Source organism: Lagopus leucura, unplaced genomic scaffold, assembly GCF_019238085.1.
Source record: "Lagopus leucura isolate 7727_CA_CO unplaced genomic scaffold, USGS_WTPT01 Super-Scaffold_73, whole genome shotgun sequence".
Lineage (NCBI taxonomy): Eukaryota > Metazoa > Chordata > Aves > Galliformes > Phasianidae > Lagopus > Lagopus leucura.
The window spans coordinates 64,774,004-65,043,016 of record NW_024962252.1 but is presented as its reverse complement, the minus strand read 5'-3'; the positions used below and the strand labels follow the sequence as shown (position 1 = coordinate 65,043,016).

The following is a 269,013-nucleotide window of genomic DNA, read 5'->3' as shown; positions in this document are numbered from 1 at the left end:
GGAAAAGAAAAAGGAAAAGAAAAAGGAAAAGAAAAAGGAAAAGAAAAGAAAAGAACACACACACACAGAACTTCAGTACAATTTGCACTGAGAGCTAGAGGATCACTTTCTAAATAAAATCCAGAAACTACAGTCAAGATAATGCCGGTCACTGCTCGAACCACAGGAAAAAATATTCTTATCTGCCAGTAAGACTTCTGTGATATCATTAGAAATAAACAGTATATGGATTATACCTGAAAATACTAGCATTTGAATATACTTACTATTTCTAATTTTACATACAGTTTCCAGGAGCACGAATGCACCTTAACCATTAGTATTTCCAAAGAAAAATGCCTGTAGAAGAGAAAGATTTCCTTATAACATAAGGTGACTCTTGCTCAACATACGCACATCTCTATAAGGAAGGTCATATGGAAACAAACACAGGCCTTAAACACATCATTTCTTTGAACTTTGCTACTACAAGAGCCCCAAAATTTGAAAGACATTGTAGGTAGAGCACTCATAAGGTGTGCCAGACACTGCTTTCATCTGCCTCAAGCAGCATCTTCTAACTTTCACATGTTTTATGGGGAGCAGTTCTCCAAACCCAAAGCTGTAAGGGGGCACAGCCAACAGCCCTACAGCTGGCAGAGAAACAGCTCTGAACATTCACTTCAAAAAGCAGTCTCAAGCAAATATCTTGAACTCAACAATTGCTTAACAGAGCCTATTTATGATACAGTGTGTATGTGTTAGGTATCTACTTCTACAGTTATCTTGATTTCTTTCTCATCCTCAATTCTGAGTTATCCTCTGTTGAAAAACAGCTTCTGGATAAGCCCTATATTTAAAACTTCCCCCATTTCAGTATCAGCAAGCCCATTTAAAGAACAGATATATTTATACCATTTTTGAACAGCAAAATTGCTTAGAGCTAAGAAAATGACAGTGGTTCCACAGTACAGGCCTTCTTACAGGGTTGAAACAGATTTCCATCACTTGTCTAATTAGCCATCCCCTAGAGTTTGTGCAAAACACAGATACTTAAGCAGCAGTTTCTATGACTACCATCGTTCTGCTCATTATCTCTGAAGGATTACCCAGAGGATTCTCTTTAATCGATACTAAGAAGGGAAAGTCATGATAGCACACTGCGTGATCTGATGGGTGCTAGAAGTACATACTGCTTTCAAGATCCTTTGTGTGTTAGCCAGATGCATTTGTGCTGTTGGCTCATGACCTGTCCTTTACAAACTTTAGAGTGAACAAAAAGGGAGCAGAGTCAAGTACTGCACCTAAAAATGGTGCTGTACATTGCATTCCTTCAACTTTGAGTCCTGTGCTCCAGCCAGGACATGGAAGAAATGCTATCAGCCAACTGAAAACTCTACTTAAAAGAACCTGAATTTCAATAAGCTTTGGGAAATATCTGGAGAGGCAAGGTTTCCTTTAAGAATTAAAGAACTGTGAAACAGTGAATTCCTCTCTCCCAGTTTCGCTTTTATGCCCGCATCTGCAACAAGTGGGAGTTAGTTCCAAGTTGCCAAGAGGATCATCCTCTGGAGACATGACTGAAGAATTTGCTTCCCTAAGGAAACCCCTAGACTTCAAAGTCTGGTTTCAGCAGACTGAGAAAAATCAAGTAGAGGTTCCTAAGAAGAGCGGGGGGGAAAAAAAAAAAAAAAAAAAAAAAAATTGTTACAAAGGTATTAAGATGACTCAGTGGTTTTGAATCAAAACATCTCAAACAGCCAAGGAAATTCATGTTTACACACAAAACTTCTTTGCAATTGAGTTCTAGTGTTGTGACCAAAGCACCAGACAGGCCTTAAAAGTATGGATGAGCTCTAAGTTGAACCAGAATTCAACCCTAAAGACATTGTTCTCCACAAAGCTGAGCTGGCACATCACTGGAGAAGGTCCTGTATCACACAAGGCAAGAATCATGGCAAATGAATGAGATGTACCAAATGTAAGAGTTGGTTCAGGACATTACTGCAGACTTACCAATTATACCTTTCTAGGTGCTCCTCCCTGAATACTCAAACTAAGACTTAACATAACTTTTATTACCAGCATTGCACAACTGCTACAAGAAAGTCCACAGACTTTTGAACTGTTACTGAAGTCTGAAGAGGAAGCTAAAAGCATTGTGAAGTTCTGGCAAAAAAAGAAAAGTGAATTTTACTTCTACCTAATAGCAGAAAGTCACAGAAGTAACTGCTATTAAACTAGTTGCAGACACTCTATAACTGATTTAAAATAATTGAAAACCCTCACAAATCAAAATACTTGCTCATATTTTAAAAACAGTTGTATATTTTAGTTATCTTAAGATAACTGAGGACACAACTAAGTTAGTCTTGTAGAACCTTCACAGTGGCATTAAACATTCAGTTATACCTTACGTCAATGGCTGTTAAACACAAGTTCTTTTTTGCTCGTTTTTAAACCAGCTATGTTATTACAGTCAGGGTAGCGCACAGTGCTAGAACAGCATTTACATCTCTTCAGAATGCAACTCCATTATGCTTTCAGCTCTCCAGGGCAGTGTTTCCACATGCTCTGTGCATGTGAAGGGAGAAATTAAATTTTGGGAAAAGTTTTTTTTTTTTTTTCTAGGCTGTTCAAGGCAAAGAACAAGAGTTATTTTACTCAAAGGAGCACCCTTGAACCAAAACCCAACAAAAATACTGTCTGTAGCATGAAGGCACCAAGTTTCCTAAAGAAGAATATGCAAAATAAAACCTATCCTCAAATCTTCAGTAACCTAGATATTTGTTAAAAGCTCAGCCATCACTAAATTTCCCTATACCTAGATATGAGATTAATACTTACTATTATCACCTCCAGAGGTGAAGAGCTGCAAAACTCAGATTTAACACATGCATCTGGCAGCCACAAGCAGTAGAGCAGCAGCAAAATGGTTGTAGCCATGAGAACCTACAACCTATGCAGCCAAAACCACACACTCCTAGTTTAAATTTCAGTCCTAATTCTCTTTGTTTTTATGACAATAGTTGCCTTTCCCTATTTTACCTATTTCCCAAAACTAATTCCTGTTATTATCTTCTCTCTTTCCAAAATGTATCTTTGAGAAGCTTGGATCTTAGTTGGTCTCAGCACTAAGATGTATAGCAATCACCCAGATAAATTAAAGACAAGTGATGGATGGCAGATTAACCCAGAGGAAGGCAAAGCAGTACCCTGTGTTCTTTTTGTATCACCATTAAATAGAATTGTAGAGGCATTGTCTTCCTCTGGTGACAGGCTGCATCTCTAATGGGATAAACTTCAGTGTGCTAATTGGCATAGACTACAAATTGGCCACTGGTGTGTGCCTGGAGGCCCTGGGCAATAGGCTGAATGAAGCAAATTGCCCAAAGAGATTTGGAATGAAATCCTTAATCACAAGTTTTAACAACAGAAAAAGAATACTGATTTTATCAGAATTAGTTACCCACATATCAGAGGAGGCTCTTCCTCCAGTTTCTGCATTGCTATGCACAGGGCATGCTTTCATATAAATGGACCTTATCATTAGGGGAGAAAAGGTGTAGTAAGAAATCAGAAACTGAGGAAGGAGGGCACTGCAATGCTGTTCAGTGTCTCAGAAAATCCTTCTGTCTGGTAGAAGCAGCAGGATGAAAACCACAGAACAACCAGGGGAAAGGCTTCAGTGCTCTGCCTCTTTGCAAAGAAGAGACAAAGACTCCTCTAAATCCAGAGGCAGAAGTGTCCTTCCCAGTGGCCAAGTGGGTGGATGACTGCAGCTAAGACCAACAGAGACACCTCAGCGCCTCACCCCCACTTACTGTGCCTGTACACCCAGCAGATGGATGGATACTCCAGATATCAGCTTAAGTGTTTCTTCTAGATGCTGTGAATAACATTTTGGATTATCTTATGAGACCTGAATGTCTTTTTTTTTTTTTTTAAAAAACAGAGCCATGCTTTAGAAGAATATAACCTTACCAAGGTCACAAGACTTTCACAGCACCCCAGTTTTATGATTCTGCTTTATGTTCTAGCAAAACAACATGTTCTAGCTTGCAATAGACAAACAATACTCACGATCTATACGTACACTAAAAAAAATGACCTTCTAATTCCCCCACCTTTCTTCCCCCTTTGGGGAAAAGGTTTGAATCCAGTTCGGCATGTACTTGCTGTAATAACATTTAGGGTGTTGTTTAAATAAGGTGTTCTCCTGAGCTGCTAAGACAGTTCATTATATTCCCTCTAATCCACAACAGTTTGAAGAACAAAATTCTAGTGCTGGCTACAATACCCAAAGCTACATATCTCTCAACAGCTTACACATTTGCTTTCCAGTATTACTGTTAACCACTCTAGGGAATGTATCACATTACATCAGGCTGACCTTGAATAGGAAGACAACTTCAGAAGAGTTTGCTACTGGTTCTAAACATCAGGAAACACAACCTCTCCCCAAAACAAATTCAGCATGGCCAATTCCTCCATGAACAAATAATCTCTTTTCAAAACAGTCTCGAGGCATAATTAGCAATTAATGAATCCCTATCCACTATCAACATACTCTATGCAACGCTAATCCAAGACGTTGACAAAAAATCAGTCCTTCTAACCACCATTTTTACCTTGTTTACTATGTATTGTTTGTACATAGTATGTATTATTTTTGTTTTTTGTATGAAATAGACAAATTATGACAAATTGGAGTCTCTCTAGCTATCACATAACTGAAAGTTATGGAATAGTTTAAACATTTATTAGCTTAGTACAAATTAGTACAACTGTTATATTTTATATAGTTTTATGGATGTCTCCTGACATCTCTGGAACGACAAGAGATAGACTTCATCCTTTTTGATACAAAGTTATAGGTAAGAGCAGACGTCATGATGTTTTAAACAGCATTCACTGATAAGGGTAAATAATTAGACAGGAAGAAAAAAAAGACTGGGTTTTCTTATGTATTTCTTTTTAGGATTACAAAAGACAAGTCAAAGAATTCAGCAAACATCCCTCTTCACTTCAGACATCATCTGACTTTCCCTTTTAGCTACAGTAAATATTTGTATACATCAAAATAGAAGCAGCATGTAACAATCAGAAAGATCAATGCAGTGGAATGGCGATACAGGAGGTGCAACAACAAAAGGACCAGCATGAACAGAAAGAAGTTACAAAGGAAGAGTGCTTACCTGAAGATCTAGGCTCACAGGGAAAAACTCCACAAGGGAGGGATCTCCAACCAGAGACCCTTCCCTAGTGGCAGTCAGCCCTTAAATGAGGTCTAAGAGAAGTGCAGCCAGGCTCCACTCCTTCCAGTCACACAGCTGAATTGCCTTCACCTGTGCTCCCAAGGCTGACTGGGTCCTTTCCTCAGGAGCTCAATCTGTGGTTCAGGCCACAGCCCAACAGTTACCATGCAGCAAGTTTACTAACCTCAGGAAGAGCCAGGCCAGGTGAACCACATAAGTGTAATACAGCCAGAAACAGAAGAAGCGTGCACAAATCTTGTTTGAGATGAATAGAATAAGCATTTCCAAAATGCTGCCTTTCACAGTGAACCATCCATGTGTTCCCTGCCCCAAGTTTGGGCTTCTCTTTAGCTGCTTACAGCTGAGAACGCAGTAGTTCAACTTATTTGCTTCCAGATATATGTACTTTTCTGTACAACCTTCCTCCCAAAAGAATACCTGTCTTCCCACCGAAAAATTCTTAAAGAGAACACAGATTCAAAAAAACAAGTTTAAGTTTCCCCCTACCCCAGAGAAACCCATTGATTCATCTCTTGATTTCTCTGCTTTGTAGAAATTTGCATTTCAAAAAAGAAGAGAAAGAACAGAGTCCACAGCAGCACCAGCTTAACTAAAACAATCTTTAAATATTCATTTTCCCTCCTCTTTTTACAGAAAGATTGGTCCTGCTATCGCAGTTGCATGATGTGCATGCAGAGGACAGGCCCCACTGAGCTCCAATTTCCAGTGAAAGAGCATCAATTGCATTTTTATGCTTGTTAGTGTAATTACAATTCAGTATTTGCATTGCAGTAATGCCTATGCAGTCCTGCTGAGATTTGTTCTACTGTGCAGCATACAAACACATTGACACGACCCCAAAAAGGGTTGGGTGGTTGCCAGTCCCACCTTGTAGAAAGCATGAATGATTTAAAGGCTGAGTCTGCATCAAAGTTTTTGTCAAGACTTGTACAGCTGCCACTTGCATGAGGTCCTGAACTAGGAAAGGTGAAACAAACAGAAACAAGAGCTTTAACACGTGTTCTTCTGTTGTGCTTACGCACATACTCTTCAATTATATGCCTGCAGCAACCAGCTGAAGCCAGCACAGAACATGTGTGGATCCAGGCACTGGCGCAATTCTCACCCTAGCAGACCAAAATGCTGTCATTTTGGCTGAAGTGCTCCATCTACTTTTGTGCTCACAAGTGAGCCAATAACTTCTAATGTTTCTTTCACTTGTTTTCTTCCATTCTGTGTCCTGCTTACTCTCCAGAAAAGCAATCTCCATAATGTTTTAGTTTGTATCATTTCTAAAGAGGCAAAACACAAAACTCAGTAACTGTTTCTACCACAGGAAACAATCAACTCTTAGGAAGCAAAATAAATAAGTGAATAACCTTACCATTTGATGAGATGTCCAGCTCAGAATAACGGGATATTTTTTGATGCTTTGAAGACAAATATCACATTCCATACTCATTGTACTGCTGAAACAGAAGACCTATCAGAAGATTTTCAAGTGATTAAAAAACTATGGACATGTCGTGCACACTGACAGTAAGTTTCAGGTACAAAAACAAGGCTAAAAATACATAGCTGTCTGCATGCACACACAGACTTACGAGCTTTAACACTCCAAGGACAGAATCCAAGCTCTGAGATCCTAAAGAAAAGAAACATCAAGAGTCACATAACATCTCAACAAAGGAATGCTCCAGAACTAAATCCAGCCACTCCCTTATCTTCCACTGGGGTAAAATGGAGACTAACTCATGGTTTAGTAAATCCCCAATATTCCTTATAGCTTTGTTAAAACATTCTAAAAAAGCCCATAGACTTCTTGATTCCCATAGACCTAAGGACTTGTAGGGTGCTAAAAACAAGCAGCCCACACTTTGGTTACCTAGCTGACCACAAGGTACCCCCAAATGTGCCGACCAGCTTACCATTAGTGATAACAGCTCCACCTTCCACCAACCCCTCCATGAGCCATTAAATCCAACCTTGTTTCAATTAGACTAATTAATTACTACTTTGCAACACCTTCCCTCAGCAGGACTCTGCTGTTGCAAGGTTTTTTCACACTGACAAGAAAAAAAATTGTACTGCAGAGATAATCAACAACTTGCTTCAATGTTTGTATTTACATTAAATAGCAATTGTAAAACAGACAAAAAAAAAAAAATAATTACCTGTGCAGCAGCTGAAGGTTACTTGGGCAGCACAACACAAGTACTCTCAGGAGGTAGAAGCAGGCTATTTCAGGGACCACAAATTTACCCCACAGCTGATGCTCATATTGGTTGCTTCTGTACTAAGCAAGACCATTAAAACTTCAGCTGGTGAAGAAGGCTGGGCCTTGGAGAGTTCACCTTCATTAGCTCAGACAGGCCACAAAGCAGTGCTTTTGCAATCCTTAGACTGCCTTTATCACAAGGTGGATAAAATGGATGGATCAGTGCTGGGCTGATCCTACAGCAGGCACCAGGCCTGTTCAAGCACCCAAGTTACATCTTCCTTCTCTGCAAAGTGCCAGGCTCCTGCACATGTGGTATGCTATAAATGTGTGAGCCCAGATGATTGCTTTATCTGGGAGCTGAAAGAGAAGCTGTTGTTTCGCCCACTTGGCTGCAGCACTTCTAGTAATACCTCTCACCTCGACATCACTGAGCTTCTTAAAATTACCTTTCTTAAAATAAAGACGTGTCCTAAGGTGATTTAGAAAATAATTATATGTGCTCAAAGTTGCCTTTTTTTTTTTTTTTTTTTTTTTTTTTTTTCTGCAAAAAGGAAAACACTGACAGGTCTTTCTGTGTAGTGCTTGGTCATGTGTCATGCAAGTCAGTGATATTTTTGTTCCTTCTCAGTAACATGAGAAGACTAATTTTGTCTTCTGACCTCATTTTGATTAGCTTTGTGTGGTGGAAGGTTATATTAAATCATTAGGTCCCCTCATCAGCAAAGTAAAGCCACATTAAAGACAGTGTACACTGCAGGAGAGCAGCCTATTCCACCCAGTAATGCTGACCTCCTCAGAGCACAGCACCCAGCCTCTGGAAGAAGCTGTCTCCCTCAGTAAGTTGTTCAGCATACAGTCTTTTACCAAAGCATGCAGATAAAGCAGTGCTTTGTTGGCCTAATCTGGCTTGGGAAACCTTTGCTTTGCAGAAAAAAATAGCAATTCTGGTACCCAGGCAAAAAGCACAGTACTTTAAATCATGGTGTAGGAAGGGCATTTTAGAAGATAGCAACAAATAGATTGCTGAATCGCTGTAACAAAAGTCCAAATACAGTGATCTTTCCAGTGAGATGTTTTCTGTCATGCTGAGGCCAGAGAGGAGGGGAGAGGCAGCACAGGGTGTGACAGGCGCTGCGATGCTCCCACCACCCACAGGGTTTCACTTGAGCCTTTTAGAAAGAAAGAAAATCCAATGCTGTAATTTTCTCCCTTTGAGATGACTAAACTGTATTTCTTCCAGTGAGAAGACAATCAGCTGCCCATCACAATGACAGTTACCTGCCCTTACTGTCCTTAAGCAAACTAGTTCCGTCAAGACCTAATGATTCTCAGTTGTGAAAATGTACTTCTGATATTCTGCATGTCTGACAGAAAATACAAAGCAGCCACAAATACTATCACAAAGCAGTGAGAATCCATTTCATCTCAACAGAGGTTTTCGTTAGAAACAAACAATAAGAACACTGTGGCATTACTTCTGTTCATTTGACAAGCAACCAGCATTTCCCAGATTTCAGCTCTTCAGTGCGTCTTTGGGTAATGTCTGCTCCTTCTTCACCATCTTCTGTGAATCACATCTGTGGAGAGAGCCAATCCATCCACACCTTCTCACAGCGACTGCCAGCCCCCGAGGTCCCCATTAAGGTCACACAGCCTGGGGCTGCTCACAGGCAGAAATACCAGGTGACGTTACCAGACTCCAAGCTGGAAATGGAGGAAAAGGGATATATGCTCATCTAACTTATGACTCCATTTCAAAGTTCTCTGTCCCAGGATAGTTTGTTCTGGTGGACACAAATCTGGTTGTTGGTGGCTTCAGACATGGTGATTACAAGCACTGCTGAGGAAAACAGGGTTATTCCCCTACTAGCAGTTGTCTTGCCGTCTTACTGCTCTCTGGTAGCTGTGTAAGTCTGTATTTTCCACATACTAATGTTTCAGTCTACTGTCCTTGAGAAATGTTCTTCTTTTCTCTCTGTATTTTCTCTCTGTTTTATGGTTTAGTAGGAGCTATTGGGAATAGGTGAACGGTTGGACTGGTTGATCTTTTAGGTCTTTTCCAACCTTAGTGATTCTATGATTCTATGATTCTATGAAAGAAAACTCAGTAACTCTCCAGAAAGTGCTCCATTGAACTTTGAACTTTGTTGCAGCTAATTATCTCACCCTAAGACTGAATTCTTAGTGGAAGGTCTGCACTGAAAAGGGAAGGGGGAAAGGGGAAGGAGGAAGCGAAGGGATAAAAGGAGGCCAGTTGGAGAAGATACTTTACAATTCCTCTGCATTGTTAATGTCTATTGGTTCTGTGCATCTTTCTCTGTTTATGGAGGATCTCAATAGTGGTTGTAGAAGATATGGTAATTCTGTCACTTAGAAATGCCACCATCTCCTCTGCTGCTTGGTATCATGCCACCAGAATTTCACGGCACAGGGTTGGTGAGAGATAACAACTGCTGGCTTATCACAGGCCAAGGCAATGCATCCCACCAAGTGCACTGCATGAAGAGTCCAGCCCAGTGCAATTACTGAGGGCAAGTGGCAAGGAAGGATAGAGCTGATAGATCAGCTGGCTGCTGAGATTGACACAGACGACAAGAAAGCTGGAGCAAAGCTGCGCAGTTTCACAGCAATTGAAAATGCTGTAATATACTTGTGTTACTCCACACAGCACTTATAAAAATTTCTTCTAAGCTCCATTTTCTAGCTGTTAACACATCATTTCTTATTATATGCTTTTTCCTTTCAACCTATCCTCCTGCTTTATACCCACCAAACAGGCACAATCAAAGATGGTTAACAGGAAAAATCCAATTTCAGGAAGTTAAACTCACTTAAACTAATCTTCTCAGACTTCCAACCTTCTGCCTGAACTGTGACATGGGAAAGTAGTCAACAATTTTTATTTCAGCACACTAAGTTGCAAAGAAAACAGGTTCTTCTCACGTGTACTTGCAGCCACTTGTCCCCTCTGTGCCTGCAACGTGCATTAAAACCTTCACCTGCAGTTATTTTAAGAAAACATGTAATATCTTCTCTCCTATACGAGCAGGGAAATCTTGGCAGGAGCAGTAACGCATAAAAGCAATTGGGCAGAGGTGACAAGCAGGGGCAGGGCTGTAAACCTAAGAGGCAGGTGCAAAACAAACCCAAAGCCTGATCTCCTGGCCTGAAATCTGCCACTACCAGGAATGAGGCAGAAGAGTGGCTCCCAGGGGACTGGGGTCTCCCCATGTGGCCCCCAGGGCAGGTTTCAGCAGCCTAAGACCATGCCGTGAAGCTCAGTGCCCCATGCCCAGACAGGTCTGAATTTGGCTGCAAATTCAGTAGAGCTAAAGAACTGTAGGTTTCCCAATTAGCACACATCAGCACCACAACCATGCACAGACTCATGCTCTGCAGCCACTTCTGCCCTGTGGTGATCTGGCCCCATCTGCTCTTTGAAATAAATTCTGTTGAATCTCTCACACAGGTGAATTTACAGTCAGTCCCCAGGAACGTGGTAGTATTGGATTAGAGATGAACCAGTTCTTGCATTCTGTATCAATTCTTCCATTAGGGCATTTGTTCAAGTAATCATTAGTTTGCTGCACACACGTAAAACCATATGCTAAACACATTTTAAGTGAAGAGTGATAAAGTATAACAGGACAGCAACAGGAAGAAGATGTTTGTGGAAAAAAACTGTGGCAGATCTGAAATCTTACTAGAAAATGAAATATTAAGAAAAAATACAAAGTATCATGTCAACCTAATTGTGCAAGAATACGCAACAAATATTTTCCAAGTAATAATGATTGAAAGGAACATCTCCAGTATCCCAAATTACAACTGAGCTGTGGTGCCATGCAAAGCGGTTACCAGATGCCCAAGAAAACCAGGCTGCAGGGCTTTAACATTTGCAGAAAAGGAGTTTGTGAGGAATTCCCAGCACAAAGCTCTTCTTTAAAATCACCAGTTCCCTCTTCCACCTTCGTTATTCATAGAATCATAGAATTCTTAAAGTTGGAAGAAACGTTTAAGGGCCGTCTAGTCCAACTCCTCTGCAATGAACAGGAACAGGCACAGCCAGACCAGGTTGCCCAGGGCCTGATCCAGTCTTGCCTTGACAGTCTCCTGGGACGGGGCATCCATCATATTTCTGGGCAACTGTTCCAGTACCTCACCATCCTCACTGTAAAAGACTTTTTCCTTATATCTAACCAAAATCTGCCCTCTTTAAGACTGAAACTATTTTCTCTTGTTCTGTCACAACAGACCATCATGCTGAAGAGTCTATCCTTTTCTTTCCTATACCTTCTCTTTAGATACTGAAGGACCACTCTCAGGTCTCTCTGGAGCCTTCTATTTTCCAGGCTGAACAGCCACAGCTCTCTCAGCCTGTCCTCGTAAGAGAGGTGTTCCATCCCTTGGATCATTTTTGTGGCCCTCCTATGTATGCTCTCCAATTGGTCAATGCCTTTCCGGTACTGAGGATTCTACATCTGGACACAGTACTCCAGGTGAGTTCTCACCAGAGATCAGTGGAATATATTAGCGCTGAAATACTTCCAAGCCCCTCAAAGAAAATATTATAGACTTTTTAAAATTAGCTTTCTAAAAAAAACCTTCTCTTTTACAACACGAACTGTTGGAACTGGCAAAAATGAGCTGTATTCCTTTCCACATCTTTACCTTACACAGTCATAAGCTACTGAATTCATTCTGGCTATTATACAGCTTATTTTTCTCCTGGTACACACACATCACACTCATAATTGTTTTGTACAGCATTGTGCTTAACTAAATAGTGCAAGTATTATTTTACACTCAACTTGGAACCACATCACAAACACAGCAAGCCTGAGATCAGGTTAACAGCATCTGCACACTGCAAGAGTAGAGATGCTGCAAGTGATTTCTCATCTTGCTTCCCACAGTGACCCCAAGGCACCCAGGCCCTAATGGGCCGTGTGGAGGGGATGTTGCAGGAAAAATGTGGTTCTCAGAGGAGCCATGCTGACTCATCCCTGCTACAAGCTCAGTCTCCAGCTGGATTACAGAGCCAGTGCCAGCAGTACAATGACACCTGCAGAAAGCAGCTTCAGAAACACTCTCTTTCAAATGAAAGCAAGCTGCTGGAAGTTCAGTTACAAAAAAGCACTTTTGATGTTTTACGGTTCTGTATTTGTGACTGAAGTAAGTCAGATGTAGCAGAGTCCATGATCACCCATCAGAGAGTCGTGGTGAGACCAGATGGCTAAAGAGGTCAGCTTTCTCACTGCAAGGGCTGTTGGCTCCTTCGGCACTAATGAAAACGCTAAATCACAAGAAACACCTGTAAAAAAGGACACTTAAAAACAGAATTACCAGAGAGGAAACAACTTCAGAAGACACTTCACAAAGCAAATTGCTACCAATTGCAAAAGAAACAGCAGGGAAGACATGGGAGCTCTAGTAGCTCCAGCATTTGGGAAAACGTTAGGAAGAAAATGGAGTCAGTCACTGAGGAGCTCATTCCCACACAGACACATTGTGCAGCAGGCTGAGGATGGCGGCCCCCAGGGAGTTCCTGGGCCAGAGTGAACCAGGGGAGTGTGGAGACCTGCCAAGAGCTGGCAGCTCTCAGGAGGGTTCTGGGGGCTGTGGCTGGCAGCAAGTTGAACATGAGCCAGCAGCATGCCCTGGCAACCCAAAGGACCAGCCATATTCCCAGTTGCACCAGGCCCAGCACTGCAAGCAGATGAGGGCATAGATTGTCCCCTGTGCTCTGTGTGGCCTTGCCTCCAGCACTGAGTACAGTTTGGCTGCCACTATATAAGAAGAACATAAAGCTTTACATGAAGGAGGTGGTAGTCATCCTGCTGAAGCTCAGCACAGGATATTTGGATGCTCTCTTTGTTAGAGGAAAAAGAAACAGAAAAATGGAGAAGAGATATGAAGCATCCAGTTCCTACTATAAGAATGATTTGATTTTGAATTGAATTAAAAAATACAGCTAAAAAAAGGAAAAAGTTTGTTATATCTGGGGTCAAACAGTCACTGGTGGATTTAAAACAAACAAACAAACAAACATGTGATTAGTTCTGAATTTGATTTGGAGAATGCAATAAACCCAAAAAATGTACACAAGATTAATTTCTAGGTCTCTGTAACGGGACAGAATGGACACGAGTATATTCATGCTACCAGGAATATCCTTTGTCATGAAATCTGCAAATTAAAACAAACAAGTAAAACAACAGTAGAAGAAAGTAATAGGTCACTGACATAAATATTTCAGACTCAAAACACTCAGTAAATAAAATCGCCTACATTTAACAAAACATTTTTACTGACACGACTGAAGCTCATTATTTTAAAACATTTTTTGATGTTTCTGGTACATTCTTCTACATAAGGGGAGTCCTATATGCATTTCCAATATGCCATATGGAAACAAACACTTCTACAGTCAGTCTACTTTGTAGCTTAAAATCTGTTCCTGGTATTTTTTTCCTCACAAGAAAGTATCACAAATTCCTGAAGGAATACAGGGCAAAACATCTATTGACAATGTCCTCAAAGTACAAGAACAGATCAGAATGAAAGGCTGCAGACCTCATTTAACAGGGCTCAAGTAGCAGAACAAAAATTCAAGAGAGAATGTGAAGGTCATGGAAACAATGTGAGTAGGAGAAAGGCTGCAAAAAAGAGAACTCATGCAGATGCATGCAGGCCTAGTGAACTCATACATTCATATTGTCTTGTCATCCTGAGTCCATCTCCTTGTCCACGTGCCAAGAAAAGGAGCTGAAACATCCTTCTGAGGAGGGATTCCTCTGCCTTAAAAAAAAAGCTTCCACCCTGGCATGTTTTTACACCAAAGACAGATCAAGTCTTCTACAAAAACCTCGAAAGGCAATATAACACTCTGTATATAATGAACGCTGGGGTGTTAGAGACAAATGCCTCCAGAACTGTAACTGAAACAGGGTGCTGCTGCTCACAGGTACAATGGCATGTTCACAGAGACCCGTTCTGTTAAAAATTGACACTGACAGTACTTTGTATGTGGAGAAGAATTTTGGCTTGAGAAAACTGGCCTTTTTTCATCCATTGTTGTGTGGCTCATCAGCACTGTGTACACAGCAACATTAGCTGCTGATGGCAGACACGCTCTTGAGCACGCAATCAATCTGCTCTTGAGACGATGCAAAGAGCAGCAGAGGTGCGTGACTTCCATCTGTAAGAATCAGCGAGTCACAGAAACAACACAGTGCATTCACAGGAGTGAGAGTAAAAGATGAGATAGTTGCAGAAAGTCATTAAACTTTGCTCACTTGGGTGGCAGTGGAATTATATACCGAGCCTGTATTACCAATGCAAATGACCACGGCTTTCTGTAATTGCTGGCTTGCTATTTATGGGTGAGAGAAAAGTGCTGCCAGTGGCACTACAGCCTGACCTGCTTGCTTCTGAGGACATGTGAAGGTCACAGCAGTACACAAAACACAAAAGAAAAATCATGTAATGTACTGTGCTTGCCAGTACTTAGTTTTCTCTGTCAAGACACAGGAAAAGAACATAAGATAGGCTAGGATTGTGATCTAACTGAAGTTTCTGCATTCTCTTCTTCCTAGAAATGAGAATGTGGAACAAGGGTCTATTTTCTTCAATATCCCCTCCTCGTGAAACAAATCTACAAGACTTGCAGGAATCCTTAAAACAGGGAGTTGCAACAATGATTAGGAGAAAGAAAAACACATCTCTGTGAGAGGAGCAAGGACATACAGAGTACTTGTGAGGCATAATAAGCACTGAAAAAGCAACCTGCATAGCTGAATGAGTTTTGCAACATGATAGAAACCTTCAGTAATTTGCTGTTCATACAGGTAGAACAGAAGAGTTTTAAGAAGGTCTGGTAAAGAAAGTTGTCTATACACACAGTTTGTTCAAACTGACCCTCACTAACTTCCCTCAGGTAAGCTGAGACTTCAAATAAGTCTCCTTCTTCAACCTTGCACACTAAGTCATATAGAAGTTGAAGTAAGCCCAGATATCCTTTGTGGAGCTTCAGCAAGATGACTGCTTTCTCTTTCACATAAAAACAGTAAAGGAATCTCTTCCCCTCAAAAAACATATGCGAAATTAGGCCAGTTCTGCTATTTTCCTCTTTATGGTCCTTCAAAGAAAAAAATACATAGGATTTAACATTCCTGGACATGTTTAAAAGCCCTTTACTACCCTTAAGACAAGTCCTGATTTTCTTTAAGCTAAAGGGAAACTAATTGGAAAATTAGAGATAATTAAAACTTACAGCATCTCTGCAAGGCATCCTTAATCCCTCGAGGAAGCAGCTAAAGCATAAAGGAACTTGTCCAAAGCTATAGCTTCACTGTTTATGTGACCCACTCTGTACTGCACACTTTCCTGCCCAAATTTCCTAACTTGCTCCCTCTCATTGCTACAGTTAGCTAACATCAGAGCTCAACACTATATACAGCAACAGTAAAAAATCAGCAAGTGAACTCTTTTTGAACTGTACATATGCTGCCTCAACCAGTTCTGGATGATCAGGAGTGTGCAAGAAGCCACAGTTCTGATTACCCTAGCTGTGAGATGTCTTAGAGAAGAATGAGGGAAGAAATGGATTTACAAGGTGTGTGGCAGAGTCTAATTGGGTGAGAGATCTCATTCCTCTACTCAAAACAATAAAATGTTATTTCTGTTCCTTGCAATATCTTACTCATTTTTTATCTATTACGTGTCTATGTATCAAAAAGTACCATAAATCTTAACAAATCTTCCTGTTAACTCAAATCTCATATAAAAGGATAGAAACTTGAGTGAGAACGGCATGCATTGGTGACATCTAGTGGACACAAGAAGCTTAACAAAAAGATCAAGCCAGGTTATAAATAATTCAGCATGTGAAAACAATTTTTGACCCAGGCTCTATCTACATATTTTTGCCTTCAATCTCTTCAGCATAATTTCCGCATTAGTGTGAGAGAAAATATCACACATATGAACTCTAACCTAACATCTTAAAGTAACAAACTTCTGAAGATGCCAACTTACATTGCAGAGAGCCATCTATTCTTTGCTTTCTCTGCTTCTTCAGAGCAAGACAAGCTGACAAGTCCTCCCAATGACCTTTCAAAATTACAAGCATTCTACTATATCACAAATGACTTCACAGTTACAGGCTCTTAAGGGAAGAAAAATAGGGTACGACGCTGTCAAAGAGCACTGATTTGTCTCATAAAATTACAGTAGTTTTAAGTATTACCACTTGCCAGCTTTAGAAACAGTTCAAGTGGGCTAAGCACTCCCAGATGAAAATTAGTAACTGTAAGCAATTAAGCTTACAGTTCCAACTGAATGGATGCTTGTCCCATAGACTGGATTTTGTTAAGTACATAGGTTGCTTTGAAGGTAATACATTCTATTCATTTCCATGGAAACAACAATAGATGCAAAGAACACAATAACACCTTGATAGAGTAAATTCTCAGGTACAAAACACAATTTTTCAAAATGGTCACCACTATTAGATGTGCATTTTTGCCAGCAATGAAAGAAACTCTGTATGCTATGCACAATGCACCAGTGGAGGTGGCCCGGTTTCACAGCTGCTATGATGGCACTGTAGCTAGGAAAATACCCACACAATCCATCTTTTAACAGCCTGAACAAATGAAAATCAAAAGGCATAAAATCCAGAATACATAGTGGGTGTGGTGGAAAATTACAGATGAGGTCGGCAATGTGTCTTCAAAATGGTGTAGGACCTGGTGTTAACATGTTGCAGGAGAAAGTTTGAGCCTTCAAATTTGTCAGCATTGTGATGTAGCAGTCAGTGCTCGTGATTTGTTCAGGTTCCATGAAATCCAGAAGGATCATCCCTGTCCTATCCCAAAAGACAGTACACATCATTTTACTGTCTGAGGACTATCTTCAGTCCTTCAGAGCAGCCCTGCAGAGAAGGACCTGGGGGTCTTGATGGATGAAAAACTCAACATGAGCCAGCAGCATGCTCTTGCAGATCAGAAAGCAAATGGTATCCTGGGCTCCATCAGAAGAGGGAAGGACTGGGAGATGATTGTCCCTCTACTCTGCTCTTGTGAGGCCCCATCTGCAGTACTGTGTCCAAATCTGGAGCTTCCAGTACAAGAAAGACAGAGAGCTGTTGGTGAGGGTCCAGAGGAAAGCCACAGAGATGATCAGGGGACTGGAGCACCTCCCTTATGAAGACAGGCTGAGGGAGCTGGGCTTGTTCAGCCTGGAGAAAAGAAGGCTGTGAGGTGACCTCAGTGCAGCTTTTCAGTACCTAAAGAGAGCCTACAAACAGGAGGGGAATCAACTCTTTGAAAGGGTAGATAACAGAAAGGCAAGGGGAAATGGTTTTAGAAGATTTAGGTTGGATGCCAGGGGAAATTCTTTACAGAGAGAGTGGTGAGGTGCTGCCCAGAGAGGTTGTGGATGCCCCGTCCCTGGAGGTGTTCAAGGCCAGACTGGATGGGGCCCTGGGCAGCCTGGTCTAGTATTAAATGGGGAGGTTGGTGGCCCTGCATGTGGCGGGGTCTGGAGATTCATGATCCTTGAGGTCCCTTCCAACCCCGGCCATTCTGTGATTCTGTGATCTTGTGAATTTCTTGATGAAGAAAAAGTTCATGACACGATGCCATGAAATGAATGCCATTTTTTTCTGCATGGCACACCTTTGTTTCATATGCACTTCCATAGCATTTTGTCAGACTGCCCCTCTTCTGCCATTTGTCACACAGCAACAAAAAGTATTAGAATGTTGCTGGGAAGGTTCAACCACTACTGCTGTACCACCAACATCTGCCTCCAAGGTAGGCAGACACAATCTAATAGGAGGCATTACTTTCAGAGCAGCTCTATATTTTGATTTAACAATAACTGAGAAATGAAGCTACAAAAACTTTGTTATGCTGATTTGATTTTCCATTGTTGTTTGGTTTGGTTTTTAAGTACCTATAGAAAACACATTCAGGTGGCAAGGACCCATGGCAATTTCCCTGTCAGCAATGCTGCCTCCCCATTTCTGACTGCTTCTAGAATTTTTCCCCATGCTTACTTCTAACAGAACAACAGATGCTGGGGAACTAAAAAAAAAAAAAAGCGACACACTTGCTTTTTGGACTTTTTGGAGCTGTGAGGCTAAAACTGCAACCATTTTATGGTTCTTCTACACATTTTTTTTTTTTTTTTAATTCTGGAAGAGATATCTGTAATTCCCTGAGATAAATCTTAGAACTATTTTGAAACAGGCATTTTTACACCTATTCATCTCCAGAAGCACACATTCAACATGCATTTAGGGACTGATATCTTAGACTTTAACTGATATCTTCTCAAGAGGATTAATTATTAGAATAGAGGCACTTGGAAAAAAATTTAAAAGGGAATTAAATCAGCATTAGCAGAAAAAATAGGTCCTCTTCTCCTGCTTATAGCCTCAGACTCATTATTCAAAACAAGGGTAGCAACACAATACCTCCATCATCCCACATACTGCAGCTCCTCTCATTGCAGCACAGGGAATGCAGCTGGATTCTGCACTCAGCCATGTGTGCTTCCTGTGTTCTCCTCACCTCAGAGTCAGGGTCCTGCATCCTCTGCAGGTCAGTCCCACCAAAAGATCATCTTTCAGCTTGTGGTCTGTATAGTTAGGGCTAACCACTGGATCATCATCTCCTCATATGGGAACTGCATCTAGCGAGCTTTCATTTCTTAACCACTCAATCTGGTTGCAGTATGCTTCTGATTTGTACAATCCAGAGAAGAGGCCCAGAATTAATGCTGCATAATTCCTCTTTTACATCTACCCTGCAAACTACTCTCATATGGCCACAAATGCCAGCCAGCAGTCATAGCAAAGGGAGCCTTAAGGAAGCTCAGAAATAAATACTCCCAGGAAATCCTATAGCACCATGTTGCGAAGGAAGGAAGACACCTCTTTAAGCTTTGAATAGCAAATTAAAAAGAAAACATTATGGCAATTAATTCTGCTATGCTTATATTGGACTGCTAGCTTGTTTAATTATGCCACTTGTAAAGGTGGAATAATTAATAATCCTGACCCATATGCATCATCATGTAGATTACTGATGCCAGATAAAGAAAGTCTGTTTCTTTAAACAGTTTTGATTTTGCTGTACCATTGTACTTATTTCTTAACAGATTACTTTGTCAGGCTCCTTACCTTACAGTTAAATGCTCAAATAGATAATTAGCTGGAACATAAAGTTCCAAGTTCTACTCTGAAGCTACACATCATCTGCAAGATGATCCTTGCATTTCCAAGTGCAAAGCAAACCTTTGCCCTCAGCTGATTTTTGCTGCTTCTATCTTCACCGTTGTGAGTAGCAGATGGATTTAGCAGTGTGCACACTACCACCATTGCTGGAGGAATGAGGAGCCTAATTGGGTTTGATAAGTGAATAGGTTGAAGTTCAATCTTCCACATAATCCACAAGGACAAGCAGATGTCAAATATTTATATCTGGGCAGAAATTGGCTCTGCTCTTCTGCTGTACCCAGAAGGAATAAAAGGAAGCTTTTAAAATGTGCTTGCAGCCTTGGGTATCAAAAGATGACAGAGTTTTACATGGCTATCATGACTGAAAAAAGCTGTTAAAGTTCTATTTTGGTATTTCAGTTCTTGGCAAAGGGAAGCAGATGAACCCTAATTTTGTGGGAGAAGAGCATAAGAAGTTCTTACACACATTTAAGTTGTTCAAAAGACCTATTGTTTTCAGTAAGTCTTACTCAAAAGGACACAGCTGACAGCAGAATAAGAACGTGATTAAGACTTATGAGGCATTGCTTTCACCACCCTAGGAAACTAAATCTTGCTTTCCTCTTTAGTCTTCTAGCAAATTAATCTAATGCATTAAAGTGCCATTGGGCAAACTCCCTCTGTGTTAACTGATTTTAAATAAGTTTATAAGATATCACTTTTCATTTACTGTTTCTCATCTATTCATCACATGATGGATGATTCAACTTGCATCTGAATGTTAATTATGGTAGATCTTACAAGAACTAGTTTGTTTTCCAGTCAAAAGGAGCATACCAGGGTGAGCACATGAAGAATCATTAAGTCTTGAGAATCTTAGGCTTTCATGACACTTACCAAAAGGTATTTATAATTATATTTAAAATTGTAAGACAAACATGCAAGATGAAGAGAGGAATGATAACAGTTATTGCTGAAATACAATGAGTTGAAATGCAAGAATTCTGACTAAGAAGAGTAGAGTCTGTTGCGATCGGTAGGAAAATCTATCATAGAATCAGTAAGGTTGGAAAAGACCTCTAAGATCATCTAATCCAACCTTCCATCTCCCATCAACATTGTCCAGTAAACCATGTTCCCTAGTACCACACCTACATGTTTCTTGAACACCTCCAGGGACAGTGGCTCAACCACCTCCCTGGGCAGCCTGTACCAGTGCCTCCCACTCTTTTGGATAAATTTTTCTTAATATCCAGCCTGAATAACCAACCTAATGACCAACACTGGTGCAACTTGAGGGGCCATTCTCTCTCATCCTATTACTGTTACTTGGGAGAAGAAGCTGGCCTCCACCTTGCTACAATCTCCTTTCAGGGAGCTGTAGAGGGCAATAAGGTCTCCCTTCAGCCCCCTCTTCTCCAAACCAAACAGTTTCAGTTTCCTCAGCTACTTCCCCTAAGACTTGTGTTCCAGATCCTTCACAGCTTTGTTGCTCTTTTCTGGACACGTTCCAGGGCCTCAGTGCCTTTCTTGCGGTTAGGGGCCCAAAACTGAATGTAGTACTCAAGGTGCAGCCTCACCAGAGCTGAGTACAGAGGGACTATCACCTCCCAGCTCCTGCTGCTAGCTCTATTTCTGATACAAGCCAGGATGCCATTGGCCTTGTTGGCCATCTGGGCACGTTGCTGGCTCATGTGCAGATGAGTGTCAACCAGCACCTCTGGGTTCTTTCCCTGTGCACAGTCTTCCAGCCACTCTGCCCCAGGACTGTAGCAATGCCTGGGGTTGTTGTGACCAAAGTGCAACACTCAGCAGTTGGTCCTGTTGAACTTCATCCCAGTGGCCTCAGACCAGTGATCTGGACTGCTCAGATCTCCCAAGGGTCTAGCCAGGATTTGAGTATCAATTTTCTTTGATGCCCTCAGAGACAAACCGGGGACAAATCAATGTTATCAAAAACACTTTCACAAAGAGTTTCGGCTTTGACAGTTTTGCTTTTCTTTTGTGAAAGAGTACTATTGAAATGTTTCAACCAGCTCTGCTTATAAAAACAACTGAAAGTAATATATCACTGAAAGAAAAGAGAATGGCTGTTGGTCACCACTGTGATTTTCTATAGGTCTCTGGTTGCTCCCAAACATCAGTTGTGTACGAGCACAGCTGCAGCTCACAGCCACAGTAGTATTGAAAGCTGTATGGTCAGAAGTAAAGATAACAAAAGACAACTTTTAATCAGCAGACTTTGTAGAAAACACCTCCTCAGTTATTCTAGGTGATTAAGGGCAGAGGACCATGCTTTTGGCTTGTTTAAAGAACTGACTCTTGAAATCATGCAGTGCTGTTGGGCAGTTTCTCTTCTATCAATTCCTTTAGAATTCAAAGCCGGAGGCTTTAAAACCTCACATCCTTTCAGTCTTACTGACTTCTCATATCTTATATTCATACTTCTAAAGCATGCAAATACCATGGTGGTGAATGTTGATAGCAATGAACTGTTTCTCCCAGTAGCTCTGCAACAAACTACTGCACTATCTGTACATTATGGAGATGAGATTTACAGCATCGCTTTAAGCATTCCATTTCTGTTGCTTGGTAATGAGTCAAGGGCTTTCTATACCATCAACAGAGCCTCCAGAGACTCATCCAGTTCTTCCTTCTTCCAATTCACAGTAGATACTAACTTGTGTAAAGTCAGATGACTAAATGACACTATGGCTTTTCTCCACCCTCAAGTTTCACGTTAATTTATCAAATCCTATTTCCAAGGTAAAGATAGTTCCAAGACTGAAACACTGCTGTGAAGAAGAGCATAGGAAACTCATCTTGACACTTAGGCCAAAAAGCTGTAACATCACTCTTCTCTAGGGAAGATTTTCTTATTCCTTGCCCTCTTGTTAAGTGGGTTGCAATTAGATAACAGTTTTTGCAAAAGTAATACTAAGCAGCAGTAGTTGAAACAGAGTCCTTTTATTCAGACACGCACTCAAAGTCAAACCTAGCAACTTAAAGAATTTTGGATAAGGGGAAGAACAAGAATAGCATGTATTGTATGAAAAAGGAAATCAGTGCTAAATTTTAATAGTTGTGACCAATCATTGTAACCTTGAAAAACTCACTGAGCTTTATGTGTTTATTTCCCTATTCTGACAATTACTGTTTTTTTTTTTTTTTTTTCCTGACAATTACTGGTTACTACAATCACTGTAGACAGTTTTTATTCAAAGTATTCCCTTACCAAAGTTAAACTTTAACTTCTAGGAATCTGCACTCTGAAAGAAAAAGTATGTACAGCTGGCAGTGTATTCAGTTCCCAGGCTAAGAATTAGTGCTAGTGTGTGCATAAAGTTAAAGCATTAACTGTGTTGTAGCTCTTGCTTACCACTGAAAAATGGTGACTGGAATTCCTCGAGTGTTTTGCAGAAAAGGATGAAATAATTACGTCCAATTACAGACCAGAGACAGTACAAAAGCTACAAAGTGAGTGAAGTGGGTTGCCCAAGATCAAATGTCAAGCCTGGCCTGGAACTGTGGGTCAGACCTCCAGGTTGCATTGCCTGTAATTACACCTTCTCTGCTGAAATCATTGCACTGAAAAACAGAGAAGTAAAGCAGCTTCTAAAATGGCTTTTGAGTGAAGTATTAGATGAAATATTAAATATTAAAAATAAAATTTAATGAAATATTAAACACCAAAATGAGAAGACAGTATCTAAAAGTAAGTAGAAATTTCTAGAAGTTTAAGTCCAATCTATCTTCACAAATTTTTTTCTAAGTCCTAAAGTGCTTTTATTTTTTATTTTTTAACACCAAATGTGAGCTGCGTTGGCTTCATTGTTTCCATGCAACCACATAAGGTCATTTTCTAATTCCCTCTTGAAAAAGCACTTAATAATTCTTGAAAGTGGCATGGGAGAGGTCACTGAATCGATGATATTTAAATTCTGTGTTTTTAACTCTTCAGTATCAGACACCCGTAAGCTATTAGACAAAGATTTCTCCTAGAATGTTGATCTAGTGAGAAGGATTTTAAGTAAAGATTACAAGGGGCAGGGCAGTTGACAAAGGCACACAGAAAAATAATAAGGCAAGTTGGACATCAAACTAAAAATGAGGAGAAATATTTTATGAAGATGGCAAGGGGAGAGAAGAGAGTGAATAGAACTAGTCTTAGATGGTTGTATGTGTATAACACCCCAGTAAGGATAAGAAAGAGTAAAAGACATTGTATTAATGAGTCAGCTAGCATAATTAAAAAAATGCAAAATCTGAATACAAATCATAAAATACAAAGATTATTCAAGAATGGGAAAAAGATGAAGACTTTATCTACCCAAGATTTGTATGCTTGCTCAGAAGCCCAAAATATAAACAAACCACACGTACTTAAAAAGCCTGTGAATTTATTTTTAAAACAAGGCACTCAGTTTTCCTCCCCCACACTAACAAAAGTACCTGGAAGACCCAAGTACAGGCTTGAAAAGTCTAAAGGGAAATGAAGTTTGTATCTTTGGATCAAGGACATGGCTTAAAAATCACATCAGTGTGAGAGAGAAATGAAACTATAGCTAACTTGGGTAAACCATGATTTCTTCATTGCTAAGAAAAGACGAGGCTGAAGAAAAGGAAGTTTAGGAAAAATAAAACACGTATTTACAACAAAATCATGTGAAACTGGAAGAAAAATCCCCCAAAAGCCATTTATAAATATAGCAGTAACAAAACCAAGCAACAACAAAAGAATACACGTAAGAAAAGTCATGATACAATTTCCAGCAAGCAAGCAAAGCCTCAATTCATTAACTAATTCCAAGAAGTCTTAAGTATTTATTATCCGATTTGCATCAATCTTTTGCAAAAGAATCAGACGTTAAGCAGCTGCTAGCACAATTAATACCAACTCATAAAGGTAAGACTTCAACCTAGACAGGTAAAGCTCATGCTAGGGAAAGCTTGGCAAGTGGGGAAATAAATTCCTAATTAGCAGGGCTAGATGAACATAATTCTGAATCTGATCTGATTAAAGTGGTCATTTCTGAGAATCACAGAAAATACTGTAGAACAAGCAGATGGTGAGGGGTTTTTTTTTTACCCTCCCCTCTCCCTCCACCCCCTCTATTTTTAATGGAGCTAGTCAGCTCACCTTCAATGTTCCCTCAAGTATTTGAAAAACAAACAGAAAAAAAAAATCCAACCAGGATCACATGCAAGCACTTCAAAGACATCACATATTGACAAGACTTGACAAATTAACCTAATTTCTTTTCATGACAGGGTAACAAGCCATCTGGCAATGGAAGAAGGTAGCAGATGTATTTTGATCATGAAAAAGCTTCTGATGCTCTCACAGATGATGAAAGTAAAGATCTCAGCTGGAGATTTTTGAGCAATGCTTTGCTTCCATCCCAAACTGTGAATGCAGTAGAGTGCCCAGGGGGGGGATTCAATTCCCAGAAAGATATTCAGGAGGAAAAACAGAAGGAATTGCAGGGTTTATCCTCCTAAAGAAAAAGGTGAGATGGAATGTGGTACACCTGTTTATAAACATGGGAGATCTGATGCTCTTTTAAAACTGGGAGAACACTTAAGATGAGCAAACATCTTAGCGCTGCTTCCTACCACAGCAATAGCTGTTGAATGAAGTCTGACCTATGGAAACAATCCATCCTAAGAAGTCCTGAACCAAATTCCCAGGCATACTTTTATAAAGAGAGGGTAACAGACTTTAGAGAAATAGGTAAATAATCTAGGATAAAAAGAAAACAACAAACAAACAAACAGATTTGAGCCAAGAGTGCTAAATTGCCTACATCTGCTAGAGCAGAGGGCAAGGAGAGAAACCATTTTGCTGTCCCATGCTGTGGAAACTACATCAGTAACGACATCCTGAACAGAATCAAAAGGTGTCCACTCACAATATGATGTCCACTCACAATATGATGTCCACTCACAATATGATGTCCACTCACAATATGAAATAAAGGTACAATTATGTTACAACTGCAAAAGGAAGAGGGTGATACACAACCAGTCTCTACACAATTAAAAAAATTGTTCTATATGCACTTGTCACCTGGTACACATGGAGAAAAAAATTCTTAAAAAAACCCCCTAACTTCTACTGAGTCTTAAATGGCTAAGGTACAATCAAAAGTTTTCTCTCTGTTCAGTTAGAAGCAGACAACTTCTAGCTATTATAAGAAAAGCAGCTCCAGATGTGGAAAATAAATTTCCCTGTAACAATACCATTTGCTTGCCCACAAACATCTGTCTACTTTACCCACAAGGAATACTTGCTGGAGTGTTTCTGTTCCAGTCTCAAGAGCCAGCCATCAAGTAGATGTATCACGTATAATAAGGAATGGTGATGAAAATTTCCACTATTGAGAGTGGAGCCAGCAAAACGAATGATTACAGGGATTCTACTACGAGAAAAGTAGGTACTTGGCTAAGAACTAGAGTGGCTGATAAAACATTCACATTTTGCCTCAAACATTCTAGACAGCATGTAGACATGCAGAAGATGCATACTCATTTCTCTAAGTGAATCAAGAAGGCACCTGAACAGTGGATTCCCTCTGGATGAATGCTCTGCCCTTGGAAATAGCTTGCAAGTGATAATCCAGCATTATCAAAAGCCTAGAATGCAAAATAACTTAAAATCTCTTGACAATGTATGTGACTTATCTAGACTACTTGCAGATACACCTCACTTTAGATCCAGCTGCTTCTTAGCACAACTGCCTCTCCATCAGGAATGGGAAAGAATCGTTCAAGCCTCACAACTGTGGACAGCATTTAGCCAGCAGAATAAGTGTCATTTTAACAGAAGCAACAAACTCTGCTTTCAATCTGGAAGGTAGCACAGAGTAAAAAAAGCTTCATAAACTACTACTGCCTACTCCTATCTGATAAAAATCTTGCAAAACAGTGAAAGAAATGAATAGTCATTTCTGTTACCTCAATGGTCCTAAGCATCCAGTTCTGACTCTGCTTTACAAGACAGACAAATATAGGCTTACCAGAGTAAATCCAGTATGGGGCCATGAAGATATTTGAGACTTGATCACTTCTTCCATGATGAAAGGCTTAGAGAGCTCCATCTGTTCAGCCTGGAGGAAGCTCCACCGTGACGACCATGAGAAAACATTTCTACAGTGAAGGCAGTCAAACACTGGCACAGAAGTCTCCATCTGTAGAAGTATTCAGAACTCAATTGTCCTGCACAAAATGCTGATCCTGCTTGAACAGCGGAAGGTGTCACATTATCTCTAGAGGCCTTTTCCAACCTAAACAATTCATTATGTGAAATAAAGTAAATCCATCCTACTTGCAAAGTTCTGTGCATTGTTCTCTAGCTTATTAGAACAAAGCACTTGGTTGAGGCACTGTTCAGGCCCTGGAACAGATGGTGGTCACGGCCCCAAGATGCCAGAGTTCAAGAAGCATTTGGACAACACTCTCAAACACATTATTTGGATTTTGGGTAGTGGTGTGTAGAGTGAGAAATTGAGCTCAATGATTCTTGAGTGTCCACCAAACTCAGGATATCATGAAATTGTATGAAAACAGCTATTCTATCAATTTACTGGACTTCTAACAATATTGAGATGGCTAACTCGAGTTTGGTTTGCTCATTTTTACTTACAACCAGAAAGACATCTGTTAGATTCATGCAAGGACTCAGTGGCCTTAACTTTGAGTATCTAATGCTGGAAAACCTGGGGTACCTTACATATGCATCAAAAAATGTGCCAGAGAAAGCCTCATGCTGCATGCAGTGTAGTAAACTGGTTGGTCATTCTAAAAAGGGAGGTGGCTAATGAGCAATGCAATCTTTTCCCTTGTCATACACTTCTCTGCAAATCATTACAACAATATATTGTCAACAATATAAACTGCCTGTGCAGCTTGGCTTATAAATACTCATACCTAGGCTCAATACTGACGCTCACTGGCTACATGAAATGTATATTACCTCATCAGCCTCACTGAAATCTTCACACAAGGATGTCTTTATAAGATTGGGCTCGCAGTTTTGAATTTCACTGCACCACTGGAGACTTCATTATATTGTTGCTGTGCAAACAGATACTTCCTCATCTCCCTATCCAAAGGTGGGCTAAAAAGCCCATAATGTAATGTGGAGAATGGAAAAGGAAAGCTCACAAAAAAAGCTCACAGAAAATATTACAAGAAAAATCATTGCTCCATTTGTCTTAACAACAACCACACAAATAAATCCTTACCTGTATTTTTGATGCTCAATCAGGTGCAAACTTCATTTACAGAATTTCAATGCTACTCTAACAACTCTGTAATACACAGCTATCATTATAATAGCCCCAAAATATATATGCTCACAGAAAAGAAAGAAAAAGCTCACACTGTATGTTTCTGCACACATCAAATACAAGAATAACAAGAATATTCACCTGCCGAGCTAGATAATTAATCTTAAATTAACAATTGCACCCTAACGTTCCAAGAATAGGCTGGCAGTAGTCTACAGTTCCTGGCTATTCCCTTGAGAACCCAATTGTAAAAGTTAAGATACTATAAATATATCTTTTGCAAGAAAATGCAGGTCACTTTGCAATCCAGTAGCTACAAAACATTTATTTTTTAAATAAAAACATTTAAATCATCAGGTTTTGTAAAACAGCATGTCAAGTGTTTATCTTAATCTTTGTAGCGTGAGCACCTTCAGTTTTATGCTAAAACAATCAACATAATTTATTATTTGGTCAGACTATTAACCTACATTGAAATAAATATAACTTCAAACAAGACAGATTACTTAAAGCATACCAGATAGCTCTAACTTCATAAAAAGCTTCTCTGGTGGCAAGTAAAACAGAGACTGCAAAACCACGATTGCAATATTTTTCTTTTTCTCTTTTTTAGATTCAGTGAAGACTGGCCTATGGAACTATGAAAAACAAGAATAAAGTTCTATAGACTAAAGCTTAGAAAGACTGCATCACAAAAGAAAAATTAATTAAGATGGCTTACCTAAACCCTCTCAGATTGAGAGGTGGAATACATACTTCTAAATTAATTATAATACACTGGGCTGGTCATAATATGACCCGTTCTCAAGCAAAATTATCAACTGAACAGAAATAGAAGTCTTTGTTTTACAATGAGATAAGCCACTGATAAGTGAAAACAATATAGCCCACAAAGAGCATTTTAAGCTGACTCTGATTACAAAATGAAGGGTGCAAAATTCCACAAGTGATATAAACCTTTAAATACAGAAGTTTGTAAGTCAAAATTAGTTCAGCACCTGAGATTTTCCTTTAGAAAGCAAAACAGAGACACTTTCTTTAGAAACATATAATACAATCAACTCCTTTGCTCTCAGTGTTGCATCAGAGTAATTGATCGGAGTTGAAATACACACAATGTTCTAGGTTTCTAATTATGCCCTGAAGATAAATGGACTAGCAAAATAGATTCAAGATTTGATCCATGTGCATTACACAACTGTTTTACAAAAACATTTTTTTATCAGAACTGGAATAGATTTCATCTACTGAAGTGTACTGATGAAACTGAATTTAAAGAAAAGTCAAAGAACAGCACGTAATTTGAATAACGTTGACAAGGAAATAAGATTACTGAAATAAGAGTGTTTGAACAAAATGTAATAACCTGCTATGCAGGCATGTAGTTTTACAGACAACTAATCTATTTGTCTTCACTTTCAGTTAAATTACTATTTGAAGGAAACCCTTTTCTACTTTCGCTTAGGTAGCTGGGAAATGATATTTATCTGTGTTCCTCTCTATGTGATTTCAATGTCATGATTTTGTATGTCTAGTTACCTACCATTCTCAAAGTAACCAACCTACTGCATACCAGTCTTAAAATAGAAACTTTCCTTTTTTAATCTCCTGGCTTTGAAGCTTTTAAGTAAATGTGTATTCTATTTAACACTTGAACACTTGGACCCCAGAACAAACAACAAAAGCCTCAGCAAAGTACTGCTCTGAGGAGTACATGGTAATGTTGCTCTAATGTGACCTAATTTTATTTATGAAGACTACTTGTCAAAAGATATGCAAATTAAGATTTCAAGTATTGGCATATGAGGGATGTTCCTTTAATTCTAGAAATGCTTTCATCAAATAAAAGAGACTGTACATTTGGTTTTACTTATTCACTTAGTGAAATTGTAAATAAACTGTTAAGGTTTTTTATTGTTATTTTTTAATCAAGGTTAAGCCTCCCACCACAATTAACTATTTGGAATTTTATGAAACTGTCGTATCTCTGAAAAGCAGCCAAGCACATCTCTTTGCCCTTTAATTTCTAAGGGGGCTATCAGTAGTAAATTTAGGAAGAAAAGCTTCAGAAATTATATAATGAAAATGTCAATGCTTCGTTTTTGCTGCTCTAAAATTTGTGCGCAGTAAAACGCACTGCTGAATCACCTAAACCCCAAAAAACAGTCATTCTTAATCCCATCAATTTTTTCTCAATAAAAAGTGCAGCAGAGTTTTTAAAAAATAAAGAGGGGCTAGAGGGCATAATCCTCTCCATCATACAAAAAAAAAAAAAAAAAAAAAAATTCCAAGCCAAGAATATTCTTTTCAGTGCAAACACTGCAGTCTTCAAAAAGTTAAGAGTACAAATATTTACATTCCAGTGTATCCTTACCTACAAGGATGCTGTTTCACATTAGAAAGCATGTCAAATACCTTTAATCCAATCAAAATATTAAAGTTTACTTTCTCAAATCAATATAGTGGCTGAAACCCAAGTGTTTACATAAGCAGTAAAACTTTCTGAAGAAACTAATGCACACAGTTGAAAGTTCTCTCAAACACCAAGGGCAAAGACTGCAAATGCAGCTGCTGGTCCTTAACCAACTTCAGTATAACATGCCAAAACGTAACCAGCCATTAATGGGGACTGAACAGTTTTCTATACTGGCATCTTAAGCCCTTGACCCCTTTCATAATTCTACAAGGCATATAGAAGCTAGCTGCAGATAACTCCTTATGCTAAACTCTTCTTGAGTGAACACAATGTTAACACATGTCCTTCAGTTTTTCAATGTGCAAAGTTAGATTTCCAGAAAAATAATTCAAATTTATAGAAAATGTATGTAACGCTGCAGAGGGAGATGAGTATGTTATTTTAATCATTCAAAATACGCTCAGGAACTTTAAGAAGTATTGTGCTTCTAGAAGTACTAGCTGGGATTCCATTTGAAAAAGGCACCTATCACACTTCCTTAATTAGCTGCCCACTTTAATAATTTTGGTACTATTTGTTACAGTACATCAAAAAAACAGCAGCATAAAGCATTAGGTGGACAAGAATTTTATATTTGTTCTCCTTTAAAAAGAAAATATTTAAAATGAAAGGCACTCAAGACAAAAACTCTCTCTCCAGTTCATATATAGACGGCCGGCATGTTTTGCTCTTCATTCGACATAAAGGCACAGTACAGTCTCTATTTTGACCTTCCACATCAATATCAAGTAATGAGGGCATGTGGCAGTTAGTTCTTTCCTCAGTGTCTGGCAAGAGGTGAACGTCTGGATCCGTACCGCCCTCTAAGCATTTGGAGTCTTTAGAGTTTGGTTTCATAATATGCGGAAGAATCTGCCATGGATCAATTTTACTTCTAACAGAAGAAGGTCGAGGCCTTGATATAATATTCATAGCTCTTTGTTTTTCATTTGAAATACCACAGTGGTTGCTGCTTCTTTGAAGGGATGGAGAATGTAGAGCTCCAGTAACTGAAAGAACGGGCAACTTGGAGACATCATCGGTTGAAGCAAATCCATTAGCTGACAGAACGAAAAGGTCAGACAAACAAGAGAAGAATTTAAACTCTGTGTCTCCTTGATTTCTTTGCCATTTGCAAAACTGTGTTACCACAAGCATTAATGATTTTTTTTCTTAAGAAAAAAATTAAGACATTCATATACATTCGTGGGCAATTTCCTAAAGAAGGATCAGCAGTGCTCAATGAAATCTTTCTTCTATACTTTGTTAGAGACTATAACAATTTCTATGTCATTGTTAGAAACAAGAAAAAGCATTAATTATCCAGTTCTTGGATGAATATTAACAGTAGAACACAGCCATCAATATTTGTCAGGTTGTTATGAATAATTATATACGCACAGAGTACCATAAAGGATATTACATTTAAGCCACTATAGAACACCAGTAGTGCAGTTTAGAACTCCTGTTCTTTTCAAGAATTCATTAACTATGAACAAATCCACTTGCACCTTAACCAAATTTAAAGTCATTTTTAAATTAATTTTTTTAATCAACAGCTTAGCTCAAAGATTTGCAGAGTATATGACAACTCCTCGGTCAAACAAGCAAATCAAATCATATCAGATTCTCTCTTCTTGAACTTAAAAATGTACAGTATTATAACGATGCTAATTCCCTCACATATGCAGACTGTGAAACAAGCAAACATTTCTCTCAGTGTTATGAATTTTTCACACAAAAAACACGTTATTGCTGACAAAAAAACTAGGGAAATCTGTTTTTGCAATACCTGAGGAAATAACTGTTCCACTTGAATCTTAGTAATACCTTCCCTGTAACAGGATATTATTCCAAGTGCAGACAGCTCAGGGTTTGGACACCTAAAGCTTAACTGCATACATTTATGAAGGCTGACCTAACACTTGAACATATGACAAACACCCAGTCAGTAGTGAATGGTTAGTTTCCCTACATTTTCTGTTTCTGAAGTTAACAATCCCCCCACATTTTAAATTCTCAATCACCTACCTGCGGTGTGAAAATTGTTCCCATCTGATAAGGTTCGTCTATGACTCAACACACTTGTCTTCATTGAGGAAGCATTTGGAACTTTTTGAGACTCTTGTTGCAGACATAGATTAAAAGGCTGATTTTTCAATTGTGCAGAAACTGTATTAGGAGCCATCTGTATTCTCTGTTCTCTTTTATTTTCATAAGTTTCATAAGATAAAAAGTCCTCATTAGAATTACGTGGATCACAATCACCAAGCACACTGCTTACAAATGTATCTTCACTGTCAGATTGAAGTAGGCATTTTGTGGAAATGGAGGGCATAGAGAGAAGATTCACAGTACTTGCTGCTGGATTTAAGGATGGAATACCCGTTTCCTCTTTTTTGGACTGCAGTCTTGTAGGGCTCGCACTCCTGCGAAATTTTGAAGCACGCTGAAATATTCCATCACGTTTCTTCTTCTCATCTTTAGGCAAGAGTTCATCTGGACCTTGTGATTTGTTCAGCTCTCTAATATCCAAGCCCAGAGCAACAGATGCGAGGAGGACTGCACATCCATAAAGAACTGAATCAGTCTTCTTCTTCTGCAGTGTTCTGCTCAGACTGTTTGTAGGTGTCATTTGAGGAGTGCTATTTGTAGAACTGGCAGAGGTCCCTTCTTCAAAGCTTTCATGTTCTATTGTATTCTCTCCTTGATCATCCTTCCAAAGAGGTAGGTTAATATAGGCCTGACTTGGCAACTTAATTGACTTTGGTCTTTTACTGTCCAAACTTTCAGGGAGAAGTTTCTTATCAGCGCACACATCTGAAAAAAATTACAACATACTTTAGAATTACAATTCAACTATTTCACATATATCTTCATATGTACACCAGGATTTCCTCTTACTTGCAGTTAATAATCTTGAGATTTGTATGCTCCCCTTAGATGTAGTCAGAAGATCAGAGAGACTCACATTTTGAGTTTTGAGTTCACATTCTAAGCCTAAACATTTTCAGGTTTTCTATTGAGTCTTTAGAACATATGAAGTACTATTTCATTACAAATGTCGTACTTCACGTAACTCAAAAAGCAAACTCTAGCAGGAGCAGCTTGCAAATGAATCTTAGCACATAAGCTTAATTTTTAGAAAGGAAAAATAGATCTTCCAAACTTCAGCAGAATATTGCTTCTGCACGCTTTTGGTAGTGCTTTTTAGACCACATGAAAAATATTTTCATGTATGCTTTACAGTTATTTGATTTAATAAACACAAAGTAACAGAGAAGATCTGGAACAGATTCTTTGCAACACTTTCAATGAAGCTGTGTTCCAAAATCAAATGAATTGCTAGAATATTTTCCAATTAATTACGTCTGAGGTAAGGAGCAAATGTGACATTTCACACCTAATGACAAAAAAAATGGAACGTGCACATAGGTCACATGATTTATTCTATCGTAAACTACTGAGCACTATAGAACAAACATGGAAATATTTGAAATACGTAAACTTGTTTAGTCTTCTCTGGATGTAAGGGTTTAGTACATGCTAGTCAACCCACGGAATTGCTCTCTGTTTAGTCTGTGAGTTTTTTTTTGTTTTTGTCGTTGTTTGTCTGTCTGCTTTTTAATAGTCCTACCAGTATACATGAGTCTTTTTTTTCCTCAACAAAAAAAACAAAACCAAAAAACCCCACCAACATCCAAGCAGCTTACTATTTTCTCTTCCAGTTGACATAAATCTATAGCTACTGGACTACAAGTTATACCACAGTTGTTTCTTTGTTTTTACTTTGTTTTTCCTGATAGCAGTATTTTTTCCAGTTATCTGTCATACAGAAAGCACACACAAATGTGAAAATTATAATGAATACTGAATAGCTAAAGCACATTCTAGGAATGGACATAAAATGCAATATCTTGTTTGCTGTATTTCAAGATAATATATTCCTTTTTTTTTTTTTCCTTGTGGTTTCTTGTAAATCCCAAAATGTCACGTAACCAACTTAAAGATTTGCAATCTACTTTTTTTTTTCCTTGAACATTTAAAGAATAAATATTGCTAAAAAAAAAATCAGGAAACTAAGACCTGGAAAAATATGAAGACTTACAGGTTTTAACTACAGTTTTAAACTGAGCACACAGAGGCCACTAACAATAGCACTCATTAATGATTATTTAAATGCCAATGTATTTATTTACAGAAGAATCTAAACAGCAGTGACCACAGACCTAATATACAGATCAGCCTGACAACTCAAAAACATGGAAAAAGTCTGCATGCTATGGCAGACCTCATGCAACCTGTCTGTTAGCTGCTAGTAATAGAAAGCTAAAGATTACTTCACACTTAGCGTAACAATTTTTTTTTATAATTTGAATTATATCTGTAGCATTAGAACTCTTAATAACGTGCACAATATTTGAGGAACAATGTGCTTTGTAACACTGGAACAGACTTAATGCCATCATGTAGTAACTTCCATTTTTTCAAACACAGCTCTTACCTTGGTCCACAAACAGCGAAGCTAGAGGAACACCCTTCTGATTTTTCATTACAAGTGTTGACCAAGGGTTGCTGCCATCTGAAAGGGGTCTTATTCTGAAACAATGATAGGTACTTTGATATTTCAGATGATACTGTGCTTACATACACTTAAAAAAGAAAGATGTTGCATTTCCTTTCAAACTATAAACAGTTATATAGAACTTGAAAACAGAAAAGCTTTTCAAAGTTAAAAAAATGCATGTAAGAAATAGCATAGTCTTAAGACTACAAATTGATAACATAGCTTAGGAGCAGGAATTTATACTAACAAGAAAGTTTCAGGATGACAGGCTAAAAAAAAAAAAGTCAAAGAAAAATGGACCTTAACTATCTACTGAAGAACAAAAGTCAGTGAAAACCTGGACAACAGATGCACTCTCAAAGAAGTGACACAAATATAATAAATTACAATCACAATCACAAACAGTGAGTTTTCAAAGAAACAAAAATAACAAAGCCAGTTTCAGTAGGACGGTCTGACTAGCTTACTAACCAGGTAAATGAATGGATATCTTCACACACACACACACACACACACACAAAAAGGACGCACTGAAGTTACTGTATGAAGAAAAGGAAGAGGGTCTTTTTCATCATAAAATAGCCAACCTCCAATTTTCAGCAATCAGAAAAAAAAATCTGAGAATAAATGTGCTCAGCTGAAGCTCAGAACCCTCTTAACCTGTGCTGGTTAATGTGAATGATGCTGCTGGTGAGTACTGTGCTTCACGTATGCAGTCAGTCTTATGTAATTGCACTGGAAGATATTACTGAGGGCTGTGCTTGCAGTTCTTCAGGACAGTCTGAGGAAAGGCAAGAAATCACCTACTACAGTGATTTAGTTACCAAGGATGCTTAGTATTATCAAACAAAATGCAGTAGACATACTTGTCCTTACAATCTGCACGATCCTTTGTTTGAATTGAACTTGGTCCCCATGTACAACCTCTCTTTTTAAAATTTTTCTTCACTTCTTCAAACTCTTCTTGGTGGTAAGTTGTGCTCCTTCCCCACGTTTTGTTGCTTTCATCTGAAGTTACTGAAGATTGGATTTAAAAACACAAAAAACCTTCATGTAAGTATATATACTACAAATATATATCTTCGTACACGTTGACAGAACAGCCTTTCTCTACCACAAAGCCATTCTGATACAGTAACACAAAGAGTAGTAAACAAAATTTGAGGCTTTCTCTTTCACAGAAAACGCCACACAAATCACACTGAACCAACAAGATGAGCAAGAAAGAAAAACAACGTATGAGCTGACAATAGACCCACATTAAAGGCAAAATAACAAAATTATCTGCTCCCTTTAACTGAGAACCTTATACTTAGGTAATTTAGACAAGTGAATTAGACTGAGCACTTAAATTCCAGTGAAGAAAATATACGCTGTGGAATAATTGGTATCAACTGAAACGATATTCCAATTGAGAGAATGATTAATATTTTCTCTCTCATTAAAAGTATGATTTGTTTGGGTGTAAAGCATCAGTTCTTCATTAAATGCTTAGTCCGTCACTTCAGGTCAGCTGTGAAATTAAACAGAACCAGCACCTTTGAAACATAATAAAATCTTGCCTTTTTTCATAACCCCACTGGGAAGTTCACATTCACTTGTGATATCTACATCTTGCTGGTACACATATACACTGTTTCTTCGGCCATTAGCTGTGTGTGTATCTGTACTGGGAATCACTGAAGAAAAATTAAGAGATCTTAGTCAAGCTGGTTTCAGAAAGGAATCTTTTTTCCTTCTTCTGGTCGTAAAGCCCAAATCTAAAAAGGCTCTAAGCATCTTTTAATAGAGGCTTTGTACTGTAGGGTTTACAGGTTCCTCTTTCTAGGATCAGTCTCAGACAAGCAGACTTCTGTATGTACTAACTGAAGAAATAACTTGACAGCAACTGCTCATGCTTACAGCTATGATGGAGATGAGAAAAAAAACCCCAACAACTTAGCTTGTTACAACAGCATGATTAATGAGGCAGTTTTTTTCTTGCCAGCTGTTCAGTCACTCCTGAACCACTGCACTCTTGTCCTCCCTCACCATACACAGCTGCTTGTGTAGTACAGCAAACTACCTGCCTTCTTTAAACTCCCTTATTTCAAACAGTATCAGGACTACTGAAAATGTATTTTTTTTCTCTCCCTAAAACAGCTTTTAAACATAGCTGAACTTGATTTTAACCACAAGATTTACAATTAACTAAATTTTTATTTTAAAATACAAAGCATTTACATTATGAAGCTAGAATTGTTGATGACAAAGCAAAGCAATCAAGCAACCAATTGTTAGAAATGCCTGCTCAAATCATCTCTGTTCAAAGAAGTCTTCTTGAAACAAAGATACTTAGAAGTGAAATCAAGTTAAAACATTATTGTGGGAAAGAATTTATTTTGCACAGGTGCAGATGGGTGTGGAAGCTAAATTGTTTCACCTAGATACTCCTGATAGATGTGATATGCTTAGGGATCTAAAATCAAAACCAGAAGAGTGCTTCTTTTAAAGGAGAGCCTTTATGTCATCCTTTATGCTCTAATCCTACGAAAACAAACGCCTGCTCAAACAGAACAAAAAGTCTCCAGCAGCACTGAGCACTTACGCAAAGATTTAGACTGGCACTGCTATCATTTACACAGACTAGGAATCACAAAAAAAAAAAAAAAAAAAAAAAAAAAGAAAAAAGAAAAAAAAAAAAGAAAAAAACCCAGCAAAACCCACTACCAACAAAAAAAATCCAAAAAATAAAAAACCTCAAGTTTTCAGAATTGTGCCAATACCAGCAATTTACTGCACTTCCAAGTACTTCTATACGGAACCAGGAAAATAAAAGAAAACAGGACAGTCTTGTCTATATGTAGTCATGATATTTCACGAGGGAAAACCTCTCTGTACTTCCTGCAGTAAGAAAGATTTAAGAACTCCACAAAAAAAAAAAAGCTCACCACAGCTTTCCTCATAGAATTTGCCTTCAATCTCAAATTTTCTTTAAGAAAAGCAAGATGGAGTTGGTCCATCTCTCCCCGTTACACACAATATATGGGTAGTAACAGTATTTACCCAGTATTTACCCAGTGAACTGTGTGAGTTCTGGCAACAACAATTCTGGTATTTATTCAACTGGAAAAGGCAGCACTTCACCTTCAGAGAATAATTCATAAAAAGGTCTTCATAAAGCAGAGATATTTCCAAAGAAGAGAGATCTGGTTTCTATCCAAGTTTTGGAGTTTCAGTTAGGTTCAAAAAATGAAACAGAAGCCTGTGAACTAGCTACAAAACAGCATGCAGGAAAAAAAACAAAACTAGCATGCATGTTGATTTCTCATCTTCCATATGCATGTCGGATACAGATTCTGAAGTACTTTCCTTCAGAGAAAACTCCTTTGGCAACAATAGTTAGTCCACATCCATAAGCAACCAGTTGGCAAGTGTTCTACTGATATTAAATAGAGAGAAACTTCAGGCTTTTCCATCTCATGTAACATTTCACTTTAAATAAGGGCAACCAGACAATCTACTCTGCACGACAGTTTAAGCAGTATAAAAGCAGGCAATGAATCACATAAGAATTTACCCCATTTACATACAGTCATCTCAAACATAAAGGTGGGCTTTACTATAAAAACATGACAGGTTTCCTTCCACATTCATAACTGCTACCTCCACTATTCCTTCTGTCACCACTATACAGAGAATAATTAGATTGTCAAGCACAAGAACCATTATTTTTATTTTTGTTTTTGTAAGATGTAAGATTTCATCTTTATTTTCTTCTGTTTTTATATTTGCTTACAGTTTACTTTTCTTTTTTCCTGAGCAAGCGGAGTTGCTGGTTGATTAATCAGCTTTTCCAGCTTATGAGACTGCTTTATTCTCTGAATATTATTATTTATTTTCAAACAACTACTGATTTCATTTAGCAACTGTAGTAAACTTAATAGAAATTTGTTTTCCATCCTGAATAACATTTGAAGCATGTTTTGCATTTTGCCATTGTAATTTTTGATTGTTTGGTGTTTTATCTATGTCTACATGCAAATGAATTCCATAAGTTATTAACAAAATATATGATTTAAAACATCCAATAGCTGTTCTGAGTTGCTGAAAATTAGTATTTTAGCAAGATTTTCTTTCCCATCGAACAACAGCTTGCAGAAATTAGAACAAGCAAAGGAACCTGGTGAACAAAAATCTGTCTGAAATTGATAACACTACCAACGTGTTCCAGTGAGAGTATGAAAAAAAAACATTCTGTATTGACTAGATGAACAATCAGAAATGTTGGAGACTTACACTGTATGGCTCGAAGACGAGGAATTATTGTGGGGCTACTTGACGGACTAGAACTGTTACTGTTTAAACTCCTCCTTTTATCCAGATTAGGAGATGCCTGCACTGTTATTTTGTGCTGGAAATCTATTAGAAATAATTAAAAAAAAAAAGGTCTAAATAAAGAATGTTCAATAGATTGTACTGTTGTACTAAATCAATTAAAATTACATAATGAGTTGCATTTGATAACACAAGAGATGTTCGTACAAATATACTGACAAATTCTGATCCTTAAATGCAACAAATCTTTTTTTCAAACAGGCATTGTTTCACACCCTCGCAGACTCTGTACAATAGGTTTGCAGTAACACCAACAATAGGAGCTACATCCAGTTGGATTCAAAACTGAGACATACACAGATCGCAAGCTGTTATTCAAAAGTTTTTGCTGTCACAAAAGGTAAACAAATACATTGCATTAAAGAGGTCATATTCATAAAATTTGTAGAAATTCAAAATATAGGATTACCAATATTTCCATCAAAGTAATTAAAAAAATATTGGAAAGGAAAAAAATGTAATGAAATTAAGTTTGATCATATGCCCTTCTTTAATCCCTAATTTAAAATTAATTTAAAATTTATCAACAGTGCAGTTATAGACTGAACGTTTTTCTTACAACAGAACTGTCTCAAGGACTCGTTAATCTTGATGATTCTCGACAACAAAGAGCTAAGCAGTACTCCAGATAAAACTTTCTCAAATAAGATATGGGCAGAATCAAGAAAAAAGGAACAAATATTAAGTTTAAGCTTGCGATTCAGCTTAAACCAATACTTAAAACTTTGAGCAGGATCACATGCCTTTCTGGGAAGTTTGCAGTAATTCTGTTACTATAATTTTTAAAGCAAGTGAAATGGGACAGCACTTTCAGCATTAGTGAAATATGCCTAAATATTTGTGCATTCTTTGTCTCTTTCCAGGTACCAGACAGTTACAGTTCGGTCCACACTGAGTTAATGTAGCATTAGGTACATGGGGCATTAGTAATAAATTAACAGACTCAGAAACTACTGGAAGGATCCAGCTGCCTCCAGAGTACTACTAACAATGGTGAAGGCTTGCAAATCATGGGCATAATCTTGAGTTTGCCTGCTGACATCTAGTGGCAATATTAATAAGGCAACACAATCAATCTGACAACAGCTTAAATCTTTATGTTCTCATGCTTTCCTTCCAGAAACAGTGGATTTGATTAAATCAGGTGAAAGACTGCTCAGAGATAGGGACTACCTCAAAAAATATGGTATGTAACAGTGGTTTTTACCACATCCTTTGCACTTATTTAGGGTAGAAGAAACTAGAAATGAATGAAAATATCAGCCGATACTGAAAGTTTTAACCACTGAAGCCTGCTTACTTAATCACAATGTATGTTGTGAACGTAAAAGAAAACTGCAAACCTGAAGGCAAACTAATTCTGTGTCCATCTTTAAGTTTTAACCGGCTTCTTTTAAATTTGCCCTTTCTCTTCTTTACATTGGGTTTCTCTTGATTTAACTGGAATATCATGATGTTCAGTTCACGCTCCAATACATCGATCTCACGTTCTGCTAACTGCTGCTCACGCCGTTTAAGCAGCTCTTCTTGAGATTTTTGCTGAAGAGCTGCTCTTGTCAGCTCTTCTTCTCGTGATCGAAGCTCCTAAAAATAAGATTTGCACAAGTGAAACTGAGTAACAGTGTAAAAGCTGTATTAAAGGATGTTGCAAGTATTCAGTAAGTTGTATTTCCTTATGTGTTTTCACGATATATATATTTAACACACACATACGACCTGACAGTTGACCACTCTGCATAAGTGAAGATTCTGTATCTGGATGCGAACAAGCATTATACAGATTTCCTTTGAAGCATTTAACTTGAGATACTTCAGCTAGGTAAGCACTGGAAACGGGGACAACATATCAATCCAAAGATTATCAGCTTACAGCCTAGCACAAAATGTGCTTTAAGTACTTCACATCAGAGACTCTCCCATCCCATGAGGGCTTCTCTTAGATAACTTCCATACACTAAATAAAAAAGAATGACCTGATGAAAACAAGTGAATGCATTCATCTTAATTTTCCTAACCTTTCCTGTTTTTCAACCATGTATTAGGCTTTTTCTATCTGAAAAAGCAATCAGTATTATAATGAATGGGAATTAGTGTAATAGGATAAACTAAGTCATAAAACAGAAGACAGCTGTTTCTTAATTAAAAAGCAGCACGTATCTGTGTAGCATCAAATAGCTAACCACTGAGTTGCACCACATGGACTCTCAAACTATCAAACCCATGCAATAGTTGTTCTTTTGCCTTTTAGATTTTATTTTTTATCTTTTCTCCTTTCTCGGAAAAGCATTAGCAAGAAAGCTCATTAATCTTTAGGGTAAGTAAATTCCCAAGGGTAAACTACTAAACAACTGTAATCCTACAACCAGAAAATGATCTTAAACTTAAAAAAAAAAATAAAAAAAAAAAATCTGTCAAAATATGCCTGAATTTTAAGAGTTGAGAAAAGGAGAAGCTATGATGTGACTGATACTATGTTTCTCACTGGATATCTTGTTCATTTTAATGGATGATTGTGCAACACCTGTCCAAATTGAAATTCAGCTGAAAACAGAAGTTCAGCAACGGAAATTAAGTTATGCTAATAGTTCTAGATATTTAGGAATCCTTTTTTCTCTAATTAAAACTCATTAATTCCATCACCATACATTCTTCCTATAAAAGGAGAGCAGACTGCATATTTCTGGCCATCAGTATCCACCAGCATCATATACTAGCACTATTCCTCATCCAACATTTATTGAAATACTACCAGCATAAAGCAAATATCTACTCTTTCAACACTCTTTCCAAATAAGGTGTCCTCTGAACTGTATCAATTTGATGTTCTCAAACAAGTGCAAAAACCATCCCTCTCTGTTCCTGCGAAAAAGGCCATGGAGTTCAGAAAGACAGTTTACCGCTGAATCAAATCAAACTGTGGTTCAGTGAGAAGCAGCTGCTCCTCAGAGAGATACTTGTTCTTTCATTACAATTAGCATACACATACTGCTTATCACTGGTTTCAAATTTAATTTAATTGACTGACACATTTTAGACAGCTTGCTAATTCTGAGTGAGCCTGTTTCAACACAACTTTTTCAAAAAAGTATTTCTTTTTTTCCTTTTAAATCCATTCTTCTTAACATACACACCTTGGCAAAAGGTAATTATGCCTCTTGGGAATTCAAAGGGGCCTGTCTTCGTGCCAGCAAGTAAAATTTTGGGTGTTTAATCACTTTTAACACTTCTTAATTTAGAGGTTACTGACAATTTTTACTTTTCTCCTCCTTCTGCCCAGTCAAAATTGAACAAATAAAAGAGTTGGAAGCAGAAGACAGATGAATTAAAATTTAGGATAAAGGTAGGATGCCCCATCCCTGGAAGTGTTCAAGGCCAGGTTGGATGGAGCCCTGGGCAGCCTGGTCTAGTATGAAATGGGGAGGTTGATGGCCCTGCATGTGGCAGGGGGGTTGGAGATTCGTGATCCTTGAGGTCCCTTCCAGCCTTGGTCATTCTGTGTGATTCTGTGATAAACATACATCAGAGTTTAAAATAGAAAAGATGTTTATTACTATGAAGGTTTGGGAGATACTCTTCACTATACATTTCTCATCCTCAATCCCAGGACATAGAGCTCAGTAACAAGGAAAAAACTGAAGGTCTGTACTGAAAAGGCAGACAATCTAGAAAATGAAAGCGTTTCCTCATTGAGAGTTTTAGTATTTACTCTTTTCCAAATAAACTAATTAAAGACAGACCTACTGCAATTAGTTATGCACCACTCTCCAATTACAACACTCATTATAAGGAAGCTAGGAAAGAGTTCTATATTTAAGTTGCTCAAGAATGCTCATCACAAAAGATTGCAATCTTTCCTTGAAGTGGGTGTCACCATCACTCATTTACAGCAAGCCCTTGAGGAAATTCCTCCAGCTACAGAAGTTTCTCCTTCACAGGGAAGGAGACTCCACACAGGGCTGTTGTTGTTGTTCTTTCTTCATTTCATTATAATCATTATATTAATGCTTCATAAACTTGACTCTCCCTAGTATCTGTCAGTGAAATTGATAATGTGCTAAATTAAGCAAGCACAAACATTTGAATAACTTGTTTAAGTTAGAGTTGCATGCTTTCATTCTTCAACAAGTTTACCTAATTAGGGCAGATGCCTTTGGAGGTGCAGTAATTTGGCATATGAGAAGTAAATTTCATTAATCTTTTCCTCTCCCTAATTAAGCTTAATTCACTTTTACATCAAAAATATAACTCTCCCCACAAAAATCTGTGCTAATACTCAACTTGATTTAGTCAGTAGGAGTTTCTTCAAGAGAAAATCTCATGCTGGACTAATGCCTCCAGAAAATAAACACACACCTGAATGGGAATGCCTTTTCTTGTTCTAAGCGCTCCCATAGCAAAAAGGAGAAAATGGCTGGTTGAGTAGTTACTGCAGAGGGAAAAAACAAAGGCAGGCCCTATGGAGGGTTCTGGCAGTGGCTGGCAGCCTCACAGCAAGTGAAAATGAGAGTCTCTTCTCTTTGTAGAGGGACCATAATTCAGCCGGAAAGGAAGAAATCTGACAGCTAGAGAGACACATAGCCCAGCTCCAACAATGTGTAGGCAGGGAGCATATGGATAACATGGCTAACACGTGCTCAATTCAATGACATGAAATGGAAGAGAGAAAACCAGAGGGCAGAAACAAAGGCAGACTGGAAATAAGGAAGACTATTATTGAGAATACTACAAACTTGGCAGCAATTGACAAATCTGAATAATCACATGCACCGATGCCACTACAGAAGATCCATAACATCACATCCACCATCACCTAATAGCCCACAAGTAGCCATCTGTGGCATTTGGTAAAAAGAGGTGTGGGGCACAGTCAACATTTAAATGTCTGATTTATAAGCATTTCTCTACAAATCCCTGCATCTCAATTCTCTTCTGTACTTATTATGTATTTGCTTAATGAAAAATAACAATGTATACCAGGCAATTGTATTATTGCAAGAGATCTGCAAGGAAGACATCCATGTCTGCCAGAAGCATTTCTAACTGTGATTCAAAAGGACAACTAAAAACAAAACATGAAGACAAATAGCTTCAGACACTGCATCCCGGAGTTTTAAGGAGAAACAGCCAAAAGATTCTGGACTGATGGCCTTAACATTTAACAATACTTAGGAGGAAGGGAAAAAACAACAACAACAACAACAAAAAAACAACAGGACAGAGAATAGATAACTAGGATGGTAACCAACCACATACATCTATCAAGTTGATAGAGTTTACATGCACTGTTCAATGAAAATTACAGAACAAGATAATTAAGGCCAGCCAGCTTGCCTACAAGATTTTTTTTTTTTTTTTAAAGTAGGAGACAGGTCTAGCTGGTTAAAGACAATGTTTGTTAATAAATTCTTACACATCCATCAGAGTAAATTTTCACATTTGGTACTGCTCTAATTTCTAAATGAAATGGAAAAAGAATTGAATGGCCAGCTACTATAGTTCAAAAGCGTAATTAAATGTGAACATTTATGTTAAAATGGAGATATTAAGAGTGATCTCAAAAAAATCTGTGATTTACTCATAGCTATTAACCATTTTGATTTTATGGAAATAAAAACCACAAAAACTTGCAGTGGCTATAAAAAAATGGGTAAAAAAAACTCTGGTTTGTTTGATAATGCATTTGATTTGATACATTCAAATACTCAGGAAAAAAAACAACACTCTAAGAAGTCTATAAGCCTGATCTGCAAACCATTTTCTTTGGGGAAGCAGGTGGCATATGTTGCTTTTTCAACTGTATTTCTGAATGAACTAATCACACCATAACCCTCACTCACCAATAATACTGCTTCCTAATAAACTTAACATTTTTATTCAACTGAGGTACCTCTAATTATGGTTTCAGCATTCAGAACTGTATTGATTTGTTTACAGAAAAATGGAGAAAAGCAAGTTGTCTGCAATTCAAGAAAACCAATCATAAAACCTTTTGTTCTTAAGTAAGCTCGCTGCAAGTCGGTTAAAGTGCTGTCAAAAAAATACTGATGAGAAACATTAATGGAATTTAAGAATAGTACATTCAGCAACAAAAATAGGTAATTAAAGTAACAACTTGTTTTAATGAGAATAAATCTTCTCCATGTAGTTTATCCTCTCGCTTGTGTCTCACTAGCTAAGTCAGGTTTCTAGCGTTATTTTGAGAAGCTACAATTCAAATATCTAAATCTGTTGTATCACAACACACGTGCCATTCCTTCACTGCCATGCAAATGGAAAATGAACTTACTTTTTCCTTGGTCCTCAATTCATTGAATATCTGCTGAATTTCCAATTTCCAGTCGTCTTGCATGGAATGGAAAGATTCTTGAGGCATTTCAGTCATTACTGCCCCCTCAATGGCAGTAAGCTGTTCAAGAATTATGGCAAATGATGGTCGGATATGAGGGTCCTGTTCCCAGCATTCTAGAATTTATTAGAATCCCATCAGTGCTTAATAGTACATACAACTTTTTGAAGAATAAAACTGAATTTCCAGTTACTTGCTATTGTACTTTAAGCTATGATACACTATAACCTTCTTCTGCAAGGCTTCCCTAGTTCTGTTTCCCTAAGTGATATCTACCTATCAGTACTCAAGACCGGTTTTAGTTAATAATCAGATTTTTTCACCTCAGTCTTTAGGATCTCAACTAGCAGTACTACATAGAAAAGGTATTTATCAAAAGGTAAAGAGACTACATATGAGGAAACACCCATTAGTGAGCAAGAGTTTTTTCTCTCTAGAGCATGTCAAAAACATGTTTTAATTTCACAAAAAAAACAATGAGAAAATGCTATTTTCAGTTCTTCCCTTTGGGAATTAATCATATTTATCTTACACTGACCCATATTTTAGGAAAAATTAATGCAATTTGAGTGTAAAAACAAATCATTAAAATTAGGGAAAAAGTATACTCTGTGACCACTGAAAAATGTAAGTGGTGTACTTCAATACTGCATGACTTGTGCATAAGCATATAATAGTCTGTTGCACCAGACTGCCTCTAAAAGAACAAAGTATTTTGTATGCACTGCATTATAGAATATGGTGTTTATTTTGAATCCTATGACTATTACAGCCACTGATACATACCCCAAGCCCCTAATTATTTAAATAAATAGGTAGAAAAAAAAACACATATACCTTTCATTAGTTTTGCAAATGGTTCAGGACAAGTGGATGGAATGGGCAAAGTAAGCTTATTGACAGCAACTCCGTAAGCCACAGCAAGGCCATCAATGCCACGGTAAGGAACTTCTCCTGTAAGCAGTTCCCACAGCAACACTCCATAACTACAAAAAGTAATTTTTAAATGGTTATTTTTCAGAACACTGACACCTTATTTTATCAAGAACAAACAAGTATGTATTCAACCATGTACTGAAATTCTTGATGATTTCCCATGTCAAAGTGAATGCTTTAAAGAGTTCGCACCACTTCAATCATCTCGCACCTTTTCTCCAATACAGCTAACCAAATTCAATGTCACTTAGTTGCAATCTTACCCTACTGTCACATGCTAGCTGAAAAAACATGGACGTCAAGGACTCAAAATATAACCTGAAGTCACTTCTCTATAAACACTAGTGTCACATAAATCTCAGTTAGGACAAGAAGTTTGAACCAGAGGAAAACAAGTGATCCTTGCACCACCGAAGTCAAACAAAAGAACAAAAAATACTCCACCACCTCAGCAGAGCATTCAGGCCAGACACTTTTCCAAAGATTTCAGTTTCCTAGATGTGCTGGTGAGGCCTCTCCTCGAGTACTGTGTTCAGTTTTGGGCACCTCAATACAGAAAGGACATTGAGGTGCTGGAGCAGGTCCAAAGAAGGGCAACAAGGCTTGTGAAGGCCTTGGAGAATGTGCTCTATTAGGAGAGAGTGAAGGAACTGGGGCTGTTCAATCTGGGGAAAAGGAGGCTGAGGGGTGACCTTATTGCTCTCTTCCAATACCTGAAAGGTGCTTACAGCGAGAGCGGGGTTGGTCTCTTCTCATTTGTGACAGGATGAGGGGAAATGGCCTCAAGTTGTGCCAGGGTAGGTTTAGGTTGGATATCAGGAAAGACTGCTCCCCAGGGAAAACCCGTTTGGATGTGGTGCTCAGGGATATGATTTAGTGGAGGGTTGTTAGAGTTAGGGTAGTATGGTTAGGTTGTGGTTGGACTTGATGATCTTTAAGGTCTTTTCCAACCTGAGCAATTCTATGATCCTATGGTTCTACATGCCTTTTCTCTTTTCCTAATTAAAACAAACTAAAACCCAGCATATCTAATCCCTTCTTTGTTATATAAAGGCCTGTTAATTTTTCTCTCCCTACAAATCTGAAAACATCGAGAAAGAGTTACACACACAACTAGTTTCCCTATACAGGGAAAGAAAAACAGTACTGTCTCCTGTGAAAGGTGCTGGTGAGATCTTTTCTTACCACCACGTATAGAAATCAACAATCATAGACATTCCTATTGCAGCAAGAGTAACCATAAGAATTTCTGCTATGCTTTCCAGTCTAGATGAAAAGCCAGGTGTTGCTTTTACTGTCTTTGGGATTGTACACCCAGTGTTTGCTTAAATGACCCAACCCCCAGCAAAACACTGGAACAGCATGCTAGTTGCTTTTATTTTAGATCTCCTATTCCAATACGACAGAGAAAGTTGTAAGTCTCAGTGATTTTTGTGGAAGGAGGAATTTCTTTAGTATGTGAGCCTACAGTGGACTTATCTAAGAAATGTACATGGCACTGGTGAGAGAGGTAAGGGCTAGGTACTCCTTAACATCCAACACTCCTTCCATGTACCCCACCTACTACCACCAAGTACTAGAAGTACAACCCCAACTACAGCAGATGTGAATACAAGAATAACAAGAATATAACCGGTGATTTTTACTGTCACTGCCTTCTTCTGAAAGTCATTCAGCATTGTGTAAAACCTTGTACCACTTGAGAATAAGTAAATAAAGAAACAAAGCCAGTAAACTACACTATTTCAGCACAAACAGAACATATTTCTTACATGTGTAGTAACTACACAGGAAGCAATTTGAACTAAATAGCAGCACTCTGTTTATCTAAGTTCCGTTCATCAATAAAATTTTAGCCACCATAAAAATCTCAGGAAATTAATGAATTCACAGGTTTAACAATGAATTAAAAGCTAAGAAGTACTGTTTATTCCTAAAAAAAAAAAAAAAAAAAGCAATAAAAGTAAAAAATCTTAGGATTCTTGATCATTGCCCTCTTTTTTTTTATCTAATCTATACATCCACTCATATGCTCAAACTCCAAAGACCAATTTCATTTTAAAACAGTTGTACTTCTGACAATAATAAACACAATATTTTCTGGTTTTATATATGATGGAAAAATTCTATTAAAGATTGTTTTATTTGTGCGTTTAGATAAAGCATTAAAAAATAATCTTACACTCTCCCAGCAAAAGAAGACTGGTTTTCATTCAAGGAATTCCCTGGTTCAGACTATTATGTATCTATTTTAGCATGAATTTTGAAGCTAATCAGAACCATAATAAAAAGAAATCATCTTTCACAAAAGACTTGTATCACACCATTAATTTTTGTTACATTTACAGTTTTAGCAATTTTCCATAGTGCCAAACAGGTGATCATAATACTTCAACCTCTTTTAGGGAAGGTAGTCTTAACTTCAAGTGCCAAGAGCCAGCATGGGCTGGGGTAGCAGATGATCCTAGTCCTCCTACAGATGATCCTAGTCCTCCTGCTTTTGGGAGGTGCTAGTCAGTACATCATTATTCAGGACAACCACTACTTATTACTCAAAAATGGAAGTTGCTACTTTGTGCATTAAATTTCACCAGCACACATACAGTCATTCTATGCGTACAGTCTGAGGTACTAAGAAATAGTATTTGTAAAAAAGTAAGGAGTAAAACCCATCTCCTTTTACATCTTAGGGAAAAAAGGAAAAAAAAAAAAAAAAAAGAACCCCCCCAAAAATACAGGCACTCAAATACACCCAAATTATACATTAAGGTCACAAACTAATGCTTTCAGTAAGTTGTTCCTTAGACAATTTGGCCACTAAAATTTATTCCCCTGCTGTCCAATGTGATCTAAGCCTTTCTTTCTATATCGCATTCCAGCAATAACTTGCTGTTTCAATGTTTTTTAAAAGCTGATCAAAATGGAAGTAAATCAAAGTTCTCAAAATTTCTTTTACTTTACACACACATCTACAACTCATCTTATGAAGCAGAGCTCATTATGCACTGCCACATGAATCCCTTTAAAGAGTAGATGAAAATGCCAGGCAAAGGCAGCTATTCAGCAAGAGCTTTTTGATTTTGTACTTGCACTTTCAGGCTTCTTACCTAAGATTGACATACCAAGACTGAAATATGCAATAAATGATGGAAAGATAGGAGTGAAAAAGTGGAATTCCTCTTTGTTGTTTTTGTATACAGTTCCAGACTCCCCAAAACAGTAGTTACAATTTGGGTTTGTGAAGCAGAAGGATACAAGTTCAGGGCCTAGAAAGAACACATTCTGCTACCTAGGATGACACGTGAGAAAATGCTGCCTGCAAGACAGTATGAAAACCCTGCCATAACAAACCCCAGCACTGTCTGATTCTGGAATGCTGCTTGCAAATGCAATCATATTTGAGTAGCCTCAACTGCTCAGGATTTTGTTTATTTTTAATAAATGGTCTAGAGACATCTTGTGGAAACTCAGTACTCAGTATGCGTAACTTCAGTTTAAACTGTTTCTTAAATATATTCTTGTCTTTCAGAGACCCATGCTTACATTTGTAACCCGATGTCTTTAAAATAAAAAGCACTCCAACAACTGGAGTATTACTAAACTTGCAGTATTATTTGTTTGCCTTTTAAAGGAGTAAAGATAAGCAACAGAACAGATTGAGGTGCAGTAAGCAGAAAATCTTTAGAAGCCAAGAAGGACTTAACTATACTGTAAAACAGAGCCTTTCTACTTAAAAACCTCTCCTGTTACAAGTCCATCATTGAACTAAATACTTACATTTTTACAAGAGAGGCGTGCAGGAGAGAAGGCGAAGAAGAGAAATACTGTAGATTCCAAAAATGTAAACTAATGTTGCAGCAGAATATAAAATAATTGCACCAAAGCATACCCCCTCAGATACCTAAAATCACAGCAACAAGACTGGACAGGACCTGTAATTAAGCATGGAATACAGCTGATTAGGGAAAACGCCTACACCCAAACTCCACCCCGCAAAAGAAAAAGAAAAAAAAAAAAAGAAAGAAAGAATGGAAAAGAGCGAAGCCAATGATGTTTCTGAACCGGTCATCAACTCAGACTGATGTAAACAACATGCTGAAAATCAGTTGCAGACAAATGGGTGTCAGAAAACAGTAGCGCAGATACAGAATCATCCTGAGAACACCAAAAATGTTACTTCATGCTGTAGAATATCAAGCATCTACACAAAATGAGACCGTATTTAACAACTATGCAACACAGAGCATGCATAAAAGGCATGAAAAAAACAGACTGAAGTCCTCCCCTCCTTCCCCAAATAGCTTCCTTAAGATCATTCTCAGAGAAAACACTTTAAAAAGAAACGAAACGGAGACTTTTCAGAGTGAGGGATTGCAACTTTTAAAGGCTATAGTGCAATCACGACTATTCCCCCAAAATAGCTTTCTTCAGTACATGTATCCCATACTACGTCACTCAAAAACAGCATCAGTATTGAGAACCATATTATTTATCTGATCCATCAAAATGCCTTTAAGGAGATACTCACAAGCTTAACATAGTGAGGTATGCACTTTCCAAATTAGAGAACACCTTAAAATAATTTTATGTCTCACTACAGTTACTTCTCACTACAGTTACTAGAAGCAAAATCTCTGTGGAGATTAAAAACCAGCTGTTTAATTTTACACATGATCACATTTTAGATTCCTAGAAAGCAGTACAAACTTCAGTTAACATCTGATAGAGTCCTGGTTTGCCAAGTTTTTTTTTTTTTTATTAAATGGGCATGCAAGGGGAGGATGGATGGTCCCATTTCTTTAAAAAGAATGAGACTTCTCAGCCATCTGATTTGGAGCAAACATACCATTACTGATCAATCATATGGTAGTACATAAAGAGCGTATCACTCTTCATACTAATATTCAAGATAAGTTACTTAACCAACAGATTTTTAAGGGTTTCTCTTAATGAGATCTTGCTTTCTTTCCAAAAATATGGTCTTCTGCTATTTTCCCTCTCTTTCTTTCAAATTTTTAAGTCACAAGTAACTAAAGGTAGATCAGAAGTAGAAGCTGAAAAATTAATGTTTTTCTTAGAACATCTATACCTGCCGTATACTGAAATAACTTAGGAATCCATCAGGAAAAAAAATCAAATAGAAATTCATTCAAAAACCTCAGCTTACTTCTACTGAATACGGTCTTTATAGTAGATCAACTTCTTACCTCCAAATATCACTTCCTTTAGAAAACAGGGAGGACTTGATAACTTCTGGAGCCATCCATGCGTACGTCCCAGCTGCACTCATTTTGGTTGTTCTGTGCCATTCTCTAGCCAGACCAAAATCTGTAATCTTCAAAGTTTTATTGCAAATGTCATCATGTTCCATCTTCTCTAGCAACAGAACTGCAAAAGATTGAGTTTGTAAATTAATTCAATGGGAATCAAAACAAAACTGCCATTCTTGTTACTAATTCCACACGATTTTGATTTCTGCAAATAACTGTATGATCTAAAAATTGTGAAAATACTATCAGCTTTCTTTAAAAATAAAAATGAACGAGTTTACTGATAAAATTCCAAGTACTTCTAAGTAAAGAAAGAGAGAAATACCTGCAGTGTCACGACTTTCTTGCAATTATGTGAGTAGATATTAAACAAGCACAAGAGATTCACCAAGAAGAGATAGAAAAGAAGGCATCCAAGTTCAAGAGAGCACAGAATAGTAACATCCCATGAATGACAGGTTGTGAAAATGGGATTCACTTTGAAATTAGATTCTCAAGTAGTAAAAGTAACAGCAGCAGTAGGAACTAAAACAAATGTTAAGAATTTTTATAAAAAAAAAACCTAAAAAACAAAACAGGAAACATCATTTCACTGAGTAAAATCCATCCCTCATACTGCACCCAATCTGGGTCCATCATCTCAAACTGCATATAATAAAACTGGAACACACAGAGAAGGACATAAGCAGGTTGCTCTCAACAGCCTGTTCTCAGTCCAAAGCGCAGTTAATAGACTCAGGCTCTTCAGCAGGAAAAGAAGGTTAGTGACAAACCTGATAGCATGCATCAAACAAAGAAAGCTGTAGGTAGCAATTGCTCAGCAGAAGCAATTGCTTCTGATCAGAAAAAAAAAAAGGACTACATCAGACAAAATTAGCTGGCAAGAATCAAAACCACATGGCAGTTGATCACAAACACACAGGGAGGTGGACTTGGAAATTTTTGCCAGAGTATGTAACTGCTACCATTTTACATAGATTTTAAAAGAAATTATATGAATCCTCAGAAGACATCTCTGTGCATTTATGTACAAAATACAGGTACAGGTTTAAGAAATCCCCAGGCCACAAATCACTAAAGGTGAGGAAAGCAGACCAGGGAAGTCAGTTTGCCTCAGGAATATGCAACTTGCAGCAGGACACTGGAGCTGGATGAAACCCGCATGGTGTTATACCCACTGTAACTTCACACCCCTTAAAAAGCAAATCATCTTTTGCTGTTCCATCCCACAGTGTGTATTCACTGTCTGACTTGCTCTTAATACTGCTGGCAAACTTGTAGTACAGCTTCATAAAAGAGTGTGAAACGGAATGAATGGGCTTACTGTGTTCAAGCAGAGCAAAGACAACAGGTGCAAAAGAATCATTTTTAAGGCACTACAATCTTAATTCCCTATTCAGTGCCTCTGTCACTGTCAGTGCTAGTAACTGTTACTGTTACTTTTCCATTGCAATGATCTCCTGGGACAAAGCTCAAAGGCTGAATTACTAATAAGAATTATTAATGCATGTGTTTTCCAAGCATGTGTACCATGCAGTTCAAGGCAAAGCACTGGGACAAAGCAGATGAAGAATGATCTTGCCTCACAGAAGAAAAACTGGTGAGCTTGCATTTGCAATCGCAAATCATTTTTAGTGGTACAGCTTAATTACAAGTATTTCAAAAATGATGTCAACTCCAGATTAGAAAAGGCAGATCCCACATTCCATTTTCAGTAAGCGCCTTAACACAGAGGAGAAGAAACAAAGGCTGAAGTGGTGTAGACAAACTACGAGCTCCAAGTCAGCACCACCAGAACAAGTTAAATTCATCCAGGAGTTTTTATAACTGTTATACTTGAATGAAAGACCTATTGTTTGCCCTTCCATTTGAAACACGTTCAGCAGAATTCCTGACATTCCTTGTCAGTCAATGTGACCGAAACCAAAAACAGTCAGTCTTGCAAAAGGTAATAACGGGCAGGAGGCCAGGTTTCATCCTACGGAGGGACCACGTTCCTCTGCACTCTGCACTTCCGCTTCCGGCCGCTGTCTGGAGAGCGGCTGCAGCACACACAGGAGAAGCAGCAATGCTGCTCAGCACAGGCAGACGGTGCCAGGCAGCGCCTCCCAGCCCCTGCTGTTCAGCTCCTTGCAGCTTCCTGCCTGAAAGCAGTCATTTCTGCAACATTCTGCTCGCCCTGCTCACTCGGCCCATGCACGTTCCTCTCCCAAACCCATCGAGTTGGCTTTTTCAGGCACCAATTCACCCCCAGTATTCAGTTTGGTGAGAGCCAGTTCAGCATTTCCTGGTTTATTTTTCAGACTTTACGCTCTCCACAAGGAGCAAAGTTCAGACTTATAAAAGCAAAGCTGACTCTTTCTGAATGATTGAAAAATCTATTAGCAGGAGACTAAGTCTCTCACGATAAGAATGCTTTGCATCAGTCCAGCCAACATAAAACCTTATCTTAGCCTGCTATTCAAACATCGCATGTCCTATGGTCAGGAATCAACTATCTGACTCCATACTTTCAGGCCGCAAATGTTTCCTACTGTTTACACAGTTTTCAACTCAATTCTGAAGTTCAACCAACTCATAGGTTGGCCGGGATTTCCCCGTTCTCATCTCCCAGGGAGAAGGACAAAGTCAATTTATTAACATCAGAGCATCGAAGGTTTGGGTACCACACACTGGGTGCTGCCTGAATATGAGACACAGCACGTGTCTGGAACCCTGTACGACAGGGGAACAAAGAGTTGTCAGTGCATGCTATTTTCAATAACTTAATGAAATATAAATGAAGAAAAAGTATACATGTTACGTGGTGAAGTGATATTGGAACTGATAGCTATGATACTGTGCATGTCCTAAAAATTTAATAATTTTATGATAGTGCAGCAAGAATACAGAAGTATTCCAACAGCATCCCTAACAAATTTCTATTTAACCATACAGATTAAAAAGAACTTTTACTCTTTAAGTATGTCATGCTACTAAAGAGAAACTGGAAATCCAAGTATTGCCTATATACATCGCTGAAACATGCAGCTGAGAGTTATGAAATAATTTAGTTTTTCTTCTGATAGAAGTTCCCCAGAAAGGGCTAAGGTAGCAGACCTCATCAGATGCAAGAACTTTTTAGGAAGTTTAATCATGCAGACAGAATAAGAATTAATCCAAGAAACCTATACAAGAATCAATATTTCCATATAAAGGAAGGTACTGAAAGACAAGTTATCAGGATAGAAACATCATTACTGTGTTTATTAGGAAGCAGGCTTGTTCCACATGCCAATTAGCAATCTGTGGAAACATACAAGGTACATTTCAGTAGCCAACAGCAAAGCCCACCCCAAAAAAGACCAGATCATGGTACCGGAAACACATGCAAAGTTGGAAGGGATCAACAGCAAAACCTAGAGTTACAAAGCAGAGGTGAAGGAAGAGGAAAGGTAGGGCTGTTCTGTCTAGCACAAGGAAAACCAAAACAGCAGCTGCATACAGTTGCAGAAGTAGCTCACGCAATTCTAAGCGATGCTAAAAAAAGGCTTTTTTTTTTCCTGTAGAAATGAAGAAGTACCATTAGAACTGTACAAGGCATAAGACTTCACATGAAATACTGGATGACTGGAACGGCGTATATATATGCTCAACAACAGGAACTTAGACCGAAGCAGGTGTAGAAAACAGAATAATGAAGAGCAGGTCACTTTTCCTATTTAGATAAGAGCTTGTCCTTTTTGCTAGAACAAACAATGGTTGAGAGCAGAGATCAACCACATTTATGAACAGGATGCATGTCAAAAGCACTGGTGCTCTTACCAATATAATACTCTCCCAGGTACCCTGCCCAATCCATTTTGCTCATGTGCTCATGACTAAACTCAGTTCTAGACCTGGAGCTGCAGGGGTGTGGAGAGCTTCATATCATATTCCAAGACAACACCTCCGTTCTCCCACCTCCCTTCTGCTGTGTCGTGTCCCCCCCCCACACACACACAGTGTATAGCACAGGTTACTCTTCACAAAGTCATAAAATATAACACATTCTCCTATCAAACCTACTGGTTCCTTAAATAGCAATGCCATTAATCTGTTTTGCCTGCTTTCTGCCTTATCAGTTACAGCTAGAGTCTTTTTCTACAGATCTTATAGCACCTGCAAACATTTTATGGTGCAGCAGTGTGCAGATAAAACATACTGCATGCTTTAAAACTCAGACTGCAATGGGACTGGACCTGTGGGGCTAGCCTGTTCTTTCCAACTCTGCATTCCTCTCGTTAAATTGGCATCATCCCTACAGAACCACTTCTGTTCCCATACACATGTTATCCATCAGGAAGCTACAGAGTTACACTTGAAAAGAGGCAAGTCACAGTAACATCCCATCCTTGTGCTCCCACTCTCCTCTTCCTGTGCCATCTCCCTTTTCTACCTCTCTCATGTTCTCTGCTCTATTTATGCTCAGAGCTACTGAGCATAAAAGGTAAGACAACAACTGCAGCAGTCAGGATTAGAGAAGCACAAAGCAGCAGGCCAGGCTTGGCCACATTTGGACAAGAGCTGCTTTTTCTGATCCATTCTCATTTTTGAAAGCTTAGGTTGAAAATATATTGGGGAAAAAAAAAAAAAAAAGTGAAGTAAGAGGCAGGACATAGATGACTGTATTCCAAGAAACAGAGAACTGAAGGTTACAGGGTTCTGCTACCCGTTTAAAAAGGGCAAAGAAAGAGAGAGGAACTGACTGACTACAGAAATGCAGAAGGGATCCAATTTTTTTTTTTTTTTTTTTTTTTTTTTTTTTTAAAGACACGGAATATTACTGCCATGAGATACAGCCAGGAAGTAAGTGGTCAAGAAATAATGGGGAAGAGCTTATTTAGACAAGCCAAATTCCTGGGGTGGATGCAAACTCAGACAGGTCCAGGACTACACCCTCAGTGCACGCTTCAGTACTAAGCTGAACCTCCAAAGAGGAATTGAAGCAACTTGTTTCAACTGCAAGTATTTTGTCTAACACGCAGTTTTGCACAAAGAGCTCACCTTCTTGCCTCAGCCCCTTTCATTTCTATGTTTTAAAATGCACGTAGCTTTAGAAACAGTATTTACAGCAAGCATGAGGGAATTATGGACAGACCTCTTAGTTGTCAGCACAACCAGGAAATTTGCACCTCGTACTCAGGTCTTCAACGCAATTCTTTTATTTCCTAAAGTCTCCTCTTTGTTACTAAAAGATATGCAGATCATTATACTTCTCTGATGTTATTAACTATCTAGAAGTCAGCATTTAACTCAATCTCTCATTTGACAAGAAATCCAAATCTTGAAATCCAGAGACTTTATGCAATTAAATCAATTTTATTTCATAATGCATTTCGACTCTTTCAGGAGACCATTATCAGTGGCACAACTGATTTAAGTGGCTACACAAAGTTTTCTTAGAAAAGCCAAGTCAGAAGATCAAGTAATAAGAAGTATAGGGAGTTTAGTTGTACTTCAAATGCCTGTATTTACAGAAATTAACCTAAAACGCTGAAGTCATTTGGATCCCTCCCCCTCCTCTTCTTTATACTCTACAGTTTCTACCGTACCCTATTCATAGCATCTGTTTTGTTGCCAGTAAAAATGAAGAGTTAAGCAGACTTTTATGAGTTAGCAGTTACTAGCTACCTCCACCAACAGTTCTCTAAGCAGTTGACTGCTATATTTTTCGCTAACAACAGGTATTTAATCTTACAGCTATTTAAGTTAATGGGATTACAGGTTGAGCGCCTACGTGCCACTCCATTTACCACCACTGATAACGTCTTTCTGAAGAACATACCAGAAAGAAAGTAGAGAGCTTCTACTATTCAGCCCTACTTGCCAAGAAAAGATTGCCCTCACAATGCTGCTACTGTGGTCCCCCTGCAGCTCCCCCCAGAAAGTTCCCCCTCCATTTGTTTGCAAGTGAATTTGGTTCCTGGTAATTCACTAAACATGCAACAATACCAGTAGGAAAACCTTGCATCTCTACCTGAGGAACTAACAGGAAGAAAAAAAAGAAAAAAAAACCGCACAAAAACCTTCTTGAACACACCACATATTCAGCTAATGAAACACAGTACCTTGACAATATTAAGAGAATTATTTCCATTACTTGGAGTTATTTGGTACCAACTGCAATTAGAAATTTAAATTTCAACACTTTTTATAGAAGTCACGTCCAGCTCCACTAAGCATTTCAATTGCAAACTAAATACCACAGTGAAAACATTAATTGATCAGGATGTCTTTAAGCTATAAAAGGGTGATCCATTTGCCTTTACAGCACTTCTTTTTAGCTACCTTGCTTTTCTCCTGCCAGTTCTCAAGGTAGCAGCTGTTAGTTACCTCCTCACCTTTGCAGCCCCACACTGTTAAGATTGTGATCACCTCACTGGATAAGTTTAGAGCTTGCCATCCACAGAGGAATTCCATCTCTTAGAGATTACAAACACAGGACACATTTATCTACTTTATCCACATTTATCTATTTTATTATAGGGACACTGTGCTCCTCTATCCTTGTCAGCAGACATATAACCATTTCTTCATTTTCATACAACATTGAAAGCAGCTCAACAATTTGGTCTTACTTTGGTCTTACATGCACTTGTTTAAGAACATCTAGCTTTAAAAAAAAATAATAATCCTACCTCACATGAGCCAACATACATTTAAGAAGTCCTGAACAAAGTGTTCCCAACTGGGAAGCCAAAACAAGACAAGACTTGACAGAAAATGTCCTTGACAGCAAGGATTTACAAATATACACCATCTGCATAAGAAAAATACATCCCACAGTGGGCCATGTAAAGAACAAGAAATCAGCAAAAACACTGGAACGACAAAGGCTCACCTGACTGTCTGCAAGAAAGGAGGAAAGCAAGGGAGAGTGAAGAGGAGAAAGGAGCGATTTCAACAGCTGCAGCATACCTTGCATCACCATTTTTTGCTTCCCCTTCACTTCTTTAATAACCATTATTAAAGCAACTTTGGGCAAATGGAAACTTGAGAGAAAAGCCGTTTTAACAAGTTATTGGCACAGGCTGCAGATGCTGCGAGTTATTTTCCTGCCTGCCATCTGTACTTCACTTGCTATTCTGACAGTTCTGTAACGCAAACCAGAAATTTCTGTTGTGCCTTAAGAGAAAGCACCAGAGGTAACAAGCATTTGAAATTAGACATTAATTATTGTTTCAACAGCAAATTCTGAAAAGGATTTGGATTCTGCATTACACAAAAAAGCAGACTGCACTCTAAACATTATTAAGTTCTTTGTTTAGTAAAATACCAAGATTAGTTCTCCTATTTAGTTTTACACTTAAGAAAAGTTACTTCACTGCAGCAATTCCTCTACAATTTTACAATTACATGGAAATCAGTCCACGCTGAAACTTGGATTTAAAACTCAAACCACTCAGTTATGCTGCACCTACCAGGAAATTTCACACTTATTAGAAACACAGCAATTACTTTGCTTTTAAGTGATCTTCTAAGCTTTTTCTTCTTTGTTTGTTATTAGTTATTAAAGGGCATCTATGCAATAAAAACAGTGACCAAAATGAAAGGAGATCAGAAAGACATGCTAAGAACTACTAAGAATAATAGTTTGGTGGTGAATCAGTCATTCTTGACTGCGAATGTTTACAGTTTCAAGCCATACAGAGCAAAGTGCTCACCATTCCTTAAAGACCATCAACTGTGTTAGGAAATAGTCATGCCTTTTTTTTTTTTTTTTTTTGCAAGCAGTTCCTTCCTATTCCTAAAAAAACAAGCAAACCACAAAGGTGAGGCAAACCCTAACTGTTACATACATAACTGCAAAAGGAGAGTCATAGGCAGTATATAATGCACCAGGTAAAGTCTCCTCCAAAAAATAAAAATAAAACAAAAAGCATACAGAAAATGTACTGTCGCTTTCCTTACCTCAAGTTCAAGCAAGACCTGACCATTCCCTTCAGAACAGAGCAAATGAATGCATGCCAAACAACAGAATTCACAAAGAGAATGCATCTGAGGGGCTCATATTCCCCAAAATGACACCCAGGGCCAAGAGGTTCCCTTCCTTCAGAAGGCAGTTAACGTGTTAACTTAACTATCATTAGTAAAATCATCTTCTCAATACTTTTTAACTCAAATTTGTTTTGAAATTATATTGACATCTCCTTGCAGTAAATAGAAAATCACTTAAAATGACACAACTTCTGAATACATGCACTTATTTACACAGTTGGCTTACTTTTCCTACTTATAACTTTTTATATTTGTCAATTATGTGCTTTGTTGTTACTTTATACAGATCACAAAAAAAAAAGTTGCATTTGATATGCTTACGTTAGAATATTTAATGCACAAAAATATCAAAGGTTAGATATTTTACAAAGTTTTATGTGAATATACACATTAAAATAGATATTCACATTAAAAATAAACAAACAAAAACACATTCTTCCTTTAAAAATGATTTACTAACTAACCTGAGCCATTAGGGCTGATGTCAAAGCGAAGACTCCTTAAGAGCCAGCAGTCACTTCAAATACATATCTTAGTCTCCTCTCTAGTTACAGCCTCTCATCCTCAAAGGCTTTTTAGGGCTGAGTCTTAGTGACTGAGTAGTCTTGAGGAAGTTAATTATCCAGATGGCTCAACAAAAAAATAAAGTCTCCAGAGAAAACTGTTTTCTGCTGGATCCATCATCTGACCAAACTCCTACCTACCACCTGTATGCAACCACAGATGTGCAAATCCACTGACATACAGGAAGCAGTAGGGTCTGTCAAGAGATGTGAGGGAGAGCCTTGTAGCACGGCTAGCTGCTAAACTGAACCAAAGACAATGTGCTATAGGAAGTGCAAAAACGAGCAGTATTTCAAAATTAATACAATTCTTCTACATCTAGTTATATTCAAAGATGTACTGATAGAATCCAGCTTTGTTGCTTTTTTCTGTTAAAAAAGATCACTGCTGAAGAGAACTACTTGGAGAAGTTGAAGACCAAGAAAAAAAACAACCTTATGTTCTTTTGAACGTGCTTTCTGCTATGAAAAGCTAGCCTAAAAATCCAAACTAACTCTGGTTGTAGATGCTTTATCAAGTATAGTCATTGAGTTCTCCTAGAAACACATCACTTCACATAAAACCCCTTTAATATCATTTCTGAGAGATTTTAGCAGGTCACAGCTCTGTAAAGGAGCTGAAATTTGGCCACTGGTTTCATCTGAGAATTAAAGCAATTCCATAAAGAACAATTGAAAGAGTCTTGTAGATTTTTTTTCTTTTTTGCCAAGCTAAATCTTTTCCAAAACAAGGAATCAGAAAATGACTGAATTTTGATCTCATATTTTTATATTTCTAAATACAAAACTTGACAGAAAAAAAGATTTTTGTTCCATCCTTGTAGCTTCTTTAACAGCTGCAGAACAGCCTCTCCAGACTGCGCACTGCCAGGACTCTAATATTCTTTAATAGCAAAGGCAAAACGTTTGATTTTAAATGAGAACTCAGTAAGCGTGGCAGCATTCTTTCTCTTGGGAAGACAAAACTGAAGGGTGCTTTTTTGATTCAATAATTAAGGGAGATTTAATAATGAGTAAAAAAAAAAGTTTTCCTTTTTAAATAATACTTGATAAAATAACTACAATTAGTTCCATGAGAAATATTAGTAACATCTAAGACTAGTGGTAAAGAAAGTGAGAAAATTTTCCAAACATACAGAACCAAAGTATATTCAGTTCCAAGGGTTAATTTGTCCCATAATGAGCCACAGAAATGAAGCAGTTACTCCTGCATTTTTCAGAGGGAGGGCTGGCTTATCAGCTCTAAGTTAATAGCACACCTGCCAAAACACAGATTTTAGTAGCTATGAAGAGAACAAAGCATGATTATGTAGCCAACACTGGCATGTCTAGGACTGATTTAACTGCAGCTATGACCTCCCACAAAAAAAGGTTAAACTTGGCTGGAAACTCTAAGAAGAAAAAATACTTCTGTGGTGATATTTTACATTATTTTATATCTCTCTCTACAAAAAACAAGCAAACAAAAAAAAAAACAACCACCAGCACTAAGATGCACTAAGTGGTTTAAAATTTACACATCCACTCACTAGCAGTTAGTGATGCAGGATAAGTGCTCTGTAACATAGGGAAACAAAGTAAAAATGGTGAAAACTCATTTTAAAATAAGTCAATGCAGGAATGTAAATTTATGACACCAGGTGTTAGTTTGTTCTGCTACCTTAGATAGACAAGTCATTTAGTATTTAAAATACTCCCCCTGTACTCAGCACTGGTGAGGTTGTGCCTCCAGAACTGTATTTGGTTTTGGACCCCTGACTACAAGAGAAACATTGAGGGCCTGGAGCATGCCCAGAGAAGGGCAGTGAAGCTTGTGAGGGGTTTGGAACACAAGTCTTACCGGGAGAAGCTGAGGGAACTGGGATTTTCCAGTCTGGAGACAAGGAGGCTCAGGGGAGACCTTATTGCTCTCTACAACTCCCTGAAAGGAGGTTGTGGTGAGGTGGGGGGTTGGACTCTTCTCCCAGATAACAGTGATAGGACAAGAGGGAATGGCCTCAAGTTGCACCAGAGGAGGTTCAGGTTGAATGTTAAGAAAAACTTTTTCTCTGAAGGAATGGCGAGGCATTGGAATGGGCAGCCCAGGGAGGTGGTGGAGTCACTGTCCCTGCGGGTGTTCAAGAAAACTTTACATGTTGTAATAAAGGGCTTGGTTTAGTGGGTAATATTGGTGGGAGGTGGGCAGTTGGACTGGACAATGTCAGAGGTCTTTTCCAACCCTGGTGATTCTATACCTATATGTAGGTATAGAATACATAGGTATTACACATATATATTTTATACCTATATATATTTTAAACTTCAACACCGTATTTATGCCTCTAACAAGAGAAAACCCGAAACCCAATGAACTGAATTTCAATGTTTCAAATTTTAACAGATCATCAGAAATGAAAAATCAAGGGCAGAAGTCACTCACGCTGTAAAGACTCCTTGCGAAGGTTCACACTACAAGGCCACTGTTTCAGCACTTGAAACACTGAAGCACATTCAAAAGAAAGTTCAAGCTCAGTGATAACAAAACCCCAACACAAACAAAAACAGAGGCTGCAAAGAAAAAGCTGTTATCTTCTAAGGTCAAAGAAACCACAAAACAGTATTCAGCATCCAAGTACAATACAATGTGTTGCTTCTCCATTCTTTTGAGTTGGCAGAACATAACTTTTTAATCAAACTTTCAGCATTTAGTCAGAGGGTCCAAACATACGCGCTGGGCTTGAAGTCCCAAAAGCAGAATGTGGGGGAACAACATTGGAACTCAAAACTGAGTTCTCTCCCAAGTTTTTCTGACGATAGAGTAACGATGCTATCAATGCTCACATCTCAGTTACACAATTACATTAATTGTATTATGTTGCATTATACATATGTTTATGTAAGTACAATACCTCAGTACACAAATGTTACAATCAGCATGTAAAGTTGTTTTTTCACTGTCTAGGAGAACAAACAAAACTGAATAAGTATTCTAGCTAATGGGAGCTGCTGAGCTGCTAATTTTTCCACTGACTTCTATGGAAGCTAACTGCTCTTTGTGCCACTTTCAGAGACAGGTAGGATGTGACCATACCCTAGAACACCAGCTTTCGAAAAAAAAATAAACCAGTCAAGTGTTGCTTAAAGCTTTGTTTAATATACTGATATTCATTACAAATACTGTAATTAAAAGTCCTGCACCAGAACTTGCAATGCCATCTCCAAACCATTCATTTCAGAAGAACAGTCAGAAAACCTGGGAGCAACAGATAAGAACACGACTCCCCTGTGGCAAGAAGGCAGCACCAAAAACCTTGGTGAAAATGGGTCTCTTGCAGAAACCTGCCAGGGAAGAGTCCAATGAGGAACAGGAAGAGAACAAAACTTCTAAAAACAGTCTAAAAACAACAGTAAAACAGCTTCTTTGGGGACAGAAGAAAGACAGGGAGAGGAGAAAGACATGAAGAACCAAGTAAGACCCAGAAAGAGGGCAAAGCAACGCTATTTTTTTGATTAAGCATGCTATCGGTTGAAGATGCAGAGTCTTAACATAGATAAGAGAAAGGAATAACTCTACAGGTGTCAGTTTGTTTGGGGAAACAAAATCTGTATTAAAAAGGAGTTAAAATAAGGACATTCAAATTTATTGTTTTTAAATTAGTTGGGTTAAATTCACCTAGTGGTTCAGGCTAGAATCTTGCTTTCAGCATTAAGGAGTGCATGTGAATATACTCGAACACACTGCCTCCAAAATAAAAACAAGGGCCTAAGTTGATTAGAATTTTTTCTCTACTTTTTAGTGTCCAGATTTGAGATCCATAAAAACATCAAACAGCAGCAAATTCAGAAGATACCAGGCTAAGGTCACATAAATGACTACTGCAGTTAAGCTTTAAATCTACAAGTAAAATAACTGCTAGATGTGACTTCTCTGGAAGCTTACATTCTATGCAATCAAATGCTATGTTACAGATTAGTAGTTCACAAAATTTCATTTGACAGAAAACATAACAGAGTAATGAATTCCCTGCGTGTTATATTTAAATACGGAAACAAATCCTTCAGTTGGAAGTTAATCTCTGATATTTTACCACTAGTTATTTCTACTATGATGGTGACCACTACAGCAACCAGCGGCTTGAAATTGCTCTTTCCTGAATTCCAGTATTTCTTTTTGAACACGAAACACATGCAGCAAGTTAATAAATGTAACAGGCGAAGACAAAATGGGCACAATGTAAAACATTTCCTCCCATGCACTGAAAGACACTACAGCTCAAGGCTGCTGAGCATTTGCTGCTCTCACAGTATCTAATATTCTCTCAGGGTCTCTAAAAAAATAAAATCCCCATCTATGTAGTCAGAGCACATCAAATCATGTGACAGATTACTGGGAGAAATGTTTCATGAAACAAAGCATAACACTTGAACTGAATGTCATGCTAACTTGTAACAGGTTCAAAAGAGATGCTGTTTCTCAAGTTGATGAAATTCTGCAGTACTTCTATGGCTTTTTTTTTTTTTTTTTTTTTTAAACATACTAAGCAGGTAAGATTACAAAATCCAGTGCTCCTTCCTGCTATACATTCCAGGAACATATGACCATTTTTTAATGTTGTAATGCAGCAGCATTATCTTCAGTGCAAAGCAGAGGGCAGGGCTACTTACACTCACAAAGATGGGCTAGGAAGCTGGTACACCTAGGACATTTTCTAATCTTTATGTAATTTAAGTAATTAAGAATAGCAACACTTAATTACCATGACTTCCCGTATGAATACAGCATGGAAAAATGAGGCATGAAAATTTTGAATTGCTAACACATGAACCGCTCAAACATTTGTGGAAGTATTTGTATTCTGAACACCTTCCTAACTAGAAAACCATCTCACACACAGCCTGGGATTGGCAGTTCCTTGCCTGTGGGACCAGGGCCTTTTTCAAGCCAATCTTCCTGAAGAAAAATCTGTCAGTCCTTCTCCTGTGCCCCAGTTACTTTCAGTCCCACAGTTTTATCTGACTGTCATATAAAATAGTCAAAGCAATGCCGCGTTCTCAAGAGCTGTCAAGTTCGTGTGGGTTTTACAGAAGTCTTACAGAAGAGGAACTTCAGTTCTTCCAGACAAATGTTTGTTCCTCTCCAGACCTCAGAGACAGCCAGTATTGCCAGCTCAGCAGTTAGCAAGGCTACAGGAGATGTTTCAAACCAATTATAGCAGACATAGAGCAGGTGACAGGAATCCCCTATTTTGGAGTTGGTACCCTAGGAGAGCTGGGGGTAGCCCAGGAAGGGACACTGGGAACAGAAAAGAAGAGCACAAGTCCCATGAATGAGAGCATTACAAAGAGGTGAGGGAGACGCAGAGCATCTGCCCACAGGAGAATATTTTTTTATTTGTATTTAAGTCTTGCTGCAATCTAAAAGATGAACAGTAATTGGCTTATGGCTATTGTACAGCTACAAGTTCCACTGCCATTAGAGGGCATCTTGAGTTTAAGCTCTCATCTGCAAAAAAGCCAGTTCTCTCTCAAAACTACCCGAGCCAATTGTAATAGAATTTCATTTTGATTTTTCTTTTTCTCTACAGTCACACATTAGAAGATACTGAATATGCAAGCATTTAACAACGTATAAGAAGTCCTTGCAACTTTACAGGTGAAGCAAGCAAGTCCTTCAAAACAGAGCCAAGAGACAGATTATGCACCCCATTGATTTCAGAATAAAATCAGTAAAGAGACAGGTCAGTTTCCATGTAACTTCTTTCTCATCTCCTAGCCCAAAAGCTACCATGAAGCTGCTAGATAGGGAAGTTCGAGGGAAAGTATTTTTGTGAGTTCTTGAAAACACTTCCATCTTATTTTCAGGCTGTTTTATATGTTGAACAGTTCTGCTGCAAACAATCTATAGAAGCAATAATCAGAGGTTATTTTGTCCTGGTTTTCCTCAAATTCCAGACCACCACCCTTAATCAAAATCAACGAATTCAATAGAAATCCTGTAAAGCCACGTCAAACTTGGGAGATTTTAAAACCAAATTCTCTTTTCTGAGTTATTACATGAGATTATTTTGAAGGATGTAATATTAATGCAGGTTGTCCAACTGCTGTTTCATTGTTCTTCTGTATGTTTGACCTCTTCAGTTTTCAAGTACTGCTCTCATTATAACTGTTACGTGCTTGGCTTTATTCAATAGTCTTTGAAAGTCAACCTGTTCTTGATTATTTCTATATGTAATACAAACTTCGTGCACTCCAGCAAACTGAGGGCCACAACGATCCTGGTAAGCTGGAAGAATTAGTGAGCCAAAACTTACTTCCATGTCCATCTACAACAAATCAACAGAGGACTCACCAGTATTATGCATATATACATAATCTTCACAGAATTAGCTTTGTGCTTCACCTTGTGTTCACAGATTGGATCATGCCATAAGCAAGATATTCTGAACTTTCTGTTATGTTTTCTGTAAGTACACAAAGCTGCTGCACTACAGATAAAACACATTTTAAGGCAGAAGTACTGCACAATCTGAAATCAGTCCCCAAACCACAAACCTCTGCTTACTCTACAGTAGACTTCAGAAACTGAAGCCTTGCACATTTTATCTGAACACATTGTTAGCCTTATTCAGACCCCTAAGAAAGGAACAGACAAGACTGTACTGAGACCCTAAATAACCATGGTTACTGAGGCATCCTAATTAATGAGGTGCCCTTGACCAAAAGAAAATAATTTGACTCAACCAGAGAAAAACTGCAGAAAATTGACTGTACTGTGTCCAGACCAGGGACCCCAGCACAAGGAGGACATGGAGCTCTTGAAGCAGGTCCAGAGGAGAGCAATGAAGGTGATCAGAGGGCTGGACCACCACTCCTATGCAGAAAGGTTGAGGGAGATGGGCTTGTTCAGTCTGGAGAAGAGAAGGCTCTGAAACTTCATTGCAACTTTCCAGTAGTCAAAAGGAGCCTACAGAAGAGGTGGGGTGAGATATTTTACATGGTCTGATAGTGAGAAGAGAAGGGGTAAAAGCTTTGAACTGAAAGAGGTAAGATTCAGATTAGACATCAGAAAGAAATTCTTTACTTAGAAGCTGGAGATGCCCTGGCACAGCTGCCCAGAGAAGCTGTGGGTGCCCCATCCCTGGAGGTTTGGGCACCAGGTTGGATGGGCCCCAAGCAGCCTGAGCTGGTGGGGGGCAGCTCTGCCCACAGCAGGGGGCTGGATAGGCTTTAAGGTCCTTTCCAATGCAAGCCACTCCACAATAAAAAGTCACCCTTTGAAAGAGTCAGCAAACATGCTGAGATTTGAAGAAGGAGAAAAAGATAGACTTGTTTCTTACTTCTCTTGTTTCACTGCTAGTTTCTGGTCTTGAAGATGAACTTGTTTTTTTGTTTCTTCTTTTTTTATTTTCAGTAACAACACACCAAGACTATATCTGTACCTGGGAGGTACTGTTTTTTCAGTTTACGATACTTGACTTCATTCAAATTACTACTGAATTCAGAATTCCTTAACTATATATACCAATTTGAAAAACCTCAAAATTACTTTCAAATTTTCCTTTGGAATTTAGTTAGGTAAAGTCCACCCTAATTTTAGATAACCTCCTTAGTCTATGCATCTAAGATCATAAAAGCTGCTTTTAGAAAGATACTCTCAAAAAAGACTCCTCTTTTCCAAAGAAACTTATGACCATGTCACCTGGAAAAGGCTTTATTAAACACCCACAGCCAATTTGCAAATCACTATTAATAGCCATGGTTATTATGTTTCATTTCACCAGACCTACTTAAAAGCTGAGTGTTCTTTACACCTTTGCTTTGTCTACTTTGAAATCATCATTAAATATTAATGTTTTTACATGGTCTCCAGAATTGAAGAAGCCCTGATACCAACCAAACCCAGCAGTGACCCTTTAATCCCCTTCTCAGCTCTCACAAAGATTGCTTGATTTTTTTTTTCCTCCAAATATTGAAACCATTTGCATGTCTATCCATTTGTTGCCTTACTAGAAACAAAACACCTTTTTCCTCCTCCCAATAGGAGTCTAAAGACTCCTGTGCATACAAAAGAAGTCAGGTACTGCTGTCAAAAAATAAAGTACATTCTACTGCTCTCATAACTACTATTCAGTCTGTGAGGATCTCTCACCAGTCACGTCAATTCGATATCAGTAGCGGATACACTGTACTACAGATCCCAACTTCATGGATGGGATTGGAGAGAAATAACACACTTGCCTTTAAGAAGCCTGCTTTGGCTACTGCCTACAGCCACAAGTCCTGACATATATCTTCTCCGGATCAAATATGGTGGTAGAAGGGACTGAAAACATAGTTCTTAGGTATTTGCAAATGAAATATTTTAGTCGGCATCCCATACCATGCCTTATTAAGGGAAGTCATCTTTCCAGTTTGCTGTCTAAAGAACTCCTCAGTAAAAATCATTAAGCTAGCACAAAATGGGTACAGTGGCAAATAATCAGGAATTACTCTGCAGAGAACACTGACCACCACCACTAAGGAGCTGTGGAAAGCAGTAAACAACAGCTGATCAACAGGAGCAGCCAGAGCCCAGTCTGTGACTACAGACATTGTCAAGATGATGCTACCCACACCAAGCACACCACACACCCTAGCAGCCTTCTACTCAGGCACAAAAGGTTGGGAAAGATGACAGTAACAGAATAAAGTGAAATCCTGGAAAAACAGACAAGTAACATAACAGGAGACACTACCATGATTTGCAGTCCCTTTAAATTCATATAAAATATGACTTAATGATTCTACAACTTAATGATAACAGTACATTCTGTCACTAGCATACTGTTGACTTCCAACATTATAATTCAGTTAGATGATCAAGACCATCGTCAGGCTTCACCACGATTAAGAAACGTGGGTGAGAAAACTATGCAGTTAAAGTCAATCACATGGGCAACCAGAGTAAACAATAAAAGCAGTGAATAAGCACAAATATTAAGGTTATAATTAAAAGCACACTTTTAAAAGGCTCTGCCATTATCTACATACACAGAGATTATAATGGTAATCAGTACACAGCAGTCACCAACTCTGCGTGTTGTGCTAAACCAGGGTTACAAGTTCATTTCAAATGTGGACTTTGCCATTGTCACATCAGGAGTGAGGAGTGTAGCAAAGGTACAGCAGCTCAGTCTGAGCAGCGCAGTAAACTGGGATACAAGCTGCCTACTAAGAGCTGCGTAGGATTTAACGCGTTGGCCATGAAGTCTGTAGACCTGAAGCAACGTTCCAGGAGTTCATCATCTTGTGCTACAATCAGAACCACAAATACAGCTGAGCTAGGTCCTTTCTTTATCAAACAAATAGTGAAAGTGTTCTCGGGAGCAGTCCCATGACTGAGCCTTGTCTTAACAATCCATGCATGATGACCTTCAAGACACACTACAAAAGCCTTTCAAACAAAATGCTTCAAACTTGAATGAAGCTTTTTCATTTTAACTTAACCACTTCAGGATGTCCAACTGAAAACAGGGTAACATTTCCGTTCTGAATGGGCCAAATTTCCAGCAGGACTGCAGAGACAGCTTCAAACATTTATGTAAGGGCACAGATTTCCACTTTCAGGCCACTAGTTTGAAACACAACCACAATGGTGGGACTTAAACATCTCCACCCCTGCGAAGCCAGCCTTCAACACAACTGTCTTAAGGCACCAGCTCCAACAGATGGGTGAGGAATTCATTACGGATGAACTGAACAAATCCCTCGCTCTTTCAGATGCTTTTGTCCACACCAAAAGCTGAAAGCACCAGAGTTTCTACTTTTCTAAACTACTGTTTCCCACCACTGCTCACTGTGCAGAATTTTATCAAACGAAAGACAAAACCACATGCAGACGTCCAGAAGTGAAACAGAAGCAATATTTTTATTATTAGAAGAAGCAAAACTTGCCTTATCCCTGGAAGCACTCAAGGCCAGACTGCACAGGGCCCTGGGCAGCCTGATTTAGCAAGCAGCAGCATACCTCCCCATGGCAGGGGGTTGGAACCGGATGATCTTTAAGCTCCCTTCCAATCTAAGCTGTTCTGGGATTCTATGATTAATCTTTCCTTTAAAAGCTATACCGAGCCAAGGTTCTGTAAAAGCTAGGATAGCAGACCGTGCCCAAGTAAAGGAAATCTCATAAAACTGCAGCTATGACCACGCACAAGATTTCATCCCATTCCGCTTCTGACTGCACTCCTTCCTACCTGAGATGTACAGGACTCGGTCCTGTCGTACTCCAAGCGCACCCACATCTCCCAGACTTTCCGAAAGAACCACCGATCTACTCCTAGACGCGCAGACCCACCTGCTGCCAGCCCAACCCTTGGGCGCGGCAGAGCCCCACTCCCCCGGTCGCCCAGGCCCGAAGGCCGCTTCCCGAGCCGGCCGCCGGTCGCCCCCCGCCCCGGGCCCCCGGCTCCCCGAGGGACTCACTGTTGCTGGACTTGAGGTCGCGGTGCAGGATGGGGACGATGGCCTGGTCGTGCAGGTAGAGCATGCCGCGGGCGATCTGCACTGCCCAGTTCACCAGGACGTGCGGGGGGATGCGGCGGCCCCCGGGTACGGCGGCGGAGGAGGAGGCGGCGGCGGCCAGGGCCCGGTTGAGGGAACCGCCGCGGGCGAACTCCATGACGAGGCAGAGGTTGGGCTCCCGCAGGCAGACCCCGTGCAGGGCGATGATGTTAGGGTGCCGTAGCATGGCGAACAGCTTGGCCTCCTGCCGCACGCTCTCGGCCGTGGCCGTGATGTCCTCGTCGGGGTCCTGCCGCGCCGCCTTCACGGCCACCTCGCGGCCGCGCCAGGTTGCGCGGTACACCTTGCCGAACCCCCCCACGCCGATGATCTCTTGCAGCTCCAGGTGCTGGAAGTCGATCTCGGTCAGGCTGCCCGCCGGCTCCTCGCCCGCCGTTCCGCGGGGCTGCCGGGTCACGTAGTTGGCGGGGAAGATACCGAGCCGCTGCCGGATCTTGCCCGCCCACCACCCATCGTCGCCGGACACGGCCGCATCCTGCGACAGCACCTCCACCACGTCTCCCCGCCGCAGGCTCAGCTCGTCCTCGCCGCTCGCCTCGTAGTCGTACAGCGCCGTCCACAGCGGGCACGGCCCCCCGGAGCCCGACGCCCCGGCGCCCGGCGCGGCCATGGCGGCGAGCTCAGCCCCGGCAGCCGCCACCGCGGGGGCGCCCGCCCAGCCGCATCCTCACCTGCCGCCGCCGAGCGGGAGCCGCGGGAGGGGCGGGGCCTAGCGCCGCCGGGCTGACACAGGTAGGGCGCAAGCGCGGGCGGAGAGGGCGGGGAGGGGAGTGGCGCTGCTCCCGCCTCCCCGCTCCGCGTCGCTGATTGGCTGTCGGTCATCACGTGGCGGCGAGAGCTAGGATGGGGTTGGAGGGAGGGGGTTGCGGTGGGTGTGGAGGCGTAGGTAGGTAGGTGTTTTCCGCGCGCGCGCAGCGCGACAGTGGGTGTGGGCCGCCTCGGGGGCTTTGTGCCTGTGGCGCTGGGAGCAGCGGCTGCTAGGAGCTGCCTGAGGTGGATAAAAGGGCGCGGGGAAGGTGTGAGGCTGTGCCGCAGGGCGGAATCATCAGCGTGTTCTGTGCCTCTCAGTTGCCCGCACGTCGAGTGCTGTACGTCCCTCAGCAACCGTCTCATTTGCAGCTGTGTATCGTGACCAAATTCTTGACGTAGTTATTTGAAACTTGGAATTGAACAAAGTTGATAAGCTCCTGTTCGTCCCGCAGCAGAAACTGTATCTGACACACTAAACAAAAATAAAACGCTATGATGGTTACTGAACCACGTTAACCTAAAAGAAGTAATGCAGAACCGGCGTGTCTATCACGTCTTTTCACATTTCCTTTAATATAAGAGAATGCCTTGCAGCTATTCAGAGAGATAATTGCAAACCTTTTCCTTATCTGCGTATTTGCCTTATTATAAAAGCCATAAAGTATGTTGTAATACAAGCGCTCTGCCACACAAATTCCACCTTGAACTTTATCTGAAGAATCTGCAGGAACTAATTAACTGTGGAATGTTTTGGGTCAGACAAGGTGTTGGTTGCAGAACAGTGTTTAAAAGTTTAAATATTTATTTAGAGCTAGTGTTCAAAAATTTGCTCCCTGAAGTACCACTATGCACCAGCAATTGCTACACCCGGGTTATCCTATGGAGTTTCTGCAGCACGGAGCACTGTAGGATCTCGGTGTGTGAGTGCTGTTCCTGGCTTATCTAATAATGGGAGCAGTTTTACGGAGAGCAACGTGAAGCTCCTGTAACTTTTCTCATGGCACCACCTAGTGGAGTTATCATTAAGAAGAACAGCGTGCAGGTTGCTGGTGAAGTTCACTGCCCAGTTTGTCACTGACCTTTCGGTGGGTCATGTTTTCCACCTCTGGTACTCCCCTGCAGCCATAGGCACAGTACTGTGCATCTACCTGCACTGTGTGGAATACATACCCTTAGCTGAAATTACCACCCCTCTTCTGACCTGCAAGTATGATTATACCAGAGAGAGTAGAAAGATTTGAGGGATGAGATGGCAGATCACCAAAGTGAAACAGTGTTGCATCAACTCCAATGAAGCCCTCCCTTCCTGGGGCTTCTGAATAATGATCTGCTTGAGCCAGACGTGTGAGATACAGAGGAGAGGCAATTTTGAAGCCCCCTTTGTTTTCCCATCTCTTTTTATTTATATAGTAAGTCTGCATGTAAATGTTTTTATCAGTATGTATATGGGAAACAACTTTGGTGGTTTCTGAAAAATTAGTATTTTGAATCACTGCCTATAAACGTATTATTGATGACTGGTGATTGCATTTGATGTTCGTGTCAACAAACTTTGTCACCTTTGAAAAGAATCTGCCTTAGTATGCAAAAGGTAAAATAAAAATTTCCACTTGCCAAGGGAGAGAGATGTTAGGCAAGACATGTTTAATGGAACGGCACGCAGGACAATGCTAGAACTGTGCCTCTTTCGTACAGGATCATAGAATCATAGAATGGCCTGGGTTGAAAAGGACCACAGTGATCATCGAGTTTCAACCCCCCTGCTATGTGCAGGGTGGCCAACCACTACACCAGGCTACCCAAAGCCACATCCAGTCTGGCCTTGAATGCATCCAGGAATGGGACATCCACAAGATTATGGATTAGAAGACTTCTTGGCAAGGACAAACCAAGCAAATACCTCTCCCCATGGCTGTAGTCTCACAGATATCTGCAGGCACTGTGCCACTGAAAGAAGCAGCGTCATCCCTCCTGTTTATATGGCTCTCAAACCTGTCAAGCATCCAGCACAAGCATCTAATGTGGTTGCGCTGGGAGCTGAGCTTATGTGGTGAATTACTTCTCAAACACGGCTGTTTAATGGCATCCATTGGCTCACACCCCTTACCTCAAGTGTGCACAGGGATGTGAGCCGTGTCCTCTGTGCTGCCTATCTGCTCTTGGCTCCCTCTCAGTGCCACACACGCCTATCTTCTGACACCCCTCACGTACTATAAATCTCTAATTCAAGCTCAGTTGTCATCAAACTCAAAGTAGAACTCGGGGTTCCACCAAGCAAGCCGACGTTTGGCTGACAAACAACCGACGAATCGGGTAAAACAACCCCGTAGCGGTGAGGGGGGGTTGCGCCGGGCCCAGCGCGGTGCCGCCCGGTGGGCCGGGCCTTCCCCGCACCTGCGAGCCGCCGCGTTCCGGGACGCGGCTCCGCGTCGCCGTCCGTCCGCGCGCCCGCAGCGGCCGCCCCTCGGCGCTGCCGGCAGCCGGGTGCGGCCCCGGGATCGACGCGGCGGCGGGGCCGAACAGAGGGAGGCCCGGCCCGGCCCGGCCCGGCCCGGCCGGGGTGGGGCGGGATGCTCAGCGTCGCGGGGCACCATGGGAGAATCCGCCGGCGCCCGGCATGGCGGCGGCGGCGGCGGCGGGCGGCTGAGGGGCGGCGGGCGGCGGCCATGGTGTCTCCGGCGGCGCGGCTGGTGGGGCAGGGTGTGTGGGCGGCGCTGACCGGCGGTTGGTACCACGACCCGGAGCAGGGCGCCTTCACCAACAGCTGCCATCTCTATCTGTGGCTCTTCCTACTGACGCTGCCCCTCGCCATGCACCTGGTGAGCACCACGGGGCGGGGGCGCGGGGAGCGGCCTGGGGGTTGGGGCCGCGCCGCACCTCGGCCCGGCGGCAAAGGCGGCGCGCGGCCTCGGACGAGGGCTCCGCGTCCCCGCCGTCACCTCCCGAGGCGGCCGCGCCCCGGTGCTGGGGCGGCCCGGAGAGGCGGGGGGGTGGGGAGGCTCCTCGGATCCCCGTTTGTTTGCCGGCCGCCTTGGTCTGACCAGCCGACATGGGTGAATACAGGCAGAAAGTCAAGTGCCTGAATGTCATTGGTGAGTCGCGTTGCTCCTCGTGCAATGCGGCTCACCTTGTGCTAAGCATCACAGATCAGTGGTTTTACTAACTGGGATTTGCTTGCGGAACTTTAATGTGTTTTTTTCCATGAAAACTTGGTAGTTTGACTCAGCTTTGGTGTGCTTCCCCCTGCCTGGGGAAAGCTGGGAAGTAGCTTGCTGGATCATTGCATCCATGCATTGGTGAACTTCTCAGTGGCGGTAGTTTAGCAGTATTTCTTGCAGTGACTCAACTTGATTCTTATGAAGTGAAGTTTGTAGCTTGACTGTTGCTTTTTTTTTTTTTTTTTTTTTTGAGTGGGATAAATATCCTAAGCAGGTCTTTTCACTCTACATGAGGAATTGGACTGGATGACCTTTAAAGGTCCCTTCCACCTCAAATGATTCTATGGTCAGAGATAGCCCTGATTTGCAAAGAGCGTTCATGAGTCTCCCTGGAATTCCAGTGAGAAGCCAGTCATGTATTTTTAAAAATCTATTAGTATGCTGTACCTTTGAGGTGGATTGTGCTCGATCCCTGTAAGCATGGGTTGTGGAGCTCTTCAATCAAGATTACTGTGTTTTCTGGTGGATGGAGACTCTGTCCTCTGTGAGCCAGCAAGAGCTTAATGTGCTAAGAACTGCTGCCAAAGTGACATGCATGATTTTTCAAAAAAAGATGAGGAAAAAAATGTGAAGGTGAAGGTTAACTTTCTTTTCCAGCTAAAGTAAGTAGGTGTATATCTGGAAGAGTATGTGTTGCCTTCTGTGAAATTTCAGAACTCACAGTGTTGCACAAAAGGGCGTTGTAGTTTAAAGCAAACGTAAAACATAAGAAATGATGTAAAGGGAGAAGAAGAAAACCAAATTTATCTGTTTAACTTCTTTTTTTTCTTCTGGGCTTCGTGTTTGTCTGCCTTGATGGATGCGCTCCTGCAGACTGGCTGGCTTTCTGATGAATCATCTGGTTAAATGGAGGACTTGCGTTCTTGAGCTAATGTGTCGCTAGGGGAATTCTTTATCCTTGATAAGAATAATGCATTTATGTGTTGCCTGTTCAAGTAATGATGTCCTCAAGTATTTGTTTTCCTGCTTTTAAGTGGTTAGGCTTTGTAAACTTTGTGCACGACAGATATTCTTGCCACTTAGAAACTTGAACCTCTATTTTTAATTGAAGGATTTCTTTGGGGAATTTTACTTACAATCTTTGGCAAAATTTGGGGTGGTATTCATGTTACACACTTTGGAATCAGCTTAAGCAGTCACAAATGTCTCTTGAAATGACAAAGTCAGAACAAATCAGAGTGCTGTTACTCAAAATGTTCCTTTGCTTTAGATTGTCTCAGTTACGCCTTTAACAAAGTCAGAAAGTCTACCTGAAACAGTTTGATTTGAGTGAAGTGGCAGAACTCATCCAGCTGCTTTTAAATTTTTCACACTGGCTCAGCTGAGATGTGCTGACAGTAGCATTGGGGAGCTTATAGTATCAAGTTGTTTCTGTTGTGTGGATCGAGGATTTTGTTCTCTAGCATTGTCAGCACAGCTTACTTTGGTACTAATTGTTCCCTTGTGAACTTCCCCTTCCTGAAAATGCAGTTCTGTGTGTTGTCTTTTCTTTTTCATTTAGCCCTTGTAGCAGCAGATATGCAAATAAAGATATACATTGAAAACTATTTGGAACACCGTTAAAAAGTTGACTAAAAATCAACTTTCAGTATTATTAGGTTATCTTCTAACCTTGCCATGTCAGATCTCATAATAGATTATGATTTGTGGAATAAAGTAGCAAATAGCACAGGGCTCCCAGGTGTTGTGTGTATGTGTGACATTAGTGACACTGTCAAGCAGAGCCACCTGGCTGAGGTCAGTCCCAGTGTAACACCAGTAAAGCATAGAGATGACTTTGGGGGTGCTTGTACTATAGCCTGTTCTAGAAGCCTCAAGGTAGTGTGCACCTGCCTTTTTGTAAGCCCTTGAGATAGCTTAGTGATTGTTCCTGTCTTTTGTTGGACAGGAAGCTCTTGAATTGAACATTAGGTCTTCGAGTCATACCATGATAACTATAACGTGGCAGTATAAGGGTGTGGGCACGTAAACAAATTACTCAGAGGTAAACTGTGATAAAGTTGGCAGCATGTTAGCTGCTTCCAGTCTCAGTTGACCACACTTTAACCTACTTTCACCCTCTGTAACAGTAAGGATATGTGTATCACTGGAGTAGATAGATAAACTACACAGCTCTTACCATATTTATTAGGAGATAGAATGCACTCTTAAAAATGAGTTTACACCCCTGGGATTTGCTACGTGTTTTTCCATGTTGTCTTAAGGACATCTCTTAGATATTAATTCAGCTAAAGGAACATCGAAGTATGTATCTTTGGCTTCAGTGCTATGGTATACCCCCTCTTTCTTCACCAAGTTTCATTGTAGTTACTGACTGCAGGTTTTCCATCATTTTTGTGCTGTAGCAAACCAAGGCTGAGATGAGGGCAATGTAGCATCTATCTTCAGATGCATCAGGTGGGTTACGTCTGGGTCTAAACAACTTAATTATTCAGTCTGATTTATCAGATGTGGTATTTGGGTCGAAGGTTATGTGTCTTTATATTAGGACCTTAGACACCTCCACCTTTGTGCTACCCAAATAATGTTAGTAGACATGGGGAGAAGTTGGCCATTTCCATGGCAGTGGCCTGTGGGCTGACAGCAGTCCCAGGCAGATGTCCTGTCTGCACAGGCACATCAACTGTGCTGCATCTGCAGCAGTAAGCCAGGTGGCATTTCAAACGTGTGAACCTGAGTGTCTGCCGGTGGCCCACAGTGTTCTGATATTGGAAGTTACTGGCCTGTTCCAAGGAGGGATGTGTTCTACTGAAGTTAGGTGACAGTTGCCAAAGAGTTAAAAAGTTCTGCAGCAGCAGGGCTGGAGAGAGATGAGCAAACAGACACATGATGTGATTATAAAACCTAATTTCTGTAGGAAACAAGGCTAATAATAACTCTAGTACAGCAAAAGTGAGTCTATCATATAATTCCTCAGTGGTCTGTAATTTAATTTCCCCTAGCTCATGCAGATTTTTGTAGATTTCACATATCCGTACCTGGGAACACCAGCTGCACTCAGATGACACTTCTACCCTTATGCAAGAGGCTTGTTTCTGAAAGTCCAAGGCTTTCCATCCTCACTTTCATCTTTCTTCCAATTCCTTGTGTGGAATTGGAACAAGCTGCCAGCTTCTGCTACTTAGCTTCTTCCAAGATCCAGAATATTAGGAATATGCTGGTTTTTATATATGTATATTTGTAGGCAGATTTTGAATTGTGAGTATGCTTAACGTGTACCCCGTGGGAAGCGCTGTATGTTGGGTGGATGTGCAAGCAGACCGTGGGGAAGCACTGAGTGTATCCAGGAGCTCTGATCAGAAGGCAGGGATGGGAACATGCAGCACTCGGTGTTAGCTAGAACCAATCCTCTCTGTTACTTAGGAATTCAGGAGCTTCTGGTGATTCTCTCCTGTATTGTACTCTATGCAAACACAGTCTGTGTTGTTAGAAGTTTATTTCTGTTGTGTCCTCGTGACATTATTCATTTAAAATATATTAAGCCATATAGGTGTCACCTATAAAGCCCTTCTATTCTGGTGACTAGTTCTGAGGTGTTATTTGTCCCTGAGTGGGCAGTCCATGCTTTTAGAGTGTAGTTGAAGAGATTTCCTGGGAAGTGAACATATCTTTTTGAAACAAATCCTTGCAGACATTTGGCAGTCATTCTTTGTGAAACCAAATGATTTTTAACTTGTGTTTTGCAAATGCTTTAGTCATAAAAACAAATTCTACCAACCCTTCTATCATGAGAGCACTGCTTTGCAAATACGTCTTCTTTCTGGCCCAGATACAGTAAATGACCAAAGAGCATGCTGAGTTCTGGTGTACACATACATGTAGCGTGTGTACATAAAATGAAGTACTCTTAACTAGCTTAGACTTGATCTGTAGAAAGTAACATCTTTCTCATTAGGCATTGTTAGTAATTTATACCTGCTGGATAGCTTCTCTACTTTTATATAATAAATTCAGCAGTGGTTCAGGTTGGATATCAGGAAAAGGTTTTTCACCAGAGGATGGTTGGGGCCTGGGACAGGCTCCCCAGGGCAGTGGTCACAGCCCCAAGCTGTGAGAAATCAGAGTTGTGATTTCTGAGTGGTCCTGTGTGGGGGCAGGAGTTGGATCCCTTCCATCTCTAGATATTCGATGATTCCATGTGAATCGGAATAGTCCTAAGAAAGAACTTACCTGAAAAGCCAAATGCAGCAGAGGAGTAGCAACTCATTTGCTCATGATAACACAGAAATGATTCAGCATACTCATTTCAGCATCAAGATAAATGTGGTGGCTTGTTTTAGAGATGAAGTAAATGTACCTCATTCCCTTCCCTTCTTTATCTATGTGGGCACGGTGTGGTTTATTTCTGAGTCTGAAATGATTTTTAAATTCAAATGATCCTTGATCTCCAAAGCTGGTATTTACAATTATAGATTTAGGGCACGAAATTGGATCTCTCTGTGAGACTGCAGCTAAATAAAAACCATACGTAAGGATGTTTTGTGACCATAGATATGAAGATTTTGCCCCTTCAAATGTAACTGGAAGTATTTATTATGAATTTTTCTTTACGGTAAGGAAGTATTTACATAGGAGAGTGCAGTTCCTTCACAGACATGACGTACTGATGTCTGTATTTGAACTATAATTCATGGTAATGATAAGAGATATGGTGCCCATCCCAAATCAGCAGACACAGACAGCTGCAAATTAATGATTATGAACTTCGGAAAAAAAGCATTCAAAGAAGCTGCCTTTCTCCAAATGCACAGCGTTTATTTGTTTTGACTGATCCTGATTTTTTTTTTTTAAATTCTTCAGCAGTAGAGGCAATAGGAGATGTTGTGAAGTGTTAAAAAAAAGAAAAAAGAAAAAAGCAATGAAACTACAACATTGTAGTGTTTTTAGCATTATTCTCATAGCTGAGAAATGGTAAGATGACAATTTTTTCAAAAGGAGTTTCCTGCTTGTGGATAATTCATCTTTTGTTTTGTGTTTGATAATGTAGGAAAAGCTGTACTGTTCTGGGAATGGGAAATTTTCATAGAATCATAGAATGGCTTGGGTTGGAAGAGACCTTGAATACCATACGGTTCCACCTCTCTGTTGTGGGCAGGGCTGCCACCCAGCAGCTCAGGTGTCCAGGGCCCCATCCAACCTGCCCTTGAGCCCCTCCAGGGATGGGGCACCCACAGCTTCTCTGGGCAGCTGTGCCAGGGTCTCAGCACCATCAGAGTGAAGAATTTCGTCTTCGTGTCTAATCTTAATCTTCCCTCTTTTACTTTAAAGGCATTCCCTCTTGTCTTCTCACTATCAGACCATGTAAAAAATTGGTCTTCCTCTGATTATAAGCTCCCTTCGAGTACTGGAAGGGGGTGTTTTGAGAGTGTTCTAACAGTGTTTGCTAATTGTGAGCTTTTACTGACTTTGTGATAAAATTAATAAAAGAAAATACCTATAGCTAATCAAAAGAAGAATAAATGGTTTGAAATTTGAGCAAATGTTTAGAACTTTCTGATGAGTAGAACTCAAGACTTCTGTATGGAGATACAGTACTTGTGTCTGCAAAACTCAGTAGAGGTACAAATAACAGACAATTAGAAATATATATATATATATATAAAAATTGGAAAATGTAGCAGCATTTTCTTATAATAAACTTGTATGATGATGTCTTTATTATTCCTTTCTATAGGCTTGTCCAGCAAATTCAGTTACAGCTTTTGCATACTGCAGCTTAGTGACAGTGTTCTTCACAGCAATTAAGGTGATCAGTTACCGTCTGCACCTTATGTTTGATAAAGGCGAAGCAATTCAACAACAGGTCCCAAGAAAAAATGGAAGGCAGTGTAAAGATGCAGAGATCCCAAAAGAAAACACAGTTCTTCAGCCCTCAAATCATAGGTAAGCTTTGCATTACGTGTTGCTGGTACACTGTATATAACTGATAAGTTTGTGCTGTCCTGTGCAGCAGAAATACCCATTGACAGCAAGAAAACTCCTACAGTTTTGTAGGGAGTGGCACTCCTAAAACCCTTATCAGTGCTTTTATTCTCAGTGGTTCTTGCATGCTTGTGATGAAGCAGGCAGAGCTACACCTGGTTTGGGGGTGGGGCAGCCAGTGGACCATGTGAAGGAAAGAGACCTGTCTGGGAGGAGCTAAAAGATCCTGGAGGAAAACTGGGAGTTTTTAAAGAAGTGTTAAAGGCTGAAGGAAGAGCAGAGGTTCTTCCTGGTTTTATCCCTGTCCTGAAGAATTTTGAGGGTGAGAGAGAAGAGCTGTTCCAGAAAGAAAAATGTTTTGTTTCCTATTTCAACTTCTGGGAAAGTGGTGAAAGTTCATACAAAACTTGCTGGAAAGGGACAAGGAAATTATGTGCACCTGTTGGCAAACAAAATGTTTTTCTATTATGGCTTTGAAAGCACGAGTGCAAATTTGTGTTGTGTGTTTATAACAGCTTTCATCCTCTGATCATGTCTGGATGCATGCGTTGTTTTCCTTTTTCTGACTGCCATAATTCTTCTGTGGTACTCTTCAAGAGTAAAGTTAGAGCCGCTCTCATTTCCCAGGTCATTGGGTAGGCATTTCCAGCATTTCCTCTGTACTGCAAATAAATAATCACAGTCAGTAAGTCTGCTTCTGGGTTGATATGGTATTAAAGCTAAAAAATAATGTTGGCTGTAGACTAGAACAAAGATTTTCCAGAATCATGTCTATGTAGAATATTCTGCTGGAAACTTTTTGGAATAAATCGAGACTTTTTTTTTTTTTTTTTTTGCTGTTTTTAAACCATTTTTTCAAGCTTGAGTCGTAGAAATGAAACTGGCAGCCAGCTTTCATTGTTTGCAAGCTCTACAACAGATGTGAAAGAACCTGAAGTATGGTACATCCAGCAGTGGCTGCAGCATAAAATGTCCACTCATAGCTTAAATGGAGTAGTTTGTTACAGCTGCCAAGCTTCAACTGAGAGCTCTGTATCTGTGAACTTGTTCTGGTTTTGGTGTGTTTACAGTCGCTATGGTAAGCTCTGCTACCACTGGCTCTGTGCAAGCTGTGCAGTATCAGGTTTGTTTGTATACCTCGGTAGTGCTGTTCTCTTGTGTTTTTGGCATGTCTCTGGCACATTCCTAGCAGCAACTTTGCTGGTATTGTCAAGGTCTGCCTGCACCAAGGCTCTTCTCAGAAATGCCTCTTGTAAGTCAATTACCTTGCAAAGGATTTATTTTTGTTTGAATGATGCCTTTCAGGCTCTGTTCTCACTAGCCCACAAAGCCGTTTCCTATTTATATCTGATAAGGTAATTTGAGAGGCTCATCTGTTCTAGGCTGGCCCAAATTTAAACAGAAGCTCAATTTTTGTTCTGTTCATTAACTTTCCTTATCCTGCCTTAGTTTTGACTAAGAATTAGAAGTAGCATCTCTTAAAACCTGTGTGTAAAGTCATTTCAGGTTTTTCGTATGGGAGGTCATAGACACAGCAGTCTTAGCTCTTGATCGGAAAATAAAGAATATGTTGGCTAGCTGGCTGATAGTTTTTAAACAGGCTTTGGTGTGTTGGTTGAACAAGTTTCTGAAGTCAGCTAACTACAGAAAAAGTTCCCCAGGAAAAATAATTTTGTAGCTTATACATAGCTGTAGGGTTTTAAAGCTGAAATTGGGATTTTTTTTTTTTTTAACATTTTGTCACAATGGGGATTTATTATTTACTTATTCCAAGTAAATTTTTATTGCAAAAATGCTTGCTCACATCCATGGAAAACCTAAAAGAAAATGTTTTAAAAGTGTAGTGAATAGCTGAATGCATCCACCAAGAAAATGATTAACTAGCTGCCTGTAATGTATTCTTCTTTTAATTAAGTCAAAGGGAACAACTTCACTTTTTATGGTCCGATGATTATATGAATAGACATTATGCATTGCATTTCAAACAATTGTTTGATGGCAGGTAAGTAAATAACTTGGTTCCTTTTTCCCTTTTTCAGCAATAACGTTGGGGATAATGGTGTAATTGGTGAGACCAACCAGAATGGCTCTACCCCTACAATACACGACAGTTTGAGGCTAGAAGCTCTTCACTCACAGAGCTCATCTGGGGCAACGGTTAGTATGCTTTTTGGTATTAACATTTTCACTTTATACATTGTGTTCTTATCACATGGAATTTTGTGCAGTCAGATGCTGCTGACTGAAAGCAGGTCTGCTCCAAGTTGGAAGGATACTTTGTATAACTACAGCTATTGGTTAACCTTGGCCTTGTCTCACAAGTTTAATTTTACAAAGCTGAACCTGCTGTAGATAATTCTGTAAGTCTCAAGAGATGTCTGTGTGCTCTGTAGATACTAAATGACTTGAAAATCTTGCCAAAGTCAACTAGTTTTCAAGGCTGCTTTGAGAGAAAGAAGAAGCTAATGCAGTCAGGGCAGTTTCTCATTCCCTGAGAAGGAGTCAGCTCCTGAAGCGTTGGTAACTTATTTTTGTATAACTGGACTTACGGTTATAAAATAACAGTTTGATATTTAAAGAAAGCATAAAACCTGATTAAAATCTAGGAGTTAAGCTACATGAGGTTAAAAATACATAGATTTCACATTATTAGCCATGCTTTCTTAATCAGTTATTGTACAAAGTTATGAAAGTGGTTTTTGTGGACATTATTTAAGAAAATTACAAGAAGTTTGAAGAATAAAGTGTGCAAAAATTAGGAAACGGAATGAATGCTATCTGTGTTATCTTAAGCTACTCCCCAGGTATACTGTGATAACATGTTTAATTATGTGATCCCATACTATTCTTTCTACAGGACTCCTGCCTCATTCAGTGCAGAGGATGGTTAGTGATCTTTAAATAAGTAGCTATTTGATACCTCATTGTCTTCATTTTTTTCCCCTTTTGTATCCTTATTTACTTCAAATTATTCTGAATCAAAAGTATTTCCTCATTTCCTGGACTGTTTCTACCTACCTTTTTGTAGCATCTGTATGATTCACAGACATTGACAATTTTTCTTTTATGGGAAAAAATATTTTCCACCTTGTTTCTGTCCTGGTCCCCAGTATTCTGGTATTTGTCCAGTCTGCAAACTCTTTTTTTTTTTTTTTTTCCAGGAAACTTGTCTGAGTCTCTCATTTCCAAACATGTAGATTGGGTCTAGTCAAACCTAATCTCCTCTTCTTGCTGCCAGGCTACCACTATGAAATAGAAGGATGTAATAATTATTTCCTCTTAATTTTGGTGCGTGTCAGCCTGAAGGGATCCATGTTATTTTTTCCTGGTAACTTTTTGCTAGTTCTCCATTCTTGCTCCTAGAATGTTTGTCTGCAGTATTGTGTAGTTCAGGACTCTCCACTGCATAACAAACATTGACCTGCTTGTGAGAATCCAACAAGGGCCACTGGCAGTGATCACTGGGGAATAAGGCATTAGATATATGAGGACAGGCAGATGTCCTAAAATCTATGTAAGACTAAAAGAATGTACTGTCTTCACTTTCCTAATGGAAGGGTATGGAGAAGACTGAGCACACTCAGAGCTACAAGGTGGAAGACTAAGAGACAGTGGACAAAAGTACAGTTAGATACATTAAAAAATAAAAAAAAAAAAAAAAAAAAAAAAAAGTTTTATTCATTTACTTTTTTTTTAACTGAAAGTGTGGTCAAATACTGGAAGAGATTGTCCAGAGTGGCTGTGAAATCTCCATTCATGGAGATATTCAAAGCTATACTGGATATGGTCCTGAGCAACCTGCTCTAACTGTGCCTGCCTTGAGTATGTGTGTGTAGGGGAGTTTGGGCTAAATGACCTCTGTAATTTCCTTGCAATCTGAATGATTGTAGGATAACTTAATGGTTTTCTCCTCTAATTTTTCATTGAGAAATTGCTACCAAGTACTGGAGACCAAACTTTTTCAGCTACATGTTTTTAAATCACTAAAATGAGAAGTGGAAAAGATGAACTATTTTAAGAAGGTCTAGATTAGGCGCTGTGGAATGTTTTTAAAAATAAAATCTTCAGTTTTCTTTCTCCCCAGATATAACACACACAATTACAATGATGCAATTTGGAGCATGGCTGTTCTATAACCATCTCCATCACCCACCCTTTGTATTTTGTGGAAGGTACACATCCAAATTTCAATGATTTTATTGAATACCAGCACTGTAATTAACCTTTGATTAGTTAACTGTTGCACTGATCTGTTGCATTACATCTATTTCTTTTCTTCCAACAGAAGTTAATATATAGCCTTACCAATTTTGTGTTGTTTTTGTTTTTAGGACCTGCCAACACGGGAAACTATTGAAGATCTCAAAGGTATCTGAAGGCATTATAATTCCTTTTCAGTTTTTATTTAATCCTTGCTTGCCACACACACAAAAAAAAAGACACAGATGACCCTGCAGCAGGATCTGTCATGCCTCATGTTAGGATCTGAATAGAAAAGATAACAAAATCTTAAGGGAGTTCTCACAGAAGGTTTCTCAGCTGTCAGCTGAGCTGTTTGGACTACAGCCTTTTGGTGAGAATGCAAGTAGCTTTCCCTATTTTTTTAATAGAGAGATATTAAAGAGTTTTCCTCCCATGCTCTTGGGAAACTCTGTGTCTCTGGAACATGTTAAAAGAGGAAGCCAGTGTTCAGGTAACATGTTAAAACCCTTAAACATCTTTTGACTGCAGATTTCTTTGCAGTTTTTGCTAGCTAAATATTTTACCTTGATAATGTATAGTGATCCTGTTTGCAAAACCTAACTCATGTTACATCTCTTATTAGGGATTACAGTATTAGAAGACCAGTCTGTACCACCAATTTCATCTACCTCACCTGGTATCAAAGGAGACATATTACCAGTTTCCTCAGCCTCTGCTTCAGGTTCTACAACATCAGCAATAGTGTCAAAACCAGCTGCTGTGGAAACACTTTCTGGAACTGGAATAAATCAAAGCGGAGAGAATGAGCAACATGGATCACAAGTTGTTCTCATGGACAAAGATGCAGCTAAAAATTTCTCTAATATTTCTTCATCGCAAGGTGATATTATAAGGACTGGAGTTTCTTTGGAACCATGGGACAGTGAAAATTCAGTTATTTCAGACCATTTAAGTAATCCAAGGAACCAGAAAAGAGAGAAATTACCAGATGGCTCACTGCAGGCAAGCTTTACCAGTAACTGCCCACAGTGCAGTGCTTTTGCAACCAAAGATCCTGAGCTTGTGGAAAGTTCTTGCAGTGCTGATAGTACCAATGAAGACCTTGACTGCTCAGATAGTGAGACTGCTGTTGCAATTGTTGACAACTCTCTTCCTGGAGACCAACTGTGTGAGCCCATTAAAATTGTCATCACAATGAGCAGCACACCAAACAGCACCCTCAGTGATCTAGCAGGCTCTGTCCATCTGAGGGCTCTGGGTGCTGAGAGAACAAGCTCAGCTCTTGAGTCCGGTATAGTCACAGCAGATTGGCAAAGTCAGCAGACTAATGAACAGCTCAGAATTCCTGTTATAACTTTTGATTTGTCTGATGACAGCAAAGGTAACGACTACCCAGAAATTAGTGAAAGTGAAAGAACTCCAGAAATGTTGAGGACTGATCTGTCATCCAACCATTGCTCTGGCTATGAATCTGGTGATGGAGTAAAAGAACACAGCAATCCAGTAAATGCTCCTTCAGAAATGAACACTTGTTCAGATCCAAATCAGAAGAAGGCTTCTGAAAATGTCCAAAACATGGGTTTGAGTCCAAAGGAAGAACTACAGAGCCTAGATCCTCAATCCTGTAGAACTGCTCATGAAAAGAGGCACATGCGGGTGCTGAGTGTAGACAGTGGTACAGATGTGCTTTTAAGTAAGAATTCAGTGGAGGCATCTGACAAAGAGAAGACTTTACCTACTTCTAAATCTGATCTAGAAGCTAAAGAAGGACAGGTACCCAATGAGTCAAATTTTCTAGAGTTTGTCTCCCTTCTGGAATCCATTAATACCTCAAAGATGAAGGCATCTAATCAATCTACTGTCAAAATGGAGGTTACAAAAGAAAATGTCCCTGCTGGAGGTATGATGCATGATTTACAACTTTTGGAATAAGAAAGTTGAGATTAGTTACATTGTTTATAGCAGCTTGGCCTGAGATCTGCAGTAGAGTGAATACAGAGAGGAGAACTGGTTTTGTTATTAATTGGTGGAAGGCTGGGCTTGGTTGGAATAGGGTGATTTCAGAAAAGTGTGATAGTGTCAGCTGCAATTTCTTGAATATTACATTTTCTTAAAGACACCTTTTGAAAAAGCTAATGCTAACCTCAATAGGTGTCTAGTCCATATCTAATGTTCTGTGCATGTGACAGACCTGGACGGTGTAAAAACCAAGAAAAATTCTTAAGAAAATGTGTAAAGTTTTGTACCTTCTCTTACGAGGTGCATGTTGAAAAGTCATCTGTGTGTGTCTGAGTATGTAGAAAGCTGGATTTGTCACTAGTGGTGGCTCAACTTCTAAATAACTCATGTGTGCATGTGTTCCTCAGCTTCCTCCGTAGATATGTGTAGCTTTGTAGTTAAAAATAAAAAATCACATTCTCAATGTGTTTCTCAAGAGTTGCTGAAGACTAAAATATTTGGGCTTATGGGAGAATGTTTGTCAGTGGGGTTTGTTGAAAACATCAGATATTTTTATGGAAAATAGTATCTTACCATGCCATTTTCCATTTAAGAAAAAGAGTTATGTTTAAAAAGAAAGGGAAAGAAAAAAGCTTCTACCAGTTCATTTTAAAACCTGTATGCAATCTAGTTTATAATTCTCGCATAGGAATATCTGGTTCTACCCAACATTTTCCTTGCTGTCACCGAACTCTGACTCTTTTCTGTTAGGAAGAAGCATTACTTGTAATGTCTTTAGCAGCTGTGTAGAAAAGACTAGAAAGCCTGTTTCATGAGGATGCTAGATGAGGTGCAGTGGAGCTGCGTGGAGTGTTGGAGTACTTGCCAAGTGATCTGCTATTTCCTGGTTAAGAAGATCTGGGCCAAAGTTAAATGAGACCGCCTATTTTCTCCTCCAAAATGTTCTGTAAACTTTAGATGCGGTAATAGATTGTTCTAAGGTAGCCTAAGAGGAAGCAAACTAAATGCCTGTTTTGCATTGAACTTGGGGAACTTACTGATACTCAGCAGCGCAGCTTCTCTATGTGTCAAAACTGTGTTCTTTTCCATAGACTGCTTCTCAGACACCTCTTTTCCTCTACCTCCCCTCTCCCCCCTAAAAAGCTTTCATTGTATGGGAAACACACTAGTGGTTTCAGAACATCGCATTTATAGAATTAAATGGCTTTCAGATGAATAGTAATTTTCAGAGTAACGTGAGAAGGGAAAACTGTCTCCGTAAAGGAAAGCAATCAGAATAAGTCAGGTTGTTCATGAATTCCATGACAACATACAAAACAAACTTGATTCATGTATGTATGGTTATTGGAGTTTAGATCTGGCAAGCTAAATTCTTTTTATTCAAACCCGAAGTCCTTGGGAAACATGAGGATTCAACACCAATCTGATATTTGAAGTGGCCAAATGTGAATTCCTTACTTTTCCGTTTTCTGAAGTCTATATGTTTGTCAGGCACTGGAGTTAATCTGCACACAGCTAAGCTGCCCTGTGCTTTTTTGGGGCATGCTGAGCTGTTACAAGACCCGCAAATGTCCTCCTGGGTAGGGGAATGATACTGCAGTGGCTTTGGTCACCATGTGGTGTCTGCAGAGCTCATGTTGATGCTGTGGGAAAAAGGCTACTCAGTCCGAACTTCTTAAGCTGGGGAGATGTAGTTCAAAGACAGTTGCTATTTACAACAAGTAGGCTTTATTTATTTTCTTGCTTAGTCAAAATGTGCTCTTTGCAAAAATAAATTACTGTCATTACTGGCAGCTTCCCCGCAGTAAGATTTGATTTTAGGAATGAGAAAGCCTCTAATTTGTTTATAGCCTTGCAATTACAAATGTGCTTTTAACAAAAGAGCATTTTAAAGCAGATTTGAATAAACATTCCCTCTTTAAAGTGGTTGTTTAAAAAAAAAAAAAATGTAATGGAGGGGAGGCAATATAGAGCAGGGCAAAGCTATGCACCCATCGTTTTGAGGGAGGAGGTTGTCTTTTTGTTTCTTTATTCTTTTGACCTTGCAAACCACTTAATTGGCAGAAGATAATAACAGATGGTCTAGTCCAAGGGAGCATGAAATGCACCTCACAAAGGTGTTTACTGGGAAATGTGAGAAACTTGGCAAGTTCCTGGAAGGCTGTGTGTTTGGAGCTGTGTGGAAGAAGGCTGATGTTTTGCATATTTTGGAGAAGGCAGGAAAACTTGTGAATCAGAACAGTCTTGAAAGTGAGTGAGTGTATATTGTAGATGGTTCTTTGTTTGATGTGTGCACCCTGCACACACTTGTGAATTGTGTGGAAACAGAAGTTGCATCATCTTCACCCAGCAAACCCTTTGCCAGTAGGCAGCTCTGTAAAATACAGAACAAGAAAACACTAGCAGGGATGCCAGATTTAATGTGTTAAATATAGGATGTAAAAAAGCCAGCTTTTAAGAGCTGCTGCTGTTCTGTTGACATCGTATCTCTTCTATGTTGTGAGAAAGTACCACTGCCACTGTTGCTAAAAATGACTTCTGGACCACTATCCTTCCAGTTCAGAATCAATTTTTCACCGCCCTCATAATGAAAGCCTATGGAAGGGCAACTGCAAATTTTCTGTATCCTGTGTATTATGTAGGGAAAACTGGGCTTATGGTCTGCTTTGTGTCCTTCTGCCATGCTGGGGAGCAGTAGAACAGATGCATGCCTGATCTGTACAGGATGAGGGCCCATGTCGCCTCTGCCACAAGTAACTTGAAATCTGGAGCAGATGGTGTTATCACCAGGGGACAAAGCCAGCTGTGGGAGTGGTGGGAACCCGCATGGCAGAACCTGAACAGGGACCATGTGGCCTGAATTGAGATGTTTTTCAGGCTCTTTTTAGAAAAGGCACTCATCATCCTGGTCAATGCAGAAACCACAACCTTGAGTTAGTTCCTTCGGATCCCTAGCAATTACACTGCTCCTATAAAAAAACTAAGATGTACTTAAGTGGATATTTTTAGATGACTTAGTTTTTCCCCCCACGTGTAAGAAAGAGAGCTACAGCCTGCCGTGTAATCCTGGGGCAGACTGATCTTCTGCATCGAGCCACCAGCCCCAACAGCAGTTGAAATGTGAGGCTGGGGCAGGAGGTGCCTGGAACACGAAGCCCCTTTGGATGGAGGCTGGGGGGTGGTGAAGAACTCACTTTGCTCACTGTGATGCTTAGGCTGTAAACAGGCTTCATAGGCTGTGACCTAAAAATTTCAGACTTTTTAAGTGATGTTAGTGTGTTCAAGGGCAAAGCTGACACCTGTAAAGAAATTATGAAGCTATTTCAGAGGTTGACATTCTGACATTGTTAGCTTTAATGATTAGGTTACTTACCTGAGACCTCAAAAACCATGGTTTTATTCCCAGCTCTGTTATTGGCCTTGGTGATTATTGTGAGCAAGTCACTTCTGTGCTTAAGTTTCCCTGCTTTGTGACAGGCACAGCAAGTACCAATAGTTTTTCCTACTGCTTCAGTATTAATGTGGTAATCCTGATTAATGGATGATCTTACGTGTTTCTTCACTGCCTGTGGCAAACCTTTATAGCAATTAGTGGATTGCATCAGATTTACTGACCACTGCTGACGTTTGGGGGTAACCAGCTTTGCTACTGTGTTTTTTTTGTTTTGTTTTGTTTTAAATGTATTTCTAGCATAGTAGGCAAATGTGAATAAAGTACTTAAGCTTCATGGGTATCCAATATTTTTACTTGCTTGGGCTGTTCTGAGGAATTGTCTTGGGCTGCATATAAAGTATATAATATAGTTGATATATAGAGGTTGCAAAACTACTTTTTAAAAAGTTTTTTAATTACAACGTAGTAAAGGGCAACAAAAATGTAAACCTAGCAGGCTGGATACGTGCAAGGTTCTTCTAAGGTAGAAAGGATGAAGGAAGGTTTGGGAATGTTGATTAAATTGTCTGGTTTTAGTCTATAATATGTTACCCACTGATATGAAGGAGAGATATCATTAGTCAGAGAGCTATTTCATTCTGAGTACTGACAAGAGCATAGAATGACTTGAAGTTAGTTATTTCTGCAACGAAGCAGGCAACAAATGCAGTTCAAAGTGAAGCTTTCTGTTTTGGAGCTTAGTGTTGTGGGAAGAAGTAGATTCTGCAACAGCAATTAAAGAACAGAAGAGGCTTGGGCTTAATTAGCTTAATTCTGCTTGACCAGATTTCAAAACAGATGGTGTTTGAAATTATGACAACAGTGGCATTTTAACTTGCAAGATCGAGTTGTGGAGATTGGAATGGGGATATGCATGTAAAAGACAAAGGAAAAACATCTGGGAGACAGGAGAGAGGGCACGAAATGATAAAGATATGCTGAATAAAATTTACTGACCAAGGGAACTTCATTCTAACTGCCTAATAAAATTTAAGGCAGTGGTAAAATGGAGACTAAAAATTTAAACTGTTGTTTTATTTTGATAACTATTTTTACAAAGGCTTTAAATTACCCTTTAAGCTGTAAAACTGTCAGACTCTTCCCGGTGATCTTGGTAAGGATTTCACCAGGACACATGTTATGCTCAACCAAAATATAAAACAGGCATACCGACCTCGACCTATGTATTTGTGCAGGACTCTTGTACACCATCCTTCCACAGGCATGATGTAGCTATAGAATCGTAGAATACCCTGAGCTGGAAGAAGCCCTCAAGGGTCACCGAGCCCAACTCCTGGTTCCACACAGCACCGCCCCAAATCCAAACCCTCCGTCTGAGAGCGATGTCCAAACGTTCCCTGAGCTCCAGCACTCGGAGCCGTGCCCACAGCCCCGTGCATCCCGTTCCGTGCCCACCGCCCTGTGGTGCAGCACCTGTCCCCAACCCCACAGCCCCCCCCCGGTGGAGCTCCATGCCGTTCCGTCGGGCCCTGCCGCTGTCACACAGAGCAGAGCTCAGCGCTGCCCCTCCGCTCCCAGTGAGGAGCTGCAGCCGCCATGACGCCTCCCCTCAGCTCCTCTGCTCTGCGAGGAGCACACCCAGGGGACCTCAGTGCTACCTGCCTTACAGATCTTTCACCATCTTTGCAGCCTTTCTTTGGACACTCTCTAAGTAGTTCTGTGTTCTTTTTGTACTGTGGTGACCAGATCTGCATGCAGTGTCACAGCGATGGATCTTGGTACTTGAGATGTAGCGTGTAGCTTCCAAATCCACAACCAAGTTGTTTACTGAGACCAAGCCTGTGGCTGGGGCTTCTGCTGGCCCAGCTACAAGTACACCAGAGCTGTGGAGCAGTGCTGCTGGCTCCATGTCTTGCCAAAGTCCTTAGTGATGTGCAGCTGTGCTGTGTGTTATGCTTTTACTCTTCTTTTGGTCATGGTATTTCTCCTGGTAGCTTAATGTTAAGCTTTGCCAGAAAGCATTTTGGTGATGTGGAGCTTGTTATGCACCCTATCAGGACACTCCTTGTCTAGACATCCCTATCTCTGTTTAAATTCTGAAGGTGTAATTCACTTGGAAGAAATGAGTGCTTATGAAAACTAGTCACAAAGCCATAGGGCCTATCTATCCAGGGCTGGAAGTACTTATTACTGAGGTGTTGACTGATTGGCATGTAAAGCCTGTAAGAAGCAGGACTGTTTATGTTCTTATTATCGTGACTCTTTACTACTGCAGGAGAAAAGTCTGAAAGGTTTGTGGTTTGGAATGGGGAAGAGAGACATTTTCTGAAACCACCAGGTAATCAAATTAAAAAAATCTTTTTTGTTTCAATCCTAGAGCCAGTTTTGGGCAATGTGAGACCAATTAGATTTTAAAACCACAATTTCTGATCTCTATCAGTTATTAATGTTTGAACAGCCCAAACCTTTGGCAAGATGATTTTGATGAGATGTCTATGGCTTCTGGTAGTTGCATGATTTAGAGGATGCTTCAGTAATTCATGGTTAAATAAGATACCGTTTTTGTTTAAGACAATGTTAAAATCTTTGAATAGAAAGAAAGAAAAGCCCACCAACCTGTTGTTTTGTTTGTTTGTTTTAGTAAGAGAAAGTAGGTTTGTAAGACCTATTAAAGTTTGTCTCCCTGTGTAATAGGCACAAAGCTTTTCCCTAAACCAGGCTTATACTCACTATACTGCACATGAAGCCAAAATCCCTTGTGCTCCGTAAAGAGATACAAGACCTGGAACATCTTCAGTTCTAATGACATTTAAAAAAATTTTTCATCAGGAGCCAAAGGAGCTGCTGTTTCAAGCAAGAGTTATGTGGTGTCTTTATTTCTACTGCTCATTCTGCCCTATCTGGTTAGGCTTGTGATTGTGGTCTGTGGCCCTGGTGAGGTTCTTCACGTTTGATACTGCCTGTTGTGCTTTGAGCTAAGGGCCAAGACCTGCTGGGGTCAAAGTGTGATGGTACACTTAACGTTGTTCTTATTCTTCTGGATTTTACTTTTCTTAATAAAAATAATTGGGCGTTGTCTCCAGAGAGAAGGGATTCTACCATTGTGCAGTGAGGCTGAGGAGTTTGTGCAGGTGTCTGAGCCTTTAAGATTCTCAAAGGTTATGTCTTGTTAATTGAAACTGTTGCATTGTGTTGGTGTGGAGATGTCCTAATTCCTGAAGGCAGGTAGGTTTATAGAAGGAAAATATTGCTAGAGCAGCTGATGTGACTGGAAAAAATCATGGATGGGGTCAGGAAGGTCTGTGCATCCAAAAGTCGGCCTGCTCTCTTCAGTGGTATCTGTTGGCCTAATGAAAGTTAGTACTTTTCTCTCTGGAAACCTTGAACCTGTTTTATCCTTAGATTATCTTAGCAGTGATAACACTGATTCTTGACTGGGGACTCTTGCAGGTAGGGATAGTAATTGTTTTGGAAAGAAATATGGTTTAGCAAATGGAATTTCTGTGTTTTGTTTGTTTTTTTTTTTTTTTTTTCCTTGATGATTACATTTCTTAGGTGCTTAAGCAGCAGATATTGCTAGAAGTCTGGGTAATACATATCCATATGCCCTGCTAAGTGTAAGAAGCAAAGAAGCTACAGGAGACACTGCAGCATCTCTAGCAGCACAACATTTTTTTTTTCTTAAATATTTAGTGGTGTGTCAACTTATGGTGGTGATGAAACCAACATTTGTTGCACTTTAAAATCCTGCAGTGGAATTGCAAAATGTTTTGTTGTTCAGTGTGAGCGTAAGTAACTAAAAGAGATCATCACTTGAAATTTTTTATATGTAGAAATAAATGACACACACACACACACACACACACACACATATATATATATATATATATATATATAAAAATGATGTCACTTGAAAGAGGTGATATAAATTGGTGTACCCAGTGTAGTAGAAACGGGACAAATCCATTGTGTGTATTTTAAAAATCTGTAGTTCAGTATTTTCCAAACATAGGGGAAGCTTCTGTGAAATTATTTAGCTTGTTTTTCTCTGTACTGCATCAGGAGTGTGACTAGTAAGGAAGAGAAGTTGAGTAGCTATGTAGTTTCCATTGCAAATTCCAGATTTAGTTCCTTTGAAGATGCTTCCCTTCTTTTTGTAATAGGGAGTGAGGCAGCGCTGCTGCTTTTCTGCTGTCAGTATGCATAGCTGGGAAGCAAGCTGTAGTTCTTGAGAAGGCAGACTCTTACTGCTATGGGTCAGGGAAGATTACTTCCTCTGGATGAAGAGAAGGAAAGCAGAAATTCTCACCCATTTGTCCTTTGTATCATGCAGCCTTTTCTTGAAACAGTGTGTTTGCTTATCAGGTCAGAATATCTCCTCATCCAAAATGCTCTGTAAGTTGTTTAAATGATATTATATAAGTCATATTAATGTTTTTCATAAAACTAGTGTTTGCTGTTGTTTTAGCTTTTCTTTAAGATATTTCCGTGCAGTTGTAATGAGCAACACTCTTGACAGTCATCTGTGGAGACTGTCTCTACTTCACTGCCCTGTTTTCCAGATAGCCAGACAACAGAGAGAAAAGAAGAAGTGATGGGAACAGAAAAGCACCGTGAGCAACTTCCTAAGCAGGAAAGATCAGATGTACAAAGCCAAGATCGTGCTAGTACTAGTCCAGTACTACCAGAGTCTGCCAAATTTACAGCACTGTAAGGCCAGTTTACTTTACAATTTTGTACTTCAAAGATATGATGTAATCTGTTTTGTTTCATTGAGTAGAAATGACACAAACTTTTAATTAACCTCTCCTTCTTTCTGTTTTATTGAGAGCAAGAAAAAAGTTCCTCATAGTAGTTTTGAAACATTTTTGTGTCAAGTTACCAGGGCAACAGGCAAAGGCAGATAATCTACCGAGTAACTTCTCAGCAAGACAGTTCTGTCTTGCAAGTAATAAGTGGACCTGAGGCGTCTGTACAAGATGAGCTATCCGTGGATGCAATGCATGTGTTCATAGATGAAAATGGTGAGTTTCTATAGGTGGAATAATTGTAATGTGTGAAGAAATTTCTGTAGAAAATTTTAGTCTTCCTGAGAGGATACCTCTCATCGTGCCTGTTATGGATCGCATGTTTTCTGTGTGTGTGAAAGAAGATGGCTTAGTCATATCAGTAAATGCACTATCAGATTAGCAATTACTTGGGTGTTCAAAATGCAACCACACAGACCTGAAGTCTGTACACTGCCATACATACCAGAAGTTTATCTTCCAAATGTCATCCTCAAGAAGTGCAAACACAGAGCCTTTGTGCTGGGAGGGGTGGGCAAAACCTTCCTCCTCTTTACTGTTGTCTTCTCCAGCTGAGTTTGAGTTGGTGCTGGCTCAGGCTGAAATCTCTCTGATGACATTGTGGTAACTTCTGTTCAGAATCCTGATCTGCCTCCTCTTTCAAGTAAATTAAGTAGAGAAGTGGTCTTAAGCCCATGCTTGGAGCAGAATTGCTCCACAGATATTACTAGAGATTGAAGCTGATTGATGCATGATGGTGGTTTGTTTGAACTCTGCATGGAGCCCTGTGAGGTCCTGGCCAACACCTTTGAATTGCAGCCACCACGCTTTCCCTTAAAGCTGCCTTCAAAACCAGTGTGAATGAGTATTCGTGTCAGCTGGGATCCTAATCCCAGCGTTCTTTTGTTTTTCTGCTGATTCCTTCTGGCCTTGCTCTCAGCCCCTACAGTTCCTTGTGTGCAGTGAGGCTGAGAGCAGCAGAATAGCATGGCCTCAGGCTTGAGTTTAACAGGGTCTCTTCATTTCTTCCTGTTGAGCAAAAGGAGAGTGCAATGTCTTTGGTTTTAGCAGAATTTTTCACTGTTTTTACCTTTTCACCTCACCTTCCTGAGCAGAAAGAAAAGATTTGTTCTACAGTGAGCTTATATTAATAGATGGTCTTTCCATTTACCTTACATGCATTTAAATGACAGCATTGTCCATAAGCCTCTTATGAATGCGTTTCTATGGATGCTGTTTTGATTTGGTTTCTTTGCTATCATGGATTCTTATGCTTAGTTATGAAGAGGTCAAAATTTCACTTGAATTTGTCTTGTTTTCTGTAAATTTTTCAGTTTTTTGATTGTTAATTTGCTTTCTGAACTTTAAGATAAACCTAGTTTGCGAACTGAAACCTGATATATATTTATACACGTGCCTAATATTTTTTGATAAATTTGTTTGCAAAACAAATGATCATATCATGTAACTGAATTCTTTAATATATATATATATATATATATATATTTTTTTTTTCCTGAAGGGGAAATTAGATCCTGTTATTTAAAGGCTGGCTGTCAGAAGGAAGGAAATTTTCGACATCAACTATCAAACTGTGATTGCATTTCAAATGCTCAGTAAGTAAACTCTTATTTTTAGAAACCGAATTTTCACTGCTGGAAGCTATGAAGCAGATTGTAGATTTGAAAGATGTGTGTGAAGGAAGAACACTGGAGAATAAATGTATTAACCTATTCTAAAGATGTCAAAGTATGCAATTTTATTCTGTATTAGAACAGCAATTGCTTTGTAAGAGTATTGATGTGAAAAAGTGAAAATGAAAACCAGAACTAGCCTGTGTGATTTCCATTACTTTCTGGGAATAGCCAAAGTCAAGTGTGGCAATAGAAATGAGATTTGTGAATAAAAGAAAGTAAGTGAGACTGTCACCAGATATTCACTCAGTCTTATTGTTTTACTCATTTCCCTTACTCAACAGGGTCCTATCAGTATCAGCTACTGACACCATTTCCTCTCAATTCAGGCAGCAGAGCTGTTAAACTTTCATGAAATGTCTAATGGTAATTTGCCACTCTGAAAAAGGGATCTGAACAGTTTTCTTTTTCAAGGTCTTTTCAGAGTGATTGCACAAATCCCAGGCTCGCTGCTGTGGTTTCTGCTGTCTGATGTGACATGTTGTTATGCATGTTTATAAAAAGAATTTTAACTAATTAGAAGTATTTTTATTGAATTATATGTTTTTCATATTGTTACAGAGCATTTGTAAGAGTGAGGGGATGAGAGGGTTCATTGTATTAATAAATATTGTTCTTAAGGTTTTTGGCTTTCAGTGGAGAATTTTGAAAACTTCAGGAATATGTTAAGAATATGCTAGCATTATAGATAAAATGCTGTTGTGAAATACGTGAGAATAATACTCTTTATTTTCAGTGGGTGAAGAAAAAAATATCTGAGTTCATCTGTAATAGAAATGTTTATGCTTCTTCAGCAGAAAGGGAAAACAACCCATGGTAGAGTCTAGTTTCAATCAAACATCTTGGTTAGGAGTTATGTAACTCCTACAACTTTTTTTCCCCCCCTCTACCTACTACAGAATAATGCCCTCCTATCCCCATCCCCTTTATGTAACTATGAACTGAATCTGTCTTAAATGCATAAATGGTTTCAGGTCTCCTGACAGCTTGCAGTTAACCTGTTTTTATCAAAAAAGGACAATCTTCCTTCTCTAATATGCAGTTCCTTCTGAATCTGTCCATCTGTGGACATCTGTGTCATTTGTGATCTTGTGTCTGTGTCTTGCTGTATTACATTAAATGCAGATCTTTAGTTTGTGGTTTGCAGACGTCTAGAAATGTGAACTATATATAAAGGAGTCTGTTAAGTGTTGTTATTAAAAGCAAGTTTAGATGTTCTCTGCAGCCATTGACATCCGTTTAACATAGATCAGTACCTTTGTTGGAAATCTTGGAATATAGTAGCAGTTCAGACTGTACAGAACAGAACAGCGAAGAACAAAACAGTGAAGATCAGTGTCTTCCCACTGCTTTACTGTTTTTTGTATAGGAATAGAAATGCAGAACACAAGAGCTTTTCCAAGAACAGAAAAGTAATAAAGGAAAGTACAAAGCAGAAATTCAGAAGAAAAACTAGGAAGGAGGACCAGGAAACATAAAACGTGCCCAAAGCTGAGTTTTGCAAGAACAGTTTGTAATATCTTTAGATCAGAGAGATTAATTACATTTGTTGTTCAACTGGCAGTTCCTAGCATCAATGCATAGATTGAAGGGTAGCTCGGGAAGGGGAGGATTTTCATTTTCTCTTCAGTTGCTCACCATCAAGTAAGCTTGCATTTAAATGATACTGAATGTTTATAGCCTATTAAAAATAGAGGAAAACTCTTATTATCTCCTTTAAAAACAGTTCTGGAATGAGGCATCTCTCCTTCCCCATTCCCTCCTACCTCCACCAGCAGGCATGCGCAGCACTTAATGTCAGGTTAGTTTCTTGTTCATAGCTAAAAGTGAGCCAAATAGTCACAGTTCTCAGGTAAAGTTGTTTTTATTATAGAAGAAAAAGGCAAGAACACAGAATTAAACAAAGCACAAGGCATAATCGGCATTTGCTTCAGTTACAGTCTCTTCTCTGTGTCTCTGTGGAGAGCTCTCCAGAGAAATTACTCACTCGAGGGTAGGCCCTCCTTTGACAGAGATGTTTGGTAAGTTAAAGTGATAATACACATTCCCCAGGTCAGTAGCAAGTCATGTCTTGAACTGTCATTGTGAAGGATAGGAGGACTTCCTGGTATAACTTACATACCCCACGTGCTTATCTACCACATTGTTCATTGTGTTGTGCAACAAGTCTGTACCAACAGGAGGTGCTACTGTTATGAAAGGGTAGTTGAAAATAGACATGAAATGCAACTCTGTCATGTCCTTAACTTATCTCCAGACCCATCAGAAAGTTAACTAAAGACAAGACAATGACTCTGACAGTGCTTTTACGTGAGTATAAAAAGATTTTTGTATGCATGTCATCCAAATTCAATCTTATGAGCTCAGAGGATTTGGGAGAAATTAATGCCTGGATATAAGAGGGTTGCATCTTCACTGAATAGCAGAAATAGAGTTCTGATCTCAGTGAGCCCAGATTTCAGAAGCTTATGGAGAAAATAGATAACATAGATCTGCAATAGACAAATATAAGCTTTTAAAACATTTTCACCCATCATGCTCTGTCTCTAACACTTAGATGAAATTTCTCCTAAAGCAAAAACATCAAACTGAGTTGAGGCAGTGCAGCTCAGATGTGTGTGAGCTGTGCCCTAATGCTCCTCTTTGAGAAGACTTGGAGATGTTGGCCCAAGGCAGGTGGTGGCAAGAGGTTTCTGGCTCTGGGGCTGTTGGTAGAAGCAGAAAAGCAGAGGTGCCAGCACACACTGGACTGTGGCACTTTTTGGGTAGGGGCGCAATTCGGAAGGGGGTTTTTATTAGGGAGTATGAACTGGTTGGTCCAGGATAATTTAAGTGGCATGTGAATTGGCCAAAGGTAAATACCTTTTGAATAAGTCAAGTAAATCTGGATAAAGTATTTAAGTCTATGAAATATTTAAATATTACTTGAAAGAAGCCATTAAATAAAGCCTTGAGGCAGACTAACTAATGATTAACAATCTTAAATTCAAATTATAACTCACTATTTCTGTCTACTGAATCCCACTATTATCTGCTCCAGCAGTAAAACCTTAACCAATATGGCATTTCACAATAGTAATTAGCAGGAATTGAAATCAGAGTAGTATTTCTGTGGCCTGTGAACACATTAATCTGATCCTCTTGGCGCGTGGCTTCTGAAATGCATTTATCACAACTAATGCAGAGTCTTAAGATTGCCTCTTTCTCACAGAACTGGTTTGGTGTTATGACTTTTTGCTTTTGTGTGCTTCTTGCCCTTTCTTGGCATGTAAGGGCTAGATGGACAACCTGAAAGAATAAAAATGGATTAAAGGATGCCACACAAAGCAGATGTCTGAGTTTGAAGGACTAAATCTTGCTTTCTGCAGAGGCTCCTTGACATTGGAAACAATATTGTTAGAAGGAATTGGCTGATTTCAAATACTGTCATCGCTTCTTTTTGACTCTACTCTGTAGTGATATGATCTTTAGAGTATTCTCTAACTTGTCAGGGTTAATGTGTATTCCACTAGATATTGTAGTAGTTGAACTAATAGAAGTCATTACCTTTACCAGCAGTCCTTGCCCTGGAAGCTTTCAGAGCTTCTTAAACATGGATGAAGTCGTCTTAATCATTTCTAAAATGATATTTTGGGAATTGGAATCATTTCAAATTAGTTTCCTATTTGTGTCTCACCAAAATCTCTCGCTAATCCAGCTTTTAAAGAATTTTGATAGTTACATTTTAAGGTAGTCTTTACACTGTAATGATTGTGTGCGCATACACACACATACAAAGAACAGATATGTTTTTCCCATCTTAAACCTCACTTTGGCAGGGGATTCTTGTTGCTGTATTTGGTAAATTATTTAAACATTGGCAGGTAGCTAATCAATTGCCCAATTACTGTCCATGTGGTTACCCTGACCCCACTTCTGACTGTTGTCTTGCCAGAAGCACCTGTTGCCAGCGGTCACTGGAATGGATTCCTTGCAGAGCTAATTGCCTCTAAATTTGATGCCCCCATTAACTTGCCAACTTCTCCTCTAGCAATAAATTGCTTTGTGACAGACTTCGACATGAGAGAAATTGCAAACTGTGTTCTAAGTTCATGAATTACATTAGAAACCACTTACAAAAAGGCCATTTGGATCTGTTTTGGATCTGTTGGACTTAGAAACTTGAAAAGCCATCTTCTGACCTGTTTCATTATGTTCTTTAGCAACCTTTGTTTCTCTACAGTGAATCCTTCATATTTCTGTACCATGTGGCTTAGGTGTGTGATTGGATTCTGGGATGGCAAAGGAGAACAAGGAAGTTCACATCTGTGTAAAACTGGTGCGTGGTATAAGCCTAAACTCCCTTTTTGCATGATTAGTCTGTCTTTTGAATTCATTTTTGCTAGGTTTGAAACCTTACCTGTATAAAACAGTTACAATCATCAGTTAGAGTTTTCTTCCCATTGAACTGGTGATACAATGTAAAACGCAGAATCATTAGCAATAATATCCTTTAACACATGAAGTGAAAATATGTCCATGTTAGACCATTTTTAGAGATTTATACCTGTTTTTGGGGCTATTAGAAACAAGTTGGAGTTGGTCTTTACCAATTAGGAGGTGTCATTTTGCATCCTTTCTGTCTGCTACTGTATGACAGAGAGCAGATGTTTCAAAGGAATTTTGTTAACTACCTTGAACGTCTCTTGTAATTAAATAACTGAAGCAGTTTTCATAAGCATTCGAAAGTTAAATATTGGCTATCATGTTATCTAGGAATTACGTGTGAAGTGGCTCACAAGTATCAGTGAAAATATAACCCCCTAAAATTACAGTAATCATAGTAATAGTGTTAATAATTTCTGCAGCAGTACTGTGATCTGTCCCCAGTACAGAAATCAGTAGTATCATGAGATATATATCAATGCCAAATGCATGAATTACACTGCAAGACTACGATTGCATACTCTATGCATACTTGCTTTACCAGGCTGATCTGTTTTTCAAATGTTTGACTGCTTTTCTGTCTGTCCTTGCGTACTGGAGGTCTTTTTCAGAAGGTCAGGCAACCTCTAGTGTGTTTGTGTACATATCTGTATTAAGAAAAACATGTCCATATTCATTATCTCTCAGTAATGTAGCTTTCCTCTATGTATGTTTGAAATACTGTGCTCTTAGAATTCTATCTTTCTCAATTACGTGGATGTCAGAGGTTGATCAATAGGCATGTTATCCTTTCTGGTTTCACAGCTATGAAAAACTGTTCAACTCATGTAATTTAGTGCTGTTTTTTTTTCTCCCAAGTACCACGTGCTAAAATAATATACTGCCTGAATCTGTAGCCTACAGAATTTGAATATTTGCATACTCTTTTTGATTCTTAATATGTAAGGTGTTCATTTTATAATTCAGTGGTGGAACTCAGGACCCGGTCATTATCTGCTTCCTTAACTTAAGTTGCAAAGACAGTAAAAAGTAAGCTTAATTTAAATGTGAGGACACTTATATGATACGTGTTACTATTTAATAGCATATAGTATATACTATACTATATATAGTACATATTATTATTCATATATATAATATAAACATAATAATATATAATAATAAAAATAATATGTATTATTAAAATATTACTAATAATTTCTATTTAGTTTTGCTCCTACCAAAAATATGATCCCAATTTTTACTGTGTGTAAAATTCTGTTCTTTGTGGTTGGAGGAAGCTGGGGCACGACATCCAGTATCGTGATATGATGTTAAGTATACTAGTTGTACTCACATATAAATCCCTCAAAATGGTCTAATGCTTATGCATTCAGATTATGTGTTCTTTCTGCTTTGTCATTTGAAATAAATTTCTGATTGGGAATATCTACAAAGGAACTATGCAGAGCTTTGTGGTACTGCCTGAAGCAGATTGTAGACTTGATAGCATGATGGCACTATAGAACTCATGTGGTAGAATCATAGAATCCTTTGAGTTGGAAGAGACCTTTAAAGGTCATCTAGTTCAACTCCCATGCGATGAACAAAGATGTGTACAGCAATATGAGAAGAGATTATTGCATATCACTGAAGAATGTACCGATGTAGTATAATGGTAGTTACTGACCTAGTATCTGTTGGTGTTGGAGCATTTTGCTGTGTCTTTACGTTTGTTTCTATTAAGCACCAAGATTTTTGTGGATGTGTGTGCAGAAACAGATGTGCTGTGGCTAACTAGACTTTGAAAAATACAGGAAATCCTGATGTCCATATGTCCATACCAACCTGGCAGTGCTTGCTATGTTGAAAAACAGAGTAGCTCCAAGGGAAAATGTTCTTGTGATATTTTTTTCTAAAGTAGAATAAAGAGCTACTTTCTGAGAAAAGGCAAGTTTTCTTTCTCAAGTGAAGTATTAGCTTTCAAAAAGTCAACTGGAGTTGTCTCCTCACAAGCTGTAGAAGCATTTGGCCATTTTTATTTCTTTCCAGAAACACTTTTAAAAAACACTTTTAAATTTTATTTCATAATAATGCAATTTCTGAGGATACCATTTGTGCCCTTTTTCTTCTTTCCTGTGTTAAACTCCGGAGAAGAAAACAATACTGAACCTCTCAGGCTTGTGCAAGATGATGTCATTGATTTTGAAGTTAATAGAACTGGTGTCTATGTAGAGCAATCCAGATGTTTGCTGACAGCAATTCTGCTTTGTGATGCTGAAGTATCTGATTCATTCACGTACTTCGATAGGTTCACATGGTGGACCTCTTGTTGCAGTTAATCACTTTGTGTCTGGCAACAGTCAGCTTTAGGAGGCTGATGTGCTGTAAATGTGTAACATAAAGTAGAGTTTAAAATAAATATGTAAGGCCACAGAAATGGATTTATGGTGTGCAACTGAGAGCAATAAAGAACTGGAACAAAATGATTAGACTTAGCCACTTCTGAGAGAAAAAAAAAAAAAAAAAAAAAAAAGCATTTTTATATTAGATGCAGTTTTTCCTTCCTGCCTTGACAGCTGAGCTGAATGAAAATTTGAAATCTCTTGCATATATCTAAAACTACCTTGCTGTATGCCTTTCTAAAAAATAATTAAAAGATCAAGTTTGTCTTCTTCCACTTTCTTCATAATATATCAGTTTTGTTATTGCAAATGCAATTGCTATAATATATAATAAAATCACACAATTTCATTCATATATATAATTGTATTTATATATTTTTTATTGTTATACGTGGTTCATCTACTCCAGTATATGTATTGCACTTTGTGTGTTCTGTGTGAGCGATCCGTCCTCTAAATGCTTCACTGTTTGAGTGAACCCGAGCTTCTCTGAAGCTTTGTTATCATTTGGTTTTTAAAACGTTTTTCCAGGATAGGTAGAGAACTCCATTAAGAAAAAAAAAAGCCTCTACAAAAGAGGCAGTTGCTTTTTTCTTCTTTGTTTTGAGAAAAAGGGCTTTTTCAACATCAGACAGGCTGATAGGTTAAAAAGAGCTAATTGCAGCAAAACAGTGTCCCACAGGTACTAAAAAAACCCCCATGATTGAAGTTACCTGCCAGTAAAGCTATTAAGTGCCATGGACTGCTGGCATTTCTGGCCCTGGGCAAAAGAGGAGAGCTTCAAATCAGTGAGTTAACTTTCTTGATTTACATTCACAACCATGAATAATCTGTTGAGGTGAGTTGTGCTATATGAAGGCGTCTAGCTGAATGCCTTAGCAGTACTATATGTCTCCTGTGTAGGTCCATTAATACTTCAGTGTTTTCACCACTGGAAAATTCTCTAAACTTGTGAGGAATAAATCTCATAGGAAGAAGTAAAATTAAGTATTTTTTTTTTTAATTTTTTTAGTTTTCATATTTCAAAGTGCCATTTTAGAATGAGAAAATACTGTGCTTCTGAAACATTTTCTGTATTTCTCAGCAAGGTGACCTTCTGCTCTAGCAATAGCTGCTGACTTCATTTCGAGGAAGAATTCTGAAGGCTGCTCAGCAGGTTGTGTTATTCTGCAACTGAGCACTTTTTAGATGGATTAAGCAAATATTTTTTAGCTTCTTCTCAGATTTGGTGATTTTTAGGTGAGCCAGGTAGCTTAGGTGAAATGCCTTTTGAACATGAACATGAGCATGTGTAGGTTGAAACTGGTCATGTTTGAATTCTGACATTACCACTTAATTTCCTTAGAAAAATAAAATACTCTTTACCAACTCAGTAGCATTCTGCTGGGTTGCTAGGTACAGGAGAAACACTTGTGTTATCATGGCCACTTAAAACTCCTTTCCTATGGTTGTTTTTTTTCCCACCCCTTTTGCTATTTTAAAGCAGAGTGAGGAGAGCCACACGATGGCAGCAGCACCCTGCTCAGTAATGGAGCAGCAGAAGCACAGAGGTTTTGAGGGTTACTTCGCCTCCCTCCCCCACGGTTCAGGTGGAAAGCTCAGGAAAACAATTTAGAAGACTGGAGATGATGGAGCAGTAGGTGCTTTCAAAGCATTAATTTCAGTAAAACTGCATTTTGTCGAAAGGCATCCCCCAGGTTGTTAACTGGTCTGTGCTGCTTGTTTTTTAGTGTTATTAATACATTTCTCTTTACTCTGGAATGCAATAGACTTACAAATTATTAGTGTTACTTGCTTGTTATTAAGATTCAATATATGTATATGTGAATACAGAGAGGCAAGGGTGAACCAGGTGGATCCCATTCCTACACCTACATAAAGAAGCGCACGTGACTTGTAGTATTCATACTGCCTGCAGTGCCTCTGATAACCTTGCACTGCAAGGCTTCTCTCTGTAGTATCTCTCTTAATAAACATAGTATGTTCTGCTGCTCATTCTGTAGACCATTCCAAAACGGGGGTCTTATCATTTTCTGTCATGTTGGTAAGTCACTGCATCCAGCTCTCCCATTCTATAAGCTTGAGTCCACTACCTTGTTGTTGTTAGGGGTGGTATTATTCTTTGTTTTTAAACAGATGCCAAAAAAAACTTCCTAAATCCTGTTGTATAAGTAGCAAATTGTGAACAGATTAGGAGAAGTATCATCTTTAGTTTGCACTCCCCTCAGCAGTAGCCATTAAGGGAAGTTAAATTATGCATTCAGAATGAACTTTATTCTCTTTGAGACTGTTGATTTCTTACCAAAATAAGGGCAGATTGCCTCTTCAGTTTTACCATATTTGCTCTGATTGGGTATGTCATGTAATCATTCAGCCTTAACGCTGCTCTCACTTTTGCATATTTCAATTTTCTTATGTAATTTGGGTTGCTTTCTGGTTTTCAAGTCATTCTATTTAATGGTACAGCTGGTAGCTGTAAGTCATCATCTGCTTAAAAAGGCTGTTTCCACAGCCAGTGGGTTTGCCTCAGTGCCTGGTTGCATGATGATCTGGTCAGGTTCATGCTGACAGTTCTGCAGTGAAGACAAGTGAGTGGTGACTGGATGTATAGCAAGAGGTCTGCGTGGTGGTTAGGTTTAATTATGACGATAGAATGAAACGGCAGGGGAGGCGTTTTAGGTGAGAAGTAAAACTGCTGAGGTGTAATGGTGGTAGGAAGACCTCAGAAATGTGATTGAGTAATGGAGGTGCTGTCAGGGAGCTGTGAACTGCTATTGATCCTGTACTTCAGTGTCACTTCAGGCAGCAGTGTTTCTACCAGAAATTGACCATTTTGAAAGGACGCAGCTAGGGCTTTTGGAGTTCCCATTATGTTGTTAGTGCTAGATGGATCTTGTACAACCAGATTGCTTGGGTATCAGTTCAATTTTGAATGCACCTCAGACTAATGCCTTGGAGGTAATTGTTAGATGGGCAACCTCTGAGCTTCACTTGAGTTCACAGCCAGAGCTGTTTGCCTTAAGAATGGGGTTTCAGTGAGTATTACAAATAGGTTTCAGCTATATCATGACGTATTATTACAGCTGTGGGTATTTGTGTTGCATATTGTTGCACTTCGTAACCCAGATAGCTGCCTAAGAATGGGATGGGCGCTTTCTTGTTTTGAGCTCAAGACAGAAGCTTTTCTGTACTGCTACTGTTGTGACCTTGTTTACAAGGTTGCCTACCACAATTTAACTTTCTCCTAAACACAGGCTAAAGTAAAATTTAGCCAAGCCCTGCAGAACAACTTTATTGGCCTGGGAATCTGTTATAATTTTGCGGCATGCCTTTATAATGAGCTTACTTTAAAAGGTATTCAGAATTCAGGCCAGCTAATCCTTAACAAAGGATTTGACTTAGGCTGGGTTATATTTCAATTGTTTGAACAAAGCTGTCAGCAGTATAAGGCATATATACATACGTCCCATCAAACAGTAACCAGAGAGGGAGAAGGGAGACTGCTTTTCCAGTTTTGTGTAGTTGTATTAAAATACTTCCAATGTTGTACTTTCAATGATGTTCTCAAAAAAAAAAAAAAAAAAAAAAACTATGGGCAGGGAAAAAAATCTTGGCTTTGTGACCGCTTATCAGTAGAGGGTGCTGTGAATCTTTTGCATTCGTTGTGCGTAGGTTGTATGTTTACCAAATATATTTTTAGTTATTAGTTTATTATTCAAAATGTAGTTCAATTATACCTTCGCTTACATTACAGTATGGTTTACTGTAGTAAATCTGGATAGCATTAATTTCATTCCACAAATGAACAGATTTTCTACTTAGTAAGATTCCATGTTACAGTGTGATCAGCTCTGTTGTGATGATTTTATTATTAGAGAGTGTTTGCTCCTACTTATGTATGGTAATAAATTTATGGAATTTTGTTTGTAAGCTTACAAAAACACAAACACAGCCAGCACATTTCTTCCTGATATTTACTTTCAGCATGATAATGTCATCATGACATTCAGCATCAGGGAGGTGTCAGGTGAACGTGAGAAGGAGGTTGTATGGAAAATAGGAGTATGGAGGAAAAATAGCAAATAAAGAGCTGAGGGGAACAGAAGATGAGGAAAGAATAATAAGGGATGCAGAGATATAAGGTTGTATAAATAAAAGGCATGGGAATCAGGTAAAGGCCAGGTGACAGTCCTGTTTTGGGAACTGTTGCTTTGCTAGCTCTGCCTTTCTATTTCCCGTGCCCTGATTGCCTTGCCAGGTCCATAAAGTTTCCAGCATTTTCCCCACAGTTAGTGTCCTAGCTGTTTACAACCTTTTCTGCCAGTTGCTGGTAGATGGAGCTGTAAATTCTGCTGCTGAAAGCAAACAGAAACAAGAATTTGGACTTTCTGGGCTTTTCAGTTATCTTCAAGTCTGATGGGAGAGAATTTGCTCTCTAAATTTATTCCTGGAAGAACTCTTATTCTTAAAACTATTTTGATTTCCTAGAACTAATAGAAGAGTGTGCCAGGGGAGTATCTTGGCCTATCTATCCATCATTCTGCCAGTTCCATTCTTGGGAAACAGATAAAAGACATGGTCCAATTTAGAAATACTCTCAACTCTATTTAGCTGTTGTAGAAAGACAGTTAAGGGCACAGAAATTTATTGAAGATTAACTCTTCTTTTAAGAAGAAATGAATAAACGCTGTTCTATTTCCTTACTATGTTTTGGGTCACATTTTGAGCAGGAATTCCCAATGCAGAGCTTCTGCATACCCTGAGCTACATTTTGCTTTTTCCTCCTATAAAAAGGCAATGCCAGGGTCATTCTCACAACAACAAGAAATGGGACATTCATCCTAGCAAAACAAAGAAGCCCATGGCCTTCTTTCGTGCTGAACAAAGTCACCCCTGGGTAGGTTGCTTCAGAATATGGGAAAAGTCCAGATGTCCTCTGTAGTCTGTATCTGTGGCTAGTTGTTTTGAGGAACTTCCTTCCTGGGAGGCATGCCTTTATGCTTCCCTTTCTGCCTACTTGAATCAGTTGTTTGAGACCCGGGAGTGTGGATTGTTTCCCATCACTTCTGTATGGTTTTGCTATTGACTGCTTGTGGGTGCTGTATGCGACCCACAAAGCAGATGTGTTCTTATGGAGAGCTGCCTCATGGTTGGGCCATCAGTTGATCATGTTGGGCCTAGTCCTCATTTCCTAGTACTGTCCAAAGAGCATGTGATGCTATATGGAGCAGATCTTTCTCTACTAATAGTAGGTGGATTGGGGAGTACAGGGGAAGCCATTGGGGTCAGGACAGTGGGGCATTTTCATTTGTGCTCATCTGATAACTCAGCTGGAGTGGTAGATGGTACCCAAACCTGACATGAGTCAAGGTGTTAAGAAAATTAAATTAATATGTCTGGAGGCCAAAGGCAGGATGGCTTCTGTAGTGATATCCTGGTGCTGCTGGTATTCCTGTTGGTCCGGGTAGAGATAGCAAGTCCTAGTGGTGAGAAAGATACAGTGTTTGTTTTAGGCTGTTGGTCTGATACTTCAGCCCTGCTTCTTAGTGATCCAGACATTGAAACTCGTCCTATTGTAGCAATAGCCATTGCAATTTAATTTAACAGCCTCTTCTGTATGGGACAGTCACAACTGTAAAGCTCCTGAGGTGGCATGGGAACAATCATATAGGGTGTGCAAGATGAGTTTATTTTTTGTTCTGGCACAGGCTTCTTGGGTGAACAGAAGCAAATGACTTAAGTTTTTTCCTGCTTGTCTTTCTTTTGTGGAAGACAGGAACAGTTGATACTGACTGCCTTGGATGAGGTGATAGTAGCTAACTTTTTTTGCAACACAGAAGGTATTGCTGCTGTAACTGCAGAGGATAAAGTATTTAAGCATAAAGCAGTAAACACGTGGCATGGTGGGAAATCATCTTGTTTGTTGTTCTCCTAGACTGAGTTTAGACCTCAATACTGGGTTATCTATATTAGCCTTTTATGAATGATTGATTAATGTATTGTCATCTTGTGAAGGCAGAAGGAAATTTCTTATAGCCTGAATACTCAGTGGGGTAAATTAATACTTATCGAATTCTGTGCAGCTGAGGCTAGATGAGTTTGGTAGGTAGCTAAATGAATTTGGTTTAAAGCTCATTTTAAAGTATCTCCAGAGGAGTTACCATGTAGTTTTGCACTGTGGATATGCAGCTTTTGACCTGAGTTATAGGAGAAGGTAAACAAGAGGGAAACTGTCATAGATAATTTATTATTGATACTTACAGCAGTGTGCTTGTGAGAAGTGGAGTTGCATAGAGACAACTAGAAAAAAGGAGATGATGTTTTTCTTCCTGAAATTTAATTCAATATTACTGGTGTGGAAATGTGCCACACTGATATTTCTGAAAACAACTCTTAGACTAGGAGTCACATCAGGTGACTCTAAATGCTTATTGTTCTGACACTCAAATCTCAGTGTACAATAAGACTTTCTGAATTGCCAGTGGACAGCAAAATGCACTTCAGAAGTGGAATTCATTCTAGGTATTCATCTTGGGATGAGAAAAACCATGATATGGAAGTGCCCATTTCTCTACAGAGGATGTAGTATACCGTGTATCTACATTTGCATGCTAACTGCTTTGTGGACCTGGACTAGGTTTCAGGTATGAAGTTGGGAGGCTCCTTGTCCTGTAAGCCAGCCTGTCTTCCTCCTGTGATGTTTCAGGATTACTACGAAGATGCTGCTTTCTAACACAGTCTCATTCCTTTCTCCCCTCTGTATGCAGTGAGATACAGTTCAGTTCTTCTAGTACCACCACTTCAGAGAGCCAAGAACCATCTTCTGGGGATCAGGCAGCAAGTGCTCTGCAGCAGCAGCTCCTTCTAATGGTGGCACGAAGGACCCTCTCAGAAACCCCACGGGTATATTGTAATATCTCAGTTTCTAGCATTTTGATAAACTGTTATGCAAACAAATGCTGCAGCCTTGTTGCTAAGACAATTTTGTTGATTTATTGTGCTTTTTTTTTGTCCAGTACTGCTCAGTTATTTAGGTTTATTTTATGCTGATAGATGCAATTCAGATGTTTTCTACTGATACTGAGGAGAGTCTAGGAGAAGATAAGTGTTACTGGCTTGAAGGGGCTCTTTGCAGAAAAGGAGCGCACAAGTGAGAAACTGCTCTGCAAAATACAATTTTGTGGTCTGTGCTAGACTCCATTACCTAAAGAAGCTGATCTTCTATCTAATTTCATTGGAAGAGCATGTAGCTGTTACGATTTTAGATGCACCACCACATTTTAATAATATTACATTTTCTTTGGATTCAGTAGTATCCTAAAACCTTACGCCTGGTTTCCCTTTTCTGAATCAGGCAACCAGGCTTCTGGATGTCTATTGTGGAATGTCAAAGCCACATCTCTCAATGCAGCTGATAAAAGAAAAAAGCCCTCAGAGTTCTTTTAAGATGGTAACATGTGGTGGTCATGTTTGAACTTTACTATATGTGGGGTCTTGGACCAATGGCTTGAGGGTGTAATATTGCTTTGACAGTTCCCTTTATAATAACGTTAACCTTATCTTTTTCTCCATGGCAAGTTCTACTTTGATATTTATGTTTAACCTTAAAATGTCAGTTAATTATCTTACTTCTTGGATTTTGAACAGAAACTTTAAGCTGAAAGCAAATCGTATAGAGAAATTGTTTTAAGTTAAAAGTCTGTTAATTGTCCTTGTTAGTTACAAATATGTTTCGGATTTGGACATAGACTTCTATCTAAAAGCTCAAATGTTTTCCAAATATTTTTAATCTTTTAAATTGCTCATAAATTAGAGAACAATTATCACTCTTACTTCTAGGAAAACTGCATCATTAAGAAAGAAATAAGGCATGTTGCTCAGGCTTATGTGGCAAGTTCATAACGAGGGCAGGCAGTAACTTCGGAACTTCCTGTTCTCTGATTTATTATTGAACATGAAATCCTAAGCCTTAGTAAGTCAGGAGTTTTGTCATGGACTTCAGTGAACTTAGATTTTCAGGCTGTCTCTGCCACAATATAAATTTACAAAGTAAAGGTTTATACCCCCCACCCCCTTTTTTTTTTAATATATGAAGTACTGTTACACTTGGTAAGTAGCTTAGGACTGCGGAGAGTTTCCCAAATAGATCTCAAAAATCTGACTACAGCCCAAGTACTGCAAGCCTTGTGTAATCAACTTTATCCAAATATTACAGTTCCTCTGGAGCCAAAATGCTCACTTGGACACTCAGTTAAATAGATGTTAAAATGTTCTCAGGAGTGAATAATCAGATCTTCAGATCTTTTTAATGGACTCTTTTACCAGTATTCTTTTTTCTTTTTTTAGTTGTTACAGCGAACAATTTTTGTTAGGAAAATGGAGCTAATTATTGCAGTTGATTGAATTTCATGTTACTTTCTGGTAGGACAGAGAACCCAAGAGGAACGAAACTGTGCCAGGATTAGCAAGTGTAATCTTTTGAAGTAAATTTTTGCTTAAAGAATGTAGTTCAGCAACTTTTTAAAGTGATAACAGAAATGCTAACATGTTAGGTATTGTTCTAGTTTCCCTGAGATAGGAGGCATTATTTCCAGTGCAACCTACATAGTTTGAAGTGAAGATAAATACATTCTGGTTATTCCTGTTTGGGAAAAACAATTCTGAAACTTAATGTAAATTTAGCCCTTCAAATACCTGTACTGCTGGCAGCCATATACCAGTGCAGAAGAATATTTTGCGTATTTCTGGTTTGTTTGTTTTCAAAGCAACCCAGTCAGGAACCTGAAGATTCTTCATGTTCTTCAGCACAACGGAAATTGAACAGGCAGTTTTACCGATTTATCATATTCCCTGGTAAATGGATTAAAGTCTGGTACGATCGGCTGACCTTGTTGGCACTGCTGGACCGGTAAGCTTTCTGCATCCAACTCTACCTACTGTGCAGTGTGCATCCCTTTCCATCTGCTGAACAGAGCAGGCCACTTGAGAAGAAAGAAGCAAACGTTGTATTAGTGTCATATTCAAGTTGAACAGACAGATACTTGTTTGTTCTAAGTAGAAGAAAATATTTTCCTTTAGGATATTTTTGGTGGTTTTCACTACCCTTAATTTTCCAGAGTGACTTGGGTTTGTGTGAGCACCAGGCTTGCGGAACAGTCCTTAAATTTGATGTTTAGCTGTCAGATCCAGTGGTTTTAAGCTTTCTGATGAAAAAAGTCAATACGTTGGTCAAAAATACAGAAGTACCAGGCTCTTGTAAGTCAAGTACTGCAGTCTTTAAAAAAAATACATGAAAAATTGTAGATGATATTCAGAAGGGGATCTTTCAGCCACTCCCTCTGTTCTGGTATGGTTTTATTTGTTTAGAGAAAAATTCTTGTCTTGGCATCTCTTCTTCTTGCAGTCCCTCAGTTTCATTCAGCATCAGCTCTTCTGGCAGTACCCTTTGCAGTTAGACCTCATGTGGCAATCTGACTACTTCAACATGTTAGATATGTTAGCTTGCATTCCTCGTAGTTCTCATTCTCTTATTGCTATTTGGTCATTCCTTTTGGATATGTGTTACACTCACATTATATGCTAATATAAGCTCCACAATAGACATTTCAGAGGACAACTTTTACACTTCGAAGAAATCAGACTTATAGTCAGGGATCTTAGGTTCAGAGCAGGTGCTTTTTTTTTCTTAATTGCACAGAAAATGTTTACTGATCATCTTTTTTATATCCTGAATATTAACATTTTTCTCCCTCGGCTTCTGTGTTCTAATGGAGCAGATAAAAGAAATAAAACATAGCATGGTGAATGTGGTCGTTCATTTAATTCTTCGTTGTCAGATGTTCATTAAATGAATGTTTTATTTCCTTATTTAAATATTTTCTTTTATATTGATGCACTTGCATACATACAAATCGCTTCTACTGTGGAATCCTGTTTGGGAAGGGAGATTGAAGGGTGCAGATAAGCACTGAAGCCCAGCATAGACTATGCCTTTTATTTGTAGGTTTTAGCTGTCACAGTGTCTAAGGTTTTTGGCAGGGGAGCGAGGTATGTTAAACATGGATATGTAGTTTCAGGACTAAAATCTCAGGTCCTTGAAATTCTGATTGCTCCAGCACTGATTGTTTATACCAGCTGCAAATGAATCTGCATTGCTGTAACGACTACATAAATATTTTTATTATTATTATTATTCACACAGGACAGAGGATATAAAGGAGAACGTACTTTCTATTCTCCTAGTAGTTCTCGTTTCACTTCTTGGATTCCTGACTCTAAACCAGGGCTTTTGCAAAGACATTTGGGTTCTGTTGTTCTGTCTCATTATGGCCAGTTGCCAGTATTCTCTCCTAAAGGTAGGAAACGAGTTTGTATCCAAGTGCTGAATTGTCTTCTAACTTCTGTGAAGACAAGTCCCTGTATGTAAACTTCTTTCTGTTCTGTTTTCAGAGTGTCCAGCCTGATCCTGCTTCACCAGTACATGTAAGTGTTGGCTAGAAGAACAAGTCTTTCTCCTTTGTTGTCACTTTTGTACTGTGTAACAACAGTTAGCTAGTCTGTGAAACTGAGGATTAACTAGTTCATTGTTCTAGATGATTTATGAAAATGATACTGTCTTAATTTTAAATTACTGAATTTGATACTGCTCTTAGAAAAGTGCTTTCTCTTTGAGCTGAAATACTCAATTAAAACAATGCATCTGGACCAATTTACTGAAATTAAATACTGTGGCATTAGACCAGCATTTTCCTTGCTTTCCTTGGGAAATGGGCTAAATGCAGAAGAAGTTCTAGATTAACAGCATGATCAGTTGGGACTTGAGATTAGGAAGGTTTTTTTTTTTTTTTTTTTGAAAAAATATAATTATTTTGATTTATTTTTATCTGTTATTGCTTCTGTATTTCCCAGTAATGTGATTAGCTCATCAAATGGCATAGATTCTTGTTTGTTATATGTCACTACTTCAGTGCCTGTGTTCTGAAGAAATGACCAACTCAGTGAATGAATGCACATTATAAGGATCTGTCTATATAGATAAAGATCTGTATATTCTGAGAAGCTGAACTCTGACATCTCTCTTCAAAGAGCTTGTTCCTATCTCCATTATAAGACTGGTTTAAGATCATCAGCGTATAACTGTGAACTGACCCCTACGTCTGTCACTGTCTCAGCACTTTTGATTTGCTGGTGTTGTGACACATTCCAGGGGTGATATGGTCCCTTGCTTGCTTTTACATCTTCTGTCCAGATGCTCATTTGTTTGTTTATTATTCCTTGCAAGTTTTTGAAGAACCCCCCCTTCTTCCCTCAAGGCTCCAGAACAGCATGTTTAAAACTGCAGGTCTGTTTGATTATTTTACTTTGGTAGGGAGTAATTACTTTTGTCAGTTTTGAGGCTGGAAATACAGGCTGAACTTGAAATTGAGTTTATTTATAAGTGTACACTGTACATTGCACTAAGATGGATTTCAGTGGATTCTTCTTTTCTATGTCAGTTATTATAGGGTGATCTTAAGGTAATTGTCATTTATAATACATCCACAGGATAGTCAAGACTGCATAAAAAGTAGGGAAGGCTAGTAAACAGCAGCTTCATTTACAGATTCAATTCATACATTATACTGCAGTATTTTAAATGAATGTAAATATTCCTACCTTAGTGTAAAGTTGTTTTTTTTTTTGGGTGATTAAAATCAATTAGTCAATTCAGCTGCGATGTGTTTAGACATCATGTGAACCATAATCAAATAGTTTATAATTCACAGACACTAGTAACATGCACACTTATTTAAACTGAGCGGCAAACTTTTAATCAAAGCTTCATTATAAATATACTTAGCCCATATTTTTAATTGTATTAAAGGCAAACTAACTACTGAAGTTAAAACATTTTTTGAGCAGAATCTGGGTTTGTGTTTCAGACTTGACCAACAGTAGTGTTGCAAGAAATGGTTTTAAGTTGAGGGAGGGGAGGTTTAGGTTGGATGTCAGGAGAAACTCTTTACGGAGAGAGTGGTGAGGTGCTGTACAACCTCTCTTGATGTTATATAAGGATGCAGAAGAGCAGGGTGATTAATGAATGAGCAGTACCATGTCCATGAATGAAAATGCAGATGAGATTTTTCAGTGTGAAATGAACCATTGGCAGCTACAGATTTGCACAATGAATTAATTTCTGTTCTTGGATTTATGAGTAGCCTTTAATGCCTTGCATTATCCAAGCATGCTGAAGATGTTCCGGACTCTCTCACAAGCAGGCTTCGCTACTTCTTGGTGGAACTTTATCATCTCTAGCCTATACCATTTTGAGAGATTCTGTTTTAGAAGATCATCCACCGAATTCAGGAAACAGTGCCCAGGAGTGCATAAAACTTTTGCTCAAAACTTCTTCCAAGTGCCAGTATATTTACTTCCTGCTCTATGCTGTAGAGGTAGTGGTTGTTGACTGAACTGTAATACCTGAAGTCCAGTATAATTTTATTGGAGGTGGATTCTTCCCTATGTACTGAAACTTGGAACTTACCATGATGAGTTCACGTGGTTGAGTCACTGTCCCTGGAGATGTTAAAAAAAAAATAAAATAAAAATAGAAAAATGTTGTTGTATTAGCATCTAAAATACTGGGGAAATATTGGTGGTAAGTGGATGGTTTGACTGGATGATCTTGGAGGTTTTTTCCAACCGTCGTTGATTCTATGACTGCATTTAGACAGTACGTAGTGTTTGAATGAGAGATCCTAGCTGTAACCCCATACTGTATGGGGTAAGAAATTAAATCTTAAGTCAGCTAAAACTTTGGATTTTTTATTCACTTATATATGTTTTATTGAATTGTGGTAATGTTTCTTTTGATCATCCTTGGTGGTGAAGTTGGAACTCGCTATGCTCTGCAGCACCAGTCCTACAGATAATACTTGCTACCAGCAAGTATTTATCCTATCAGCAGGTTTAAGACTGTTTCCTGCTACAAAATCAGAGCATGACTTTTTTGTCACCCTGTGCTTTAGCCTTTTCAGATCCGGTTAGCTAGGAGCTGGTGGCCTTTAGAGTTCTCTTCATATAGGCACATGTTTCTGGGATGTTGAAAGTATGGAACAGCCTCCTCATTGGCATGGTGGGGAGCATTATGTGAAGTCCATTTCAAATGTGAGTTTTATCAATTTATTAACAACATAACATAAGAAAGATACCAATGACTGTAGGACATTCTGATATGTAAGAGATCCCTTCAGGGTGTATTTCAAGGTTAGGGACAAGTGGCTTTGATAACTGCAAGTTTTCTTGGTGGTGTTTAGCAGCAGCAGATCAGCCAGTAAAGATTGTACCTGCAGCAAATGTGCTATAGAATAGAATCATGAGAGCTTGTCTGCAAGTCCCTCTAAAACAGGTGAGTGGCTTAGGATCTAGTTCAGGTTTACAAAGGCATTTGAGGAATTGCAATCATACTCTTTATTAAAAGAGTAAGAAGATTTAATAAATCGCTACTGTAACTGCATTATGTTACAATGTCTCTGTCCCATTACCTGCCAAAGCAGCCAGATAACGTAAGCAGGGAAACTACCACAGGCAGTTTAAAGTACTTCATGGGATTTAGAAAAACTAATTTTAATTTCTTCCTGTGTACTGTTCTGTTAGAACTGAGCACACATACTTTTCCATAAAGCTTTCTGTCTTTCTTCTTGCAAATATGCACACGAGCAAAAAAATCATTAAATATCCTGAATTTGACCCCCATAAAAATGCTTTGCAGTAATAGGTGTTTTACTAGGGTTTCACAAACACTTGAAGCATTACTTTGTTGAAAATCTTCATGTTATCAAAACATGAGATGCATCAGTGCTGTTTGTAATACTTCTGAATTAAGAAATACAAACTTGAAAAATTCAGTGAACTTTCTTTGGCAATGTTAAGGGGAAGCAGGAATTTTCTCTGATAATTTTTTTAGTTCATAAAAAATGGTTGTTTGAAAGTTAGACCTAAAATAAAAGATTAATCCAGATTTACTGATTGAATTCTTGTGAAGGAGGATGCAGGGCAGAGAAGATTCACTAAGATGGAGTTCAGTTCTGTATGTGAAAATTTGACAAGCTATGCAGCCAGTATCCTATGTCACTGCTCATGGTTTGCTCCTGTTGATCCAAGATTAGACACTAGTTCTATTTTAATATTCTGACTCTCTCCCCAGTGCCACCTGAAAAAAATAGAGAAGGTAGTATTTACTCACATTTTGCAGGTTGTTCAGGTAGCCTTTCAATGCTTCTTAGCTTCTTTCCCAAGTCCTGACTAGCGTTGTTCTTTCCAGCGTGGTAAGCATAATCTGTTTAGCAGGAAGAGTTAAATACTGACTATAAACATAATTATGTCAGTGCTCTTCTTAGAATGGAAAGATGAGATGCTGAGACTCTGGACTTCTGGTTGTTGTCTCCATCTTACCTAACTGCCTCCAAATAATTACCATGCAAAGGTAAAATCTGGTTTTGTAAGTTTAAAAAAAAAAAAAAAAAAAAAGTAACATTACAACAGAAGTCTTTGGTCTGCAGTGTGTGGGTCAGGATATAAATATCAATCATTTGGTTGCTGTATTTACTCGTTTCTTTTCCTAAGGCACAGATTGCATTTAAGATAAATGAACTGGTGGTTAAAAATAGCCAGATTGTAGTATTTCAAGTATTTTTTTTTAAGTCAGATTTTTCTTTCTAACTGTCCTCTGATGTTTTTCATGGATGTTTGTCCTATTCATAACAAACAAAGCCTACACACACTCTCCTGCCTTTAGTAACAATGAAACTCAGATTAATCACCAGCTAGGATTTGTCAGTCTTGCCTTGATTTACATTCCATGAATGTGAGGTGCAATGTAAGCATGCTAGTTCCCTGCGATCTGCCACTATGTTAACTGATTGATCCAAAAGAGTGTAGATCAGTTAATAGCCGTGCTAACATATGAGGTTGGCTGGCAGCCAAACAAAATACAGTTGCTGTTTCAAATCAGTGAGGAGGCACAAAAAACCCCCACCAATGATCTTTTATTACACTCACTTAAAATTGCATTTCACAAACAAAAGCACTTTCACAACAACTTTTCTTTTGCAAAATAAACCTGAATTCTTGTCAGTTTGCTCCTGGCTTTTCACACTGAAGAAATCTTTTCACTCGCAGATGTCCTGGATGTCTTCTGTACTCTAAAGTTTGCTACCGTAAGAGCTATTAAGATTTTCAAGTGTTTGTTATTCTCTCTGGCCTGTGACCCCACAGCAATTTTCTGTAGGATTACTTCGAACTTTGTGTACTAGAGACACATATGGAAGTGTAAGATAAGGATCCTTCCTTGTTTGGGAAAGAGAAGCCAGAAACAGCTATAGAATGTCACCTTTTCCAGGAGGGACGCTGCTTTGCTGTCAAATGTTTCAAATCAATGAGAAAAATTGAGTTGTGTTGGTACAAGATGTCTTTTTGCTTTCTTTTACCCCAAAGGCGCTCTTTTCAGCAGAAGCCTTATCTTGCTTCCTTTTTGTAGACAAAATGACACTGAGGACACAGGTGGCCAACAGGAATCACTTAATATACCAGGAATTTTGTAGATGCTTAGTACTATATACATCCACACACAAAAGCATTCTGCATCCTTTTGCAGTGTAAGGAAAGGTGTTGCCATAAAGTCCATTTTTTTCAAAGCAGCAGACAGATGAACATGATCCTGTTTTAGGGATGAAGTGGGAAGATGGAAACATTTACTATTGTAAAGCCATTGCCTTGTTATGTGTTCATGCTGCAGTTCCATGAGGATGGCAACCAGCTGCGTTTCACCTGTGCACAATGGAGCTAAAGCAGAGTTATCAGACACCTGTTGAAAAGTGCTGTAGCAACTCTCCTAACTTTGTGGGTCTTGCATCTTGAACTATATTTAGCCAGTTTCTGTAAATGAGTGTGGTGCCTTTGAAAGCATTGTGTTGCAACTGTTTGATGAAAATTAAGAAAAAACAGGTTTCACCTGCTGAATCACCTGTAGCATTGCCATGTTTTACAAAACAAATCTACCTGGGGGGAGGTGAAGGAGGAGCAAAAGGCAGCAGTGAAAAGAATCGGTAGTCATGAGAAATGGCTTTACAGACAGGAGACTATGACTGTTCAAAGGAGCAAGATGTCTTTTTAACACATTTTCCTTTCAGAGTGTGTTTGGGCAAAAGTCCAAGTTGGTTGTTGCTTTAAGATTTGTGTTTCTAAATGCTTGTGGTGTTTTCCTGTGTCTGCAGATGATGGGCAGTCTCCAGAATTTTGTTGCTAATGATGATTGATCCTTTTAAAATCTATTTTTATCCTTGCTGGGATAAAGGATCCTCTTTGAAAAGATGCCATTCTCTGGTCTTGTAGTGATGTCTGCTGTCAGTTTTGTGGATGGTGACAACACATAGTGTTGCTGCACATTACCTGCCATCTCCATGGTGTCTGGTAAAATGCTGTGGCATCAGGAGAAGAAATTGGATGGTGTTAAGTAGGCTCAGACCTTTTCCTTTTTCTCTTTTTTTTTTTTTATTTTTTTCTTCCCAGGTTGCAATTGTATTTCAAGAAGTTATAAACAAATAAATAAAATTCAAGCTACCTGAAACAGACAGTCATTAAAATAAGTTCTGTTTATGTATAAGATTCAGACAGATGGGGATGTTTTTTCTCCTCAGCAAATAACTACTTTTGTGATTAGTTTTGAAAGGTCCCAAAGGTTAGATTTTCAAAATCATGAATGATTGCTGGCATTAATCTGAAATGCTTTTTGTACTTTTTGAAAGACTCCTCTGGAGAAGATAAAAATGCCTTGTAATATTTTTATTATTAATTAGCGCACGTAAGTCATTAAAACTTTTTGTATGACTCCTGAACCTCTCTGTGATTTAATACAATATGCACAGTAGGAGAATGAATACAAAATTCAAATACTTTTTTCTTTTTTTTTTTTTTCCAGGGGCACAATAAAATCATAACCTACAGCAGACCTGTTTATTTTTGCCTATTATGTGGCCTTATTTTGCTGCTAGATGCTGGATCTAAAGACACAAATCCTTCAGTTTATACAATGTATGGCTTGAAGCTTTTTTCTCCTAGATTTCTCCAGTCAGCCAGAGACCATATAATAGGTGAGTCAATATTTTTCCTAAGACTGTAAAAATGAATTAAGTGTCAGCTGGGGAAGTCTGTGTTTTCCCACGTTGGCAATCAAATGCATGTTATGGAGGTGCAACTCTGAGTCAAATTGATAGAAACATTTGGAATGACTAAAGACACATGAGAGGGGGGAAGATTTGGCAACTTTCCCTCATGTAAAAAGTGCTCTTAATGAAATGAGGCTCAGAGAAAATTCTCTGTAGAAAACTAACAGTCACTGATGTTATTAGCAAAAGATATCATCTGTGAAATGCAGTTTATCTTTGTAAGGGCTTGTCTGTATGGAGCAGTTACTGCAGAATAAGCTGAGTTTTAAATTTAATGCTTGGAAGATAATCTCTGCCAGGCCCTCAGATGAACATTCATCTGCTCATGAGGAACATGGTTTTTCTTGGTTTAGTTTAATCTTGATGCCCAGATGATGAGTTAGTGTGGAGCAGCCACTATGCAGTTGCTTCCTTCTGGCGTTGTGTTCTGAAACGTCTAAGGACATCCAGGTATTGTTCCAAAATAAGACTGATGATCCCTTGCACTAATCTGGGCAGCCATGGCTAGAAAAACCCTGTTCTGTCAAGACTCTTCTTTTTATGTCCTTGTGGTCAGTAACTGACACTGCTGTTGTATTATAGGTATGAATACTGAACTGGACTCAGGTCAAATAACATGATGCTATTAATTATGAAGTAGAAAAGTTAAAATTTAGTCTCAAGTTTGTGGATTTAACCAGGATAAGAGGAAAAATCTTTGTAATATAGTATGGATGACCTCTGAGGTCTTTGTTCACCTCTGATTGTTGGACTTGCATTTTGCTGTACTGTAGTCAGGCTATTACTGCCTGAAAGGCATACTAATTTTAGGAAGGGTCTTCATATGGCTTCATTGACTCTCAATATTTCTAAACAGAAACAGGGGAATAATGAAGACCTGCATCTCACTTATTTTCATTAGCTTCTTTCATTACTTTCGTTTGGTCTCATTAAAGTTTCTTGTTACATCTTATTTTCTCTGCCTGTCAAAGGTGAACAGTAAAAATGCTGATAAATAATTCAACAAGAATCTTAAATGACTCCTGGGATAGAGATAAATGAAAAACTATGGCAACTAGTGTGGTGGAGGGGGAGAAAAAAAAGCGTGGCTATAAATGTGCTAATTTTGGTTGGCCTCAAAAGATATCCTGGAGCAGGTTCTTGAAACAGGTTCTTGGAAGGGGAATGGGGAGAGGAAATGTGGGTTCATCTCACTAGCTGAGATCTGTTTAACAACAGAGAGAAGAAAACATTTCCTTTTGCTTATCTCCCATTGCACTTTTGCCAGCTGTGGGGCCTGGTATGTCTGCAGGTGTATTTGATGTTTGATGTCTGACTCCTTGCTTTGCCTCTATGGGAGCCCTGTCTAGTAGGCACTTGTGAATCAGTGCTGCTTTGTTTAGGCCTTTGCTCCTCCAGCTTCTTGGCTGCACTTTGAGTTCAGATTCCTTTGGAAACTGAAAGTATAGGAATATTTGTTTCAGATAATAAAATGAGGAGGGAAGTTGGCCCCAAAATACCAGTGAAATACTGCTGTTATTTTGCCTTTTTATCCATCTGCTAATTATTTTTAATGCTTGTTGATTTGTCATTGCATGATGACTTTTAAATTTGAATTTAATCATAATTCATTGTAGTAGTCAGAACTAGTATGTTGAGAAATCAATGAATTTTGGCTATACACCACAGAACATAGAGAAAATGAGAAGTTCTCTGTTTCAGGTGTTCACTGCGGTAAGGAGTTAGTGATGAAAATCATAGACAGGACTAATCAAAGAGCTGGTGTAATGATGCATAGCATACACTGATCTTGAGACGTGGTTATAAAAGGAAGTCAGTGTAAATTTATTAAATGTGTGACAGGTCTGGTTCTTTTGAAGAGATCTATTTAGGACCTGATTCTATTTTATTTTAAATTGATGATGAAACTGCTATTGGTTTATGTTAGTTGGGGGATCATGCCTTTAGTTCAGTCTAACTTTGGCTTTCATCTTTAATTTCTTTCTTGACTTTTTTAGTTGATACGCAGTGCAAGTAAGGTCACAGGCAGAACCAGTCAAAGGTGCTGTAGGTATGGTCAGCGGCAAAAAGCATTGTGTGCTAAATGCATGGTAGATTTTTATGATGAAACTACTTGAGCATTGGAGAGAGGAGTGAAATCGGTTGGTGGAAATCTCAGAAGAGTAAATATCAGGTGATGGCAGAATTTGATGGTAGCAAGTCCTCTGCCCACTGTTTCCAGCACTGACTGAGCTTCTGACGGGAAGAAAGTCTGTGAGTTTTCTTAGCTGCATTCAGGAGGAGAAAATGGAACAAAGACCCAATCCTATTTCTAAAAAAAAAAAAAAAAAAGCATTTATTTTTCTGTGGCAGTGTGTATTATCACACAGAAAATTGACTGGTACTCAGATACATCTTTTTAATAAGGCCATTTCTTTTAAAGCTTATGAGATATTTGCAGTGACGTTGACAATGAATTCTACGTTTCTGTAAGTCAAAACTTGTGCCTTCCCTCTTGCACTTGTCTGGTTGCAGCTCCACTGGAGGAAACCTCCAAACTGCAGTGTTAAATGCCAGTGACTCACATAAGCATCACTTAGTGGTCCAGCATTTGATGGTGTTCTGTGTGGAAATGTGTGCTGTTTAAATGTTCTTTCCAGAAATCATAATGCAATTCCAACTGATTAATCAGCTCCTGTTTGCTTCCCATAAGGGAAAGTGCTGCACTGAAATTCAATCCTCTTGTAAGTGACAACTGTTTATTTCACACTCTGTGCTCCTTTACTCAGGAGGAGATAAACAAAGCTGCCTTAGCTACAGGAGTCGTTAGGGTTATTCAAGGTATTGTCAGAGAGAGAATGAGATGAGGACATTGTTGTAGTCAACCAACTTTTGTCTCCTTGTTGATTCATCATTTATTTTGGAATGTTGACAGTACAGTGTCTCTTTCTTACCCTCTTCCACCTGCTCTTACCTTTTATGAGGTTGCTACAGCAAAGGCAGTAATTTAGACTGTAAGTTACAGAATATTAGAATATCTCAAGTTGGAATGGACCCACAAAGATCATGGAGCCCAGTTCTTGGCTCCCTACAGAACCATCTGAAATCCAAACCTTACGCCTGAGAGCGATGTCCAAACACAGCTTGAACTCCGGCACTCGGAGCCGTGCCCACAGCCCCGTGCATCCCGTTCCGTGCCCACCGCCCTGTGGTGCAGCACCTGTCCCCAACCCCACAGCCCCTCCCCTGACGCAGCTCCATGCCGTTCCCTCGGGCCCTGCCGCTGTCACACAGAGCAGAGCTCAGCGCTGCCCCTCCTCTCTCTGTGAGGAGCTGCAGCCGCCATCGGGCCTCCCCTCAGCTCCTCTGCTCTGCGCTGAGCACACCCAGGGGACTCCTAATTCCAATCCAGACCCTGATTCACCATCTTTGTTACCCAGTAGTCAGACGAGTTGTCAGTTCTGCTATTCCTTTGCCTGATGGACTAGCTTCCAGCACTGAAGGACATTTGATCCCATGGAGAGTCCACGTGACCTGTTGGGGAGTTTGATGCTTTGAGTAGTATTTGCTTGGCTTGGTGTGGATTGGTGGAATACCTAAAAGATGAGCAGAATAGTAAAGAAAGAGAAGATTAATAATGTTATTAATTAATGCATGTTAGAGAGAGAGAAGACAAGTTTCTCATGTTCTCATGTATGCAGAATACGTTTAATTGCTTTCAGTGGCAGGAAGTCATGATGAAGGGTGCACTGGATGTGTAAGTACACTTACGTGAGCCCTGTCTGTGTTTAACACTCAAGTATGTCATTTCTTCTCCTGTGTTTGACTTCCTCAGCAAGATTTACAATATTAGATACTAGTAACGTGTAATAGGATGAATTTAGTAACTGTCAGACTAAACTCATTATATTGTACTATTTTAGCACAAAATGCATTAGTAAGAGGGGCTGGAAGTAAAATGTGAAATTAGCATTCAACAAAGAGCACAAATCCTATTGTTGCCTTCTTAAAATTTGGCTCGAGAAGGAAGGAGAATGAATTATACTAATGATTTGTTTAATTTGCTTTTTGTGAGAATGAATGAGAGGAAATTGCAGCCTTCCTAGCATATAAGCTAACAAATACGGAGTTGTTTACGAGGAAGAGTGACTGGCACATCTTTGTCCTTCAGGATGCAGAGCATTTGGGTACTAGTATGATAAATCAGTAAGTTGATTAATCATGCACATGTATCCTTCAGTGTTGATGGTGCCAGTTCAGTGTGCTTTAAAAGAGTGTGCTTTGCTAAACAACTGTGCTTAGCGTTTTCTAAGGTGGAGCTAGGAGAAGTGGAGGAGTGGCTGGAGATGAACAGAACCTGAGACCAGCAGCACAGATGCTCAGATTGTGACTCCTGCCTTTCCTTGACTGTAAGGCAGCCATTTTAGTATGCTGTTCTATACAGGAAAAAAATGCTATGTAAAGATGACAGACAGGGTTTAACTCCTGAGTTTCTTCAGTTTCTTTGTTTTTTGGTATTGTTCTTTTATTGCTATCCAAAATAAATCTTAAATTTAACCTCTGAGTTACTTGCTACTTATAAAGTAGAACAATTCATTTTGTTTACGTAAGTATAATAATTGTAGCCAAGGGTTAAATAAAGTATCCTTACTAAAGCAATGCTCAGAATTTATTGTAATATATTATTGCAGGATTATGCCTGTTTCTGTGTTCTCTATTTACTATGATGTATGACTATGTTCTAATATGCATTTTCTGTTTTCATTAGTGTTTTTATATTGCTTTCCTGCAATTTCCCTTCTTGGTCTTTTCCCTCAAATCAACACCTTCTGTATATATCTTTTGGAACAAATAGACATCTTGCTTTTTGGTGGTTCTGGTAAGTAGTATGTTGAGCCTGAGCTATCACTTTCTGAGTGTGTCACCTTTGATTAAAGTGTATTATTCTGTTTTTTAAAGCACAGTGCATCTTACTGTTCAAACAGTGAATGGTATTCACTTAGCAATGAGATGGATACTAAACTAGTCAGACCTCCTTGACCAGTTTTCTTTTTCATTTTTTTCTTTTGAACAGTTATATTCAAATTGAGCAATAAGTTGTAGAGGATAGCTGATATGAAAGAGCTGTTTTCTGACACGTCCAATATAAAACAACAACAAAAAAAACAAAGATAAACAAGCTCATTGTTCCTTGTACCATACTTCATCCAATGATCCAAAAGACAGATAATGTCAGGATATGCAGACTGGATTCCATTTGGATGAAACTTTAAAGAAAGATATACTGTAAGGGTGCACCTAATGCACTCCAAACACTAATGAGCCTGTAATCTGTGGGATCATCCATGAAATGCAGTAAAGCATCTCAAAATGCATGTCACAGATTTAACATCCTCTGCACTTTTCATTTAAACCCACACTTATTGCACTGTTCTACTTGCTACTGTAGTAACAGCCTTTAGTGAATGGTAAAAATTTATACCAATGATAAGGGTGTTTTTCACTTCTTCATAAACACCAAAGCAGACCTTGAGGAAATGTTGCATAAAGTCCCCATCCCATCAATAATCATTCTAGTGTACGTTGAAAACTAACTAAAGCATTATTTAGCAGCCCATATGTCTCTGTTGTGGAAACTGCTGAACTCCTAATTCTGACAGCATTTCCTGCCATGGTTCTGGAAGTTCTCAAAGTAGTAGTGTAGTAGTAGTGAGAGACGAAATGGTGTTCTTTTCTTTCCCTTTAAGTTCATTCCTACATATGTCAATCATGGTTGACCAAGCAAATTGGGATGCTTTGGGCTGATAGCAGAACCTGCCTATGTCCCAAGAGTAGAGAGAATGAGGAAAATTCCACACGGAGCTTGACGAGAAAATTTTCAGATTGTTAACTTCATTTCTCCTCTCGCAGCATCATGAGTCATATAATATTTTTGGCAAAGCCATGTTCAGCACAAAGAATAATAGTGTGGGAGCTCAGATCCGTGGAAAAATCATAGAGTACAGTGTCGTTAAGCTTTTGGTTTTAGCTGTACAGAGTTCTGTGAGCTGATTTGGGTCACTGAAGGTGTTCTCTCAACAAACAGCTTTGTAGTATACTAAATGAATTTGTACACACGTTGTGATGTAAGAGCTGTTTTTGTGGTTTTTTTTGAACAAACATATTCATTTATGAAGAAACTAATTAACATGTGATGTTTGCATTTCAGCTGCCTCCGGATTAGTGTCTGCACTCTACAGCATTTCCCGAAGCTTCGTGGTTCTGACTGTCCTGTATGCATTTTGCTTCAGTGCAGTGAAGGTAAGTTGAAACACTAAAAAAATCAATATTTCAGTCTAAAACTTCCTGTCACTTAACTTCGTGTCACTTGGGAGATCAAGACTGTTTGCTGCTACACTGTTGTTGATATTTGTCAAGATAAGCTTTACAAGCCATGTGTTAGGTTCTGCCTGTTAGCTGCTCTGAAATACTTGAAACTGCAGTAGAAATACTAAGATAAATGTTTGCTCATGACTGCTTGCTTCTTTGCATAGATCATTATGAAAGAATCCTTTGTATTTCCATGATGAAGTCTAACATCAACTCTTATGCTTAAATGATATAACTCCTGTGAAAACCAGGCTAAATTTGACTCAAATTCCTGATAAGGTTTGTATTTCCCCAGGAGGGGGAAAAATTTTTTTTGTTGCTTTGTAACAGTATACCTGGAGGTGCTGAAGCTCTGAGCATCACTTTGGATTTGCACACTGGTGTTTGCTGATATTTCTGTGCACTGGAAAAGTTTGTACATGGATTTTTTTAGGACATAAAAACCCATTAAGGAGTATGCTTTACTGTTGCTGTTATCAGTAGGTGACCTGTTTGTTCTGTGCAATGAGCCACCAGCCACATAACTGTGCAGCCCAAATCTCCTTCTCCTCCATTTTTGGTGTGTAGGATTTACTGTGGAACATCATTGTACTTACCTGGCAGGGGAGACACTATGATCAGGGAGGTGGTTTTCCCAGGACGAGGCTCATCCCCTGCTCTCCAGTGTGCTGGCCCCTGTAATTTCCCCAAATATGGGAAACTCAGCTGCATAATTTGTGATAGTGGGGGACTGTGTTTGTGCTAAACTACCTGAAAGGAGGTTGTGGCAAGATGGGGGTTGGCCTCTTATCTTATGTGACTAGTGATAGGTCTAGAGGAAGTGGCCTCAAGTTGTGCCAGGGGAGATTCAGGTTGGGTACTAGGAAAACAGTTTTTCTCTGAAAAAAATGGTTAGATGCTGGGACAGGCAGCCAAGGGAGGCGATTAAGTCCCTGTCCCTGAGGGTGTTCCAGAAACTTTTCAGTGTTGCACTGAGGGGCGTGGTTTAGTGAAGAAATATTGGAGGTAGGTGGATTGTTGGACTGGATGATCTTGGAGGTCTTTTGCAACCTTAGTGATTCTATGATTTCAGACAACTCTTTGCAGATGAAGTTCAAAGTCAGAAAGTGAGTGTAATGCATGCAAGTTTTGTACATACCTTTCTGTGGCTATTTTGAAGAGAAAATAGAGAATAATAAGAAATCTTATGTTCTGCTTGGGCAGACCAGTGGATCACCTAACCCAATATGGGGTAGCACATCAGTAGCATAGGAACTTCAGGTTAGGACTTCATGACCATTTTTTGTTGCTCATTCCCATACTATTCAGCCACTGTCCACAATTATTGGCTTAGATCTCTTGGAGGCTGCATCTCTGCAGATTTTATTCAGTCAGCATTGTCCTTGAGTTTGTCTAATGTTCTGAATGTGCTTATACTGCATGCCTCCACAGTGGCAACTAATTCCAGATCTTCACTGAGTTCAGTGTGAAGAAAAGCTTATTTCATCATGTCTTCCCTATTGCTTGTATTGCAGTATTGGTGGAATAACAGGTTGGCATTCACTCTATCTGCTGCCTTGGCAATTTTGTAGTCCTTGGTTGTACCCACCTCAGCCATATCATCTTTTAGTTGAAGATACCCAGTCTTTCTAGTGTCTCTTTGTGAAGCAGGTACTCTTTCTCTGGAAAATAACTGTTAGTTGCTCTACACTACACCTGCCCTTTGTGTGTATCTCTCCTACAATTTTTACTTTTCAAAACAAAAGATAACATTGAACTTCTGGCTGTCCTCAAGTCTGCTGTAAAATTCCCGGTGACCATGGTGAGACCACAATTTCATCCTAGATTTGTTGTAAAATGTATCTTTTGAGGGGTAGTCTTTTAACATTGTTTCATGACAGGCTAGATGCTGTCAGTGCTTGTGCAGGAGTGCACCAGGATGTGCAGTGATTTGCAAGCTGTTTTCAGCATCTTGCAGGAGTATGCCAGAGGATACTGTGTGATGCTACACATCTGTAGCACAGTGGTACTATCAGATCTTTGTTTGAGGGATTTCTTTAAGAAAGACAAACGTTTCAGAATTGGCTTTTAACAATTTTTATTTAAAATTTTGAATAGGGACCTTAAATCAAAGACGGTCAATTACAATGTTTTAATTATCTATCACAGATGAGCAGAGCAGGCTGTGCTTGTGTTTTTAACCATTCCCAATAGTAAGGTAAAATGTGTTAAGCCACCATTTTATCTTGCCCCTGGGTGGTTTGAGTCCATGCATAATAATTTATGGCAATTCAGCTGCTGAGTAGTGGTGCATTAACACACTAGTAAGTATCTTTGAGCATGTTGATGTACTCTCAGGGAATCTTGGTCACCAGATTCACATAGTATATCAGTTACACTGGTTTGACCTTGCCCAACTGTGTGGTGCTAGAAAGCCTAACTACTTCTCTTGTGCAGTGTCCTAAAGTAGCTGGTATTCCTGCAACATTCTTCCAAATGTGTTGATGATTCAGAAAGGGGCAGATAGGATGTAGAGGGTCCCTCTCCATAAGGATGGAAGGAGTGAGGAAAAATCCACAAGGTGAGACAGGATGGAGGAGGGAGAAACAGTGAGGAAAAAGAGAGACTGCTGTATGGAAGGAAGAAATTGACTCGAACAACTATCTGACAGGCAAATAAAAACCTGTGAAAACAATCATTTTTCCTCTATGCTTGGCAGAGGACAGTTTGCTAGTTGGGGGCAGGGAAGCTGTGTGATGGATACTTAAAAAAAAAAAAAAGAAAAAAAAAAAAAAGGTTTTGTATACAGTGTTAAAGAAAAGCCTCTTAAAATATTCTGTGGACTCCTTTCTCAGTGTAATAGTTGAAATTACAACACGCAGGTGGCTTTGTAGATAAGCAATCTCCTCATGGATTAGACTTCAAACTGCTTAGAAATATGCTACCCTGAAGTTGTAGAGTGCTATGAAAGATTTACAAGATATCTGCTGTAAATTACCAATATTAAGTGCAGACTTTCTGTTCATACAGAAATTATAGTTAATTTGAATTTTTATGGCACTATTATTGTGGAGACAGTTCTGAGAAGGTTAATTTAAAGCATGTAAAGATGATTCCACTTGATTCAGCTCATAATCTCAGTCCACTGGGGTGCTTGCAATCTCGTGTTTTTTTCTGTTAGAAAAGTGCACTTGTATTACCCTTCTGTGTTCTTCAGTCAGGTCTAGAGCTTTTTGTCTTTTGGACTTATAACATTTCAAGAGAATGATTCTGTCAGATTTATTCTTTCATCAGTGGAGGATAAGTAAGATCAGAGGGGTCTGATCCTGAATAGCGACAACTGTGAAAGATGATCTAATACCTGTGTAAGAAAGTAGAACTGTTCTGATATATAATGGGCTACAACTTGTCATCCTAATCAAATCAAGATGGATTTTTGATGCATTAGAAATCACAGATTCTAGCTCAAAAGTAGGCAAGTCCTATAGTCTGCCTCACTGAGATGTTTTCACAAAGATAATAAGTACGTAGTTGTCTTTACAATAGGAAGGGTATCTCTTTCACTCTTTAGCTTTACAGCTATTTTATAATTTTCCTTTTTACTTTCTTTATTCTTAGTTTTTTGAAAAAAAGATGAAAGCCAAATTTCCAGTAGTTTATGGATGTCAAAAATCTTTGCAATCAAAAAGATTCAGGGCAGGAAAACATGGCAGAAATCCTGTATCAGAAGAGGGTCTGAGTTGCAGAGCTTATTACTTGGCTGAAATGTAGCATTCTTGAATGTAAGCACTTGTTTATTGGCAGAATATCGTATAGCTCAGCAGGTGTAACGAGCAGAGTTCCATTTCCTGAAATAAATTGCAGAGCAGAATGGATCTAAGTGGTTGTGTGCTTGTTACTGGTGAACGATTGCTCACATCAAATGCTCAGGCATAGGGCTCATTCCAGCAGTATCAGACTTGAGCCTTTCCTTCCCGAAATGCTTCTTGTGTTCCAATTATGGTCTTCCATGGTGAAACAGCCTAGCCTAATTTCTGTGTACATTAGTTATTCTAAAAGGAAAGATAGTATTTCTTTAGAAGATCATTAGAATAATAGTTTGTTCTATGGTTTTCTTTTGTTATTAGAAGAAATAAACAATGTTTAATCTAGGTCTGTGTTTTTAGGTGAGATTTTTTCTTGCTCGTTTTTAGAACCTCAAACTATACATACATATTCTAAATATCAGGAATTAATTGCAAAATTTTGTTGCAACTATTTTAGAGGATTGAATTCACATTAACTAATTCTTTGCTCTATAACTCTCATTTCGGAAGGAAAAAATCAAGGAGAATTGAGCAATTGTTCTGAAGTATGTCCCCAGAATGGTGCAAGTACTCAAGTTAACTTTCTACAATCTAAAATGAGTTCTGATGTGGGGTGAATAGCCCTGGTGCTGAAATCCTGCACCTTATGCAGGCCTATTTTGTTCTTGCATTATTTTGTACAAAACAAACTGAGATGCTCTGTGGAAAGAGTAGCTTTGTTGTATAAACCTATCATTAACTTAATTGTTACTGATTTTGTTTCGATGAGTTGACTGAGGAAGCTTATCATGTAGTATTATCCATAGTTAATCCTATGATCTGCAGACAAAATTTGATTTGCCCAAAGAGTTAATGAGGCCATGCTCCTCTTTTTTAATGACCTTCCAGCTCCTTTGCTATCCCATAACCAGAAGTGTTTCTCTGTAGTGGCTAAAATGCACATACCATCTAAACAGTGATGGATGATCCCTAATCTTGTGTTAGTAGTGAATGGGATGTTGGATCATATGGCAGGCTGCTTAAATGTCCATCGTGTATCTTAATTGGAATCATATGATGAGAGTAAAAGAGGAGAAAGGCCAAGGTTATTCACGGCATTTCCTAGCAGCTGCTCCAGAAAACCATGAAACAAGAAAAAAATGGCTGTAATCCCAGGTTTCCATCTGTCTATTTGAAACCTTGAGGACTTTTCTACCCATCAAGAGAGGATGCTATTTGTTACAGAGGTTGGTTGAAGGCACCTGTTGTGAGAGGAGCACATTTTCGAGTCTTGGCTGTGTGTTTTGTTGTAGCTGGTGAGCAGAAGTTCCATCGGCGTTAACTCCGAGTCACTGCATATATTTTTGTTATGCAGTTGTGTTCTCCCAGTCATGCAGGGGTGATTTGGCTACAGCTTTCAGGTGCTACAAAACATCTTTTCAGACATCTTCTGACATGACACAACCATGTCATGAATAGTACAACACCACCTGCTTATGCAGCCTTGCATGTAATACTGCATACTCTGACCTTGATTTCATATGAGAAAGAAGAGCCTTTGTTTCTGAAGTCCAGAGAACTGAACTTTTCCTGGTTTCTTTGAGATAGTTTTCATCTCTCAAGCCTGTGTTTAATGGTATCATTACCCCTTATTCAAGTTATTTCCAGGTTGTCTGAAAACTTTCACTTATGTTCACTTGATTAAAAAGCTCTAAATTCTGGATATAGTTGGATCACTTCTTTTTGTCATTTCTTGAGTTGTCACATCTAATAGAACTGCTTTTTCAGTTTTCTGCTTTTTTGTAGCTATTGGGTGTTGAGTTTACTTTAGAATTATCTATGTCCACTTTAGTCTGGCTTTATTTCTGATCTCAGTTTCAGTCCTGTAATCTTGTACAGAAATTGGCAGCTCTAATAGCTACCTTACTTTTGATACATGAAAGGGTTATCTCTTTTTCCTGGAGGAGATGCTTTTCTATTCAGATATTATATTCACCAGACTGAAGACACAAGAACTTCTGGGCTTCCTATTTCACTTGAGTAGAATAGTTAATGAGCTGATTTTTGTCTCCTGTTTCATCTGTTTTGGGTTTCTTTTGAATATTTAATGGATGTTTAAATATCATATATGCCTTCCTATTTTTTCCACATACATTGTCTGGAATTTTTCTATCTTGATATCTGTCTTTAGCATTTCAGTGCATCAATATGTTGCAGTGGAGCAGAAGAGCACATTCTCAAAGCTCAAATCAGTCTGTCCTTCTTTTTTGCCTCCTGTTTCAATCTGTTGGTTTGGATTTGAAGTTCATCCAGAGCTAGTTAATTGTTCATTTGTGCTCCAACTTTCTGTTTAGTTATTTATCTATCAACTGCTTAAGGAACTTGGGGATTATTTTTACTCAGCCTGTGAAAATTTTATATACTGGACCTAGGTCCAAAAAAATTAAACTGATAAGTATGCGTTTAAATGTGGCATAGCTGCTTCCTTTTAGTGCAAGTTATTTAGTTTTTATTTTTCCATTGCTTTATACCTGAAGAAAGTGTTTGCTGCTAATTTATTTATCGTTTCTGTGGACAGTTACTGAAAATCCTATGAGTATTCTAAACCATCCTTAGCTCACAATTGATGTAGTTTGGCTTGTTGCTTAATGAGTTCTAAACTCATTAATCACTATAACAATGCTTCTTGATTCCTGTTTTCAGCGATGTAGGCTTCATCTGTGTACTAATAATTTAGAAATATTTGTCTTTGGGTTTTATAATGGGAAAGAATTGCAAGCATGCATCTCCCTTGGTCTGCTAAGACCATCCAAAACTATTTCTAAACAGCTCTTAATGGACCCCTGTATATACACAGAATTCCCAGATGCGTAAGTGACCAAAAAATAGAAACATAGGATTATTAGACAGCTTTGTTTCTTCTTGATAAAATACTTGCAGCGCTGCTGGAGGTTTTGAAGTCAAGGCTCATCAATTTTATGTATTTTACAATTTAAAGACCCTTGAGGTTCAAGCAAGAGCTATTAGGAACGTTAATTTTGGAGAGAATTGTCAGATAACACGCTTTTCAGTGAGTGATGTTTGCAGCTGTAGTCAGACTTGCACTTCAGTCGTAACTCCAGTAGTTATGCTCTTAGATTTGTGTGTATATTATGAACTTATTGTCCAGATATAATAGAAAAAGAACACGTCTGCAGAATCTAATATGGCCCAAGTTTACTTTTATGTCATTGTATAGGAATTTAGAAAGCTGCAATTCTTGTTTGGGGATAAACTCACCATTATGTGCAACATGAGTATTAATGCTCCCTGCATGATGTTGCCTGTCTTATTCTCTAGCCTAGGAATCACAGTCACAGACTGGGACACTGCTTAGTAAGGTGACATGCACACAAGCATACCCCCAGATCAGTTCCATCCCTAAGGATTTTAAATTTCTTCAGTGAAAATACAGCTATAAATAAGCAGTCAGACATGCAAATAAAGAGAACTTTGATTAGAAGTTGGTAGTTTATTGCTTACCAAGGTTTTGTAGTCTTACATGAATGTAAAGTTTTGTATTCTGTGTGTGATGGGAAGATAAAGCTAGTGGGCCTCTCTCTCTGGAACTTGTATCTAGCAAGTGTATCACAAGGGCCATGAATAATTGAGGTTTCCTGGTCAATGTGTTCAATGGAAACAGGGTATCCATGGTAACAAAGCTGTCTTACAGTTAACCATGCAGAGCATGTCAGTGTTACCATTTTCTTATAAGTCTGGGAGTGGGATGTTATTCCCTTTTACAATTTCATTCAAATAGCATTTTCTAAGTTCTGAAATAAAATAACATTTCTTGGAATTTACCACCACACGTGAGGAACAGCTGACTTTCATCAGCTGCCTTGCATACTCTTTGATACAAGTAATAGGGTAGATCCATAATGAAACTAGGTAGTGGAAGGAAAGAGAGAGGAAAAGAAATACAAGATTAGTTGAATAACGATGAAATGATGCGACAGTGTAAAACTAGAAGGTCTGTGTACTTTTTGAAGAAAAACTGGAGTTTTTCCACTATATTTAAAAGACAAAACAATCACCATGCAAAATACCTTCACCGTTTCTTCCTTGAATTAGCATAAGTGAAGGATACTAATGCTGTATCGGTCTACCAAGACTGTGAGTTAAGAGGACTATTCTTTTTTGTTGCTGTAGTTTAAAAGCAACGAAAATCAACAGAATGCATGCACACACAAAAAATAACAACCCACAGCCACAAAGAAAATAAGTAAAGAACAACCAAAATCAAGAATTCTACTTACCACTGGTTCAGCTGTTTTCAAAGTACTCTCTCTGGAGTACAACACATGATTTGTTTTAGTGTATCTTTGAAAGACAAAAGTTTGCTACATGCATTATTTTTTTTTTTTTAGAGAAGAAGTAAAAAAGGATAAATAATGTAGGACAGAAAGCTACTATCAACACTCTTCAAAAAAATATGCTTTACTTTCTACCCCAACCAGTGGTAAAAGACTTGTAACTTCAAAGACACCTTTATCTTCCTGCTCAGTGGATTGTTCTGGGATTAGACAGTTCTGCAGTTGAAGTGGAACACCACCCCCAGTCACTTTATCTGTTTTAACTCACCACTTTTATCCTTAACCCTATAAGGCAATTTCACTTGTTTTAAAAATGACTACATGAGTGTCTGCATCAAAGTCAAAAGTGTATGTGAAAGTACTATGTGTCACCTCGTCCAAATGAGATAGAGTAGGCAGTCAAACTCACTTTCTAGGGTGACAGATAATGCCAGCTTCCTAGACTAAAACCTGTCATTTCTGTTTTCCTACTATGAAGAATCATTGTCCAATTATTGACTATATTGTTTTTTCATCCTTTTTTAATTTAAAACTCTACCAGGCATTGTTAGTGGGGGAGGAAGTGACAAAATGGAACAGGGATGCTAGAGAAATTATGCCTTTGTGCATTTTTTTTTTTTTTTTTTGAAAGCATTGTTTAGTATTATCCCCCAAAACCCTCTTTCCCAGCCATATAGTGAATATTGATGCCTATCCTGCCTGTCTTTCTAGCTGAGAGCTCAGTTTTCAGGGGTCAGTTAAAAGGCACTTTTAAAGGGGAGCACAGGCTAGCCCAGGACAGAAGCTGTTCATAGAATGCAGTAAATGTGAAAGTAGAGTTCTTGAGCAATTACTGGGATCTGGGGAAGTGGCCATTTGACATGGTGCTGGGGAAGGCTGTGGAGCAGATCATCCTGAGTGCCATCACACAGCATGTACAGGACAGTCAAGTGACAAGGTTCACACAGCGTGGGTTTCTGAAAGGCAGGTCCTGCTTAACTAACCTGGTTTCCTTCTATGTCACAATGCCCTGCTTTTTCAATGAGGGAAAGGCTGTGGATGTAGTCAACCTAGACTTTAGTAAAGCTTTTGATAGTTTCCCACTGGTTTTCTTTCTTGGAAAAACTGTTGTTCGTGGCTTGGATGGGCATATGCTGCACTGGGTAAAAAAAAAAAAAAAGAACTGGCAGGTTGGTGGGTCCCAAAGAGTTGTGATGAATGGAGTTAAATTCAGCTGGAGGCAAATCACAAGTGGTGTCCCCCAGGGCTCAGTGCTGGTGCCAGTTCTCTTTAACATCTTCATCAACGATCTGAACAAAGAGATCAGGTGCACCTTCAGTAAGTTTGCAGATGTCTGTATGTCAGATGGATGTATTGATAGGAAGGCTTTACAGAGGGGTTTGGACAGGCTGGACTGGTGGGCTGAAGCTGCCTGTATGACATTCAGTAAGGCTATGTGGTGGGTTTAGCACTTGGGTCCCAACTGAGGGAAGAGAGGTTGGACAGCTGCCTGGCAGAAAAGGATCCAGGGGTACTGGATACAGAATAGGCTACAATTCTGGCATTTACAAAAAAATTTGGCTTCAGTAACTTTTCTGCAATGTCTTGAAGAATATTAATTTCTGACCTGAGACGAAGTATGGGAAAAATTAGACTAAAATGTACCTAGTCCAAAACCTGGGAATGACCAAATGAAAATAGAATTGAATAGTGAGGTTTAACTTAGTTAGAAGAGAAGTGGCTATGGGTCTGACCCACATTTGTGTCCTCCAAAGCAAAAATTTGTATTGTTTTACAGCTAGGATTTACAATGTTTAAGACTCTAATTTGTGGCTGAGGATTCCACAGATGAGGCACTGGTCATATTAATTGTTCATTAAGCTTTCTATTCCTCCACTTACTATCTCTAGCCAATTTTAGCTGCTTAAGTCACCCAGAGGTAATTTCTCATCTTGATTATGCCCAGTGTGCTAATGAGCGTTTGAATTGCTCTCTTTTACCCCTGCTTAAGGACAGTAGCTAGTGCTCTCACTCTCTATGATGTTACATAGCTTGCAGGGCCTAGATATATTATACACAACAGCAGAAAGATATAGGAATCAGGTGCCAAAACTGTACCCTAGCTCGGTGATGCTGGCTTTTGTTACAAGCAATCTGGCCACAGGTCAAGAAAACGTATCAGTTTACAGTTTAAACAAGTACTCTGCACATAATTTCACTTGTCTCATTTGTAAATAAATTCACCTATGTTTCATTTTAACGAAAAACTGCCTTTAGAGTTTAAACAGGAAAACTTGTTTTTCACATGGTTTCTAAGCTAATTGCTGGTAATGTGGGAATTACAATAATATTATCACAAAATGTGATAATATTGTAGTAACTTAGTCTTTTTCACTATAATGGACTTTGACGTGATAAGGAATTGTAAAATCTTGATTGATAGCATAGAGATCTAGATGCTGTGCATTTAATGTTACAGCACAGCTTTGCCTACTTTTAAAAGAAAAACAGTACTGCATTCCTAACTTGTAAATGCTCTGCTTTCTGTTCCCATGTCCAGGAACCCTGGGATGCACAGCACATTCCAGCATTGTTTTCTGCTTTCTGTGGTCTGCTAGTTGCACTTTCTTATCACCTCAGCAGACAAAGCAGTGACCCATCTGTACTGATGTAAGTTGCCTGCAATTTTATTTATGGATTTCCTTGTATAGCACACAGATTTTGGTTTCCTCAGAGTAATATCTGGGTTTCAGAGCTGTTGGGGGATTGTCTTCCAAAAGTAGAGTGGTTAAGTGGAAATTCCTTGGTAAATTCTGATTGCATGGTTGGTGTTAGTCTTGTAAGTAAATGAAGTGCTGCAGCCAGATCAGCAGTATGGCTGGTTTTCTTTATGCAACACTTCCAAATCCTCTGGGGCAGATTCCACCCTCTGGGAAATGGCACGCTTGCCGCATTGGAGAATAATGATTTGGTTGAGATGACTTGCAGTCTACTGATGTGTTGGTGACGCCTTGGCAAAGAAGAAGGACTTGTAATGTGTGGGGAAGTGGCTTTGAGATCATCTCTTCCCTTTTTTGCTCTGATGTGCTCTGCTAAAGGTAGCTGAAGAGAGTTTATGTGTATTAGGAGCTGATGCTGGGAACAAGGAAAATCCAGGGGAGAAGTTCTTCAGCTTTAGATAATGTGAGAGTGGGCTGTACGCAGATCCGTAGCTTTGGAGCAGTAGTCAGGAGCTTTCCTGGGTGGAACTGTGTTATCTTCTGGGAGGCTGTGATGGTGTACAAGTAGCTGGGCGTTAACTTGTATGGTGTGGAATTAAGCAACAAATGGGCTTCCTGTTGCCATTATCACCTTGTCATCTGGGATTCTGTTTCACAGACATCTTGGTCTTTCCTAGCATGATGCAGGGAGACTATTTAGCTTTGGTCTAGAATACACACAGTTAAATTGCAAATCAGCGTGAAAGTGTGAGCTCTTTAAATTTTGGAATCATTTAAATAATTGTACTTTTTTTCCCCCCACTCTCCTGGAAGGACAGGCCAACTCTTTAACTTCCTTACTAATGTAAAAACTTGTCTTACCTTAAAAAGCTTGCTATAAAGAACGCATCTTATATTGTTAAAACTATTTTATGTTTTAACTTTAGTTCCTGATCCTTAATCAAATCCTCAGCAATTGAAATTACTGTTAAATTTCTTGTTTAAGTTTTAAAAATATCATCAAATGTCTTTATGCAACTGTGAGGAAAATGTGTAGTCCTTTTAAGTTTTAGGGCAACTCTGAATTTGAAGGAAGTTAAGATGATTGGAAATGGTGTTTAAGAGATGACTTGTGACATCAAGGTGGAGAAAGTAGCACATCAATCTTGAACTGGGTTTCATAAAGAGCTCCCATATTGGTTTCGGCTTACCTGAATTAATAAGGGGCATGAACACAAGAGTACCCTCTTAACTCATTCCTCTAATTGACCGAGGCACATTAATTGGACTGTTCTGGTTGTTGAGGCCCCTTGATATTGTGAAGAGGAAGGAAGTTTTACTCTGATCAAAGGTTGAGCTGGTTTGTATCATCTCCAGCTATGCAGTGATAAGATAGCTACTACATACATGATGAAGGAAAACTGAGGCTGTTCTTCCTCCTCTGCCTGTTTCTTTGCTCTCCTCACTTCATATGTATTATATCTGTTAGACATGTTCAGAAGCATCCTAACCACATGTGTTTTTAAACAGGTCCCTAATTCAATGCAAATATGTCCCTCACTTTCTGCGTCAACAATTTGAAGATTCATCAGCAGATCCACTCCCAGAAAAAATGAGAGAATCAGTGGTAAGACTTTTTTATTTATTTATCTTCTGTGCAAAACTCTGTCACATCCAATTTTGCCACTGAAGGACCATTTAGATATTTAGTAATTTAAACATTTAAATTAATTATATGGGACAGATATATATCCTGTTCTTTTAAATCCACAGATATAAACTGTGGGAAATAATTCTAGATTTCCCTTTGGAGAGGCCAGAACAGAGGGAGAACTGGTATCCAGGAGAAGCTGCTCTCAGAGAGTACATGTGGGAAGATTATCAAGTTTCTGAAAGTACTAGGGAGTGTTGGAGATTTCCTGCAGTTGTGAACTGTCATGCTTCCAGTTACCAGACAGCAATTCCTTCTGATTACATACCTAATGCCTGCTTTTAGCCTTTGCAACAGAGGCGATCGTTCCTGTAGTCCTGAATGTTTGCAGAAGCAAGAAGTGTTCAGAGTGTCTGGGAGACAAGCTGTGATTTTTTAATTTTTTTTTTTTGACCTTCAGACATAATCTGAGAGTCAATAGTGCTCAGTGGTACAGGTCACTAGTGTGGTAGCTGGCCTGGCCTCTGGGTATCTCTTAAAAAGGGATGCATTTCTCTTGCACATATTGTATTCACTAGACATTTTATAATGTGTTACGTAGTCTAAGCTAAGCATGTGAGGTGATTCCACACTGTTTCCTACTTCTCATTGCTTAGCTGCTGCATAGATTATTTCCTACACTGTATGATGTTACCTTAAACTGCTTACTCTAATAAGGCCCACATAAGATTGATATGTCGGTTCCTGTCGTCTGCATTGAGCTATAGCTTCTTATGAACTATACTATTTGTACCAGCGCCACATTTCCAATACGAATGTAACAGAGAAAGTAAACGAGTATTTATGTTAAAATTTTGCTATATTTTCCTATATTTTGCCACGTTGTCAGTCCTTTCATGTACAGTGTGTTGCAGATGTAACTGAAAGTTTCTCATTCTCTGGTATTTATATTGCACTTGTATCTTTTGTTGATAGTACCCATCTTGGAGCAGGATAGAATGATTTCATCTGTTCTGCAGATGGAATCTTGCCAAAGGAATGAAGCAGTTAATGCAGCTGTCCTTGTAACTGGCTGCATTTCACAGTGCAAAGGGAAACCTTAAGCAACACTTCAATATTTTGAGAGGAAAAAAGCACTGAGAGAATGAACAAAATCTCATCTAAGATCCTGACTGTCATTTGAAAATGGAGTCATGAAAATGGAGACTCTATGCCTATTTTTGTGTCAGTAATGTGCATAGTGGTCTGATGTCATATACCAACAGTTACCATGTGTTTCAACTGCATTTGGGCAGATCTGATGGATCTGGGAACATAGAACGACAGGGATGACTGCTGTGGGACTGGTCAGGCATAGGATTCCATTTCTTCGTCATGTTTCCTGACTCCCATATTTTGCTAGTGGTGCTTTTTTTTAATTGTTTGATTGATTTTGTTTATTGGTTGGTCTTTTTTTTTGTTTGTTTTGATAAGTGGGATTTCCAACACCTTTTTCTCTCAAGGCTTTATTTGGTTTTGGGGAGTTGGCACTCATCTGTATGTTTAACACCCTATGCTGCTGCTTCTAGGACAGAGGCTGTTTACCTTTGATGTTGCTGAAACTTCCTAGTTCTTTGCATTACTCTTTTTCTGTGCTGGTTTCCTTCAATCTGTATAAAAGCTGTAAGCAAATTTATTTGCTCAATGTTGATTAGTAGTGCTAGTTCTTGCTCAATGAGAGATCTCTTGAAGAATGAGAGCACTTTCTGACTAATGCAGGCTCTTTGTCTAGTTCCTGTGTTAACTGGTACACTTAAACCAGTTTGCCACAGGACTCTCACTGCTATCTCACATTGCAGTGCTAATACAGCAAGTAGGGAAGAACTGAATCACTGAAAAGTGCATGTGCCTCAAGTTTGATGAACGCAATCAAGCCACAATCTCTGCTGACCAACCTCGCAATAAAAACCACGTATAGATTGTAAGACTCACCTGACTTTTAAAAGCAGTGTCAGACACATGAAAATGTCACACAGCGGAACAGCCCTGCTCTGCTCTGTATGCGTGTGTATGGTGTGCAAAACGTGACACTGAAATAAGACCCTTTTGAAACAGAAATTTGAGATATACAAAATTAATTCACACCATTAAACAGCTGAAGGCAGCAAATTAGATTGATATTGAAAATTAATCTATTGTATTCTCTATTGGCTTGATATTAACGTTAGCAGTAATAAATGCATCATCTCTAATGTTTAGTTCCATGACCTTTACTATTTTCCTTTGCTTGAATAACTGTGTAAGATTTGCCAGCTTTGGAAACCAGAATTATGAAACAGCTGTGAAGGATAATTGACCATTCAGCTTTGAGAATGGAGCTTCCTACCCTTACAATTAATTTCTGTCGGCATCCACATGGCTGATTGCTAGATTAACCAGTGGCTTGAAGGTATTAATGCGTTAAATTCAAACCCAGGTTCCTTCCTGGTCTTTAATGCAAACATATGCATAACTAGTAAAAGGATTTGTACAAAGCTCCAAAAGCGTAATTGAAAATGATTTTTAAACAAATGAATCCTGCTGCAACATGTAAAATCTCTGAGGCATGAGATGTAATATTGTTGGGTTGGGTTTTTTCTTTTTTCTCTCAAGTGTAAAATGGAGGAAAAAACCCATCTGTTTTCACCCCAACTATAACACTCTGGTAATGGCTATTTCTCATTGCAGAGATATTAACTGTGATCAGAGGTTAACTTTTCTATGTTGGACCCATTAAAATAAAGGACTCAAGCATAGTATTGTAGAGTCGTTCAGCAATCAATTCATAAGTGTCTGTGGTTGGGAATGGACTCTGAAATTCTGCTTTATACAGCTGGAGGACAGAATTGTGTCCAAGATAGGCATTTGCATAGCAGCAGCTAGGAAGATAAAGGGGTGCCAAGAGCAGGAGAGGGTCCTACTTCCTATCCATGAAGACAGCAGGATGATATCTTAACTCATTTTGAGTTTCACAGAATTGAATCTCCTTCTGAAGATGTATTGTGGTTCTCTTCAGGTGAGCTGAATAAACCTCATTCTTACGATACACAGTCATGCTGCTGTCAGCTCTTCAAGCAGCTCACAGAGAGGTGCAAACTGAGTTCAGTTTTATATGAGATGACTGTTTTGCAACCCTGCAGAGAAAGCAGCCTTGGAATAAGAGCCAGAACATGTCTGTGCTTCCTGCTCTGCCTTCCTTTGGCTCACTGCTCTACCAGTAGAGTCACGTTCCTTCTTGTGTTTTTCTGAGTCTTTAGGCACTTCCTCTTCCTACTGAAGGCAAGTGGAAGCCACAAGACCCATCTCTACAGCAACCTGTAGATGAATGCCTAGGGCATCCTGTTGGAAGGTAGCTTTGAATTCCCTTCAGGCAGAGAACAACTGCTCAGGGTCAGCCATTTCTTGTGGGTCTTGGCCATTATGCCCTCACACAAAACAAAGTTACTCCTGCCTGGCTTTGTTTTAGAAGGAAAAAGAACTAAACTGTGAGAAGCTTGAATAATGTCTGCCACATCAAGAAGGATCTCCTGCCTCCTGTGGGGACTATTGTGAAAGTCAGCAGCTGAAGCAGTTCTGTGCAAGGGCAAGGGAGTAAGCCTAGCCATAAATAAAACTTGAGCCACACTAGGTGCTGTCAAAGTTGGAACACAACTATCAAATTTGGATTCAAATAGCTGAATAGTGAGCGTTACTCTGAAAACGAAGGCCTTTTCCTGCATCTGATTCTTAATGTGTCAAAAGCAGTGCAAGCACAGTAGGAAGAACACTTGCAAAGGCAAAGATGGGAAAAATGGGAAATAGCAGTCCTGTGTAATACAGTTTTTGTAGTACATTTTGCTTGTTGATAACCTGGTCTGCGTACAGAATGGGAAGCAAGGGTGCCTTTCCTCCTCCCTCCAGTATCCATTATTATCACTACTTCTGACTTTGACTAAATCTTTATTTGATACAGTTCTTAAAATGGCAGCTTCTTCAGTCACCTGATTACAAAAAACACACGGCTGTCACTGTAATAGGAATCCTTTTTGGTTGTGAAGGGAAGCTTGAAAATATGGTTTGTTTAATTGTTTTTATAAGCTTGTTTTAAGTGATTGAGTAGTTGGATTCAGCTGTGCAGAAAAATGGTATTTAATGAGGACTTTTCATAATAGATCTCCGCAAAAGGACTGAAGCACAGGGCTACGTAAACAGGGCACTGCTCAGCTTTCTCAGATAATGAATTTTGCAGTAAAATGCTGTTGCTTTAAGTTGACTTTGTATGAAATAGCTTTAAAAAGATTGGAAAAATTTAAAAAGTATCTCAATTTTATGAGTTGGTAATAAATCCTGTATCTATCTTTATTGGGATTTTATCCATGATTTTTTAGTACTGCTTCTCTCTTGTGAGAGAAGGTCTAAGCCAGTTTGAGAGAACCTGTGGGAATATGTAGGGATGAAGGGTTTTTTCAGTGAAGACCTTTTCTGTAAGCTCCCTAGCATGATTTTCCTCATCCATACGATGTCCAAGAAGAATGGGACAAGGCCAGCAGGACTGTGTCTTGTGAGGATGGTTGGGAAGAGTCCAGCAGAACTCTGTGCCTCTGCATTTATGGTCCTTGCTGAGTACAGTGCCATCTGAAGAGAGCGTAGCTTGAGGAGTACAGGGAGTGCTGCTCTTTTGGAAGGATGTTTTTCTGAGCAACCTGAGAAAAGAAAGGACAACTTAATAAAGCTCAAAAATTCAGCTAAATGGGATTAGAGTTTCACGGGACAAAGCAAAAGTACTTCTTGAGCCTGAAGGCTTTTTAGTCCTGCTGAATTTCAAAGGCCTGCTGCAGTAAGTGGAAGTGCTGATGCTGGTGACCTTTTACTAAGAAGCATCTTGTAACAGAGTGACAGGCAGCCTAAATATAGTGGTACCTACCAGCTTGTCTGGTACCTTATTCTTAGGTTTGTTATCCCATCAATATTTTATGGTTTTTTTTTTTTTTTCTTTTCTCTGATGAGATAAAGGAAAATTACCTAGATTGCAGCACTAGGAAACTGGATGAATTTCAAATTCTAACAAAGTGTTTTATTCTGCTTAGTGTTTCTAGATGGTTTTGAATTATAGCATAAATCATTTTTTAAACCAAGATCTACAAGTGATTATATATGCACGTGATGACTTAGCACTAATATTGGCTGTTGAAGTTGAATATCCCATTCACAAACCTAGGAGAAGATTTTCACCTACTCAGACAGATATTTGAGTGACCTCTGAAGTACAATTCAGAAGATCACAGAGCTCAAAAGCTATCTTGTTTATTTGTTTACTGAGAATGACATTTTAATCACAAGAAAAGCGGTCTAGAAAGATCATGATATTTTTCTAATCTTTTAAAACAAAATTACTCCTACCCTACTTATAAACCTTTATATATAGGCACAGTTGTCCTTGTGTTATCATTGAGTGATAGCAGAAAAATGGCCGTGTCTGAAACCCATAAAATCTTGCTGAAATTTGACTTCTGATACAGAAAATCAGAGAATGGGACATGTCACTTTAGAACATAATAAATGTATTAGCTTGTGTGTCTGAAGGCATTACAGAAAAGCATGAGTCATTCCAATAATGCAAGCAAATCTAAAGAAATTGTAACGCTTGCAGATAGGTAATGGAACCAGAATTTTTATTTCCAAAAATAAAAATGCCATAATGTGAAAGAGTTATTTTCCTTAAATAGAATTAGGCTCAGTGTGAAAATTGTATTGCTTTCATTTATCTAGTGTTAAAACCAAATTTAAAAATACAATTTAAAGTTAGTCACGATGAAGATAAACATGGTTTCTTGACACGCCCAGCGTATGAAGAAATAATTTCACAAAGCAGAGTGGAGAGAACACTTTTGTATCGGGGAGTGATGATTAGCCTTACCGCAAGACAGTCTGCAAGTAATTTAGAAGAGAGTAATTTACTTTATCTAGGTAAAATGGTATTGGTGTGCTAATTTGGTATAAAATAATTTTCACAGAAAGAAGTTTTGAAATCGGATCTCATTGTCTGCACAGCAGCAGCTGTTCTGTCATTTGCTGTGAGTGCCAGCACTGTGTTTCTATCATTAAGGGTATGTGTCCTTTTTCTTTTTCTAAGGTATTATCTCTTATGTAAAATCACAGAATATGTTAGCTGGAAGATACTGGGGAAAGGGAAGTTTGAGAAAATGTATTTACTGGCTGTGATAAGTTAATGCTTTTTGACGTGCAGTGTGAATTAGAATGTGGATATTTGCATCAGGCAAAATATTACTTACTTGGTGTCTATTTCCCTAAGCCTTTGCACATATGCACCTCTTCTATGATATGCAACCTGAGAGACAGAGTGGATAAATCCAATCATTTGCATTTTCTCCTCTATTTAGGAGGAAAAATGGTGAATTGTCTCTGCAAAATTTATATTTCTAAATACATACACCTGTGAAATGAATTTGAATTGGGGTGGGAGGGAGGGGGGGCATTAATTGGGTAGAAATCTCATTATAAGGACATGTTTTAAAACAAAAAGTTATTTGCAAATTATAACCATGTGTTTGTTTTTTTTTTTCCCTCATTTGGCCTAGCCATTTCTCAGCATTGTCCTGTTTGCTTTAGCATGGACTGTGGGATTTGTAACACATTACATACTTCCTCAGCTTCGCAAGCATCACCCCTGGCTGTGGATCTCCCACCCCATACTTAAAAGCAAAGAACACCAGCAACGGGAAGTGAGAGGTTTGTAATGAAATCTTATCTAAACAATGGATGTTGTGGCTTGCAGCCTGTCTTGATTTAAAAACAAAAATCCAGAAAGAACAAAGCAGAGGGAATAATTTGTTTTCTGTTTGATAAGATGTTACATGAGTGGTTTTTTTCCTCAGGGCTAAACAGTTCCTGCTCCCTCAGCCTCTGGTTGTGTGTCAAATAGTAAGGTCTCTTAATCTTCTTAGTTGCCTTAAGTAGGCTTTCATGAACCACCATCTGATCTGCTTTCTACTTTTGCATTACAATACCATTATTTGCTGTGTTGCTTGATGTGTTGGCATTTTAAGTGATTTCTTCTTGTTGTCACAGAAGTATGTATTATTTGAACAGTATGGATGATGCAACCTAGTTTTAATTTCTATTGTAATGCTATTAGAAGAACAGTAAAATTGGAAGAAATTGTGAAGATTTGTTACTGGTAACTGTTCTTTCTGGCTTTAACAGGTAGTGCCATGATGCGTAGGAGTATCTGTTAATATTTTAGAATGCTGGGGCCTGATTTCCTATTCTTGATAGTGTTGTTTCCACAAGCAGCTAGCATACTTTGAGAAGGATGGCATTTTTTTCCCCTTGGCTCTCATCTTTTATTTGCTACCAGCCTAAAGCTTGCTTGTCATTTCTTGATGGATCCTCTGCCTTAATCATTCTCAGTATATGTTTCTGAGGTGTTTGAAGGCAGTGTTGTGAGAACACAATCTGCTGAGAGACTTTAGTCTGTTCTCCAGCTGAACAACAAAAGAGTTCAGATCACTAAGCAAAACCATGCATTAAGAATTTAAATCTTCTTTAAAAAAAAACACGTCTTTCAAAACAATTACTTTCCAAACAAGGCTTGAGTATGAAAAACTACCCAAGAAACTTTACTGAGGGTTGCTTTTTAACTTCTACTGCAATGCATGAAGGAAAGTGTAGTAGAAATATGGAACTTTTTAAAGATCATTACCAGCTGAAAACATTGTTCAGGGCTTTCTCTCACTGATTATCAGTAATTTTGATGAGTGTCCAAATTTCACTATTTTTTACATCAACTTAATAATAAAAAGACCAATGTGGGATTTCTTTGCTTTGTCCTGATTAAATCTGTCTTCATTTGTCAGGAAACATTTTCTTAAATGCAATTATTCAGCTTTTGAAAAGGTTGAAGGTAGAGTTCTGCTAGACTGATCTCCACAGACAAGTTATCTTCTGCTTTGAGATCAGCTACCCACGCTACCTGCTGCAGGCAGCAGGATATTTTGCTTCCTTTGCAGTTCTGATTTTACATGTGATCTAATTCCTTACTTTGAGTTTTAAGAACGATTGTGATGTTCTGGTTGTGTGTGAAGAAAACAGAGTTTTATATACATTATATGTTGTTTTTTTTCTCCAGTCTCTTGGGCTTCTGTAGAGGCTTTTTATTATGTTCTCAGATGAGACAGGCTGAATAAAAGGTTGGGTAATCCCTTTGATAGATATGTCTGACAGACTATCTTCTTTCTTTCACTCTGTAAGAAAAATGTAGGAGCAGAGTTTAAAGGTTCTCTATGTGTATAGAAGGAGAAGCTTGGAAAAAGACAGTATCCTCTAGTTGTCAGGCATGAACAGTAATGAGACAAACACATTGAACAAGGGATTTTTTAGGAGCTTTGACTGCATGGAATTTCATTTTCAACTTCCTCATTTTTGACAACTGGAGTCCTATGGTAAAGATGAATGATTGCTAGCACTTAGATGAGCAGCTGGTAATGACAATTCCATAAGTTTACTCTAGGTTTGTTTCATAGACTTCAGATGAGCCATTTAGACTTTCAGGCCTTCCACAGTATAGCAGTTATGAGAACAGTTCTCATGATGTACCTATGAGACACCTCATTTATTTTGTGTTATTTTGACTGACTGCAGGAAGAAAGAGTGAGCTTATGGTACAATGCATAGGAAGTGCTAGGCTGTGTGAAAAACCCTAACACACTAGGCTGTCTTTTTCTTTCTCACCACTACTACTTTTATACCCCACAGATTCATCTCAGCCATTTTCAAATCATCCATTTTTATCCCTAGGTCCCCTCTGAACATATGCTCTTTTTCTTGCTGCGTTGGCTATGCATGCCTTGCTCCTGTGGCTACTTTCCTTTTGGTCTACTTGATATGCACATCTCTTTTTTCAAGCCTGAGTTCCTAAACAGAGCTCAGCTTTGGACAACCAGATGAAGTTCTTTAGTAGAGAACAGAAGCTCTGAGAGCAATTAGGAGAAGGAGCGAATAAGAACTAGGTTCCAAAATAGATATCTTGCTGTGTATATGAGCTTAGGAGGTAGCTGTTCAGCATGTTTTTTTTCCTGTCATTAAGAAGTTATGTGTGGGGGGGTTGTTTATACACAATAATTTCCATTTCTGCAGGGAAAGAGTATTGGGAATTCAGAAGCTGGCATCATTATTTCTGACTCAATACCAACTTCTGCCTTTTGCAGTTTGTTTTTTTTTTTTTCCCCAATAGCCTTGTCTACCTCAGCTGAGAATAAACATTACTCTTTTCCATACACTGATGTTTCTGTACTCAGTTCACCTGAGTTCTCATATAGCTATTTAGTTGCACAGAGCATTCAGTTCTTGTTTAATTCTCCTGTTAAGCCTGTGATGTTGTTTAAAAAAAAAAGTCTGCTGCCTGAGATAATGGTATGAGGTTCTGTAGGTCATCCACCAGGTCAGTGCTGAAGAGAGTCTCTTCTGAACAATTACATCACTAGAGGTGCTATTCAGTTCAGTGACTAGTAATGGAATTGTATAGAATCCACTGTTACTTAGAATCTACATGGACCACCTCTTACCATTTGAGATTTTTTTCATGAATGCAATTCTAAGAAGCTAAACAGATACTCTCTAAATTGAGAGAGCTAAATGATTTCCCTGTTACAAAAGAATTAGGAATTTCTTTGTGCCGTAAATTAGTTGGTTGATTATCCTTGTTCACGTAAGCTAACTCACTTCTTTACTTTTACATTATTGCAGTACAAAAATGCAGGTAATTTGATGAAATGTTCTGTTTTCTGAATTTTTATTTCAGATGCTGCTCATTTGATGTGGTTTGAAAGGCTGTATGTGTGGCTTCAGTGCTTTGAGAAATATGTCTTATATCCAGCTATAATATTGAATGCCCTCACCATTGATGCTTTCTCCATTAGTAAATACAAGAAGCTTGGTACACAGTAAGTTGATTATAACTCATTCATGTGATTAGTAGACTACTCAGACATAGACTGAAGACTGAGAAATGAAATTTGTTTCTCAAAGAAGTCTGCATGCTTATCACAGTTTGCATGTGCCATTATTGGTTTCCATACACAACAATCATTGGTTCTGCTGAAAGAAAAAAAACAAAGCTGCCTTAGAGTACTCAAAGACATGACCCCAGTGAGAGACAGAGAAATTAAAAGATTAAAGAGCTATATATAGATATATATGGAATGTCTGAATGTCAATTAAAAGGAAGACACACTATATGAGGCAGCAGGTGTTTGATGAGTATAAGCACAGTGGGGTAACTGGAATTAATCAGATGAAAATGAGAAATCTAGGCTGGATATCAGGAAACATTTCCGAACTGAGGATTTTTAGGACTACAGCATAGGCTCCCAAAGGAATTATCATCAGTTTTCCCACTCAGGTCAGGCTAAACTGTATAAAATATTTAATATAGAATGGCAGGTAGTCCTGCATTAAGAGAGCATTAAGAGAGGCTTCAGAAAGATAGTTTTTTTTTTTCTTTTTTTTTTCCCCTGAAGTCTGTCTCTGATACTAAGCAGAATTGGCAGTGCTGATCTGTGGACTCACAGTATGATCCTTGCAGACAGCCTTTTATGGGAAATATTTTGGTTGGTGACTTACCTACTGCAGATATTCAGCAGGCTTAGTTTCTGCAGTATCCCCAGTGAGCAGAGTTTCTGCAGTCTTTTTATCAGAATGACGCAGATAACAAAAACAAAGAAACAGTTTTCAGGAAGGAAGGTTCCAGTAACAGGAAAAACTGTGGAGGGGAGGAGGAGTTCTTAAAGTATTGATAAGATTTTAGATTTTAAATTTTACATCAAATTTTTATTAAAAAAAAAAGAAAGTGTGTTTTATTTATTCTTCTCCCTCAGAGAATAACGCAGCTTTAGGAGCAATAGACAATTTATATATATATGTATACATATATGTATAAAAATATATTTATAATATATAAATATTTATATCCCTTGCTTTTGGGGGCTAAAACTAGGACTGTGGCATTAGTCAGATTTTTCTGTGTATACCTCCCTAACAACTACTTTTTCAGAGAGATTCTCAGTGGCCACTTGGAGATGGCCTATATAGTTCCCAATTGACCTTTTACTCCCAGGCCTTGGGAGATGTGAAGGCAGAGGCATTCAGGAGTTTAGGTGTATTGCATGGGGTAAGACTGAGTTCATGCTCACTTCTGTATTTGCTTCTGTGAGACTGGGAGAACTAAACAGTAATCAAAATGCCTTGTTAGTAGTTAGCAGACATGACTGAATACATGTACAGAGCAAACACGTAGGGTTAAGAAGGTACTGTTTTTTATGTAGTCATTCCTCAAAGCTTTAAAGTATTGCCTCCCTTGAGCATTCAAAAGTAGTGAGTCAGTCTCTCAAAAATCTTGAGATTAAAGAAAGTAATTACATTTCTCTGTCTCTGACCGTTTAGCCTGTAGGAGAATAACACAACAGTCCTTTCCTTCCCCATCCTCTGTGTGTTTGTGTGATTGCTTTGGATTTAAAACTACCTTTAAGCATGCCAGTAAAAATACAGTTCCTGACTGCTGTTTCAAAGAAGTTCCACTCAGGTATGCCCAAACAGCAGTCAAAGATATGGTATGACGTAGAGAGGGTAGACTATATCTATTATAAAAAGGAGGAGAATCAACTTTTTACTCGGGTAGATAGCGATAGGATAAGGGGGAATGGTTTTAAGCTCAAAAAAGGAGGGCTTAGATTGGATATCAGGGGGAAGTTCTTCACAGAGAGAGAGCGGTGAGGTGCTGAAACAGGCTGTCCAGGGAGGCTGTGGATGCACCATCCCTGGAGCTGTTAAAAACCAGGTTGAATGGAGCCCTGGGCAACCTGGTCTAGTATCAGATCTGGAGATTGGTGGCCCTGCCTGTGGCAGGGGGCTGGAATTTGATTATCCTTGGGTTCCCTTCCAACCCAAGTCATTCTGTGATCCTTTATACTGGCAGTGGTGGAACTGTAGCTCTTTTCAAACCATTGAATGAGTGTTGCTGTGGCAAGACTGCTGCTGGCCTTAGTGGTACAGATTGTTTTTTGCGATGTTTACCCAGGTTACAGTTGTATCAGTGGATTGCAAGGAAGATGAACTTGTTTTCTTTATGTTTGTGTTTTTAAAATCCATGAGATGCATGTCTTTCCTGACCCTTATTGGCTTTTTTCTTATCTGCTGTCCCTATTAATAGGAGCATAGAGGTAGGAAATAATGGAAGCTGCCACATAGTCTTCTGTCTGCCTTCTGTCTTCACTGATCTTCATGTATTTTCCCCTTTTACTTGTAACCAAGACTAGAACGTTTTCTGTATCCCCTTTTTCTATGGCACTTCTCTTTAATACACATTCCCTAAGACTCACATGTACGTGCCATACACAAGACATCTGTCCTCAGATCCTACCTCCTTGAGTCTGTAAGTCCCTGAGGGGGTTGTCGTTGATTCTCTTTGGCTCTTCGTATACCACATCACTAATAGAGAGAAAATATAGTATAAATCGTTATATATATGTATATATACATATATGTTAGTATATAAATAGTTGTTTCCAGTTGTTGGAACACTCCTTAGTAATTTCCCACCCGAGGATCAGACTGCATCATACCATAGAGAAGGGAGGGCTCTCTGTCTGTGTGGCACATTTCACATGATTTGATTTGGGAGTTTTTCTCGACTGGAAATTGTTTCTTAAAAAATTTTCATCTTGTTTTGTGATTAGAAGGACTGAAGCAGTTTGCTTCTTGGAGAGGCAGTACAGCTGCCTTCACAGCCAGGAATTACTTCAACTTTGGAGGCCCTGATGTGCTGGTTATTAGTGGGACTCATGCTGACAAGCTGAAATGCCTTTCCATATTACCTGCCAGAGCGCCTTCAGAAATAAGCCCTTATTTCTCATTCTTTCTCTTGCTTTCTCTCTACTGAGAGGTAAGGCCCCAGGAAAAGTGTCTTGTGTGGCAGTATCTCTAAAGAACAGGGATAATGAGCAAATTTATTTCTGCTTACCCTTTGAGAACATTGTTTTATAAAATGTTTCTTTTTTTTTTGTTAAATTTTCTGAATGTTAACAGACCTGATAAGGAAAAAGTCTTCCTTTTGCTCCATCATCTGAGAATTTTCCATGTGAAAATTCCTCCATGTTGTAAGAATGTTCTTCTTTTGAAGGAATACGAGATCCAGCTGGTTTGTATGTGACATGCTAGGATGGCTTGTAGTGGCTTCAAAATCTATTTAGTTTAGATTAACCCTTGAGGAATTTTGTGAAAATTGAAAGCAACACCTTTGACAAGGTGAGAAATGAGGTCAGCTTGGCATTTCATTCAAACAGTGATTTCCTGGTGATTCCTTAGAATGTCCTGCCCACAAATATCCTTGTGTGTATGTTAAAGAAAATACACAATGAAGAATTAATTCCACATAAGATCAGCTTGAGAGTCAGGTTGGAAGTCTTCCTAGAATGATGAAACCTGTTTGGAACTTTCTAATATGTCAAGTGTCAGTCATGGCAGCAGGTATTCTCCTGAATCACAGCAGGATGGAGAACCTTCTGTGCGTTTTGCAAATACCTGGCCTAGTTTATTGAGGCACTCAGTATTCATTAAAGTCCTCTTCTATTTTTACCTGCATCAAAAACACAACATACCTCTCAAAAAGTGTGTTTAATTTACATAAGAGAGATCACCTGTCTTTCAATTCACAGAAAGTTACTTGTACATGTCTGTCAGATTTTGGTTCTCTTTTCAGGAATAGATTCCATACAGTTCTTAGGCATCAACATGCAAAACTGCAATCCAAATGTGCTAGTTCAAATGCCAGGAAGCCCTAGGGATATCCAGTATTGCTAAATACTCCTCAGTTTGACTCAAATGGTTCATTAGGAGGCTCAAGACGTACTTCTGAATGTGCACAGAGCTGTCTGAATAAATCCTTTTTCTCTTAACTTGCCCTGACTAGGAACAAAATAACCAAAGGTTTTGGCCTGAGAGGCTTTGCCCAGACTGTGATTAGGATTGAGTTCACAAAATATGGCTTCAGTGTATGTGCTTTTAATGACCTTGATGAAGAAAGAGGGGTTGCCCACCTCATTTAGTAAGAGTCTCGGAGGTTCAGATGTTAAGCACTCACCAGGAAAGTGGCGGCTTGTTTTGCTCTTGTTTGCTCCTGCTTTGGTGGCAAGGAAATTCTTATAAAAGTGATGAGTCGTGAGTTCTGACTCTTAGTTCTCATTCTGTTCGTTCCTGTGTGCTTCAAAAGTGGTTTGCACCATGCCAGGGTGGAGTGGTGGTGTGGAGCCTAGTACTGTGGACCATTTCAGTAGAGTGCCTGCCAACAGAAGTTGTGGAGTCTTATTCTATCTTTCTGTATAAAAATAAAAACAAAATGAAACAAACAAACAAAAAACACCCAACCAAACAATAACAATCCACATCTGCAGTCCTGAGAGTGATTGGGTTAAGAAAGGGCAGTGCTTTCAGACCCACCTCCACCCTGAGGATTTCCTACAGCTGTTGTCTGGTTATCCCCTTGCACTTGTGAAGGAGCCAAAGTGCTTTGCCTTCAGCTTTGATTCTACCCATCTAAAACTAATCTGTCTGAGACCTTTTCAGTAACTAAATTCCCAAGTGGGCTGTAATTATCAAGATATCAGAGTTACTGTCAAAGCAAGACCATCTTTCTAATTCTGTGAAGTCTCTTAAAAACAGAACTAAAAGATGTGAATAACCTCAGGTCTTGAAGTTCAGATAACATTCAGAGACTTGGTGTGGTTTTCTAAATTTAAGCAGTGCTAACACATTGCCTCTCTCTCTTCATCATATAGTTTTTTTGGGGTGTTAAAAGAGGCGTGTTACCTTCTTGGAGAGGCAGTACCAAGCACTTTAATTTTTGAATATAAACTTCTTAGTTTTCTGTATGGTCACTTACTGTTTAGAGTCTTCAACTTAAGTTCTCTGTCTGATGTAATGAGGAGAGTAAAATGCAGATTGCATCAATTTTGCAGTGCATAGATGCAATGCATAATTTGTTTTCATCCAATGAAGGAGTTAGTATGTAGGATAGATGACCAGCTCAGTAGCAATATTAAGAATTGCAAACATTTCTGTGGGCATGAAAATTAGTATTTTGACATAGTGTGTAGTAGGAGAATACTTCTAAACTGTCACAGAGTTGAATGTCTATTAATAATAGTAAGAAAGTGAAGCAGGTTCAAGATGTTTTCTTCAATTACAGTAATTAATGGAAGTGCAAAGATAAAACTTTGCTTTGAGAATTATATATATTATCTATATATGAGATATCCTTCTTAAATTATTTTTTAATAGTTAATACAATTCTTTTGCTACAGATTTTTTTTTGTTAGAGATAACAAGTGTGTTATAATAAACTGTGACGTTTGAGATGATTAACATGATTATTAGAATAATATAGGATTAATATCAGAGATCAGTAAGATTTAGATATACATAGCAATCTAAAGTGCATCTGATACAGGTGTTTGTATTTAAGATCTTCATAATGTAATGCTTTTATTATTTTGACCTAATTAGGTTTTTCTTTCTGCCTTTCTTACAGCTGTGATATTATCTTGATAACAGTTGCTGGGATGAAACTCCTCCGTTCTTCATTCTGCAATCCTATTAATCAGTTTGTTACTTTGAGCTTTACTGTAATCTTTTTCCAATTTGACTACAGAGACATTTCAGAAAATTTCCTGCTAGATTTCTTCATGATGTCCATCGTGTTTCACAAGGCAAGTTTTATAGCTATTGTCATTTCTCTAGAAAAATAGATTTCGTACCTTGATTTATGTGCTCAGTGTCACTGTGTTGATCAATACATGGTGGGGTTTGTTAGAAATTATGCATTAATGTAAGCCAAAAACAAGGTTCCAGTTCAATTTCTAATCTATTTTGGTGCAATGTTTTGCATTTGCTTTTTGTTTACATGTTGTGATAGAGTTCATAGTTATCATTTTCAACTTCAAAATTGTCATTGAGTTGAAAAGAGCCTCTTGGGTCATTAGTGCAGGGCTGTCCTCCAGATCAATCGCCTGGGTGTTTTTTTATCTATGCTTCCTTTGAATGCCTCTTGTGTTCAACTCAACAACTTCCTTTGGGAAATTATTCTGTTATCTAATCATCATCCGGATATTAAATGTTTTCCTAAAGTCAAACTTAACGTTTTTCTTTTCCTACTTTCTGTCTTATTCTTGCAATGCTGCCCTTAACCTTACCCTCAGAGCTCTTTTCTCTGTTAACTCCTGGCTTCTTCGGAGTGTGTTCTAGTTGCATTAACTTCCAAAACAAAAACAAAACAGAAAACAAATCCTTTCTGCTCCAGTGAGATTGAATCCTGTACTGATCTACGTATTATCTAAGTAGGTTTATCTGATACTTTGATAAAATCTAAGGACTGAAAATTTGCCTAAAGCTTTTAGCAATTCTTTTGTCTTTTGTTTTTGAATTTATCGATCCCTGATTGCCATAAAATATAATACAGTTTGTTCAGAGGTAATTCTAGCAACATGTTTGCTTTTGTTGTCTTTTCTGTTGGTGATTCTGTTTCGTGGGTTTCTTTTCCTAAAATATTCCTGATGTGTGAGCATGACCCAGCTGGTATCATTTCTTTTCTGAGAGATGAAAGACAGAGTAGCATATTGACGGTAGCATGTTCTGTGGGAGATACCTATCAACATGTAGAGGTATGTGATGAGCATGAGCTCATAGTGCCGCCCATGTCTAGCTGGAGTTTCAGCCTTCTCAAAGGAAGGCCCAGCTTATTGGTGTTCTGTTGCTGATTTTCAGTCATTCAGGTCAAATGTGAAACAGAAATCGAATGCTTTTTTTCAGACTTATTTCTGTGCTGCTGTAAAGAGAGGTAAGAGAGGGCTAATAGCAAGCTAATAGCAAGCTGATGAGGCACATTCGCCTTTTTTTTTCTCTCCTATGAACACTTGATCTAGTGACTAACAGCAGCTTCACCTTCATGCCTCCAGCCCTCTGTCCTGGTCTGCCAGGCTGAGAAAGCAGGTGCTAAGTGTGAAGGAAAGAAGAAAAGAGCAAGAAGAGATGATTTAAAAACATTTTTTAAGAAGTCCTGCTTTAAAGAGGTCCCTTCCCATCCTTCCCACTCCCACCCCCATGTGCCTATGATCCTAATATGGGTCAGATTAACCTTTAAGCTTCTTACCTCTGGGGAAAGGTGAATAGTGAAAGAGATGCAGAGGTAGATTGTACTGTGGCAGTTTAAGTACTTATTGCCATATTCCAATTGGATAAGGGGTGCGTTTTTGTCTCCAGAGAAGAATGGTGGTGTACATCAGTAGACAGTCCTTGTCCAGATAGCAGCTTATTTAGTTCTAAAACTAATTATTCAAAAAGCTCTTTAAAGGATCAGAACATCAGCATCAGAATTGGACGTTCTAGAAATCATCACTTCTTTTGAACAAGTTGACCTTGTAACCATGTCACAAAATACTGATGTGGACTATTACATGTTTTTAGCAGAGAAAGAAGTAAAGGATTTTCAATGTTTTTGGAGTTGCCTGGATAGTTTGATAGTTCACTGTACAAAGACTAGTAATAGCAGTAAGCATGACATAATGAAGGATGCATACCAAATTAAGTCAATTTGTGCTAGAATAACTATTGCTCTTTACTAGGTTGAAAGCTTGTACTATGGATGTGTTTTGAAAATGTACATCTAGCATTGATCTGTCATCTTTCCATATCTCATTAAATCAAATTTTGCACATTATTAATTCATCAAATGGACTTGTCCTTGTTCCATTTGAAAAACTGAAATTAAATGGTTGAATTACTTACATTACCAAAGTACATACACAGTTACACAGTGATCATTAAAGGCAATCTGAAAAATAGCATAGCTATTTGTTTGCTCACAACTGGGAGCAAACAGCAGTGTGTTGGAGATTTCTGTATGCCAAACTGTGGTGAATTGCTTCTTTTGCCAGCAACTTCCATCTGTAGGGCACAACTGAGAAGAGATACCTGCTGAATCTGCACTTTGGCATATCTATCAAATTTGACAAATTTGTTTATTTCCCTTTTAGCTTCACAGGAAGCACTTCTACCTTGGAGTGTCACTAACCCTCTGATGTGTAGGAAAACACCTTCATATCTTTTTCAGTGTCATGTATGCTACTGGCAGACAGAGTAATGGTCTGTTAATTTGTGTGTGTGGATGAACTAATTAGCAATACTAAAATATGAAATCACCTCATGTTTTCTGATGATCCTATCCTCTCAGGGTTCTGAATTTGTCTTCATGCATAAGGCAAAATAATCAAAGAAGCAGAGCTTGTTAAGTTTGCGTTCATTAACGCTGAATTCATTTGCCTAAGTACACTTAACCCCTGCTGAGCTTGCTTAAGAATACAATTTCCCTGTCTAATATTTCTACTTCTTTCCCAGAATACATTTTCCAGTTAATAAGTAATCTAGTTTTTTTCTCTTTGTACTTCATAAGAACTTTTTTTTGTATGCTTATTTGTGCCTAGTATCTGATATTACAAATTTATGACTAATTAAGTCCAGCTAGTACAGCCAGCTTGTAGCAACCTGCCAGGCATGTGCTGATCAGGCTTAACTTTGTATGAGTTCAGTGTCTACAGCACAATCCTTTGGACGAGGAAGAAATTCTGCATGTCATCTTACTTTCATTCATTTTATGAGAAAATGCTATCAAATGCACTGATCTTCTTGGTGCTTTATTGAAGTAATTAATCTATTGGATCTTTTATTGCCTTTGTGGCAGTGAACTCTTGGTTACTCTGCATGTTCCAGCGGATTTACATGGGTGCTAAGTCAAAAGCCTCACTCTTTTTCTGTCCCCTTCTGATTTTCCATCCTACTCTGTATTTGATGCTTCACTTCAAAGCTTCTGACGTTAAGTTATTAATTTATCTTCTAATCCATTTCTTGCCGTTTATGCATAGTGAAATCCAGTGTCTTAATCAGCTGTACCTTCTTAGCTCACAGCTGTTTCTTCAACTTTTGATATCTGGTGTATAAACCATGTTAAGGCAGTTTCTGCTGAGTAAAGTACCCAAGGCTGCACCTGATATTTGACAGGATAATCCCAGCTGTGTTTTCTGTAGAATCCTTAAATCTCTTGAGCACTGTACAATTCATGTTTCATTCTAATATTGGTGAAATGGTATAATTGATTTTTCATTCAGCCTTCTGTCACTGACCTCTTTGTCAACCTTCACTCCTGCTGCTACTCATAAAAGTCATTTTCTCTCTTTTCTTAATGTGTGTTTTTCCTTTAGGTTAGGACAAACGTACTCAGCTGCAGGAAGATGTTACCTGCTCCCTGGATCATTCTATCTCACCCTCTGATGAGGGCAATGCTCATGTGCATTTGTGCTGTTAGAGCCATGTGCTGTGTTTGTTGGTGTAGGCATTGAAAGAGAAGTCTTGACTGTGTGGTTCAACGCACAACTTTGTGCATTTTTTAGCTGCTTTTAGTAAAGAAGATTTCTGGGAAGGTGCAGTCTTGGCCTCTGAAGGGGAAGACTTCACTGACAAGGCTGAATTTGGGCATTTCCCAGCTGATTTATTTCATGTGTCCAGCTCTCTGCAAATTAAACGGATTAGTTCTGATCTTCTCAGTTTTGCTCATCTCAGGAAACGTGGGAGGTAATTTCTTATAGTACCAGAGTCTTCCTCTCTGAGCTCTTTTTGTTGGTTGACAGTGTTGGAAGAACCTGCCTCTGCCATAAGCATGTCCAGAACTGCTATGTTTTATCATCATCGTATTGTCATAATCCTCATCACCCTTATGTGTGGTGGTTAACATTTAACTTAAAATGTAAGATTTCAGAGGTTTGTTCCATTAATTGTTTAAAACATGCTGGTTTTGTACACCATCTATGTGGTGAACGCTGTGTTTCATAAATATATTCCTAAAAGATTTGGATTGATCATATTTCCATCTTCCTATATATATTCCTTTACACGATGATCTTGAAATTTCACAGTATCAGGGCTTCAAATATCAGTAAGCAGAAGCGAATAAACACAGCATGGAAAGTATTGTGCTTTCACAGTACTGTTCAAATACACCATAAGAATGTTATGACTTATGATGCAAGCATTGAAAGGCTTTAATATTTCTAGTGAATCTTATTTTATAGGATTTAATAGGTAAAAAGAGTTTCAAATGGCATTAAATAAAACTAGAAAGTCAGTGATTTGGAAAGCAAAGCCACAAAGTACAATAAAACTATTTCACCCGAGCTGGATTTCATATCCATAAACACTTACTTAAAATACTTAAAATATAAACAGATATTTAAAACATTTCACTCTTAATAATATTAACTTTTATATGCATAAATACAAATCAAGAAAAATAAATAAAAGTAGGTACTAGAATTTACTCCCAAGATTGAGAATAACAATTAACTGGAATTAGATTAACGTGAAAAAATAAGTATATCCCTTACTACCTGAAGAGCAGAATTCAAGGTTTAAATTCTTAGGAATCCAAACAGGAATATAAAGAAATAATTTTTCAAAGTGGAGGAGTATCGTTGCTTTCTGCATGTTTTAATCTATCATTTTTGTTTTGCACTTAAAGAATGTAGCTGTGCATATATGCCAGTTATTTTTGTTTAAAACCAATATGTGCATATACTCTTTTAAGGCACAGCAAAATTCAAGAAAATTTTCATGTTTATGCATTATTTAGTTCCAGTATTGCCAAAGAGTCTTCCCACACAGAGTCCTAACAGATGCCAGACAGACAGACAGACTGCCAAAAGCTAAAGCATTTCATAGTCTCCCTCTCACCTTCAGTATCTTCTGAATTCAGTATTTAATCTCTGTGCATTATTGAGACATAATAGATTAGGGAAAAGATCACATTTTAGAGGTGTTTCAGACTCCCCAGGTCTTTTTTTTCATATTAATTTCAGGTCATTCTCCATTTGTGTATTACTTTATTTGGTTAAGTAAGAATAACCAGATTTGAACAATATATCCTGCCTTTGTTTTGCTATTGATACATAGAATATTAATACATGTACCAGCATTCTCTAGAGACATCAGAACATGCTGATGTTAAAAGGATGGTTAAGATGATAAAATGCGTGTCCACGTAAAACAAATATGAAGGAAAGATGTGTGTTCTGCATTTCACTTGACAGCAATGGGAAAGTAGTGGTTTTAAATTCACTGAGTATACTAGTAATTTAAACTGAATATCAGAGACTTAAACCTATTTACTGTGCAAAACCATCACGTGAGTAAAGGTATCTAGGAACATGAAAACATTGTACCCTAATGTATAATTTTCCTGCTTTGTCAACTGTAGAAGACATTGAAGATCTAAGAAACTGTACTAAAAATTTTCATTGATAAGTCATTCTAAACTAGGATATGAAAGTTTCAAGAAAAAATATATTTTTTATGTATATTTAAGGAAGTTGTTATGAAGACAGGAAAAACTAAGCACAGACATTTTTTTTTAAACATTTTCATTCTAGATGGGAAAACTCCCCCTTTGTATGTAGCACTGTTTAAAAGTAAAATTCACATCCATCAAGAGCAATTAATTATCCTTATTCATGACAACATTTCACTGAGAATAAATTTCGTGTTTCACAGCATCACAGTAGAAGGCATCTTGTACAAGTTTGTCTTGTCCAATTCACCTACTTAAAGCAAATTCAGCTCAGGTTGCTCAGAGCTGTGTATGGATAAGTTTTGAATATCTTCACAAATGGAGATACCGTAATCTTTCTTGACCTGTTCCAACATACAACCACCTTCACACTGGAATGTCTTCATGTGTTCGGACAAGTTCTTGCACCTCACTTTGTACCTGCTGCCAGTTGGTCCTGTCACTGTGCATCTTTGAGAACAGTCTCCACTTTCTTTGTCCCCACCATCTGGCCTTCTATACACACTGTAAAACCCTTCACAAAGATCATTATTTTCTCAAGGCTAAGCAATCCCAGCTGTCTTAGCCTGTTTTCATGTGTCAGATTCTCCAATCCCTTAATCATCTTTATGACTCTTTGCTGGAATCAACCCAGTAGCTCCATCTTGTCTGGAGAGCCCAGAATTGATCACAGCGCTCCAGTGCTGAAAAGAAGGTGAAATGATCACCTCCCTTGACCTGCTAATAACACTCATTCCTGGGTTGTTCATATGGCACTGCTTTTCAGCTGGCTGTCTCCAGTCTTTGCAAGTTCCTTGTTTTGAACTTCATGAGGTTCTTGTCAGTCTCTTGATATCCTTCTGCATGGTGGGGCCACCATCTGGGGTGTCAGACACTCCTGGTTTTGTATTACAGAATGATAGAATGGCTTAGTTTGGAGAGGACCTTAAAGATCCAACCCCCTGCCATGGGCAAAGTTGCCACTCACTGGATCAGGCTGCCTAGGATCCTCTCCAACCTGGCCTTGACTGCCTTCAGAGATGGGGCATCCACAACCTCTCAGGGTAATCTGCTCCAGATCCTCACCACCCTGTAAGTAAAAAATTTCTTCTTAACATCTTATTAACCTAAATCTCTCCTCTTTTAGTTTAAAGCCATTCCCCCTTGTCCTATCACAGTCAGACTGTAAAAACTTGATCCCCTTCCTGCTTGTAAGCTCCCTTCGACTGCTGGAAGACCACAATAAAGTCTCCTCAGACCATCTGCAAACCTACTGCTCCATCATTTAGCTCATTAATTAAGATGTCAAGTGATATTGGCTCTGCTGTTGTCCTCTGGGATACTCCAACAACATGACTGGCCTCCAGCTGGACTTTGCTTCTGATCACAGCAGTTTGTTTGGAAGTTTCTGAAGTTTTCAGTCCACCTCATTGTCTTTTTGTTTAGTCCCTACTTTATGAGTTTGCCTTTGAGGTTGTTAGGAAGAACAGTGTCAAAAATTGTACTGAAGTTAGGATAGACACCATCTGTTGCTTTTTGTTCATTTGCCAGGCTGGTACTTTCGTTGTAGTAGGCTATCATATTGTTTGAGTATGGTTTCCCCTTTGTAAATACATGCTGAATGCACTCCATCTTGTCCTTTGCATGTTTGGGAATGGTTTCCTGAAATATTTGCTCCATTGTGCTCCTAGGGGTTGAGCTCTCCTGCTATTCTTGAAGAAAAGAGTGGTCTTTGATTTCTTTTAGCCCTCAGAACCACCTCCCCTTGTTTTCTATAACTTTTCAAGGACACTGAAGAACTGTGGCCTCTCAGTGGCATCATCTGTTTCTCTCATTACTTGTGTATGTGCCCCATCAGATCCCATGGAACTGGTTTTTTTTTTTTGTTTTTTTTTTTTTTTTTTTGTTTTTTGTTTTGTTTTGTTTTTCCAGTTGTTTTAAATACTTCCTAAATCAATTCATAGTTGCTCAGCATGTCTTCAGTTCTTCATACTTTCCCCCAGGTTTTGGAAGATAGCTTTTCCTGAAATCTACCTAGTAAAGACCAAGGGAAAGAAAGCACTGAGTAACCTGTCCTTCACTTGGTCCTCTGTTTTCTCTCATCTTTCTTTTGCTGCTTATATACCTGTAGAAGTCTTTCCTGTTGCCCTTCTCTTTCCTTGCCAGATTCAACTCCAGATGGGTTTGGCTTTCCTAATCCTGTCTAATCCTAATTGGTTCTGACAGTTTAAATAATGTTGAATGTTTTCCTCTACACTGCTGTCTCATGATTACTGAAGACTGAAACACAGATAGTTGTATTTGAAATGAGAGAATGTCCCTCTAACAATCAACTCCCTTGTGTTTATGCAGGTGAATTTTAGCACTTCAGTTTTTCCGTGAATTAAGCAATAGTATTTTACAAATCCTTGGAGTTCCTGTGTCAGATATAGAACAAAGTATATACTAAATTGGATAACACTGATAAGGAACAGTATTTTTGCATGTGGTTCTAGCAAAAAAAAGAAAAAAGAAAAAAAAAAGAAAAAAAAAAGAAAATGTAAGCAAGACCTCTTCTTAAATCCCTATGTTGGGGTTGCAAGATGAGATCACCTTAGTAAGTATATTTAGATATGTAAAATGATAGTGACAAGTTTATCTTATGCTGTTTTGTAGAACTCACCCTTGAAGAGATAATTTAAGAGTAATAGAGGTACTTGACAACTCTTCATGAAACAGGAGCTTGAAAATTACACATTTCCAGATCTTTAGGTGCAGTATTACAAGGCTCTCAAAAACCAGGCAAGGTTCAGTACAGTGTTCTTACATACGTATTCTTGCAAATGAAAACAAACTCCATTGCCTGTTTTGTAGAAACACTAGCTGAGACATAAGTGTTGAAAGAAACAGCAGCAAGATCAGGCAGTGCTGAATGTAGAGGTAGTGGGACTTGGTATAAGCAATGGGAAACTTGGGTTTCATGGCCTATTTTGCAAGAATCTGTAAAGACTGAAGGATGATGAAAGTGATGTAATGGAACAAAAAGCCAGAAGGGTCTCTTCCTGTATTTGATTTCCTAGCAAATGCAAACCTGAATTTTATTTGAGGTTTGAAAACCTTCAGATGAACCCTGAGCCTTGAGTGCAGCCAGGCTAATTTATGGCTTTGTGATTTCAGTCTGTAGCAGGCAAAACTGTGCTGGCTGCAGCAGTTTTGAATTCTTTGAGGTTTCAATGGCGAGTCATTAGCTTTTTCAGCCCTTCTTTTAAATTTTAACAGATATAATTTTTCCCCTGGCTGTTCATTCAGATGTTTCATATGGATAAAAATTAAGATGAAGCAAGCTCCCAGCCTGTAAAACAGGGTTCAAATAAAAGAAGTAATTTCTAATTTCAGTGCAGTTTTACTTGTCTGCTTTACTTAATGTTGTAGTTTTCAAATAACAAACAGAATTTCTGAGAAGAATAAATTTGACAAGATGTGAATTTCTCATAAACAAAGCAAAGATAACCAGGCTAAGCATTGAAGAGATCGTACACCTTTTTTTTATTAGAGCTTCACTGGTTTGAAATACTATGCCTATGCAAAGTTAATATAAACTGTATTTTGCATATTGTATCTAACTTAAGTTATGCCAAAGCATAACAGAATGTGTAAGTAGCACTTTCATCTCAAGTGAAAGGTTTATAGGTTAAATCCAAAGTATGCATGACACAGCAGCTGTTTCTGTGATCATTTGGTGGCACAAAGATGAAAACATTTTACTGTTATTAGTCATTTTGTACCACCCTCCCAATACACTTGCAATTATTTACAAGAGAATTCATAGAGAAGCTCCATGAAACATCTTGTAGGTGGATATAGGTGGTCAAGTGTTACACTGGGGCTGGAAACTTAGGGGCAGATGAAATTAGTTAGCCGGTGAAGGTGCATTCTCTTTGGTTGTCAATGTACTAGTGAATGGGGTGCGTGTGGAGGATCGTGTTCTGCCAAGCAGAAGAAGTCATGGGGACGCTTGAGTCCAGGCTAGTCAGATCTCCCTACCAATATGCAGGTGCAAGTATGGAGCTGCCAACTGGATGTGGGCCATAGAGGGTTTTTCTTCCAAGCAATGCTTTGGATTTGCTTGGAAGAGTGCTAGCTGGGCCGGACCACAACCTTGCTAGGGACCTTCCAAAGAATTTAAACATATGTCTACATAATACCAGTGCCTGGGAGCATTGCCTGGAAGCATTTAATCTACTGATTTTGATATATCCTCGGTGTCTTTCAGGATACTGACAATGTCTTGTTTTTCATTAACTCAGTTAATAGATATATTGTAGGAAATTTAATGTATATTTTCTACATGAGCATGAGATAATGCATTCTGGTTCATTCTCAACTTGTGTGCGTGTTGAGCTCTAATCTTCCTGACAGTGTCAGGAACCCACAGTGCAGTCTGAACCTGATGGCCCAGTGCAGACAAGACAAAAGATCTGTTCTGGCCTGATGCCAAGAGAGCTGGCAGAAAAGAATAACATATTCCAGGAAATAAGTACACATCGTTCTTCAATCAGAAACTGCTTGTTGCAGCACCAGGCATATTTTACAGAAAGCAAAAACAAATTTGGTGTGTTTTCCAACTTGTTCTGTGCAACAATGAAAATTCATGCTCATGCAACATGTTTAAGGTAGGATGATCTTGAAAATGCAACTGTAATTCATGGTTAACGCCAAGCATATGCTCACACAGAGATGGCATCTTCCATAACTTCAACAAATAAAAATGTTGTGCTTGAGAGAAATATGCCTGGTTTCCATGTGCAGAGCCACGTGCTACACTTTCTGCTTCTTTTTTCAATATCTATTTTATCCTGTTGTCTCTTCTCCTGTAATTCTCAAATGTCTAGTTGCTAGTGTGCTATATGCAGCAAAAATCAGAACCTTTTTTCCTACTTGCTAATTAGAATCATCAAATGGCTTGGGTTGGAAGGAAATTTAAAGCTTATGCAGTATCATGGTGGGCTGCTGCCCACCAGCTCATGCTGCCCAGGGCCCTATCCAACCTGGTCTTGAGTACTTCCAGGATTGGGGAATCCACGGCTTCTCTGAGCACCCTATTCCTATGCTTCACCACCCTCTGAGTGAAAAATGTCCTCCTAAAATCTGATCTAATTATCCCCTTTTTTAGTTTGTTTTATCCCCTTGTTTTGTCACTATCAGACTGCATAAAAGTCTATCCTCAACCTGTTCATTAGCTCCTCTAGTACCTGGGTATTTCTGCAGAAAGGTAGTCTGCCAGTGACCTCATTGTGATGCTTAAGAATGTACATAACTGTATGTGAGTTTCGAAAGAAAAATATACTTTTGTCCCTCACTGATGTTGCACCTTAATGCCAATGAAAGGTAACAATACAATAGGAGCTATCTCACCTTCATCCCAGTAGACAGTTCTGAAAGTGACACATCTTTTAGATATTAATACTTAAAACTACCTCAGTGCCTAAAATGTGTTTGTTTGTTTGTTTTCCAGCTGTGGGACCTGCTGCAAAAGTTGCAGTTCATCATGACATACATCGCTCCCTGGCAGATTGCCTGGGGGTCATCGTTCCATGTGTTTGCTCAGCTCTTTGCAATACCTCATATCCTTTATATTTTTCTTTATTCTTGAATTCCATTTCATGTATATAATTTATTTACAGTGTTTGAACAAGGTGTGAAGTTTCCAGGTAACCTGTATTTTTAAATGTGCAAATGTTTACAGTACATCCACGGAAATCTGGCTTTCGCTGTTTCTTGACTATGTAGGATCTGAAATGGGGAAACTGAATTCCAACGCAAGCTGCTTTATTTATGCCTTTCCACTTCTCACCCAGTCACATATCTGTAGCCCTCAGCACTGAGTTCTGATGCATTTGGAAAGAAGCAGTTTGGCTGACATAGTACCTCCAGGTTTTATGTATACAGGAGCTAGTTTTGTGAAGTGCTGGGTGTATTGCTGACTGAGCTCTAAGATACTACTTACTTTCTCAGTTGCTTCTAATTACTATCTTACATACAAATTCATGTCAGTGAGCCAGTTTCTGTTGCAACTGACCTGATTTTTTTTCATGTTTCAAAAGCAAGTGTATTTTAACATTTGTAAGTACGCTTTTCATTGTGGAGCTGAAAAGCATTTGTCTTTTTGACATTTCCACTCTGTTTTATAAATATATTCATCAACACTAAGACAGTCCTTCAGAAACTTTCTTAGTGCCCATTCCAGGGCTATGAACGTTTTGTTTTTTTTATGAATACAGAGAGTTAAAACGCAGAGTCTAACAACCTCCAAATGCCTGCAGGGATTAAAAATATAGAGGACTTTTTAAACAAAATTGTTTCACTTTGAAGTTTAATTCTGTTAGGAACTTGATTTAATACAGGAAAAAGGTAATGAAGTAAAACACTTTAGCTTATCAAATTTAACTTTATTGGCATGCCAAGCATTTTCGGAGACTAACTTTTCATTTCTTCCTTCCCTTCCAATTGAATCTGTGAAAAAGAGTTGGGTGAAGTGTTTTTAGTTCAGATCTGCTGAAGAGTTAACTATGTACTGTTTATTAGGTTCATACATTTAAATCTTTGACCTTTCATCCTGTAGAAAATGGTTCTTTCCCTAGAGTGATTTTTTTCCCCCTCTTGAGTGGTTTTTCCCCTCTGCTATTTGCTGTGATATACTTAATCATATGCTACATTGATTAACTGTGCATGTGTTTGTAGATGGGAAACATAAATTGGAGTCTTTGACAGATTGAAGTGAAGACAGAATAACTCCCAAAAGGAAAGCTTTAAATTGGCTATTTACAAACAAAAAACATTTTAAAAAATTGTTAGTTATCAGAAATTTTTGAATGATTTGTAGCAAGTTACAATGGAATTTCATAACAAAAAAGATATTTTCATCTCTGTTGTAGGTATGAATTGCAGGAAAAAATACAGTTATTTAGCAAAACATTTGAGTATTAAGATTATATTTCAGTGCGTTTCTGTTTGATCACATATATTTTTGCACAGTGATGACTTCAGTCTTGATAAAAGTACTAAGTAAGCTTTGCAAAATGGAAAGCAGTGAACTATCAGGATTCAGTTTGTTTACACGCTTATTACCAAAGTGATCTAAATTAGCTTTCTATTATTTATACTAATAATGTCCTTGTAAATGTGCATCTATCTTTCAAGACAATGTGGCAATAAAGGTACTGGTTCAATGCCCGAGTTACTATTCCCACAACAACAATTGCTCTGCCTTTTTTGCACAGTATTTTTATTTGTTGTTACCATAACCCTGCAGACAGTACTAATGAATACATATTGCATGTATGGCACTAAATCTGCCTTTTCTTTGCAGAGTTAAATATTTGCGGCTCTTAATTGCCCAGATCACTTCCACAAACAAGACACCAAAATTTAAGTTTAAAAGCTCCTAGGTGAGTTTTTGCTGTAGAAATCAGTGACTGAGAAGTTCCATCTACTTCAGTGAATTTCATTCAGGTGTGCAGGGAATGAAAGGAAACGAACCTGGAGCTTTGCCTGGAGGGCATTGTAGAGTCTTCACCATTCGTGTTCTTAGAGAATTCAGACAAACATCTGTCAAGAGACACAGAGGTTTAGCTGTGGCTGCTGGATGATCTCAGTGACTCCATAAAGTTCCTCATAATTCTGCAGTTCTGAGCTGAGACTTCAGAAGCAGAAATTGACTTCAGGCTGGAGGACAGATCTGCTACTTCATTTCCCAGTGTTTAAATGGGTGAAATGAGATTGTGCTCGTTTCTTTTACATTGCCAGCACATTGAGAAAGTTAGTCTAGTTTGTAGTCTAAGTAGGTTTTTACCTAAAAAATAAACAGTGAGATTTTGAAAGAAAGGATTTGTAGTTTAGATTGTTCTGCTTTTAAGTGCTTCTGCCTTCAGTGTATCAGGATGACAACTCTAGCAGCAGAAAAGAATGCCCTTTGAAAATCGATTCTTCCACCTCTAAGAAGTGCTCTCATGCCTGGAAGTGACCAAATGTCTTAGCTCAGAGTAACTGCAATTAAAAATGTGTGTTCGGGCATTAGAGGATTTGGACTGGATTTACTGCATAGTTTTTTATTGAAGGAAGGGGATGGAAGATTTTTAAAACATAAACCTTTCATTTACTTGTTTTGAAGCTGATCTGAATTCAGACAGACTTTTAAATAATATTTAATCCTCAAATAGAATGTTTTATTTCACTCTGAACAACTTTTGGTTAATTCTTCTCAAAATTTGATTTTAGCCACCTTGAAAAGAAAATCCATTATTCGCAAATAAAGAAATTCTGTTTCTACACTGTACAATGTAACAAAGATGGCACGCAGGCAAACTCACTTGAAATGCAGAGCAAGAAAGAATGGCTGTAGATTTTTGACAGTTTTATATATATATATATATATATGCACCAGATACATCAAATGTATATATATATCTGTATATTACTGCACACATCCGCTCTAGGTAAGTATTTCTGGTGCTGTTACTTGTTTTCATGACACGTTTACATATGTGAAACACTTTATTAAAGTCACTCTTCACAAGTCAAATGAGAAATAGCTTTTGACTTGTATGTAGTAGAGCATTATGTCTTTCAGCAAAAATAAAACTGTTGCTACTGCTTATGTCTTTAACGCAAACAGTTCACAGGGGAATCCTAAATGTCTTAACTCATGAAAGTGGCAATTTTTAAATCAATGATGACATTAGAACTCTCTGTAGGAAACTGGATTTACTGTCCTTATCTGTTCTCCTTGCTCTTTTTTGTCTCTTCAACTCCCATGCCTCCTTCCCTTATTCAACACTTGTAAATACTTGTTCATCTTTTGCAGTCAATGCTGCTTATGACTACAGGGTAATGTGACAGTTTAACTTTTGGTGTACTTGCTTCCTGCTCTGTGCACTGTCACTTTTTGAACTCTAAACTCTAAGGGCAGCTCATTTTGCAAGTTCACTAATGCATAAAGACACCATTCACAACCACTTTCTTTTAATATGTTTGAGGGATTTGAGAGAGATCTTTTGGCAAATATTGGTTTGTAGATTTTGTAAATTGCTTTGAAAGCATGGCTGGTTAGCCTTTTAATGGAAATAATGTATTGCAAATGATGCTACATTTGTGAAGATGTTTACTGTACAGACTTAGACTGCGGAGGACACATTATTAGAACTAAAAGGCTGTGGTGGTTGAGCAATTTGACTTGAATTTTAGAATGAGATGCACTTGATTGCTGTACTTGACGGTTGCCCCTTTGTCTGTGGCTTCTATATTTAGTACATTCCTTCCAATGGAAGTCGAAGTCCTTTGTTAAGGAAGGACAACTTGTCATTTACACCACCTTGGGTACTTTTTTCCTGAGATTTCATGGTCGTGGTTTAAGTTAAAGAAGAATTAATGCTGAAGAGTTTGCCTGTGTTTTGTTTTGTTTCGAAATCATATTTCTTTTAATACGTACCTTTTGCTGTGTCCTTATCCATTGCCTAAGTTGCTTTCCAGCAATCCAGAATAAGAATTTAAAGTAAGCCATGGATTTATGTATTCATTATAGTGTTTCTGTGGTATTTTCTATTCCTCTGTCCTCATCCTCTCATTTTGTACGTATTTCAAAAAGCATTAAATGCAGAACATTTTTTTAACTTTTAAATCAGCATGAAATTTTAAATTGTCGATAAAAACTAACCTGAAAGTGTGCTTTAAAGCCAGTAAGTTGGATTGTATAGGTGTAGTACTAGCTAATTTCCAAATAAGTAGGAACTCACAAAATGAAGTGTCAGCCTCGCTAGTAGGATGATTCCAATGCAGAGAACTAAGAATTTCCATAAAAATAATTATTTTTTGGCTCTGCATGTTAAAACCCTTTCTGTCAGACTCTCAAGAATCTCTTTGTGTTATAGAAGGTATGTTCGGTAGATAGAAAAAGGTGCTGCTGTAGCTACAATCAGGATCTGTCCTTGGGCAGAGGTTAGACCAAGTCACCCTGCTAATACTGTACTCTATTCAAACTTGTCACCTCCATTACAACTGTGCAACATTGAAAAGACATGGATTACATGCTGGTAATTGGCAATTTGGCACTGCCTGACTTCCTTTCTTCTCCCTCTACCTCTTTGGTAAGATAAGCAATAAAAAGGCAAAAATGATTTTAAGAATTTGCCTCAAAAATGGTTTGAAAGTATGACTAAATAATGTGTGTTACCTTAACTTGCACTTTTCAGACTCTGCCATGCTTTTTTTCCAAACTCTGGCCACTTCAGTCTTTTCTACTCCACTGAGTCCATTCCTTGGTAGTGTCATCTTTATTGCATCATACGCAAGACCGATCAAGTTCTGGGAGAAAAATTACAAGTAAGACTATTCAAAAGTTATTTTTAAAGGTTTTGCTCTCATTCATTTTATTTCTGGAAGTATTTTTCTTTCCAAAGATATTCCATAAACTGTTGTAGGCCATGAGGAGTTAATCTTCTGAATCTTGATTCTGATGTTTTACTCATATTCATTCTGTTGTTTCTAACAATGTATATAAACAATTATCAGTATGCTACAGATAAGCTGTCACATTGCATTTGTTTTACAGGCATACAATAACAAAGCTGTGGGAAAAAAAAATGGTAAAACTCCCAGTTGTCAGCCTTTTTTGTCTTACTAGCTAGTGTTAGCAACTAAATCTGTTAAGCCTTTGGCACTACAAGTCAGGCTGCATTAATATATTTTATACTGGCCTGATTAAATGTTACCACTGGGATGTGGCAGGTAACTCTTATAGAGAAGAGATGATGAGTGTGCATTGTAATTACTTGCTACATCTGATCTTAGAGTTTGACATAGGAATTTGTTGTCAGACTTTAGCTGTCATTCATGCAGTTTCATGAGGACATAGACTTAGAATATTGAACAGATTGAATAAAGAGCTGCTCGTTTTATCCTGTGGGATTTCAGAGTGCTTGGTAATGGGGATTGAAGGGTTTCCAACAAGAGTAGCAGATAAAAGAGAATGGTCTTATTCAACTAGAGGTAGTTTTCAGAAGGAATGCGTACCAACATGTTACTGGGCTCTGAGTAAACATGGCAGCTGCAGAGCACTGGTGGGAAGCACAAAGTGAAAATTGTACTGGCCAAAGTAGGATTTGGTCAAAGCAATGAGAAGTGTTGTGCATTTATCACACATCTTGTATTCGATACCATGAGAGCCTTGACAGAGTTCAGAAGTGGAAATGACAGTGACAGCTTCCTCCATCTTTTTAGGGGGAAGGATCTGACGAATTTCTGAAGAGTTTATTTTTTTGTTTCAATTTGACTTGTGTTAGTAAGCAAATATGTACTCCTCTATAAAGAAACTCAGAGATGAAGCCAAGTTAAATAAAGCTTCTGAGTATGACGAGATTTGTGGAAAGCTTTTGGAGCAAGCTGAGCTTTGTGTGCTTCACAGAATTCTTTGTCACACATCCTTTTCTGGGTCAACAAGTTCATTTTTCTGATGGTAGTCTTGGAAAGTCAGTAAGCTACTGCTAATCCCACAGACAGCTTTACATTTTGTACAGAAATTTTGAATAGTAGGAAGTGGAGAATTGAATATTTTCTGCATTTCAACCAGAGCATTTTGAAGGCACATGGCTGCTTTTTTTCTGTGCAGGTTAGAGAATTGGACTCATTAACTGTAGGCATATAACTTCCATGTAGTTAGATTAGTGTGATATCTATAGGTTAATATAGAAGGAAATAGATAGGAACATTTTAATTTGCTTTGAGTTGGTCTAAAGCTTTGGGGACAAGATGAACAGAAGATATCCAAAGGAATTCCAGAAGATGGTGGTTAATGCTTAAATTAGAGAGTCTTGTTTTCATCAGTACTGACAATAAGTGACTCCTTCCAGAGGAAGTAAAGAAGCTGATGCTAATCATTTTTGAAAATAAAACCCCATGTCAAAAAAATTTAACATTTTTAATGCTTTAAACTGCTGCTGCTTGTCTTTTCAAAATAAGCAGTAATTACAGCTTTGTCTTCAATGTGAGTGCTCAAATTAGAGCTGTGAAAGGTTTGTGCTTTGTTGTTTGTTAGAAATTGTGGTACATCTTTTGGTCTTATCACTTAAAACACAAAACCACAACCTTTCCCTCAAAAAAAAAAAGTTCAGAAATAGTAAGAGGCCTTGTAGAACACTCAGATAATCATAAAAATGAAATAAATGTTTGCCTGAACCTGTGGAATTCCACAGTATGCATCTCCTAAATTGATGTTTATTTTGTCCCTAGCAGTTCTGACTCTTCTTTGCCTTGCTTGCACTTCAGTATTTCACTGCTCATGTGAAGAACTGAGCAGAGTGAGTGACAGCTGGACTGAAAAATTCCAGGGTCATTAAAGGGACACAATGATAAGACAGAAAAATTCAGGGGAAGGAAATAATATTGTACTTCAAGTAGGGAAATTTCCTTCAAAATGTTTGAAATAATTGAATAAAGTGAGACTGGCATTGTCTTATTGCCTTAAATCTTTACCCTTCAGTATCTAAAAAATCAAAAGCGTGGCTTGACTACTTTCTGTCAGAGCTGTAGAGTTAAATAGGCTCAGGAATTTGAACTGTAAGGGAAGGTTGTTCTGTCTCCTCCACTGACCTCTCTTTGGGCAGCAGTGTCTTGGAGCAGGACACACACACTGAGTTTTCAGGTGCTACAAGAGCAAACAATGCACAGAGGCAAGTAATTTCTTTTTGGAGTGCACTGACAGTTACTTTTGCTAAATTTTGCTCACAGTGTTCATGGATAGTTACAGGTTCAGTACAGTGGAGTCTGGGGTAGATGAAGCAACCTTGACTTTTTTCTTTTTTTTCTTTCTTGCAATTCTATACTCATTACCTGTTGACAGAGACTTCTTCCCAGGGGAAAGCTACTTCCAGTGTGCTTTATATAGCTTTTTTGTTTTGCCTATTTTGCATATTCATTTTCAAACACTTCCTTATCATGTTGATGCCTACATTAAATTATCATATTTATATTAGCTACTCAAAAACTCATTTATGTTTATATGAGATTACACAGATAGTTATTTCATGGCTGTATTTTTATAGTTTAACTTGTTAACTACACTAACCAAAAACAATTTTGGCAAGCAACCTACATGTCTCAACTTAAAATATGATGGTTTTGTTTCTCTTTTGTTTCTCTTCTAATAAGGTTGCATTGATAAAGCATCTATCCTGTTTATCAGTACTTGCACACTTCTCTGCTGTCAATCAAACTACATTCCTTTGTTGTTTCACTTGAGCAAAACCCATTTTGCACACTCCATTTTCTCTCATCTCATTTGGGCCAGCAGTGTGAAATTAGCTGAGTTAAAAGCATCAGGTTCATTTTCTGTAAAGTGAATCCAGAACTAAATCTTTGGACATTAACAAGCAGAGAGCCCCACATTAAATAGGCTCTTAGGTAAGTTGCTTGGGCAGTGAGCAGCTTCTCCATCTGTGTCTTAAAGCGTTGTCTTGGTTGTCACAACCTGATATGTTCTGAGAGCACATGAGCACGTCTTAAGTTTCCAAGCCTTACCTTTAGTCTCAGTTTTTTTTTTTGCTGACTACTCAGAAATTTGGTTTCTCAGGTTTCTTACAGGACATCTGCCACTCTGGATGGTGTGATTTGGAGTTGAAAGTCTTAGGGAATGCAGATGATGGCTTGTTTGTTTTCTTGGGGAGATGGAGAAACTCAAATGGGTAAAAAAAAATAAAAATAAAGAAAACAACAAAGAAAAGTTCCTCTTAAGCAGTAAGCAAACTGTGAAATTCCTAGCAAGCTCCTCAAATTTAGGAACCGTGCTGTGCCTGTTTGTGCTCTGGCAGTGTGTGCTCAGAGCATGGGTGTCCTCCTTAGAGCTGACATATGCTGGTTGTTTATAGCGCGTGCTTCTGGGCTCACTACAGTGTGAAGCCTGGCACAGCTATGCATCACAGAGGTCAGGGATCTTTCTGGAAGAAGAAGAAAGAAATCAGGCAATAGGGAGGGGAGGTTAGGAAACAATGACCTCTCATACCACCATTTTTTACAGCTTTTGCTGCCACTGTTGTTGAAAAGAGAGGGGTAGAAAGTCAGAAAGATGGCCTGCACTCAGGAGCTAGTTGTCCTGTGGGAGTCCAATTCTGAGAAATTTTCTCTTTAGAAAGAGTTTGGGTTTGTCCTGCCGTCAGCCTGAGTTCTGTTTCACTCTTTATTTTCACAGCTGTTGGAACGATTAGGCTGTAGATGTCAGAGAGAGAAAAGGAAACAGCAGTAAATCTTATTTAACGTATAGACACTTTAAAGTGTAGCTTTGGCTGAAATGCTGTTGTTCCATTCCACTGCTTTGCTTTCTTTCTTAACTACTTTGTCTCCCTCTTGTCTTCCCTTCCTCTTATCTCACGTTGTATCTCAGATATGGGAACTAACAGAACAGAGCAGAAAGTATACTTTCATTCCCCAGCAGATCTAATCCCAAGATTGCCCTGAGCAGACTCTTCTCTGCTGCAGCTGTGACTTGTCCCCACAGACAATGAGCTGCCACCAGCACTCCAGGGTTTTAAGTGCCTGCAAACCTCTCCCCCCTCTCACATGCGCTTTCCTGCCTCTGTTCATCCCTGGTCACTTGGTTTGGTGCCTGCTTTTGGGTAAGGGACGGCTTGCATTTGCTTTGAAAGATCTCTAGTGAATTGCTGTCTGGTTTAACTAAATTAATGTCCTAAAAGAAGCTGTGATTAAATTGCCGGTTACTTCAGAACAGCATTACTAGATGCCTCTCTCTGTTTGAGAATATGTGAGCAAGTCTTTCTTTTCTCCAAGTGCATCACTGTGTTGTTGCTCGGTCATTGTGGTCTGGCAAACAGCTACCTGTATGAAGCTCATATAGTTGGGGATAGAGGGTGAGGAGAATGTGCCCTCTCTTAGATTAAATGCAGCTGCCATTTTCTTTTTTTTTTCTGCTGTCTGTCTGACATAATTTGTCCATCATGCACAGCCTGCAGGTGGAGTGGGGAGAGTTTTCCGAATGTGAGCATAACAAGGATTGACCTCACACTGTGCACGTGTGTGGGAAAAGGAGATGTGAAAAGTACCCATCTGCTCCTTTCCCTTTTCCCATAAAATAACAAGCCTTCCACTTCCAAATTATTATTTTTTAATGCACCCTAGGGCATCTGGTTTCCCTGTGAGCCTGCTCATCTGGTGCAGCTGCCAAAAGCCCTGGTCCAAACACAAAATGAAATACCATTCACCCATAGCTGTCAGTGGACCTTGCTTGGGAGCTGCAAGGGGCTTTTTCTTTTTTTTTTTTTTTGTCTCACTATGTTGTTTGATTTCTCACATGTTCACATGTTCTTAGACCTCCATAGTAGTGATGTTTACAGAGGAACAACTGCAGCAAATGTTTATAGTTCAGTAGTCTTGGACGTTGATTTATAATGAATACTTTAAAGAAAGGTACATTAACCTCAGAAGTCAACAATTATTGTGTGACTTAACCATAAGAGGACACTTTTCCTCCCAGATGTACTGTTTGCCTTATTTCCTTGAATGTTGTTTGAGAAATGTTGTGTTCTGACTCTGTCGCTGCCAATTGCCCTCTCTCAGAGTTCAATTTTTCTGAATGTTTTCAGCCACCAGCTTGAAAGCCCAGCCATGAGTTCTGCAGTTCATTTATATCTTTTTAGTTTCTTCTTAACTGCTTCTATTTTTCTGCTAATTTTTGCATTTGTCTCTCTGACTGCTTCTGTTTCTGTGCTGTTTTTATAAACTGATCAGAAAGAAGCATTGTATTGCAGTTGCAAGATTTTACAGTACAGGTTATTACTGAGTTGTATGTATGTTAATCATTTTGATGACTGTGACTCTTTTAAGAGGTCTTTACTGGATTGGTCTCAGGGCTTTTCCAGACTTTTATTGAGTGTTAAGTTAGTTTATAACTCAGCAAAGTAGTGCAAATTTCAGTGTGTAGATTAAACTAGAATGGACATTCATTAGTGCCCAGGACTTACAAGTCAAAACAAACAGAATAAATGAAGAAACAGCTTTTAGTTTGAATTTTCGGTGCATTGTCTTCAAATCAGAATAGGTTGCCTGTTCCCTCTTCCCAGGGTATGTTGAATTTACTAAGATTTTCTGATGACTTCAAAAGGATTTAGATCCTTGAGTGCTCAGCCTAGTTTGGCAGTAGGGGATCCCATGGGTATGGTGTTCCTATTGACAGCAGCAGTCCTCTCCACCTGGCAGTGATGCAAAAGCTGAAAACATCTGAGTTTGCTGCTGGTTTTCCTTTGTGAGTCTTCCCTTACAACTGGAATATTTCCCTAGCAAAGATGATTTTTGGAAATAAAAGAAATGTTCCTTTATCAAAACAGTGAGCATGGGCTATTCTCTGGGAGGTTGCGCCTGATGATGTGTGCCGATGATGTCTTTGGCATTGCAGGAGAGGACGGAGAAACCACAACTTTTGAATAACTTCATCTGTACTTCAGCCTTAGCTCTTCACAATCTCAGAAGTTGTGTGCTACTCATTAAACTTGTTCAGCTGATTGTCTTCTTGAGACCATTCCCTCTTTCCTCACTGCTCTAGGCCTATATGGTATACATCTTCACATTGCACACCACTGCCACTGAGCTTGTACGTGCAACGCTGGACCACTATGAAGTCTTTAATTCCCTTCAGCGCAGGGCTTTGAGGTGTTGCTTCAGTTAAAGCCTCAGGCCTGAGAAGCCCTGATAGAAATCATGTCCCCCACTTATTTTGAGCTGTCATCTTCCCCTTAGCTGGTGGCCTTGTGAGCATGTATGCCTCCTTGGCCACTTGCAGCACAGATATATGCACGTTCTTGCCAAACTAAGCCTTACTCTATTGCTTGACATCACAGTTGGAGTCTTAGCTATCAGGGAAAAATACAGGTGAGGAAAATACAGGTGAGGAAAAACAGGCCTTTAGCTGAATAAAACTGGTATTAAAATCAGTGTTTTCAAAGTTGTCAAGATTTTTAAACTCAGGGGAGACTACAGAAAATTCAAAGCTGTATTTCTGTGGTTTGGCGGTATCTCTTTAACTGGTAACATCTCCTCTTCTCAAATTTTGCCTATGGCAGTCAATAAAACAAATTGAGGCTAATTGAATAGGAGCCATATGTGTGATAATTAATTGGGAGAGCATTCTGATTCAATGCTCTGTAGTTCCCTGCAGAGTTAAAGATGCATTCACAACTCCAGTTCATTGAATCATTTTAAGAGGACAGAATAAAGACAGAAGGGAGGCATCAGAGAAAGAATCCATGCTGAGACCAGGCAGGAACACAAGCAGAGATCAAAACCACAAGTGGGATAAATGAAAAGGGAAAGGGATGGGCGAAGAGGCAAAATGCATGCAGTGGAAAATCTAAGATGTTTATGAGCAGGAATTCAGACCTGTAGACGAGAAGAAATCATGAGCACAATAGAACAGGATTTCCGAAGATGTTTAGAAAGGAAGACAACAGCAAGGAGGAAGAGAAAGATGAGAATAGACTCATAAATTAGAGTTAGGAAGCAGGTAATATTTTAAGTGCTTAAATGGATGTGCAGTGACTCTAAACTTTTATCAGCTGTTCTTCTAATGCTTGGCTTCCAAATCATATAAATCTAGTGCAATCAAATAAACTTGTGAAATTTCTGTTGTGTTAAGTGTTGGGAACCAGTCCAAGTGCATTTCCTGTGAGTTCTGAGCAAGTGTTCATCCCATTCACTTTTATAATATAGATCACTTCCTGTTTTAGATTTAACTGAATCAGACATTTAGGAGTAGGCTGAGGTTAGGAGTGGTAAACTCAGATCTTTCATTCAAGAGGATGCTTGCTTGTCCAACTTTTGTCAAGATTTAAAGACAGGTGGAAAGTTGACATTGCAGAGAGGATGTTCATTTGAACAGAAATGATGTGCAAATTGTAAACTGATAGCAGCAGGGAGTAATTCATGCTACAGCCCAGTTGTGTCTTGATATGCTAGGAAATATACTGGACCTAAATTGCCTCAGTTCTCAGAAGAGCAAAATATAAAATTTCTCTCGCTTCTTTCTGAGGTTATACAAAATACAGAATTATATCACCATTACCGCTGAGAATCATCGCAGAAGCTCTGTGCTAATTGGTGGTAGATAAATACAGGATAGAGAAATACTTTTTATCTTTCGACTAGCAATTTTTGCTCTCAAAATACCATGTAGTCTCCATGTGCTGGGAGGCTTTTTTCAATCTGAAGAGTACTATAGGGACTGACATAATGACTGCTGTAAATTATCAGCCTTTTCAACAGTTCTTGCAATAAGAATAATTATTAAATAAAAAAAAAAAAACCTTAAAATTTATCCCTGCTGGATTTTGTGCAATTGTAGAGTAGTGGTAAAATTTTCGTTATTTTTTGGTGTCATTAATACTTCGCTCCCAGTTTGATGGCACTGAAACAACTTGATTAGCTTCTGTTTTGTCTTCCTGCACCTTTTGCTGAGAAATCTGTAAATATGGAGAACCTCTTAATGATCTAAACTAGTATTTCTAATGTAGGCTTTCTTTTTAAGACATCACTTCCTAGTGTTTGTTTTATTCTTTCTCATACATCCTCTCGGTCTCCATCTCCTACTTTTGTTTGTAAGTAATCATCTCAAGTCTAGAAGTGACAGGTAAAATATAAAAAATATGCTGTTATAATACTGTGCACTGAAAAAGATTAACAGCATTTTATCAGCATGAAGAATTTTAAGAATGAATTTTGAAACACTTTGCTGTCCTTTCCTCCTTTCATGTTGCTGAAGCAATTTGCATCTCTCTGTGTGGAGTAAGGGAAATAAACATCTTGGCACGCTTGCTGGAGCAGCTTCCAGTGCTTTGGTATATATTTTTTAGCTGTCTGATCTTTTTCTCTCTCTTTTTCTGCTAAAAACTTCCCCAGGACTTTTCTCATTGCCTCCTTTTTACTCTCCAGCCTCTTACAATTTGTAAAGTTTTAATCTCTTCACCCTCATGGGCCCATTTTGCTGCCTTTTCTGGAAGCACCAGAGTCTGAGTCCTACAGGTCTCTGGGCCCAGAGATGGGCACCATCCGTATGATGTCTGTATGACTCATAACAGGGAAACCAGAAGAATAACTCTTACCTGTAATGCTTCAGATGCAGGTTTTTGTGTATGTAATTATCACATTTGCTTTTAAATTGACAGTATGTCTGAGTTGTGCACATTAAGCGTGGTTGGGATGCAAGATGCTGCACTAAGCACAGTACTTCCAGGTATTACAGGCATTCCATCAGTGACAAGAGCAAACATAGACATACCAAACGCTGATAGTAAAATCTTTCTATGTTTTAAAAGGATCCCTCATTAGCAACATCTTTAACAACTGAAACTTTTTTACACCTTACCCCTTCTAGTTTCCTAGACTGTGATCAGAGCCACTGTTTATTATTTCTAGATGAAACACTGGAGAACGGAGGGACAGAAGGAAAGAAGAAAGCATGAAGAATAAAAATCAGAATGAGAGATCAGGAAGGAGATATTGTTTCCATTTATAAAAGATCTTTCCTTATTAACATGGGTTAAGCCTAGAGCATGTCTTCTATGCAACTGCCCAGAAAACCTGGGCATAGTTATGCACAAAGGGGCTGTGAGCCTTTGCTGTTGTAATCATATTGAAATATTCTGCCTTTTAGATGAAATTGATTTAAAACAACTTGGACATCCTCACACTTCCAATTAGTACCATCATTTTTGCCTTTGGTGTCCTTCAGATATTCATGATGCTTGTTTATTCTGCTGTTTCCTCATTCACCCCCCTCCCTGCTTTGCTACCTTAGCCTACTACTACTACTGTGTTTTTAATGTTAAGCCTTCCATTTATAATGCAGCAGCATAAGACATTCAAATGAATAATTGTAGGGCTGCAGCACAGTAATGTTTCTTCCTGTTAGACTTGTCAGGTGTCATGGAAAGGTGGATTAAAATTACTTGAACACTGACAGAAGAAAACTTTGGATCTTCCTTAGAAAAGCATCTCTTGCATTCCCCCGCAGGGGACTGCTTTCCTTTGTTTTGCTCTTTTATAAAACTAGAGATCCCTTACTTCACAGCAGGAAACCTGGAAATCTTGAATTTATGTGTTGCGGCAAAATCCAGCTACTGCAAGGTGGATGGAACAGTTATTTTCATCTTTTGGAAATAAACACAGATAATTTTTCCCTTCAGTTTGCCTGATTCTCAGTATCCACCCCAGGCTCCCTGAATTGAATCTTCCTCAGTCTATTTTCTGCCCTTCTAATGAATTTGGGAGAGTAAGGTGGGAGAATTCTTTCCAGGCTGAGAAACAAGATGATATTTTTGGATGGTGGATGCATAGGAAATAACTTGATCCTTCTGCAAAGTAAGCAAGTATTATAATGACACGAACAGTGCCACACAAACCAGTAAATTATCTGAGCATCTATATGAATGATAGACTAAAAGAGCATGAGTTAGATATTTCAGAACTAGGGAATACGTTGGTGTTAAAATAGCTGAAGAAGTTCAAAGACAATCACTTGCTCTTAGGGGCAAGTGCCTGAGGACCTGCTCAGTTTGCATGGAATAATGCAGTTCAAGAAGAAATCCAATTACTGAGCTAATTATCACCTTGTATGAATGGTAACAATCAAATTTAAGGCAGGAAGCCACTGGAGAATGGCACAAATCTCCCACTTGTCCAAGAAGTTCACTTAGGAGGTCCTACTTGACAGCAGAAAGACCAGGAGTAAAGATGTAGCTAGTTTAAGGAGCAATGCTTTGGAGTTTAATGCTAAGCAAAATCCTGTTCCCTTCAAGAAGCTGCAAACATAGCTACAGCTACTAATAATTGTGGAACGTTTTTAAAATCCTACGTGATTCCTTGAGTGAATTTCTTCAAGTAAACTGAACTTCAGGACAAAAGTAGTTCACTCTGCTTTATCAACTGTATGTATTATCCTCGGTGTTCATAAAAAATGAAAATTATCCTTCAAAATATCAGTATGAGTCTTTGAGTATAGCTGGTAGTATCTGAAGAGTTGAATCCTTTCTCATCTTGTGTCCTGAGGCCTATCTGTTTAAGAAATTGTGCTTAGAATGAAGGGAGAAGCTGCAACGCAGCCTGGTTTGGCTTTGCGAGAGCCCTTCTGCTTCTTGCCCTCATTCAGGCTGCTTCATCTGTCACGGAATCACCTGCAGCACTCACATTTCTCCTAAAAAGGAAAAAAAAAAAAAAAGTGGGGGGAGAAGGGGGAGTGGGTAGAAGGGAGGGAATGAAACAGAGTCAGAGTTGCATGCTGGATAAAGGGTTCTTTATATAGATTAGAATTTTCTGTATAGTGCTTGATTTGTATGAGTCTGAATGAGCTTCAAAAACAGTAAAGGTTTACAGGTTGATAAAAATTCGGAGTAAAAAGTAGTATTGACTTGTACTTCATTCTGCCACACTGATTTCAGAGGGACTGAAAGCTAATAAGTAGTCTCGTAATCTTAACACAAGCAATTTTGAAAATGGCAATGTTTTTCTGCTGAGAATGGAAAATTGTTTGAATTCTACAACCTAATCTTTATGCTTACTCTTGCATATGTTGCATTTGCAGGTGGATGTTTATCTGGGTGAAAGAATTCTGACAAGCTTTTTGAAGTAAAATCATTCTTTATATTCTGAATTGCTTAGGAACCCTCCTTTCCACCCCCCATGTTACCATTTTCTGTTACATAGGAAATGAAAACTGTCGTTCTTGTAACTTGGCCAACCAGACGAAGGAAGATAAATAATGCATCAAATGAAATGTTAATGTATGTAGATGGTATCCTAATATTAATTACAAATAATTCTAATTACGACTCCTATCTTCCCTGACTGTATTTATTACAAAGTGAAGAACATGCTTTTAAAAGCAAAAATCAGTAGTTCAATGGGAGTAAAAGTACAGCAGTTCTTTACCCTTTTCTACAGCATGGAAGTGTGACTCTGCTAGTTTGCTGGTTAGTTTTCCATAGGTTGGTTGGTTGGTTTGTTGTTTTGGTTTGGTTTTTTTTTTTCCCATAGCAGAGTCAGCTGTAGAAGGTGGATAAAAAAAAAATAATTCTAACGTGGCATCCTTCCCTCAATTCAGCTTTAGCATGAATTTATAGCTTTAGTGTACAATCTTCCAGACCTTTAAATCACTTGTATATAGAAACGTAAGAAATCATAAAGCACCATTAGCAGAGTAATATTTTGGGCTAATAATGTAGGTTTCCTGTAGCATTCTTGTTAGCTGAGGCTTTCACTTGTACTCTGAAGGCTTGGGAGATGGGTACTGGGTAAATGCTTTGGACTTCTGGTGTTGAGTAGACAGTTGAGTAGACACCACAGCAGCCACTTCCTTCTGGTGGACACAGCTTGCCCACACAGATTTACTTGTTCTTTATCTTCAGACTTTACCATGTATTTTGTTATGGGTAAGAATAAAAGCTCCATCCACTATTCCTTACAGTCCTTTCCATTCTGTGACTTTTTCTCCTGTGGGATTTATATCCCTCTGGTGCAGTGAAAACTTGGAGTAGGGGCTTTGTCATTCCCAAGAGAGACAGGATTTCTTTGTGTATGGACTGAGTGCCAGAGTTCACTCTGTTTTTTAAGAAATGACTACAGGGAATCTCTCATTCTGCCTAGGTAAATAAACTAAATAAACAAAGTGTGTTTGTTTTCCTTTCATGTTATACACCCACAGAAATGTTTTCAGATAAACAAAACCCATTATATTGAGTTATTGGCCTAAAGACTTAGAAGGGAAGAAAGTCTGGTTTAATATTTTTTCAGTGTTCAATGTTTCGGTGGCACCTGACTGATGTGCTTTTGGAACAAGTATGTATACACACTTGGGATAAACTGATGACCAGGTTAGAGGTGTGTATTGCATACTGATATGGAATGTAAAGAAATATTAAAAAGAAAATAAAAACACTTCTTTGGTAGAATCTTGTTTAAAACAGAGTATGCTGCACAACTGGCTGTGTCTTTGTTTTCTAGCACCAAAAGGTCGGACCATTCCAACACAAGACTGGCTATTCAGATCGAAAAAGATGCAGGTATGGCTTGGGAACTTGGATGATTTGTTTTGCTTCATTTGCAAAATGTGATGTGTTTACTCCATTAAGGCTTTAGCTGTTTGAGAGATTCAAAGGGATTAAATGTTATGGGAGCAAACCGGAGTGTTTTAAATGTAACAGAGCACCTGTTTAAGTCATGTACCTTGATAAATAAATGCACTCTTGATTTACGTGAAGCTGATTAGGTAGCTGCTGGGATACAAATCACTTGATTAACAGCCTTTCTGTTTGCGTGGAGCACGTGGCAGACACTCTAGCTAGATTTGAAGGTCAGCCATGGTCAGGGAAGGGTTTTGGAAAAAAGCAGCAGATTAACGGTGCCCCTATCACTATGCAGTTTGGGCTGACAGGTATCTCCTATTCCCTGGAGAGAAGCCCTTCTGGATGAGGGGTAGAGGAAGGGAACGGGAAGTGAGAGGGGCTAAAAGTGCAGGAGGAATCAGAAAAAAAATAAGCTTGTAAGCCGATGGATTTCTCCTTCAGGTAACGGTCCATTAAGTGAGCTCTGATCCACAGCAATCCAAAACACCTTCCTGATTGGCACTGAGCAATTCCCATGAGACTGGGAATGGAGCATTTTTTGACAATTTAGGAAGCATGAGGTGTGTATGATACCCGAGCTGATGCTCTCCAACGGCACAGGGTCCTTTCCAGCTGATATCTGGGTTTCATGCCAAATCCTCGTTCCAGTGAGAGAGATTAGGATCTCATAAGTGGTTTCTTCCTGTTTCGCATTCTGCGACTGCTTTTATTTTACCTCTGAGGTTTTGGAGGCTTGTATTGTGGTAGAAGTTTACCTTGTGATTATTGCTGTTTTCAGACCTCCCCACCCTCCCTTTTAGTGCTTATCCCTTAGCAGCATGAATAAATACACATCTTGAAGCAGAAATTGGAGTAATCTGGGATGTCTCTGAAGACAAAAGGAGTGTTAGCAGTTCGAGGCATACATAATACTCTTTCTTATTTATCATTTCAAGGCAAAGTGTTAAGATGTTTCTCAAGGCCATTCTGTCTTCTGATAACAATAACCCTTATTATTAGCATATGTGCTGATTACACACGTTGACTGTGTTTTTAAAAGTATAGCTCAAGTGAAGCATTCCTTTTGTGTGTGCTTCAAAAATTACCTTTGATAATTGTACTCCAGAAAATATCTAGCGGAGAATGTCTGTACCTACATACACACCTGTGTGTCTGTACGTACTGTATATACCAATGGCCATGGTGATGAAATGCTGTGTAGTAACGTGCCAACTTTTCTTCCTGTATTGATGAGCAATTTGTAGGGGAAATTGCAGCCTGATGTCCTCTTATTTTTTCTCCAAAATATGAACTTACATAAATATTCATACGTACCTGTACGCATGTATTCATGTATATTCTTGTACCTTAGAGGTCTTTTCCAACCTTAATGAACGGTTAATCCAGGCAGTGTGTAAAGGGACAGCTGATGCTATTTGTAAAGTGAGTGGTAGCGATTCTTGTCTTGAATGAACTTTGTTTCATTTTTTTTCAATATACTGAACATGCCTTTACGTTTGCTCATCTTAACTACTCAAAGGATATGTCATAGACCAAGCCTTGAAAAACAACTAGAGGACTACAGGAAGTAACTCCCAGCAAAGCTAGTGGAAAATGTGACCAATTATTTAGCTAGTGAAAGTATCATAAATAATATTTAGATTTAAGCTTGTGCACTTAATCATGATTTCTAGTTTCTAAAATGAAGAACAATAGATAGACTTCAGCTTAGCATAGCAGAGTCTGTCAGTGGAGCTGAGAAATTCTTGATGTTGTAAAACACAAATAAGGTAATTCGGTTCAGCCTGATCTCTGTTATCACTAATTCGTTGTTGGATTTATGATATTGTTTGTATTAAGCAAAAGTTTCAGGCCTGATACTCTAAGGGAAACTACTTAGCAGTTTTGTAGTGCAGTTCGTGTAAACTATCACCAGGAAGATAGTTCTCTCCACCTAGCTGGAGGAAGAGGTCTGATGCAGGAGTGAAAAAGAGGATAGGATTTTATGCAGAATGGCTTAGTTTATTTATCTGTTTGTTTTGTTTTGCTTTTTTTACAAGTATCTGCTGCTCTGGTTGCAGGAAATGATGACAATAATCTCAACTCAATTTTTTATGAGCATTTGACAAGATCGCTGCAGGAGTCGCTTTGTGGAGATTTGATTCTGGGCCGCTGGGGAAACTACAACACAGGAGACTGTTTTATTCTAGCATCAGATTATCTAAATGCATTTGTGCACTTGATCGAAATTGGGAATGGCCTGGTCACCTTTCAGCTCAGAGGGCTGGAATTTCGAGGTAAGGATTCCTGATGATTTAAATAACAGCAGAAACTGCCTGTGTTTCTTAACCTGTCACAAATCTATTTTTGATCTTAAGATCTTAACATAGATTTTAACATTCCCTCCTGCCATTTTTTTAAATTGATATTTCTGCTTAAAAACTCTGTATTTCTTGTTATCATTATTTGAATTACAGATTTTCAAAACTTGAATGTTAAGAAATTTGTACTCGTGTTCTGCAGTATCACAAGACATTCAGAAACAAAATGTACTGAGTTTTTCTTTGGTTCACTGATCTTTCATGTTAAGCTTAGGCAAGTATTCAAATTATTTTTCTCTCTCCATAATCACAAAAATTGAAGTTGCTATTAAAATTGTTCAACTTCCCCACAAACTGGCCTTTGAAACACTACCAAAAATCGTAAGATGCCTCCAACAGTAAATATACCATGCCAAATCGTGCAAAATGCTGGTGCTGAGATGGTTTCCATCACTGTGGAGTAGGAGAGAAGAAGCAAGTAAATCAAGCTTTCATATTTCTCTTGTTTGGGATATGCTGAATTCGGCTGATGAATGTGTTCTTCTGTCATGACTCTCCTTTCTAGGGAAAGATATTTGCATCCCCTTCCTAGATGCTGTGATGTTTGTGGGGCTTGTTAGTATCACACTCCTGTTTTCTTCATGAAGTGGGGAGAAAAAAAAAAGCAAATCCACCAGGCTTTTCAACAATTTTTAAATTCTCTTCATGCTGTGTGCCTTGGCTGTAGTTGTTGCTTGGGTTTGTAACCTTTCAAAGATGTGATGCTTGGAATGTGATGCAGATGCTGGGAGTTTTGAAATCCTGGAATAAACAGATTCTCAGGCTCAAGGGCTGAGCAACTAATGGACAATGTGTTGAGGGATGTGTAATCAAGGCAACTTTTCATCAAGCTTGCATATGAGAAAACAGGAGATGGACTGACTCTTTGAATGCAATTAGATGTGGGAGAGAAATAAGAAATTACACGTGTGCTCCGGTCTTGACTGCAACAGGCTGCTGTTAAGCAGGTTGTGGTATGTATTTCATGCTCACTTTCCTTTCTGTATGCTGAGGAGGAAAATAACATTCTTCTATTTTAAGAAAAAATTTGTGGAAAAAGGTAAAAAAAAAAAAAAAAAAAAAAAACCTGAAACAATTTGGTGTTGTAGTAGCTGGTGAGATACCAATTCAGTACAGAGGCAAATTGTAAGAGAAAAGCAATTGGAAAGGAAGAGGGAATTTGTTTATCAGCCTTATAATCCCTTGTTGTTTGTAATGATGTAGTGATGTACGCATGTCTGTGGCTTTCTTCAACTTCAAAGACATCGATGCAAGAATTATCCTCTTTTGCACCCCAAAGGTATGCAGTGGTGCTCATCTGTTAGAGATAGGCAATGAAGTTAATGTCTTATAGCGGCCACAGGTGGAAAGGTTTTCTTTCGTGGAGATTTGGAATTTGCTTTTATTTCTTTCATGTCCAGGCAAGACAAATGCAGATCCGAGTTGCTCTTAAAGAACAGTTAAATGCTGTGGCAGTTCAAATCCCTCAGTTGTAATACTGCTGATTTCACAGGCTGATAAATCTCTGAGATAATTGTTGGTTTTGGTGGGTTTTGTTGTTGTTGTTTTTGTTCTTTAGGACAGTTTTAGTCAGTCTGTTATTTCTGGTCCCTCTTAGTTGCTCACAGTACAATTCTCTATGGAAACTTTGTGAAGCCAGAATATGTTTCATGTCTGGAGATCTGAAAATAAAAGTGACTTCCAGGTTGGATTTATGTATGTCTGAAAAGTGATGTATCTTACAAGTTGTTGACATTGTGTTTACTTTTTTGGAATTTTGAGTGAGCAGGACCATACATGTTTCCATTATCTTCCATCCTGACTTTACCAAACCATCTTTGCTTTTCTGTTAAAATAGTTCCTTGTAGGATTTGAAATGAAAGAAAGAAAGAAATTTTTCATGCTTAAGCTGTGAGAGCTATTTTTTAATTTGCCACCTCCTGCTGTGTACCTCTTCATCAACACCACTCCAATGCTATTCAAGAAAAGTAAACCTTGCAAAGACCAATGAAAAATGTGAAAGGATACTCAAACCACATTCTGGCTGGATAAAAAGATTGGGGGCCTAGAAGGCAGGCTTAAAGAGTTGGAAGTTGTGTAGTGAGTGAGTAGATGATAGTTTTTTTGCAAAGTGTCTGGGGAGGAAGATGATTTTGAGCTGGGTTGGTTCATTACCAGGTTGGAACTGTTTTGTATCTGAGTCTGAGAGCAAAGCTCAAAAATTATAGTGCTACCTGTGAAGACATCTTTTTATTTCTTAAAATTAATTTCTGCAAGCAAATGGGTCTGAAAATTGATGCTTCCATGCCAGTTGCCTAACACTGTCTCTATTTGCAAGCAGCTCTAATACATCTGCTGTCTGCAACAGCTCTGTAAATTCAGTCTGAAGTGAGCCATCACCTCCTCTAATGTGTCTTCTGGAACCAGCTGAATTCCAGTCATAGCTGTCCCCCTCCCCATTCTCTCTTGTGTTCTTCAGGAGATCAGCAGCCTTTGAAGGAACATTCATCTGAGTGTTCAGAAGTCCCTATGAATGGGACCAACATAGCAGCAGCAAACCATGAACCAGGAAAGCACAAATTACTGAAGGAGGAAGAGTGGAGCAGGAAAAATGGGAATGAGAATCTCACCTAGATTGTGAGAGAAAATATATGATTAGTTTGTGTCCTCATATGATACAAACTGGATGATTTCTTCACCTTTTTTTTTTTTTTTCCTAATAGTTCACCTAATATTTTCTCTGACTACAGGAGATGTATTGGGAAGAAAAAGGAGGGTATATATATTGGGTTACATTATTGGACCTAGAGGAGAAAAGCCTATGTGTAGCAAATAACAGAACATACCTGAGGAGAGAAGGGGACACGGGGATCCATGTAGAAGATACAGTCTGAGTAAAAGGAGCCAGAAGGGCTCACATGATGGCAAAGCTGCAGAAGGGGACAGGTCAGGGGCTGTTTCAAGGGTTGCCCTCAGCTCTGTGAAAGCTCAGACAACAGAAAACCATCCTTTCAGCAGGATTGCTCCTGTTGGGGCAGGAAGTTAGGCAGGGCTCCCCTGGGAAGTAGGAGGGGACCATCTCCTGCACCAGCTGGGCAGGTTCTTCCCATTGCAAGTCTTGCAAACGCTCCGTGGCGGTGATGGGGAGCATACAACTCAATACAGTAGGATTTTTTTTCTTTATGTAGTTAGATTGCATTAAACTGCTGGAAGAACTTTGGAGCTTTCAAAGCTAAGAGGCAGTGCATGATAAGCATCAGGCTTTAAGTCCACATACAGCCATGTTTCTTTTGCTTTGTGCATCTCACATTCCTATTTTTAGTTGTCTGGTCATATGCTGAATTTCACATAGGATCCTGACTTCATTCATTCTAATGAATGGTTTCCAATTCATTTTTCCCAAAGAGGATAAAAATGGGCAAGAACTCGGAGTCTGTAATTTTTGAGCTTTGGCTTCTTCACTTCTACTTCAATTTCAAACATGTAATCTTAATTGAGGGTCCTAAAAATCCAGTCTTCCATAAATAGGAAGTCTACATTTGCCTGGGAAATGAATGAATCATAACAAAGTTCTCTGTGACTGTTTTCTGAGTAAGCCAAAATGACTATTTACATCAAGGAGTCTGGATTTTCCTGCATTTGTCATTGTGGGTGAAAAGCTGTGTTGGCAGTGCTGCAGTGTCCAAAGAGGTCGCATTGTCTTCTGAATTCATGCATACTGGGAGCAGGAAAAATTGCCTCCCCTATTTGTATCCAGCTTCATTAAGAGCTGGCATTGTAAAATGACCAATCCAGATTCCTTTCTATCCGTATGTAATCAAAACACATGTGTCTCAGCTGTTAAATGAAAGGCATCTTTGCAGTAAGGTTAAGTAGATACAGATTGAGTAAACTGAAATAAGAGTTGGCAAATCTGGGTTTCCCCTTAACCATCTTTAGTCCAGTTCAAATAACACACCTTATATGAATTAGTTCTTCACTCTCTTTTCTGATGACAAAGAGGGGATGTGCCTCCACTGTGCCATTAATCCTGTGTATAAAGCAGAGATGCCCATCTCCTCTATCAAAAATGGAGAAGGTACAGATGAGCTCAGGCTAGGTGAAAATTTGTAGATATTTGCACATTGCTATAAGTGAACCAAGCCCTTCAGTAACTTAGCTGTACTGTCTGTGCTAGACCACAGCGCTATGCTAAGAGCAACCTGCCAGAAGAAATATGTAATGTATCATTTAATTTGAAAGGAAAAGACAGGGGAAAGCCTGCAATTGGGGAACAAGCAGAAGGAATGTCAAAATATCTACCACCTGCAAGTTCCCTGTAGAATGAGGAGTACTTAAAATATTTTCCTGTTTAGTCTATGCCTCAACAAAATGTCTTTTGGAGATCATCCAGTTAGGTGTTGCGCGAGCAGAAATTACTTATGGATGGTAATGCTGATTTCTTGAGGAGCTGTTTTCTAGCTCGTTCCTAGTATTCTTCAGTCATGTAATTAACTTCAAAATCTGTGCTGTGATTTTGTTGCTGAATGTTGCACGTGCAGTATTCACGCTTCACTTGGAACTTCATTAGATGAACCAAGGAAAGAAGCACAGAGCAAGCACGGCTGTAATTGTACATTGTGGCAAGCAGCTGTGACAGCAGGGTGGGATCGCCCGTGGGGCTTTCTCCGTGTTACCTAGTTTATTTCGCACGCAAAATGGTGTATGAATGCAGTCAGTTTAGGGTATGTGCTTTAGGCACAGTAATGATTTCTAAGAAATAAGGACAGTTACTCATTTTGGCAGCATGTATATATACTGTATAGCTTTATGACAGTAGCGAGTACATTATGTTTGATTTCTGTGTCTGAAAGCTCTGTAGCACAAGCAGGAGTCATTCTTTATTTAAAGACTGATTGCAATGTTCACTTTTTTACTTTTACAATTCACTTCACACTGTTGGGAAATAAAAATGCCCACCTTCATGTCTTTGCTGAAATCATGCTTGAAGTACATTCATTGTATGCACAAAACCATCAAAAGATACTGAAAAAACATAGCAAGTTCAGGGAAGAGCAGCTGTTTTAACACATCTCTTTCAAGAGAAGGTTAAAAGAACAGAATGCACATTGTTTGCAGGAAAGAACAAAGGCTCAGAAAGATGGGCACAAACAGAAAGGCTGCAAAGAGATCTCTATGCTTTAATCACAATGATTTAATTGAAAAAGACATAAACCGGGAATGGCATGATGTTGAATGAAGGAAATCTGCAGTACAGAAACCTTTCTAGGTGTACAGTAATGCCACAGCAGTATATGTTTCTATGCATTTCAAATAGAATGCTTTAGTATCTATAATGCAGAATAGAATAAATATTTTATGCCTTTTTTTCCCTTCACAATTTTGTATGTATGTATGGGTGTATTGGGGCAAACTTCTGGAAGGAAAGGAAATGTTAGATGCTCAGTAACCTTTTTATTGAAAATGAGTATTTGTTGGAAACAAAATGTTGCACTGCATTACGTTCCAAAAGAGGTAACGTGAGAGGTTCTTGTGTTTGGTAGCTGTAAGTTTAACAACCAGCATCCTTTGAGAATGCTTTCTTTCACCTGGGGTTTTATAACATGACTCAGTTTTTGTGATGTGATGTCTGTTATTAGTCTGTTTACTTTGGAAAATGAATTATTTGTCAGGCATGCAAGCACCTGAAACAGTTGAAAACTGAATCACAGTTTTACAGTTAATAGATCTGATGTTTGAGAAATTGGTATTGTTTCAGTTTTGTTTTTAAGTTCTGAGATATTTTTTTTTTTTGAAACAACACATCACAGCAAACAGATTATTATTATTATTAACAATCTCAATTCTACAAGAAAAAGAGCTGGAAGAAGCCAAAATAGGTGCTGTTTACCAGAACGCATATTTCTGGGATTCATGAGTTTCCATCTGGGAGCTCTGTTCAGTCCTTTGTTTCTAGAGCTATATACAAGGCTTGTTTCAGGAGAAGATGTTTAATTATGCTCTTTATGCTTCTTCTTGGTGATACGTACTACCTGCTGTAGTGAACAGAAAAGCCATATAAAACTGTTTCTAGATGTCGTCTTGCAGGATTCTCTTTTGACTCCAGCAGAACTGAAAAATAATTTTCCTTTCACTCACTGAGTTACCGAAATTAAATTTAAAAGCATACCTTCACTTCAGCCTGAAATTCTAGAGGGCTAGGAGGTTATTAGTTGAGGTATGTTTTCTGTGTCCTCTTGAAATAAGATTGCAGCCTTCAGTTTCAGTGTTCTCATTTCCATTTAGGTCAGATCATTCTGGCAGAGCACAAGTCAGTCCTTAAGTCCTGATGTGTCAGGAAAAAGAGTTTCAAGTTCTCAAACTGGTTTTCTCCTGAGCTCACATAGTTTGACCTTGCTTTGTTGATCTGGCACATGTTCTTGCATTGATGAACCTTTGGCAGCCAGCCAGCGTTACATATCTTGTAAACGAATCAGTCTCATCTGTACTAGCAAGGGTCACCGTGAATGGCTAGGCTTGTGCAAAGAGAGAAAGCTTATTTTCATTCTTTCTACTTCAGATTTTAAAATGGCTAATTACCAGTGAAAGCATTTTCCTGTATTTTAATGTTTAATGGCACTACACTGAATTGTATTGCATGACTGAAGTGCACGTTCTGCTCCCTGCTCTTTAGTTTTTCGTAATTCTCTTAGAATTGTTTGAACTTGCTAATTTTTGGAGAAGCAATATAAAATTGACATTCTAATCATCAGCTTGTAACACATATAAGAAAGTTTAGCGTCACTGTTCTGTGGAAGATGTACACTAATGCTTAATCTCATTGGCTATGGCTTGTCCTGTTTGGCTCAGTGCATAAAACTGAGCGCATGCTCTTAGTCTCAGTGGTACCAGTGTCTAGAATCTCGAGTAAAGAGCCAAAAAGGATTGATGCAGCTGTAAAATGAAATTTATCAATGACATGAGAGTTACTGGGATCAAAGTCCAGCCAGTGCATTAATGGCCTAAAGCAAGATTCATTCAAGGGCGAAAGAAAGTTTCTAGCATTCTGTCTGGAACTGACTGCAGGAAATGAGGGGAACCAGCATGTGCTTGAGCATCAAATCTAGCTACTGTCTTCACAAACTTGAGTCTTTTTACTAGATGGTGCTTGGAAATATTAATCAGCAGATAAGTTGGGACCGAGGATACAAAACGGATTTGTTATTGTGGCAAAAAACATTGGCCGTGCCTGAGCTCAGACCTTTAAAATAAGCTGAGGCTCTCCAAGCAATCCAGACACCAAATCCCCAGGGTATCAGTACCAGAGTCCATCAGACCATTGTTAAGCGAGGGTGTGTTTGCCAGATGTTGACAGAGCACAACCCTGATCTCATTCTTTTAAATTAATTTGTGGAATGACCACATGAACTCTTTGGTTCGCTCCCAGAGCATTTGTAATAATATGGTCCTAGGTAGAACGTCTCTGTCTTCCCAAGTTCAATGTTGATTGTGTTTACTGTAGTATCATTTTAAGTTTCACTGATTGAAATTACCTAGCACAGATGACTTGGAGATATTTTTCTTATCTGTTGAATTAGCTGAGAAAGCAAATAATTGTTCTGGCTACTTCTCTTATTTTCTGTACACGTGACAGCTTCCCTCAGACACTGAGGGTCCCATGAATTCTCCAGTTATTGCCTCTTTCGGTTCTATGTTTTACAAAATAAATGTCTTAAGAAAACTAGTAATTGCAGAGTCTCCAGTATATATGCAATATAAGGTATTCATTAACACAGGTGATCTAGAGAACGTCTTAAAACATAGCCAGCATCTGATAGAATCATAGAATCATAGAATCATAGAATCACTAAGGTTGGAAAAGACCTAAAAGATCACCCAGTCCAACCGTTCACCTATTCCCAATAGCTCCTACTAAACCATGTCCCTCAACACAACATCCAGCCTTTCCTTGAACACCCCCAGGGTCGGTGACTCCACCACCTCCCTGGGCAGTCCATTCCAGTGCCTGACCACCCTTTCTGAAAAGTAATACTTCCTCATGTCCAGCCTGAATCTCCTCTGCCGTAGCTTGAAACCATTCCCCCTGGTCCTATCACTAATGACACGAGAGAAGAGGCCGACCCCCAGCTCACTACAACCTCCCTTCAGGAAGTTATAGAGAGCAATGAGGTCTCCCCTGAGCCTCCTCTTCTCCAGGCTGAACATTCCCAGCTCCTTCAGCCTCTCCTCATATGGCCTGTGTTCCAGACCCCTCACCAGCTTTGTTGCCCTTCTTTGAACACGTTCCAGGGCCTCAATATCTTTCTTGCAGTGAGGGGCCCAAAACTGGACACAGTACTCCAGGTGCGGCCTCACTAGTGCTGAATATAGGGGAACAATCACCTCTCTGCTCCTGCTTGCAACACTGTTTCTGATGCAAGCCAGGATGCCATTGGCCTTCTTGGCCACCTGGGCACACTGTCGGCTCATGTTCAGCCGAGCATCAATCAATACCCCCAGGTCCATTTCCTCTACGCAGTCCTCCAGCCACACCGCCCCAAGCCTGTAGCGTCGCCTGGGGTTGTTGTGGCCGAAGTGTAGGACCCGGCATTTGGCCTTGTTGAAACTCATCCCATTGGCTCCAGCCCAGCTCTCCAGCCTGTCCAGATCCCTCTGTAGGGCCTCGCTACCCCCAGGCAGATCCACACTTCCAGCCAATTTGGTGTCATCTGCGAATTTACTGAGGGTGCACTCGATGCCCTCATCGAGGTCATCAATAAAGATATTGAAGAGGACAGGCCCCAGCACCGACCCCTGCGGAACACCACTCACGACCGGTCGCCAGCTGGATTTAACTCCATTCACCACCACTCTCTGTGCCCGGCCCTCCAGCCAGCTCCTTACCCAGCCAAGAGTGTACCCATCCAAGCCTCTGGCTGCCAGCTTCTGCAGGAGAATGCTGTGGGAGACAGTGTCAAAGGCTTTGCTGAAGTCTAGGTAGACCACATCAACAGCCTTTCCTTCATCCACCAGATGGGTCACTAGATCATAGAAGGAGATCAGGTTGGTCAAACAGGACCTGCCCTTCATGAACCCATGCTGGCTAGGCCTGATCCCCCGGTCACCCTGCACATGCCGCATGATCTCCCTCAAGACGATCTGCTCCATAACCTTCCCTGGCACCGAGGTCAGGCTGACAGGCCTGTAGTTCCCCATAGGAAACATGATATTTGTAGACAAAACAGAAGAATGGATTTAAGAATGGAAACAAAGCAAACTCATTTTTTAACTCCAATAGTTGTAAGATTAGCAGCAGTGGTTATTAGGTTTGTGTTTTTCACTGTTTATAAACACCTGGCAAGTTTAATTTAGCACCTGAGGTGAGGACTGATCTCTTAAATTCGATGTAATATTGTAAGACCTTCAACTTTTCAAAAAATAGACAAGAGTAAGAGCACTAGTGTGGAATGGTTGTTTTACCCTTTTCAGCCTATGTACAGAGGGATGTGCCTTTCCCTACTTTGTGTATAATGTCTTTTGACTTGACTTCAGAGAAGCATCCAGTGACCAAGAGCAGTTGCTGCTTTTTTGCTGTTAAGCATTAAGTGTTAATTCATGTAGAAATCTGAAATATGAAGAAGAAACAGTTCAGTTCATGTCCAGTCCCACGGAAAACGTCAGCTAGATAGGCCATGTTTTGTACTTTGTGGCAGTCTTGGATGGAAAGATGCTTATATTTAGGTTACTTAAAATACTTAATAATTTGTCATAATTGTATACCCTTGAATCGAAGGGGGAACATGGCAGTGTGTGAACAATATTGGTTACACAGTGTAAGTTTTCACTTATAAACATACCTGTATTCTTCTCTTATTTAAAGTGGCATGACAGAACAGGTTTGTTGGTCCTGGCAGGGGTTTCATAGGTGTTGCTTACTTTATTTACATAGTTTCTAGTAATAAAATTCTCAGAGAAGCGTTTGAAACAATGTGGTTTTCTTGCTATTTTTGACAATGAGAACACAAAAAGCTCTCTGAAGTGTATTTGCTGATATGTTAAATATATATCCCATACCATATTTCACCCAAAAATGAATGGTGAGTGGTACCAGGGATGCACACTTGAATTGTTATGCGGGAGACACACTTGTGTAGGAACTTATAAGGAGAAATGAGTGCATGCTGGTAACTGCTGCATCTTTGATTCCAGTTGAAGCTTTAACTGAGAGTGTCCCTCTCCAGAAACTGCAGTACAGTGTCTTGTTCTTCCTCTCCTATTGATACTATCTGGAAATGACTGAGCCAGCTTTCTCATGGGGTGACACTGAACCACTAGCAAAAAGCATATGTGAGACATATGTGTGACTTGCGTGGCCTTGAGTGATAGTTTGTGGAGAACTTCAGGGGAGAGCAAGCTCTGCAGTAGCCCACAGAGTATAAATTTTAAGTGGGTCCTTGCATCAAGAACGTATAGCTCAAGTATCTTGAAAACTTTGTGGGAAACACTTGGGTGTCCACCTCTGGTTTTGATTTGTAGTGTCCCACATGGTTTTGAAACCACATTCATAGATTTCAAAACCTGATGGGCTCAGGTTGGCCATCAAGTTGGCCATCAAGCTACGAGATATGGTTTAGTAGCTTGTGGTACTAATAGGAATGGGAGGGTGGTTGGACTAGATGATCTTGCAGGTCATTTCCAACCTTGTGATTCTGTGATTCTGTGAAGTGTGCGCAACACAGGTCAGAAATGCAGTCTGCAAAACAGAAATATTGTTTCTGCATTGTCCTCATAACTTCTTTTTAAATTAAGATGACTTTTTCAGAAATATTTTGATCTAAAGCCCATCTAATTGGCTAATTAGAGAGCTGTTCTGTCCTCGTGATATACTGCCACTAGTGCTATTCATTACAAACATTTGATCTGATATAGCTTTTATTTCAGTGGGAGAGAGAGCAACCAGTTGCATGTTATTTTTGGAGCTTGCTTTCGAAGATAGTTCACTCTAACACAGATTTTGTAAGTTCTCTGACAGACTGTAAAATCTTTGTTTGTGTCCTTTATGTTGAAGAAACAGACTGGGACTTGGATCAATTTTCTTACTCTGCCTGATGGAGCAAGAATCTTTAGCGTTGCTTCCTGGTGAGTTTGTATTGAGGCAGAAGCAATGCCCTGTAGCTCAGCTCAGAACCAAATGCATAGGATGTTATATTGGGCCTTTTAAGGTTGTTATAGGTGATATTAACTAAATGATGGATAGCACTTCATTTTCTACTGCACATGAATCAATTGACACATCTAATTTGTTGCTGTAGTTCTTTCTGTTGGATTTTTGGTAAATGCATAGACCCTTCAGCCCTACTTTCTCCAGTCAGATGTCCTTTGTTTCCCCCATCCCACAATAACTATCAGCATACTCTCTTTTCCTCACTGCCAAGGGACATATTGCCAGCAGAGAGAAGTGGAGGCTATAACAGAAGGAGATGAAGACGATGAAGGCTGCTGCTGCTGTAAGCCAGGACACTTGCCTCACTTGTTATCATGTAATGCAGCCTTTAACCTCCGATGGCTGACATGGGAAATAACACGAACCCAGTACATCCTTGAAGGATATAGCATCATTGATAACAATGCTGCAACGATGCTGCAAGTGTTTGATCTGCGGAGAATTCTTATCAGATACTACATAAAGGTAAATTGTTGGCTAAAATGGACTTATGCGGGTTTGTCAAAAATGATGGCTGGCTGCTAAGAGTAGTATTTGAAGTAACTGGCTTTGTATTTATTCCTTCACACTGCTGGCAGTCGTACTAGCTCATTATTAGGTAGGCATAATTAACTCATGTCTCCTTCGTAACATACGACTCTGACCAGATACACTTTGTGCAGGAAGTTGCAGGCGTGCTTAAGCAGAAATTGAGAAGGTGAGTTAGCTTCCTTTCCTGATAGAGGCAGAGGAAGCATTCTTATAAAGCAAAGCTTCAGTGACAGTTTGGTTTTTGTGTTTGCGGTGTTATTAAGATCACAAAGACCACACAGATACTCATTTGTCAGAAAAGCCAAACCCTTTCTAACCCAGCAAGTGAAGAAATTTCTGTGCAGTACTGTCTTCTGCTGAAGCAACAAAAGCCAAATGCTGTCTTTTATGCCACTAGTACTGCCATTAAGCCAATTACCAAAGCTCCCAACCATCTCTGACATCTCCTTCCTACCTACATCTCTGCGATTTTAAAACTCCTGTCAACCATAGAGAGAGACCTCCTGTAAATAAATTAATCACCTTTATATGCAAGTGACCCAGTGCAGTAAAAACAGGATAATTGCCTCACGAATGTGCTTTGGTCATGCAGTCAATTACTCTGTAAAGCGCAGGCTGGAGTTTCCTAAATAATTTTACAAACATCAAGGCCCAGTAACCAACTTGGTTTAATTATTAAAAAAACAAAACAGCCTGTAAACATGCTTATTTCATTTTAGCCACAAAAAAAAAAAAAACAACAACACTTCTAACAATTTAATTAAATTATTTTTAGGGACTGTACCTAAACTAAACAGACAAACAAAAAGGCTTCTTTAATCTGAAATTAATATATTGCTACAATTGCTTCACTTGACTTTAAAAGGTAGTTTGAATTTAAAGTGATGCGAATTGATATGATTCAGATTTTGATGGCATATGAGACTGAAAATCATCTCAGTCTATGATGGAATCAAATCAGCAGCTCATTAGTTTAAAGTTACAAAAAATTATGCTTTTTAAACAGGAGGTTTTTCATCCCTGAAAATCAACTGAAACAAGAGATGACTGTGGAAAATTTGAAGCAGTCACATAGGAAGTTAACTGGAAGGCAGTTTAGAGCTTCTATTCCAGAAATACTTGAGAGGCAGCTGACATACAAAAGGTTGCTTAGGCAAACTTTTGTCCCTTACAATACGAGTGAAATTGATTCTGCCTTGAGTGAAAGGGTTAAATGAACTCTGTGCTTCTGAAATGTGCTGTGTCTCCATATCCCTTGGGTACAGATTTTGTAATGTTCAGCGTCGGTGACTTTCAAGGTTTCCAAATCTAATCTTTTTTGGATTGATTTTGTGAGCCAACACTGTTAGGATGTTTTTACAGATCTTCATCCTTAGAAAGGCTCCAGTCTCTTAATCTACTTCCCTTCTTAGGGAAGGATGAACGAGGGATGATAATAACCTGTTGTCAGCTTAGTTTTTAGCCTGTGCCGGATCTCCCTTGGTTTCAGCAGAATTCTTCCTCAGAATGGCACTCCCAAAAAAACCCTTAAGGAGTTTTTTTTTCTCCTATTCTTCAAATTAATCATTTTTTCCATAAACAGAGACTTTGATAAGATTTGATAATAAGATTTGATAAAATCCTTAGTACGGCCTAGGAAGATGAGAAGATTATGTTTTGTATCAGATAAGCTGTCATGCTGTTTGTCTAGTGCTGCTGAAACTTCACCTTTGGATAAACATACGATACCAGAAACAGAGGTGAGAATTCACTCCTTTCTCAGCTTCCTCTTAAGGAGGAATCTTGAGCTGTGAAGACCCTGGGCAATTCCACTGTGAACATTTTAAACCCCTGGCACTTTCCTTTTAACGAAGTAGGAAAGTAATTGTAAGAAGTCTAGTTAATACAGTATTCAGGCAAGACAAATCACTAACTCAGAAAACCCATAGACTTGAGCTTCAGCAGTAACTGCATCTCCATCACACCGAGTGCTTGGAGTGCTTCTAGTTTGTACTTTGTAGCTTATAATATTGTAAATATTTGCTGTATCATTTCTGAATTGCTATATACCTGAGAATGTGCTCCTGGACAAAACATATCCAGGAAGAGCTACTAAGAGTAGAATTTAATTAGGTGGCGGAAGTTCTGTTGTTTCAGTGTCTGATTGCCAGTCTCATTATTTTCCTAGCTGAATTTGTTTTTTTGGAAACACAGGTGAGAATAATAAGAAAAGCAAAGTGTATTTTGAAGATCAGTGAAGAAAACTTATGCTTTGTTTCACTTCCGTGCTTCATGAATAATTATTAGATTGATCTTTTAAAGAGTGAGTTACATTGAGCTTAATATTCTTTGTGCATTTATTTCATTTGCAGTTCCACTGGCAGTCCAGAAAGGCCCTTATTTTTTTCTTGTAAGGGGATTTTTATTCTCCACAACCAAAGTGGGTCAGCTCCTGCAACCCTCCTGCATACGTTTTGAAATCATTTCCTGCTCAACTACTGTGATATTTTCCCTTGTGCCTCCTCTATCTCCTCTCAATATATTCTTATTTAAACGTCTTCTGCTATTCCAGAAGTCTGCATTCTCAGAGTTTTCAGATCCTATTGTTTCTTTGTGAATCTTTTTCAGAAGATTTCATATTGTTTCTCCTCATGCCAAGAAATTAAGGCACTATCCCCAATCTATATTACTCTACCTTGTCTTTTTCCATTGGAACTTAATTTTACTCTTATCTGTGTATTTTTGTGCAGTTTGAATGACAAATTGTGGATGGCATCTGGGATTTGTAAAAGGGCTGGTGGTGCTTCTGTCCTTTTTTTCATTTTCATCGTATTTTAATTTTATATATTTATTTGCTTAATTATATTCCTGTTTCATAGGTAAAGTAGAACTACATCATCTTGTCATGTTCGTTCATCTCTTGTTTGCTTTGGAATCCAGTTTTAAATGAATATCTTTAATTAAAACAAAGCATTCTAATGATAAAGTGTTGTAATGTGCCTTCTCAGCTGCTGTTACCTTCCTTTGCAAGACTGGAACTTCTCCGTAGGTTTCCTGTTCTTCTGAAAACAAGCTTTAAATTTGGCATTGATAGATTTTTCTTACTAAGATTCTAAAGGTTCCAGACCCACTGGTTAGAACTTAAGCTTAGAAACTCAGGCACAGGCATGAGATGTGAATCTTGCTGCTTTTTCATATTTCTGTATTTGGTCAGAGAACTCCTGGTGAGTGCTCTTCCTCCTTCTTGCTTTATAAATGTAAATTCAGTTGCATTATTTATTAGCTTCTTCATATTACACTTATAATTCTTTATTCTTTACTAATCTCACTGACAAAATATCAAAAATAGTGATGCTACTAAATGCAGAGTAAAAACAGAAATTAAAATTTCAGAGGGGGGTTTCAGAGTTGTATTGTACACATCTGTCACATCTCACCTGTATGAGATTTAAATCGCTGTGGAAATGTTTTTGTTGAAGAATTAGAAAAGCTTCGTACTCAGATAGCAGGAAGCTTACATAGCAAAAAGAAGCCTGCTTCAATCATATGGCCAGCTACTGCTGTTTTTTTCAAAATCTCTCTGAACTTTTGTCAATATCACCTTCTTGGTGATAGGCTCTGTGAGCCCACTACTATTCCATAATGTGTGCATTGCAGTGTGGGAATTCCTTGTTTGTATTGCAGTCCATTGATTTGTATTAATTTTCCTGTAAAGCACCAAGGTATTGAATATGTGACTTCTATTTCCATTTCCTGCTATTTATATATCAGTTACTACCATCTAACTAAACAGTCTGATGAAGCATCGATTCTGAGCATTAAAAAACAGGAACAATATGTACCACTATGGGTTGCTAGTGTTGTCTTATTTGATTTATTCTTTTCTGCATAAAATATTTCTGCTTTAATCAGAGACAGAATGACTAATGTTTACTCATTTTGTCAACAGAGTATAATATACTTTACAGCAAGCTCTCCCAAAATTCTTCAGTGGATAAAAGATGAATCCATCCAAAAGACGCTGCAGCCTTATGCAAAGTGGCATTATATTGAACGTGACCTTGCAATGTTTAACATTAACATAGATGAAGACTATGTTCCTTGTCTCCAAGGAATAACAAGAGCTAGTTTTTGCAGTGTTTATCTGGACTGGATTCAGTACTGTGCCAGGAAAAGGGCAGAGGTAAGCATACATTTTTTTTATGAGTAGTAGTTGTAATTTCTGAGATTGGATTTAAATGATACATGGTTACTCGGGATTAGCACAGGAAAAATTATACCATTTAAGCTATTAAGTTTAACATGAATGAAAAACCTTTGCATTGTAAAATGGAAAGAAAACCACACATTATAGACTACTCTTGTGCAAAAAACTTAGTCTCAAGAAGCTTCAAAGCGGTAGTCTCTGGATACAGAACCAAGTCCATGCTATGCATACTCTCCAGCACTATTAATTTTATAATCTCTAGGAAGTGTGGATTTAACAAGTGCTTGCAGAAGCTCTGCTGGAGCAGGCTGTGCTCAAGGAATGACATCAGGACATTACTGTTCTTCAGTGCAGCCCGTGTTTGCTTGCCCAACATTTGTCCATGTTTGTTTGCTCTTTCCAAACGTTTGCCTATGCTTTGGTGTGATCCTCAAATGATAGGGAAGTGCATGCCAAACAAACAACTCGTATAGTTCACTCCTGAGAGCTGATAATTCAAATGTGAACTACGTAACGAGAGTGTGTGAAATAACAGTACAGCTCTAGAAGGCCAAGGGCAGGTTTGCAGCTACACATTCATGTGCTTTCAGCCGCTAGGATTACTGGTGGTCAGCAACCATTTGGCAGAAATGTTCTATTGTATTTCCATGAAATACTCAAAATAGCCCAGAGAGAGAATGCAGTTGCAGACAAAGCATATTCCTCTGTTTAATTTTCTGATTATTGCTGACATTGGGAAAAAATGAGAAGTGTATGTTTCTTCGCCCCATACAATCTTATTCGGATATTTTTCATTCAGGATCACTGACTGAACATCCCATTTGCTACCACTCACCTTATGTGAATAGCATAACATTGTTCAATCGTGATATTTCTTTTCCAATTCAGTTCTTTCTTGCAACTCTGCACTTCAGTACCATTCCACCAGTTCCTCTGCACATCACTACATTGGTGTTGTTTTCATTGAATTGTCCTCTGAGCTTTCCTCACCATCTCCTCCTGCTGGGAATGTTTCATCCCCTTCCTTGCCCATCTCCTGGCTTGTCTCCCAAGTTCCGAGACACAAAAAAATCTATGGTGCAGTGAAAATCTCTGCTAAATGATACTTCTGATTTGCAATCTGGCTGTAACTTTTGAATAGAACAATAGATTTAGAGATACCCAATAGACTTGTAGTTCCTCTGAGTTAAAAGGGCAAACAAATGCCTGCACCAGTGCATATGCATGCACTTCCATTTATATATATATATTTACGTATTTATATTTTATTTTATTGTAACTCACCTTCTGTAAGGTCATATATGAGATGAGATTTTAAAAAGCTTCATTGTATAGCCTGAAAATCAGAATAATTTGTAGAAGGAGCAATATTCTCTGTTATAAGTAGCTTCAGTCTTAGAGTCAAAGAAATAACCCATTGCATGGGCTGAAATCATATGTACTCTCCTAAACATTCAAATTCATGAGAGATTGTTGAAATCTTTCTTCCTGCTTGATAGTAAGCAATTTTTGTGAAAATTTCAGTTAAAAAAAAAAAAACATTTTTAAGCTAGTGAATGTGAATGAAATATTTTGACAGCTTGCTGAAATGTGAGGTCAGTGTCCTCAGTGGCATGTAATTGTGATGTGCATACTGGTATTCACTAGAAGTTTTTTGAATGAATTTTTCTCCTGAAATCTGTCCAGAGGTCTGATGTGCATCCTTTGTCCCATGGATGGGCTTTTGCTGCCTCCAATTGCAGCATCTCTTAGCAATAAGCAGAGTGTTTTGTCTTACAGTAATGGCTGGAGAAAAACAATGAAACAACAATAAATAAACCAGCAGAGATCTCCTTTGAGATCCCACCTCCTAAGATTGGAATGTTGTGTTTCTAGTCAGTGGGCAAAATAAGCTAGCATTTTGCAGAAAGACTCTGATTGTGATGTTTTTGTTCTTGTTCTATTAATTGCAAAGAGTGTTTTTGTGTGCAGATCCAGCTACATGCAGATTCCATTGTATTTTATTATTTACAGTATTAAAATGCTTTTTAGGATGCTATTTGTATTTAGAATAACATGCAAGTTTTAAAACTTTATAGCACTTGGACAGCGATGAGGATTCTCCACTAGTAACGCTTTCCTTTGCTTTGTGTATACTGGGCCGAAGAGCTTTGGGAACTGCATCTCATAACATGGCCATCAGGTGAGTTTTAGGTGTTTTTGCTACTGATCTTTAAGCCAAAATCTGTTGGTCTTTTTTCACTTACTGTAGAACCTCTGCAGAACCTTGGATCAAGGTGAAGTCTGTTTCCTTTGTAATGTCATTTGTTTTCTTCTGTTCCTGGACTTCTTTCACTTCAGTAGTTTGCTTAATAACCAGTATCAGTCTTCCATATGAAACATCTTTCAGTCCTATCTTGCATTGAAAGAATATGTACCTGTGGTGTTTACTTGGTTCTGGCCTGGCTACTGAAATGCTGGCTTTCTCCAGACGGGAAATAAACAGCTAAATAATCTGACTGCCAGTTAGCTGAAAAATAATAAATCGTAACTGTGCTGTATTCCTTAGAACTGTTTTCTGTGGTCACTGTGCCACTCCATGTTGGTGACTGAGGAAGACAGATCCTTTCGTCTCTCGAGGCCAGGATTTGTCTGTTCTCACTCTTTTGCATCATTCATTCATTCAAAGCACTTCTTCCTAGAAAATTTGGCTTATGAATTCTATTACTTGGTTAAGTTTACATCTTTACATACTCAGCATCGTAAGTTCTTCTTAGGGTTCTTCCATTTTCACTCAGAGGTACTAATTTGTTTGGATTTTATAACATATCTGTTGTCCTTTTTAAAGTGTTCAGCCTGAGTAGATAATACAATAGATAGAGCATTTTATTAATACTATTTACTTTACAGAAGTCTACCTTCTCACCTAGTTTTAGATTTTTATTAGGTGTATTTGAAATCATTCTGCTCATAGGCATTTAATAACAGTAGAGAAATTCAGTAAAAATACAGTCTCTGATTGACCTTGCTGCATTGGCACAAAACTGTGAATAAAGCTAGCTAGTGTTCCATCAACAAGTCCTTAGGGAGGATTTGTCTTATTAACAAGAAAACAAAGGCAGCGTGTGTGAATTTGAATGTATTTTGTGTTATAAATCAGTCCTTTAAATATTCATTCTAGCTTTGTTGTGTGTTGAAATGTTCGTAACTTCTGTTTTCACATCTTTCTTCAGTCAGTTCATGGCCCATATGGCTTATTTCTTGGTGTGCTGCTCCTTTCTGCTTTCTCAAGTGGCTGTTGTCATTTCTTTTCTACTGCTGTTTGCATATTGCTTTTCCCTATTGTTTTTTTTTCTGGGTTAAGTTTATTTTCCCTTAATTTCTACACTATCAGATTAGTATGATGTTTAATAATACTGCCCTATTTTCAGATGATCTGAATTTTAGAGTATGGGGACATGATAGAAAAGTTGATGAGCATTTAGGTTTGGTTTTCTTTTTACGGAAAAGATTAAAGTGATTTTGATCTAGGTCTGCAGCAGGTATGTCACAGTGACATTAGCAAAGCAACTAAAAATACCACAAAATCTTCCTGAAACTGTCATCACATTGCATGTACTTTGCACAGGATCTTAAAATCTTCCTCACAGTGTTTTGGCAGTTGTACAGGTACAGTAACAATGTCACTTCCTTTTATTGGCTTTCACAGTGAGTAGCTATGCAAAGAGATGGTAGTGCTGTCAGAGACTTTTAAAAGCTTAACTTGGAAAGTGTGAATGTTGAGGATAATTATTTGCAAATATTTTACTAATTGCAGGAGTCAGCTATATCATGTCTCTTTGAAATTTGAAACATAAGCAATAAACCTTATCAGTTTCTCTCTTTTGGGGAATGGACATTCCAGCATTAAAAAAATATTGCAGAGAAAAAGTCTGTAGAAGGGAAAGAATTGTGGTAGCTATATGCACTGCACAGCTCTGTCTCTGGTTTCCTAAATCCATTATATATAGTACTTTATCTTTAATTAAGTTCTGGTTTTCTTTTACTAAGAAATTGCTCCAGGGTGTTATTATATTGTTGTATTTTTAACATGAGCTTTATAACATAAGAGGAAATAAATGGAAAGTTGTGTCAGTCTTTTTCAGCGCTACTTCACAAAAGCTTCCCTTAGAAAGGTTTCCTGAAAAACTGTGTCACTTACCCACCTGGGTAAGTTACCTTCAGCATCTTTCATCTGTCAGAAAGATTTGGAAAAAAATAGGAATCTGAGTAGCACAATAGGAGTTATAAATTGCTAGGGCTAAAAAATATGACTTTGGCTTTGGTGACTGATGTTTATTTTTGTCTTTATATATTTATTTCAATTGCTGAGAGCAGTTTAGTAGACAGTATCACCTAAGGAGCAAGGTGGGAGCTTTACCCTCAGACATCAAGACCTTTTACAACAAAAATCCCCCAAATTCAACTGGATGCAGCACAGATGGCTGCTTATCATACTTGTTATCTTTACTGCTACATAGAGGTTGTTTAAACACAAAGAAGTCAGCAAGGCTCAGATAGTTGTAGGTTTACGTGGCTTGCCAAGGGGAGCCAACACATGCAGCATCAATGAGGTGAAGCAGATGTTCCCCAAAGATTAACTTTTGGCAATGAAGGCAGATCCTCCCCTCCCCTCACTGTATTTGGTGGAGAGACAGCAGCTCTTTCAAAGGATAATTTACAGCATTATTTTACAGAGGATTATTACAGTATCATTGCTGGTTCTTGGCCCCAGCTCTCAGCTCTTTGCAGGTTTCTGTTCAAGTCAGATGGGAGGGAAGCACTTAGGTTCTTCAGAAGCTGAAGGAATCATCCTTTAGATGATGGTTTTATGCTTTCTTAAGAAGGTGTCATGACTTTTTAGATTTCTTCAGACAGCAATAAGAAACAACCCTGAACTTTTTTTTTGAACTTTATTAATTCTGGCTGTGAAGCATCTTGTCCACAATATCGCTAGAAGTTTCATGATGAATTTAAGTTGTAATGGTCAGATAGGCAGATAGATGTTGTAATTCTCCACATGCTCATTTTGGTAGAGTTTCAGCTAAGTCCATTGTGAGAAAATAGACAGTAATCTGTGCTCTGAGGCCCATATTTTGTCCCCTGGGGTAACTGTGTGGGTAAAGGAAAGTTTCACGTGGGCTTTGCTGTGTCTTGAGGACTGACAGTCGTCCAACTGCTTCACCAAAACGCTAATTAAAAGGTAATGTCACACTGAGCTGCGAACTACGGAATTGAGATTCAAGTTTACATTTTGTATGTAAACTATCAATTTGGACTCATTTACACCTGATTTTGTCTAATCTATTAATCAGTAAATGTCACTGTGTAAGCCAAGGTTTTAAATGCTCTTATATAATGTATGTAAATAATTATTCAGTGTACCTGTTCATGTAAATGTCAGCAGAAGCCCAACATTAACACTAGATTGCACTATAAATGCATTCATTAAGATGGCAGAACATTGCTATGCAAATCCCGCGCTCTCTTAAACTGTCATTAGGAGGCATGCTGCACAAAATGCAATTTGATGAATGATGTGACATTACCATTCATTTATTCAAACGTGAGTGATACGTTTTGGTGTACCTCTGTGGAAAAAATACATAATAACACTATTTAGCCACTAGACCTCCTAATAAATAAATGTTTAGGATATGTTTCACATTTGGAAAAATATAAAAATATTTTAATAAATCATCATTTCTTTGAGGTGAGCTGAGATGTGCAGGTTATTATCGGTACGTGTGTGTTTTGATGCTGAACTAAATCCACAATTGATATTGGAAGAGGTCTATAAACTGAGGACAGAAAATGGAGTTTGGAGTGCAAAATACACACAGATGCAGTCGCCAGCTCATTAGCTTTCATCTGTCTGTACTGGTTCTGGGCTTGCATCAAATGCTTTTAGTTCCAGCTGTTGGAACAACACAGGGGGAGAAAGAAGAGTGCTTGTTTTGACTCTGCTGCCCACTCTTGTGCTGATGTTGCTGCATCGTTCTCTCCTCACAGCTCTGGGCTGCAGGATCCTGTGTCCCTGCAGGTTGCCTTCAGAAACAGCTTGGCAGTGCAACAGCAGCTTTCAGGTCTCTGCTCAGAGGGTCAGCAGTGCTGCCAGAAACAGCAGTTCTGTCTCTTCCTGATTAATGCAGTTTCCTTGGCATCTGAATTTACCTTCACTAGGTTTCAAAATATGTGTAATGTGCCTGGAACTGTGGCAGGTGACTGATTGAGGTGTGTTCAAACTGGGCCAAGAAAGTGGCAACAACCTTGAGTGGGGCAGAGATCAAAGCTCTGGGCGTAAAGCTTCTTTGTGATCTCATTAGAGCCTTCAGAAGAGAGTGCAGCAATTAGAAGCACAACAACAGCTCTATTTTATGTGGATTAAGGGCTGCGTGTTGCAGAAATAACGGGTTGAAATACTGTCACGTTATAGGTAGGAGGTGCCCCAAAGCCTCATTACGATTGGCAGCAGAGTGAAAAATTGTAATGGCATTGTGAATACAGCAGTGTCCTTCAGACCTCTCTGGTGGAAAACATGATACATGAAATAATTGACTCTCAGCCTCCCACCACTACTTTACTCTGTGTAACAGTCACAATTGTTCTTAAAGAATGCTTGTTAGGAAACTTATTATGCAGAAGGCTGAGAAATGGATGAGTCTTCCTGAGTTCAACACAGTGGGAGCTGTACGTGCTTCCCTCTGCTCTTCCACTGATGCTCAGCTGCAGTTTTCATGTCCTGGTCTGAGCCTCCCTTTCTGCCAGCACTGTTGGTCACAGCAGCTTGTTCAGCATCAGCTGATGCCTACAGGACACTCTGAATGTGGATGCAAACTCTTTGTTTGTATACTCTGGTGTTTGTATTTGGCTCTGAAAGCCTCTGATGATTTAAAAAGCAGCTCTTTTGCCTGCCTATTCCTTCCTTCAGCTCAGCCAGCTTTTCATAGCAAATACAACGGGTATTACTTTGGAAGAACTGCGCTGCACAGTGTGCACATTTTGGGATTGTTTAGGATTGCCATGTTTTGTTTGTTTGTTTTTAATCCTGGAAAGAACGTTTATTTACTAAGGTATGTTTTGCAGGCCAGGACGGAGACAGGAGTATTGGATGTTGTCTCTGGGTGGGCCACTGGAAGGACCCTTCCTGATTTCTCACCTCTTTCAGGGATGTCATTTATGGGCACGTAGACTGCACCTACAGTCTTTTTCTTTTTTAACTATTTTATTGTAGGGCTTCCATGGCTATTGAGCCACCCTTGGGCAGATTGTCATTTTCCAGATTCTGGAGATGATTGATTGAGGGTCAGCAGGGATCAGGAGCCATTCTTTGAAGATGCATAACGACTCCCACTGAAACCTGTGCTTCAGTGCTTTGAAGCTCTGGGTTTAAGTGCCTGCCTCACCTAGGCATGTGTTAATATGTGACTAATAAATACAAATGACTTAAGAATTCACAAGAGCTTCCCTGTGCTCCTGCTGTTCCCAGCAGTGCCCAAAGCCCTGCCTCACTGCCTGCCCTCAGGCCCACTGATCAGTTGATTTGTATCACATGGCGCTTGCACAGAGAAAGTCAGTATCCAGCTGCTTTTCTGGTAACAACAGACATATCTCTCTGTTTTAATTTCTGCAGCACACTACCCACCATGGGCAAAATTAGAATGTGTTTGAGCTTGAAGATAGGCCAGGAAGTCTCCTAATCTCTCTTTGCTCTCTCTCAGAAGAGAGAAAATGTGTCTATTTGTTTTTCCCAAAATAATTAAAACAGCTCAATTAAGTGGAAAGATGATGCATTCTCTGGAGAAAGCATGGATAGTAGTGAAAACCTCTAACATCTTAATGCTTTGTCCCCTCCAGAGCCTTTACAATCTAAAAAATCAACTGGTGTAAAAGTGAGTAAGATGTTGGCGGATGGACCGTGTCCTGAGGGTTTGTAGGAGATTCCAGGTTTTAATAGCTGGCTCTGTTTTCCTCCATTTCAGGATCAGTTCTTCAGAGCAGTGTCAGGTCTGTGGCCCTGCTCTCAGTACCACCCACGTGACTCCTGTACACTGTGGGATGCTCAGGATGCGTGGTGAAGGCTGAGCCCCAGGCTTCTTGTTTCTCTTCACAAAGATCTAGTGCAACCATTTTCTAATATCTGCTTGGTTTTGACCCTCTTATATTCCACTATAGTCTCTGGTCCAGGCAAACCATTATCAAGGTCAGGCAGACCTGGTTACATCCAGTTGCTTGTGTGAAGAAAGAAACCTGGCCTGCAGTTGCTTTAAGGTTTGTTGTTTCAGTAGGAAATGCCCCTGGGTTAATTCATGCTTTTGAAACTTAATGCTCTTTTCAGTACGTCTGATTTAATGTTCAAGTCTGGTTTTGAGTTTCATGACAGAAGTTTCAGATTTAGTAAAAAATAATAATAATAATACATTTTACAGCTGTTTTTTAATCATTACTATTAATTTTACCTTGCAAGCAGACTGTTAACCATGACAGGGCTGATGATTGAACTTTCAGTGAGGGGCAGCTCTGCTGCCTTCCACATGCTACTGAGCAGGTGTAGACACAGCACGTTGATGCACAGGTCCTTAAGACTCATGTTCTGAGTGCCACGTTTCTCTCATGGCCAGTTGGCAGTGCAAGCAGAAGGAATAACACCTACCCAAAGAGATGTATGTATGCAGCATGACTGTTGCTTTATATCTGCCACAAGGGTTCATAGCGAGCACTCCCAGAACTATGCCATGGTTCTCCCTGCAGTGGAAGGGCTGCGGGTCCCTATGCAGCTCAGCTCCAGCTTGGTGAGGAACAGATGGCTTCTGAAAGTGACCACTGCCTTCCTCTTGCAGCTTAGACTCCTTTCTGTATGGCCTCCACGCACTGTTCAAAGGGGACTTTCGGATAGCGGCGAAGGATGAGTGGGTCTTTGCAGACATGGATCTGTTGCATAAGGTCGTCGCCCCAGCGATCCGCATGTCTCTGAAGCTCCATCAGGTAGGATCTTTGTTTGTTTGTTTGTACTTCACTTTTACTTTTGCATTTGTCTTCTTAGGGAAACACTGGGAAACTTGAAAAATGTTTGATGAGAGCAAAATGGAGTATGTGTTGTTTTACTCTGAGAAACTTCTTTAACTAAAATGGAAAAGCTCAGCATTTGTTTATTTTGCATTTACTCAATATTATTCCTCTGTAGCCCCAGGCTATCCATTGGAGACTATTTTTATTGCAGAGCTTGCCCCTGTCTTTTTCATTTAAACAAAGTAGATGGACATGCCATGTTTCAATTGTGGAAGTACCATAATTATTGGTTCTAGCTTGAAAACAAATGCAATAAATTGATCAATAAACTTTTAAAAAAAATCTATGAATTGATTGAGCTAATTTCATCATTTATTTATCAATCTTTTTGTGATGGGCAATAACCGAGTAACACTTCCATATGTTGTTGGAAGTTACTGCAGAGGAGTTGTGGTTTGAAGGGTTGGTGTCACTGCTGTGTGTTTGATTATGTTGTGCTGTTTCTGTCCCCATTCTGTTTCCACTTGCAAAAATTCAGCACACCTCCACGTAAGTCACTACAAGTTACTTCAGATCAATGCTTGTTTAGCTTGGAATTGATTTTATTCTTTCTCTGGTGTATTATTTAGTCTCATACACTTTGCTAGTGCATGGTATTTATAATTGTTCTGAATGTAACTAAAGTGGAACTGCTGTGAAGTAACCCAAGAAAATTGGACAAAATAATTTTGTGGCTGTAGTCACTGGGCGTGTAACAGCTGAAGAAGTAATGTGATATTGTGGTATCTGTTGATGGATTCATAGTCAGTCATTTTGTTGTAGTTTTACACGTATGAAAAAAAACAAACACTGTAGAACACCGCAGACAATTTTTATCTCCCTCCAGCTTGCCCAAGAGCTCTGCTTCCCATGGTTTTCCATCTTGTCAGTGGATAAGCTCTCATTCTCTCTTTGTCCAGTGGAGGTGTGAGATCAGAACAGGTTATGCTAGAATAAAAATTGTACCTTTCTATATTATGGTTGTTCTACCTCAAACACATGCTGTGTCAAATGACAGTCATGTAAGAGCAGGGAGTAGAGTTCATAGAGTCACAGAATCCTTAGAATTGGAAGGGACCTCTAAAGGCCATCCAGTCCAACTCCCATGCATTGAAGAGTGGCATGCACGGCTAGACCAGGTTGCCCAGTGCCTGATCCAGCCTTGCCTTGAAAATCTCCAAGGACAGGGTAAGCACTATATTTCTGGGCAACCTGTTCCAGTGACTCATCACCATCACTGTGAAAGACTTTTTCCTTACGTTTAACTTAAATCTACCCTCTTTAAGCTTGAAGCCGTTTCTCCTTGTCCTGTCATGGCAGACCCTGCTAAAGAATCTGTCCCCCTTCTTTCCTGTAGCTCCCTTTAGATATCAAAAGGCCGCTCCCAAGTCATCTTGGAGCGCTCCAACAGGTCTGTGTCTCTCCCATACTGAGGATTCCACATCTGAATGCAGTACTCTAGGTGAGGCCTCACCAGTGCAGAGCAGAGGGGCATGGTCATCTCCCTTGCCCCACTGGCCACACTTCTGATGATGCCTAGGATACGGTTGGCTTTCTGGGCTGTGAGGGCACATTGCTCATGTTCAGCTTCTCATCTACCAGTACTCCCAGGACTTTTTTTGGCAGGTCTGTGTTCAATCCTTTCATCCCCCAGCTTGTATTGGTAATGGGTATTGCCTCAGCCCAGGTGGAAGACCTTGCACTTAACACTGTTGGCACTGTCCACAAATGAACAAAACAACCTAGGTTTTTGTTTCTTTTTAATAATTTTAATATTTTCATAAAAAGTCCTGACCTTTTGAGTACTACTTCTTGTATTACCAGGACCAGTTCACCTGCCCGGATGAGTATGAGGACCCAGCAGTACTGTATGAAGCAATCCAATCTTTTGAAGAAAAGGTTGTTATCTGCCATGAAGGTGACCCAGCCTGGCGCAGTGCTGTCCTCTCCAATAGAGAAGAGCTGCTGACCCTGAGGCATGTGGTAGATGAAGGAGCGGATGAATATAAAGTTATCATGCTTCACAAAAGCTACTTGAGCTTCAAGGTTATCAAGGTAAACAAATCATCTTTCTATTACTGAAGTAACTTAGGTCTGTAGTTACAAATATCATTTCTGAGTATTCTGGCCAAAAGAAGTGGTTGATCATAGCTATCAGAGAAGGAATTAGAGGCCGGGAGAGAGTTCTGTTCATTTCACTTTTATTTTCCACCCTTGTATTTGTTCATCACAAATAACATCCCAGGCTTATCCAGGGAGTAATTGCTCATGAGTTTTATCAAACCTGTTGGTACAAAGATACAAGATAAAGATGCTTGCAACTACTACTACTATTCTACAGAGATTATCTAATTCTGTATCTGCAATGTTTTTACATAGTCCACACTGTTTTTTACCTGTAGGTCAACAAGGAGTGTGTCAGAGGACTGTGGGCTGGGCAGCAGCAGGAACTAATCTTCTTGCGCAATCGTAACCCAGAGAGAGGGAGCATCCAGAACAACAAACAGGTCTTGAGGAACTTAATTAATTCTTCATGTGATCAGCCACTGGGATATCCAATGTATGTTTCCCCTTTAACCACCTCATACCTTGGGACACACAGCCAACTGAGGAACATATGGGGGGGACCAGTCAGTTTGGACAACATTAAAAAGTGGTTCAGATCCAAATGGTTAAGGTAGGTGTTACATTTTGGTCTTGCAGATAGACACCCTGTAGTCTTAGTTCAGCTGTATTTTTCTGTTAAGGGGGTAATTGCATATTGTTATCTATGAGTAAAACAGTTGCACGTAACTCAAGATGTAATAAAATAGCCCTACAGATATGGCTGAAAGCATTAACTTATTCTTTTCTTTTAATTAAAATTTTCTATGTTTGTCAAGATTTGTTATCAAACCACTTTATCAGTACAAGCATTTCCCTTTTTTGGAGAAATTTTACTCTTTATGCCCCATAAACAAAGGTGTATTTTCTGTAACTCAGTGATGTGTCAAAACATGAGGAAATGCACTGATGGTTACGATGGGTTATGCGCCGCAACTTTGTCAATACAGATCATCATCTCCACATCATTGCTCATGTTCAAAGCACATCTAAAAATGTGCTTACAATCCACCAAAACTGACTGATTTCCCCTAGGTTCGCATAGCAGGTATGACACCTTCTGTTTCTCATTCATGTGTGAACTTTTCCTACAGTAACAGGGCTATGTGTCTCTTTCTCTCTGCCTGTCTTTCTGCTGCTGTGGCTGAGAAATAGAGGACAGCTTTATGGAAGCCAGCTTGACTGCTAAGGCCAATGCTAAAATACTAAGATTAAGTCTGCTGGCTTGATATGGAAGTTTCCCAGTGTGCAGGTCACTCCCACTGTGCGCTTCTTTGTGACTTGGTGGCTCCATGCAAAATGTTCTTTAAACATCAGTATAACATTTCTCCTAGTCTCCAAAGTTGGGTAACGATTTTGGTTTGTATCACACACAGTTATGTCTCAACTAAACTTACCATGCCATAAAGTGCTGAAAGACTCATAGTTGTATGAGAAAGTATGATTATACATTGTGGGGATACCTAACATTGGTAGCAGGAGTTCTCTGTGCATATAGACTGACCTCTGTGTTTGTTCATGCAAATAGGATGCGTAAGGACTGTCATGCAGCTCACCATGACAGAGGCAACGTTGAAGAAGCAGATACTGGAGGAGCATCTGGCAGCACAGGTAACTCAAGCCAGAGTAGCAGCTCACAGCACACCAGAGATGGAACCCCTCAGTTGCAGCCTTCATCGCAAGAGGCCCACCAGCGTGCAGGTATTTGCACAATTTACTTGTCTTTTTCTGTAGTTTTCTCACCAGGGGCCAAGTGAGCAGATGCTTTCAGGGCTCTCACATATCCAGTGAAAAACTAATTTTAGAAAGACCAATCTTTGGCTTTCCTAGAGACCAAGCATGTGTAGGAGATGTCTTAGCTGATACACTTCCATGTATTTACTGCAAGAGCATAAAGCTAATGTGTTTCATGTGGATCACCAGAGATTTCACTGTCAGGTTACTTCATGTCTAATTTTCGGAGTGGGAGATACTGCTTACAGTATGAGAAATTCAGATGGAGGGAGTCCACATATGATGCCCATTCACTTTGCACGGTGAGCCTGTGCTTACTGTTTTTGGGAACAGCAGAACTGAGAAGTCTGCAAAAATCTTCATTATTTTAGAAGGAGCGTGACAGTTTATTGTGGGAATTAGTCTGGCTGTTCATTAGTGCATGTGGAGAATAAACAAATAGCAGGTAACTTAGTATGCCAATAGAGCAGTTATCAGGAGAAAATTAAATGCTGCCAATCATTCTGTCACTTAACAGCTGAGCCCTTTTTATATTAAATTATGGATTCAAAAGTGCTTCAGATGTGTTCACGCGGTGGAACTGCTGGCCTTCACATTAGGAATACCCATTAAGTTTGCCAGTTGGGTCACTGGGAGATCTTCCCTAAGGGACAGGGATTTGCTGAAAGGTCAAATTAATTGACTTTACAATACAAGTTGTGGTATTACTGTGTCATTTAAGGAGGAGAACTAGAGGGATCTAGCACCTGTTTGTTTCTTGTTAAATCATTTTGACCCATCATTAAAAATAATGGACAGGACCAGAGAAAATCTTGCTGTGAATATGAGTCGTGTCGTAAGGATAAAATAACTACTGCTTTTTAATTAAGTCTAGCTTTAGAGCAATCCCCATGTGCATACTTATAACTTGACACTGCAGTAATCAGAATGGCAAACTTAATTGTAAAATAACGATCCCGAGCATACCGTGCAATAATGAAAATTAATTGTGAATTGCTTAAAAGGATGTATTGGGTATCCAGAAAACCATAGTTAAGAGTGGTCACACTTAATTAAGAAAAGCTACCTGGCTTTCAGGTAAAATGAAGAAATGCACAACAAATGCAAGGAAATGGAAAACAGCAAAGGTAAACCAGAATTCAGTCCTGAGAGACGGTGAGAGAAAAAGAAAATGAATTTTCTGTCTAGCACCATTAGGAACAGTAAAAATAAAGGCTGTTTGGTGCTGTTTCTTTTCTAAGAACATTAGAAACAAAAGAAATTGTAACAGCAGTCTTGAGTCATCACTACAGAAAGACAGAGTTGTCAGTAATGTAGAAAAGAATGTGTCTGTTTTCTATTCAAGAAAATGGAGGTGATCTGTGGTCTGATCATGAAACAGTTCCTTGCATCCTCCCAGCTACAAAGAACATTAAGGAGCAGCTATCAAAGCCATGTGCTTAATCGAACAAATCCAAATAGCTCTCATTCAAGATGGTTTTTAAAAGAGCTGGTTAAGAAGCCAGCTCTGTCTGATCTTCAGGAAGTATCAGGACCGTGAGGCTGTACGAGAGCACTAGCAGCAAACTCACTGTATGTCAGATCTTAAAAAAGATGTGACCAACACAGCTGTGTTAGTCTGACTGTGCATCAGGACACTGGTGGCCTCCCATGCATAATCCTGGTGCCCTTATTTAAAAACATGTATAATTTGGAAGGAGGTTAAAAAAAAAAAAAAAAGATAAAAAATCTGGGAGATGTCCTGTAGGGAAAGGTTAGAAGCTTTCCAACAATTCATATTGTAAAAGTTGCTTTGATCGTAGTCTGCCAGTACTTACCTGGGCAACAGCAGGTGACCAAAGACAGCTGGTTGTAGCAGACTGTAGCAGGTACAACAAAGCTGAACAAATTCTAACTTGAAGTGGTCATTTTTTAGCAGTGAGAGTAAATAGAGTAACAAGTAACTGTAGATTAAGATAGATTCTCCATGACTGCAAACGTTGGATGCATTTCTGAAAAGTAGTTAGTTCCAGGAAGATCTTCAGCCCATGTTACATAGCATGGCAGTGATCCCTTCTAGTCTCACAGTGTATGAATTGAGTGCGTTTCATGCTTTTATATTTCATATTTCATTTTGTGGCCCAGTGCCACTGAGTCTACAAAATGTGTTTGAAGCCCTATTTAAAGGCGTGACAAAAATGGGGAGCATTGGGAACGTGTGGGGTTCTGTTCCAGAGCATCCTTATTTCACGATGCGGTTTGCGGAACAGCCTTTGTTTCCTAATTGCTTTCAGGGACAGAGTTATTTCTGTGCAGATACGGGTGGTCCCCTGTCCAGTGCTCTAACCACTGCATTTGGGATGAGCACTGAATGCTTTTGGGCAGCGGTCAGCTTGGAAGCGTAAATCACAAACAGATGTTTGGCCACATGAGCCCCTGCACAAACACGCACCGCAGCCCCTCGGTTCCAATCCATGCTTTTCATTTAAGAAGGTAACTTAGTAAAATGACCATCAGATGTAGAAACCACAGCACTTGCTTAAGGAAACCCCTGATCCTTAAAAGCCCGCAGCTCACAGCCAGTGTCTGCCTGTTGGTCACAGCTGGAGCACAGAGACATAGGAGAGCTGCAGCGAGAGCCACGTGCATCTGTCCCACTGCTCACATGGACTACAAGGCTTTCATTGTCAGGGATGCTGCTCCACATGTCATTTTCAGAAATTATTTTTTTATTGCTCTGAGTGTAACAGTAGAAATAATGATATATTGTAAACAGGATGGAAAAGTGTCTGGTGCTTGCCAAACCACCAAGGATTTAGACCAGCTGAATGGCTGCAGAGAGGTTACGACCAAGCTCTGCCATCTGACTCTGTGTCAGGATGCCTCAATTCTCTTTGCTTCAGAATCTGAAAAACTGGGGTAATCCCAGCCTTGGAAGGCAGACCTGTGGGTGTAAAATGGCTATAAGGTGTAAATAGCTTGGGTGTGAAATTCTGTGTCACTGGAATCCTTGAATTCAGCAATCATAGTTCACTGAGACAGTGTGAGATGTATGCTGCTTTGTGCTGCAGCACTTCAGTATTTGGAGGGTTTCCAGTGCTTCCCTCCCCTCCATAATTCTGGTATTATTACCACCAACCTGGAAATGCCTGCCAGACTTGCTTCTCCTTGGTGGATCTCAACAGGTTTTCTGCCTTTAGCCTTTTACCCCACAGCTATAGCTAGAAAATCCAAACATCAGCTCATATTAGTGTCTTGAGTTTCCTGGAAAGGAAAAGCCAGGCAGGGCCTCACGTGACTGGGTGTTGGCTGCCTAAGCCTGAGTTGGTCTGTCTGCAGAAGCAAAAACTCTGTGGGAAGCTGTAGTGCCAACCTGCTGCATGCCACCTGTTGGGTTCACTGGCCTATAAGCTGGTTTACTTTTTATTCTGTGCCAATTCATATATACAAGCATAAGAAATACGGAAATGCTTTGTTTGCATTACAATAGTTGATGTAAATGTTTTAAAAAGTGTGTGGAGAAGGTATACATATAGGAAGATAGAAGTTGCACAGACAGCAGAATAGTTTATATGCTCTGTGTACAACAGTGGTGCGCCGAGATGCTGCACAGGATGGATGTAAGGTGGACAGTCAGCATCCCCTCCTTTAGTGTGGTTATCAGGGGAGAGTGGAGCCACAGCAATGCTGTGCTTGAACAGTGCACACAGTGCAGCTTAGGATGTGCATGGCAGAACTGGCCCAAATTCCTCTCTCCTGACCCAGTGCTGAACCACTACAGTGGAGAAAAAAGAAAGGTTCCTGGGTTTAACAATTTCTCGTGCCTGTGATTCTAGGCTTCTTTTAGTGATAAATCCCACACTCATGTGCCAACAGTAATATATGCGCACAGGACATTGTCAATAGCATGGATTTCCTCAGGATGCCACTACAGGCAGCATTTAAGGATATTTATTACTCTTTCTTTTAAAGGCAGGAGGAAACACAGGAGTCAGTCTGTCCAGGCACACGCTGCTTTAAACCAAAGGCCCCCTGTTTCAAGTCACTCTGGACCAATCGCAGAAAGCCGCCAGCCTTTCATGCAGACATCTACATCTGCCCATGAGATCGCCCAGCGGCTCTCAAGCAGCCAGCTGTCACTCCACAACTCGGCCACGTCTGTGTTTTCTCAGTCCCCTGCCGTTCCCACTGCTGGCCAGCTGACTGTGCAGGACCGAGCTGCTGCGATGCTCAGGTCCAGTCTGGCCTCGTCCACCAGCTCCACTCTCAGCCTGCTGTTCGGCAAGAGAAGTTTTTCAAGTGCTTTGGTGATTTCTGGGCTCTCAGCTGCAGATGGAGGTAACACCAGTGACACGCAGTCGTCCAGCAGCATGAACATCGCCATGGGTCCGTCTGCTAGAGCAGCAAGTCAGGGAACTCGGGTAAGGCTGAAGCCCTAACAGCAGCGCTGACCACGAGCTGCTGTGCTGTTCACTGTCAGGTCCCTGTAACATCTTCACCACTGTTTGGTTTCTTCTTTCTCACGTCCAGAAAACAGTCTTTTCTAGATTTTGGTATTTAAATTTTGCATCGCAATGAAATTGAGATTGCATGTGTGTGTTACAAGTGATGGATTCGTTAGTAAGGGTAAGCTGGCTGTTTAAAACATACCTTAGAATCCAGCCTGGGGCAAAGTGCCTTTTCTTTTCACTGAGACCAGAGACTCAGTTCTGAGTTTTAGGTGATAAGTACTATCATGAGCAGACTAAGCAGTTCCTTTCTTGCTTGCTTACCCAGGACTGAATTATTTGTACAAAAATGAATGGCTCCCACTGCACTTTTTCTGTTACCCTCTGTGACCTGAAATGCAATCCAGGACCTTTGGACCTTGTCGCTGAAAGGGTTAGGCAAAGGAAGTCTGTAGGAAGTATTTCCAAAAGGAAACTAAAAGCTTACAGTCTGTGAATCAGCATTTTCTAACAGAAAAACAGAACACAGAAATAACTTGCAGCCTTCGTCCCAGTAGGCTTCCAGTTCAGTTCCCCTCAATTCATCTGCCCTGGAAAATTCAAGGGACGTAGTAGTGTTACTGTTTCATTGTCTCTTGAAATGTATTTCTTTCACTTTGATGGCCATGGGCTGCTTTCCTGTATTTTGAAATGTTTACCTCTAAAGAGCAGTAATATGAAAAGATGAATCAGAGATAAAGGGCAGGGCTGCAACTAGAGGCTGACTGACAACATAATTAAGACTGACTATGGGATTTGGCCTATCAAAATAGAAGTGAAATTGGCAGCAAAAAATGGTATCCTGGGCTCCATCAGAAGAGGGGTGGCCAGCAGGGACAGGCAGCTGATTGTCCCCCTCTACTCTGCTCTTGTGAGGCCCCATCTGGAGTACTGCGTCCAGGTGTGGAGCCCCCAGTACAAGAAAGACAGAGAGCTGTTGGAGTGGGTCCAGAGGAGAGCCACAGAGATAATCAGGGGACTGGAGCACCTCCCTACGAAGACAGGCTGAGGGAGCTGGGCTTGTTCAGCCTGGAGAAAAGAAGGCTGTGAGGTGACCTCAGTGCAGCCTTTAAGTACCTAAAGGGAGCCTACAAACAGGAGGGGGATCAACTCTATGAAAGGGTAGATAACTGCAGGACAAGGGGAAATGGTTTTAAGTTGAGGGAGGGAAGGTTGAGGTTGGATGTCAGGGGTAAGTTCTTTACAGAGAGTGGTGAGGTGCTGGAACAGGCTGCCCAGAGAGGTTGTGGATGCCCCGGCCCTGGAGGTGTTCAAGGCCAGACTGGATGGGGCCCTGGGCAGCCTGGTCTAGTATTAAATAGGGAGGTTGGTGGCCCCTGCATGTGGCAGGGGGGTTGGAGATTCATGATCCTTGAGGTCCCTTCCAACCCTGGCCATTCTGTGATTCTGTGAACAGGAAAACTGAGGATATGGAAAGTCCAAACTACTTTTCTTCTAATATTCTAAATTGTATATAACTTCCCCAATTTTCAAAGACTTCTCTAAATCACAAGTTAAAAAAGCTCCCTAGTCTGTGTGTATTTTGCTCTCAACCCAAAAATGCCATGTATGGTATAGTTCATGAGGTTTTGCCATTAGTTTCAAGAGAAGTTGACTGAATATTACTCACCTGGGTCCAATCCTGCTTCAGCAGGATTACTTATCCTTTTACTTATTACTTATAAGTAATGCTTATTACTCTAATAAGCATTAGAAATGTGTACAGCTGAACATATCAGGCGACAGGGCACAATGCCAACTCTCAGCAATTTCCAAGGTAATTTGTAAGCATTCAGCATGTGTGCAGTTGTGAGTAACAGTGAAGTGATTCACCTCATCTACCTTTAAGACGTGGCATTTGGGTATGGAGTCTCAGTAGGTCACAGAGGTGTTGCCTCTGTACTCAGCAGAGAGGACAATCCAACGCATCCTTACTGCTGTCAGGAGGAAATCTTCCTCTTGGAGACTCATCAGTCTCTGCCAACCACTGACAGCCTTGAATGATACACCTCAAGAGTTACATTTAGATGAGGTGAGTTCTGGCCAAAAAGTAACCGCTCTGAGTCCAGGCACCTATTTGATTGAAAGTACTACGAAGGTATCTGACTTACACCTTAATACAGCGTGGTTCTGGAAAGCTTTCATACTGACGGAGTTGTTACAGTGAGGTGACGGTGTGCATAACATTTGCAGGCTGGTAATTGCATTCCAGTTCTGCGGCAAAAGTTCCTTTGTGAGTTGGATTTAAAATTTGGTGTATTATACAAGCCCCAGACTAACCCGATTTCACTTCTTAGAAGCTGGCCCTGCTTGAAGCAGGGGTTTGGACTGGATGACCTCCAGAAGTCCTTTTCAATCCAAAGTACTTAACAGCTCTCTGTGCTTGTACATCTGTGGCACTAAACCTCTAGCTCCTCTGCTTTTCTTTCCAAATGTATGCATTACAAATACCTGTTCAGTCTTCAGAAGTCCCTTGTGAATTATGCATGTTAAGAATCCCATGCAGTCTCACAGAACGACATTCTTATATCAATTTTTAACTTCTTCACCCGTCACTTCAAAAAAAACCTGAAGTGTTACTTACATTCTGTTTCCTGAGCTCACTGACTCCTCTTTCCCTCTGCAGCAGCTCACCGAGACCTGCGATGCGACTGATGCGACAGAATCGAAACCGCGTCGAGAGCAAGGGCTGTCCCATGCCATACTCATGAGTCAGACCCTGGAGTGCCGAAGGGCCAGCCAGGAAGACATGGCCCTGGAAGACACAGCCTCCCAGCAAAGCCTGTCTGAGGAGCAGTAAGGATTATTGGTAGCGCGAGGGCCACGCGTTTCTCAGAATTCAAGACAGAGTTAAGTCAGGGAGCTGCAGGTGGGTTTATGTTCTTTCAGATTTAACACGTAACCTCCAAACGTTTATTTTTCTAACTTTTAAGCAGGAATATGACAGGGCACGTGTTCTTCAGTTAAAGGCTTTTGGCATGGGTAGGGTTGGAAGATGTTCTAAAAATCATGGTGCCACTTCATCTCAGGTTCTTGTAAATCCCACAGCAATGAACACAACCTGTGTGACATTCCTTCCCATGCAGAGGCACTGACCCACTAGTGGTGACAAAATAAAGTGTAACAGGTGGTGAATGAATGAATACAATAGGAGATACTAACACAACTTAGTGAAAAGCACACGAGACACCTTTCCTGCCATAGCTAGACAGCTGATTGCATGCAAACTAATTGGCATTTGATATATAATGTATAACAAAAGACAGCTTTGAAGAGAAGCAGTGAACATGTACAAGGACAGTACAACGTGTGCTGGAACATTAGACATAAATCTGATTTTTCTTCCCCAACAGCAAATCTCTTTATTTTCCTCCAACACGTTATGCAGGTGGTAATTATGAATAGCAACATAGCATCACGCAGACTGATATACTGCATGCAGCTATACTGAAACTTTGTGTGAACGAACCTTGCTAACACATTAATAAAAGTCAAGTGCAAGAAAGAAAGTAGCCAGTGCATGGAAAGCCTTCACAAAGCATACGGTGCACCTTATTTGCAAAGAAAGCAGCTCTCTATTAACAGCTGCTCTTAGGTATAATCTCATGCTCCTGTTTGGTTTACGACAGTGTTTCTCAAACTGCAGGCAACCAGCCCTCCTGGGAGATGCAAAAGGGCCCGGGAGAGTTCTCCCCGAGGACAGCAAAGTGCAAAGCAGGCTGTAATTACTGTCTGTGTTTGTATTGGGCAGGGAGCAGCTCGATGCCTTTAATTGCTGGACACAGCTCAGTGTCCATAAACACATGTAGCCAGTAATTACACAGAGCTCCAATTTCCCTCCCCCAGAGAAACTGAGCTGCTGCCAGTTTAACAGTTGCATAAAGACAGATGAAGCAAAAAGAGAGACTGTGCTTTCACAAAGTTTGAGAAATACTGATTTACAGGAATGCATGACTGTTTTGGAAGCCAGAAGGCTACAACAAATCCTTAATGTAACATAGGGCATAAACACATGCGTGTTTTTTTTTTTGTTTTGTTTTGTTTTTTTAATTAAAAAATTTGCAGCTATCTGTGTTTTGCTGTCCCTCTTACTGTAACTACCACGGACTGTTTCTAATTCTCCTCATGATAATGTGCAGCCAGGCTGTCCCGGTTAACAAGGAAGCTTTAACGAGAGATGCCCCACCTAAGAGTTATTGGCATTAGATGATACACTGTTGCATTCTAGCTTCCTAGCGTGCCACACTTGAGATGACAAGCAGTAGAACCAAATAACAGCAAGTGAAAATAAAACCATCCAAATATGCTTTGCGTGGCAGCAGTTTTCCAATTTCCTCTTTTATTTTGAATTCTTTTCACTTCCTACCTGTTATGCAATGGAGAAATCTATTGTTTTTCTTTCATGTAGATCTTGACAAATTCATTCCTTATAATGCTCAGCATAATCTAAGCAACATTCTGCTTGCGTTTACAGGCGCAAAAGCAGATTGATACCATGTATTCCCTGAGACACACAGCCATCAGTGTAGCTCAGGCCGTGCTGCTGCCTCCTGCAGCCTCCACATGTGATGTGGAAGAACAACCTGAATACAGCTGCTCCTTTCTGACCACTTCTGGCACATACGACCTCTCCCACCACCCTGCTGGCAGTGTGCTTGGCACTCATTACACAGGACAAAGAAGTTATGGGTGTAGGTGGGGGACTCTCAGTTTCAGGCACCAGCCCTATTTCTCCTTTAGGGGCTTTGCAGTCTCCTGGGATAAGCCACCAACACTGTCCTTCTGGGCTGTTATGCGCAGAAGTGGGGCAAATAGCTGCAGAAAGCACTAAGCTTTCCCAGGTTAGCCTCACCCAGGCTTATTATGAAATCTCAAACTAAAACTTGAATTAACTTCTATCAAAAACAACTCTGTTGGTCTCAACCAACCAAAATTATTCTGTGCATCTACTTCAAGCAAACTAAACCACACGAGAAACAGCTGCCCTTCTTCTGGCTGCATTCACTTGACACCAATGGTGACACGTTCCACCATCACCACTTCTTCAAGAGACTCACCCATATCCATGGCCTCTCTGCACCCTAAGAAAAACAACCACCTCACAGTTCCTGTCTGAGGTAAATCCACCAGGGCCTGGAGGAGACGAGGTGCAATGAGGCTCAGGCTCCTGCTGTGCAGGGCAGCTGCCAGAACAGGCAACTCCTAACTTCCACGTGCAGGCACAGCACACAAGCAAGACTGGGATTCAAACAGAAGTGAGTTCTTTTAGTATCCTAATACAGGTTTTCTTTTTGCTAAAGGTGTCACTGTAGCACAGCAGGTTGAAAAGCAGAAGAGGGGCCATTACTAATAGTATCAATTAAAAAACAACAACAAACAATAACCAAAGATGGCAGCAGAAACTCTCCTCAACGTTGCATTTCTACATGATTTTGGAGATAGCAGGGCTGATGTTACTAAAACTGCTGCTGTGTGAAGTGTTTTTAGATGTGGTCCAATCCCACAGAATTATCACATGCGATGGTTAGAAATAAAACTTGCAACCGGGTACAAGGTTGTACTGACTCTAAAAAACATGAGGTAGAGACAAACCCAGTTAATTATTCTACATCAGTATGTGATGGAAGATACATTTAACACATCTTTTCCTTGGAAGAAATCTGTCCACCAGAGCAGTCAGTACATACAGTTCTTTCATAGAGATGGCAGCAGGGATGATGAGATGGAGCCCCCACCTGCTGCTCAGCTTGTCCCCAGACAATAGCACTGCTGCTGAAGAGAAACATGGCATGGTTTAATCCATGCTGCCTTGACGAGCCCCTCAACATGAGAGAGCAGGGAGGAACACATCCAGCAAGTACAGCAAGCTCCAAGCAGGAGGTTGACAACTGTATGGTGCAACAAGCACAGGTACAGCACTTCAGCCCTTATGTGTGTGTGTGTTATAAAGTGTGGGACATTCACCACCTGCCCTCATTTTGCTTTCCTAAACTCTCTTTTCACTGGTGAGCTCTTGTTCACATCACACAGTGAAAGCTGAGTGAGAAAATCCTAAGGGCGAAACATGCCCAGAGCAGGCCAGAAGATGTTAGTAGCACTTTACCAAAGCCAACTGGAAGCTGCAGAACTGCTCACAGCCACCAGGAATGCCAGCAAGCCCTCAGTGTGGCCTTCAGACCAGCTGGTTCCTACCACAGGAAGCAAGAAGCAAACAGTGATGGGCGCTATTCCCAAAAGTAAGTTCATCCCAAAATACAAATGCCATAAGTCCTGCACGTCCCTCTATTTTGAAGTGTTTAAAAAGGTTTTATATATGTACACATACATACATGTACAAGTAAGGAACTCGAGCTGCCACTAAAAAGTCTCACCTTGTTTCTGCACACAGAAAATTTTGACATTCATGGCATTTAAGACAAACATTATCGAAAGCACTTACCTACCACTGGGATTCTTTATCCCTTGCTAAGACAGACAGGTACTCTTAGTCTAAAACTCTGAAGTTCTTGGAGTCTCTGCAATGCTACCTGCATTTTTAAAGAGCTATTAGTAGCATTTGGTTCCAACTCAAGTGACTGCACTTCTCTTGCTGGGGAATTTAAGTTAAAGATTAGCTGAATTCTATGCAACTCGTAGAAGATTAGGATTATCAGTGAAATCCTCCAGCACGTAATAAGCATCATCTCATCAATGCTTTATTTTAAACTACCCAATTATTGCCATTTTTAGATTGCTCCCTGGACTGGGAGCTGGTATTTACAGCATTTCACTACTGCTTGTACAACCTGAAATCTGCAAGACAGACATCTTACTTATAATTAACTTTGCAGTTGGTCCAGTGTTGAAGATTCACCTCTCATTCAGCCTTCTCAGAGTATTACAAGTCAGAAATGGTCTAATGCATGATAAATAATACAGGCCCTGTTATTCCACACTGTGTGCTATTTATGTTGGATTACAAGCCTCCTTGCCAAAAATGTCCTCAATTCTCAGGCTTTGAGAAAATAATTGGTACCTCACAGTCCCCTCTTTTTTGCACCAATTAAAACCTGCAGGTGCACTAATGTTGTCATCTGGAATCTTGCTGTTACATCAGAGGTTATTTTCACCAAATGTGTGCTATTAGTAAAATTAGCCCATCAGGGGAATGGTGAATGCTGTTTGTTGTTACAGTTCTGTCAAGGCTTTCCAAATATTTTACTAGTGTAAGACCAGAGAATACATTTTTTATCTCTGAAGTAAACACAGAAGCTAACTTCAGTTGCTAATACTGCTTTCTCAGTGCATATTTGGGACAGGCAAGTCATTTCTTTAGGACTGTCTCAGAACACAAAAGCCAGAAATGACTGTTGAAACCATTGAGGATCTCCTGCTGAACACAGATCACAAAATTTCTCTATTTCTCTTAAAAGCACTGTGTAGCTCAAAAGATGGATTTAAAGAACAGCAACAACAACAAAAAAAAAACAAAACAAAACGACTCACCAATCTAGAGCCAGGCAGCAAAAAGTAAGAGCCACTAATGGCAGTGGCAAAAAATACCCTCTGGTTTAAAAGGCTGATGTTTCATTCACAGCAGAGAAGGAAAAATTCACCTCCATTTTGGGTAAGTTGTTCCAGTGACTGACTCCCCTTGCTAAACAAGGTCCCATCAGCACGCTGCTCAAAACTTAGCAGAGCTGAAGATTCTTTTTTTTCCAGTCTAATTATGGAATGCAGTGAGCAGGGCAATATACTTACTCTTATGAGGAACAAACATCACGAGGTGATGCAACTCTTAACACTACTGCCTGAACTGCAGTTTGGAAATCTGAACTCTGCTGTCATCGCTCCTGAAGAAATTCCCCTTCCCAGCCTTTACTTAAGTATCAAATATCTACATTTTAGATTTAAAAGTCAGACCTTCTTTAACACTTCTGAGAATTTTGGTAACTATTTAATCATTGAAAGAAATATTATTCTACATCGTACTTTATAGCTTAACTCATTCCACTGAAATTATAAGGTGTCCAGCATGTAAGAACAGAGAGGCTTATGCTCCAAAGTCTATGGCACACAGCCCTAAGAAAGTGCTTTGTCTTGAGTCATCTAACAAGGTGCCTTAAGAATGCTTTGGATTTAAAATTAACAAACAGACAACAAAAAGCACCAAGCAACCACTGCAGGAGTTCCCAGGCTCCATAGTTTAGATACCTGCATTTCAGAAATTAAATTTAGATTATGGCTTCCATAAACATCTCCTTTCTGAATGAGGTTCTTGTTCCCTTCCAGTAACTCCATTTCGAATATATCGGTATGTTAAAAGTCACAGTGGCCAGTATCCTCTCCTTGTTCAGCAAATTAAACAAGGGCATGAAAGAATTAATAATTTTATGTCATCAAAAATTCTGGGCTGGGTAGATTTTTATTCCAAGAGTCTTCAGCTTTATACTGTGTTCAGTAAATAACAGAGTAAAGCAGAAACAGCAGCCACTGCTACCAAAGGCAATGAATGGTAAATGCTGGGGCAGGAGCTAGACATATTTCATTCACAACAGTTCCATTTCTTGTTGCAAGTCCTGTACAGGCAGAATTTGGAGCCCTTCATCCTTTTTGTCTGACAACAGTCAGATGCCTGTACTTATGAGGGGATTATGAAGACCTTGAAGACACAGCTTTTTATTGTGAAAAGCAGGCCAGAGCTCCATATTCCTAAAGGAGGGGATCTCTGAATTCTCTTTTTTCCAGACGTGAAAGCTGTACTGTTATCCAAATTAATGTGACCAGAATAGCTGTGTAATGGAGCTGTCAAGGAACAGGGCCACTGTGTCCTTTAACCCTTCTCCCATCTAAAGAGGGACAATGTCAGAACCAGACTGTTAACCAAATGCAGAGTGTCGCTTCTCTTTCCTGTAAGCTCCCAGCACCAGGGCATCTGTAAAAAAAAAAATGCTTGTTCCCATCCACATACACAGAACTACTGGTATCAGTTTACACAGAAACAGGTAACAAGAATGATGCTTGAAAATGCCTTTAGTTTGCTCACTTTAACAGTTGTTGAACTGAACACAAGAGTTAAGAACCAACTGAAGCCTTAACTTACAGCCAAAGATGACTATAAATCATACAGTGAACAAGTGTGCACCTGGGAGGGAATTCTGTTTTAACAACATGCAGAATTGATTAGGTGGTAGCACTTTCCCTGAATACATTCGCAAACCTCAGAGGAAAAAAATACATTGTCTAATACTCTCACACACTCCTTATATCACCACTAACCATTATGTGTGTACAGGATTGAGTAAGGAAAAAAAACTACATAAGCAAAAAAAAAAAAAAGTATCAGTAAATGCAGTGGCTTGAAAATCCCCATATGGAGACACATGCAGTATTAGGTCAATCCTGACCTCATAAACTCCGCATGGAAAACACGTCAAGACTTGACTCAGTCTCGTGAAGCTAAAAGGGTTATGTTCTGTCACACCAAGGCCACAAGTTCTGGTTCCTCAACGCACATTATTGCATGGGAATTACAGACCACGAATTGTCCTCCAACAGAAATGTCCTCAACATTCTGAAAGGCAAAGATCTCCAAGACACTTGGCAGCTAATTGCTTTTACATGGTGAAACAGGATCAGAGTCAGACCGTCTACTTTTTCAAATACCCAAGTTGGAGTTTCACATTAACTACAGATCTATTGAATTTTTAAATGGATCAGCTTGTGAACGGGATAAACAAGAATCCTTCTATCTTAATTTTCATATTGTGGAGCAATAGCAGCTTTACCTTGCTTACCCAGGAAGCTCTAGTGACCCTTCAGGGGCTTACATAGGAAGGACAGACTAGAACATCCACAAGTTTAATGTTTTATAAAAATAAAAGCTTTAGTTATGAAGTAATAAAAGCTTTACAAGCAAGAAAAGGTCTTCATTGCCTGCATGACTCCACAGCTACCAAGATGTCCTGCAAGATGTTGTTCCTGTTTTCCTTACTGACCTAGAAAAAGAGAAATTAAAACAGATGTAATTGGATGAGTAACCTCCATATGATGTTTTACTTCAAAAACAAAGCAGAAATTCAAATGCATTTCATTCTTGGTGGGGGAATGCCGAGTGTCAAACACCAGCCTTCTTGTGCTACCAACAACACATGAAACTAAACCCACAAAACTGCACACCATTTAATTACTCATGGATACCCACTGCTTGGATACCCAAGGCTTGAATAACTAACAGAAATTGCTCAAAAAACCATCGAGTACTTCTGCCATTACTAGAAATCCCTTCCATTTACTAAACCTCATTTTTCTACAATAAAGAGGAGGTCTTACACCTTCAGCGCTTGAACAGACTGTATTTCTATCGATGACAGGGCAAGTAAAAAGCATCCTCAGTGAAAAAATTAGAACTGGCTTAACAACAGCACAACTGTGCAATGAGAAGCCTTAGCACTGCAGGACAGAAACACCTTGAAAGAGAAATAAAACTATGGGATAAAAGCTGGGGAACTTTTATAGTGCACTGAGGTATGTCCTTTGTTTACCAGTCCCTGGAAATGTTGGACTTTTAACACCAGCCCAGGTGAAAATCCATACAGTCCAGCACCCTGTCTTCTGCCAGGTCCACTTGTGGTTGCAGCATCTGCAGACTACTGTAACTTGCCAAAGCAATGTTACAACTTCCTGGCCAGCTCAGCCCCTGGGTACAGCAGTGACACAGTACAGAACTGTGGGGCTGGGGGTTGCAAATTTCCCATTCTTGAAGATTGTCCTGATACGGTCACATGCATTATGTGCATGACCACAGCATTAAGAGCTCAACCATCACTTGGGGAGAGGGCTGGAGTGGTGAAAGGGCTAAAAAATTGCTAAGTATCAGTAAAAGCTTCATTTAAAAAGCTTAAGGAAATAGCTGCAGTGCTCAGATCTCTGCAGAAAGGGCAGGAGGAAATCACACGAAGACAGATGAGACAAAAAGAAAAAATTAGGGCACTCATATCTATTAACAAAGTTTGAAGAGAAAGAAAAGATACCACAGTATACATGACATAAAGCTCTCCACCAGCAATTCCCTGTAGCTACACTTAAGATCTGAGCACATGGATTTGCATTCCTTCCAGCCAGTATAGACCATAGTCAGTACAGAACAGGAAAAAGTCTATCATTGTCACCATCATCATCAACAAACTAGTGACAGCCCTACCTAAAAAAATTCAACCTAGGCACCCATTGCTATTTGTCACAGACATCCTATCAAAACATTGGAAAACAACACTGTAAACCTTGAGACAGTGGTCTCACCTATGACACTTGAATTCAAGAGAGCAGATCAATGTGAGACTGAAGAAAAAGTGATTTAGAAAGAAAAAAAGAGGAAAGGGCAGGAAGATCTCCCTGAAAGTGTTGCTGTTTTTATTGAGCATCATTCCAAGACTATTATTAGATAAAAAGAAAGCCCCACAATAGCAAAGAGCAAGACAATAAAGAATGCAATTGCTCTTCAGTAAGACTATTGAGGTACCCTGAGGTAAACAAGGCACAGAGCACAGATGAGCCAAGCTCTAAATCTCACAGCAAGTGTCCTGACATCCTGACTTTCAAAGGACCTTCTGAACATTTAATAGCTCTTCCCACTGTCTCAGAGCCAACGAAAACAATACTCCATTTTATCTGTGCTCTTCCATACCTACATGCCAGAAGTCCAGTGAGAGCATCAGAGAGAAAGTGCCAAGTACTGGGAAATTCTCACAACCATTTTGCAAAGGTTGCTTGATAGATATCAGCCTCCTCCTAAGGTCTGGAGACGTTTTGCACAGGCAGCTTTCCCAGACAGAACAAATCTCCCAGTACTTGTAGTGAATGTACAAAGAGATGGGAAGATTTTTAGGGAGTAAAGGCAACCACAGATGCTGCGTTTTACTAAGCACTTAGATAATTTTGAATAAATGATCACTGGATAGTGATAGAACAGGAGGGAGTGATTTCAAACTGAGACAGGGGAGTTTTAGGTTAGATATTAGGAGAAAGTTTTTCACCCAGACGTGGTGACACACTGGAACAGGTTGCCCAAGGAAGCTGTGGATGCCCCATCGCTGGAGGCATTCAAGGCCAGGCTGGATGTGGCTCTGGGCAGCCTGGTCTGCTGGTTGGTGACCCTGCACACAGCAGGGGGTTGAAACTAGATGATCTTTGTGGTCCTTTTCAACCCAGGCCACTCTGTGATTCTATGAGCACCTAAACTCCAAGGATGCAAGAGCAGAGGACAGAAGCTTCCTTTCCCTAACCATTCGGGTACTGCCGATGGAACAGAATTCGTAGTTTGTTCAACTGGAAGCTCCTCTTCTTGTCCACTTAACTAATTGCTTTCTTAAAAAGCAGAAACAACCAAACCTCACTAAGGGGCTTTACAAATACAAAATTAATAGAAAGGAAAATGGGAGAAAATGAAGGCATGCCTTCATTTGAAGCTGCTAGGGATAAAGCAATCCTAGTTATATATCAGATATATATGATATATAATCCTAGTTATCCACGTCTGCAAAACTACACAGATCTGGGCACTGCAAAAAGATCTTTCTACTTTCACTGGAAAGTTGAGTTCTCAGCAAAATGGAATTGGGTAACAATGGAAAAAAATGTGTTAAATATCAGAGCTCCTATCGTTAAGTGCTTTAAATGTAATAAATTAAACATTTGGATCCAAATCCCAACTACTTTTAGGGCATCTGGGTCCATTTACAGCAACTAAATATGCTTTCAAGACAGAAGGGACTATAAAACCCACAACAGCTGTGTCTATGCCCTTAACATCAAACATCAGAACCATCCTTGTGACAATAAAAGAAGGATCAGAAAGCTCTGCTGAGTTACTTGAATGCAACCTAACTCCATGTTAAGTGACAAAGCAGACAGAATTTTTTGGAAGATAGCCACATATGTCTGCACACTTTCGGGCATCATAAAAGCCAGCAAGAGAAAGCTAACCACAAGTAATTTGGGCACTCCAGGTTCTCTGCATGCCACAGCCCTTCAAGAAAGTAGCTGGTGATTCAGTATTTACTCCAGCCAGTAACACACTGAGTCTCCAGCAGCAGTTCCTGCTCATGTGCTTATTTTAAACAGCTGAGGAAGAGCATGCAGTGTGTCACTGGAGTGAGACAGATGCACTCCTGCATAGCCTTCAGCACAGCACATCCCTTGTCACCTAGATACTCTTTCAGTCTGTCACACATTTCACACCCTTGCTTTTGGGTAAATGATCCAACAGAGAAATCTGCATTTAAACAAAGAAACCTGCACACTAATCTCAGCAGCATAAACAGAATGGCTCATTTTTAGTAAAGGTTTTTTTCAGATAGAGAAAACATTGCTCTACTGAAATGCACAGGTCATTACATTTGAAAACATGTTGTATTGGCATGACACACCTAATAACCTGGGGTCGAATGGCAGAAGCCTCTAGAACACCACCTGATAGAATGAGGCTTGAAATGTCCTTGAAAAGCCAAATACTGTTTTCCAGCACCATTTCTGATAGAAGGAAACACACATTGTTGCCTTGCCATGGCTGCATCCTAAGCAGTGACTGTTGCTTTCTCCATTCCATCTCTTCCCAATTCTACCACCATAAAGCATTCACATTCACACACATCCCTGTTCAGCAGCTCAACAAACACCACACTGGCTTCTCAGTGGGAAATGTGGGTTTTAATCTCTGAGGGAAAGGTAGGAGTTGAATGTTTATGAGGGGAAAGAAATCTTTTCTTGCTTTTGCTGCTAGGGTTGCTTCAGCACCCAAAAAGGTTTTTAATTTAAGAAATACAAAATAAAGATGATGATGATGGGACCACTGAGCAAAAGAAAGCTGTGGTCCCTTTCCAAGCATTGCAGTTCTTGCTTTGAAGAAAAAAAAAAGAGAAGATGGAGGCTTTGCTTTCTCTGCAGTAATTAAGATCATTCTTAAGATTTTTTCTCCTTCCTCATTCATTTGCATTAGAAGAAAGGACCTATAGTCACTGTGATCTGCTTCCACTCAAGAGCAGGCTGCAGTACCATTCTGCTCTACAGCCTATTACCCCTGCCAATAAGCCAGAACCTGCAAGTCTCGATTACTGTATTTGTAATTTATGGGTATGTGCAGTTCAGTTTCAGATATACAGCTTTATTCTCTACTAGCAAAAATAACACTGAGCAGAAAAATAACTGAAAGGAGAGGGGGTTGCATTTAGCTCGTTTTTGTAAAGTATTGAGGGCACTTATGGATGCTAAGGAAACCTCACACGTATCCCAGTGAACAGGCAGTTCTGTTAAGTTTTTGAGAATTTCTCTGTAACTGATCAGAAAATCACTTTGAGGCCCTAATGTCCTGAATATTACATCTGTAAAACAACAGAATGAATTCTAAAGTTGTTTCACTGACTCCAGAGAAAGCACACTCCATTTACAAGTGTCTTTCTTTCACAAATTATTTCTGCAAACTCTACTGCTGCTTTTTTTTCCCCTTGAATATGATTACTGGTAATATTTCTGCAAGCCAGCCTGCAAAACATAAAAAGAAATCTGACTGTATTTTAAAAGATTTAACTCTCAGGAATAGGGAATACTTAAGTGGCAGTAATACTACAGTAAGAAAACTTTTAAAAGCAACGACATCATTACTTCTACAGCCTCTCAAAAGCAAAGCCAGCTGTGTGAAGCTGTGGGTTTTTTTTATTTTTTATTTTTTATTTTTTTTTTTTTGTTTTTTAATAAGGTGAACACCTGCCCATTAAGAACCAAATGGAAACTAAAAGGCTTATTTCATACAAACTCTCCACAGCTAGCAAATGGTAGCAACAATCAGTTTTTAAACAGAGCCAAACACAAACCCGCAACCCAGAACAGAAGGCTCTTTAAGGGTACTTAATATTACTCACAGTGAACACTTCAACATCTCTCCTGCTTCTTATTTCTTCAACAAGATCCAGTGGCTTTCCCTTAGGTATTGGAATAGTTCCAAGTACCACGGTCCCAGAGCCAGCCAGCATCTGACGAACAGCTTGAATAAAAGCCTGGCTGAAGAGTTCCATTTTACCAATCTCATCTATGACGCAAATCTTTTTCTCTGCATCAGTGCCCTGGTTTACCTGTGGAGAAGTGCATCAGGAGATTGTAAACATCACGGAACTTCAAACAAGCAACAGAAATAACTGCTATGCTAATAAAAAGTACCTCCAAAATAAATCCATTGCAGTACTGGGGAAAACTGAAAAATCAAAGCTGCTGCTGCTGATAGCTGGCCAACTTTAAATCTGTCATCTATATGTCAGGAAAAGACCGGTGGAAAGATAAGAATACATGTATGGCATAAATACCAGCTATGATGACAGGAAATATTCAGAATATCGTTTTTCCTTCAGAGCAGAATTCTCCAGGTATTTGACAATAAAGAACTGCTCTCATTAAATCTGAAGGACCCAAACATTTCAAAACATTGAATTCTGCATTTAGAATAAATCAGTATCAACACAACATAATAATTAAGAATGGCTTGCATTACATGTTGGAAGCTTGTAGCTACGGAATGCCTTTCAAAAACAATTTTAAATTTAGAAGATGGTTCCTCACTATTTTAGCAAAACAAAAAAACAAAAACAACCAAACAAACACATCAGACGTTTACACCCTTGTCTACAGCTTCCAAACTTTAAGTAAGATTTCAGATTTTATGAAGGTTATTTTTTCATTATCAGCTCATACAGGAGCAGTTTTGTCTGTGTCAGCTGAGCCCTCAGTGCTGCAAACTGAGACATGCACAGGAGTGAGCAGACTCAGACAGGTCTCGGGATCTTCACCTTTGTCTCCAGTATTTGTTACATCATGATAAAACTTTGAAAGGCGAATGCAGTTTGTCCAAAGTAGAATAGGAAGGCAGGAGTCAAACTGTAAACAACAATGTGCTGATCTCTTCAGAAACAAGAACACTGTTCTCCTTCACACTGTGCCTTCTGTTTCCATCTGCTCTGCTGCTTTGGCATAAGCTCTTGCCACAAAATTGACTTGATCATCAGATTTGTGATCAGAACCTGCCATCAAAGCAAGCGATGCAGAAGCACATTGTGATAGCATCTCTAGAATTGAAAACAAACAAACAAAAAACACCAAATGAAAACCAAAATGAAAGAGTCTAAGATGGCAATAACCAGCGCTTCTCTCAGAACAAGCAACTTTCTCCAAAGTTATTTGGATAAACAATCACGCCTTTGCCAGCTTTTTCTCCTCTCTCATGTCAGAACAATCATCTTCCATTTCTTTCTCATTATATAGTGTGATATAAAGAGAGTGCTCTGGCTGTCCTCTCCTGGTGAAGTTAACTAAAAATTACTCTCCACTAGTCTCAGATGTGAGGAATGAATCAACCTCAACTCAAACTCTCCTCTATAAAACCATGAACACACACCAATAGCAGCCATGCTACACAGAACCTAAAGAAAAAAGAAATCTAAATATTTTTCCCTGTGAAGACCACGTATTTATTTCCAGTAAAGTGGAAGAACTGTTTAACATGGATCCTAAAATGTTTTCAAGTCATTTCTCTCCTGAGTAGCTGTTTTATCTAAAATCCCTTCACAGATCTCCCTTGCCCCTGACATCTTTGTTTCCCTTCTTTCAGACTTTAACATTCCTTGACAAAAACAAGAAATTGATCCTCTGTCCTGTTTTCATTCCTCACACCCATCTGGTTTTGTTTTTTGTTGCTCTAAGTTCATTAAGAAATCCCTTCTTCATTGACCCCTTGAGGTTCTGTAGCACAGAAAAATGACAAGATGATTTTTAGCAGTACTGTTCAGCAGCTACTGCACACAGTTGATGACATGCTGTTGCCAAAGTCAGATGTTGCATTGCCTACTACAGTCAGATCTGCTCTTGTTTAATTTTGAAGAGGGGGAAAGGTTTGTGTAAGAGAGAAAGGAGAAGGAAAAAGGGTGATGATCATAATATTGCTTGCATTGCTGGCAGAGAATGACCAGAGAAGGACAAGAAAAAGACTAAGTAAGTCTTGTCACAGAGCACTCCTTCTGCAGTTGGCTAAGTCTGAAATTATCAGATTGCTGCATCATTTGAAACCAAGCTGTACTTACACAGCGGTAATAAAAAGTAATTACTGGATTCAAGATACGAATAATGTTCCTACTGAAGGAATGGAATTAGAGCAGAAACAGGGAGAAAAAAAGGACATGAAGAGGAACAGTGACAAAATCCTTTCTCGTGGGCCCACTAACTCAAGCCACTTGTATGCAGTAAGCCACCTGTACATTTTGTTTGCCTTCTACCATGCAAGGTGGTGGCATGGGAAGCAATTTCCTATTGGCTGTCTCTCAACCCAAGGTGGGCCTGGCCACAGGACAATGTCACATAAAGAAGGAGAGGCAAAGCAATGTCACACCTCACAACAGCTCTGCCCCTTCTGCTACCTGATCCTGAAGGCAATCAGAATCAGTGAAATTCAAGAATGAGACCCTTTATTAACATCAAAATTGAATGCTGCAGAAGAGCCCTCCAATAACAATCATTATCATGAAGCATCCATTTTTTCAGCAGCTTTAGTATAATACTCACATTTCTCAGCACAGGCAGAACCAACTGCTCAAATGAAGCAACATCTACAACATACTGTCCAACACGACATTCACGTCTTGAAGTAGAAGAATCAGAACTAAATTTGAAAGACACACACAAATCCTTCTAAGTAATAAGTTCAGCAAGAACTTACTGCAGTCATTTCAAGTGGATTTACTAGAATAATTACTCTAGTCAGTCAATTTGCTCTTAATTCTTCTAAGCAAAGAAACCGTGAAAGCAATGCATTATGTAATATTGCAGACAGCATACTTTCAGATAACAAATATGCCATAAGCTACCTTCAGTACTATATAAGCTTAAATTCGAATGCTATGCAGGACAAAAAAAATACAAAAGGTAATAGAGATATTTGCAATGAAATCAAAATACACACCTGCAGTTCTTGCAGGCATAGGAGCTGCCTTTGAATTAGGCAATGTGACACTAGACAGCATCAAAGCAACAACCCAAAGCTCAGAATAGGTTGCAGAACACTTAAACAGTCTTTGAAAAATACTCAGTTTGTATGTACAGCATCACACTATTCTGGGTGAGCCGTGTTTGTTAGTAGTATGCAAGTTATTTGGTCAGGTCAGTTATGTCTGAATGTGATGGAAATATCATGCCTACCTAGACTAAGTTGTGCAGGAATCATTAATCTATCCTGGTAAATTAAGAAAGTGCTCTGCACTCCTGAAACCCTATTCTGAGTGGGACTCAGGCTCCCTTTTTCTTCAAATTCACATGCAGGATTTGTGGGCCAATTGGTGGCTCTTTAATACAACATTAAGTGCTATTCATGTTTAATTTTCAGATTCTGTACTCACAAATCAGCTGGAAGAAAGAAATAATCTTCTCTCCTGACTACAGCAAGCTATGCACTGTATCCCAAAGAGACCTGAATTCGGGATAAAAGCTCTATCTGGTGTAAAATATGAAGTAAAAGAGACCAGTCTTGTCTAGGTCATTTTCTTTTTTAAACTATGTGATATGGTGTCTACACAGATAATGCAGGAATCAGCCAGAAAATGAGAACTGAACAAAGAACATGACATGAAAACCATATCTGAGCTGGTAATCACCTTCTGGAAGGGCATTTAACATGCTGACAGACTAGAGAAGCATCAAACAAGTGGCTTAAAACAATTTAAACCTCAGTACCTAACTCTAGATAAAGGACCTCGTTTTCCAGATAAAGTGACAACATCAAATCCTCTTCTTCTGCCGCCTTCTTTAACTTCCTCTGTGTAAAATCCATCAATGGGAACGTCTGAGGATTTTAGTGCTTGAGTGACTTTCTGGATCAAAGTAGTCTTTCCAATCCCTAGAAATAAAGAGGAAACAAAGAGTGCGTGGCATTAATCTTCTGTAGTAAAAGCCTATGTTTAAACATCACAGCAATTATGTGATTTAGCAGGAACATCCATTACAAGTTTGCAAATTGTTTTTTTTTTTTTTTTTTTTCCTTAAAGGCAGGGAAAGCAAGAATAGAAGCACCTTTTAAAGCCTATGCTGTACTGATACTAAAATGCTTTATTATCCTTTAAGTAGGTCTACAGTGAAGTCAAAACAGAATGGTACAAATACCTCAGGCTACAAGTGAATTTCTTAACTTAGACTGTGCCTGGACAGGCCACAGAGCTTGCCCCAAGACAAGCAAATGCACAAGAGATCAGCCCATGGTGAGAGTCATACTGTTAGACAGCTGGTATCTAAGCTAGCTGAAAGGCTGACTCCTGGTAGAGACAGAACCTCCTGGTCTATCACTGCTATTCGTTATTTTTCCAGAATGGAAATGAATTAATTCTCTTTTTAGATTAGGTCAAAACTGATTGCTATTACCAGAGGTGTGACTTCCAGCAGGATGAAGCACACACTACTTCTGTTCTGTCCTAGAAATTGGAATTGCTCCGTACCCTTGAGTTATCAGATCCTACATGGCAAAAAAACAGACTTCTAATGCTACAGTAATTAAAGCAAGAGTGGTTCTTAGTAGATAAAGGGAAAAGCATTTTTTTACTGTGAGGGCAATCAAGCCCTGGAAGAACTTGCCCAGAGAGGCTATGCAGTTTCATTCTGGGAGGATTTCAAGACCTGACTGGATAAGGCCGTGAGCAACTTGGTCCGAGCACATAGCTGGCCCAGCTTTACACCTCCTGAAGGCTCTCCCTGAGTGAATTAAACTGGGCTCCTATAATCCACTCTCCCACCCTAATATAGATCTTCAAGACCTTTCCCAGCTGACATCACCTAGCACTATTTGATGTACTTTCTACTATGTGAATGCTGGCCACCTTCCAGATACCCTCAGTTCCCACAAAGGAGCTATTTCCTTATTTTACCTTCATAGAAGTAAATCCCTTGACAAAGCTCAGCTTAAAAAAAAGGAGTGTTGCCTCTCAAAATTTAATGTTATCACTTCATTTTTAATCATTATTATAAAGAAAATCTGCTTTAAAAATAGAATTATCCTCCACGAAAAACAATTCAAACATTAAATTCCTGGAGACAAAGAATATATACTAATGCAATGTGCATAAAGATGCCAAGAGAAGTCTTTTCAGTATGCATATATCAAATTCCTTCCCCAAATTTTAAGCAGAGTTAGCATCACAGAATAGTTTGAGCTAGAAGGGACCTTAATGGTAACAGTTCCAACCCCCTGCCATGGGCAAGGACACCTCTCACTAGATTGGGCTGCCCAGGGCCCCATCCAAGCTGTCCTTCAAGGATGGGGCATCCACAAGTTCTCTAGGCAACCTGTGCCAGTGCCTTGGCACCCTCATAGTGTGTAATTTCTTGTAATACCTAATCTAAACCATTTAAAGCTATTACCCCACATCCTATCTCTACACTCCCAGATAAAAAGGTTCCCGTCCAGCTTTTCCGTAGTCTGCCATTAAGTACTAGAAGGCTGCTTTAAGGTCCCCCAGAAGCCTCCTCTTTTCCAGGCCAAAATATCACTGACAAAATCCGATGTAGCTCCAAGGGCATCTACTCAAATATGATTTCTGAAGATTGAAGTCAAAGGAATTCCTGGTATTTGCACAGCAACAAAATAACAAACATGTAACCAATCAATATCTGCCATCTTTCCAAGCCCTTGTCTGCGTAAGAGAATTTATACTAGTTCAGCTAATCTCTGAATTGGTTACCTTCATTCAGTCAATTGCCAAAGCGAGCTGAAGTGATTAAATTTAGTTTTATAAATTTAAGAAAGCTTAAACTTACATGTTTATCAAATCAAAATGATACATTCAATTTCAGTTAAATGAACACAACCAACCAGCTTACCCTACTCTGTACTTGCCAGATGACTGCCTCTGCTCTGGCGAATAGAAAGGATGAATAAAGCCAGTGGAATGTATCTCTACCTGAACTTACCCATAACATTTTATTTTAACTCCAGACCACACAAGTATCTCCAAAGGTTCACACACACACACGCACACACACACACAAAAAAAAAAGCCCATGGCTTTATTAAAACAAGCTTTGCCAGTGTGCTAACTGATGTGTTTACTAACTCCATAGCTCATGCAGCATCCCTCTCTCCCTTCAGGATTAGCAGCTTTTCAGTATCTGAGGGGGGGATTATACAGAATTATACTGGACTAGATAACCTTTCAGGGTCCCTTCCAACTCAAATGAATTCTATAATCATATCCGTTGCCATCACAAAACACCCCTCCAGCCAAGGCCTACTATTCAACACCAACTGTTACTCTGTAACTGTATGTGACTTAGGTTGCAAGAGCTAGATCACTACAATTAAGGAGGAAAACAAAACCACTACGAAATTATTAAAAACTGATGTTTAGTTGAAGTGGGATTCGTTGTCCAGACATTTTTCTGCCCAACACCCAGCCGCGGGGCTGGAGCCAGGAGCAGCACACGAGCACCTGGCAGCGCGCGCTACGTAGAATTGGGCCGGGAGCTAAAACGGATCCAGCATGAGGAAGTTCGGGGCGTATCAGCAGGCGACTCGCGGGAAGGACAGCGGCGACAGCCCCTCAGGCAACGGCCGGGCCCAGCTACCGCCGGAGGTGCTGCCAGAGCTGCTTCCCACCCTGCCCCGGGCTTACATCCCCCGCCGGCCAGGCCGGACCAGGTGCTGGACTTGCCGCGCCGTTTCCCCTCGCCCTGCTTCCCGGGCTCCTCTTGCTGCTGGCGTCAGGCAGCCTCGTTACCTGGGGGTCCCGTCAGGAAAACGTGCCTGGACATGGCGGGGAGCAGCGGACCGCTCTCCGCCCTTTACAGCCGACGCAGCGCGGCGCGGCAGGCGGCAGGAGCTCGGTGGGAGCACCGCCCTCGCTCCGCCTCTCTCCCGACGGCCCCGCGCAGCACCCGGGGGAGGTTGAAGAGTCCGGCGCTGCGCCCTCGCGGGGAGAACGGGGTACCCTGAGGAAGCCCTGGATGGGACCGGCTCCTGCCTTAGTGCTTCCCGTAGGATGGATGTTACTTAAGAGTTGGGACTAAGGGAACGAGAGGATAAATTAGTTTCCTAAATACATTTTTTTTTTTTTACAGTCAGCTTGACCTACTTATTCAGAAATTAAGTTGGAAGAAGCTTTCCCTTGAGTTGTTGTTTTTTGTTTTTGTTTTATTAACCCATTTCAGTAAACAACATGATCAGGGATGTAGGAAAGCAATCAATAAAAAGATAAATGAGTCATCTGATAGCTCCATGCAGATAAGCAAGGGAAGGGTAAGCTGCAGGTTCATTGACCGCCTCGCAACAAAGCTGGGTGAATTTTGGGTCACAACGCAGAATTACAGAATAGTAGAAGTTGGATGGGACCTCTGGAGACCACCGAGTCCAACCTGCTCGCTCAAGCACGGTGCCCAGGAGCAGATCAGCCGGTGCTGTGGCTTCTGAGTATTTCCTAGGAAGGAGATTCTGCAGCCTCTGAACAGCCTGTTCCAATGCTCTGTCATCTTCATAGCACATTTTTCCTTACGTTCAGTCGGAACTTGCTGTGTTTGTGCCCACAGCCCCTCCCCTGACGCAGCTCCATGCCGCTCCCTCGGGCCCTGCCGCGGTCACACAGCAGAGCTCAGCGCTTCCCCTCGGCTCCCTGTGAGGAGCCGCAGCCGCCATGAAGCCTCCCCTCAACTCTTCTGCTCTGCGCTGAGCACACGCAGGTGGCTGAGCTTGTTCTTATAGCTACTTCACCATCTTCATAGTCTTCCTTTGGACTGTCTCCAATAGTTTTATGTTCTTGTTCTGCTTGGCACTGTGGAGATTTGTTACAGAGCTGGAGAAAGGATTTTGGTGTGGAGTCTCCAGTTACCTCAGGGTCAATATGTTCATGAGTGGAAATTGCTCTCCCTGTTTTCAGAAGCTGCTGCGCTGAAGCAATGCTAGGAGGTAGGGTTATTGAGCGAGGTGTGTGTCACTCAGGTGGCATTTATAACCAGGGCCAGTGGCTGGGATCCCACTGGGATTTGAAGGCATCAAGAGGGGAAGGAAGGGTCACATAAGAATGAAAACTAGTGCAGCTTGCCAGCACAAAGTGTGGGGGATGCACAGAACTGCCTATCACCAAGCCCAGGTCTGATGTACTGCACTTAGGTCAGCAGAGGAAAGTCTTTCTTCAGCTGGAATTTATAAATCAGAGCCATTTACGGTTGTTCTGTAACAGCAGGTGAGGCACTTCTGCTGTGTGTAATAGGCTACCATCTAGGCAGCTGGTGGAAATCATGCTTCTACACTTGCAGCCTCAAGCTGAGGGAGCTGCCATCCATTATGTCCATTTTCCAGGAGTGTACTCTTATAACCAAACTCACAGGCTTTCCCTTTTAAGGCTGAGGCATGGTTCAGCTGCAAATCCAAGCTGATTGGGCCAGAAGGTGATGTAGGAGAGGGAAGAACTAGTTTTTGCCCTAAACGGCATTGCACAGTCGTTGGATGTATTGTATTTGGTCAATTAACTGGATATGTTCATAGAATCATACAATGCTTTGGGTTGGAAGGGCCCTTAAAGATGATTTAATTCCAGCCCACCTATTACATATTACGTATTATATATTACACTTTACATACTACAGATGAGCAGTACATTCTGTTTTATGTAAAATCTAGGGAGTGATTAGAAGTAAAATTTGGTACTTGTGAGTAGGCCAGGGGTTGTTTGTATCACAGTTTAGAAGAGGAGAGATCGTAACTCCAAATTCTTGCTTACCTATACTCCACTTTCACTGATAACCACGTTTAGTTAATTTATCTTTCTCTTAAACATAGTGACTTTAATTCTCATTCCACATGAGTAGTGTTGAATGTTATCGTGCTCAAATACTTAAAAAAAAAAAAACTTGAAAACTATGACATGCCTTTTGGAGGGTAGAAGGGTTAAGAGGGAACAAAGCTTCCCATATAATCTAAAAATGAAAAATACATTTTCATAGTTTACATACCAGGACTTTCTTTGTTGTTTTTCTTTTCAAGAGCAGTGAAATAATCACAGTGTTAACTTATGGCTTCCCACAGGGGTTTGTCAGGCATCTTTAATCTAAAGAAAGAATTACAGCAAAGAACTGTGTATTTACTAGACTGTTAACACTGTTAACAACATTTTATAACTGGCTACTTCACCCTTGGCCTGGACTTCCTGCGCAGAACTTATTGTGCTTGGTTTTACAGGTAGGTTTTCTGTGTAATATTAAACTATCTCAGACTACTGGCTGGTTGCCAGTAGTTTGTTTTGTTCATACGGTGTTGTTTTGTTCAATGTACAATTTTGCTAGTTTTTATAAATCAACCTTTCATTTGCAGAAGTGCATGTGGGGAGTTTTAGGGCTATCACTGTTTGACAGAACCCTTGGTTTCTTGTACCCTAATTGAAGAACCATTTAATTCTGCTTTCGGATACAGAAATAACTATCAGTAATTTCACTGTGTTGCTGAATCCTTGGACTTGCAACCAATTGTGTGAATAAAACCATTGCAGCATGAGGGCTTGAATTAATTAGCATTCCATTATAATTTATGTATTTTTTACATAAAATGTGCTCTCCTTCTGGGTGCTCTGTCTAGGCTGAAGTCATTCAAATGCACCAAGAACAGGCAGTAAGTATGCCGACTGTGCGTTTGTGGAGTTCTGCTGTTATGGGGACCTTGTGTTTGCTAAATGCATTTGAAGTTTTATTTATATTTCCTCAAAGACTTAGTATTTAGGTCTGCTCCCTTTTGTATACTTTATAATCTAGTTGCTGCTTAGAACACGAGCTGTTCAAGAAGCATGAAATGCCATATGCATGTTGTCTTCTTTGTAGCTGTGTGCTACAGCCAGTTGTCTGTAAAGTCAGCCTGCTTGCTCTCCTGATCGTGGGATTTTTGCTTTTTTGGATAGGGATGGCTGGCTGGAATAAAAAATACAATACATACCCTAGCATTGCCAGTAACTCTAAAAGAAAGTGTGTGGCATGGGTTATACTTGTTTAGGATGAGGAGAGAAAAAGCTAGCTCATCATCTTCTGAAATGGGTAGCTTAGTAATCATTTATTTCTCAATGGTGAATAGTCTGCTGGCAGAAAGTGTCTTCATATCCAATTACCTAGGCTCTATTTTTGGTAGATGAGCATCAGTTAAACTCAGCTCCTGCTGAATTGAATGCTGTGGTTGGGCAAGTCCATGAAAGAAGTGTTTGCAAAAGATTGGTGCCTGGAAAACATCCTTGTTGGAATAGGGAAGATTGTGATTCTGTTGTGAGTGACCTGTAGAGACCTCAGAGGGAGCTGCCAGTCATAGTTATAAACTGCGTGCTAAGCCTGTGGAAGCCTGCCTTTATTGCTAGATGTTCACTAAAAAACTTGGATGGAGTCCTAGATCTTTACGTTGAATGGGGAAAAATTAATTAACTGCAAGTTTCCAGACCAGTGACTAAGAAAAGAGGTCATTTTTGATATTTATAGTATTCCTTAGAGCAGAAGCTGGAAGGAATGAGAGTGTAATCTACCATCTCTGACCCGTACCCTCAGTTGGGCAGTAGTTTATGTTTTAGCACTGCCTCAAGGAAGACTCAGCATGTTGTTAGAATTCTGTCCGTTTATCTGCTGTCTATTATTTTTCTTACAGTAGAGAGAAAGTTTAAATTGAAACCCTTTTCTTGCTCTCTGCCAGCATTCGTTTTTTTTTATTCATAGTACTCTGAGTTTGTACAGCATTTTGCTGAGGTCAGGATAGAGAAGTACATGTTATTTTTTAAGAGGTTTAATGTTAGAGAGTTCTTGGTTTTGTCCTTCTTCTCACTTGCAGGGAATGTTCCTGCTTACGGATAGTGGGCCTAGCTGAATCCCGCTAGGCATCTAATGATACCAATAGTTGTTCCCTTCTGACTGCCTCTGTTTGGCCTGTGAGGTAAGCGTGGTGTCAGCAGGTATCTGAGAATAAGCCTTGAGCTTCTGTGGCCTGCCAGTCTTTAATCTCAGACTTCCCAGAGAGATAAGCCACTAGGTAAATGCAGGGCCTCCTCTAGATGAAAACTGTGGTGCTGTCTGTGTCAGTGATTTGACTATGAATCTTCTCCTGTGTGGTTCACAAAGTAAGAATTCTTTATGTTCCATCAATGGTTGTCACTGTTCCTTCAGGCTGAAAAGTTCCTGAAAAAAGAGATAGAAGAAATAAATCTAATCAAATATTATAAATACCCTCTATATGTAAGCAGGCAATAGTTGTGAAGAAAATTAGGTGAATTTGCTACTGTAAACAGAGACCAACCTTCAGAAAACAGTTGTGTGTCTCTAACAGCGCAGCACACTGTCTACCCAAACCAATGTTTGTCTATCAGTCCTTATGGTTGTGTTCCTTATCACTGTAAACATACAGTATATACTTTTGGGGATTAGTTTCTCTGATTATGAAGTCTTTGACCCTTCAGAGAAATGTATGTAGTTAAGCAAGACAGTCAGGAAGAAAACAATAAAAATAGTTCATCTATGTAATAGGACTGGACTGGTCTATGTGTACAAGTCTGCCTTTCAGATTAGGAACTGAACAGAATTTCTGAAGAGAAAAATGGGAGATGGAATGGCACTGATCAGGGAGAAAACTTGTGTACTTTTGAAAAACCTCTGTGCCACACTGATTTTTTTTATTTTTATTTTTTTGAAGTTTGCTCAGTGCCAAAGGGTGCATCTGTATGTCTCATTACAGGATATAAGCTCAAATAATATGGTTCTCCTCACTATTGAGACAAGAATAATACCATTAAAAGATATTTCCTTCAGGTGCTACCAAAATAGCTTCATATTTCCGGATGTCGTGTTCTGTTAATTCGGTGTGGGGACTAATTGCCTTGAAATCAGCATGGTATGACCTGGAGAGGAATTCATCCATCGTGACAGCAGTACAGTGGTAATTCAAAGTCACTGTGAGAGCAACAGGAGGGGTAAGAAGTAGACACAAGGTAACTGACTTGCTGGTAAAGCATGAGTAGCACTGCCATAGTTCTTGCTGGGATCAGTATCAAATATGTCTTGCTCTAGAAATGGAAACACAGAGATCTATCATGGGTAACACGTCTGTGCTAAATTTTCCCCTTAATAATTATCTTGTTCTCTACATTAGGTACAGATGTTCTAAGAAATTTCTTGCATCTCTTCGTGGAAACAGAATGCTATTTGATTGTATTGTTCTTCAGGCTGAAAAATAGCATGTGTATAGCATTATTATTTATTTCTTCTTGAGACATATGTGCTAGCATATGGGTTAGTGTATAATAAAAATGTCTTCATAGTTTACGTTCCTGATCACTGACTGCCCAATGCAAACACTTTCCTCATCTAGCAGTCTTCCTGTAGAAGCTTACTGTCAGGGAACAGCAGGAGCTGAGGGTAGCAGAGACTTGAGATGTTGTCCTCTTTGTCCAGAGCACCATCTTACAGTATGTGAACTCTGAGTAGTTCTGGCATCTGTGGACAGATCCCAGACAAGACAATGGAGCAAGTCAAGTGCAGGACCCATCCAGGTAGTCCAGTCAGAAGCAGCAGGAGGCGAGGCCAGAGAGAGGACTAAAGACAAACCTGGAGTATCTCTGGCAGGTCCATCCAGGAGACAGGGCGGGGGACAAAGCTGCAGCACAAGTCTGAGGCTTATCCAGAAAGCGGAAGCAGAGACAGGGCTGAGAACAGATATCCCTACAACATAGCTCAAGCAGAGACTGAAGGTCCAGGGACAAGCTGAAATGGGGCTCCTGTGAGTGCAGGGTAGAGGCTACATGGAGGCACCGGATGAGGCTGGTCTGGGCCTGTTAGGCTAATCGGTGTCTTGTTCTTTTTTTAGATTGTCTGACCCTCTGAGTCACATAGTTGTAGTTCTTGCTCTTTGTTTAAAGCTGACCATACTTTTCTGTGATGTTTGATGCTAAGCTGGTCCTAGGAAAAAGAAGCCAGTGTGATTGTGTTGTGTGTGTATGTATGTCACTTCACCTCTCATAACCTTTAAACCTCCTGGGCAACTGCAACCAATTTAGTAGAGAGGAAGGAGTAAAAAATCTAATAAGTTGCTATATATTCTTAGACATGCATGTCTGGATATAACACAAAGACCTTTCAATGCTCTGAGAGAAATATGCAGCACAAGTGGAATCCTTATTAAGCAGGAGAGAAGCCATGCAGAGTTCAACCCATAGCACAAATCTGTAGGAAACCAGGTTTCACTGTTTCCTTTCTCAGTGAAACAGCTTGCTTGTTTGCTCTTTTCAGTGATCTCCCACCTCCTACTTCTTCAAAAAGAAAATAGTCTCCTTGAAACTGCATGACATGTTGTATGAGATTCTTACATTTTTAGTAGAACTAGCAAGAAGCATTCACTCTGGAAAAAAAAAAATGGAAAAACAACTTGGCTTGTTAGAGGATGATGAAAATAGATTTCCTATGTTAATCTGTTATTTTGACTTAAATAGTCACCTGCAAATTTCAAATTTCAACTATGCTGTATGTTAGATGTCAGTGAAATAACCTGTAACTGAAGTAGACCTTTACTGCAGTAGAGAAACAGATTTGATCATGTTGCTAGATTTCTCAGTTGCTGTTTTTTTAAGATGTAACATTTTTGTCAAGAAAATGTCATTCTTACGATTCTTGGTTTACATAGGCAAGAACATAAGTGAATTTCTCTGCTACCTCGAGTGGTAGTTGGCAGAATGCTTGATACAAACTGCTATACTGGGACAAATGCATCAAGCTGTAATTCCAGTAAGACAGTTTAATAAAAAAAACCCATAGGATGAAATGAATGCAAAACTCCTAGAGCAGTGAAGCAAACTGTCTCCTACAGGGGGCCTAATCTCAAATGCAGGGAAAAAAAAAAATCCAGAGTTTTCAACCCAGGCCAGTCTATGATTGCTCCCCAGACTGCTTTGTCCCTCCCTTTCCATCAGAGGCAGGGACCTCCACTGGAGTTACTGGAGTTCTCCCTGCCACGTGCATTTTTGCTCCTCAGTGTGTATAGCCTTTAATCACAACCTAACAGATCAGGTGAGCAGACAAATTTTCCCTCTGCTCTCACAGAGCCTTTCAGCAAGAGTTGCAGTCTATGTATGACTCGAATCTTTCATAAGGTAAGGGGCAGAAGGATTCAGTGCCCTGCCCCACTGGCTGAGTATACAGGTCATACAATTCTTAATTGTCTATCGTTCAGATTTGGTTGAAAAAGCACATGATAATAGGTTTGGTGTTACTGTATATTTACAAGGAATTATATTGTTTTTCTCCGTGTTCATAAATTTACACTAAATTTAGCATGTCATTTTATTGCTATAATGATGAAGTCCTTCTGTGATGCATGCTATTCAGCTTTTCTTCTATCCTGAATATTTAGCATCACCAGTAAGCCTGGTCAGTTCACTATCCATTATCTTTTCTATTTAGTTTGCTTTAAAGTTGAATAAAGTAAGTCCTACTGTATACCCAGGTGAAAAACTTCCAGATGGTGAACTTCATTGCTGTGAAAATTTCCCCCTCACCCCTACATTTTCTTTCTTCTATTTTATGCAATTACTTATCCACATGATTATCCCATAGTGGTAGCTCTTCAAAAGCCTTATGAGTGGCCTTTTCGAGAGTGTTTTGGAAACCCAACTGGATTTTGTCAGTGGATATTTTCACGTCCTGAAACAAAATTCAGTAGCTGTGTGAGACATGACTTTGCCTTTTGCCTGTGACAAAGGGACTGTGCTCTTATAGTATGTTTCTAGACATGTACGTAAATTGGTTGGTTCTTGCTGGAGATGAAGAAAGGCAAATTATACATGTGGCCTCTCAGCTTCAGAAATTCAATTTCTCAGATACTTACTGCTCCATTTGTTTTTTAAATTGCTTATTAGTTTCAAAAGTTATCAGGTTAAAAGAAATAGAGAGATGGTGTAACTACAAAATCTAATTGCCATAAAGCAGGGGTTTGGGATTTTTTCAGTCTTTCAGGCATCATTGATGCCTTGAAATGATTTCAGTTGAATTTTACAACCCACTGCATGGAAACTGTTGAGTCAGGGCCTGAATCACTGATTGAGCACTTGGGGAAAGGACCTGGTCAGCCCTGGGAACACAGGTGAAGGCAATTCAGCTGTGATACTGCAAGGACTGGAGCCTGGATGCGCTTCTCTTAGACCTCATTTAAGGGCTGACTGCCACTGGGGAAGGATCTCTGATTGGAGATCCCTCCTGGGTGAAGCTTTCCCCTCTAAATCTAGGATCTTCTGATATGGGTAAGCAATCTTCTTCCCTTCCTTTATGACACCTTTCTACCACGCTGGTCCTTCTGTCACCACACCTCTGGTGTAACGTATTTCCCATTGTATTGATCTGTCCAGTTGCTATGCTTACGAAGATGATAGTTCTGTTTGGAGCCTGCAGTTGGTCTCAGTACTCATTGTGGATCCTCTACAATTCAGGATATTCAATGACTGCAAGATTCTCATCAGCATAAATGAAGTTGTCGGAAGGATCCATAAATTGTTCTCTTGTTCTTTCGTATGCTTACTTTGGGTTAAAGCTTTTGATGGTTTAAGGTCAGAAGAGGCCATTATGCGTATCTCCTCATATCTGTGTCGTAACAGGTATCATGAAATATTACCCACTGACTCTATGTGAAGTGTAATATGTTATGGTTGGTTGACACTTTGTCTTTTAGAGAACTATCCAAGTGGAGTGCTGGAAAGTATGCCATTTCAATAAAATATTCTAGTAGTTAATTACTTTCATCTAAAATGTGAATCTTCTTCCTTGTTTAGATTTTTTTAAGCTTGAATTTTTTTCAACCAGTGACTCTTGTTACGTCTTTGTTTAATTAAATAAATCGGATGCTGATCTACTGATCTGATAGTATGCATGCCTGTTTGTGTCAATATGAAAGAAATGCCTGTATGTTTTTCTCCTTTTACATCTTTCTCCTCACAACAGTTGTCAATTTAAGGGAGATCCTGTACCCCTCCTTTTCTTTCCTGAGGAAACTGAGACGTTGGTAGTTACTTCTCTATCTTTCTTTCTCTACCAAGGAAAGAACAAAGGAAATAAGTTCTACCTGCTGCATTCCTCTTGGTGTCACCTGTTGTTCTGCCCAGCCACAGTGAAGAAAGTCATAGAGAGTAAACAAATAGTCTGTCCTGTGCCAAAATCCATAGAAACTCTGGCATGGCTGTCAGTTGTTTCTTATTTGATGTGAAAAACAAAACCCTTTTTCTGTATTAGCAGTTAATGGTATTGACATTGTTGAATAGTCAATTCAGTTCAATATAACTGGGAAAAAAGTAACTTGAGCAATCAGGTGGATGGAATTCATTTTTTAAATGATTAAACCATCTTCATGGTTACCATTTGCTTTAGTTACTATTTTTCACCATGTGTTTTCCAGCTTAGCTGCATTTGTCATGTTACTGGTAATGTAGTTATGTTTAATTTTGCCTATAAACCCTTGTAGAGGGCTGTGTATAATTCTGTTTCTGTCATTGCAAATTCTGATTCATCAGTTTAGGTTATTGTTCTGAAGAATTGGTTGCTAGGAACAGTGGTTTGCCTCCTTGCCAGGAACCAAGAATTTGTTTTCTTCCCAGAAGAAAAGCTGTTATTTACTTGCTCATAATACGTGCTTTGTCTGCATGACTGCTGTTTGGATCCGTTTATAGGTTAGGTGTTTTTCAAATGTTTTACTTGAAAATTCTTTCCAACTGATAATCTGTTGAAGCAAGGGATGGACACCACCTGGGTAGAAATATCATAGGGAGGCAATACATTTTAAACTTAAAATTGAATAAAGGCTGGCTCTTTGTCTTACGACTTTGTGTCAGAGCTTTCCTGTCAGCCTGCAAGCACTTCAGTTTGTATTCAGTCTTACTCTTGTTAATTGTAATTTGTCCAGGGACCAGCAGTGTTCTAGGGTTGGTGGGAGACACCTTTCTTTTTGAGTTGGACTCAATGATCTCTGGAGGTCCCTTCCAGCCTCTACGATTCTGTGATTCTGTGGTTCTTCCAATTGCACTTAAAATTATTTTGTGGGTAGGAATCCTTTCCATGTTCCATAGTAGAAAATCTAAATCTGCATTAACCTGGAATTAAGTTTAATGGTTGGAAACTATATTCTGGAAAATTACATTTACAGATCACCTGAGCAGTCTGGTTGCAAAATAAGAGTTGGCTGCTGTGACATGTTAAGCTGATGGGAGATGATGTGATAGATGGCCTTTTTTTGTTTTTCTCCACAAAAAGAGAAAATATGGGTGCAGCGGGTCACAACTAAGTGTCTGGAAGATGTTCTCTATCAGTCAGAAGTCTCCTGACTCTCACTTAAAACAGGAATGGTCTACCTGGATTAAACTATTGACAGCTGTTGTACTAAAAGAATAGCAAGAAATATTCTTTCTGTCCTCTTGTCCTAGCTTGAAGGTAGAGCCTTTGTAAGTAGCTATCCAGTCTGCTTTGTGGATGGCTTCAGCTTATATCCATGCACAGGAAGCCTAACTGCCCTGGCAAGTGCAAATTTAGGGGGGCCTGAAATACAGTGTTGCAGCCAATAACATTTTCATGTTATTTTCCTTGTATTGCAGGAGTCTTGAATCTGAGTCATCACCATGGACAGTCCTGTTCTTTTCTGCCTGCTCTGAAGTGAACAACTTAAGTGAGTAATGTTGATGGAGCTGTGTAACAAATTGTCTTGCAGAGGATAGTTGTCTAGTGAGAATTATCCTAATGCTTTTAAAATGCATCGATCTGTAAATGTTTTACTTATGTTATTTGGTTTAAAATCCTTCTTGTTTTACATTGGTTGCAATTCAAAAGTTAGTATTTACCATGTATTTTATCTTATATAATTACTTAAAGCTTCAGAATGAGGCTTAGCTAGCTGGTTGCTGATGTTCTAAGGAGTTGGCTTTATGAGTATACACTGCAAGAATCTATGTGAGATGGTGATTCAAGCTAAAGTTTGGTGACTAATACCAGATATGTTTTGATTTTTTTTTTTTTTTTTTTTCCTGTTAATCTCAGTGTCCTGACTAGAATGTGATTTTGATAATTTATGTGCTGTTTCTTTCACGTTTCCTACTATGTTTTTTATTTGACTGCTGTAGAAGTTGGTGCTGCGTGTCCTAATTCATGTTGGTTGTTGATGTAGCAAATTGTGTAGAACACTTCCCTTCAGAAGTGTAAACAGCATTTCACTATGGAAGTTGGCAGGAAGGAGGGCAGCTCTTCTGTTGTATGCGTGCAGCCTATAAATGAATCCTTCTGAGTGGATGATGCTGTGAAAGTGTGAGACTTACAAAAACTTTCATGTTACATAGTACAGAAATGCAGTTTTATGTCCGAAGATGTATAGCTTTATACATCTGACTATGCTTCTGAACTGTTTCCTTAGTGGGAGTGATAGTTCTTCAGTGTTTTTCTTGTTCTTTTTATTTTTAAAGAGCTTAGGAGAGTAATCTGAGAATCCTGGCTCCTGTAGCTAAGCATTATTCAACACAAGCTGGTCCCAAAGCCTTTCCAGAAGATGCCAAGAGCTGCTGTAAAACTTGAATCAGTCCAAGTTGCATGCAAAGAATATACCCCTTTTTGAAGTATCTTACTTCTTAAGTCTGACATGTAATTCCTCAAGGGATGGAATGATATTTAGGCAACATGCCTACTGAACAATGATGCTAAATGCCCCCTGAGAATACCAGTCACTGTTGTCTCAAGTGATGATGATCAACATTAAGCCAGGTGCTGGCATACAGCAAGTCTTATAGGAAGCTCTAGTGCTGTAGAGTTGCAGGCACACAAATACATATGCATCCTCCATGCTGCCCTTCTACCATCTTGGTATGTTATCTCTTGAATGCTGTTTGCCCTCTTTACTTTTTGTTGCTTTTATTCCATAGGATTTGCTGCTTTCTCCCTTGTTCCTAAAGCTGCTTAGAGACCTTTCTGTTCCTGGCAAGTGAGAACAAAACAAAGAATGAGCTTCACCTCAAAGGCTGGGAACTCTGGGTGATTGCATTTCATCTCGCTAGTGTATGAGACATCGATTTGCTGCTGACTCTGACTCTGTGAGTCTGAGCCCTGTGCCCTCTAAATAGCCTGGTGTACTGATGGACAGTTGGCTGAGTATGAGCCAGCAGTGTGCCCAGGTGGCCAAGAAGGCCAATGGCATCCTGGCTTGTATCAGGAATGGTGTTGGTGAGCAGGACAAGGGAAGTAATCCTGCCTGTACTTGGCACTGGTGAGGCCGCACCTTGAGTACTGTGTTCAGTTTTGGGCACCTCAGTACAGAAAGGACATTGAGGTGCTGGAGCAGGTCCAAAGATGGGCACCAAGGCTTATGAAGGGCTTGGAGAATGTGCTCTATGAGGAGAGACTGAAGGATCTGGGGCTGTTCAGTCTGGGGAAAAGGAGGCTGAGGGGAGACCTTATTGCTCTCTTCCAGTATCTGAAAGGTGCTTACAGTGAGAGCGGAGTTGGTCTCTTCTCACTTGTGACAGGACGAAGGGAAATGGTCTCAAGTTGTGCCAGGGTAGGTTTAGGTTGGTTATTAAGAAACACTGCTTTACAGAAAGGTGCTTTGTGAAGCTCTAGAATTGGCTCTCCAGGGAGGTGGTTGAGTCACCACCCTTGGATGTGTTTACAATCCATTTGGATGCGGTGCTTAGGGACATGACTTAGCGGAGGGTTGTTAGTTAGGGTAGTATGGTTGGGTCATGGTTGGACTTGATGATCTTTAAGGTCTTTTCCGACCTGAGTGATTCTATGATTCTAAATATACTTGCTCACTGTGGAAGAGGCTCCTTAAACAAGATGTATGGTCTCCTCTTCTTATCTGCAGTGGCTCAGAACTTGTAGTTTCAGCAAGACACATTGATCTCAACAAGATGAAATGGTTTCCAAGTCCATTCATGATATGTCATCTGTGTTTTTTGTTTTTTTTTTTTTTCCCAAGGTTTTGTTCAGAGCCCTAGCTTGAGACAAAAAACAGAATGCTGGATGCTTGTGGTTTCTTTGGTCTTAACACTGCATGTTTTTCCTGCTTTTCCTTCAAATGTTGTTCATTATACAGTCCTTTGTACTTTGTACAGTTCTTTCCTTTGAAGTCCTATATGTGATTGACGGAGCTTAATGTAATTGCTGTGAGCCTGCTCTGGTGGAACAGGTAGAAAGCTGATACTCTAGTTTTGCAGATAGCATAGGATGTTTGCACAGCGTGGAACATGCACTGGGTTTTAGTTGTGTGCTTTTAACTCTAGGTCTAATAGCACTGTGTCTGATCTTTTAGGAAACAGATGTCATGTTTAACTTGGTGGCTGCCTTTATCTTGTGTACTCTTGATTTGAAATAGCAAAATTTAGCGTCTTCTGTGTTCTTATGTTCTGCTGTAATTGTCATAGTTCTCGGTTTTCTCTGTTATTATGTGGTTCATAAGTAGGCTGTTTCTCTTTTGTACTTCATACTTGAAGAAGAGTTTGCATGCCAAAAGCACATTCAATTTTTCCAACTGCTAACCTGTTGGCTTACTAAAAACAAGTAACATCTATTTACAAACTTTTTCTTGTCCTAGCTGTAGAATTCTTTATGTATTCTGCTTTTTGAATGCTGAACAGGGAGTTTGAAACTGCTGGAAAGGATTTATAAAATGCACAATGATGTAAGTTACATTAACAGTCAGAATGTGGAGACAACTTACCTCATTATATTTCACTTTTTTTAATCAGAAGAGAAAAGGGAAGTAAACCAGCTATCTGAGCTTGGGGAGATTTCTTTGGCATACTGGTCTGGATTTCATATTAGTGAGACTGGTAAAGAATAGAGACTTCCTGTTTATGCAAGTTATTTTATCCTTTCCCACTAAACATGTTGGCTTGCACAGAAATCCAGAATTTAAATACTAGACTGTGTATGTCTGGGCATGTATCCATATGCTTCTCTGAAATTTATATTTACACACAAATTTACCTTGCAGAAGTATACTCTGAGAGACATGATAACAAGTATTTCCAGCATACTCTTTTTACTAATGCATAGAGATCAGCCAAACGTTAATATCACAATCATTTTGCAGCTAACGGCAGAACGTGGGCTATCCTTTCTCACTTCAATATGTCGTTGTCGTTAATTCATGTTAGAGAATAACATTCCATTTTTAATTTATCTGCTTCTGTTTGACTCTGAGAGGTTCAAATTGTTTTGTGTTGGAAATGGTAGTAGACTGAAGGGTTTCCGTTCCCCTTAAGAAACCTGACCTGAATATAACATCAGAGTTGGCTTGAGGGATCAGTAAGGGCAACTTGATTCAGTGAAGGTTATCTTGTCATTGGAGAAAACCTTCATAATTTTCTGAATATAATCATTTACATAGGAGTATTAAAGTTCAGAATGCTGGAGGGTTTTACTGAAGTGGAAAGAACTTCATAGAAATCACATAGACACAAAGTAGAAACAGCTCCAGTGCTTTCCACTCCCGCCATAGTATTCTTAACATTCATCCTGTAGATCTTGCACCCTATTAAATCTATTCTATAACCTAGGATTAACAATGGAAGTGCCAATCCTCCAAACAACGTACAAAGTGCAGGCAAGGTTCATAGGCCTGTTAGTAGTCCACTCTTTCATCTCTCTCTCCTGGCTAAGGGGGCATAAAATTCAGTTCCCCCACCCTTTTGGGATCAGAATTTCCTTTAGACCTTCCTTCTTTATCCAGGTCAGCATTTGGAAATCCCATTTTCTAGCAAAGAGTTTAATTTTACAGTTGAGACATTCAGTGCGCAAAGTCTGCGGTCTTCAGGTCAACACTCAGCCAGCAATGCAGATTCTGCACAGAATAGATGATTTCTCTGACTTTACAGAGTCTTTTAGCATTGCAACAAGGTCTCTAACCTTTCAAGTTTCAAAGCTGCATGTCTGCTTTCATACAGATGTGTGCATTAGACAATATATTTTGACCACGTTTTTTCCTAATTGTGGCATTAAACTTGAATAACCTCATCGTGATGTACATTCCCTTTCCTCCCTCACTTTTCCTCTAAATGGGACAACATTTAAGAAGATGAATTCATTTTGAAAATGAGTCAGCAAAGTGCATGGTGTGTTTTATCTTTGTCATACACAGAAAATTAATGTTGCAGTGTGTCAGTAATTCACGATGACATATAAATTGGACTGAATCCAGCATAGATCACAGTGCGAACAATATTCATTACTCAATTCAGACCTTTGGACATAAAGAGTAATTAAAATGAAATCTCTAGATGTTAGTGAGGCTTTTGCTGCTTTGTCATAATAATCTCAAAGCATTTCACATGCTTAACAATTGAAGAGGTTAAAATACTGTGTAAGCTGAATGCCATTTATCGTAAACAGTCTTTCACCCTTTCACTGTTAAAACTGAGTGGATTGCTGTGTTTTCCTTACTGGAAAGTGCAATCCTTAGTTTTTGCAGCTGAAATTTCGGATGCATCTTATGGTTGCTTTTATGTTTATCATAGAGATTTGCAGTAATTTGCTGAACCTAGACACAGCAACAAAACCCATGGGAGGAAGTTTTTCCCAGTGGCTTTCAGTTTCCACAAAACAGCTTTTTCTGAATGATATACCACTTCAAAACAATGGTTTGGGGTTTTTTAGTCCTCTGATCTTAGTCTCTAGCAAGTGTGATGTGCTGATTATCTTGAAGGAGCCACTGAACTCCGACTTATTCTTTTGATGCTTCTCATGTTTGATTGCTTCTTCACTCTACCTTCCAGCCAACATCAGGAAAATGCAAGAGAGAGGAAGCAGTAGAGAGAACCTCCCTTGCTTAAAAATTAACAAAGACATGAATTATAACTTATTCCACAATTACAGTTGTAAGTTCACTGGAGGGATGGATGTCAAACCCCAGAACTCTGGTGTGTGAAAAGTTGGTTTGTTTGACTTTTCTCTCTTTGCAGTGGTGCACTCTGTAATAAAAATAACCAAGCAAACTATTTTTTGGTGTCAGTTTTCCTCTTCAGCCTTGCTTGTGCTCCTTAGTTTTCTCTTTGGGGTATAAAAACGTTTAAATTCTTGTGCTCATTTAATTTCTTGTTCTTCCACAAAGGTCACGTTAAAAATTGCTACTTTTTCTTATGCCTGTGCATTTTGCAGCCTCACTAAAGCCAAAAATAAAGGACAGAGCGTGACCTCTGGAGTGAAACAGAGCAAGAAGCTTGGCTCACTCTTTTCTGATATTCTCTGCCTTTTATTCAAGCAGAATGGGAGGAACCTTCTGTTTATTTTGTCACAGGAGGTGGAGAGGCAGCTTCAGGCTGTAGGACCTACAGTATTGTATTCCAGCTTCCCTCTCTCCTTGTCATTGGCAGTCTGACACAATGAGCACTTAGGGTAGGGGGCATCAGAACTACTGCAGTGCCTCATGCTGTGCACTGGATCTGCACCTGTATACGAGTATCTTGGAGAAGAAGTCCTTGGTACTGGAGAAGAACTCAAATTAAGAGGCAGGTAAGGAAAATGATCATCTAGAGAAAGCCAGGCTTGAGGAAAAAATAATCTACTTGAAAGTGTTGCTTAAGCTGGGAGGGAAATGCAAGACTACGGCAATGCAAATCAGTGAAGCTTTGTGTTAAGGATAATCAGACCATTCCAGTCTGCTGCTCCAGGCTTCTTCATGTGTCGTGGAACATAGTCTGAAAAGGAAACTGCTGGCAAGATGCACTTAAAATAATGGCAGAGAGACAATAAATTCTTTGTTTGGATTTTGCTATTATTTAAAAATAAACAGATTTTAGAACACCAACTTAAACTTTGCGGAATTGTGTGGCAAAAGGATTTACTAAATTTATTTCAGGAAAAAAAAGTAACTGGAGTCATAACAATCCCTTTTTTTTATATACTCATGATCTTGAAGTCTCTACTTATATAAATGCTATTTTAGGGGATAATCCATGATAAAAATGATTATTATTATTTTTTTTTTAAGAACATCTTATGGTCCTAGGAAATATCAGTAACTCTAAAACTCAAGCTCTTTCAATTAATATCAGCTGTAAACATTAATGCCTACTGGAGGTTGTAGCCACCAGGCATCCCTTTTATCCCTTTTGTCCTCGGTCAAAGAAAAAACTGTAAGACTAGAATTGCTTCTTTAAAAAATAAAAATATCGAACATGAGCTGTAAGGGATAAGTGGAGAACAGCCTGCCGTAATGTGTTTGATATCTTAGTGGAACCATGGCTTGTTTAGATCAATAGAAACATTGATTTGTGTTCAGCTACTGGCTGTCTTTTGTACAAGAAGGGTACAAGTCTGCTAGCTTACACATTTTTGAGTCTAAGAAATGACTATACTTCTTAAGTAAGATTAACATGTTTTTTTTTCTGTAGCTTGAAGCAAACACAAGGTCATTATGTAGGAATTTGAAGGTGATAAAAATTGATGGAATGGTAAAAATGAAGGTGTGTCACTTAAGAAGAGCAGCCTCGTGAACTAGGTGCATTTACACATGCCAAATTAAAGCAACTTTCAGAAGTGAAAATAGTAGATCTCACATATTAAAGGCTCCATCTTGAGAAAGAAAGCTTCAGAAAGGACAGGTAAGGGCCGGAGACTGAGGATTACAAGTTGAGCCCATGCTCTGGCTCTACACTGCCATTATGCAGCATTAGTGATCGTGTTACTGGGTTTCTTTGTCCTCCTATGTTAGAAATAATAAGCTAGGATGAGAGAAGAAAGTGATGCAAAGCATCGTTAATTCTCTCAGAATGAAAAGTGGGCTCTAAATTCACCTTTTTAGGTGACTTGAGGTAACTTAATCACTCTTAATACACAGAGGAAGATTTGTAGGAGGGCACTTTTAATGAGCCCTTGTAGGGGAATTGGAAAAACTTAGGCTGTAAATAGATTTCCAGAATTTTTAAAAGGGTTGGTAACTGACTCCTGGGATGTAGCTGTCATGATAGATTTTTCATCACTTAGGGGACCTTATATCTGATTGTGCACTTCTCCATACAATTAGTTTTGTCTATTGCTTACCAGCAGCGTGAGAATTGTTGGACGAGGGCATGTGCTCTGGCTATGTATATGTTTTCTGTCTTAAACTTACTTGCAGTTGAGATAAATTCTTGCTGTACTGAAGTGCTGGGGTTCAATGTTGCTGAAAGTACCCATTGCCTTTAAAATTGCAGGTCACTGGGGCTTGTGTTGGCAGGAACAGAAAAGCTGTCCTCACTGCAGTTTTTCTTTCAGGCAGTGTTAGTTCTCTCCATGTGGTCTCTGATCACCCATTCCTCACTAGATCTCCTGTGAGATGTGGCAGATCACTGTGTTCTTGCTACTGTTTTTGATTCCTTGCACTGTTACACTGTTCACAATTCATCTGAGTGCTGCTGTGATACATTTGGTACAACTGAATTAGAAATCAAATCCTAACATTTAATTCAAAGGAGGTTATTCAACTCTTTCCTTAGCTGTAGATCTTTATGTCCAGCTTGTTGTACTGAATGTAAGCTGTTGCTCTAATGACTCTCAGTAGTTCTGTTGCAAAGAGAATGTAGGATTGGTGGCACCTCTTAGTGAAAGTTTATTTACAGCTTAATACCAAAGGGTTAACTTGATGCACTTAGACATTAAAAAAAATCTCTTTTACTTCTTAATGTCATACAAGAATATAAGCAAGGATTTATTTTTCTTCAACTTAATTTTGATACAGCAATGCTCTTTTAGAACTTCTCCTGCTAGCTGCCTTCCAGGCTTCTGGAGGTGAGTGCTGTGCTTTGGCAGAACAACTCCTTGGGACTGTTGAGTTCTGTTACTTCACACACAAATTCCTAATCACCTTGAAATGGCAATAAATGCCAGCTCATAAATTGTTTGCACTTGCCTACTAATATTAGCATCAGTCTTAAGATGCCACCAGTGAGATGTGCTTTATTCTATTCTTGCATGTGACAAATATGGATTGGTAATCCAAGATACTTCAAATATCTGGTCAGATAGCTGCTTGTTTTCCTCATGAAAAGATTTTTGTTAAATGAAAACGCTTAATTTTTCTATTTATGAAAATCAAACAACCCTGAAAGATCACAAATCCCAAAATTATGTAGAGATTTCTTGAAGGGGGAAAATAGATCTTTTAAGAGTTCTAAATTTTTACTTTTTGCCAGTGTAGTTACTTTATTTTATTTACTTATTTTATGATGGAACTTCCATTTCTAATTTCCTCTATATGAAACTGAAAACTATCAGATTCCTTTATGGTTTATAAGATGATAACAGCAAAGCATGATTATTTTTAACCAGTTTTGGAAATTGAAAGACAATCTAACCAAATCTTACAAATAAAAAGACTCTATCCTTTGTTAGTGACTAAGTATGGATATTTTTATGCCAGGAAGAAAATGTTTTTGGACGATATGAACTTTAATATTTCTAAGACAGCTAAAACAGATACTGTCTGATTTGCTGACTGTATAACCAAGATGTTATAATTGCAATATAATCAAAAGAGTAAGGCAAAAGCAAACAAGGATCGCAAAAGAGAATAAGTAGAAGAGCTTACCCTTGGGTTGAGCTCACTAGAAGATACCAAAAGAGGAGGATCTCCAGAAGAGATCCTTCCCCTCTGGTAGCCAGATCTTAAATAGGTCTAGGAGGGGTGCAGCCTGGCTCCACCCCTTCCGGCAGCACAGGTGAATTGCCTTCAGCTGTGCTCCTCTGGCTGACTCAAGGCTCACCTCAGGTGATTGATCAGAGGTTCAGGCCGTGACTCAGCAGTTTCCATACACTGACTGAAAATTCCCTGAGCAGTACAATAAGTTAAATAACTTAATTGTGCTGCGTGGCATCTCTGGGAGACTATTTTACTCTGTCAAAAAGAAACAACACCCCCACCTCCCTCCCTCCCCAATTTTTTTTTTTTTTTTTTTAATGAAAGAATATGGGAACTTCCCTCAAAATTATAAGCCAAAACATGCAAATGTATCTAAATGGTCTGAGGACTTCTGGTAAAAGATACAGGATGTGTGAAGTTGTCTCAATCTTTGACCAGGAAGGTTCAATTGCTTGGTCTATACAAGAGGATATAGGGAGAGTTCAAAAACTGTGTAGTTGGATTAATAGTATGGTATAGAAGCTGCTTGGAAGGATGACTTCTCAAGCACAAAGGAATAAGAGAAAACTATTGAAGTGAGTAGATAAAAGGGTTGTGCTTTTCTCTCCCTAAAGGGAGATGCTCTTATTATAAAGGTGAAACGGGTTTTATGTGGTGGGGAATGTATTAAGCCAGATGCACACTGAACCAGGTTTTCTCAAACTGTGGGACTCATGGAACAGCAATCTTGAACAGTTGGTTTAAAACAAACAAACAAACCCTAACTTTTAAAATTAATTTTTTTCACTACTAATAGGTATGTCTGTAAAGCATGCATTTGTTTACTTTTGTTGCTGTCAGCTCCTTGTGCTCCAAAGCACGAAAGTCAGTGTTTAGCCAGGTAGCCAGTATCTATGGATATTCTTCCACTTCTCAGTCTGGTGGGGCAAAACTGCTGCTCCCAATGGAGAGGTGCTTACTGACATGGCATCCTGTAGTGCATGGTATCAGATGAACAGTACTAGAAAGTAGGAAAGGATAACCTCACAAAGAAGGATAAAGCCAAATAGAGAGCCATGCCTGCAGAATTAGTGAGATGCATTTTCTTTATGATAATTATGTGTAGGAGTTCTGGTTCCTTTGGCCTTTTCAGAGTAGATCTCAGTACAGAGTGTGATATGCTGGGAGGAGTGGGGCAGTGTTTCTTCAGTGTCATATCCTGGTCCTAGTGAGGTGGGTGCATCAAAACAGTTTGACCCCCAGAATTCTTTCAAGTCTGTTGATATTGATGAGGTTTCCAGGCAGAATGTTCTCCCCTTCTTTGTTACATCTCCACTTTTTTAATCCATTCCCTGGCTCCCCCTTCTTTGTTCTCCACGCCCAAAGCTCATTTACTTGTTTTCTTGCTGCCTGTAGCTGCTGGGATTCACTTCCTTTCTGTGCATTTTCTTCAAAAGCCTTGAAATGTCACATAGCTGTGCGTCCTGCTGAGGTGCTCTGTCTTATTAATGTAACAATGGGTGTTTTTTAATGAGAAAACATGAAAGTACTGTGAGCTTTCCTCTACATTTCCCCAGACTGGTCATGAGAAATTGATGAACTGCATGAGGTCTGCAAAGACTTGGGAGTTCATTTTAAATCTGGTTGTGCAAATATGCACAAATAGGAGTTTGTTCTTTAGGAAATGGTTTGAAATTGTCTTTCCCACATAGCACACTTTGCTTAGGAGCTCAGGGGCGCTGAGTCTCAACACAACCTGGCACAGTATCCCCAGAATAACATGATTAATTAACTCCTCTAAAATATAAGGGCAACTTATATCATGGACTTTGGAACAGACATTTGTATTAACTGTTCTCACTGTCTTTTCTCTCTGGAGTTAACAACATGGAGCTCTCTGACAGTAAAAGCTGTCAGATAGTGTCTGCCCCCCACTGGATGAGGCATAGCCTCAGTGACGGGGACCTGGTTCATCATCCAAGGGCTGGGTTTTTAATTCTGATGGTGTGGAATTCAGTTTCTTGTTTGTAAGCTGAAGCAGCGGTCATCCCAGTAATGCTTTTGAAAATCAGGTAGAAGTTTGCTGTGAGTTTGGGAGCTTCACTTTTGACTCTGCAGTATCAAATTCTTGGTTTAAGCTGATATTTGCTCTGGTTCCGCTTTTTGTTCCACAGTGTTTGTGGAACACAAGATCGGAGAAGGCAGTTGAGAAAAAAATGAAGTCCAGTAGGTTAGGCAGATGTCTAATTGAGATGACTGGGATTTCTCTCTGCAGTGCTTTTTGAACAGATCTGGGAACACCTGTCTGTCTGTCTGTTCGCATTTATGCAGTGCGATACAGACACATTGCTGCTTACAAAAGACTGCTTTTCTACATTCCTTTGTGAAGACCTTCATCTCTTCCTACTTTCTACCCACCATGGTTTGCGTGTGCGTGACACTGAATAAAGGGGTGTGATTGGTTTCAGTATCGTAGTGTTTCCAGAACCAGGGCAAAATGTCAAGGACCAAGTGAAGGCCAAACAGGGAAGCCTGGAGACGAATGTAAGAAGAAAACAAACCTCCCCAGAATGCACCTAAGATCCAGGGATTTTTGGTGCAGGGATTGCCTAAGGCAATGGCAGTATCTTTTTGCTCAAGAATCTTCACATCATGAATTTTTGCTTTCTTCAACTTATACACGTCATTATATCCCTCCTGTGCTGAGAAGATGTTTTATAGCTTAACCACATATTGTGTCATCTAGAATCTGTTTGCTTTGAACTCATCACTGTTAATTTCATTTAATATCTGCAGCCATAAGTGAGAATTGTTCTCTAAGACTAGAGGAGCTCTGGCTAAGTAAGGAATGTATACTGAAATGTGTCTTGCATGGGCAAACAAGAATCGTGGAACAGAGACTCCACAGGTCTGTGCTTAGTGAAGGCACAGGACACTGACACTAAAACTCCTACACCACTGCAAGAAGAGTTCCCAAAAAGTGACTCCCTTTGCACTGTAAAAAATAATAATAATAAAATAAAAATTGAATCCTGAAATCTAAGGTAAAGCGTAGGGGGAAAGATGTGGGGAAGGGATGAAGGGGAAACTTAGATGATACTTTGCCTTGATACATGTATTACATAAGGAAAACTAAAATCTGTTTATAGTTAGGTCGAAAATACAAAATGATATACAACGGAAGAAGTACAGTAGGGGCTTCTCTTTAATAAATATATCAAAATGTTGAATTGTTTAAAAATAGGAACAATAAGTAACTGAAGCTCAAGCAAGACTGGATACAGAAGTTATTGATGGCAACAGATCTTTAAATTACGTACAGCAGCAGGGAACACCCTGTGTTAAAAGATAACACATGCATATCCGCATATTGACACATGTTCTTTTTTAAAATCTGGCCTCCTGTGTTGGTGTTTTTACTGGCAGCAGGAAAATAAATTTTGCCTAATCTCCGATTTTCATTCCAGATAACATCTTCCTTTTTCCAGCTGCCAGTAGTTACTAGGATGTCATGTAAGAGCAATAACTAACTGGTATGAACTGGTGCCTTGGCCTTGCAAATCTTGTAGTCTTGACTCCTGTTCTGATGAGTTGTGCTATTTCCTTAGTGGGTTCTGTACTTTTGATTTCAAGGGGATTACCTGTAGGAGAGAGGCTTAAGGAGCTGAGGTCTTTGTGAGGAAAACCATGGATGCTTTGTGCTCAAGTGAACTTTCTATGCTTTAAAATCTTACCATTAATTTTTTCTCTGTCATACGTTAGATGTATATGTCTAAACCTTATCTTGATCGTAAAATCAAAGCCAAGCCACTCAGGAGCTTCTAGGACTGAGGTTTCATTATCCCTCCCTACTCCCACTACAGGCTTATAGTTTTGGAAACAAAAAAAGCTTGTTTTGATGGATTAACTCCATTTGGATGGATTAAGTTTGGGGAGCTCCAGTGATGCACCAGTATGCAAATGTAAAACCATCATTTAGAGGGTTTTACCCATCACTTTTCTTGAATACTATTTCTGACAGCAAAAATCTTAAAAGGACAGTTAAAGCTAAACTGAACAAACAAACAAAAAAAGTCCTCTTCTAGGGTTGTAAAAACTGGACTGGAAGAAAACGTGGGAACTCATTCCATTCATTCCCCACATCTTTTCTGACCAGGCAATTGTCTAATCTCTTAAAAACCTCCACTGCTGGGGACTCCACAACCTCTCTAGGCAATCTTTGAGTGCTAAACTAACCCTCCCACTAGAAAGCTTTCCTGAATGTCAAATTTGCATCTCTATTGTGTAATCAAAGCCATTAATTCTGCCCTATTGCAACAGGCACTGGGAATAGTCAGTTCCCTGATTTGCAGTATCATTTTGTGTACATGAAGCTTACCATTCTCTCCACTGTCTTCACTTTTCCAGATTAAATCTTTCCAAACTCTTTGATCATTTCCTCCTGCATACTTTGTCTAGATCTCTTCCTTGAAGTGGGCTACTGAAATTGAATGCAGTAATCCAGGCCATGCTTTATCAGCACTTCATGGAGTACAAGTTCCTCGCTTTATGAATGTATTTTAGTCTGTATGTGCATTCTATTTATACAGCTTGGTATGATATTTGACTTCTTTAATTTAAGGATGATATTTGATGTCATCCTTTTTGTGTGACAGTGTAGTGCTGCCACAGGGATGGGGAATCAGTGGTTGCTGAGCCACATACGGTTAACAACTGGATTAAGTATAATTTACCTGTATAGGGCTGTAGAGGAAAGCACTGTGAACCAAAGCAGACAAATGGCTCAGAATTTGTCTTTTCAGACTGAAGTGTGAAGACTCATTTTCAATTTGGGTTGAACCCTGGGATACTCCTTAGCTTACTGTTCTTGAAGAAAGTGGGATGAATCCTAACAGTTGGAGGCTGCCGAAGAAGCAGACAAGCTACCATGGTAAGACAGGGCAATGGTTTTCCAGACCATCGCTGCTCCAGAGAGTAAAATCTAGACAAACACTTTTTATCTTTTAGTACTCTCATTTAATTACAAAGGCAGCCCTATCAGGCCAGAAGTCACCTGAACTGAAAGTATCCAGAGTGACAAATTCTACTGAGTTAAGCCCACTGGGTATTGCTGGAAAGGAGAAAAAGGATCATCAAGCAAGGAATCTCTGGGCTCCTACTTGCTGCGAATGTGAAGTATCATGTGGTAGGCAAAGATACACAGTTCTGAGCTGGTCTGTTCACAACCAGTGCTGAACTGTTGCCCAGTTCCTGCAAAGCCTGCAAGGACTGCTTGTCTTCCCGAGTACAGACGTGCATTGGCAGCTGTACACAAGCTCTTCTCTATTACTACAACCTTTGAATGAATAAACAGTGATAAGAAGTGCTTGAATATTGTGCCTGAACTATGTTTTGACAGCTGTCACTTGTGCTGTTTCCTCTGAGCTCTATCTTTTAATTACATCAGGTTAGGGCAATGTTTCATCTGTCACCTTTGGCTGATAGCAGAAAGAGACAAATTCAGCCAAGAGTTGAACATATTTTGCTTCCCTCACTGCCATAACACAGTGTTTGCTACCCTCCATTTGAATCACTACCAGCAGTCAGTTATCACGGTTAGAAAAAGGGCTGTTTAAGGGTTGAACAGTGGTTCAGAGCTGGCATGTGGTTTACATGATGTTCTAGTCCAGAAGCTAAGGCATTTTTAATGCATCTTTAGCTGAATTTAGCATATGGTATAATTCTAAATCCCAAGATTGAGAATCCCAACTGCATTCTCATCAGCTAAGGATACTTGAGAGTTGGCTGCAGAAAGAGGAAAAAGAAAAAAGTCTCAGCGCTAGAGTAATTACCTAAGCTATGTTGAGATCTTTCTATAGTCATTTGGATGTTACTGCAAATAGGAATCGTTCAATTGTTCCCAGGGAATAAAACGGACAGCTTTCAAGATTAATGTTCCCCCTATGTGCAGACTGCTTGGGGGAGGGGTTGGAAGTAGCTGGCTTTAAATGACATGTTTGTGGAAGTTGGATCAGTATGCTGAGGAATGGACCCAATATCACACACATTCAGTGATGGGTTCTGCACTGTAGCTGGGATCTCGCCTGTGAGTAGCGATCCCCAGAAATGCTCTATGTGAGTGAGCTGCCTGCTGGAGAACAAAGAGAGAAGTCAGTTCAAAGGAAAATGCTCCTCCAACTGCTTGGAATGTAATATATTTTTAAAGCAACCCTGGAAAATGAATTTCCTTTGGAAAATTCATAACTGGGAAGATCTCTGAATAAATTCTTAGCTGACTATTGCATGACTGTTTTAAGAAGGACTAAAATAAGTATGCTACAGTGAATTTTTATAGCTTGCACGTAGAAGCTCAGAATACAGTGTTGAGAGGTTTTCTAAATACAAAACATCTAAATTTAAGTAAGGCTGGCTGCATTGTTCTCTGCTTTCTAAGAGAAAGTAATGTGCACACTTTGGTTCTTTGGATGCATCATTAAGTAAAAGTAATGACATTTATGATAGTGATGACTCACTGGAGCTGAACATTTGTTATCTTTTTGAACCAGATTTTATTTTACCTTTCTCTCCTCCCACATCCAGGAAAGGCAGAGAAAGAACAACACCTCCTGTTTTGCTTTGTTTTGTTTTTGAAATAAAAAGAGAAGCAGTTCTACATCCATGCATTTCCTCCCAGCTCCAGCCACCTCCCCAAGGGCTAATGGCTGCAGTGGAGGTATGTCTGTCCGGCTGGCAGCCTGACACATTTCATGACCAGCTAGTGGTGAATGCACACAGGATAGACCACTAGGGACTGATGTCAAACAGATCACTTGTGAAGGACACACTGCTTTAAGTGAACACCTCAGAGTTTCTGATTTCTCTTGCACAAAATTTCATCATGTTGTTCTTACTGCTTTTCTTGTTTGCATTCTAACACTCCCTTTGAAGGAGTTTAGTGGCATTACTGAGATAACAGAAAGAACACAAGAACTTTTCTCAGAAAGGTAATGCCTCTGTGATCTAGCAGATTTCTCTTTTTTCTTCTTTTTCTTTTTTATGGGGGAGGAGAGAATTTTCTTTCTTCTTTTTGAGACATCATTTGTTTCTGTAGCAGATAACTTACCCTATTCACCATTCCTGCTGTGACAGGCCTCCTGTTCTCATTCTGGGCTGCAGTCTCTCACATGCTGAGGGAAGAACTGGTAGATGGCTGGGCATTCTCTATTCAGAGAAGAACATCCTTTAAAGAGATATTTTTCACTTCCTGGAGGAATTCTCTGCAGGTCAGGTGGGTGAGTTGTGAAATCACTGAGGAGAGAATGAACAGTCAGCTTGAGGTCATCTTTTTTTCTACTTTCCATGCCTCTCTTCTTCAATTTTCCAGTCTCACTGATGTTAGACCTTTCACAGTCTTTTCTGAGAGCAAAAGAAG

At 39.3% G+C, this 269,013-nt stretch overlaps 3 protein-coding genes, 1 long non-coding RNA gene and 1 other non-coding gene across 5 annotated transcripts; 2 read left to right on the top strand and 3 right to left on the bottom strand.

The window, feature by feature from the left end:
• Window positions 1-6,644: 6,644 nt before the first annotated feature.
• On the bottom strand, window positions 6,645-7,583 carry LOC122183258. The gene is made up of 3 exons (XR_006180170.1): window positions 7,412-7,583; window positions 6,842-6,882; window positions 6,645-6,720 (listed from the first exon to the last, which is right to left on the bottom strand). It is a non-coding gene; the product is annotated as an uncharacterized LOC122183258 (long non-coding RNA).
• Window positions 7,584-29,284: 21,701 nt separating this feature from the next.
• MAP3K21 (mitogen-activated protein kinase kinase kinase 21) lies at window positions 29,285-71,660 on the bottom strand. The gene is made up of 11 exons (XM_042895289.1): window positions 70,952-71,660; window positions 51,867-52,047; window positions 46,561-46,709; window positions 45,664-45,839; window positions 40,721-40,961; window positions 39,279-39,401; window positions 36,563-36,679; window positions 35,867-36,017; window positions 34,938-35,032; window positions 32,465-33,253; window positions 29,285-31,494 (listed from the first exon to the last, which is right to left on the bottom strand). Exons 1-11 carry the CDS (start codon window positions 71,658-71,660, stop codon window positions 31,070-31,072), a joined length of 3,156 nt encoding a protein of 1,051 aa, XP_042751223.1. The 3' UTR covers window positions 29,285-31,069.
• Window positions 71,661-74,466: 2,806 nt separating this feature from the next.
• On the top strand, window positions 74,467-224,304 carry PCNX2 (pecanex 2). Its single transcript, XM_042883139.1, has 34 exons — window positions 74,467-74,619; window positions 80,693-80,901; window positions 82,980-83,097; window positions 85,272-85,308; window positions 85,766-87,043; window positions 95,059-95,206; window positions 95,375-95,520; window positions 96,806-96,899; window positions 110,554-110,689; window positions 112,552-112,694; window positions 113,988-114,141; window positions 114,236-114,268; window positions 120,744-120,915; window positions 125,738-125,848; window positions 127,178-127,269; window positions 137,997-138,106; window positions 139,666-139,762; window positions 145,798-145,890; window positions 146,383-146,533; window positions 149,604-149,745; window positions 155,385-155,562; window positions 166,717-166,825; window positions 171,449-171,578; window positions 184,248-184,306; window positions 186,430-186,645; window positions 198,123-198,376; window positions 202,371-202,604; window positions 204,707-204,810; window positions 211,487-211,631; window positions 213,519-213,749; window positions 214,097-214,371; window positions 215,326-215,498; window positions 219,483-219,931; window positions 222,624-224,304. The coding sequence occupies exons 1-34, from the start codon at window positions 74,467-74,469 to the stop codon at window positions 222,795-222,797; spliced, it is 6,348 nt and encodes a 2,115-aa protein (XP_042739073.1). The 3' UTR covers window positions 222,798-224,304.
• On the top strand, window positions 127,927-128,089 carry LOC122174926. The gene has a single exon (XR_006177269.1). It is a non-coding gene; the product is annotated as a U1 spliceosomal RNA (small nuclear RNA).
• A 4,974-nt stretch (window positions 224,305-229,278) lies between the features above and the next one.
• NTPCR (nucleoside-triphosphatase, cancer-related) lies at window positions 229,279-241,881 on the bottom strand. Its single transcript, XM_042883152.1, has 5 exons — window positions 241,768-241,881; window positions 238,739-238,901; window positions 237,575-237,671; window positions 234,892-235,101; window positions 229,279-229,974 (listed from the first exon to the last, which is right to left on the bottom strand). Exons 1-5 carry the CDS (start codon window positions 241,799-241,801, stop codon window positions 229,906-229,908), a joined length of 573 nt encoding a protein of 190 aa, XP_042739086.1. The 5' UTR covers window positions 241,802-241,881; the 3' UTR covers window positions 229,279-229,905.
• Between the last annotated feature and the right edge of the window lie 27,132 nt (window positions 241,882-269,013).

Excerpts from the sequence above, each read along its gene's own strand:
- MAP3K21 (XM_042895289.1), bottom strand. The coding sequence starts at position 71,660 with ATGGCCGCGCCGGGCGCCGGGGCGTCGGGCTCCGGGGGGCCGTGCCCG. Across the intron at positions 39,402-40,720 it reads CAGAATTAGTTTGCCTTCAG|ATTTCCAGCACAAAATAACA; the intron begins GTTTGCAGTTTT and ends TATTTCTAATAG. Across the intron at positions 36,680-39,278 it reads TCGTCTTCGAGCCATACAGT|TGATTCCCAGTACAGATACA; the intron begins GTAAGTCTCCAA and ends ATTTTTCTTCAG.
- PCNX2 (XM_042883139.1), top strand. The coding sequence starts at position 74,467 with ATGGTGTCTCCGGCGGCGCGGCTGGTGGGGCAGGGTGTGTGGGCGGCG. Across the intron at positions 95,207-95,374 it reads TCTGCCAAATTTACAGCACT|TTACCAGGGCAACAGGCAAA; the intron begins GTAAGGCCAGTT and ends TTTTGTGTCAAG. Across the intron at positions 155,563-166,716 it reads TGTCCATCGTGTTTCACAAG|CTGTGGGACCTGCTGCAAAA; the intron begins GCAAGTTTTATA and ends TTTGTTTTCCAG.
- NTPCR (XM_042883152.1), bottom strand. The coding sequence starts at position 241,801 with ATGTCCAGGCACGTTTTCCTGACGGGACCCCCAG. Across the intron at positions 235,102-237,574 it reads TTCTGCCTGTGCTGAGAAAT|GTAAACCAGGGCACTGATGC; the intron begins GTGAGTATTATA and ends ACTTCTCCACAG. Across the intron at positions 229,975-234,891 it reads GAGATGTTGAAGTGTTCACT|GTCAGTAAGGAAAACAGGAA; the intron begins GTGAGTAATATT and ends CTCTTTTTCTAG.